Below are 214,321 nucleotides of genomic sequence, written 5' to 3' on the forward strand. Positions count from 1 at the left end.
TCGTGTAAGACTTCCTTTTTTGTTCTTACTCCCCGTCCTGTGCACACAGGACTCTCCCCCCATCCTGTCAGCCAGTGCTGGAGGCACCTGCAACAATGGGAGAAATTATTTTGTTCAATAAGGATAACCAGCCAGATGCCCACCACGTGGGTAGAATGTTTGTGGAAATGACTGGCCGCTCACTGTTTGCATGTGTCTTACAACATCTGACACATTCACACTTGTGTCTCAGCCTCAGTAACACCGATGTGCCTCTTGCACGTGGCATGTGCTGGACTGAGTATGTTTGCACTGACCTTTCTGGTCATGTTTTCCCATTTAACTGGGGCTCTTTCTGGGCAAATGGGTCTTTCATTGCTGGTTGATTTACTTTAAGCCCCAGCAATTGGCAGTCCTGGCCCTGAGGACGAAGGAGGCAACTTTTCCAAATAACCATGCAGAACGTGCTGCGCCATTTGGGATCAGAGTGTTCTGAGCAGGCAAGAAGGCCTACCAGGAAGACAGGCCTTGGCCCACCTGCCGGCTGTTCCTGGTTCCAGGGCACTGCAACACACCTGCTCAGGCAGCCTGCTTGTTTCCCCACCGCAGTTCTGAAGGAAAGGAGCAATTGTGGCATTGGATATCTAGCCTTGGTCCTGAGTGTGCCTTCCAGAGATTTCTCAAGCTAACATCTCTGCCTGTTCTTTGCAGGATACTTTGCAAGTAAAGACATTTATTTTGATCAAAAAACCTCCAAAGGTAGTTCTGAAAGTGGCAGCGGCGGGAAGGCAGCCCCATGTGCACAAAGATCTGAGCACGCTGCTGGGGTCATGGCATGAGGACAGCGGCCCATGGCCTGGAGCAGGGGTGCTCAATAGGTGGATCGCAATCTACCGGTAGATCGCAAGGCAAAATGAGTAGATCGCGGAGCCCTGTCTTTCCAAACTGTTAATATGTCAGTTTCGTCTAGTGACTAGACGAAACTGACATATTTAGCTGACACTAAACTGACACTGAAACTGACACTTTAGCTGCTCTTCAGGCATGCAGCAACAAAACTGACGAAACTGACTAGACTCCAGCAGGGGCTCCATACATTAAAGGGGGTGTCTGTCAGATGCTTCCTTCCCCCCTGATAGATCTCCGGGCCTTGCTGGGTTTCAAAGTAGCTCTCGAGCCAAAAAAGTGTGAGCACCCCTGGCCTGGAGGCTCACTGACTGCTCTTGAAGAGGAAGACTCAGAAATTCCATTAGCAGAGTGAATCTGGACTGCTGAAGTGAATAGCAAGATAAGTTATTTCATCAGGGCAGTTACTACCCAGATTTGGGACAAGATTAGCGAGGAAGTGACGGGACTGAGCTGCAGGCTGTGGGGACATAAGAGACCCTGGGTGACCCCAACCTGGACTGCACTGCAAGAGGGGTTGTCCACACAAGACGCCAGGCAACCTGTGCCAAGGGTGGGCGGAGGAGAAGAAAGGGTGAGGCCCCTCCTCCTTTTCTGTTCTTTTCTTGTTGGGCTGGTATGCCAGTGAGCGTCACCAGCCCCTGGAGGTGGAGATAACAGCAACACAATGCAACTTTATTGGGAGGGGCTAGATCTACAAGAGCAGGACAGGGAGATCAGACGAGAAGCAAGGCAAGACAGGCACCCGCCCTAAACAGCAGCAGAGGAGGAAGACATCAACACACCGAAGGGGCAGGACTTGCGTGGTGGAGACGCAAGGAAGGAGGCGAGGCAGGCAGCTGCGGGAGTGAGAGGAAAGCAATGTCCCGGCTCCAGCTGCGGCACACAAGGCCGTGGCATCGGTCAGAGTTCCCCATAGCCCAGAGCAGGGTGCAGGCCAGGGTGGAGCCCCAGACAAGACAGGAAGCATGTCGCTTACCTGCAGAGGGGAGAAGTTTGTCCCTCCCTCTGGGCAGCTCCTCTTCACTGGCACCTCAGCTGTTCACAGAAGCAGCACCTTTTAGACAGGGATGCCCCCCTCTCGCTGGGCCTTCAAGCTGGCTTTTAGGGTAGCTGCAAGGACTGCCAAGGAAACTCTCCTGTCAAGGAAGCCTGAGCTGGGGCTCGTCTCTGGGCCGCCCCAAATGGTTTTTCCAATGGAATAAGGTGTCCTTCCTCTCACACCACCAAAGGAGGAGGAGAAACGCCAAGCGTGTGGACCGTTGGACTGCACCCAAGACACGGGCGGCAGTGAGTGTCCAGGCCAGAGTGCCAGGGCCCAGGTGCCTCTCTGCAGCTGCTGAGCAGGACGCTTGGGTGACGCAGGGACTGTGGGGCAGCTCAGCCACCCTCCCAGTCCCAAGGGAGGGCGGAAGGCAGGAAAGAGTTGTGCAAGCAGGCCCAGAGGAGGCCTGGCAGCGCCTCAGCCAGCAGGAGAGCGGCCAGGCATGCAGCACAGCACAGAGGATGTTCCTTCATCACACTTAGGGGGAAAGGAGGCTCACAGAGGGGAGGGCAAGGACAGTGCCTGCCTGGCTGGCGCAGCAGTTCAGGGAGTGTTGGGGGGCATTCATCTGAGGGGGCCTCCTGCAAGTGCCACCTTTGTCTCAAGTCAGAGGGACGGCAGGGGGGAGGTGAGCCTTCTTGGTGGTGGCACCACAACTATGGAACTCCCAAAGAACTTTCCCCTCCCTCATGGCTTCTTGGCAAGGGCTCAAAATGTTTCTGTTTGCTCCGGTGTTTGGATGACCTGCTTCCCTGATCAAGTCTGCCCTCTGTTTGGGTTTGGCTTCCAATCTCTGAACCAAACCGTTCCTCCCTGACCCTTCGTTTTAATGCTTTCATTAATGATTTTACACTGATTTTTACTGTTTGTGTACATCAGTGGTTCTCACACATTTAGCGCCAGGACCCACTTTTTAGAATGAGAATCTGTCAGGACCCACCGGAAGTGATATCATGACTGGAAGTGACATCATTAAGCAGGGAAATTTTTAACAATCTTAGTCTGCAATCCTGCCCACACTTACTCAGGAATAAGTACCATTTACTTGCATTGTTAAAAACATATATGTAGTAGCTTGTTAAAAGTATAGTTCTGTCACATTTCCCCAAATGCAGCCACATACCGTGGCAGAATCATGTCTAATATATTAAAATATTGAAATGAATGGGAACCCATCTGAAATGGGCTTGTGACGACCCACAGTTTGAGAAACACTGGTATACATTATACATTTTATTACGGAACTTTGTAAACCGCCTTGGGCATTTGCTTCAGGTGGAAAGGAAAGGTGGGATAACCTTTCAACCATGCAACAAACAAATGCTTGGGTGTGGCTAGGTGGGTAGGCTGCTGCAAGAGGTGCCCCGAGTCACATTCGTTGGTTTGTTTGTTTGGACCCAAGACCCACATGCCAGCCCATCAACTGGCCCAGGGAGCGCTTCTTCTGATAGGACCTTCTGCTGCAGCCTCCCTGCCAGGTGTGCCCATTTGCAATTATGCAAGCTGCTAAATGACCTTTGCTGACCTTTACCTGTTTCCTTCTTTGGCTGGGGGTTACCATGCAGCTTTGCAGAGTCCCAGTGTAGGTTCTAGACCAGGTTCCCTCTCTCTTTTTTTGTCCCTGCCATGGGTGTTTCTGGCCAGGCAAGCAAACTGGGAGCACCGCTGGGGAGGGGCCAGGCCCTTGGGTGGGCTTGAACCTATCTCACCGGGCTCCTGTTCTCTGTCTCGTGCAGTAAGACATCAGCACCCTCTTTTGCTAGAGTACTGTCAAGGTTCCCCTTGTGAATCACCCAAGTCCCCCCCCCAGGAGATGCCCCCACAGGGACCAAACTCTGGTCATGGAGAGACTTCTGTGCTTGTTCTAGCTGGCTGCCCTCGTCCAAGGGAGCACTCGTTCTGCTCTTGCTTCGCTCTGTTCAAAAATGACTCCGTGGGTGTTTGTGCTTACGTGGGCGGGAAAGGGGACTGGGATGCTGGCTGCAGGGATTCCGAGCAGGCCCTCTTGCTGCTGACACCAGTGCTGTGGCATTCTCAAGTCATATTGCTGGGCAGTGTCCTTGGGGCATCTCCCCACAGCTGGAGGGGCTGCCTGTTGCTGTATTGCTCATTCCTTGTAGCTGGGGGGGGGGGTCCCCCAGCACTAGCCATTCAGTGGTCCTGAACCTGGCCCAGCTGACCCTGGAGGTGCTTCTCTGGCCACTGGCATGAAGGCTGGCTGAATGCGGTGAGTGTCTCTGTGGACATCACACCGATGATGCCACAGCACGGCTCCACCGGGGGTTGGCTGTGTCAGGGTGTCCACACTGCGGTTTTACTGGGAAGGCCTGTGCCCGGGTAGTGGGGAGGCTGCACTGGCATCGCCTGGATGGACTCTGGTCATTGCTGACATCGTACCGACATCCATGCGCCAACAGCAGAGCGTCCAAACAGGACTAGGCCATCAGGCCAGACAGAAGTAAGAATTCTGAATTGTCAGAGACACCTCGCACTGCAGCAAACTGCCTCCTGCAGCAGGGGGCTCACCCTCACTGGAGGTTGTCAAAGAGGCTGAATGGCCTCCTGCCAGGGACCCTGGACGGGTTGGTCTAGATCAGGGGTGCAGAAACCCCGGCCCTGGGGGCCACTTGCGGCCCTCAAGGCCTCTCAATGCGGCCCTCAGGGAGCCCCCAATCTCCAATGAGCCTCTGGCCCTCCAGAGATTTGTTGGAGCCTGCACTGGCCTGACACAACTGCTCTCAGTGTGAGGGCGACTGTTTGACCTCTTGCGTGAGCTGTGGGGTGAGGGCTTCCTCCACTGCTTACTGTTTCACGTCTGTGATGCAGTAGCGGCAGCAAAGGAAAGGCCAGCCTTGCTTTGTGCAAGGCCTTTTATAGGCCTTGAGCTATTGCAAGACCTTCATTCATTCATATAAGTTCCACCTCTAGTATATTAATTTATGTACACATATGTAAATTTATTCAAATTTTAAATGTAAATTAATTTTTCCCCTCCCCCACCCCCAACACAGTGTCAGAGAGATGATGTGGCCCTCCTGCCAAAAACTTTGGACACCCCTGGTCTAGATGACCTCCAGGAGCATTCCCAAATCTCACATTACACTCATTTGTGATTCTAGACCTGGGATTCCTCAGACGTACTAAGATGCTGTCATCCACTGTATTAAGACATGGTCTCAGAAAACTCCTCCAAATGGGGCTATTGCAGCAAGCCAGGCCCCTGAGGACACGGCCTGGGCTGGCTCTCTTGGGAGGACCCTCTTGGAGTTACTTAAACATGTGCTTGGAGCCTCACCCTGCAGCGTCTCCCGGCTCCTTCTGGTGCTCCAGAGTCCCTGCGAGTCAAGCTAAAGTTTGGATTATGAAGTGACCTGAGTGGGACTGGGGGGAGGAGGAGGCGGCTTTCGCCAGAGACAAGACCTGTGGACACCCAGACAGGTAAGATTCTGGCAGCCTTTGGGCCAGGAGGGGCTTCGCTCCCCCGGGTGGTTTCCTACCTCTGATGGCGCCATGTCAAGCTCTGCTTTGTGCTTCCAGCAATGCTTGGAAGTTCTTCTGTTGCAGACTTTCCCGTTTTGTGATTTTTTTAAAAAGAGCTGAGCTTCCCAGCGTCAGCCTGATTATACCCGTAATGGGGAAACAGCTCCTCTGAAGTGAAGAGCAGTCTCCAAATGTTCCCTCAGAGCCTAAACATAGTGGAACCCCAAACACCTTCTACATCCTCATTTCACTGACACATGGAAGTCTCCAGTTATCTTGGTGGTCTTCAGCTGGTCATCAGACCCCCGCCCCACCTAAGAACCATGGGGGACCCTCAGGTGCTTGTACCTCCTTTTCTGAGGGTGACAACATTTGATCCCACAACGTACTGCAGGAGAGACTCATTTGCACAACGGGGGGCTCTGGGCAACATGAAATGCTGCTATTCACCAACCACGGATTATGCAGCACTCATGAAGCCTGTTGTAAATCTGAGCTTGTCCACCGCAGGCCTGTTTTACAGAGGAGGAACTGAGGCCGTGAGGTGCTGACCTGCATAAGCCCATTCACCAAGTAAAGTGTGAGCAGGGATTGGAATCCAGATCAAGGGCTCTGCGCTCCAGGAACAGGCGGGGGAAGGAATTCATCAAAGCACAGAATTAAACAGCACCAATTGTTTGTACCAAAATTTCTAAGTCAATTTTTAGCCAAACAAGTGTCTCATAAACATTATCATCATCAACAGTATTTATATGCTGTTTTTCAACGAAAAGTTCACAAAGTGGTTTACAGAGCAAATCCGAAAACTGATGGCTCCCTGTCCCAAAAGAGCCCCTCAAAAAGACACTGCTGGCTGAGGAGGGCCCATTGAAAAGGTGTAATATCAGGAAAAAGAAAAAAGTTCAGACCAAACAACAGCAGGATTACAAATCATTCCTTTTTCTTCCCAAAGCCAGCACAGGAGATCATCCACTGACGGTCCAGATCCTGGGGTTCCCAGCACCCACAGCTCCAGCGGCGCCAAAATGGTGGCAACTGAAGCCTGTGGGCACCAGGATACTGCCAGAGGTCTCCTTGGGGGAAGAGAGCATTTTTCCCCTTCCCCTGGCAGACAGCAGTGGGTTTCCTTGCTCTGCATCCTCACTGCAGCAGGCACAGAGCCGAGAAGACCAGTGTTGGGCTGCCTGAGCTGGGAGGGAGGACAGGGTACGATGGCAGAATCTGCTGCCCTCTCCACCCCCCTCCGATCCTCCACCCTCCAGTGCTGAAATCCCGTAGGGTTGGGCCCTGAGGCTGCTGCCCTTAACAAACTTCCTGGGGAGTGTGCTCCACTGCAGAGATTTACTTCCAAGTAAACACGCATAGGCTTGCACTGTGAACCCCTTTGGGCCACATCCCCCTTTCCTCTCCTCAGGACCCCTGTGAAATTTCAACTCTGTGCAGTCAGAAGGACTTGGCACCCAGAGGTGCCATCCTCTCTCTTTTGGGTGAGCAGCACCCCAGCCCTGCTCCAGAGCAGCAGAGCCTTGACTGCTGGCTGGCACCAGCATCGCTAGAGTAGTGCTGTCCAACCTTTAAGAGCCTGCGAACCGCTGAGGCAAAAATTGGAATCGTCATGGACCACATGCAACCCCCCCACACCCTTGCACACAAAAATATAATTAAATGTGTAATAATTAGAGGAAAAATCATTAGACGTTAATTAATGTTTTATTTATAGAGAAAATTTGTGGGTTGCACAAATTACTTTTGTTGCTGGCTGCAGATGGTCCATTCTCTGCCCTCTCTGGTGGTCTGTGGAGAGGAGGTGTTCATTTGGCAAGACGCTGGAAGTGATCAAACACTATCTTTTTTTTCCTGAGACTTTGTGGACCACTTCTAAGCGACTAAGATGATTGCTGGGCTGGGGCACCTTCCTAATGAGGAAAGGCTACAGAATCTGAACCTCTTCAGCCTAGGAAAGAGCCGCCTGAGTGGGGACATGATTGAGACATACAAAATTATGCATGGGAAGGATAAAGTGGATAGAGAGATGCTCTTTACACTCTCACACAACACCAGAACCAGGGGACATCCACTAAAGTTGAGTGTTGGGAGAGTTGGGACAGAGAGAAAATATTTCTTGACCCAGCATGTAATTAGTCTGTGGAACTCCTTGCCACAGGAAGCAGTGACGGCATCTGGCCTAGATGCCTTTAAAAGGGGATTGGACAAGTTTCTGGAGGAAAAATCCATTACGGGTTACAAGCCATGATGTGTATGTGCAACCTCCTGATTTTAGGAATGGGCTATGTCAGAATGCCGGATGCAAGGGAGGGCACCAGAATGAGGTCTCTTGTTATCTGGTGTGCTCCCTGGGGCATTTGGTGGGTCACTGAGATACAGGAAGCTGGACTAGATGGACTTATGGCCTGATCCTGCGGAACTCTTCTTATGTTCTCTTGTTCTTATAGGGTGGCCATCATGAAGGGGTCAGCCTGGGCAGCAAACTGCACAGCTACCACCCCAAATACCAATGCCCAATAGCTCCTAAGAAAATGGCCCTTCCTGCCTGAGTTCAGCCTCCCACGCTGAAGCATCCTAAGAACATCAGAAGAGCCTGGCTACTGAATCAGACCCAAAAGTCCATTCAAAAAACCCACAAGTAGGGCAAATTGCCTTCCCCCTTTAACCGTTCCTTGGATTCTTTCTGCCTGACCCTGAATCTTTCTTGGCAACCTTAAAGAAAACACATAGGCCAAACTGGCATCAGTTGTTTGCACTGCCCTACACATTATAGGCATATGGATTTTCAGTGCCCTCTTTTTAGCCCTGCATTCCAGCTAGTGGGGTTTGCTCTGCATGCCTGGCTTGTCCTCTCAAGGGTTTGCAATCCCTCCTCATTGTGTGTCCTATGTGTCTGAGAATAATTGCACCTTTGTGTCCATAACATTGGTGAAAACATCCATCAGGGCTGGACCTAAATGTGCAGCCTGCTAAATGCTGCCAGAAACCTCTTTCCATTCTGATGTCTTGCAACCCTTTTGTTACAGATACCCTCTTTCCCCAAACAAGTGTGCAGTTTAAACTGACTCCATCTTGGTTTCAGAGTCGGGCAGGCCTCCCTGAAATGTGAAAAGGGATGAGATTTTGCTGGCTCCCAAGGAAAGGCCCCTCTGTGGTTCATTAAATCTTGAGGTCTGACAAAAGGATAGCTAGGAAGAACCAGTCCTGCATGAATGTTAAATGAAATTACAATTGCCCAATTGGGTAGTTCTTTTTGGACTCTGGACCAAGAAGTCCTTCCACCTGAACCTGAGATATTGTTCAGCAGCAACTTCCCTGGATAGGCCATCAAGCTCTCTTGTGTCTTCCTGGAAAAACTCAATCAAGGCCAGGAAGCTCAAAATGCATAGCTCAAGAACCTCTCCAAACTCCTTTGTCCAGCCAAATTCCTTTAGTTTCCTTTGTGAAAAGTCTGATAACTTCCCTGCTCTGGAAGCAGATTTGGGGAAGAGTTTGTTCACTTCAGAAGCAGATCTGGGGGGTTACTTTGGAAGCAAACAGATTGCGGGTTTTCTGGTTCAGAAGCAAGCAGCTGAGGGCCAGCTCTCTCTCTCTCTCTCTTTCTCTCTCCTAAGAACCTGGGAACTTTGCAGCCCTGCTTTGCTGCTCAGGAAGGACTTCGCACTCAAGCCCTAACCAGACTAGGATAGGTGATCCTCCTCTTTCCCCCCAAAATTCAGTTATTTTTCCAACTAACTCCTGCTGTGCAAACACCAGCTATTTGCAAGTATCTCTCTCCTCAGTGAACGTGCCTTTTACTTGTTACATTTCTTCAATAAATTCTTTATCTTTTTTGAAGAGCTCTGCCTTGTGATTACTGCTAGTCTAATTCTGAGGCACTTTGAGATTGTCTGCACCACTCATCCATGTCAACAATCCCAAACCTTGTCACACTGCTAGACTTGACCTCTTGCTTGCTAATTTCCCTAATTTCAGTTATTTGTGTAGGTGCGCATGGCACGTGTAGGACACACATGTACATGTGAAGGAGCAGTGTTGGCAACACTTTGCATGCAGTTTTTTCCACCCAAAACTGTGTGCACAAAGTCTCTAACCACAAAAGTGTCATCGTCACAATGGCACATTCAGTATCAAAAATTCAGGAGTGCAACTTTCATCAGGGGGTAAAGGACTGAAAACCATGTTCCTCTGTGCCATTGTCTCAATTGAAACCGCTGGCCTGTGTGGCTGCTGCAAAGCCAGACTAACTGCACAGTGATGTCTTTAACATAACAGGTGTAGTTTGGCCCTTTGGTGTTCCAGGTGTCAGGAAAACAGGTGACATTTCTCCCCATGCACCACTGGTAACAGTGGACAGAGCACTGCTGTTCACAGTCACTGAAGTGATTCTTCTCCCTTCCCCTTCCCAGGCCCAGCTGATATTAGCACAGAGCACCACTCCCAACCAGCCACCAGGAGATGGGAGTGGGGAGCCAGAATGGAATCACTAACATCTCCTACACAGAGTTCCTCCTGCTTCCCTTCCCTGGTATGCAGGAGTCCAGGCACTTCCTGGCCATACCCTTCTTCGGCTTGTTTCTTTTCATCATTTCGGCAAACTCTGCCTTGATCTACACTGTGAGGTTGCAGGAGAGCCTCCACTCCCCCATGTACCTGCTCATTGCATTCCTCTTTGCAGTCGACATCTGTGGGACTGTGACTATCGTCCCCAAAATGCTGCTGAGTTTCATGTTCCAGATCAGCCACATCTCTCTCACTGCCTGCCTTGTCCAGATGTTCTTCCTCTACTTTACAACTGTTCTGGACTGCAACATCCTCCTCATGATGGCTTTTGACAGGTATGTGGCCATTTGCCACCCACTGCGCTACCCAGACATCATGACCACCAAACTCATGGTGTTGCTCACCCTTGCTTCCTTGTTCAGAAGCCTCTGTATTGTCGGTCCAGTGGTGATCCTGGCTTCTCGTGTGCAATTCTGCCATTCCAATGTCATCAGCCATTTTGCTTGTGAGCACATGGCCCTCATGAGGTTGTCCTGTGGGGATATCTCCATAAATAAGACAGTTGGAATGGCAGTGAGATGTATTGACATCATTCTTGATCTCAGCTTTCTCCTAACTTCCTATGGTAAAATTGTCCACACTGCCTTGAAGATCTCATCAGGCAACATCCGTCACAAAGCCTTCCACACCTGTGGGACCCACCTGATTGTCATTCTCATTGGTTATTCCTCCCGCCTCTCCTCCTCCGTGGTCTTCCGTCTAGCCAAATCTGCCTCCCAAGATGTCCACAACCTGATCAGCGCACTCTATCTGCTGTTCCCCTGGGCAGTCAACCCCATTATCTATGGTGTGAGAACCAGAGAGATCAGGGACAACCTCCTGAAACTCTTCAGGAGAAAACAGCCTCCCCTCGGGCCTTTTCAGGCAACAGCTGTGAACCAGAAATGTTAAAATTTCTCATCTGTGGCAGGAAAATCCAAGATAGATAGTTATATTCTGCAAAAATGCTCAGGGAGGCCCCATTGATATTTAGAGGGGGGCTTTCAGATGCTTTTGATCTGCTTCTAAGGACAGACTGTGGGAGGAGCTCTCCAGAGCTCACATGGAAAGGAGAATCCCCCTCTTAGAACAGGTGCTCTAGAGACCAGGGTGGCTCAACTTGCATAATGTAAGAACCACATGCCATAAACCTCAAGTGTTTGAGAGCCACAAGACATGAACACATATTACACACAGCCACAATTACATGATTGCAAACCACACCCACAAAAACTAACATTGTCAGTTTCTACCATTACTGTTTATCCAACACTAGTCCTCTGTAATCCTTGTTGGCCCAAAATTTATTTAAACCCTGACTAGCATAAAAATTAGCATTTACATTCTTAAATATATTTACTCACCATGAACATTAAGTCTAGTTGGCAACCTTCAGTCTCGAAAGACTATGGTATCGCGCTCTGAAAGGTGGTTCTGGAACAGCGTCTAGTGTGGCTGAAAAGGCCGATTCGGGAGTGACAATCCCTTCCACACCGGGAGCAAGTGCAGTCTGTCCCTGGTCTGTCTCCCTGGCTATGGGCCTTCCTTCTTTGCCTCTTAGCCTCAGACTGTTGGCCAAGTGTCTCTTCAAACTGGGAAAGGCCATGTTGCACAGCCTGCCTCCAAGCGGGCCGCTCAGAGGCCAGGGTTTCCCACTTGTTGAGGTCCACTCCTAAGGCCTTCAGATCCCTCTTGCAGATGTCCTTGTATCGCAGCTGTGGTCTACCTGTAGGGCGCTTTCCTTGCACGAGTTCTCCAGAGGAGATCCTTTGGGATCCGGCCATCATCCATTCTCACGACATGACCGAGCCAACGCAGGCGTCTCTGTTTCAGAAGTGCATACATGCTAGGGATTCCAGCACATTCCAGGACTGTGTTGTTTGGAACTTTGTCCTGCCAGGTGATGCCGAGAATACGTCGGAGGCAGCGCATGTGGAAAGCATTCAGTTTCCTCTCCTGTTGTGAGTGAAGAGTCCATGACTCGCTGCAGTACAGAAGTGTACTCAGGACACTAGCTCTGTAGACCTGGATCTTGGTATGTTCCATCAGCTTCTTGTTGGACCAGACTCTCTTTGTGAGTCTGGAAAACGTGGTAGCTGCTTTACCGATACGTTTGTTTAGCTCGGTATCGAGAGAAAGAGTGTCGGAGATCGTTGAGCCAAGGTACACAAAGTCATGGACAACCTCCAGTTCATGCGCAGAGATTGTAATGCAGGGAGGTACAGAAGGCATCTATCTCCGGACCAGATCAGATGGAAAGCTCTTCAACCTCTCCAGACTGAGAGCAAAGTCCAAAGTCCAGCTGAAATGTCTGCGTGACTTCCTCTTTGCCGACAATGCAGCTATCACTACCCACTCTGCCAAAGATCTCCAGCAGCTCATGGATCATTTTAGCAAGGCCTGCCAAGATTTTGGACTGACAATCAGCCTGAAGAAAACACAGGTCATGGTTCAGTATGAACATTCAACTTGCGTTTTAATCTAGTGGCTTGTTTATACCTAGTTATTATACCTAATAATAATAAAGCATGAACATTTTTTATATACCTTTTATGTTAATTGTGTTGCAAATAGGAGCTCAGCCAACATATTTCCACATACCACATATTATATTCCAAAGAGCGACAGGTGGCTCACAAGCCGTGGTTTGGCCAATGGCCTGCTGCAAAGGGCCCTTTAGCCAACCCTACTTGAGAGCCGAGAAGCACCTCTGCCTGCTTTTGCTCTTGCAATCTGAATGGCCATAATTCCCTACTTCTCACTCTGCAATGAAAACAGCTCCACACCTTCTGCATGCAGGCTTTGTGGTCCTTCCTGTGCACACACCATAAAATCCCACATGGTTGTTCAGCCATCTGGGCACTTTCTGCTGACAGAGCATATTAACAACACTCATGGTCCAATCCTGGTCAGACCCTGCAACAAGATCACACAGACACTGGTGCAACAACCACTGTATCCTAAGCCCGCCCAGGCAACTGGTACAGTCCTTCCCACTAATGCCGATGGAGTCCATGGAGACCCTAACACAGCTCATCATTACGGAGCACTGTCATCGACGAATGCGTCATCAATGCTGCATCGGTGTAGTAGTAGTTGGCAACCTTCAGTCTCGAAAGACTATGGTATCGCGCTCTGAAAGGTGGTTCTGGAACAGCGTCTAGTGTGGCTGAAAAGGCCGATTCGGGAGTGACAATCCCTTCCACACTGGGAGCAAGTGCAGTCTGTCCCTGGTCTGTCTCCCTGGCTATGGGCCTTCCTTCTTTGCCTCTTAGCCTCAGACTGTTGGCAAAGTGTCTCTTCAAACTGGGAAAGGCCATGTTGCACAGCCTGCCTCCAAGCGGGCCGCTCAGAGGCCAGGGTTTCCCACTTGTTGAGGTCCACTCCTAAGGCCTTCAGATCCCTCTTGCAGATGTCCTTGTATCGCAGCTGTGGTCTACCCGTAGGGCGCTTTCCTTGCACGAGTTCTCCATAGAGGAGATCCTTTGGGATCTGGCCATCATCCATTCTCACGACATGACCGAGCCAACGCAGGCGTCTCTGTTTCAGTAGTGCATACATGCTAGGGATTCCAGCACGTTCCAGGACTGTGTTGTTTGGAACTTTGTCCTGCCAGGTGATGCCGAGAATATGTCGGAGGCAGCGCATGTGGAAAGCATTCAGTTTCCTCTCCTGTTGTGAGTGAAGAGTCCATGACTCGCTGCAGTACAGAAGTGTACTCAGGACGCAAGCTCTGTAGACCTGGATCTTGGTATGTTCCGTCAGCTTCTTGTTGAACCAGACTCTCTTTGTGAGTCTGGAAAACATGGTAGCTGCTTTACCGATGCGTTTGTTTAGCTCGGTATCGAGAGAAAGAGTGTCGGAGATCGTTGAGCCAAGGTACACAAAGTCATGGACAACCTCCAGTTCATGCTCAGAGATTGTAATGCAGGGAGGTGAGTCCACATCCTGAACCATGACCTGTGTTTTCTTCAGGCTGATTGTCAGTCCAAAATCTTGGCAGGCCTTGCTAAAACGATCCATGAGCTGCTGGAGATCTTTGGCAGAGTGGGTAGTGATAGCTGCATCATGTAATGTCCAAGGATTCTGTATCCACCCAGTCCCAGTCCCAGCAGCCAGAGAAGCAAACAAACAGGAGCCTCTCCACGGCAGGAGTTCAAGCCCCTCTGGGAGCATTCAGCAGCTGGAAGGAACCTTTTTGCCAAGGGAGGGACAGGAGTGAGCCCACAGCACTCAGGCAAAACAGGGTCCTGATAACTCAGTGCACAAAAATGCAAGCTGGGAGCCAAGCAAGATGGGTTTGAGCCCAGCCAAGGGGCTTGTCTTCTGCATGACTGGCCAGAAACACCCTTGGCTGCGACAAAAGAAAAGGCGGAAGTGAGTCTCAGACCCACACTGGACTCTCCAGAAAGCTGCTCGCTGAATCTCTAGCCACAGCAGGAGACAGGCAAGGAGAACCTTATCCAGCATTTAGCAACTTGTGTCATCACAAACAAGCACACAAGCACCTGGACCCATCAGAGGAAGCACTGGCTGTGACACAGGGCACCTCTTGCAGCAAATGGGCTTTTCTGAGCAGACCCTGAGAGGGGCGAGCCCTCTTCCCCTTATTGAACAGAAGTGGCCCTGCTGCTGTGCACAAGAAGCAGCCAGATCACACCTGCCTTGCAGGAGAGAAAGACGTTCAGGCTCACACCACCAGCAAGCTGCAGTTTTACTGAGACAGAACACCCTGAACAGCTACGGCCCAATTAGGCCTCCACACCACTGGAACTGGTCCTGGAGATGCAGTGTGCCTGATGGTGGTTGCAAAGCACGCCCCTCCATTCTACGCAGCCGGGTCTCAGCCAGCGGCCTCTAGAAAAGCCCAGAGCTAGCAAGATAGTGGGGGGGGGGGGGAATAGCAGTAGGCAGGGGATGGGAGGGATGCGTAGAGAGGGCGGTGTCAAGGGAAAGAAGAGGGCAGTACTGGCAGCAGCTGTTCTGCCAATATTCTATCCTGCTTTCTTAGGCTCAGTCCACTTGGACTTGCACCAGCAAAGTAGAGGGTACAGATCCAAGAAGACCAGGCAAGGCAGCAGAGCCTTCCCCCAAGATAAGGAGGCCTCCAGGAACCAAAACTCCCCCCGCAGGGTGAAGTGTGTGCCCCTTTGGCATGACTGCCTCAGAGGAGAGGGAAACTTGGGTTGGGGCAGGCTGTGGGCAGATAAGAAGTCTTGGCCATGGGACTCTTTGATGGCCCCAGAGAGAAGTCCGCACGCACAGGCAAGCAACACAGAGGACCTTACTAAGGTCAGCCATTGCCACAGAAGGGACAAGGCACAGTTTCAACCTCAAGACAGGACTCACAGCAGAGGGAGGGAGGGAGACCCTCACCCTCAGTGTGGAAGCCTTTTCCTTCCATCCGCCCTTCCCAAGAGCATTAATGCCTTTTCCGTGCTGCAATTCTGATTCCCGTTGCACAGACCCCACGTGCTGTCTTAATTAGGAGAAAAGGCGTGATTGGGGTTGGAACTGTGGTGGGGACAACATTTGGGCCTCCGTCATTCTCCACACACACGTTATTTACTGAGCAAAGACAAAACCTGGAATGTTTTCTTATGTGTTTAGGGTCACACCTAATCTGTCTCTTAAACAAGGTCATGGAGATCTGAGTGTGACCAGTCAAGTGATGGCACCCAGCCTGGAGCTGCCGGTGATCTCTCTTTGTGGCTTCATAAAGATGTTAGTTGACTTTGGAGACAACACTGTGGACCCCAAAAACCAACTCCCAGAGGACCAAACATCTTTCTCTGCAGATCACCCTTTGCATGTGTTCAGACTGAAAGGAACGAAACCGCGACTAGAGGGATAACTCAAACCCCATGCAAATATTCCGGTGCCACTGAGAGATTCAGCAAGGTTCACAGGGAAGCCTTCCCCCTGACCTGTGGAAAAACCAGGGCTCTCAAGGGAAGCTTGGACACCCAGGCACTCTGAAGGGCCAGGCTGCTCCAGCAGAAGCCACGCCATGTTTGCACACAGCAGGCAGCACTGCACGCCTTCTTATGCCCCCAAAGCATGCTGGAGACTGCAGGAGGTGCTCTGGAAACAAAACCATCTGTCTTTTGGGAAAGCCAGCGCAGGTGCTTATAAGCAACACCCAAGAGGAAATCCTAAGCTGGGCCACAACACCGTATTTAACTGCCTGTGAACTGGAAGAAAATTGCCATTTCAAGGTCCTTCCAACTGACGGTGAGTAAATGGTCACTGCAGCCCCAGGTCGCAAGAAAGAACTTGAGAAGAGGAAGGAATCTGAAGCAAACCTGCCTGCCATCATCTCAGGCATCCTTTAGCCTTTCATAATCCGTTGCTTTCCTGCAAAAAAGTGCAGGGCCTTCTTGCTGTTTCTCAGGTATAATAATGTTTCGAGTAATGATTTCACTGGGTTTGAAATGAGCTGTTGCTTTGATGTTTCAATTTTTGAAGGTATGTTGAGCATGGTGGGGGGAGAGAAAGCGAGAGAGATTAGTGGAGTGAGTTGTTTCTTCAGCCACATGGTGAGCCCAAAAATGTTATGTTCATGCAGCTGCTTGGAAATGTAAGGAAGCCAGTGGGCAGCAACAAGCATCTCACCTGGAGCCACCAACAAGAAGCTCTCCACACATCTGGAAGCACCAGATCACCCTGGTCACTGCAGGACCCTGGTCACCCTGGACCCTGGGATCACCCTGGTCACTGCAGGGCAATTCTTTTCAATGTCCACAGCTAGGGGAGGTCTTTAGGCCTCCAAGATCTGGATCTAGCTTACTACCTAATCAGCCACTGAAGCTTTCCTCAGATAATGGCACCCTTGTCTGGTTGTGAGGGTTCCAGCAGGTTGCAAGTTATCTGCATCCTGCTGCCATTCCCTTGCATCTGGTATTCTGAGGTAGCCCCATTCTCTCTCTTTTCCCTTTCAGATCCAAAGTCAATGTCTAAAGACAATTCTCAGGCAGTCCAGAATGAAAATGCCAACATCTCCTACACAGACTTCTTCCTGCTTGCTTTTCCTGGTCTCCAGAAATCCAGGTCCCTCCTTGCCATCCCCTTCTTTTGCATCTACCTGCTGATACTTCTTGCAAACTCCATGCTGATCTACATTGTGAAGGTGGAGAACAGCCTCCATTCCCCCATGTACCTCCTGATTGCACTACTGCTGGTGGTCAATATGTTTGGGACCACAACAGTCCTTCCCAAAATGTTGCTGAGTTTCGTATTTGGTACCAGCAGCATCTCCCTGGCCGGCTGCCTGGTTCAGATGTTCTTCCTCTACCTGGCCCTCATGTTAGATACTGGCATCCTCCTCATGATGGCTTTGGACCGATACGTGGCCATATGCCACCCACTCCGTTATGCCGATATCCTGACAAACAGGAACTTGACATTCTTGATGCTTGCAACCCTGGTGCGCAGCGTGTGCATTGTCAGTCCAGTGGTGATCCTGGCTTCCAGGGTTCAGTTCTGCCGTTCCAACATCATCGAGCACTTTGCTTGCGAGCACATGGCCCTGATGAAGCTGTCTTGTGGCGACACCTCCAAAAACAGAATTGTGGGCATGGCCGTGAGGTCCCTCACCATCACCTTTGACCTGGTCTTCCTCACCATCTCCTACAGCAAAATCATCCTGGCAGCTCTGAAGATGGCCTCAGGCAGCGCCCGGCACAAAGCCTTCCACACCTGCAGCACTCACCTCATTGTCCTCTTCATTGGCTACTCCTCTTGCCTCTCTTCTTCCGTCGTCTTCCGTGTGGCCAGATCAGCCACACAAGATGTGCACAATCTGCTCAGTGCAGTGTACTTATTGGTTCCCTGGGCCATCAATCCTGTAATTTATGGCATGAGAACCAAAGAGATCAAGGATAGCCTCTTGAAACTCTTTCAGAGAAAATCGACTCCCTTTCTCCTCCAGAAATCAGGCACTTGAGAACAAAAATAATCCATTATATTTCCACAAAGTCTCCTGTTTGTGACTGTCCTTATTCTTAGGCTCAAGACCACAGCGCCAAGGTTGGAGGAGACAAAATGGCCATCCAAGCTGCTTGCAAATGTTAATGTCTGAAAAGCAGCCTTCCTTATTGCTGTTGTGGGACCAACCATGATATTTATTATTATCTTCATTACCACTACTGATTGTATCTCTATTAATGTATGTGGTGCTTTATAGATGAATGCTGTTTTCTTGAGAGTAATACAGCTGTCAAGGGGTCTTGCTTTTGGGTGGGAAGAAACATGTGACCTCCTAATTGAAACGGTTTCCTGCAGCGTAACACAAATCAACAGAGGAGTGACATTAACAAGACCAGGTTGCAAGCGGCATCAGGTCTAGTTAATTTGAAAGAGGGAAGGAAAATGTCCTTGACTAGCTGGGCTACTGAGATCAATATACTGCCTCTCTGCAGGGTCAGTCCAAGGCCTCTTGCTGCCCAAGGCAAAGGACAAGATGGTGTCTTCAGGGTGTGTTGCCAAACCAGCAGAGGCACACAGGCACTCTCAGACCATGCTGTTAAGGCACACAGGGGTGCTGGTCACTCCTAAAAAGATGTTGGATTTCAGGCTTTCATTCAAGTCCTCCTCCTCATTTTATCCTCACAGCAACCAGCTAAGAAAGGTTATTCTGAGAACTGGTGATGGGAATCATTCAGTGAGCTTGTGGCTGAGGGTAGACTTGAATCCAGGTCCCCGTCCGAAACTCTGATGCTCCGATTGCCCAAAGCCAGCGGGGCTGGCTCTCTCTAGTCAGTGAACAAAGGAGTGAAGGAGATGTTCACAGAAGAAGACTTGCACAGACTTGACTTGTACATTTAACTAAACATAAAACCAGCAGCACAACTACTCAGGGACAGTATTACCAGTAAGTACGTGCCTTCCCTAGTATAGTAAAACCTTTGCTAATATAATTCTATATATAGCTTAAATGACTTTAAAAACATATTAGACAAATTCCTGAAGGAGGAGAGGCCAATCACAGGCTGTGAACCACAACGGTTTTGTGGCATCTCTGCAGACCTCTTTGTATTGTACGCAAGAAAACATTCAAGCCAGACGTAAATCATACCTTTTCCATTAGGATCGTGAGGCAATCTTAGTCTAACCTACCTCGCAGGGATGTTGTGAAGATAAAAACGAGACACTCTTATTTGCAACATCCTGAGCATTTTAGCACAAAGGTAACAGCACACTATATGTGGAAATCTAAGCAGAACCATATCTAAAGCTGACAAGTTTAAATCCTGCTTTCCTTTTGTAATGCCCAGTTTCAAACAACAACAAAAAATGTATTTGAGTGTTCACTTGATGGCAGCTGTGCCATGGAGGAAAATCAGGCTGTGCTCAGCCGCAGATGTTAGCAAATGCCGCATGTCTGAACCAATGGCAAGGCTTAGAACGAACACACACACACACACACACAAAATCTGCTTATGCAGAAACCGCACTTGACCAGCCCAATGGGCAAGCTATTTTAAGGCCTTCAAAGAGGTGACAGTATCTTTGCTCTGCTGGTACAACCGAGCCACGCAGGGAAGGGCCTGCTGCGCCTTGGTCCAGGGACCATAATGAAGGCCTATTGTTGGCTAAGAACTGTGACCAACCAACTTGCCAGGCACTTTGCTGACAAAACCACTTGTGTCCACCCCCAATTTGGACCAGTGCTTTGAATGTAACTGTATCGGCTTGCCCCCTCTTAGTGAATTCATTCCAGTCCCAGGATGAAGCCAGGTTGGCTGGAGCTCTGTGACCAACTACATGCATGCCTGACCTGTGCCCATCCTGGCTTATTAAGGAAGCCAGGAAGGGAAATAAGTGAGCACCTCTGAGGAACAGGGAGGTTGCAACTGCAGGCAGCTGCGGAGAAATCGATCTCTGAACCCCTTCACCGTAGAAAACTACTGGACAACTAAACGCCCCAGTTGACCATGGCAAGGTGAACAAGCAGGCGGGGGCCTCGACTCCAGGCTTGCCTGGACGATACCCGCTCTTGGTATCCTTTTCCATCCAGTTTTTGGCTGATTCAGGACAGAAACAGCCTTGGTCTGACAATCTATGCCTGCAAAAGGTGGGGGGAGTTGCATCCCTGTTGCTTTGGCTGGAACTCTCTGAGGCTTTGGACGACACTGGCCCCAGGGTCCTCCTGGTTCACTTGACAAGGTGGGATGGGGAGGAACAGGCATACTGGCCCATCCATGCACCTGAAGCAGGCTGCATCAGTGGCAAGCTGCGAGAGGTCCAAGGAGAAAGTGGATTCAGGGTGTCTTTCATCCCAAGTCTGCTGCCATCACCTCTCCAACCTGCAGCTAATGCAGGTCGCAATGATCTGATGTAAACATAAAGCGGTGGTGGTGGTGGTGGTGTGTGTGTATGCGCATGTTTTTAAAGCACAGAGGCAGCAGACCTGAGATGGCATCAGATGGCATTCTGAGTTGTGCCACCCCTGGGTCCAGTGATATGGTCCTCTCCTGGATTGAGACTTGGTTGAAGACCAGGAAACAGAGAGTGGCTGTCAATGGGCAATTTTCACAATGGAGAGAAGTGAAAAGCGGTGTGCCCCAAGGATCTGTCCTGGGACCGGTGCTCTTCAACCTCTTCATAAATAACCTGGAGACAGGGTTGAGCAGTGAAGTGGTAAAGTGTGAAGACCAGAAGTGATTGTGAGGAGCTACAGAAGGATCTCTCCAGACTGGCAGAATGGGCAGCAAAATGGCAGATGCGTTTCAATGTAAGTCAGTGCAAAGTCATGCACATTGGGGCAAAAAATCAAAACTTCACATATAGGCTAAAGGGTTCTGAGCTGTCTGTGACAGATCAGGAGAGAGATTTTTGGGGGGGGGGGTGGACAGGTCGATGAAAGTGTCAACCAAATGTGTGGCGACAGTGAAGAAGGCCAATTCTATGCTTGGGATCATTAGAAAAGGTATTGAGAACAAAACGGCTAGTATTAGAATGCCGTTGTACAAATCTATGGTAAGGCCACACCTGGAGTATTGTGTCCAGTTCTGGTAGCCGCATCTCAAAAAAGACAGTGGAAATGGAAAAGGTGCAAAAGAGAGCAACTAGGATGATTACTGGGCTGGGGCACCTTCCTTATGAGGAAAGACTATGGCGTTTGGGCCTCTTCAGCCTAGAAAAGAGGCACCTGAGGGGGGACATGATTGAGACATACTAAATTATGCATGGGGAAGATAAAGTGGATAGAGAGATGCTCTTTACACTCTCACGTAACACCAGAACCAGGGGCCATCCGCTAAAATTGAGTGTTGGGAGGGTTAGGACAAAGAAAATATTTCTTTACTCAGCATGTGGTCAGTCTGTGGAACTCCTTGCCACAGGATGTTGTGATGGCATCTGGCCTGGATTCCTTTAAAAGGGGATTGGAAAAGTTTCCGGAGAAAAATCCACTATGGGTTACAAGCCATGATGTGCACGAGCAACCACCTGATTTGAGAAATGGGGCATGTCAGATGCAAGGGAGGGCACCAGGATGAGGTTCTCTTGTTATCTGGTGTGCTCCCTGGGGCATTTGGTGGGCTGCTGTGATACAGGAAGCTGGACTAGATGGGCCTGATCCAGTGGGGCTGTTCTTATGTTCTCACTGATCAGGTATAGTACAGAAGGTAGTTGAGGGACTGCTGCTCAGCCCCATGGAGTTCCACAAGGTTCCATCCTGCCTCCCCCCATACTGTTGAATCTGTGTGCCATTCACTTCATTTGACCTTTCTATGAAGCCCAACTGGGGGGGAGGAGGAATGAGGGGCAGAGCCTTTTCAGTGGCATCACCTGCCTTGTGAAACCCTCCAGGGAATATGGACAGTTCCCTCCCTAGCAGCTTTTAACACAGGATGAAGGCTTTTCTTCCAACTTGCCTGCTGCTTACGAGTGTGCCTTTCCCATAAACTGACGTTAATATAAATCTTAATATTGTTTCATTATTTCGTGTGATGAGGGTTGTATTGTCTGATTAAAAGTATTTGTTGTAAGCCACCTGGTGCTTCCTGTGGAGGTAGAAGGGTGGGACCCAATCCCACAGCAGCTGTTAAGAGAAGGGATTATAAAGAGCTCCCAAAGGATCTCACTAAACAGCCGCAGTTTAGCATAGATGGGCAGCAAAATGTGCTTCCGTGTTAAGTGTATTGAGCCCTATGGACAGCAAAACAGCTGCACATGCATGTTTACTTGCAAGTAGGCAACCATGCCTCCATCCACTAAGGACAGGCTGAGAGGAATACAAAGTCAGCAGCATAGCCCCAATCTGACAAAAGCAGGCCCCCAAAAAACACTCAAGAAGGAAGTCCCCAGGAAGATGCATCGAGTGCTGTGGAAAGCAAAACTGAGCACACATGTAAGCTTTCTCACATGTAGGTGAACATGCTTCAGTTCCTGTTGTCCTCTTGAGGACCACACAAAGGGGACTGCAAGAACACCAGATTTGTATTGGCAACCTTCAGTCTCGAAAGACTATGGTATCGCGCTCTGAATGGTGGTTCTGGAACAGCGTCTAGTGTGGCTGAAAAGGCCAATCCGGGAGTGACAATCCCTTCCACACCGGGAGCAAGTGCAGTCTGTCCCTGGTCTGTCTCCCTGACTATGGGCCTTCCTTCTTTGCCTCTTAGCCTCAGACTGTTGGCAAAGTGTCTCTTCAAACTGGGAAAGGCCATGCTGCACAGCCTGCCTCCAAGCGGGCCGCTCAGAGGCCAGGGTTTCCCACTTGTTGAGGTCCATCCCTAAGGCCTTCAGATCCCTCTTGCAGATGTCCTTGTATCGCAGCTGTGGTCTGCCTGTAGGGCGCTTTCCTTGCACGAGTTCTCCATAGAGGAGATCCTTTGGGATCCGGCACCAGAAGGCCATGGGAAACAGCAAAGATTTGTGTTTTGCTGCCCCACAGAGCAGAACTACAGTAGATCTAACAGGTTTTAAGATCTAAATCTTTTCACTTGGATATTAGGAAGAAAATGGCAAGAACGACCCGATGATGGAGCAGATTACTGAGGGAAGTGGTGGGTTCTCCCTGGCTGGGGGTCATTAGGTTGAGGCTTGACAGACACCTTTTGGAGATACTCTACAGACGATTTTCCTGTTTCTAGCAGGGGGTTGGACTAGATGGCCTTAAAGGCACCTTCCAACTTTAGGATTCTAGACCAGGTGTATCCAAACATTTTGGCAGGAGGGCCACATCATTTCTGACACTGTGTCTGGGGCCGGGGAAAAAAAAGAATTTACATTTAAAATTTGAATAAATTACATAAATGAATTTATTAGAGATGGAACTTATATGAATGAATGAAGGTCTTGCAGTAGCTCAAGGTCTATAAAAGGCCTTGCACAAGGCAAGGCCAGCCTTTCCTTCACTGCCACTGCTACATCACAGATGTGAATCAGTAAGTAGTAGAGGGAGCCCATGTCCCACAGCTCAGGTGAGAGGTTGAACAGTCGTCCTCATGCTGAGAGCAGTTGCGTCAGGCCAGCATGGACTCCACTAAGTCTCTGAAGGGCCAGAGGCTCTTTGGAGACTGGGGGCTCCCCAAGGGCTGGATAGAGAGCCCCCAAGGGCCCCAAGTGGCCCCCGGGCCGGAGTTTGGGCACCCGTTCTAGACTAACAGGAAACAGACAGCAAAAAGCCTAGACTTCGTTTCCTGTTAGCATCCTCTCATTGTCACACCCTCTAGTGTTTTTCTAGCAGCTACGAATCTGGATTCTTGTTATTTGCTTCCTTTTCCAAAGCAAAGAAAAAGCTTCCTTTTGGAAAGTGTTTGCAAATGAAGAGAAGCGAGTTGCCAGTTGCTTCCACACTGGCACTCACTACGACAGAGGCTCTACTGGACAATTCCTCACTGATTTCCTCCAGTGGTTTTCTGCAGTCCTGCCCTCCAATGATTTTTCAAGCCCAGTTTGTAACCTGTTTTGGTTTTGCATGAAAAACATACTTCTTTGCAGGTTTGGCACATTTTATTGCTTCCCTATTCAGCTTGGTTAGGGGATTGCTTCTGAAGACTCTGACTTGTTCCTTGGAGACCCTCTCCAAATCACCCCAGTGTCCACTTTTTGGGGGGAGGGGGGAAGACAGGATTTTTTTTAAAAGCACTGAAATAGCATTATTTAGAGAAAATTTAAAAATACAGTACAAATTCCCAGGCTCCTCCTTTGCCTCAATGAATATGGGACACATAACTTTATTCCGCAGGTTTACTGACATGTTTGATTAAGTTTAGAAGATTCACGCCTATGTGCAGAGTACCTGAATTCAATAAATAGTTCAGAACTAGGCCACTGAATTCCTATTAAAATGACTAAGAAGTGAAGCAGAAAGGCCTAAAGTTATGTTCTGTAAAAAGTAACCCAGCACAGCAAAGTTGGCTTGTGAAAGAAGAAAGTGGAGTTGCCTGAGCAGCTTTTTTGCAAAGAATAACACTGCTAAACCAAACATTGTCTGGATGCTTAAGCAACTCTCTAACAGTGGTTTTTTCCAGATGTTCCAACAAGAGAAAGAAAAAGGGCAGCCTTTCATGTAACTAGTCTAAGCCCTCTCTAGAGGTGATGGCACTGGAAGTGCTGCAGCACAGAATGCATTTGGGATTGGATCAACAAGTGGCAGACCAAAAGGCTTGGCCTGCAGGATCCCAAACCCACTGGTCTCGCAGCCCTTCCTCACACATCTGTCACACTGAGAGAGCCACATATCAAGGGATGCACACAGCAACCTATACTCTTGTTGCAACAGCCAAAGGAACCATTTCTCTGGGAAAGACACAGCAGTGAAGTGGCTGACGCAGGAAGTGCTTGTCGAAAGGAGTCCTAATTCCCTAAGCAGGGCAACACACACAAACATTTCTCCAGTGCGTATTCAGGAACGTTGCCATTGCTTTCCCGTAGATAATGCAATATCATAAGAAGGGCACTTGAGGGTTCCAGAAAACAGTTCCATCTTTCACATACATAGATTTGTGCTTGCCCTGCCCCCCAAGACCAAAGCCAGCTCAGAGGAACGCAGGCACAACTGCCACTGACTTATCCACTTTTTCTTTGCCTCCTCTTGAGGCAGAGAGTTGCAACCTCTCCTGTTCCCAGAGTAAACTAGACCTAACTAACCCAGCAGAGGTGCTGTTGCCTAGCCTGGCAGCTCCTTACGACCCACACATGAGACACTCTTCTCTGTTCTCCAGGGAGCACACCATGGCAGCCATGTTTCGCTCCTTCGCTGCCTCCTCCTCCTTGGCACTCTTCTCTCTCAGCTTCTCCTTGTTCAGGGTGAACTGGATAGGATTCGCGGCTGGCTTTGTCCTCAGGTAGTACATACCTGTCTTCAGACCCTGTGGGAAGGAAGATGGTGTAAGGAAATTCACTTTCAGGTGACAACTGCAAGCCAGAGAACAGAGAAAGCAGAGGCCTCCCTTACTGTGGGGTCCACAGGTGAACTCAGTTCCGGGGAAAGGGGCAAATGGTCCAAGGTCCTGACAGGCTGATTGACAACTACAAGAGATCTAAGAGGATCAGGAGAGAAGTCAGGAATTGGCACGGGCGGTTCAGTAAAGAATTAGATTTGACTGAGGGGCTTTAAAGAGGACAGGGATTTGACAAATGAAGATGGCAGTGGGGGAGTAGAGGACAACACTGAGCCACTGCTGGAATTTGGCGGGGGGGGGGGGGAGATGGCAAAGGACCTTGTGAGAACGCACACAAAGGACAGGACTGCATTTGACACAGGATTCCACTTGCTATGCTGGTGTGCACCACCTTAGCCAGACCAGTGGGCAGGACTGCCTGGATTCTTTGTGAGAAGCAGTGCTCCTGAAGAAAACGTCTGGCCAATGTTTCCACATCCACAAAAGCTACCACAGGAGCAGCTCTCTGCCCAACACTCCACTTACCTGCTTCCACCCATAGAAGTGCATGCTAGTCAGCTTCCCATAATTGGGTTCTGCAATGTGGATGTTCAGGGACTGGCTCTGATCAATAAAAGCTCCACGGTCTGCAGCCATCTTGAGGACAGTCTTCTGGGAGATCTCCCACACTGTCTTGTACAGTTCTTTCAAGTCATCTGGAATCTCGGGGATATTCTGAAAGGCAAATGGACTGTGATTTAATAAGTCTTCATACAGCCAACGACTGCCTCCTGGGGGGACAAGGTTGCGTTCAACCCACACAAGAAACTACAAGTCTGGTCACTGCTTTTGCCACTGTGAACAATTCCAGAGCAGGAGTGGAAAATGTGGGGTTGAGTCAGGGAAGAAGGGCTGCATTATGGAGATGCCCACAACAGTGGTTTGGTGAGCAAAGCCAGCCAACAACTGTGAAACGTTGCGTGAACAATGCCACAAGTTACAAAATAATCACATATAATGGGGGTAGGTGGGTGTTTCTTGAGACATACATGAAAAGAAAACAAGATAGAGTTTTCAATCAAAATAAATTGATTTTTAAAATGCAAGCATCATGCTGAAGGAATTATTTACATTCTGCCAGGGACACCAAACCCTGCCTAAAAGCGGATGCTTTAGTGAGCATTGATCACAGTGCTAAATATAAAACTTCCTCCCTGTAGGACTGGATATGCAGCCACACAATGCCAGCTGCACATTTTCAGTCAAACAAGGGTCCTGCACACTGCAATCTAAACCATCTTATTTAACAGTAGTGATTTTACATAAGAACATAAGAATAGACCCACTGGATCAGGCCATAGGCCCATCTAGTCCAGCTTCCTGTATCTCACAGCGGCCCACCAAATGCCCCAGGGAGCACACCAGATAACAAGAGACCTGCAAGGCTTCCTGGGAATTGTAGTTAAGAACATAAGAACAGCCCCACTGGATCAGGCCATAGGCCCATCTAGTCCAGCTTCCGGTATCTCACAGCGGCCCACCAAACACCCCAGGGAGCACACCTGACAACAAGAGACCTGCAGGGCCTCCTGGGAATTGTAGTTTAAGAACATAAGAACAGCCCCACTGGATCAGGCCATAGGCCCACCTAGTCCAGCTTCCTGTATCTCACAGCAGCCCACCAAATGCCCCAGGGAGCACACCAGATAACAAGAGACCTCATCCTGGCCTGGTGCTTCAAGTGCCTGGCCATTTTGATGCTGCTGCTGCTGTTTCGACAGGCTTTTCTGCGGGATCACTCCAATTAAATTTCAGGCTCCAGTTACTCTGTGTGCACTCGTTACTGTTTCTAATCTTAATTTCTGTAATGTTTTTTAATGTTATATGAATGATTTTAAGTGAAGCGTCATGGAATCTCTGTACGGGCCAGTCTATCCCGCATGCAGTGGAACTGGTGCCCTGGAGCAGAAATGTCCCTGAAACCAGCACTGGGCTGCTTCCCTGATGTACCTGGATAGAGCCATTGAAGGCAATGATCTTGTTCTTCATCTCTCCATTCCACAGGCCCCTCTCAGTCAGGTCTTTCAGCAAATGTGGATTCACTATCTGCAAGACCAGAACAAGTCAGGTTCACACATCTGCTTCCACTAAAAAAAAAAATCCCTTTCTAGTTTACGTAAGAACATAAAAGCAGTTCTGCTGGGTCAGGCCCAGGGCCCACCTAGTCCAGCTTTCTGTGCCTCAGTGGCTCAACAGATGCCTCAGGGAGTACTCAAGACAACGAGCTGCCACTCCCTTGCATCTGGTGTTCAGAGATGGGCTGCCTTCAAAACCAGAGTTGCAGACACCATCATGGCTTGTGATGGGCTTTTCCTCCATCTGTCTGTCCAACCCCCTTTACAGGCAACTAGGTCAGGTACCATCACCACATGCTGTGGCAAGGAGTTCCACAGATGAATTATACACTGAGTAAAGAACTATGTTCTTTTATCTGTTCTAATTCCACTATTTTTTTTTTTGGAGATGCGACAACCAAAACTGGACACAATACTCGAAATGTGGCCTCACCACCATTTGTGCAGTGGTATAAAATTGGGCTGTCCACCAGCACCCCAAGATCCATCACAGATAGCTCAGAACCCATCAGCATACACACGATGCAAAGGTTTGATTTCTCGCCCCAATGTACATCCCTTTACACTGAAGCATTTCTGCTGTTTTGCTGCCTATTTTGCTATACAGAAGTCTACAGATCATGAGTATAATCAACTGGTTTATCTCAACCACACGTGCTGTTTAGTAGTCTTGAAGGTCCCTCCTTTAGAACCAGCAATTTGACTTTTGTAACCAGCCAACTCTTCCTAAAACACAATTTGGACGTTAAGAGACTCTCAGCTACAGACCCGACTCCCAGCAATGGTGTCCTACATTTTATCAGAGGTGTCTGTCCTGATGGCAACCACAATGAAGACACACAGGCACAGCTCCTTATATGCTACTTACCTGGAACTCCCCAGAAAGGACTCGGCGTGTATAGATGTTGCTGGTGTATGGCTCAATAGACTCATTGTTGCCCAAGATCTGAGCAGTAGAAGCTGTTGGCATTGGAGCGATGAGGAGGCTGTTTCTAACACCATACCTAGGACCACGAAGGACAACTGGGTGTTTATGAGATTTAGGAACCTAAGATATTCAGCCTACAGCATCAGCTAAAATAATTCTAATTCTGAGTCACTTTTGGAATGCAGAAGAAATTAGGTGGGACTAGAGAACAAACTCACAGCTATTCATTTGAGGAACGAGAAATAGCCCACGGTCTCAAATTTATTTTTATTTTATTTATTTACTTGTTTTATATCCTGATTTTCTCTCTGAGGGACTCTTAAAGCAGCCTACAGAACTGTAAAAATTATCACATTTAAAAGGAGGGAAAAGTTCATAAACTGAAAGGGGAGAAATTCCATAAAGTTGGTGCCACTACTGAGGTTTCTTGTAGCCTCCTCTTCCATCTCCATAGGCAATGGCACCTGTGAGGGGGCCCTCTCTGATGACCGGAGGGGATGAGTTGGATTATACAGAAGGCGGCAGTCTCTCAAATACCCTGCCCCAAGCTAGATACAGCTTGAAAGGTCAAAACCATCACCCGAAACAAATTGGCAGTCAGTGCAGCTGCCAAAGCAGCAACCCAACAGAACTGAACCATCAACCTCCAGCAATCACATAAGTCACCACATTCTGCACTAACTGAAGTTCCCAAACAGTCTTCCAGGATGCCCCAAGTAGAGTGCATTATAATAGTCCACTCTCAATGTTACCATGACATGGATCACCATGGTCAGGTCCAAACGATACAGGTAGCAGGTGTCGCAGTTGGCGCACCAGCCAAAGCTGCCACCTGAGAATCCAGGCAAACCCCCAAGCTGCAGACCTGCTCCTTCACAGGGAGTGCAACCCCATTCAGTGAAGGCCAATAGCCCAGCACCTGTGCTGTGGATTTCCAAACAAGGAGAACCTCTGTCCTGACCAGCTTTAATACTGGTTGTTTTGCCTGCACTCAGATTGCAACTGCCTCCAGGCAGCACTCCAGGGGCACAACAGCCACCCTGGTATCTGGTGGAAAGGAGATAGATCCGGGTGTCATCAGCATACTGATGGCCAGATAACCTGTCCCGGCAGTTTTATGTACGTTAAAAAGAATGGGGAACACCATTCAACCCTGCCACACCTCAACGGCCAGGGTGTTGAACAGGCATCCTCCAGCACCACCATTTGGGACTTCTCTGCCAAGTAAGAGTGGATCCATGACAAAACAGTGCCCCAAACCCTTAACTTGGCCAACTGGCCTAGAAAGACCCCATGATTGAGTGTTGAAAGATGCTGAAAGGTCCAGTAGGACCAAACAGGGACACATCCCCCATCCAGTCCCCAGCACAGGTCATCTACCAAAGTGACCAAGAGTTTCCATCCTGAAGCAGGACTGAAAGAAATCCAAATAATCTGTGTTACTAAAGGAGACCCTACGCAGCTGAGATGCCACTACCTGTTTGATCAGCTTGTCCAGAAACAGGAGGTTTGAGACTGGCTGGTAATTGTCCAGCACTGTGGAGTCCAGGGAGAGTTTTTTCAAAGGAGGGGAAATCACTGCCCACATCCAAGACCAGAGGCAAAGGCAAATGCCCTTCATCAAAGATGAATAACTACCCTCTCTGTCCACTCGGCCAGCCCCTCCCAGGCAGATTTAATAAGCCATGCTGGGCAAGGATCAAAGGGCTGGCAAATGGCTTCATGCCCCAAAGGAGCTCGTCCACACCCTCAGGCTGTACAAATTCACACCCATTATCTCCATGTAAAGTATTTCATGGAGAAGGGCTCAAAACATCCTAGCTCTGCCTAACTCTGGAGAGCCTCTACCATCAGAGCAAACAATACTGGGAAAGATGGATCAATGACCACATCAGCACTGCTTTCTCCCCCAAGTCATCCTGAAATCAGTGCAAAGGGTGCCTCCAAAGCCCGTGCTTTTCTAAACTGAAACAGGATGCAAAGCAAGACAGCACGTCTATCAGTTACCCATCACACAGTATAAATATCTTTTGAGTCAAAAAGACACAGTAGGGGTTTACATTAATACATCAACTCATTGTCATTAAAGAAAGAATATCGATTCATATATAAAATTACACACAATAGATGTGGCAACTAGAATCCTGGAACCATGGCAGCCGCTTATTTCTGTGTCCTTAAGGATGGGTTTTGACCCAGTGGCAGAGCACAAGTACTGGGTTCAAACTGTATGTAGACCAGGTAGGACAGTGAAAAATTCCTGTCTGAACCCCTAGAAGGCTACTCAGGGACTGTGTCAGTTATGAACAACAGTACTTCAGTAGATAGCCCAAGGGGCTGACTCAGCAGAAAGCAGCTTCCTGTGATCATATAAAATAATGTATAGATAGTTCTGACCCCATAAAGACTAAACAGCATTTGGAGAGCCCATATGTATTTGAAAGTGCAGGCTGAGAGATGTGGGTCTCCTACACATGTGGTAGACCTGCCCCAAGGTTCAGAGATACTGGACTACAGTGGTGGAAACAGTATGCTGTTCTTGAAGTACTTAACCAGTCTGCATTGTTCTGAATTATACTGAGGGAATAAGTGGGGAGACAGACGATCCAGGATAAATAACTTGTTAAGGGCTTCAAGGATTACATGGGTGGGTAACTGGAAGACAGAAAGGAGGCCTGCCACTTGGGCCCCTTAGAAAGTGCCCACTGGAACAAGAGCGTTGCTTTGTCAAGAGGAGGGTGGTCTAACGGGACAATACATTTTCTTTATGAAATAAAATTCTTTTTTAACACATTGGAACACAGTGTATAGAAATCAGAATTTGGACCTCTTTGCCTTTTTGTAAAATCATCTTCTTTAAATAACCAGGGTAAGGGAATACAAAGCAGGCAGAAAATCAAGAGCATAAATAACTGAAAACAATGAAGGCCATGGTTACAACTTGTGTGTAATTCACACATTCTCCTGTGCAAGCCCAACTGAGGTGAATGCTGTGCTATTATACAGTTGCTCTGGTAAACTGTGCTTAGTCACAAACTGCAGTTTTAACATCCTTGGTACATAAGAAAATTGTCCTTTGGTGAAGTCTCTGCCCCACCTGTTCCAAAAGGGTCAGTGTTTTGCACTATGCCATTTCCTGCTCTTCGCCACTCCCTGCCAACCACTAGTGACATCCAACCCACTAGGTTCAGTAGGCTTTTACTCACTTTGCAATCTTCTCCTTCAAAGTCGCCCAGTCCCAAAGATTGGTAGGGGTCACATTCCACATATCATACTGAAGAATCTAAAGAACACAAGGAAATTCACACATCAGACCAGCCATCTAGCCAACTGTACTTGCCAACAAAGGGGCCTCAGCAGACTTCACAGTGAGGGCCACAGAAAAGGTGGGGGATGAATGGCAAGTTCCTTGGCAAAAAGGCTCCTTCCATGTTCTTATGCATTACGCCTTAATTCCTGACTATAGACCACGCTGTAAACGCCAAGTGAAGCTTCTCTCAGAAGAGGAGAAGCCTTGTTTTTATCAGAGTAACAATTTAAGGCCTGCAACACATGCCTAAAGTTTAGCAGATATGGAGGGAGATAGACACTTCACTGAGACAGGAACTTCTGGATACTACACAAGGACTTGGAAAGGATGCCATTACAAAATTATCTTCAGATTGGTGAGGGCTAGAAATTAAAAACAGAAGTGGAAATTATTGGGAATTATGCACAGGAGCCACAGTTTCCACCAGGAACTTGCTTAATGCATGGAAACACAGAAACAGTGATAAGTGTAAATGAAGTTCACAATTAAATTGATGCAACCCTCACTACAGTCAAGTGGGCAGTTATTAGGGTCTCAATATGCCTCTGGTCTTTGGAACATCAGTTTCAGATTTAAAATACTTGGTCAAATTTGTTGGAGCAAGGTAATATTTGAAAGAACCCCACTTACACCTTTGCTGACTGGGCAGCCTTCATAAGTTTCGTATGGCCCCTGTTCTTTGGCAAGCTCACAGCTGGCTTCTAGAGCTCCATAGTAGATAGTCTCAAAGATCTGCTGATTTAGCAGCTGGGCCTCTGGGCTCTCAAATGGGTACCTCATTAGGATAAAAGCATCTGCCAGGCCCTGCACACCAACACCAATTGGACGGTGGCGCTTGTTGGACAGTTCAGCCTTGAAGACAATGTGACAAGAGGAGACAAAGCAAGTTAGTGGTCCAGAACATGGAAATCTGGTTTCAGACAAGCACTCAAAGAATTGTTAACTCCCCAGTAACCAATACAGGCCATAAACAACATCTCAATTAACATCCATTCTGTCTCCTTAAGGCCAACAGAATGCATTGATGTAGCTATGCAAAAATCATCATCACCTTGTATTTCTTTTATTTGTTTATGAGAAAGGGGCTAGAACAAAACCTAGAATTTTAGGAGAAACTGTTCCTCAGAAGCCGTATACTCTGAAACATATCTTTATCATGGGCACTTCAAGGTATGGGCACTTCAAGGCTAGAACTAAAAGACATTCTGATGTCTGTAGGGCCATAAACCCTGCTTGACCAAACATCCTGTTCAAAGGACGAATAAACTTCAGGTTGCTGAAGGCAAGTGAAGTCTGGTGAAGATCCAACCAAACTGAATTCCTCAAAATTTCTTACATTTCTTCTTTAAAAAAAATAATAATTCAGAACAGCAGCTCACCTTCCCACCAAGGCTCAGAGGAGCTAACCAGCATTTACCTCCCAACCATACTCTGCAAGTTCAGTCAGGGTCATTCTACCTGGATGTCTGAGTGAGGCTGAAAGCTCCTACCACTCATACAGGGAATTCACACAAGTGAACTGCACTTTGGACCCAAGCCTCTAAGGTCCACAGCAGTAGCATCCGCTGGGACATCCTGACTCTTTGTGGACCAAAACAAGCCCTGCTGCCAGTCACCCCATGCCCCCAATTCTACTGATGTCAATTCTTCTCTTTACCTCTGGCACAGGATAGTAATTGATGTCAATTATCTTATTCAAGTTTCGGACAATGACTTTGGTGACCTCTGCCAGCTTCTTGAAGTCATACGTGTGTTCTGGAGTGACATACATATTCAAGGCTATGGAGGCCAAGTTACAGACAGCAACCTGGAAGACAAAGAAGCAATATCAGCCAGCAACTTACAACAGTGCAAGCAGTGCAAGACCCTCCATGCAGAGTTCTTGAGGCAAAACTACCTACTGAATCTATGTAGAAGAGGAGGGGAATTGTGCAAGCAAGCTCCCAAAATCACTTGCTATGGACTACAAAATGTTAAAGCGCCACCCATGGTCCAACCACCTGCCTTAAGACAAGGCAACATCCCTAGTTTCACTGCTTTGAAAACTGCTGAAGGAGAAGGTTCTACACTCTTTAGAGATCAGTGTATTTCACTGTGCTTAGTGAAATGCTCTAGGTTTTGTAACTTGGGGCCCAATTTCATCCAACTTTCCAGCACCAATGCAGCCATAATGTGTACTTAAGGTAAAGGAACAAACATTCCCTTCCCTTGAGGTCTCCATGACTGCCCCCCACCACAGGATGTAGGGCACACCCTGTTGGCACTGCTGCATTGATGCTCGAAAGTTGGATAGGATTGGACTCTTAAACTCATTATTACACTTACAGCAGATCCTGTGTCCAATTAGTCTCCAAATACTTAAAAAGAAAAGGGATGTGATCAACAAGCACTTGCCACCAACTGTCAATTTTCTCAGAAGTAGACACACTTCACTCCTTCAGACTACCTTCTAGAGCAGGGATGTCAAACATAATGTCTGCAGGCCAAATGCAGGCCCCGGAAGCAATTTATCTGGCCTCTGTTATAATTACATGTGTATAATCTGCACCTTTTCTCTTCTGTCATTTGCAGCCAATGAGTTTCAGTGCAAAAACAAGGTGATTCTTCCTGGCCATCACCTGTGTAATGACGACACTTCCTGCTTAATGATGTCACTTCCAACCCTCAGCAGGCACCATGAATGCTATTTGGCCCACTACATGAAGTGAGTTTGATACCCCTGTTGTAGACCAAACATGATCCTCAGAATTCTCCATCTCTCCAGGCCCTCACCCTCCCAAATCTGGCACCACTACCCATCCGACCTCTGCATATATCTTTGCACATCGTTCTTAGTTATATTTAATTCCTCTGGGAACGAATTCTAATTCTCCCCGACATGCGGCTCATGAGAAGGAAGCCAAGTGACATCCCGCCCCCCACACAGCCTACCTCATCTTTGCTGGTGTATTCCACAATTTCTGTGCACAGGTTGCTGCACTTGATGGTTCCAAGGTTCTGCTGGTTGCTCTTCCTGTTGCAGGAGTCCTTATAAAGCATATAAGGGGTTCCTGTCTCAGTCTGAGACTCTATGATGGCGTGCCACAGCTGCTGCGCCTTCACCACCCTGCGCACACGCCCCTGCTTCTCATAGCTGTAACACAAAGCGAGCCATGGGGATTACTGAAACCTTGTGCAGTGTTCTCTCTGGACAGAAGGGCTAAGGATCTTCCTGTTTTCACTTGCAAACCAAGAACACAAAAATCTGCTGGAAAATTTCCTAGCAAAATGCTCATCTGCTCCTCCAAGATACAGGAGATACTAGTTCAAATACAGGAAGCTGGACTAGATGGGCCTATGGCCTGATCCAGTGGGGCTGTTCTTATGATAACAAGTTTAACTGTCATGGCTTCCTCCAGAGAATTCTGGGAGCCACAGATTTGGGCAAGTTCCAAGTATAAATTCCTAAATCCCTTACACAAATACAACTCCCAGAGTTCCTCGGGCAGAGTGAGAGCACATAGAGCCAATTTGTGTTTGGTATAAAGATGTGTTCTGAAGAGTCAATATTTTGGTCCAACTTCAGTCACCAAGAACACCCAAACCAGCTCCCATTCCAATTTTCTGTCAGGTTATCCCTGCGGTTTTCAAACTTTCCAGGAGTTTGAAACCCGAAGTAAGTCTTTGCGGGGGCGGGGGGAGGCGGCAGGGGGAAGGCAAAAGCAGAATGCGATTGCCTCACTCTCCCTTTCCCTGACCTGGGGAGCCCTACCGAAGGTTGCGCAGGGCTCCCCGCACACAGGGACGGCTGCTGCAGGGACTGGTGAGTGCATTCCAGTCCCTGCAGCCCCGTCAGAAGGGAAAGCGGAGTGATCGTGCTCCGCTTCCAGTTTTGCGGAGCGGGACGCAATTGCTCCGCTTTCCCTTTTCCTGACCTGGGGAGCCCTGCCGAAGGTTGCACAGGGCTCCCCACACCCCCAGGAGGCTGCAGGAGGCTTGGGCAAGTGCACTTCCTCCTATCTCCTGGCTGCTCCTGCCCCTTAAAGTGGCAGAGGCCAGGACCCACAGGCTGGGGCGTCGCGACGCCCCAGTTTGAATACCACGGGGTTATCCAATAAGAAAATAACTTACAGAGCATCCTATGCCTGTCTCTCAGGCATTTAATGGAACTCACCCCCAGATAAGTGGATATAGGATAGTAGGATGATTATGGCATCTACCACTTGCAACAATGAACTAAAAAACTACAACTAAAGCACAAAACATGAGAAGACAACACAACAGTTTTGAACATTCCTCAAAATTAGTCCAATTAGGTCTCTGTTGGGGTCATTTAGATTTTGTTGAGTGGAAAGACAACAAAGAAGCTGCTATTTCAAGGTCTATATCTGAACTGACAACACTGCCCTCTTTTCAGAATCCAGCCAACTGTGCATACCTCTCATACAATTTTTCAAACTCTTCTCCCCAGACTTCATCTAGGCCTGGGCATTCATTGGGACACATGAGGGACCAGTCCTGCAGAAGAAGGATTCAAGATAAGCAAGAGTCCCCAAGGTTTCCATCTTTTCCACAGAACAAAGAGATCAAAAATGTAGCTTACCAAGTACCTCCTGCTTCCGTAAGGACGATGCTAATTCTCTCTTTAACATGTGTCCAAAAATATCAACTCCAACATTTTAGAAGGCTGGAACTTGGAAGGCTACTCACACTCCGCTGGTTTGCTACACATTCAGTAATTCAACACACAAGTATTGTCACCTAATTAGTACAATCTGGCAAGTTCTTTGACTGAGATAGAGCTAGCCAGTGTACACACTGTCTTACAAGTGATACGCAAGTTGGCGGATAGATTTGTAGATCCAACATTGCTTGCCACTTAGGATTTTGAAACCTACTCTCATCAATAATGCCATTGGGCATAAATTTCATGAGGACCAGTAAAAGATATAGCAATACTCATCAAATCAGTGTCACTCCATAACCAATACCCAGAGGCCAATATGAACAGAAGCTACAATTCAAGACAATGTCACTGTCTGGCAGAGGCACATGCCTGAAGCAGAATGCCAAAGCAGCACTCTCTGTACTGTGCCACTGCTGTGGTGTGAGCAGAGCTCCTCACCTGATTAGTCTCCACACGTTTCATGAAGAGATCTGGAATCCAGAGGGCATAGAAGAGGTCCCGGGCACGCTGCTCCTCCTTCCCAGTGTTTTTCTTCAAGTCAAGGAACTCAAAGATGTCAAAATGCCATGGCTCCAGGTAAATGGCAAATGCCCCAGGTCTCTGGCAGGGCAAAAGGCGACAAGATCAGAACCACCACCAGAGGAAGGTCTTCCTCAGTCCCCAGGTGTGCACCACCTCACTCTTGTGGTGCAAAAAAGTGAAGCAGTTCTATCAAAACAACTTGCTGTGTGATGCTCCCTACCACCTTCTGGATCATGATTTACAACAATCCTCTCTAGTCATGCTGAAACAAGATAAAATACATGGATAAAATACAACAGCCCTTATGGTGCCTTGAAGGCTTTCCTGAATAAAAAAGTCTTCAGGCCCCGCCGGAATGCTAATAATGAGGAAGCAGCTCTCAATTCAAAGGGGAGGGAATTCCATAGTGCAGGTGCCACCACCGAAAAGGCTGTGTTTCTGGCTGCCATTCCCTTCAACACTCTCAATGATGGCACAACCAACAGGGCCGCCTCTGATGACCTTAGAGAACAGACCGGACTATACAGAAGAAGGCGGTCTCTCAAATACACTGGTCCCAAGCCGTTTAGGGCTTTAAAGGTCATAACCAGCACCTTGAATTCAGCCTGGAAACGAATGGGCAGCCAGTGCAGCCGCTGGAGTAGCGGCGTGACGGAGTCAAACCGCCGACCCCCAGCAACTACCCGAGCCGCCGCATTCTGCACTAGCTGTAGCTTCCAGACCATCTTCAGGGGCAGCCCCACGTAGAGCGCATTACAATAATCTAATCTTGATGTCACTATGGCATGGACCACTGTGGCCAGATCCGCCTGAGACAGGTACGGCCACAGCTGGTGCACCAGCCGAAGCTGGGCAAAGGCACCCCTGGCCACAGCTGACACCTGGACATCCAGGAGGAGCTGTGAGTCCAGGAGAAACCCCAAGCTGCGAATCTGCTCTTTCAGGGGGAGTGCAACCCCATTCAGAGCAGGGCGATATTCCAGTACCCGCATCGTGGATTTCTGCACCAGGAGGACCTCTGTTTTATCCGGATTTAATCTCAGCTTGTTCGCCCTCATCCAGATCCCAACTGCCTCCAGGCAACGCTCCAGGACAGAGGCAGCCACCCTGGAGTCAGGTGGAAAGGAGAGATAGACCTGAGTGTCATCAGCATACTGATGGCACCCAACTCCAAATCCCCGGATGACCTCTCCCAATGGTTTCATGTAGATGTTAAACAACATGGGGGACAATATAGAACCCTGTGGCACCCCACAGGTACATCAAGGGGTTTGGGGGAGAACAGACATTCATTTTCTGCAACCTGATCCATTTCCAAACCCAGGTCTGCACACAGCACAGGAGCATCCCCAAAAAATGACAATGACGTATTTATAATGATAAATGACAACAGTATTTCAAGGATAGATCCCTAAAACAGGTCTTTTGTTTTAAGAACACCTTATAAATTTGGATATAAGGCACCATTCTTCATGGGCTCACTGATGTTTAAATGTTTCAGCTAAATCTGAAAATAGAGTCTCTGAAAAGCCCCACCCGTACTCTGTAATTCTGGCCTACTTTCCCCATCTCTTAGGGCCCACCCTACAAGATCTTCTGATGTTAGAGGCACAGATTCAAACTCTTGCAACAAAGAACTTGTCAGCTGTAAGCTGGAGTCGCACACATGAAAAAGAACCCAAGAACTGTGGCAGGCACATCAGACACTCCAGTGTTCTACAGAAGCATAACTGTGGCCACTAGTGAGGATCTTTAGAGCAGGCAAAGAAAAAGAAATACTAGGGGCCTGTTTATGAACTAGAACTCAGAATTTTCTTCTCCTGCACACACTGTCTTTGAAGAAGGCAACATACCTTGTTACCACCTTGATCCACGTAGCGAGCTGTGTTGTTGTACACCCTCAGCATTGGGACAAGCCCATTGGAGTTCCCATTTGTCTAGAAGAAAGTCATTTGAGAATGCTGACTAAGGCACAAAACATTTCTGTTTTTCTCACAGAGAGATGGGTACCCAGACCCACATGGAAAGCACTGCCTCACACTTAACACAGAATCTACTCTGAGTACAAAGCATGAAAGAAGCAGCAGGCTTGAAAAATAGTGTTTGTGATAAATATTAACACAGATGCACCATCCAGTCGTAAACTCACCCCAGCAATGTAGCTGCCAGTGGCCCGAATGCAGTTCACTGCAAGACCAATTCCACCAGCAGACTTGGAGATGAGTGCACAGTGCTTCAGAGTATCATAGATCCCTTCAATGCTGTCATCCTTCATGCATAGCAGAAAGCAGCTAAAAGGAAGGAAATGGAAGGTTAAAAGGTCATAGGACAAACAGTACTCTGATTAGCATACAAAACTATGCAGAGGTTTTGGGAAGAGGGCAGTAAGCAATGTTTGCAAAGGTACCACTTCTTGAAAATGGAGATTTTCCTAGCTTGAGTCATACATTTTAACAATTAAAAAAACTTCATAAGCCTCTGGGTGTGATGAATACTCATTTTTCCCCTATTTTTTTTTCTTTCTCCTTAATTTCAGACACCTGGAATCCTCCCCAAGAGCCTCTCCACCCACTGGTTCAGCGGCCTAAAAGATACTGGGACCTGCCCCTGCAATATTCTTTGTTTGACAGCCACACGGCTGGATGTGGAAAAGGAATTCTTACCTGAGAATCTCCTGTTCTGGGAGCGTTTGTCACGACATGGGTTGCCTCTCCTCTGCTCAAGGCTGGGCTGGACTAGTTTTGGATTCCACCTCAAGAGGGGGCATCCCATCCTCCCCAGTCTGGTTCTGATAAGCTGGATGATGGGAGCTCTCCCTCTAAGTGCCATAGTTGGCGCTCAACTGAACCCAAAGAAAACCTTGGCAACTAACAGATAACTGAGATTGACTGAGAAAAGGTTTGGCAAGCAGGAAAGGGAGGGAACTCCATACCTGACTCTTGACTACGTGCCCACCCCCCAACCCCCCCCACCTTGATAATGGTCCCTGGAATAACGACGTCCAAACCCATGTGGTGGGCCAAATGCCCCCCTTCCTCCTCCCAGAACAGGAAAGTCTCAGGTAAGAATTCCTTTTTCTCTGTAGGAGGGAAAGGGGAGCATTCGTCACAACATGGGATATGAAAGAACGCTCTCTCTAGGGCGGGACAGGATCAGGTGACGTTGACACCTTGACCACCCTTTGCAGAACCCTTCCACTGAAGGCCGCCTCTGCTGATGCCGCCAGGTCAATGCGGTAATGTCTAGTGAAGGTACTAAGGGACGACCAAGTAGCAGCTCTACAAATATCCTCAAGCAAACAAAAACCTTCAAAGGTGGCCAAGGTGGCAGCCCCCTGATGGAATGCGCTGTAATTCCAAGGGGAGGAGACTGCCCCACACTCTGATAAGCCAATTCTATTGTCGCCTTCAACCATTTAGAAATAGATCTAGAGACCCTTTTACCTTTCAGACAGGCTCTGAAATAAGACAAATAGACAATCTGTCCTTCTAATGTCTCTAATGTCTCTGGTACGGTCTGTGTAGAACCCAAGGGCTCTCTGGACGTCCAACATATAATAATAATAATAATAATAAAACTTTATTTTTATCCCGCCCTTCTCCCAAAAAGGGACCCAGGGCGGCTAACAACATATAAAACAAATTAAAACATAATTTCACAGATAAAAACATATTAAAAAACACATTAGCAGAACCCATAAAAACAGTAGTCAGAAGAGTCAGAATAAAAGAGCATAAAACAGCAGTTCTTAGAGGAATCGGGCCTGTAAAAAAGCAACTAAAAGATATATAAAAGATGTTAAAAAGGCCAGAACGTCAGAAGGCTTGGTTAAACAACAAGGTCTTCAGGCCTCGCCGAAAGGACTCAAGAGAGGGAGCCATTCTCAAGTCAAGGGGAAGGGAGTTCCACAATGTTGGTGCCACTACTGAGAAGGCCCTATTTCTTGCCGCCGCCCCACGTACCTCCTTAGGCGGCGGCACTTGTAAAAAGGCCTTCTCTGATGACCTGAGAGGAAGAGCCGGATTGTATGGGAGTAGGCGATCTCTAAGATAACCTGGCCCAGAGCAGTATAGGGCTTTAAAGGTCAAAACCAGCACCTTGAATTGGGCCCGGAAACGAATGGGCAGCCAATGTAGCCCCCGGAGAAGCGGGCTGACAGAGTCAAACCGCCTAGCTCCAGTGACCACACGGGCCGCCGCATTCTGCACTAATTGCAGTTTCCGAACCGTCTTCAGGGGCAGCCCCACATAAAGCGCGTTACAATAATCTAACCTCGATGTCACCGTAGCATGGATCACCGTGGCCAGGTCTGCACGATCCAAGTACGGACGCAGCTGGCGCACCAGCCGAAGCTGAGCAAAGGCCCCCCTAGCCACAGCCGCCACCTGGGAATCCAGGAGCAGCTGCGAGTCCAGGTGGACCCCCAAGCTGCGGACCTGCTCCTTCAGAGGGAGTGCAACCCCATTCAGAGCCAGCTGATAATCCAGCACCTGCATCGAGGATTTCCGAACCAGGAGAGCCTCTGTCTTATCCGGATTTAATTTCAGCTTGTTAGCCCCCATCCAGATCCTCACTGCTTCCAGACAGCGCTCCAGGCCCTCAACCGCCACCCTGGAGTCTGGAGGAAAGGAGAGATAAAGCTGGGTGTCATCAGCATATTGATGACACCCCCCTCCAAACCCCCGGATGACCTCTCCCAGCGGTTTCATGTAGATATTAAATAGCATGGGGGACAGAATTGAGCCCTGCGGCACCCCGCACCTCAATGGCCAGGGTGTCGAACAGGCATCCCCCAGCACCACCATCTGGGACCGACCTTCCAAGTAGGAGCGGAACCACCGCAAAACAGTGCCTCCAACTCCCAACTCGGCCAATCGGCCCAGAAGGATACCATGGTCGATGGTATCGAAAGCCGCCGAGAGGTCCAGCAGGACCAACAGGGACGCACTCCCCCTGTCCAGTCCCCGGCGTAGGTCATCCACCAAGGCGACCAAGGCAGTTTCCGTCCCAAAGCCCGGCCTGAAACCAGATTGAAAAGGATCCAGATAATCCGCTTCATCCAAGACCCTCTGGAGTTGGGCCGCCACCACCCGCTCAATTACCTTGCCCAGAAACGGGATGTTGGAGACTGGCCGATAGTTGTTCAACACATTGGAATCCAGGGAGGGCTTCTTCAGGAGGGGGCGAACCACCGCCCGCTTCAAAGCAAGCCAGAAACATATGCCATTTCTGCTCCTTTGGATGAGTAGGTTTAGGACAGAAGGAGGGAAATATAATTTCCTGGGCCCTATGGAACCAGGAATTAACTTTTGGGGGGAAAGCTGGGTTCCAGTTTTAACATTACACTATCTTTGTGGAATATGCAGAGATTAGGGTTAACAGAAAGGGCCCCCAACTCCAAGACTCTCCTGGTCGAAGTAACTACCACCGGAAGAAGCATCTTAAAAGTTAACTCTCAAAGTGGAATGGTGGCTAAAGGCTCAAAAGGTGAACCTATGACAGAGAAGAGTACCCTGTAGGGATCCCAGGTAGGAAAACCAACTGTGAGGGGATTAATCTGTGCCAACCCCTTGAGGAATCATCTGATATGTGGATGAGAAGCAACATTATGATCTAATCCGACTGACAACATGTTATTTATGGCAGGGGCCTGCCTCTGCAAGGTGCTGGTGCTAAGGCCCATATCCAGCCCAGCCTGCAAAAACTCTAAAATGTGCTTAGACACCCTCTTCTCCAGGCATCATTCCTGGAACCTCGTCCAGGTCGCTCCAAATATTCTCTTAGTGGAGTCTTTTCTTGAGGCCAGGAGTGTCACCAAAACCTTGTCCGAATAGCCACATCAGATTAAGTTTTCCCTTTCAACCACCAGGCAATCAACCGGAACATCCCTGGGTGTAGGTGCAGAAGTGGACCCTGTCTTAGCAGGTCTACCCTTTCTGGCAGGGTCCACTTTCAGTCTGCTGCCAAACGAAGGATCTTTGGGAACCAAGGGCAACAGGACCAGAAGGGAGCTACAAGCATTACCTCCACCCTGTTGGCTTTGATACATTTCAAGACCAGGGGAAGGATCTGAACCAAAGGGAAGGAATATACCAGCCCCTCCAGCCAGTGGCTCTGGAAGATGCCTAGCCCTTCTGCTTCCTGTGTCCTTGCCCTTGTGAAGAATCTCGGGAGATGATGATTGAGCTCTGAGACCAACAGGTCTACAGTTGGCTTTACCATCCATCTGGTGATCTCTAGGAACACTTCTGGATAAAGTTGCCACTCTGCCTTGGACATCTGTTGCCTGCTTAGCCAGTCCGTGGTGGTATTGCTTAACTCTGCCAGGTGTTGAGCTTTTAGTGAGGCTAGATGTTCTTCCGCCCATGTGAAGAGCAGAGTCACCTATGGTCTATGGAAGTCAGGAAGCCCCCCTCCTCCAAGGATGCCACAATGGATCTCCATGTCTCCATCCTGAACTTTCTCCTTTAGGAAAGTGTTCAGTCATCTGACGTCCAAAATGGCCCTCATGTCCCTGTTCTTTTGGGGGACTAGGAAGAACACTGAATACACCCCCCGGCGTTTCTGTTTGGGTGGCAGAGGTTCTATGGCCCTGATGTCTAAAAGATGTTGAGTGGCCACTAGCATTTACTGATGCCTGACTGGGTCCCGCAAGATCGGAACCTTCCAGAACTGATGCGGGGGAATCCAGAGAAACTCCAGGCTGTAACCCCATGCCACTATTTGCAGAACCCAGGCGTCTGAGGTCATGGACTGCCAATGATCCGTGAAGGCAATTAAGCAAGCTTCTAAGGATAAGGAGTCACCTCCAGCTCTGGCATCATGTGCTACACTGATCCTTTCCAGCTCTGTTACCAGCGGAGACAAAAGAGCCAGAAACGCGATTTCTAGGGAACACTCTAGTTCCAGCGATTTTTGCTACGCTGGGTATTATCCTTGGACCGGAAAGAGGTTCCAGAGGAACAAAAGGACTGTACCTTCTTAGAGGTGTCCTTTTTCCCCAGAGGAGAGCACCTTCCTCTTACCCTTACTCTCAATCAAAAGCAGATCTAAGGCCTCCCCCAAAAGTTTTTCTCCCTTAAAGGGGACGCTCACCAGTCTAGTCTCGGAAGCAGCATCCCCATCCCATTGACGGAATCATATATTGCACTGTGCAACAACATTAAACACCACGGCCCTTGCATTTAATTGACTTGACTAAGGTATGCAACTTGTCCCTCAAAACGGCCACGGTGCCAGAAGATTGGAGGATAGCAAATGTCACGCCTATTTTTAAAAAGGAAAAGAGGGGGGACCCGGGAAACTATAGGCCGGTCAGCCTAACATCCATATCGGGTAAGATGGTGGAATGCCTCATCAAAGATAGGATCTCAAAACACATAGACGAACAGGCCTTGCTGAGGGAGAGTCAGCATGGCTTCTGTAAGGGTAAGTCTTGCCTCACAAACCTTATAGAATTCTTTGCAAAGGTCAACAGGCATGTGGATGCGGGAGAACCCGTGGACATTATATATCTGGACTTTCAGAAGGCGATTGACACGGTCCCTCACCAAAGGCTACTGAAAAAACTCCACAGTCAGGGAATTAGAGGACAGGTCCTCTCATGGATTGAGAACTGGTTGGAGGCCAGGAAGCAGAGAGTGGGTGTCAATGGGCAATTTTCACAATGGAGAGAGGTGAAAAGCGGTGTGCCCCAAGGAACTGTCCTGGGACCGGTGCTTTTCAACCTCTTCATAAATGACCTGGAGACAGGGTTGAGCAGTGAAGTGGCTAAGTTTGCAGACGACACCAAACTTTTCCGAGTGGTGAAGACCAGAAGTGATTGTGAGGAGCTCCAGAAGGATCTCTCCAGACTGGCAGAATGGGCAGCAAAATGGCAGATGCGCTTCAATGTCAGTAAGTGTAAAGTCATGCACATTGGGGCAAAAAATCAAAACTTCACATATAGGCTGATGGGCTCTGAGCTGTCTGTGACAGATCAGGAGATCTTGGGGTGGTGGTGGACAGGTCGATGAAAGTATCGACACAATGTGTGGTGGCAGTGAAGAAGGCCAATTCTATGCTTGGGATCATTAGGAAGGATATTGAGAACAAAACGGCTAATATTATAATGCCGTTGTACAAATCGATGGTAAGGCCACACCTGGAGTATTGTGTCCAGTTCTGGTCGCCGCATCTCAAAAAAGACATAGTGGAAATGGAAAAGGTGCAAAAGAGAGCAACTAAGATGATTGCCGGGCTGGGGCACCTTCCTTATGAGGAAAGGCTACGGCGTTTGGGCCTCTTCAGCCTAGAAAAGAGGCACCTGAGGGGGGACATGATTGAGACATACAAAATTCTGCAGGGGATGGACAGAGTGGATAGGGAGATGCTCTTTACACTCTCACATAATACCAGAACCAGGGGACATCCACTAAAATTGAGTGTTGGGTGGGTTAGGACAGATAAAAGAAAATATTTCTTTACTCAGCGTGTGGTCGGTCTGTGGAACTCCTTGCCACAGGATGTGGTGCTGGCGTCTAGCCTACACGCCTTTAAAAGGGGATTGGACAAGTTTCTGGAGGAAAAATCCATTATGGGGTACAAGCCATGATGTGTATGCGCAACCTCCTGATTTTAGAAATGGGTTATGTCAGAATGCCAGATGCAAGGGAGGGCACCAGGATGAGGTCTCTTGTTATCTGGGGTGCTCCCTGGGGCATTTGGTGGGCCACTGTGAGATACAGGAAGCTGGACTGGATGAGCCTATGGCCTGATCCAGTGGGGCTGTTCTTATGTTCTTATGTAGGAGTCAGCCGCGAAGGCTGCTGACAGGGAGATCTTTTTAAGACAATTCTTGGCTCTGGATAGCTAATTCCTCCGCCCAGAAAAAGTTTGCCCTTGCCATAATAGAATTAGCTACAGAAGCCCTCAAGGCTCCAGACCAGCAGGGACCTTGGTTGCAGCTGCGGTGGCGTGCCCAGGGTGGGAAGTGCTCATCCGCGCCTACCCGCCTGAAACCTCTTCTCCTGGTCGTGCCCACTATCCCTCTCTCCACACTTCCTGTGAGCGTCTCAGGGCCTGGTGAGTGGGGCCTAACGGGGCTGGTGGGCCTCCCACTCTTGCTGCCCAGGCTGGTGAGGTCCATTGCCTGGCCCCCTGGCTGACTTCCTGGATGCTAAGGAGGAAAGGGGGAGAAGACAAGAGGCTGGGGTGGAGTGGGAAGGGGATAGGAGGAGAAAAGGAGGTAGAAAAAATGCTGAACCCAGGAGCTTAGCCCAGTCATGACCTAGCTCTGTCAAGGCAGAGCTGGACTGGGAAGGATGGGATGTTCCCTCTGCAGGTGGAACCTGAAACTAGTCTGGCTCAGCCTTGAGCAGAGAAGGGGCAACCCATGTCATGATGAATGCCCCCCTTCCCTCCTACGGAGAATGGTCCTTCTCGATGTGTGGGATAGCCAAAGCGCCTACTGAGATTGGCCTGTGCTAACCAATCAGGCAGGCAAACCTGTCTTGTTAGGCAAAGCAGTGGGACAGAACAATCAGGTGGCTTCCACTCATCCTATCAGGGACCCCCTGATATGTACAGAGAATCAGTCTAACCCAAGGCAAGCAACAGGCAGCAGCAGTTCCTTAAGAGGGATTTCAACCATGCTCCAGCCCCCTCAATGGATTGCCTCTTCCCAGTGCAGAGTATTTCACCTGGTCCACATTACCTGGAGAGCTGGGGGCGATTGGTGCCAGCATTGAAGAGAGTGGGAGACGCATGAGTGAACCACTTCTCAGAAAGGAGGTTGTAGGTTTCAATTGCAGCATCAATGTCGTTCTTGTGGATTCCCACCGACACTCGCATCAGCATGTGTTGAGGGCGCTCAGCCACTAGATGCCAGAGAGGAGATAACAAAAGCCTATCAGCTAGTAGAAAGGACAGCAAGACATTTCTGAGATGCAGGCTCTCATTATGATAGCTGAACCCAATTTGTTTTGTCAACTTCAAACACAAACATTCACTATATCTATGTGGTCCTGTTCCAATATCTGTAGGAATTTAGGGTTAGTAGCAATGGTGGTCGCGCTCTGAGCGCGATACCATAGTCTTTCGAGACTGAAGGTTGCCAACTAACTAGCAATGGTGGAAACTGATGGATAAAGGTCTTTATCACAAAAAGTCCAAATTAGACACTCCAATGTTCAGCAGATTAAAATTGCTTAGAAGATTTGTTGACCTGCTCACAAGGAAATGACCATCATGCTAGGTAACTCAGGCTCCTTCTCCAGCTGCTAAGCAAATGAAGAGCATTTTCTTCCTCCAGCTGCAAAGATGATGTTTAAAGACCAGATCGGCTACCTCACTCAGCAGGACAACATACTGACCCCTCTCAAGTCAGGTCTCTAAGTGTGGAGACTTGAGCCCTTTCCTCTAAAAGTCACAAGATTAAGAAAATCCTCACTTACCTTTAGAATTGATTTTCAGCAGATATGAGCGCTCAAGAGTCTTAAATGGAGACAAACACAAAAAGCATCATCTTGATTAGTCAGCGTACACTAAAATGATGAGGTGGCAGGAGACCAAACACTAAATTATTCATTTTAGTTCTGCAGCTAATCTCTTGACTTGGAGTGTCATTACCTGCCAGGAACAGAAGACTCTGTAAAGCCACACAGGGGAGGCTTCTGTGGGCCACATCTTGGCCATTAGCCAGCACCTGCATCCATCATCTTTTGCCCACCCTACTGGACTGTGACATCAACTGCCAGGGACAGAAAAGATGCCAGACACATGCCTATGTATCCTGAATATGTTGGCTCTGGCACCCAAAGCAGCAGGGAGTGCTTAACAATCTTAACAGGAGTGCTGACTGGCACCAGGCAATTTGCTCTGGTCACCATTATGTGGGCTCTATTCAATTCAAGGTGCTGGTTGCTACGTTTAAACCCTAAACGGCTTAGGACCAGGGTACCACCTCCCTCATTATCAAGTGGCCCATCCCTGAGATTAACAGAGACTTTCATGAGGCTATCCCACATAAGCCCAGCCGGTGGCAATAGGAGAGGGGGCCTTCTCTCTAGCAGCATTCACTCTGTGGACTGCCCTGCTAGCAGAAGTCATACTTGCTTCACCTCAGCCTGTATTCCAGAGGCAGGCAAAGGTCTGTTTGTTCACTTACACATCTGGGGCCTTGCTCTAGTTTGTTGGCTTTACGCTGCCCAATTTACTCACTTTTGTTGCAATGCTATGTGCTGCTGTCAATCTTATGTATTGTTGTGCATGTAGTTGTGTACCATCTTGTGTCCTTTATATTGGTTACCCTGTTTTGAAATTGGTTATAAGCTACCTTGACTATCTCTTATTAGAGAAGTAAACAAATATCTTAAATAACATTTTAGATAGCTAATTATAAATAAAATAAACTCATGTGAAGATCTTCTAAGGCTGTAGTTTTCAAACTATGCTATGGAGAACTCCCAGAATCATCATCAGGAATTCTTTAATGGGAAAATCAGTCATGATAAACTGACTTCTCTGAAAGAGCTTACAAATCCACAGCTGCAAAGAGGAAATGTACCCTGTTCACATGAGATGACCATAAGCTAACCCTAAAGTTCGCTGTGCAAACCAAGTATGTACCTAGAAGCAGTGCCCAGAATCCTCTGCAGCATATGGGAAATATGGGATTTCATGGAGCATGTCTAGCAGTTTCTCTTCTCTGTTGAGAGTTTCCTGAAGACTACTGTTTTAGGGACAAACATCTAAATTCCACTAGTGGGATAATGTGCTTCAAAAGCATGCACGCTGTCACGTCATACTCAAAACCAACAGAAGCCTCTGGTACCAGTTTGCTTTCCTTCGCTCATTTGCATCACCGGCAAAACGCGTTTTCTTGAATATTTACCATCCTGGGCTCCTAGGGAAAGACACTTTCCATGCTAAGAATGAACAACTGTCACCTTCAGAAAAGAATTAGCAGCTTACCTTGAAGCCGAAGTAGTTGTAGGAGAAATCCCGATCATAAATTATTGCAGAGTTCAGCCGCTGGGGAAAAGGAAACAGGCAATTAGATTCAGTATTTTGACAGAGTAGAGCCTGACCCAACACTTGCACATTGTGACATCTGTTGCAAAAAGTAAGCCACTCGCCTCTTGATTTTCAAAACTTGGGGACTCAACTTGCCACAGAAAACAAGGCAAAGAATCCTAAGTTGCAAAGCACAAGGTGAGACCTGGCTTTGCCAATTCACAGCACTACATTTAAATTATTGCATGTGTAAGTAAAAGGCAACACTGTCATACTATCTGAGACATATAAAAGTGACATACGTTAAAGTGCTTCAGCAGGTCTGTGTGTAAAGTGCAAGAACAGCCACATTTTTCAAGCAGGTGGTACTTTTGTACAGTAAAAATTTATCTTCATGACGACAGCCAACATAAATGTGCTGAACACACAAGATCCAACACAGCCTCTCTCTGCATTCATCATCCATTCACTCTTTCAAGTTTCTGTCATGCAATACAGTATTTGCATTTAACTCATCTAATACTATTCATATATATGGCACTTTACACTGACTGAAAAGGCAGTATAGCCAGTCTCCAAAACACCAAGTTAATATTGGAGAACATCCTCTTTCTTGTTTCTCCCCAACACAGAACATCTTGTTCCACAATTTCTTCACATGGCTGACTAGATCTCTCTCACATTAGCTCTGCCAAAATATTACATACATCTTTGTTAGCCAACACGATATCTAGAATTTCTTTGGAAACCATTGGAGAGTGTTTGCCGTTGTGTGGATTCACAAAGTTGTACAGATCTTCCATCACATCTAAAAAGAAGGCCACAAGAGATTCACTTTAAATTGTCAAGTTAACTATGCTAGTAGCAAAACACGTGTCCAAAAACTGCCCTCCAGACATTATTTTCTCTCAAATGTTACCAATATCCAAATTACTCCACTTCTGCAAAGGCAGCACAAAATATCTCCTTTTTCAAAAAACGTGTCCTTGCCTACTTGGACACCAGGCTCATGTAGAACAGCAGGACTGTGGTGAAGTTTCCATTTATTTCACTGATGCTTGCACAGAAGAACTTACTGGTGAGTTGTGCCCTTAAGCAGAAAATGAAACTGCAGGAACAGTTCCCAAGCCTTTGTGTCCTAAAACCTTTAAAAAATCCTTTCCTTTTACATTATGAGCAGGAAGAAAAGAGGGTCCCAAGTTTAATGAAGTATTCTTTACCATATAAGTAGCAAGCAGCATGTGTTCAAAATGCCTCACATGCATAACCAACTATATATTACAGAAAGCTCCCCCCCCCCTGCCCAAGCCCAAACCTAAGACACCACCTAATCAGTTCCTGCCTGAAGGAAGATGCAAACTGGTGCTTTGGTTCATACTTACTCATGCTGCAAGACCACAGCAACTATTTGCCAAACAATTTATCATAAGAAGTCATTTGCAGCCATTTGCTTCATGCAAAACCTGTTGCTACCTGTCTTATTTGCCTTGTTTTTTTAATATGTATGTGTGTGTGTAGGAGGGGATTAACTAACTAAAGCTCTCCCGCCTGAAAATACTATGCCAATAATAGCCTCTCAACAATCCCAAATCCCAATGATACTGCAGAAATTGCTATCCTGCATTTTGGCTGGTGCTTCCCATACTCACCACTGAAAACTTTCTTTGTTTCCTTGTGCAGGTTGGAGACAGCAATTCTTGCCGCCAGAATGGCATAGTCAGGGTACTTGGTTGTCAGGGTTGCTGCTGTCTCTGCAGCCAGAGTATCCAGTTCCACAGTGGTAACCCCACTGTAAAGACCTTGGATCACTTTCATGGTGATCTGAGCCTGGCCAAACAAAACATCACCAAGTCAAGTTGTCATCTACATGAAAAGATCTACACAAATGGATCTCCTAGGTTGCAAACCCACATTTACCTGAGAGTAAGCCCCACTGAACACAATAGGATATTGACACATAAATATACAGGGATTGTGCTGTAAGAGGAATAATGATGCTTATCCATCCTACAGCAATTTCAGCAAGTGTCAAGTGTGCCTTAAAATCCTCCTGTCAGGAATTATCATAACAAGTGAGAAGGAATCCAGTACAGGTCATGCCTCATTATCCCCAGGGGTTCTGTTGAAGAACACCCAGTGGATAAAAAAATCAGTGGAAAACAAGTCAGTGGAAAAACAGTGGACTTCCAGGTTTCTTGCTCCTGTTGTCACCCCAGAATGTATTGGTACAGACACTATACCACATTCAGACACTAGATGGTGTGAATAACGGAATCTAGTGGAATGAAATTATATTTAACAGCACAAAGGTAGGAAATGGAATTTTGGTGCTTTTTTCCCCTTTTCACAAGGCATTTAAAGGTGGACCCCGGCATCAATGGTGAATAAAATCAGTGGATACCAAGGTCCCAGTTGTATTACTATTTCTACTATAATGTAGAGGCGGGGATTGGAATTTGATTGACTCCACCAACCCTTCTCATTAAATCCATGGCTAAGCCAGGCTTCAAAACCCAATTCCCTAGAGTAGTGGGCACCAAAAACACAGACTGCTGGCTGGATCTGGCGCCTGTCACAATCCTCCTGCTGGATGAACGGAGCTTACTGTTCTGTTGGGTAGCTGCATTTCTTCCTTCCCAATCCCCCTCAAATGTTGCACTGACCAGTCACTTCTGCATTCTCTTGCCCCAGCTGGCTTTGTACCCAGATTTCTTGGCAGACAGTTGCCCAGCACAACATTTGGGGGAGATTGGGAAGGAAGATAACGTGGCTCCCAGGCAGAGCAGTAAGTTCCGTTCACTCCAAAGAAAGGATTTTCAGCAAAGAGTGGCCCTGAAGCCATTTCAGAAAAGGCATGAACTTCCTATCACCTCATTTGTCAGAGAGCTTCACAATATTTCCTTTTGCACTGGAAGTGCTACAAAGCTTCCCAATTGGTTTCTTTTACCCAATAAGGGGACTGGAGGAAAAAATGAAAACTTCTGTCTCTCATTCCAGGCTCTTACTGCAGTTTCCAACATCTATAGGGAGGGCTCTAGGATTATGTTCCATCTATGGGGAGGGCTCTAGGATTATGTTCCTTGATGTCATAATTGGGTGTTATAACAAGTCTATTTTAATTCTATATTATTAGTACATTATTATAGTATTATCCACTCTTGCTTTTTGCCAAAGTGGTTGCACAGAAATATTTTGTGTGTATATTGTGGTATTTTGTGGAATTGTGGTATAAATGTAATTGTTTATACAGCACTGAAGTCACAGTACGTGGATGATTTATTCCTTAGCGCGGGTTTCACACTTTTATTTTTCTGAGTAATTTAAGACTAATAGAAATCTTGGAGACATTAATGCCTTATCTTTACAAGGCAAAGTGTAATAAAGATGCCTTGAAAAGAAATGGTGAATAGACATTTAGACAAGTCAGAGAATAGAGCAGAACTTGGGAAACTGATTAATGTAGCACAAATTAAGGCCTGTGCTGAAAGAGCAGGATTTCAACCTGAATATGTGCCATGCTAAGTGTTAATCTTCAGAAGCACTTGACTGTCAACATTTTATGTAAACGAGTTTATTGTGTGCATGTAACATTTCTGCTTGCATATCAGACTGATCAATGAGGTGGTGGCTACCCATTAAAAATTCAGTTTGTTTCTGACTAAAGCTTCAGAGGTGCCAACAGACCAGGGTTTTGAAAGGCTTCCTGGTACCCATGTGGCCCTGTCAATGGAATTCACCCTCACAGCTGCTGAACAGACTAGGCTGTGTCTGTGTGACCTCAGGTTGCACTGCTATTCACACATTCCTGGGAGCAAGCCCCGCTGCATTCAATGGGACTTGCTTCTGAGCAGAGGCGCAGAGGGTTGTGCTGCTGCCCCTCCCTCCCTGCCCATGGGGGTCTTACCGGGTCCACAAAGTCCAGGTTCAGGCCGTAGCAGAGTTTCTGGATACGGGACGTGATCTTGTCAAACATGACGCGCTCGTGGCGCCCATCTGGGGGCAGAGACAGGGAGAGGCTTAGGGTGCTACTTACCAACAGCCACTGCCTGCCCTCCTCCGTCCAGCACTGCGGGTGGGGGGCAGAAAAGCAGGGACGTGCAGTGCGCGGGAGGCAGGTGAGGCTGAGCCTCCCCGCTGAAGCCCTTTGCAAAGCACCTCCCCTCACAGGTGGCGCCAGTTTTCGAAGGGCTCCGCCTCACTGCGCCCCACATCCTTGCGCTGAAGGGCCCGATCCTGTCCAACTTCTTCACATGGTGCTGCTGCTTTTTGAAGGACGCAGGTGGGGAGCAGGTGAGGCAGAGCCTCCCCCAGCAGCACCACTGCCCCCCCCGCGCCCAGGGCCCGATCCTGTCCGACCTTCTCTGCCTCGCCTCACAGTGGCGAAGCCTCACCCCACTCCACCCCACACACGTGCCTGCAGGAAAGACCCCCGCTCAGGCTCGGCCCTGGCCGCGGAGGGGGGGCTGCGGGAGAGGCGCGGCGCGGCGCGGCGCGGCGCCCCCCCCCGCCCTTCCCCCGGGCCCGCAGGAGGCGCCCCCAGACAGACGCCGCCCGAGGAGCCCCACCTCGCTTGACGACGTGCATGGCGATCGCAGATCCTGCGCGGAGGAGCCTCAGTCGCTGCCTGTCCAGAGACGCGCGCGAAGACTCCCGGCAGGCTTTTCCCGCCAACGGCCGCCGTCCCTCCTGCGCCGCCGTAGCCCCGCCCACCCCGGGCGCCGTGTTGGGTGAGGGCAGGCCTGGACTGAGTCTGCCCGGGAGCAAGATGGCGGCGCCCGCCTCCCTCCCCGCCTGCCGCTGCGCGCAGGCGCAACCGCACCCTGGGCTGGGCTGCCGCGCAGGAGCTTCTGCGCATGCTCAGAGACGCTGCTCTGCTGGCCGGCACGTGCAGCAGCACTTCCCCGGGACTCCAGAGGGAGGCTGTGCCTCACCTGCGCCGCGCCCCGCCCCGCGGGAGGGAGGTGGGAACACGGACAGCAGCAGCGCAGAGGCACTCGCTGCCCCGTCAGAGCTCTGGCGGCAGGGCGGGCCAGGGCCTCTGAGCCTTTCCCAAGGGGGGCGGAGCAGGGCAGCGGCAGCAGCCAGAACGGTCTGGGCAGCCCAGGCACCCCTGCTGGTGGCGTAGCCGGGGGGGGCGCAGCACTGGGTTTGGCAGGGAGCCTCAGAGGGGCGGGCAAGCGGCCCCTCCCTTCGGAGCCATTCCCGGCCATCTTACGGCTCCCTCCCCCCACGGCTCCGTTTTGCTCCCCCCGCCGGGAAAGGCTCCGAAGGGAGGGGCCGCTTGCCCGCCCCTCTGAGGCTCCCTGCCAAACCCAGTGCTGCGCCCCCCGGCTATGCCCCCCGTCCCCGCAAGTGTCGCAGCTGGAGCGCAGAACCCCGAAAGCGCCCCTGAGTCTCTCTGAAGCCTTTTGAATACAGAAGAGCAGAGCAGAAAACGGGCCCCGTCGTGCTGAGGCTCCCTGTGCGGACCAAGACCGGCTCCTGCAGCGGCCGTAGTCCGCAGCCGGGTCCCCGAGCCCCACCCGCTCCGCGGCAAGCGGGTCCGCCAGCCCAAGAGCGCCCTCGGCGGGCGGCTTCTCCCGCTCTGAGCGTGCTCAGGAGCGTCGTGCCCGCGCTTCTCGGCAGTGCGTTCGGGGAGGTGCCGGGACAGCCGCGGGCCCCTCCGCTCCGCCTGCAGAGCGCGGTCTTCGTCCCAGGCTGCCTCCCTCCCCGCGCAGGGCTGCGCCTCCCTCCGGGTGCCCAGCAGGCTGGGGCTGCCCCCAGGGCGGGGGGGAAGAGGGCGCAGCACTGCCGCTCAAAAGGCCCGGGGGCCGATCCTACGCACGCCTGCTCAGAAGTCAGCTCCGCTCCAGCCAGCGGGGCTCACTCCCGGGGGAGCGCGGAGAGGACCGCGGCCCCAGAGGGCGCCTGGCAGCTGCGACCGCACAGCGTGGCCGGCCGGGCAGGCGGCACAGAACCCAAGCCTATGTATGTCTACTCAGAAGGAAGCTCCATTCTAGTCAGTGGGGCTTACTCCCAGGTAAACGTGGACAGGATTGAGCTGTCAGGCTGCAACCTCCCCACGCCTACCTGGGAGTAAGCCCCACTGGCTAGAATGACCTGCCTAGGATGGGGCTCTCCGGCAGCAGGCGGGACTGCCGAGGCTTCTCCCCCGCCCGGACTGGAGGCGGAGGGGCGAGGGGGCTCCGCGGACCCTCCCTCGCAGCAGCGTCGAGCGGGGCGGGCGCGCAGCCATGCGGCCCAGGTGAGCGGCTGCGCGGCAGGTGAGCCCCGCCCCGCGCCCGCTTCCTTCTTCGGGCGCCGGCAGGAGCCGTGCCGGGCTTGGGTGCTCGCGTGTGCACGCAGCCGCCAGCCCCCGCCCGGGCCATGGAGCCCGCGTCTCCGGTGAGTGGGCCGCGTGGGGGCAGGGCGGGGCTCTCTCCCTCCGGAGAAGCCGAGAGTGCCCGCGAGCATGTGCAGAGTGTCTTCTGTCCCGAGAAGCGCCACGGCTACTGCCGTGTGAGGGGCTGAGAGCTTTTCGAAGGACTCTGGCGGGAGACTCTGCCTCCCCCACCGCACGTCCCTGCTGCGACCCTTGGGCGCGCCCGCGGGCACCAGCCCTTCCCGGAGAGCGCCCCCGCCCCGCGCAGTCGCCGCCCGCTCCTCTGCGCCGGCCTCGCCTCGCCCTCACAACGGAAACCGCAGAGGCACCTGCGGTCTCCGCCGCCGCCGCTCTGAGCTGACTTTCCGATTGGCAGCTCCTCGGGGCAGAGCCGCTCTTGCAGCACAGCTGCGTTGGCGAGGACCTGGAGGCTCTGCCTGAGCGCCCCCTCGCTCCTCCACCGCGCCCGGGGCGCTAGCTGGGGAGCTGCTGCTGGCGGCGCTGCGCGCGCTCCCCGGGCAGGAACGGCCCGTGCGCGCTGCCCGCCCGCAGGCGCCCAGGGGAGCAGGGCCTCCCGCGGCCAGGCTAGGCTGCAGTGGCGGGAGCGCGGGCGGAGGGGCCTGTGTGCCGGGGGTCTGGCAGCGCCCTCCTCTCCTTCCACCGCCCCGTCTGCTTCTTGCATTCCCTTCATTGCCAGGACCAGCACTGCAGCTCCCGCACTGTGAGCACCAGCAGCGGGTACTTTTTGCACAGACTCCTCCACTGACCCCTGGCCCGCTCCTTTGCTGGTTCACGTGTGCAGCAGAACAGTGCGCTGCCCCCTGTTGTCAGGGTCCTGTGGGCGGCCCTTTTCTGGCTCTGCCCCCTTGAGCCGGGATGTGTGTGCACTGCCTGCACTGGGAAGGTGTAGGTGGTCTTGCTCCTGAGGGCAGGCTGGCCCTCCATGGCCGTGAGCAGAAGGGCTCTCTGGCACCAAATGCTCCCACCCGCCTGGGCTCGATGTTGCCAGAGTGTCTGGGCCTCTCTGCCCCCTTGCATAGAGCAGAAGGAGTGATGCCCCCTGGATTGTTGGGAACCATAGGCAAGGAGGTGGTCCAAGACTGGGAGGGACTCAGGAACTGCCCTTCTCATTCGCCACCCTGGCAGGAGTGGATGTCCCAGCCTGGGGGTACTCGGGAGTCTCCCCATTGCCTCTGACTCTTGCAGGCAGACCTGGACTGCTCCCCTCAGCTCCCTTCTTACTCCTTCAGCCCTTCCTAGTCAGTTCCCATCTGAACGCAGAGGAAGAGTCTGCCAAGCCAGTCGCTGCAGGCCAGTCCAGTGCCTCTCCTGGCAGCTGGGGTTGTGTTGTGGCTGCGAGATGGACTTTCCCTTTGGGACCTCACCTCTGCTGTGAGTGCTACTGAGGTGGCCACCAGCAAGCCGCTCCAGCTGCAATGGGGGGGGGGTGATGCTGACCTCTCATGGCCTTTGTAAGGATGACATCATGATTACACTTGTGCAGCACTTTACACACAGGGAAGATTCATGCAAATGTTTCGCGTATCATTTGACGGGAGGGAGTGTAGCTACGGTGGTGCAATAGACTGAACAAGGCACTCTGCATATGCTCAGAGGTGCTCTTCTCATCACTTCCCATGTTCTTGGAGTGAAGGTTGAGCTCTGGTAGTTCCTTCCTCGCATGGCACTGGGCAAGGATTCCAGCTCTGCCAGGCCCATCCCCTCTGCCATGTTGGAATTGCTTCTCTCAACTCCCGATTTTGTTCATGTGAAGCACAACTCAGGACTTTGCTGGCTTCTGCCCAGCATTACAGGCAATGGACTGCAAATATGAAGCCTCCAGCAGCAGGTTTGTCCTCTCGGCTTCCAGCATTCGGTGCAGGTTGCCCTCAGGACCAAGCCAGGGCCTGCTGGTCCATGCTTTGCAGTTCAAGTCCTTCCACCTGCTGGCCAGAGGTGGTGCATGATGAGCAATCGTGAGCCATCCAGGGCCACCAGCAAGCTGCCAGGGCCTTGGGTTCCAGGCTTTTTGTGTCCAAACTCCACGCTTGGTGCTTATTTTGCACCAGTCTGGGTTCTGCAAAGGGTCATAGCTGCAGGTCCATGAAGAGTTCATGGGAACTTGGTTTGCATTTTAACCCGTTTCTGCCCAGCTCACAGGTGTACACCTTTGATCCCTGTTGCATATACGCAAAGCTGAGCAGAAATGGCTTGAACTGTTCAGACTTGGAAGTGTTGTTTTATTCTTAGGCAGGTCTGAGTGTTAAGCGTAGCCTGTGTGGTGTTTTTGTTAGCAGTGTCCTGCCTCCAGCCACTGTCCTGTTGAATACCCCAGGATCTCATGCTTGGTGGATGCTCCTGAATAGTGCACCCCCACCCCGGGCCTGCTGGGAGTGGCTTATGCGCCTGGCCCAGCTGCAGGCTCCTTCCGAAACAGGAGCAAGAACAGGGGCTGTTTCTGTGGCAACTCAGAAGCTGAACCTGCTTATTGCGGCCAGAGGCCACCCTGTATGGGCTCGGGGTCTGCTGAAACCTTGGCCTCTGGTGATCCCCGAGGTTATGCAGCTCCTGAGGTCTTTTGGGGGTTCCCCTTGGAAGGCAGAGAGTGGACTGTGCTTGTGGCCTTGTGCCGGTTGTGCTGCACAGGACGCTGTGTGCTCAAGTCAAGCTCAAGCTCTCTGGGAAGGGTGGAGGGCAGGAAGTTGGGGAAACAGGCCGGAGAAGTCTGTTGTGCTGCCTCATCAGCGGTTTCGTCTTTGCAGGAAGAAGCGCAGAGGCGGAGTGCACAGCCCCCTCACCCCCCCCCCTGCCTTGAGAGAAACAAGTAGGGCAGGAGGGTTCCACCCGGCTGCGGTGGCCTTCCAGCTGGCGCCCTGTTGAGCCGGAATGGCCAGAGCAGCCCAGGGCAAGGCAGAAAAGCGCAGCAGAAGTAGCGACTGTTGGTAGTGCTGCTGCCCAAGGAGGAACCTCCACTCACCCCCTCCCATAGCAGAGTCAGCCACTGTCTGCAAGACACAAGGGGAAGGGAGTTGCACACCGGGGGCCTTTCCCACTGGTGTGGCTTTGCCCACGTGCTCCTGTTCTGCTGTGTGGTGTCTGTATCCTTGTGTTACTAGAAAAGAGCTGTATTGTATTGTGGGTGAGAGAAAGAGGGTTCCGTAGCATGAGAATTGGCCTTGTGAATTCGGTGGGCAGGCGCAGGATGGCAGGTTCCTGTCTTGGCTGTGATAACCGGCACATTTGCACACCGTTGGCTGCCTTGGCACCCAGCCGTGTCTGTGTGTCCCCCAGCCCTTTGTGGCAGCCTCTTTGACTGGCCTCAGTTCTGATGGATTGACAGCCGTCAAGAAACCCTCCCCAGAGGGGTGGAGTCCCTTCCTTAGCTCTGCTCAGGCACACCTGCTGGATAAAAGGCAGCCTATAGCAAGCAGTGCTAGTTGGCAGGGGAGGGGTGTGGCCTGGCCTTGACCTCCTTAGAACAGCGTTTAGCAGTGGGTGGTCAGGGCCGGGATCCTGTGGCTGCTGGGAGCTGGTGGTGTTCTTTTTGGTGGGGGGGGGCTATGTGTGAGGTAGACCAGTGAGGCCCAGTGGGAGACCCTCAGCCCCTGGCATCTGACCTCAGCACCTGCTACTCAAGGGTCGAGTGACACGCCTGGGTAAGTGCACTGGCAGCCACCAGCTGTTCCATCACCCCTGCGCTTGCCTAGTCCTCCTGAGCACGCAGTGGTGCAACATAAGCAGAAATTGTGCAACTTGGGTCAACGGCCGGCTTTCGAAAGGCAATGAGACTTGTGGTGAAGGGGTCCTGCTCTGACTAGCTAGGTGGAGCCTCCCTGTTCAGCTGCAATATGCTGCTAAATGCTAGGGGCCATAGAAGAGCTGGGTGGGTGACCATTTTGGAGCCACATGCGGGACAAGGCCTGGCTCTTGTCCGGAGTAGAGGCAACGTTGTGTGAACGGGCATCCTCTTTGCCTGTCAGCTCCCCCTCCCCCGAGCAAAGAAGCCCCACCTGCCCACGTATTCAATAGATATGCTCTCTGCGAGCTTGCCTGGCCCTTCATCTCCAGCAGACCTCCTTGTGCTGCCTGGTTCTGGCACCAACCGTGTTCCTTTCTTCTCCTGCCCCAGGGAAGCGTCGTCCAGCTGAACGGAGTGCTTTGGGAGGGGAGCTGCACAGCTGTGGCCTGTCCGGCCCTGCGCCAGCCTCCCTTCCAGATCCAGCCTATGACACCGACCTCCGAGCCCAGCCAGCCCAGGGCGACCTGGGGCGGAAAGTACGAGTTCCTGCTCTCCTGCCTGGGCTACTGTGTGGGGCTGGGGAACGTGTGGCGCTTCCCGTACCTCTGCTATCGCAACGGGGGAGGTGAGTGGCTGTGTGTGTGTCTGCCACCCCAAGCAACAACAGCCGCAGCAGGTAGGGTGGCTCTGGACTGCCCCAGCTCTCCTTTGGCACCTGACCTTGCAGGAAAGGGCCTGCAACACAAACTCACAGCGGCTCACTTCCCTCCACTGTTCACCCAGAGAACCGGTTCCATGAGCTGCAGGCCTCTCCTACATCTCCCACAAGGTGCTACCAGAGTGGCTCGAACAAGCTCTGGGATCCAAACCTGCTCCCAGCCCAGACCTGTTCTTCTTGCCCCCATGCCGCAGGCCTTGGCAGCCAAACAAGAACGCATCTCAAGAAGGTCCCTTGAGAGTGGCAGATGGGATCACAGAGGGTAACCAGAGGGGTCAGAGCAGCCCCCTTGCCAGGAGATGCCACAGCCCTTGAGGCTCCTTCGCTTGAAAGAAAGGGTGGTTGGGAGGGACTTGTGCAGGATGCGGAGAGAGGAGGTTGCTAGAAGCTTTTCTCCCTCTCGCAGCCCTAGAAGCAGGCTGGGCTCATCCAATGGATCCAAGTGGCAGGAGATTCACAGCAGATGAAAGGAGGAATTCCTTCACACAGCACAGAATCAGAGCGCTCCATCGAGCAGAACTGCACCCGTTTCAGTCCTGCCTGCAGCACCTGACATTAAACACACTGACTCCTTAGGGCTGGCCCTGCTTCAGCAGCCAGTGAACACAGCAGCTGCACTGCCCAAGAGACCTGTGGGTGAAAGACACAGCAGTGTCCCAAGCACGATGACCTTTCTTGGCAAGGGGGTGCTCTGCCCGTCTGGTTGCCCTCTGCAATCCCATCTGCTGCTCTCACATGTCTTTCTTGAGACGTGGCGGCCAGAGCTGGACACGTCTTCCGAAGGGGGCTGCAGCCCCTGAGGTCCTTGTTGCAGCCACAGCCCCTGTCCTAGTGGGAGGATCCACAATGGAAGATCTTTTTCCTGGTTAGTCGCTGACCCCTCAGACTCCACCAGTGTGTAGGCGGGCCCCTGCATTTGTGGGGGCACCTGTGTCCCCCCACATGCAGATACAGTGGATATGGGGGGAATGCCTGTAGGGATGGTGCCCCCGCGCCTATTGCTTTACTGAAGTAGCTCTCGCAGCGCAGGTGCTTCCTGCTTAACATTCTTCCTTCACTAAAGAGCCAAACGTGCAGGTAAGCAGCCTGCAGGCTACAGGGTGACTGTGGGGAAGCAGGACAGTTTTGAGTTTGTCCGATTGCCACACCACTCGGGCTGCCCACAGCTGTCCAGGGAGGCCCCTTGCCCCCTCCCTGGATGGCTGTGCACACCCCTCGATCAGTGCCGCCTGGCTCTGTGGTCGGGTGATCCTGGAAGAGCCATCTGGCAGCTGCGGGAGCATGTGCCTCACAGTGAGCCGCTGAGGAAGTGCTCCAGCAGACCTTGTGCTCCTGCAGCTGCTGGCCGGCTCTTTTGTGGCGCACTGACTGAGACCCCATTCACCTCTGGGTTGCCTGAGATCACACGAGCTCATGCACAAGAACCAGGAGGCCCAAGAAGTGACGGCACAGATGCAGCCCAGAAAGGGTGGGCCAGCCCATGCAGTCACACCATTCCATGGGGGGGTGGCTGCACCAGGTGTCAGGCTCCCTCAAGGCGCTTTTATCAGAAGCACTTGTTAACATTACTGAAGGCTGGGTCTTTCTTTCTTTCTGTGAGAATTCATGGACCGCTTTTCAGGGTCTTGCAAACATGGATTGAGAGCCTTTGGTTTCTGGCCAGAGGCAGTGATCCTTGTTGAGGATGGAAATGCCGACAGCCTGAGTGAGCGAGTGTGTCCCGTGTCCCTCACAGGGGTGTTCCTGATCCCGTACTTCATCATGCTCCTCTTCACGGGGCTCCCGCTCTTCCTGATGGAGCTGAGCCTTGGCCAGTATGGCGCCGCTGGGCCCATTACAGTTTGGAAGTGCTGCCCTCTGCTGAAAGGTATGTGCTCAGTGCCTGTGGCAGGTCTCCCCACGGGCAACTTTCTGGGAGGTGTAAGGCCAGAAGGAAGGCATGAGCCACCAAGGGCCCATCCAGCCCACTCCCAGAGGGCCAGGTCAGTCAATCCAGCATGTAGGAGTGTGCCTGAGCATTTGTCACAGCCTTCGGGAAAGTGTCATCCTGACCCTGGAGTGACGATCAGCTAGGCCTCTAGTCTTAGCTCTGACCCATTCCAAGTTCGTGGAGGTGGCAGCAACTCCTCCACATGCCACAAAGGCCTCTGGGATGCTCACCAGCACTGCCCCAGAGCCCCTTTTGGCCTTCACGCTAAGCAGGGGCCTCGCAGCCACATTCTGCTCAAGCCATTCCTTGTGTGACCAGTACAATCAGCGTACCAGAGCCTGGTCCAAGGGTCAGGCTTTATGCTGCTGATTTGTCCCAAGGAAGGAGGTGTTGATGTGCCTGCCTCTGACGTTCTGCGGCTGCCACAAATTGGTCTTCCTGCACCACACAAACCACCCCACCCGTGCTGCAGGCAGCGCACTTGTGGTTGTGGCTGCTGGGACTCTGAAAGGCCTTCAAGCAGTAGGAGAGCCAGGACCTCCAGAACGTCTTGGTTGCCTCTGGGGGAGTGGAGAACACCTGCCTGAGAAGTGTTGTTTCAGACCAGTTTCCCTCTCCGTGTCTGCCTGCCCCACCCCACCCCAGATCAGTGGGCTTGCTCTAAAACTCCCAACCACCTGGAGCAATGACCTTTCCAGAAGCCCCTTCCCAGTGACTGACCCACCCCTCTGCCTCTTCTGCAGGGATCGGGATCGGGATGCTGCTGGTCTCCTCGCTGGTCTCGCTCTACTACAACGTCATAATCGCCTGGACCTTCTACTACCTGGGCATGTCCCTGCAGAGCCCGCTGCCGTGGTCCTGCGATGCCCCTCAGAATGCCCGCCTCTGCCAGAGCCAGGTGCATGCTGACTCTCAGAGGGGAGGCCGGGGCCAGCGGAAGTGTGCCCTCCCAGCAGTCCTGCCTGCAGCTCACCTGTGGGGCTGCCCCACGGAGCTGCGGCACCTGGGGCTGCTGTGAGGAATCCAAGTGCCAGAACTCGCTTGGCTAACTCTGTTTGCTGCATTTCAGAATGGATCGCGGGGAAACTCCTCCTGGGTCAGCGCCAGCGAAGCCTTCTGGAAGTGAGTCTCTGCGGTTTGGTTTCCACAGGCAGCTCCTGCTAGAGAGGGGCCCAGGGGAGCCTGGCTCATGGGCGCGAGAGGCGCCAAGGCTGAGAACCTTTCAAATATTGTCCGTGGACGGCCAAGGAGCAGCATCTGGCTGTGCTCTCAGCCCTTGTTCAGCTGGCCAAACTCCGTGGATGGATGTGTGAAGGGGGGTGGGGTTTTGTCCACTGGCCCTTCTCTCAGTGCTGGTGTGTTGGCCATGAACACAAGTTCTGCTCAGAAGGCTTGGTCAATGTGCAGAGTTCGGGGGGGGGGCAACAAGCACAACTCTGTGCGCCCTCCCATGCATCTGTTGGAAGTATCTTGGTTGTCTTTGTAAGATATTGTGATGAAACACTCTGCACATACGCAGTTTCTTTTCTTCACCTAGATCATGACAATTGGGCCCTTGTTCTGGTTGGGCTGAGGCTCTCGCCCCTTCCCCATGGCACTGGCTCTGGTACAGAAAAGCATGAAATGATCCCTGCTGGACTGGGCCCAAGGCCCAGCTAGTCCAGCCTCCTGCTTTATCACCTGCTGCCTCTGGGAAGCCAGCAGGAGGAGGCAAAGGCAGCTGCCCTCTGTCAGCAAGCCCCCCCCCAGTGAGTATCCAGACCTTGAACCCTGGAGGTGGCGCGTAGCCAGCCTGCCTCATCACCGTCCAGCCCAAAAGGACCTGTGTGACAGTCCTCTCCCTAGTTGCTCCTGCTTTGGTTTTGGCTCTGTCTGGGAAGCGAGCTTAGCCAGTGGCGGGGTGGGTGGGGCCTCAGAGGAGCTGCCTTCCCAGTGGGGCCGCCTGTCCCCAGAGCCTGCTGGCATCCACTGCCTGGCTGCAGTTCTCCAAAGCTGTGCAGAGAAGCCTTTCCCAGGAGCCAAGCCTGGGGCCTTTGGACCCACCACCAGCGCTCTCTCTCTGCGTGCTGTCCTGTCCCCAGGCAGGTGTCCATTCCAGCTGGGCAAGGACACCCCCCTGTGGGAACCTGCCCTGAAAGAACTTGCTTGTTGCCTGCCCATCTGTCTGCAGACACAGTCGTGTGACTGAGCTCCTCTCCACTTCTGGGACTTCTGGCACTGGATTGGGGGGGAGGGGCATGGACCTGCTCTGGAAGCTGGAGGTCGCATGAGGTGGCACCTGGGCCAGCCTGTCCAAGGCCTGCTTTTGTCTTCAGACATTTCAAACCGGACAGTTTTGTGCAAATAGAGCCAGGCTGAGTCAGCAGGGCCAAGAGAAAATCAGGACCAGGCTCCACAAGAGCAGAGTCTGGCCCTGCTGGTTCTTCTGTGCCCCAGAAGCGAGCAGGGAGCTGTCTTGCCTCCAGTGTTTTGTGGCTGGGCCTCTTTCTCCTGGGGGGGGGGGGAAGCCTGCTAGGCACCTGCAGCGCTCTCTGTGCAGTGACCCAGGAAACTCCTGGAGCATCAGGGAGGTGGGGGGGGGCTGCTCTGTGAGTTCCCAGGATGGCTGGCAGCAGTACTGGGGGGACACATGGCTTGGGTTCTGTGGTGCATCTGCTCAGGGCAGCCGAAGAATGGGTTCCTCCCTGCTCTCCGTCCTCACAGCCCTTGGCAAGACTGGTGTGCCCATTCCCTGTGGCTTCCCATGGGGGGGGGGTGCTGGTTTGGCCATGACCATAAAGGTCTCCGACATGTTGCCTGTGCTTCTAGTGAGCAGGTGCTGGGGGCTGTGCACAGCTCCGGCCTCGGGGATCCTGGCCCAGTGCGGTGGCCCCTCGCTCTGTGCCTGCTGCTTGCCTGGGTGGTCGTGTTTCTCTGCATGCTGAAGGGCATCCACAGCTCAGGCAAGGTGAGTGCCCTGCCCCACCTCCCCCAGCAAGGCACCTCCTGCCCTCCCACCTGTGCAGTCAGCCTGCTTGGCTCTCACTGCCCACCTGAGTCCTCGCCACCTAGGAGAGTTGCCAGCTCCTTGCCTGACATCCCAGGGGATCTGGCTCTGGCGTTGATGGGAGCGAGGCAAAGGCGACTCCCCCAGGCTATGGGAGCACCTCCAGTGCCCCCTTCTCTGTGCCTCCTGCCTTGTTCCCCTGTCCTGAGAGCTGGGGGTGTCTCTCTCTTTGCAGGTGGTGTACTTTACAGCCACATTCCCGTATCTGGTCCTCCTGGTGCTGATCATTCGAGGAGCAACACTGGAGGGCTCCATTGATGGGGTGCGCTTCTACCTCTCTGCGGACTGGAGCCGGCTGCGGAGTGCTCAGGTGGGCTGCCCCCCCCATGCCTGGATTGCTTGAGGAAGAGGGTCGGTCCCTGTCTGTGCTCCCAGCTCTTCAGCCTGCAGAGGCAGGACTGGGGTGGTGGGAGGAGAGGTGACTCCTCAGAAACCAGAGATAATGGGGGGGGGGGTGGCGGTGCCATTCAGCCCTCCCCATGCAGACTCTGCAGACACGCAGAATCTCACGGGTTGTAGGATTCCGCTTCTTCTGTGTGAGTTTGTGTTTCATCCCCTTGGCATGGAGCACAGTGACCCCCTTGCAACTTCCCCTTTCAGACATTGTGAACATGGCGGGTGGGGGCCAGATCTCCCAGAGTCTCATTCTGTGACCTCCAGACCCCCCTCCCCTGCCCTGCTCTACTCCTCACTTCCTCTTTGGCTCCGCCTGCTTTCCAGACTGCTTTTCCAGGCCAGGGAGCAGGAGGATAGAGGCTGGCAGATCACCAGGGGGTGGGCAGCCCTGTGTCTGGGAATCTGCAGTTAAACACTTTCATAGTGAGTTCAGTAGACCTCACACTGGAGATCTGGGTCTGCACTTTAGCTGTGACTGGCTACCTTAGTGTGCCTTTCCAGTCTAGCTGAGGGAGACACAGAGCAATTCCAAAGGTGGGCGTGGATTGTCCTATCAGTGAGGCCCATTGCGCTTGGCCAACCTTGCCTTCATCTTACCACCTGGCAAGATGATGGGAAGCTTTTCACTCAAGTGTGTGCAGCACCTGCAGGTAGAGGGGGTGCCCTCTGGGGCAGTGGCAGTCCCATGTCAGTGTTCCTGGGGTCAGGAGCTGCCACCTTCTCAGCTGGAGACTCCCTCTGCCTTCACAGGTCTGGAATGATGCTGCCTCCCAGATCTTCTACTCACTGGGCATCGGCTTCGGGGGCCTCCTCTCCATGGCCTCCTACAACAAGTTTGACAACAACGTCATCAGGTCAGGAGTGGGCCTGCGGGGATGGGGGGCTGATCCAGGGATAGTCTCCATGACTCCCAGCTGTGTTTAGCCAAGGGGTGGCCCAGGCTCCCACCCCCGCTTCTGGCTGGGTCAACTGACAGCATGCTGCTGGACCCCCTTTTGCCCCCAGGGACACACTGGTCATCGGCCTCGGGAACTGCTGCACCAGCTTCTTGGCCGGCTTTGCCATTTTCTCCATCCTTGGCCACATGGCTTGGCGGAAGGAGGTGCCCGTGGGCCAAGTGGCTGAGACAGGTACAATGGGGGGGGGGGGGTGGAGAATTTGTCTTTGCACCAGGGCCTTGAGGGAGGGCAAAGAGGTTACCAGCGGGTGCCTGCTTTTCCAGTGGGTGCTTGGGGGTTGGACAGGGCCCTTCCTCCAACTTGTGCTGCAGACCAGAGGTTGCTGCCCTGCTGTCTTCTTGGCAGAGCAGGGCCCCTCCCATGTCCTGCCACCAGGGACTTCCCCTGCCTGCTTCAGTCACTGTTCCTCCTGTGCTGCAGAGGGAGGGGAGCTGAGGCATGCCTGGAGTGAGGAGATCCAGGCCCTCCAGAGCAGACCAGGGCACTGCCCTGTCCTACAGCTTTGCCCTTGAACTTCTCCAGTGTGACCCACGGCCTCCACCTTTGATGGTCTTCCGCTTACTGGGTCCTTTTATACCTGTTGATGGGAGGAGAAATCCTGATGCCCTGTGCCTACTTTTCATGTCAGATTTTCAATGCTGGCTCATGGCTTTGGCCTCAGATGGGATTTGAACCCAGGGCTCCCTTGGGCCCCAGTGATTATTTCACCTGGGGGGGAGGGGTAAGTCCAGTAAACCGCAGGCTGTTCCTTTCCTCTGTCTTGTGTCTCCCAAACGATTCAGGGGCTGTGATGGAAGGGGCTCTTCCCCCCCCCCACCGGGCCCGAATCCACAGGAATTGGGCTCAAAGGTGCCTTCCTGCTCCTCCTCAGGTCCTGGGCTGGCTTTTGTGGCATACCCAGAAGCCCTCGCTCTGCTGCCTGGGTCAGCCTTCTGGGCCGTCCTCTTCTTCCTGATGCTCTTCACGCTGGGGGTGGACACCCTGGTGAGTGGCTCCTGCTTCTCTGGAAATCTGCCTCTGTTGCACATGCAGTGAGGCAGCCCCCAGCCCACCCTCCCTCCCTCCCTCCGTACAGGCAGCATGGCCCTCCCAGGGTCTGGTGGGGAGACAACATTTCAGGGGTGCTGCTCAAAGGTCTCTCGCAGTGTTGGAGGGGATCTGGAGGGTGGAAAGCTGCAAGGCGTTCCTGGGTGAGTGGCTGGGGTGGAGGTGCTTTTGCCTGGCCCTCTGTGCACAAATGGGGCGCTTATGTCCCTTCCAAGAAGTCTCCCTCTCTGCAGTCCTGGCACAAGCACTGAGTGGTTCAAGCAGAGAGGATGGCTGGGTTCAGGCCCATCCTGCCCACCACACACTGTCTACCCCCTCAGGACAATGCTTCACGCATCTGACTCTATTTTAAAACATTTCTAGCTGCCTTTCTCCTTAAGGAACATGAGGTGGCTCACCACCAAATCCCCAAATGGGGCCTGAAGCCAGATGAAAGAGGTCTCTTCCAGGAGGCCCTAGAGCTGGGTCTCCCCACCTGCTCAATCCCCGGGCCTGGGAGGTGACAGATTGGCCACCAGTTGTCCAGCCTGGTGGGGTCTGGGGAGGGCCCCGTCAGGAGCGGGCAAGTCACCTTGGGAGAGGCTAGAAAGTGGCTGCCCCGCATGAACGTGGCTTGAATTTTTAGCAGAATTCTCAGTACCAACCCAGCCCCTGAGCAAGGCTGTGGCTGGATGGTGCTTCCAGCTGGAGGCCGCTCTCCTTGCACCCTGTGCCTCCGAGCCAGGCTGGTCGGGAGCAGAGGGGGGAGGGAGGCCCCTTTGTGGCCACCCCGGCACACTTGGGGAGGAACAGAAGGCTATAGGCTGGGCTGGGGGCAAGGCGTGCAAGGGGAGGAGGCCTGCGGACCCAGTTGCTGAAGGCTGCCTCACAGGTGTTTCTGGGCAGGGGCCGGAGGTGTCTGAGAATTGCTTCTCCTTCTCCCCCACCCCCCGCCTGCTTGTCAGTTTGGGAACATGGAAGGCATCACAACAGCAGTGCTGGACGAGTTCCCGTCCCTGCGCGACTGGCGGCGGAAGGCCCTCTTCCTAGCAGGACTCTGCGCTACCTTCTACCTGTTGGGCCTGCTGCTGATTACAGAGGTGAGCAGGCCTGTGCTGGTCCACAGGAGGGCCTTGGGGGGGGCCCACATCCCCCCTTGTGGTGCAAAGGAAAGCCAAGGCAGGGCTTTAGATCCATGGATCTGCTGCAACCGCTCAGGTCTGACTCCCAAGCACCTGCCGGACCTCTGAGGTTGAGCCCTTGAGGCTGCTGCAGATTTGAAGTGTCTTGATCTCTGTTTGTGATGCTTTGCTGACAGAGGGCAAAGGGACTGCTCAATTCAAGCTGCCCCGTAGCAGCTTGGCTGGTGGGCCAGATCCATGGTGTGGCCAGTGGTGCGTCTTGCACAAAATTGCCCTCATGCGGTCAGGCAGACCCTTCCAGAAAGGGGGAATGGCCTGCACAGGGCTCTGTTGTGATGTAGAAAGCTGAGCTCTGGGAGTAAGGAAGGGGGGAGCTTGGAGGGTACTCGGAGGAAAGGTGCAACTGTCCTGATAAGAGTCAGGCTAGAGGCTGGGTTGCAGTTGGGTGGGAGCCCAGCCCTGAATGGGGAGGACAGGGTCCTCCTGTTGCCCTCTTGTCAAGCCAGCTTCCAGCTGTGTTTGTGGCCGCCTTGGAGAGTCACTCCCTCCCACCCTCTCGTGTTCCTTGCTACGACCACGTACCCAAGTGGTGCTTCTTCCCCCAGGGCGGCATTTATTGGTTCACCCTCATCGATGCCTATAGTACCAGCTTTGGGCTCATCATCATCACCCTCTTCATGTGCCTCGGGGTGGCCTTTTTCTACGGTGAGTCCCTCCTGCCAGCTCTGCCAGGATTCCAGTCCCCTCTCTCTTCTCTGCTGGCCAGAGTGGATTTTTTGCAGAGGCCATGACTTCTTCTGTTCCCATTATACTTCTACTCTGCTCCTTCAGTGTAGCTGGCTCTGGGAAGACTGGCAGGAGCACACTGACAGGAGTCAGAGGTAGCTCTCCTTTTGGCTCCAAGTAATGACAACGCCAAAACTGGTCATTCTGTAATAAAGGATGATGTCTCTTTAAGGTCTTCCTAAGAAAGGAGAGTGTGCGGGGAGGGGGGACACATAGGAGAGCATGCAGGCCCATAGGAAAATCTGAACACCTTTAAGAGCCTGGAGGTGTAAGAAGACAGTGTGCAGGTGGGGAGTGTTACAGGGAGACTTAACAGCAGCCCCCTCCCCCCCCCCCGGATTTCAAAAGCATGTACAAAATCCACATTTGAATTTGATTTTTCTTTTCCATGTTGTCCCAATTAAATGCCACCTCTCCAAAAAGGCGGTGCACTTTCCTTCATCTTAAGGGATGCTGTTAATTTTGCTCAAACTGCTTTCTTGCTTTTTCTTGCACATGTGGAGCTTTTCTAACATCCAGTATTTGGCATAGAAAGTCCTTCAACTTTGAAGAAATCATTTGAGTTGAGCAAGAGAAGTCTTCACTTGGCACTTTCCAAAGAGTACACACCACCACCTGCTTGCTCTTTGCCTGGCACAGTGGGGATGGAGTAGGGCTCTGGCACCATGGTCCTGGGGGAAGCCACCTCCTGCTGCCATACATGGTAGCCAGGTGGTGTCCAAGCCACACAAAGGCTGCAGCTTCTTCCAGCAGGTATCCACAAACATGTAAAAATGACTGCCAGGAACTGGCACACCAGGTAGCTGTGCAGCATCTGCTGCAAGAAGCTACTCGTGGCTCACCTCCCTGTGATCATTCCTTGGCACTGGCCCTTATGACGCTGGCTGTGCTGCAGTTTGACGCCTGACTTTCACCTGTTGTGGGATGTTGCCCTTGGAGCTGGTGATCACAATTTTTGTGCAGTATATTCTTTGGGTGCTGGCCTGAAGCACTGAAAACTAGCTTTTGCCTGGGCAGCTCTTGCTACTTCACCATATTAAAGGGTTGCAGCGATAAATGGCCTTGAATGTGGAGATTTGGGCTTGTTGATCTGAGTGGGCTGCCCCTTCCACAGTTTGGGGAGGGATGGTTTCATTTCTGGAGGGAGGGAAACTGGTACAGGATCATGGTGTATATTGTTTCCAGAATTACGGAAAGCAGGATAAACCACACTGCCCTGCTCCCAGCCTGTGCACTAACCCCTCTCTTCCCATCCCCCCACCCCAGGTGTCAACCAGTTCTGCCAAGATATTGTGGACATGATCTGCCGCTGTCCCCCCTGGTGCAGCCAGTTGCTGCTTTACTTTAAGGCCTGTTGGATGATCTGCACACCGGGGCTACTCCTGGTATGTCATTCTTCCCTCCCCCTCTGCAGCTTTGGGAGGGGACGGGAGGAGAAGGGGTGGTGTTTATATTTCCCTCTGTTTTCTGTGCACAGGGTGCAAAAGGAAAATAGTCTTGTCTGTTGGCCTTGCTTAAACCATTTCTGCCCAACGTTTCCCGTACACAACAGGGACCAAATGTGTACACTTGTGGGCTGGGAAAAAATGGGTTAAACAGCTGGATTTCCAAGGTTGCTGGCTTTGGGTAGACCGAGATGTCCAAACTTTTTGGAAGGAGGGCCACATCATCTCTCTGTGTCGGGGGGGGGGGGGCAGGGGGAAAAAGAATTAATCTACATTTAAAATTGGAATAAATTTACATAAATGAATATATTAGAGGTGGAACTTATATGAATGAATGAAGGTCTCATGATAGCTCAAGGCCTATAAAAGACTTGGGCAAAGCAAGGCCGGCCTTTCCTTTGCTGCTGCTTCACAGACTGAAACAGCAAGCTGTGGAGAGAGCCCTTGACCTGCAGCGCATGTGAGAGGTCAGTCAGTCAGCACCTTGTGCTGAGAGTAGTTGCACTGGGCCAGCCTGGGCTCCAGCAGGTCTCTGGAGGGCCAGAGGCTCATTGGACACTGGAGCTGCCTGGGGGCCTGATTAGGGCTCCTGGGCCAGGGTTGGGCACCCCTGGGGTAGACTGAAGGGTGAGCTAGGCTCTCCGACTGCTGTCCTGAACATCGAATAGGACCTCCGAACCCAAAGCAGGAGCTACCGCCATCGTTTGTGGCCTCTGCTGTCTTGCTTCTGCTGAGTAAATGAGGACAATGGGCCTGCCCCTTCCTTCCGGCAGCGGCCAGGCTGCTCAGCAGGGGTGAGGAATGTGGCTGGTCTTGACTGCAGTGGCTGCTGTCTATGCTCCCTCCACAGTTCATCCTCTTCTATGTCTTCCTGGACCTGTCCAGCACGACACTGCACTACGGCACATATGCATATCCGCAGTGGGGGGAAGCCCTGGGGGTCTGCATGGGGGTTGTGACCTGCATCCAGATCCCCCTTTGGGCAGCCATCGCTCTGTGCAAGGAGTCCGGGACCATGGCAGATGTGAGTATGGACATGGCAGACCAAGATGGCTCAGGGCCCAGGCTAGAGCTGCTCATTTCAGCAGGATGTCCTCCTTGTTTGCACTAACCTGTCTTCAGTAAGAAACTGTAGACAAGAGAATATTGTCTCCCAGCCTCGGTTCTCCCCCCCCCCATCCCATCTGTAATGTGGGTGAGTGTTGGCCTGTCTTACAGGGCTGTAGTGAGAATTCATGAGAACATACGTGAAACACTCTGAATATGCTCTGATACAGTTACATTGTACCTGTAAAATCCAAAGGCTGCTTAGGCTGTAATAAGAGGTGCCCTTAGAGTGACTTCTGAGCAAACACAGAAGTGACCTCCGCTGCACTGAGCAGAACTCGCTCCCAGGATCACAGCCTTAGCTTGGTAGGAAGGAGGTATGTAGATGTTGGATGCCGGACCCGTTAGAGACATCAGATGCAGCCAAGCACTGCATGGGTGTTTACTGCCAACATGCAAGGCCTTGAGGAGCTCAAAGCACAGGGAACCTCTTATGTGGGAGGTTTTCCTGCAGCATTTCCTCTTGTGCCTCCCAAGTGGCTGGCTGTCCCCATTGCTGCTCTCTTCCTGTGGGGGAAGGAGGGACCTCCCAGAGGCAGGCAGAAGTTTCACTCTTGCGCCTCCTTTCCTTCCCCACTAGTGGGTTTTACCTTTTGTTGCTGGGGAGGAAGGAAAGCGTCCCGCAGACAAGCGCCTGCAATGGAAACCACGTCAATGTTTCCTTCGTGGTCAGCGCTCCTCATGGCAACCCCAGCTCTCCTCTAATCCCCTACAGTGCATAAAAGCCAGCATGCTGCACTGCAGAATGATGGCTGCTCCCCACAGGAGGTGGGGTGCCACGTGCTACTCTAGGCGAGTGAAGGACTGCCCTGCCCCCACCCACTTCCCCTCCCAGCCCCTTGGCCTTGGAGGTCTGCCCTGCCAGGGCCTGGCCGCTTCTGGAGGGAACCTCTTTGTACCTGACTGAGGCTGTCGGGCAGCTGAGAAATCGAAGCTCCGCAGGGATTTGTTAGCCAACATGCTCCCTCCATTACTGTTCCAGCGGTTCAGGAAAGCTGTTCATCCACTGAACTCCTGGCGCACTGCAAACAGCCGTGATGCAGCCCACGAGGTGATTGATGTCCCATACACAGTGAACCTGACCGACAGTGACTTCAGTGGGGGGTGGCAGCCGGCAGCCAGCAGCGAGGCCTGAAGGCAAGGCTGGTGCAGCACGGAGGATTGCCTGTTGCCCACATGCAGGCTGGGCAGCGCCAAGGTGGGCTGCACCCCCCTTTGCCTGCAGCCAAGTGCCTCCTTCCTTGGTTAGGGTTGAGAGGGTTAGGGTCCTTGGCTGTGTGAGAGGCCAGACTGCACGGGGTGTGCTCCAGATGGGTGGGCCAAGCAGGATGCATATTAAAACGGCCACGATCTGGCAGAGCTCAGATTGCCTTCTGTAAGTTGGTACCTATCAGTCAAGCAGACTTGGAGCTGGGCTGCCCCAGGCTCACAAAGGCCCGGCCTTTCCTTCTTGCTCGCTCTCTCCCCTCTGTTTGATTGATGTGGGGCAGACCTACAGCCTCTGGGGTACTTCTGGTCCCTGCAAGGTGTGCGGTCATCCCACTTTCTCATCTGCCCCCCCCCCGGCCAGAGGCTGTCCTCCAGCATTCCATTTCCTCCACCTATGGATCCCACCACATCATTCACCTGTATGCTTCCATGCTGAGAAGTTGAGTCCAGCTAACCCGTCTCTTTCCTCCTCCACTACTTGGCATTTGTTGATAATGTGTGTCTGCACGGGTGAGGCATTGCTTGCTGGAGGCGGAGGGCAGGATGGTGGCCACATGCAGACAACCGGGCTGCCCCAGCATTCCTATAGCAAAAGGCAACAAGCAGCTTTTTTGCAATAGCAGCCTGCAAAGTCAAAGCCTCTGCCTTTTGCGGGATAGTGCTCGCAGGGCAGAGTTTTCCAGCCTGTGAGCAATGGATGGATTCCAGGAAATGCCCACCTGCCTTGGCATGTCTGCCCGCAGGCCACTGCAGCAGGCCCTTCTTGTGTCATCAGCTCTGGCTAGCCTTGCACAGTCCCAGCAGCTGCTGCAGTACTGAGCTCCCTGCCCAGCTTGCCTCCACAAGCACTTTTGGGGTGAGGGAAGAAGAGGTCAGTGCTTAGAGTGAATGGGGTTGTTACATGTGGCTTGGAGGGCTGGGGAAAGGAGCACTTTCTCCTTGCAATAAACTTTTGGGGGCTTGCAGCAAGTCCCCCCATGCAGACTGTTTGTGCCTTGTTGATTATACCGCAAGATGGTTCTGGACACTGGACCCCAGGGGCTGAAGGATAAGCAGCTCCTGGAGCTGAAGCAGGGGGCTGCAGTCCCGTGTCCCCCCATGTACCACAGCTTGGCTTGACTGCAGGCATCTCTGACGTGATGTCTGTAAGAACTGGTGGAAGGCGGCTTCTGGGGCCCACTGAGGCTGAGGAGCAGAGCCCACCTTTGCCAGTATGGGCTGTTTAGTGTCCGAGTCGCCCCTTGGCTTGGGCCTGCAGGCGGGTCCCCTCCACCAGCGTCTTTCCCTTACAGGGACAGGGTTCACTGGAGGCAACATTTGACTAACAGCTATTTCCTGCTAAGCAGCCCCCAAAAGACAGCACAAGACCCAGCATGTTAAAATAGTCTACGTGCTTTATTGGACTGGAAACAGTTTTACAAAAGGGCCGTAGAATGAAATTGGACTTGGCAGATGCAGAGCGGGGTTGCCTCTTCCAGAAACGCTCAGGGGCCTGTCCCTGCAGAGGAATGGGGCTGGCCTGGCCTCACCCCACCCCAGGCAGGTATTGCAGCAGAGCAGGGCACAGCAGACTCTCTGTGGCAGAGCCCAAGGGACAGCTCCAGCCCTGGAGGCCTCCAGGCAGGACCAGCTATCACACACTGCCTTGCTGCCAGTCTCACAGCAGATGGGAACAGGGTGGGAGCCACTGAGCAGGCAAGCCCGCCTTTGTGCATGACTACCCCCCCCCCGCCCCGTCCAAGGCAGATGCTCCAGCCAACAGCAACCACCACAGGCCCAAGAGGGAAATGCAGGCACTTGGTTAGAGCCTGGGGCAGCCCTGGCCTTACACCAGGGCTCAACTATATGACAAAGAGGTCCCTGAGCCTCCAGTCCATCCTTCAACAGGCATCTTGTGCTCCAGGCAGGACGTAACCGTCTGGCCAGAGCTGCACAAGGTGAGGACCCAGTTCAGCAACTGAATCTCTTGACAAGGGGGGGCTGCCGGTGGCCCAAGCCTAGCACTTGTGCCATCGCTCCAAAGCGCAGTGCAAAGCTGCAGGGGGCCCCAAAGGTGGTGGAAACACCAGGAAAAGCAGTAGGGTAGGGGGCATCTCTCATCTGCCTTCCCCCCTACCACCTTGCGGACCTGAAAGGCAAGACTTCTCTATGGGCGGGAGGAGTGGAGGCTGCCTGGTAAAGCATCTCCCTTGGGCCAACTTCTAGTCAAAGCAAATGGGTGCAGGTGGAGGGTGGAAGCCTCAAGGGCGAGGAGGTGGCGGCAGCGGCAGCAGCTGCTCAAACCAGCCACAGCTTTCCCCAGGAAGAAAAGGAGGCTCAAGACAGGGCACTCCCAGAAGCCCCCACCCCAGCAGCTTGCACTCAGGAAGATCTTTGCCCCCCCTCCCACTTCACACAGAGAGGGACCCCTGCTCCTGACCAGCAGGGGAGCAGCCCGGGACCCTCAGGGCTACCCAAGCAGGTGGAAAGGGGCCACATACTCCCAGCCAGAAGCCACACAGGAAAGGGGTCACTGCTGGGGAAAGTGGAACTGCAGCCCCCCCAGAAGTCAGGATCAGATGACTCAAGCCCCCCCACCCCCCACTATCATGAGAGTCTGGTTTGGCCCTGGGCCTTTGCTAACTCTCTCTGTCATGACCCCAGCACAGCAGAGAGGCAGCACCCTCCCACCACAAGACTCCTCCCTTTTTCGTTTTCTTCAGACAACTGTGCCAGCTTTACTGAGAGGAAGAGGAGGGACATGCGAGGGGGGGAAGATCCTCTGCCAGGAGAGGCAGCAGAAAGAGGATGGGGGGGCAGAGGCACACCTTTGGAAGCCATGCGCAGCAGCAGAAGCGAGGAGCTCTCCCACAGCAGGAGGGAGGCGGCCAGGCTGAGGTCACCAAATAAATAGGCTGGAGTGGCTCCTCCCAGGCCTTGCAGCAATGGTGGGGGCAGGGGGCAGGCTGCTGGCCCCTACGCATGAGGAGGGGTGGCTGGGCACCCTCCTGCCCCCAGCAGCCAGGGTTTTATCTGCACACCTGGACTACTTCTTGGGCTTCTTGAAGATCTTGAGGGGGAACTTCTTCCGGCCCTGGCTGGAGTCTGTCTCCTCACCCGTGGAGCCGCTGTCCTCCTCCGCTGCGTTCTTCTTGGAGGCCAGGTGGGGGATGCGCGTGTTGCTCTTGCCAGTGCTGTTTGGCCGCGACTCAGAGACCGGCGAGGGGGTGTCGGGTTCCGTGGAGCTAGGGCTGTGGGAGCGGGAGGAGTCAGAGTGGCCGTGGTGGCCCCCGCTCCCTGCTGTGGCCACGGCCGAGTGGCTGATCTCCCCGAGGCTGGATGACTTCTCCAGGCCGTGGTTGAGCACTGGCGCCTTCTTCATCATGATTGGGCTCTCAGCCAGCTGCTCCCCCAAGGTGGGGGACTCCATGTGCTGGCGGTTGCCAAGGCTGCCAGTCTCTTCCGTGGACCTGTTCAGGAGAGCTGGCCGGGTGGACAGCAGCTTGGAGGCCGAGCTGGAAATGCGCTGCGTGTCGCTCATGTGTGGAATGGAAGAGTCTGAGTCGGACCGTGACAAGTCTCTGGGGGAGCAGAAAGAAGAATCAGGCCAAGATCCTGGCAGAGGTACAGTCTGGAGAACACATGCAGCACACCCACCGGACACACACAAGCATACTGGCTCAGCAGGACCAGGGGACAAGGCCATCTGCACACAGAGGGCCCCTCAAGACCTCCCCCACAACCATTCAGGGAGAGGTGGAGCATCACGCACTGGAGACAACTGGGACGGGCTCCAGGACCCTGAACCCAGCACTGGGCTCAGGCAAGCACAGGGGGTCTGCACACCATCTGGCTGCAAGGGGCGGTGCACTGCCAGCCCTCAAAATGCAAAAACATGTTTTGCAAAACCAGAAGTGACTTTTTTTGCCTAAACAGCCATTCTGAACCCCACAGAGGCTGTGGCCAGACACGCAGCTGCTGCAGCGCCCCAAAGAGCCTTCCAAGGCAAGGGCAGCACAGCTCCCTTCGCCTCCAGAGGGTGGGCGGTGTCCCCCATATCTGAGGATTCCGATATCTGCAGATAGGGGTCCACTCTGCTGCAGCCCCAGTCGGTAAGTGGGGAGCAGTGCTTAGCCTATTCTCTCCCCCCCCCCCAGCAACCATCTCTCCTATTCACTGGAATGCAAAGGCAGCCCTTTTCTCCTTCAGAAGGAATTATTTCCTTGTCAATAACTGTGCAGCGGGCCCTCCTTAAGCACAAGTTCAGCACCCCTGCTTTGTTTCAGCCTGGGTGCCCACTTGTGCTGGAGGGCCTCACTTGACCTATTGGACGTGACCGGCCACACCCTTGGGTGGGAGGTGTTGTGATGATTTAAATTAGCTGCAGGTTTTGGTGTCCATGGCAAGTCTGGGAACGGATCCCCCATGGATACCAAGGGCCAACAGTATAGTTTTGCTTTCATTTTTAGCTGCTCTCCCGTCCTTACTGGGTCTATGGTGTTCCTGTGTTTTCAATGTTGGGAGCTGCTCCAAGGGATTTGGGGTGCAGTGCAGCTTCTGGCCTGGATGGCTTTAAAGGGAATTCGACACTGGCTTAGATCAGGGAACCCACCTAGCTAAGGTGCTTGGACAGGACACCTCCAAAGTCACAATGCAGGGAAGAAGGGCTCTTGCCTCCAGGTCTTGCTGGTGGCAGCCCGCACCTGGCTGGCTGGCCTGGATGGACCTCCTTTGGCCTCATCCCTCTTATGTTCTTGAGAAACATGGCAGCGAAAATGAAGTCTACAGACCCAGCTGAGTTACATAATACGCAAAAAATAGTCAAGGCAGCCCAGGACATTCAGCACCTGCCCGGGTCGAGACTGCACTCCAGACAACTGATCCATGGCCTGCTGTCCCACTGCCCCCCTCAACTTTCCTTACTTCCAGAATCTTTTTATCCCAGCAGAACAAGCTAGGGAAAACAAGCAAGTCACATGTGGGAACAGGAGTGAGATGGAGGAGAGCCAGAGGGTGTAGGAGGGACTCCGAGGGGGAACCTGCAATTACAACCAGGTACACCTGTGGTTGGTTTAGCCAGTGGAATGTCACTGAGCTCTTTGGCCCAGCACCAGCTGAGGCCACGTGGCAAGTGATGGGAATGCGTAACCAACCGTGAAGAGGGCCAGAGAAGGGCCACAGCCTCCATCCTGCCCTGGCTTCACCAGCAGCAGTCCAAGAGGCCTTGTTCCAGGCTTTCAGAGGAAGCCTCCATGGCATCTGTACAGGAGCGCCACTTCTGTACTGGAGTGCAGGTCCAAAACCTGCACAGCTCCAGTCGTGTCTGGACAGGTCACCACCTGTTTGCTGGCACCAGCTTTCCCTCCCACCACCATTCCCAGCATGGGGAGGCAGTCCCCACTGAACACTTGGCTCTTCCTCAAAGAGGTGGCTGGAGCAGTGCAGGGACCAGGCACCAGTCACTGAACGGCTTTTCCCTGAGGAAAGGTCAAGGGCAGAGCAGCAGAGCCCTGCTCTCTGCTCCAGATTGTCACCAGGACAGGGAAGCCAGAGGACCAAGAGGTGCCACAGGCCACCAGGCTGCAGGACAGACTATGGAGCAACCCAGGCCTGCAAGAGGCTTCGAAAAGGGCATCCCTGCCTCCCCAAATCCCTCTGTCTGGACAACACAAACCCACTTTGGAGGGGGTGCTGGGAGCAGAGCCACTAACTGATTCTACCTGGGAGGACCCGGCCATGCCCACACAGGCAGATGGCTGCAAGCCAGACAGGACAGCCATGTTAGTTTTGCCTTTCCTGGCTGAGCCACCAAGACAGGAACGGTTCACATTGAGCAACTAGGGGAAGCCACGGCAAACTCAGCCACCCTGTGGTTGGTTAGCATGCCTCACAGCGGCAGCCCGCAACAGTGCCATGCTTCTGCCAGGGGTGCCTCAGAGGGGAAGTCAGGAGGCAGGCAGGTGTAAAACCAAGCTCCGTGCCAAGGTACTATACCCAAAGCTCTCGGTGCGGCAGCGAGTCCCAGAGGTGACATCAGGAGGGGGCAGGTTGGGAAGGGCATCCATCTGGAGGATGTAAGAGGAGGTGGTGTGATGGTAGAGGATGGGGAGGGCGTGGCAAGTGGGCACGGGCGGGGCTGCAGGGGCAGCGGTGGTGGAGCAAGAGGATGAAGAAGAGGCGGTGAACGGCAGGTTGGTGCCAAGGGTTTCCGAGCTGCTGAAAGACTGGCCACAGGTGAGACTTGGCATTCGGCGCAGAGCAACCCTGCCAGGCAGGTAGTGGGCCAGCGGCCCCGATTCACCCTGGCCAGGAGGAGCATGGTGGCTCTCTACCAACCTCTGAGATCCCAGGGAGTGCTGAGGGTCCACAAGGCGCTGGCGGATGCTGCTCGGGAAGGATGGTGCTGAAACGAGAGGAAGACACTTCTAAGACTCAGCCAGTCGGGCTGGTCAGTAGGCAACACTGGCCCCTTACGCTGCTGGCTGCGCATCAGTTCCAGGGCATGGCCTGAGCGTGCATGTGCAAGGAGGCCTCAGTCTAGCCAGCACCTGGGCTGGAGACCACCAGGGAGCTTCATATTCACTGCCCTGCTGAATTCCACGCAAGAGGATTGGTGGGACATGTAGCCAAGGCTCACCCCGTTATTCACAGACAGCCGGGAAAAAGATGCCCCTCACCTTCTTTCTGGGTCCTTTCAAGTATTTGAGCTCTGCTGGCTCTCCCCACCCCGTGTTTGTGTTTCCCTCCCCTTCCTGCTTTGCCTGGGATACTCCCAGCAGTTTACTCAGTGGAGGAACCACATGGCGAGCAAGCCCCTCTCAGAGATCTCTGCTTGCGAGGCAGGTGCTCAAGCTGCCAGAAGCCATTGTGGGTGCAGGAAAGGAGGAACCAACGGGGAACTTGACTCCTCTGGAATGTAATCCAGTCAGATGTCTGCCTAGGAGCTCTGAGTGGGGAGTAGGAGACCTTCCTTCCAGCTACCATCAAAGAGGTCACGCTGAGCTCTGTCCCTGAGTCCTGGTTCTGTGCTGTCACACAGAGGGTGCCCTTCCAGGTTGTGTTATTGGGGGGGGGGTTGTGTGTGTGTCTGCAGCTGCAGGATGCTGCCTGAGCTGTGAAGGGTCATGCATATGGGGTTGCTATGTAGGAAGGGTTACTGTGAATGGACAAAAAAAGGAAGGAAGTGATGGCCAGGGGAGCGCTGCTGGGGACTGAAGAACCCAACCCTGACACAAGCACCACCAGCCCCCTCACAGGCCGCACATATGTCTGCCGCCAGACAGGTCAGCCACGAGTATCTTTGCTCCAATTTGTATTTAAGAAAACGCAGCCTCTAAGGCTATGAATGCCACTGGAGGTGGGGGGGGCTATCTAAACCTCTTCCTGCCCACCCACTTCTGCTCAGAACTGCCCCTCCCCAGCCGCTTTCCTCCCTTCTGAGAGAAAGATACAGGGATCTGCATCTCTTTCTTCAAGGAAAAGCAGCTTGGGATGGGGGTGACTATCACATGATATGCAAGGGGAAGGGACAGGTTTGGCAGTCCCCCTCCTTCCCCTGCTGAGCTGTGGACTGTTTTCTGTTAGCAAGAAGGCCACGTGTAGCAATGCATTCCTGTGGTGACTGGTCCTCCAACAAAGATGATTCAGGGGATGTGGCTTCTCTCTAGTTTCTCACGGGATGCCTAATCCAACATCTGCCCCTGCTATGTCCCAGACAAGGAACTGTTTCTGCCGGGACCCTCCCAGAAATGGGCCATGAAGGCCAAACCCAAGCACCCTTCAGGAAGTGGGTCACAGACTGCAAACAGTCCTCTGTGAGGTCCACTCAGGCTGCAGCAGGGGGATCAAAGGTGACAGAGGAGAAGATGGTGAAGGAGAGCAGGTTCCTTCCATCATCAGCTCCGCCCCGTCCTGACGGCCTTTGCATCCAAGGCAGGGGCCCAAGGCAGAGAACCACCCTGTGGACAGCACTTGACAGGAGCGAGGCTTCCTGCTCCCCTCCGTTTTCCACCCGAAAACCCCTTTTTCCCCCTCACTTTCAGCAGGTGCAGAGGTTCAATTTTAGAATTGATTTTAGAGATGGGCTATGTCAGAATGCTAGATGCAAGGGAGGGCACCAGAATGAGGTCTCTTGTTATCTGGTGTGCTCCCTGGGACATTTGGTGGGCCGCTGTGAGATACAGGAAGCTGGACTAGATGGGCCTATGGCCTGCTCCAATGGGGCTGTTCTTATGTTCTTAACTACAATTCCCAGGAAGCCTTGCAGGTCTCTTGTTATCTGGTGTGCTCCCTGGGGCATCTGGTGGGCCGCTGTGAGATGCAGGAAGCTGGACTAGATGGGCCTATGGCCTGATCCAGTGGGGCTGTTCTTATGTTCAACCAACAACACCCCGTTTGCAGTGCTTGGCTGGAATAAAAGCGGAGTCCACTGCTCACAGCAGGTTCTTCAGCTCAGCAGGCGCTCCCCCCACCGAGAGCCCAGTAAAGACATCAAAGACGAGCAACAGGAAAGGAATGTGGATGGGGTGAGAATTAGTTTCTGCGCCGCAAAGGCCAGGCAAGGACACTCCGCTATAGCTGCCCGTTGGTGTTTAGTTTAGTAAGTGGAAGAGAATCCAACAGAATAATAATCCTCAAACCAGCATATTTCCAGAAGGACTGGTCCTCCGCGCAGAGAGAAGGGCGATCACTGAACCTGCGCCCCAAGAGCAGGGCAGCATCTGCATTAGCCAGTCAAGATGAGGCAGGCAAGGAGAAAGAGAGGCTTCACTGACAGGGAGAAACACCCCCCTTCCCAGTTCTTCCCAGTGCGGCGCATCAGCAGCAGCCACGCAGACCCTTCCCCTCACCTCAGTGCACTTCTTCAGCTGAGCCCCTCCAAATCCCTCCAGCTCCACCCCTCAGCACCACCCCTGCCTAGCCACGGGGAAGCCCCCAGAGACAGGGATGAGCCCTCCAGACACCCTCTCCAGTCTCCAAGTGCTGTCGCCAACGTGAGCCAGCTGCCCTTCTCCTTCTCAGTACTGCTCTGCCAACTCATTTCACAACTTAATCTTCCACGGTTGTGGTGCAGAGAGATCAAAACAAAGCACTCCTATCCCTCTCTAGAAACCCTCTCATGTGGACGGCTTCATTGCAACACCCCCCACTGGGGAGGGGGACCACCACCTGCAGCTCACATCTGAATCTCAGATTACAGGTGCCCAGCTGGACACTTTCAGGAGCCAGGAAAAGCACTCTTGCATATGTTTAGGGGCACCGTGCTGTGCCCTAGGGAGCCCTGGCTCCTTTTCAGCACCTCTGGGCTGCCATCAGCGCATGGACGCCTGGATTGGTGACAGTGTGGAAGCCACACATCAGCTCCACCTGCTGCCAGCAATGCAAAGCCAAATCATATGGCTTGACACAGGAGCAATCTCTGCATTTCCACATTTAGGGAAGGGGTACTCCCGCCCCATGCTGAGATTGTCCAAGTGCATCCTTGTTTAATGTGGACCCCTGGACTGACTTATGGAGTCCTTGTGTGAAGCTGGCATGTCTGGTTGGCAGCACACACACTCAGTAGCCTCGCAGAGGGCTGGCAGCCTCTCACGCCACAGTGCGTGTCGGGAGAGGCCCTCGGAGGACAGAGAAAGCTGGCCCTTCCTTTGCCTGCCTTCCAGACAGGCAAGAACCAGGCACACCAGAGGCCTTGAACCGCCCATCCCAGTCTGCCTCCCACTCTGCCTCTCACATGCACAGACCCCCCTCTGCCACCACCACCCCCAGCGCCCAGGAGTGCCTACATTGCATGGGCACAGGTGAGACAATCTCTTCATCCAGGTCATCCATGTCGTCTGTCATGATGAAATGGGAGGTGTTGGCCCGCGGGGCGGTGCCCACCCAGTTCGGATCAATGTTGAGGGCTGCCACCAGTGCATGGATGCCTGGATTGTTGACGATCTGGAAGCCACACAGCAGCTCCACCTGCTGCCAGCGATGCAGCCGCTCACGCAAGGCAGCCGTCACCTCGCTCAGGGCTTGCCTGGGGAAGAGGAAGACAAGGAGGGGGAATAAGAGGGAACAGGGTGGAGGGGTTCGAGGCTGGGGTTCAGCAGGCCTTCTCGGGGGAACAGAGCAAGCTAGTCAGATTCCTCTTCCTTGGAGGCTGATGGTTCCTCTCGGTGTGGAAAGGGTGGAAAAAGAGGACACCAGCAGAGCCAGCTTGAGTGGAAAAGTCTAGACCCCCTGGAGGGCACCAGGTCTCTCATACCACGCAGCCCTCTCAACGGGGCATGTTCTAGACAGCTTCCCTGTGAGTCTGGCCCTGTTGGTTAGATGTGCCTGTTCTGCAGCTCTCAGGGGTGCTCCAAATCCACCGCCTTGCCCCACTTCACAGGACAGCTGTCTCTGAAAGGTCAACAGGCATGTGGATGCGGGAGAACCCGTGGACATTATATATCTGGACTTTCAGAAGGCGTTTGACACGGTCCCTCATCAAAGGCTGCTGAAAAAACTCCACAGTCAGGGAATTAGAGGACAGGTCCTCTCGTGGATTGAGAACTGGTTGGAGGCCAGGAAGCAGAGAGTGGGTGTCAATGGGCAATTTTCACAATGGAGAGAGGTGAAAAGCGGTGTGCTCCAAGGATCTGTCCTGGGACCGGTGCTTTTCAACCTCTTCATAAATGACCTGGAGACAGGGTTGAGCAGTGAAGTGGCTAAGTTTGCAGACGACACCAAACTTTTCCGAGTGGTAAAGACCAGAAGTGATTGTGAGGAGCTCCAGAAGGATCTCTCCAGACTGGCAGAATGGGCAGCAAAATGGCAGATGCGCTTCAATGTCAGTAAGTGTAAAGTCATGCACATTGGGGCAAAAAATCAAAACTTTAGATATAGGCTGATGGGTTCTGAGCTGTCTGTGACAGATCAGGAGAGAGATCTTGGGGTGGTGGTGGACAGGTCGATGAAAGTGTCGACCCAATGTGCGGCGGCAGTGAAGAAGGCCAATTCTATGCTTGGGATCATTAGGAAGGGTATTGAGAACAAAACGGTTAGTATTATAATGCCGTTGTACAAATCGATGGTAAGGCCACACCTGGAGTATTGTGTCCAGTTCTGGTCGCCGCATCTCAAAAAAGACATAGTGGAAATGGAAAAGGTGCAAAAGAGAGCGACTAAGATGATTACGGGGCTGGGGCACCTTCCTTATGAGGAAAGGCTACGGCGTTTGGGCCTCTTCAGCCTAGAAAAGAGACGCTTGAGGGGGGACATGATTGAGACATACAAAATTATGCAGGGGATGGACAGAGTGGATAGGGAGATGCTCTTTACACTCTCACATAATACCAGAACCAGGGGACATCCACTAAAATTGAGTGTTGGGCGGGTTAGGACAGACAAAAGAAAATATTTCTTTACTCAGCGCGTGGTCAGTCTGTGGAACTCCTTGCCACAGGATGTGGTGATGGCGTCTAGCCTAGACGCCTTTAAAAGGGGATTGGACGAGTTTCTGGAGGAAAAATCCATTATGGGGTACAAGCCATGATGTGTATGCGCAACCTCCTGATTTTAGGAATGGGTTAAGTCAGAATGCCAGATGTAGGGGAGGGCACCAGGATGAGGTCTCTTGTTATCTGGTGTGCTCCCTGGGGCATTTGGTGGGCCGCTGTGAGATATAGGAAGCTGGACTAGATGGGCCTATGGCCTGATCCAGTGGGGCTGTTCTTATGTTCTTATGTGAAGTGTGGGGCATTTGCCTCCATCAGAGGACACCTTTCACCAGTGGGGTGACTTCACAGGGATCTCCTGGCAAGCCTGATCATCGCTCAGAGAAGGGCCAGGCAGCTCAAGCCTCCGCCACCAGCCCCACTGTTCTTCCAGAGAATCCCAAGTCCCACATGACTGGAAGGTTCCATCTGAAAGACTTCCAGGCAATTCTAGTTGCTGTTGCATGCAGTGCACAGAAATTTCCCAGGGAGAGGACAGAAGGAAAGGGACCAGAGCGCACACTCACTTGGCTGTCAGGATTTTATGATCCACGTCGTCCAGGGACGAGCTGTGCGCAACATGGAATGTGCCAAACAAGGTGTTCCGCTTCTTCTTAATTTTTTCCGCCTGAAAAAGATTATCAGGAGAGAAGTGTCACTCCAGGGCTTCCCAACAGGATCTTGCTCACTCTCATGTAGTGACTCGTGAGTAGCAGCTGCCAGTAACTCCACCTGAAGAGCCTCAAAGGCGGCATCTGGAAATGCTGCCACTCTCACTTTATTTGAGGTGCGAATGACTCATGTCCCCTTTGCCCCCTGCAGACTCCCCAGAAGCTGCACAGCTGCGTTCAGAGAGGCACCTGGTGACAGCCACCCACAGCCCAGTCGCTGCTGCCAGTTCCCAGCCCGTCACTCAGCCAGCCTCTTCTGCACTCAAGCTACAAAAGGCAGCCTTCCAGTCAGCCTGACTCATATTTGGGGCTACTGCAGTCTCTGCAACAAAGGACGCTTGACTGAAAAGCTGCTGGACTCTGTATTTTGACATGATGCCCTAAAGACGGAGGCTGAGGGAAGACCCCTTGCTGCCAAAAGGAAAGAAAAAAGATTGATTAACTTGCTAACAAGGTCACCCTGCTTGGCAATGGCACTTCAGGAGGCCAGGCAGGGGCCCAGCTTTGGCCTGCCTGCAGATGCTATGAACATAAGAAGAGCCCCACTGGATCAGGCCATAGGCCCATCTAGTCCAGCTTCCTGTATCTCACAGCGGCCCACCAAATGCCCCAAGGAGCACACCAGATATGTTCTTATGTTCTTAAGAGACCTGCCTCCTGGTGCCCTCCCTTACATCTGGCATTCTGACATGCCCATTTCTAAAATCAGGAGGTTGCACGCACACATCATGGCTTGTAACCCATAATGGATTTTTCCTCCAGAAACTTGTCCAATCCCTTGAGCCCAGAATCTTCTGCAGGTAAAGCAAGGATGACTCCACCACTCCTTGTTGAACATGCTGACGTGCCGCCACCATTGCAGCACATCTCCTGGCCAGGAGAGTCTTGCTCCAGTCTGGATATCAGCTTGTTAGCCCTCACCCAGCCCTTGGTCCAATCTGTGATTTGGGAAAGGGTGCTTGACAGAGACCGTGCTGACAAGTTTTGGAGTTAGTTCCTAGTTCCAGGTCAACAGAGCCTCAGCAAAATTACCAGCCACAGTGGAGGGGGACCCCTCCCTCCAGAGGCATCCATAACTCAGAGACTGGATCAGTCACCGAGTCTTGCATTTAGTATAATCCAGTGCTGGCTCGAGTGTGCTGGGGCAAAGCCTGCACTGGGCTTCCCCTGGCACCAGTGAGTCACACTGATAGGACACTGGGCACCACTAGTTAGGTCTGAACCAACTGATCAGGCCCTCTGTTGTGCCTGACCTGACTGCTCCCAGAGACCACTCTGATCTAAACCACTGACGCAGCAGGGATACTAGTGAGTCTCAGGACACAGGAATCACTGGAGCAAAGCAAAAGTGTTACTGCCACTCTGAACACAGTCACCCATGGTGACCATATGAAAACAGACACGTCAACCACATTCTCCCCAGAAGCAAACCATCCATATAACTTGCCTTGAACATTTCAGGGTCAGAACTGATTCAGGGTGTGGTTTTGTTTCAATTGTTTTTAAAATTTATGTTTTTAATATTGCACTAATTCGTTATGTTTTTACGTTGTTAGCTGCTTTGAGTCAGTGTGGGAAACTCCGGCAACCGACCCCTCCAGTCGCTGGCCTGGGCACTCACCCCCTCCTTGGCCAGCAGCAGCTGCTTCTCGGCATTCTGCTTCTTGACGTTGTAGTACTGAACCTCCACCTCGTGGGTCAGCTGCAGCCACTTCTGCAGGGCTTCTGGGGCCGACCAGCTGCTGTGCGACTCCAGCTCCTTCTCTGCATTCTTGAGCGCCATGCGGACCTGCAGGAGGGGACAGGTACAGCACCCATTGCAGTGCTTCCAAGGTCAGTCAGAGTGCGGCTGGCACTCTCCTAGGTGGGGTGGGGGGAACTGTGGGGAAGGCCATGGCCAACAGACTGCCAGCCGCCCTCATCCTTCATTGGAGACTGTGGACACAAGTTTCCACACTCTTGAGTTCGAGAGCGTCCACTGGCAAAAGGGTAGAACACTGTGCTGTGTCCCAAACCACTCCTGAATAGTCGTCATCCCCCCCCCCCCGAAACATTTCCCCTTCCTCTCAAAGTAGTGTGGTGGCACTGGAATGATGAAGGGTGGGAGCTTTCTGTGTATGTGTGTTGGCATCCTTCAGTCTCAGAAGACTATGGTATCGCGCTCTGAATAGTGGTTCTGGAACAGAGTGTCCTCTCCAGTGCGCGAAGCCTGGGTAAAGTAGGTATGGAGAATAGGCTGTTACCCATGCAGCAAATCCCCCTATGAAATGCTTCTGTGTATGAAACTTCTGCTAAAGCCAAGGCCTCTCCACTCCAAGGAACTGGCACATGAGGAGACTCTCAGGGGCAAGAGGAGCAACAATCTCCTAAGCCCCCACATTTGCTTCCCACAGCACTAAATCCAGTGTGGACTGAGATGCCTTCGTTCCATTTCTAGGCCCACCCAATGCACAAAAATGGGGCTAGAACAGACCTCTATCAAGAAGGCCAAAATGTCTCTTGGGACACAATTCTCCTGAGAAAGCCCAAAAAACTTCAGCCAGATTCTGTGTTCAATCTTTTTTTTTTTTTTTTTTTTGGGAATGTACATTTTTACAATTTTAAATATGCAATTTGCCCTTAAAGGTGGGGATTTCACAATCCACCAGTGGGCATAACTCAAGATGGCAACATGTCAGACAGAAATATCAGCTGCCTGGGAGCTGAAGCCTCCTGCAGAAGCCACCCATCTCCCTAACACATGGGCTGCTCCTGGCCAGGTTGTACCTGCTCCAGTTCCTGCTCTGCATACTTCTGCCTGCTGAGCTCGTTCTCAGTCCCTTCCCGCAGTTCCCGTAGCCGGTGGGCCTCCTGCTTGGCAATGCTGATCTCGTCCTGCAGCCTCTTCTCCAGGGAGACCTTCTCCCCCTCCACAGTGCGGTGCTCTTCCTGGGCCTTCTGTAACCTGAAGCACAGGGAGGGAGAGCAAACAAGCAGGCATGGGCTCACAAGAACAGGAGGCAGGGCCAATGCATGTGAATACTGAGCAAGCAGCAACAAGGTGCCAACAGAGCCAGGGAGTCAGGCGGCTGCTTCCCAGAGGGCTTCTGACAGACAACAACAGGACAAGAGAGAGAAGGAGATGGCAAGCAGCAGCACAGGGAAGAGAAGCAGCAGGTCTGAGAGGTGGGAGAAAGGGCTTGGGGAACAGGGGTCACAGCAGCTGCTCAAGGCACGCGGAGAGCAGCAGAGCACAAAGGCGGGTGTGGGAGACCCAGAGAGGCGCAGAACAAAGGGGGGGTGAAAGGAGGGACCCACGGAAAGGATCTGGGAGCCGCTCAGTCACTCTCCAATGCTGAGGCAGGGACAACTCTCCTGCACAGTATTGTCTCATTTCAGCACCTGGCCCACGGACTCCAAGCAGATTAAAAGGAACATTTAAAAAAATTAAAAATAATTTAAAAGACACTTGAAAGCAGCAAACATCACTGGCAAACAACCCCCGACACCCACCTCCCAAAGCAGGGGCCAAGAATGGCACATTTCCCACAGGGAGAAGCTCTCAGCTGTGGGGCAACACCAAGTGCGTCTCCCTGTGGATCCCTCCCAGGGCATAAGAGGCTACGCAGAGGGGGCTTGGCTGATCACAGGGCACACAGGAAGCTGGGTGGCCTCATGCCACAGCAGGCACTGCAGGCAGGCAAAGCCTTTCAAGGCAGCTCTCCAAGGCTGCAGGGAACCAGGCACAGCTGAGTGCTGCCTCTTCCAATGATTCCACAAAGCTGACTGCTACTGACGTTGGGAGAGGCACAGAACAACTCCAGCTTGCCTGTTCCAGGGCTGCAGGCACTGAGCCACACTGGTGCATGTGTCGAACATCTGCCTCCCAGTCTAGCACCTCTTGAGGACTGGGCAGTCAGGATCTCTGTCCTGCTGACTTTCTCAGGTGGCAAACCACTCCCTCCCAGCTCCTTGGGCACCCAGGGCTCAGGCTGTTTCAACCACCAGGTCTGTTCCCACAAAAGCAGGGACGGTGTCCTCTCCTATCCTGATAATACAAGTACTTGGGATCAAGCAATGAATTTGATTCTGGCGACAGGTCAGGACAGGACAAATGGACCGATGGAACTGGCTGCTATGAGACGTGGCGATGGCCTCTGGCTTGCGTGCCTTTCAAAGGAAATCAGACATGTTCAGGAGTTGGAGAGCTCTATCAGTGACCATTAGTTGAATGCAGCCTCCATGTTCCAGGACCGCTGGCCTCTGCACACCTGCAGCGGGCTGCTGGTGTCTGAATGCAGTACCAGGCACCTGTTAAAGCAGCCAAAACACGTGCATATGCTGGCCACGTGTGACTCTGCATCCCGGAGGAAGATCGGCACAGTGCATGAGAGTGTTGTTGTCGCCATGCCTGCCCTGGTACTTCCCAGCAGCAGCTCACTGGCTGCATTGGAGAAGAGGGTGCTGGAGTAAATGGGTACTGATCGGTGAGAATACAGCCCAGTAGCTGAGTCAGACCATTTACTCCAGCACCCTCTTCTCTCACACGTGGCCAGCATATGCATTCTCTGGTGTTGGGACCCCAGAAAACAGTGCGGTCTGTGAGCCAGACCCCCCCCCCCCCCCCCCGCGAGAGCCTTCTGGTCCACTGCTGCCACCAGTGCAGCTCCGGGACATTCTGGGACACTGGCTGCTTTTTCTGTCTCTTATGCATTCTGTCACTTTGCCAGTTTGTTTCCTTTTCAGGCGATGTTTTAATTTTAGGGTCAGCGCAGCCTGGTTTCAATTATTGGTTGTTCTGAGAAGCGCAAAATTATGTGGAGGCCAGGAGGGGATGGAAGCAACACACAGAAACGTTACTTTATTAAGGGATTCAAGGCCTGCTGCTTCCTAACAGGCCCATGAAGCAAACAGCAAGGAAACGGCTGCCCAGTTCAGACCAAGAATCCCATTTCTGAACCATCCACCTCGGAAAGTCCCACCCTCCGACCTTAGTCCCAAAGAGCTGGCAAATACAACTTAATGGGGGACCAAGAACCCATATTCACTCAGTGTGCCCACCAGGAGGCAGGGCGCCCATGAAGCCCTTTTCTGGCTTGGGACAGGAGGCCCGTGGGGTGGAGGCTGAGCCACACCTTTCAGGTCTCTGAGCAGCCAGCCCTGAAGCAGCAGCAGGGCTCACCTCTTCCCTCATTTCTCACCCAAAATGGGAGTCTGAACACCAGTCCTGCTGCACAGACTCTCAGCCTTGCTCAGAGGAGCTGCCTGGAGTGGAGGTGCCTGGGACCCTCTCTGCATGCCAGGCAGGAGCTCTGCCACCAGCCCATTTCTGAACGGCTCAGTTCACCCTGCCTTTCGTAAAATCCCCCACACTCTGACGCACACTACAGCTTGGGTCCAGAATACAAGCTGTTCAAAATGCCCCTATTTCACAAACACTGCTCCAGGCAGGCCTCGGCAGCTCCAGATCACAAACCCTCCTTTGGGTTTGGGAATTGTTCTCAATTCCTTTTCTAATAATCCCAAGCATGAAATTAGCCTTCTTCACCGCTACCGCACATTGGGCTGACATCTTCATTGAGCTGTCCACCAGCACCCCAAGATCTCTCTCCTGATTGTCACAGACAGCTCAGAACCCATTCGCCTATATGTGAAGTTTTAATTCTTTGCCCCAATGTGCATGACTTTACACTTACTTACACTGAAGCACATCTTCCATTTTGCTATCCATTCTCCCAGTTTGGATAGATCCTTCTGGACTCCTCACAATCTCTTCTGGTCTCCACCACTCGAAAACTTTGGTGTCGACCAGAAGAGACTGTGAAGAGCTCTTCTGGAAGAATGGGCAGGAAAAGCTCTTCTGGGAGAATGGGCAGCAAAATGGCAGATGCGTTTCAATGTAAGCAAATGTAAAGTCAGGAGGGGCAGACAGAAGTATAGGAAGGAGCAGCCTTGCTGTCGTCTCCTACCCAGCAGAGACACCCTACTGCATCAGTTAGTCCCTTCCTTAAAGGCTGGGGGAATGCTCTGGAATGCTCTCCCCCAAGACCTCACCTGAAGGTATGAAAGATTTGGGGCATTAAACTACAGCAGAAAGAGAGATTCTACTCAGCTCCTGGCTAAATAGAACCTCCTCCACCCTAACACTGGCGAGAAGTCTGCCAGCATGATGTGTGAAATTACACAACAGCCAGTGCAAAATTATTCCTTCTTCAAAACTGGCTGCCTTTCAGACCTCAAGAAAGGTCTGGTGTTCTGCCCTTTTTTCTCTTCTGCTCACACTGGAAACACAGCAGCCTGCGTGTCCCCAGGAGACGGTGCACCCCTGCATTTTTTAAAGCAACATTCTTCTTTCAATGGTTACTGTTCTGTTGCCTATTTGTTATTCACCAATAAAGGAGATGGGGGATATTTAGCCGAGGGAGAGCAGCCCAGCATTGCATCTTTTCCAGGGCTGTTGGCTGGTCTCCCTTCCATGTCCTTCAGACTGCAAGCCCTTTCAGGACAAGAAGCCAGTGATTTGTTTAGCTCTGTAAACCACTCCATGAACTTGGTTGTTGAAAAGTGGTATATAAATTATTAAGAATGTTTATACATTACTTTTCAACAAAAGTAGTCTGCAAAGCAGTTTCCATAGCTAAGCAAAGCAAAAAATGGTTCCCTGACTCTAAAGGGCTCAGAAGCTGAAACAGATGCAGAAGAGACACCAGTAACAGCCACAGGAAAAGATGCCCTGCTTTTCCTGAAGAGGGGCAGTTGCTCTTCCCCAGCTAAACGTAAAACGACTGTGCTTTAAAAGTTAGCAGGGGACAGTCTCTTAATAAACACAACAAGCAGCTCTGGCCCAAACGGTTTGGGAGGTGTGGAGCGTTCCCCCTCCTGGCAGTGCCAATTCTCATCTCTGCACCTGGCTAAGTTCAGGAGTTGCATCATGCCTGCAAGCCACGGAGGGGGTCACACCCAAAGCGTTCTGTGCTCTCCACCCAGAGCTGTTTACTAAATCCTGAAGATGCCTGAAGCACCCCCCTGGGCAAGCAAAGAGAAGCACACCCAGTCCTGCTTAAAGCAAGCACCAGTACTTCCCCCTCCCACTTCCCCCTTGCCGAAGAGGTCACTGCTGCTCAGTACTGAGCACCAACCATTTGCCAAGCATCATACAGGATACAGGCCTCCGTAGGCCCCAAAGCTGCCTCTCCACATCCACCAGAAAAAGTGTTTTCCTCTTCCAGGGCCAGAATCAGGAGGGTCTTTTGAACCCTGGAGAGGAGCAGAGAGGTGCTGAAAACCAATTCAGCAGAAAAAATGAATGGCTTTAGTTTGCCTAACTGTGCTTCGTTCTCATGCTGTTAGGAATCCAATATTTGCCATTTGGCTGAATGTGGAAAGTTGTTGTCTGGGGCAAGCAGAGAACAATTAGCAAGGAGGGGTGTTAAGAACCAGGAAGACAAAAGGTAGGTGGGGGGGGGGTGAACACTGCAGCCTCATTCAAGCATGTCTGCACATGCTCAGACATGAGGAGAGGAAAACCTAGAGGCTACCAGGGATCCACAGGCAAGGAATTGCAGGCACAGTTCTGCTGACCAGGCCGCCCTCTCCTACAACTATGGCTCAGGATGTGGCCTTCCAAGCGACTGTGTTCTGGCGTCTACCACCCCTTTGCCAGAAGACTGGGCAGGAGGGGAGTAGGGAGCTCCATGCCATGTGTTGTTTGCAATGGAAAAGGCTCAGCTCCTCCTGGCCTGAGGCCAGCGTGACACCTGTATGCAGATCTGGGTTCAAATCCCTGCTAAGACAGGAGGCCCACATGGGGCAAGTCATCCTCTCTCTGCCTTGCCTGCTGCACAGAACTGACTGCCCGATAAAACCTACATATCGCTTTAGACCTCAGGAGGTTCTGCAGACGTGAGCCATTATAGTGCCATGCAAATTCGTTAAATTTTTTTAATTTGCACAGGTTGGTCTGCTGAACTGTTCCCTCCATCCGCCAAAGGCAGGTCAAGAAGCAGCCAGTTTAAATTACAAGGTGGTGAGGTTCAAATAAAATACCAACAGGAATTATTTAACTACAGAGGAGACATTTGCCTACAGAACTGGTGACATCTCTGCTTGTCGGCCTTCCACTTCTGGTCTGGCCTATCTCCAAAGATAGCTCTGGTTTGGCAGGCACCTGTTTGGGACATGCAACTGCCTGAGTGTAGGGGCTGCGTTAGATGAACACTTGGAGTCCAGAGCAAACCTTGTGGCCTCACAGGGTGCTCCTGGTGCCCATCCTTGGTTCCTGCTGGTCCTGGTATCAAAAATGTGGGGAATCCAGATGCTACCACGGAGGCACCATCTATTATTATTATTATTATTATTTTATTATTATTATTTTATTAATTTATACCCCTCCTTTTTGCCCAAAGGGCACACAAAGCGGCTTACGAACAATTTAAAATACAACATTAAAAACAATCATTAAAACAATTTACAATAATTAAAAATCTAAAAAACAAACAAACCCCGTGGATTCTCATATAAAAAAGCAAGAACGCCAGCCAGCCTGTCAACCATTAAAAACTTTTTGAAATAAAAAGGTCTTCAGTCCACACCGAAATGTTAGCAACGAGGGAGCAGTTCTCAATTCTAAGGGGAGGGTATAACCACACGAGCAGCCGCGTTCTCAGCCTCTTAGGTTTGGGGTGCCGCAGGGTTCCATCTTATCCCCCATGCTTTTTAACATCTACATGAAGCTGCTGGGAGAGGTCATCCGGGGGTTTGGAGTGGGTTGCCATCAGTATGCTGATGACACCCAGCTTTATCTCTCCTTTCCCCCTGATGCTGAGGAGGTGGTTGGGGTCCTGAGCTGTCCACAAGCTCAGGCTCTACAAGCTGAATCTACCTGGCAAATACGGACACGGCGAGAGTTGGCCTCCTCTGCCCCCCTCACACTGGCTCTTTTCAGCACTTCATCCAAGGCTCAAACCCCTCACCCTTTTGTGAGTTCTGAAACAGACTTGGAAGGATGCGAGGAGGAAAGCTGCCAGCAAGCCAGGTGCCAACAGAGAGGGGAGTGGGGACATGGCTGACATCCCCCATGGCATGGTGCAACCTCGGCCTGAACACGAGAGACTCACCTTTCCTGGAGGTCGTGCAGACTCTGCTCTGCTCGATGGAGGCCTTCCAAGTCCTTCATCATCTTCTTCATATGCTCCTTGGAGTAGCGGTTCTGGATGTAAGCAAACCAGCAGCCGCCCACCCCAATCACAATGGACACCACCAGCATGAAGTCTTTCAAGTGGTTGTGACGGGTTACTGAGGAAACAAAAGTCACAACAAGAGAACAATTAACAGGAGGATACAAGCCTGCCCCTTTCCTTCCTCTCCTCGCTTCTTTCTGATTTTACAGAGACTGGCAGCGGTGCCGATTCCAGAAGCTAGGCTCTGCAGCAAGCAAAAATAATGCCAATTCCCTGTGCTAAAGAAGTAGGCAGACTTTTAAATGACTCAGAACTGTTTGTCAATAAAAATCCTGTGAGCCGACCTAGATCTTTGCCAGCAGATGTCTCACAGAAAGTTTCAAGTCCAATCCCTGGCTGTCTCCAGGTAGGGCTGGAAGAGGCCTTTGCCTGGAGCATCAGTGCTTGTCATTGCACAAGGCAGCTTCCAGCCACAAGCCCTGAGGTATTAGGTCCTAACTGTCATCGTATGCTGCTGCATCTCAGAGACAATTCTCTGAGTGCCTGGGGAAGACCAAGGCTGACCACAAATGCCCATTCCCCAGCACTTTTGCACCTCTGCAGCTTTGCCGACACCAAAGAGGAGCTTAAACAAAGCCTCAGCAAACAACAGGTGGGAATGTTTAAGGGATACAGTCCTTCCTGCAAAAGTCTTTCTAGGCACAATTATTACTCTGTAGCTACAAGGGAGCTACACATCCTCCTTCCAGGAACACAGGACTCACGTTACAGGGCACACAACCACATGCTCCTGGTGTCCCTTCCCACTGGCCTGCCTATTCCTTCTCTGCCTGTCCAATTCCACCACCACCCCAATTCCCACCCCGAGTGAACCCCTCTTAGATCATAAAAACCTAAGAACACCCCCGCTGGATCAGGACACAGGCTCATCTAGTCCAGCTTCCTGAATCTCATAGCCCACCACATGCCCCAGGCAGCACACCAGATAACAAGAGATAACAACAACAGATAACAAGAAAATATTTCTTTACTCAGCGTGTGGTTGGTCTGTGGAACTCCTTGCCACAGGATGTGGTGATGGCATCTGGCCTAGACACCTTTAAAAGGGGATTGGACAAGTTTCTGGAGGAAAAACCGATTACGGGTTACAAGCAATGATGTGTACGTGCAACCTCCTGATTTGAGAAATGGGCTGTCAGAATGCCAGATGCAAGGGAGGGCACCAGGAGGCAGGTCTCTTGTTATCTGGTGTGCTCCCTGGGGCATTTGGTGGGTCACTGTGAGATACAGGAAGCTGGACTAGATGGGACTATGGCCTGATCCAGTGGGGCTGTTCTTGTGTTCTTAAGAGACCTGCATCCTGTGCCCTCCCTTGCATCTGACATAGCCCATTTCTCAAATCAGGAGGTTGCACATACACATCATGGCTTGTAACCCGGAATGGATTTTTCCTCCAGAAACTTTTCCAATCCCCTTTTAAAGGCATCCAGGCCAGATGCCATCACCACATCCTGTGGCAAGGAGTTCCACAGACCAACCACACCCTGAGCAAAGACATACTTTCTTTTGTCTTTCCTAACTCGCCCAACACTCAATTTTAGTGGATGTCTCCTGGTTCTGGTGTTGAGTGAGAAGGAAAAGAGCATCTCTCTATCCACTCTATCCTTCCTGGGCATAATTTTGTATGTCTCAATCATGTCCCCCCTCAGGCGCCTCTTTTCTAGGCTGAAGAGGCCAAAATGCTGTAGCCTTTCCTCATAAGGAAGGTGCCCCAGCCCACTAATCATTTTGGTTTCTTTCTTCTGCACCTTTTCCATTTTCACTATGTCCTTTTTGAGATGTGGCGACCAGAACCGGAAACAATACTCCAGGTGCGGCCTTACCATCGATTTGTACAACGGCATTATAATATAAGCAGTTTTGTTCTCAATACCTTTTCTAATGATCTCAAGCATAGGATTGGCCTTCTTCACCGCCGCCGCACATTGGGTCGACACTTTCATCGACCTGTCCACCACCACCCCAAGATCTCTCTCCTGATCTGTCACAGACAGCTCAGAACCCATCAGCCTATATGTGAAGTTTTGATTCTTTGCCCCAATGTGCATGACCTTACACTTACTGATATTGAAGTGCATCTGCCATTTTGCTGCCTTTTCTGCCAGTTTGGAGAGATCCTTCTGGAGCTCCTCACAATCGCTTCTGGTCTTCACCACTTGGAAAAGTTTGGTTTCGTCTGCAAACTTAGCCACCTCGCTGTTCAACCCTGTCTCCAGGTCATTTATGGACAGGTTGAAAAGCACTGGTCCCAGGACAGATCCTTGGGGCACACCACTTTTCACCTCTCCATTGTGAAAATTGCCCATTGACACCCACTCTCTGTTTCCTGGTCTTCAACCAGTTCCTAATCCATGAGAGGACCTGTCCTCTAAATCCCTGACTGTGGAGTTTTCTCAGTAGCCTTTGGTGAGGGACCGTGTCAAAACACCTTCTGCAAGTCCAGATATAATATCCACGGGTTCTCCCACATCCACATGCCTGTTGACCTTTTCAAAGAATTCTAAAAGGCTCCTGAGGCAAGACTTACCCTTACAGAAGCCAGGCTGATTCTCCTTCAGCAAGGTTTGTTCATCTATGTGTTTTGAGATTCTATCTTTGATGAGGCATTTCACCATTTTACCCCAAACAGACGTTAGGCTGACCGTCCTATAGTTTCCCAGGTCCCCCCTCCTTCCCTTTTTAAAGATCAGTGTGACATTTGCTATCCTCCAATCCTCTGGCACCATGGCCATTTTAAGGGACAAGTTGCATATTTTAGTCAAGAGATCTTCATTCTTCAGTTCTTATGGGCAGGAGGTCTGGTCTATTATTATTATTATTAACAGTATTTATATACCGCTTTTCAACTAAAAGTTCACAGACTAAAAGTCTAGAGGGTAGAGCCTCCATTTGCCTGAAGATTAACATCCACAAGGTCGCCAGTTCGAGGCCACCGGCACCGTGCGACCTTGAAGCAGCTGGCAAGCTGCAGCTGAGCTGTTCCATCTGCTCGGAGCGTGGGAGGATGGAGGCCAGAATGTTAAACCAGATCGGAGTGTAACAGCCTGAATGTGGTGGTTCTTGAAAGAGAGAACCTTCTTTCAATTTGTAAAAATCCCTGCGTGGATTTAATAAGCCTGCCTGTGTAAACCGCCTTGAATAAAGTCTTGAATAAAGACCAAGAACGGCGGTATATAAATACTGTATATTATTATTATATTATTATTATGTAAAGGAATCTTGGATGGATGCCGTCTGCACCAGGTGACTTATTGATCTTTAATTTGTCCATTAGGTCTCTAATATATTCTTTTAACCTCTGACTTAATTCATTAATCAAGAGGGGCCGTACAAGCAGCGGTATCTGCCTGAGATCTTCTGTCATAAAGACAGATGCAAAGAACTCAATTTCTCTACCATCTTTGTCTCCCCTTTCCCTCCCTCACCATCTAGCGGGCCAACTGCTTCTCTGGCAGGTTTCCTGCTAACATATTTGAAGAAGCTTTTATTATTCCCCTTAATATTGCTGGCCATGTGTTCCTCATAGTCTTTCTTGGCCTCTCGTATCAACTTCTTACATTTATTTTGCCACAGTTTATGTTCCTTTACATTCTCCTTATTTCAGCAAGACTTCCATTTACAGAAGGAAGCTTCCTTGCCTTGAACAGCCTCTCTAACTTGGCTCATTAGCCATGCTGGCATCCTCCTAGACTTAACTGAACCCTTCCTCCTTTGCGGTACACACTTCCACTGGGCCTCTCTTACTGTTGTTTTAAGCAGCTTCCACGCACTCCGGAGAGATTGGACCCTCTTTACCATCCCTTTCAAACTCTTCCTATCTAGCCTCCCCATTTGGGGGAAGTCCACCCTTCGGAAGTCAAGGGTTTTTGTGTCAGATTTGTTTGGCACTCTTTCCCCGACATGCATGGTGAAACTAATCGCAGCATGGTCACTGTTCCCCAATGGCTCAGTAACATTTCCATCTCTAACCAGGTCCTGAGTACCGCACAATATTAAATCCAGAGTCACCTGGTGGGCTCCATTACTAGCTGCTCTAAGGCACAGTCATTCAGCACACCAAGAAATCCAGTCTCTCTTTCATGACCAGAATGCAAATTGACCCAGTCAATATGGGGATAATTGAAGTCCCCCATGATTACAACCCTATCTCTCCTTGACACCTCCCTGATCTTTCCTCATTTCAAGGTCCCCTTCCGGTTTCTGGTCTGGAGGGCGATAGTATGCCCCCAGTATTACATCGCTCCTCAGGCCTGGTAATTTAACCCACAAGGATTCTATGGTGGAGTCGGACCCGCCTTCAATCTCTACTTTGCTGGATTGCACCCCATCTTTAACATAAATGGTCCACTTCCACCTCCACTCCACCTCCAACACACCCTTCCCTGTCCTTCCTGTAGAGTTTATAGCCTGGGATTGTGGCATCCCACTGATTCTCCGCATTCCATCAGGTTTCCGTTATGCCCACTATATCAAAGTTTCCTCTAGTCACCAAACATTCCAGTTCTCCCATCTTCATCCTGGTTAGCAACTGACTCTGCCTCAGGGCCAGGCTTTCTGCAGATCTGCACAGGCCCTCTGTTTGGCTCTGCATGTGTTCAGCTGCACCTAGCCCATGCTGACAGAGTCTTAAGCTGGAGCACAACCTGATATTGCTGTCAGATTCCACACTGACAGAGCATTCCTGTGAAAGGGGTCTGCATGCACAGCCCTGCCTCGCTGTCTGCTCTGCCACAGACCCTCTTCCTGTGTAGATGGAGCCTTGATTGAACACAAAATTTTTCTCTTGCGCACCCAATAGTTGCAACTGGCAGGCGCACTAGATATGGCAGATAACATGGCTCCGCTTGCATGAGCCAGAGCTTCCAGATCAGCCCTCTGGTCTCCATTGCCCTCTTGGCAGCCAGTGGAGCAAGCAGGGGGTCTAGCAGACATCCAGAACCTGAAGGCGCTTTTTGTTTTACCAAAAATGGTAAGATTCCTAGGAAGCAATTCTCCCTCTGCTCTGCAGGGGATGCGGGGGGGGGGGGGGGGAGGTGTTTTCTTCATCCTGAAACCAAAACCTTTTCAAAGAACTTGGAATGGCTGGACCATAAGTGGATGTGGAAATTAGAGTGGCAGGAATCCAATGGGGCTGAAAACAAGGAGAGCGTCACCTTTGGATTAATTATTCTTGCCTTTGAAAGGTGGGCTCCGTGTTACCTTCTTAAGGGTCAGAGGAGAAAGCCTTCCTCTCCTCCTCTGGAGGCAGCGGTGCCATCCACACAGCTCTTATCCTGAAATCCCTGGGTTGCAACAACACAAATGCCCACATTGTGGGAATACTCTGGCACAGCGCCTTCTTTTGAAGGAGGAGAGACTGTGAGCCAGCAGACAGGCCTCTCTGCTTGACATGGACAATTCAGCCAATGACAGCAAGGTCCATCCGAGTTACCACATCCTGCCTGGCACGTTTCACCAAGGCAAGTTGCCCACGTTGTCCCTGCCTTTGCAGCTTCCACCTGCAACTCTGCTCCGTTCAGGAAGCCAGGAGGCCTCAGCACAAAACACACTCCATCCCACCTTGACAAGTCTTCTGAGAACAAGATCATGAGGAGAATGGTTTGATTTACCAACAAAGCCATCCCTGCACCTCTCTTCACTTGGACAACAGCGCTTGCCCTCACACTTCAACTGTCCTTTGGCACTAATCTGGTCTATAAAAGGCCTTAAATTCCTCCCTCATTCCTCCTCTCTCTCTCCCTCTCTCTCTCCCTACGAGAAGCACATGTTCACCCTCCAAGTGCTCAACACACAGGAGGGGAGTGTGTTGGCTTTTGGGTCCTGGCAGTAAGTTGGAGGTGGCTCCATGTCCTGCACCAATGCAGCTGCCCAACCCAAACAAACCACAGACCGGGAAAAGCAAAGTGCAGGAAACCGAGGAGCCTGATGGCAGAGTCTCCAAGTAGGCCTATATGCCAGCCAGGTTCAAATCCCAGCTGAGAAAGCCACATAGGGCTGCCTTATTTCAGTAGTCAGACTGCTATTGGTTCATCTAACTCTGCCTGCCTACTTGGTGACACTTCTCAGTTGTCTCACATTTTTCCCAACCCCACTACTGGAGAACCTTTGGACGGAACTGCTGTGGGCTGACACCTGGGACCTCCTAGACATCGAGCAGGGGTTCCACAACTGAACTGCGGCTGCTCCTCCACTTGAGTCCTGGGAGGCACAGGGCTGCCCGCAGTCGGGCTCAGCACAAAGCGGCATTCGCCCCTCCAGTGATTTAATTCTTGCTACCTCTAGGGGGCTGTCAGATTCCTTCCATGTTCTGGCTATCCTGAACACCTAGTTATTTTCCACTTGAGCTGCTTTGCCAGCCATCAGATTAGTCTTGCCTTCACTTACACAGGCCAACCTACAAACTAATTTGGTTACACCTGGGTCAGGGTGCTTCACTTTGCAATTGGGCATTACTGACACTACATCCCCACAGAAGGAGAAAAGGTGGGGCAGCAGCAAGAGTCTTCAAGGGCAAGCAAAACAACACAGAACGGGGGCAGAACCCCCCCCCCACAGCATCCGATGCTCTCAATGTAGTAGGAGTTGGGCAAATGCACCAAGTGGATGCATAACCCTACCTTCTCTAACCTGTGGACATTCAAACCTGCCCTCTCTAACCTGTGGGGCCATTTGGATTTCCCACTCTTGGGAAGCAGGGAGCCTCCACAGTCCAGAAAACTGGCTCGGTTGCAGCTCCTTTGTCTACCCATCAGTTGGGCAAGAAAAAGATGCTCAAAGCAAAGAGTCACAAAAGAGCAAGGGCTACTGCGTCTGGGTGGGGGGGAGGGGAGCCTAGCAACCCCTCAGGATGCTAAGGCATCTCAGAAACTTTGAAGTAGTAGAAACTCAGATAGATAAAAAAGCCAAAACTAAGAGAAAACCCAGAGATTCTTGTCCCATGGGCCCCACCCCACCCTGAGCAATCTGCACAGCACTCACCAGGGCTGTGCTTGCTGGGACCAAGCAAAGCTCCAGTGCTATGGTGACAGGGTCACTCCAACACTAGCAGTAAACAAACACTGACAAGCCCCTAGAGACCAAACGCACAGAAGGAATTTCTGCAGCAAGCTCAGCTCCAAGCAAACATCCGTCCGTGAGTGACCCGTTTGGTCCCAGGCCCTTCCAAGCAGGACTGTCTGTGTTTGGGGGCAGGTCCCAACTCGGCTATGACTATCCCAGCGCTTCTCACTGGACCTGGCAACTCTCCACAGATTTACAGTCAAGGGATGAGTTTACTTGTAGCGTGCTCTCACAAACACGGGCACGCCACCCTGCAGAGGAGTAATCAGCAGACAGACAGGCAGGCAGAGAGAGAGAGAGAGAGACCACTTATCCTAGTCCACTTTCACTGGAAAGCCAAGCAAACACTTTCACCTTCTGGCTCCCGAGAGGCGCAGAATACAAGTAAGCAAGCCCAGGAGACCTTTGCAGCCCTCATTGCCAGTTGACTTCACACCTTGAGTCAGATCCTGTTCACAAGCCGTGTGGCACATTTGGCTACACATCAACGGAGGCCAGCATCTGTCCCAGAAAACAAGCAACCTCCTCCCCATCACCATTTGTCAGAACCAAAAGGGATGGCAACCGTGACTTGGGTCCATGAAGGACATTGCAAAGAAGAGGCTCGATGACCCAGCGCTGTGTATCTACAACTCTCACACAGTTCCTTCTATTTGGATGGAGGTGCAAAGCTTCCACAGCACTGACACCCACTTCATGTCCTGGCTCACTTCAGAGCACTGGTGCTGACTTCTAAAGCTCTTCAGGTTCCAAGACCAGGCCACCTGAAGTAAAACTGAGTTCCGAGGTCAGCCACAGAGGCCCAGTTTTCTGGTCTGCCTTCGATGGGCACCACAAACGGGTCTCTCTCAATGGCGGCACTGCAACTGACATGCTTCTTCCCCAGGGAAGTTAGACTGCTTGCCTTTCTGGGCACACTTAAACTTAGTATAGAGACATACTTGTCCCTGAGATTTTTTAATCTGCTCTGTACTGAATGCTGTTGTTCTTATACAGATTTGTAGTGTAATGTATTGCTATTTTAATGTTTTTGTAAGCTGCTTTGTGAATTGTGTTCTTAGCAGCAGGAAAATATATTTACTAAACTGAAAAGGCATCTGGTTTCCTTAGCCCAGACTCCCCACATGGAGAAGGAAGCATGGAGCACCTGCTGAAAAGCAGAGCCAGCTGGTGGCCCAAGAAATGTCAGCTTAAACACCAGGAAAGAAGGGGAGTCCGATACCCATAGATTTGACTGGTGACCCTAAGAAACAATATGTCAAAAGGTCAACATGCATGTGATCCTGTAACTCAAGAGAAGCTCACAAAGTCATGCGAAGGATGAACAATTGATACTGGAATGGGGCCAAATCCAGACCATGTTTGGCATTTGTTGATGACTTTGGGCTGTTTGGTGAAAAACAAGTTGTTTTGAACAAAGACTGCCATCTGACCAATCAGACGTTTGCAGACAGGAGCCAAGGGCAGAAAGCTAGGAAGGACTCACAGAGAAAGAAGAAGAGTCAACTATCACACCTCAATTCTGGGCACATGCAATATTCAGTCATGACAAAAATCCAAGGACATCTGAGGAGAGTCTTGCCCAATAAATGACAGGCAGGTAGGGACAGAAATAACTAGGAACATACACACACACCCCTAGTATTTGTATTGGCAACCTTCAGTCTCGAAAGACTCTGGTATCGCGCTCTGAAAGGTGGTTCTGGCACAGCGTCTAGTGTGGCTGAAAAGGCCAATCCGGGAGTGAACACCCCTAGAAAGAGTAGATATTCTGGTATTCTTTAGAACCTAGCATATCCAAGGGACTGGGGGCATTTCTAGAATACATTGTGGAAGCTTGGATTCATTGATATCTTGGAAAACATTTGTTTTTTTGTACTCTCTGTTTTATTTTGCTTGTTTAAGAGAGAAATAAACCAATATTGTTTATAGTCCAAGGACTGTTAGAGCTTCTTTCTCCAGGTTAGTCTTGGGAAGATCCTGTTGGAAAGAAAGTTCAGCTACCCTGAGTCAGAGGCTGGACTGGGGGTAAATTAACTTCCAAGAGTCACCAGATATGGCCTCTTTCACATCAGTGATGCCCTTGAGCTGCATTTTCCCATTCTTGGCTCTTGCCTTTCCTTGTCCAGAAGGGGCACACCTGCTCCCTTGGACTGTATCCCAATTTCTAGTTGTCTAGACCACAAAACATTCCTCGTCCTTGAACAGATTCAACACGAGCTCATGGACATCACCAACCTGGATGCCAAACCCTCTGGACCCCATTCTCACCCAGCATGCCATGTCCTGCAACTCTTTTCCTCTCTCCAAGTTATTGGCTGGGTTGGCTGCCCAGAAATGCAGGCAGAGTCGCATCGCATTCCAGTATAGCAGCCAACAGGCACTGGCAAAATGGTGCAAGGGACAATGGCCAGGTCTCTGGATGTAGCTGAGAGTGATTATGGCTATAGTGACTCTGCTGACATTGTCACTCTCAGCTCAGAATCAAGCACAGACAAGTGAAGTAGAACTCACTAGGCTGTAAATATTTAAAGTGGCCAGCATACAATCAGCCCAGCTTCCAAAAACTGTGGTTGGAGCTTGCTAAGAACTGCAGCTTAGTGGTATTCTGGACGCTGCTGCCAGGCAGTTTAGACAACACTGACTGAGGGAAGATGCCTTCGTATGTTTATATGGAGAGATCCTACTTGTGCTACACAGGCAAGGATGGGAGAGGCCCACTGTGTGGCTCAATTCACAAAGGGATCAAGCAAAACAAATCATTAAGTGGGTTACCTGGACGTCTACTGCAAAGACCATATAGCCCTAGATACCTTCCTGCTGTCGTCTCCTGTTACTAAAGTGCCCCCCTTCTTCCAACCTCCCCGTCACTGATGCCAGGTAAGGACATGTGGAGGGGCCTCCATGATGGCCCAGGTGCTTCCATGCAGGCTGCAGTGCTACCTTGCACAAAGGGTGGACCCTGGCTACTGACTCTAGGGGATACATGTGGGGCAGCTGTAACGGTTCAGTGTTTGCGGAGCTGGGCCGAGCTCCAAAGATGCTGGGGTCTAACTCAATGAGAGTGAGGAAGGAGGCTGAAATACAATTTTGTTTTAATTTCAACCCCCATCCCCTCTCTCAAAAACCACCACACTCACCGATTATAAATTTGACAGGAAGAATCCAACTAACCCTGTGAGGTCCTTGAAAAACTTCTGCCCCCAAGAATGTCTATCATGGGCGCCCTACAGTGAAAGGGAATATATCTAAGACCAAACCAAGATGGGGAGGTGATTAGGATCTTGGAAGAAGCAATGAAAAAATCACACACACAAAGGAAGACCCTGTGCCAAGATACATGAAAGATCAAAAGCACACCACACTCCCAGCACGGTTGCTCATTCAGGACCCAGATGTCTGCCCTTGTTCATCAGTGCCTGCACGCTAAGTGGAAGGGAAACTGGCTCTATGCTCCTGGGTTACATCCACTGCAGCCGCTTAGGATTACACAAGGGAAGATGCTACTTTAGAGTGATAAATAAATCATCCCCCTTTCTGCTTAAGTCTCCTCTTACAGCAAAGTACTTGCAAGCCTGTGAAGACAACGGAAGAACTTCCATAATCTGTTTTGCTATAGCTGAAAATAGGATCAATCCAAACCTGATTCTCAGATGATGAAACTACCAGACTCAGAGCCCCAAGCATCACTTCAGAACACACGCTCCCATTTCTCCCATAACCACTTAATTGCTGCACAGGTGGGACAGAGACTGAATGCCATCCGTCAGTTCCTTAAGTAAATACACCTTCAGACAGATGCTAAGCAAAGAAAGGGTCATATGACTAGATTCATGCCAATACTGACCTAAGAGGCATTTGACAGAAGACAATAGAGCATTCCTTGTTGGGCTGGATGATGGCAGCTATGTCAGAATGCCAGATGCCAGGGAGGGCACCAGGATGCAGGTCTCTTGTTGTCTTGTGTGCTCCCTGGGGCATTTGGTGGGCCACTGAGAGATACAGGGAGCAGGACTAAGTGGGCCTATGGCCTGATCCAGTGGAGCTGTTCTTATGTTCTTATGAGTCTGCAGCACAGGCTGTGCCTGTTTAGACCTAAGTGGTTTTACTGGTGTGCTCAGTCATGCTGGCAACAACTGAGACAACTAGAATATGCCCAGAGTTGAACTTGGGTAAGTCCATTGGACAATGAAGCCCTCCTGATGTCCAGGAACTGGAGAACTAGAAATCAAGGTGACTCCCCTCCCCAATGATTAATCTGTCAGGTGAAAAGCAGAAATGCCCACTGCCTATACACATTCACCATTTTATCTGGAAGGATTTATGGAGAAACTCCACAGTCAGGGAATTAGAGGGCAGGTACTCTCTAGGATTAGGAACTGGTTGAGGACCAGGAAGCAGAGTGTCAATGGGCAATTATCACAACGGAGAGAGGTGAAAAGTGGTGTGCCCCAAGGATCTATCCTGGGACCGGTGCTCTTCAACTTCTTCATAAATGACCTGGAGACAGGGCTAAGCAGTGAGGTGTCCAAGTTTGCAGATGACACCAAACTTTTCCAAGTGGTGAGGACCAGAAGGGATTGTGAGGAGCTCCAGGAGAATCAGCCAAAACAGAGACTGGGCAGAAAAATGGCAGATGCGTTTCAATATAAGTAAATGTAAAGTCATGCACATTGGGGCAAAGAATCAAAACTTCACATATAGGCCGATGGGTTCTGAGCTGTCTGTGACAGATCAGGAGAGAGATCTTGGGGTGGTGGTGGACAGGTCGATGAAAGTGTCGACCCAATTTGCGGCGGCAGTGAAGAAGGCCAAGTCTATGCTTGGGATCTTTAGAAAAGGCATTGAGAACAAAATGGCTAATATTATAATGCCATTGTACAAATCGATGGTAAGGCCACACCTGGAATATTGTGTCCAGTTCTGGTCGCCGCATCTCAAAAAAGACATAGTGGAAATGGAAAAGGTGCAAAAGAGAGTGACTAAGATGATTGCTGGGCTGGGGCACCTTCCTTATGAGCCTCTTCAGCCTTATGGGCCTCTTCAGCCTAGAAAAGAGACTCCTGGGGGGGGATATGATTGTGAAATACAAAATTATGCAGAGGATGGACAGAGTGGATAGAGAGATGCTCTTTTCCCTAACACCAGAACCAGTGGACATCCACTAAAGTTGAGTGTTGGGAGAGTTAGGACAGAGAAAAGAAAATATTTCTTTACCCAGCATATAATTAATGTGTGGAACTCCTTGCCACATGAAATAGTGATGGCGTCTTGCCTAGATGCCTTTAAGAGGGAACTGGACAAATTTCTGGAGGAAAAGTTCATCACAGGTTACAAGCCATGGTAGGTCTGTGCAATCTCCTGGTTTTAGAGGCAGGTTGCCTCTGACTGCCAGATGCAGGGGAGGGCGCCAGGATGCAGGTTGTGACTGTTGTCTTGTGTGCTCCCTGGGGCATTTGGTGGGCCACTGTGAGATACAGGAAGCTGGACTAGATGGGGCTTTGGCCTGATTCAGCGGGGCTCTTCTTATGTTCTTATGAGACTCTCTCAGATGCTTTGTTGAAATCTAGGTATGCCATATCTAGGTACGCCATATCTAGGGCTTACCCCTTCTTTGATAAAGAAGGAGATGAAATTTGTCTGATATGATTTGTTCTTGACAAGCCCGTGCTGGCTCTTAGAGATCACCCTTTACTTTCTAAGAGCCCACAGACATTTCTCTTAATCTTTTCCAGGAAAGGGGGTGTTTGCTCCTCTCCAGGCACCTCACCCATTCTCCCCAAGTTCTCTGAGATTACAAGCAGCAGCTCCGCAATCACATCCCAGCTCCTCCAGGGCCCCGCTGTACTGTTCAGTTAGTCCTGGGGACTTCAATGAATTCCCTGGGTCTTCCCTGACCACCTCTTTCCCTCTCCTACACCCCCAGTAACATCCCCAGTTCTTCATTAGTGCAATTGTTATGTTAGGCCACCTTCCCCTTGCAGGAGAAGACAGATGCAAAAGGAGAGTTCAAAGGCTCTGCTTTCTTTCCATTGTCCATTCTCACTTCCCCATCTTCTCCATGCAGCAGGCCTACCACTTCCTTGACCTTCCTCTTCCTTCAGACATAAACCCCCCAAAAAACCCTTTCTGCTGTCTGAGGCAGACCTCATCAGTCTTGGCTCCCTCTGTGCTTTAACCTTCCTGACATCATCCCTGCAGGTGGGGGGCTCTATTTACATACTCACCCTTAGCTAAGTGCCCCTTCCCCCATTTCCTATGCATGTTCCTCTTGCTTCTCAGATTTTCAGAAAGCTCTTTGTGCAACCACACTGGTTTCCTTACACATTTCCCAACTTTTCCTCTCAGGGGAACTGTTTGCAATTTTGCTGTCAGTATCTCACTTTTCAAAAACTTCCTCTAGGACCACTGGCTAGAATTGTTAAAGGATACATGGATTATAACTTATTGGTTGAGCCCATTAAAATCAGCATTCCTGGAATGCAGAGGATGTATAGGACTGTCCTCAGCTTCCCTTTCTTTCAATATCAAGACTGCCAAGGTGACAGTCGCTTCATCCAGAGTCCTGCCACTTCCTTGACCAATTCTTCCCTGTTGAAAAGGATGTCCAGGACAGCAGACTCTCTTGTTCCTGCCTCCCCCTTCTGAGAGATGAAGATGTCTAAAAGGCCAAGTAAGAATGTCTTGGACCTCCTTCTCCAAGCCAAGTGAGATGTTCAGCCAATGTTGAAGGCCTGCCACCCATGGTCTCCAGGGCTGGCCTCTTGAAAAGCCTGGTGATCTCTCTGAGGAAAGCCTTGTCTGTGACTCATGTGGGGCCAGATGGTCTGCAATGATACCCACCCAGGCCTATATTCCACACATGGGTCTTGTCCCACCAGGGTTCAGCAATACCTCTGGGATCATATTTGCCTTCTGGTGTTCAGATTTCAAGTTCATTCTGTTTATTTCCTGAACTCCGTGCAGGGAATACAGCCATTGGGATCACAGGGAACACCTCCCTCTGGTTCTTTTGGTGCAGTTCCTTGCCCAGATCTTGCCCCTCTGCGTGCCTGTTCCCATCTCTGGCCACCTCGTTTTCAGCACCCGTTTTTACATTTGGTTCCCTTCAGAGTTGGTTTAAAGCCCTCAAACGAAACTGGCAAGGTTCCAGCCAATACATTCCTCCCAGCCTTAAGGAGATGCAGAACACCTCTTGCCAGGAATCCTTCACAGTGTGGTCATGGGCCAAGAAACCACAGCGATCTCGTAGACACCACCCGTACAGTTAGCTGCTTGCTGCCAGGATCCTGCTTCCCTTTCAACATGAAGAGCAGATGAAAACACCACCTGTGCCCCTAACGTCCTCATTTCCCTTTCTAGAGCCTCAAGAGTTTGAGATCCTTACAAGGCTGCTTCAGGAAGTATCATTTGGTTCTATGTGGAAGAGCAGGAAAGGGTAGCAATCACGGGACATGACGAGTTTCAACAGTGTTTCTGTCACTCATGTTTTGCTGCTATCTGGATTCAGGTGGGACCCCCTCAGATGTCAGGGCTGTTTTTTCATCCAGCGGAGACGTCTTTCTGTCTGGGCTCCCAGCTTTGAGTGGAGACAGTGAAGACAACATTCCAGCAAACCCAATAAGGAGAGTGGTCAATAGCACCACTCATCCCCATTCTGCCCTCCTCTTTCCGTTAGTTAGAATCATAGAGTTGGAAGGGGTCTAATAGGTCATCTAGTCCAACCTCTTAGAGCAGCCATTTTCAACCTTTTTCAGCTCACGGAACAGTGACAAGGCACTAAAATTGTCAAGGCACACAACCAGTTTTTTACTTACATTAAATTACTACATTACAGTTAATCTTGAATTAATAAAATTAATACAATTAAATCATTACATGACAAAAAAAATTGACAAGAAGCATGAAGAGGGAAGTATATGTGGTTTCTGAAAATGAGGAAAAATCCTATGTTCAAATTCTTATCAAAAGTGCCAGAAAGTGTTGGCAACGACAGGGCAAGTTGATCACATAGTGGGTGAGGGGCAGTGAGGAGACATGATTGAAACAAGTGCAGGATTAAACTGGGGGTGGGGGAGAGACAGAGAATGTGAGGTAGTGATGCTGTATCTTTGGAAGGTGTGGACAAGTGAGGGGAGGGACAGTAAGAGAGTTGCTAACTGTGATTGTGAGATTTTGGGGGGGGATATGCCTGGGGAAGGGGGTGCAGTGGGGGAGAAGAGGAGAGAAATGCCAATTGCCTGCTTGTGTATTCGAGAAAAAAGAGTGCAACCAAAAGCCCAATCCTATGCATGCCTGCTCAGAAGTAAGCCCCATTATAGTCAATTGGCTTACTTCCAGGTAAGTGTGGATGGGATAGCACCCCCAGAACCCAATCCTATGCATGGCTGCTCAGAAGAAAGCCCCATTATAGTCAATGGGCTTACTTCCAGGTGAGTGTGGAAGGGATAGCACCCCCAGAGCCCATTCCTATGCATGCCTGCTCAGAAGTAAACCGCATTATAGCCAATGGGGTTACTCCCAGGAAAATGTGGATGGGATAGCACCCCCAGAGCCCAATCCTATGCATGCCTGCTCAGAAATAAGCCCCATTATAGTCAGTGGGGCTTACTGCCTGGAAAATGTGGATGGGATAGCACCCCCAGAGCCCAATCCTATGCATGCCTGCTCAGAAGAAAGTCCCATTATAGTCAATGGGGCTTACTCCCAGGTAAGTGTGGCCCAGCACCCTTCCTCTAAAAGTCTCAAAGTGCAGGGAGGGTCGCTTTGGGGAGTTGTAGGCAAACTGGCAAGGAAAAAGGATTTTCAGGGACCCTTTTCAGCCAGCCAGTCCTTAGGTTGGGGGCCTCAGCAGACCCGCTTGCTGTGTACCTGTGTGCCCTCTTCTCACTCACTCCGCAGCTCCCACCTCCTGGCTCCTCCGGGCTTCTCTGGTTGGGCAATCAGCACGCATGCAGGCAACAACCACCTTCGTGCCCAACCCTATGCATATCTACTCAGAAGTAAGCCCCATAGTAGCCAATGGGGCTTACTCCCAGGTTGCAGCCTGAGTTGTGCTCAGTAGCAGGAGCAAGCTCCAAGCAGACTCTTCAGCTGCTGCGTGGGTTGCAAAGCAGCTGCGACCAGCCCCTTCCCTGGCTGCTCCCTTGCTTGTTCTCCCTGTCAGGGAGGCTCAAAGCAGCTGCTTCTCCCGCACGCGGGCGCGCAGCTACTGCCTGCCTTCTCTGATCCCATGGCACACCTGAGGCAGCCTCGCAGCACACCAGTGTGCTGCGTCACAGAGGGTTAAAAACTGCTGTCTTAGAGCATCACCAACAGGTGCTTGTCAAGCCTCTGCTTGAATATCTCCAATGAGGGAGAGTCCACCACCTCTCTTGGCAATCTGTTCCACGGCCGAACCACCCTGATTGTCAGGAATTGTTTCCTGATGTTACCTTTTCTCTAAACTCAAAAGCCTCCAGTGCCTTACAAATCTCTCTCTCTCTCTCTCTCTCTCTCTCTCTCTCTCTCTCTCGGGACTGTCTTTCCACCTTGGCAGGGCCAGTGCTTGAGGGGTACACCTCCCCTACCCTATCTTTGTGTGTCCTCACGTGTAAGCCCAACACCACCACCTGGGCAGTCTATCCCTTGAGGAAGTGGGCTGCTGCCCCAAAAGTTCCAGCACAACAGACCAGTTGGTTCTCAGGCTGCTGGTTTCCAAGATCCGCTACCGTGAACAGCAGGGCTGATCCCATTTTAAAGACAGTTCAGAACTGAACTGAAGTCCTCAACACACACAGCTTTCAGATGTGGAGATGCTACTTACAGAGAGGAGGCCCAAAGAGCACTGTGTCAAGGGCCTTCAACTGAAGCTTTTGCCGGTGACTCCGATCGGTCATCTTCAGGACTGTACCTGTCATGGTGGCGTTGTTTATTGCCAGCCTACAAGAAAGAGGGAGACGGAACAGGGGTCACATCTCAACTTCAAAACAGGAAGGGCGTTTTGGAAAAGATCTGACTTGGCCAGGTGAACTCCCAAGGCAGGCTCCGCAAGGATGTGCTTTCTGCATGCATGAAGTCTCCTTGCTGTTAATAAGGACTCCTGCATCAGAACAAAGTTAGTCAAAGAATAGTTTCAACTCATGAAACAGAATACTTGGGGAGTTTTCTCTGCTAGGATGTTCTTTACACACGGCAAAGAATTTCCCCCAAATCCAGAAGTCGGCCTCTGAAACCCCCATGTTTGCAAGAGCAAGAAGATGGCAAAAGGAATGGGAAGGGGTCCACAGAGCAGCGGCAGAAGGCACTGGCAGCTCTTCCCCAGGAGGCTGAGAAAGTCCTCTCTGTCAGGCAATGAGGACAGAACTGAGCTGAACGGACCAAGGTCCTGACTCAGCAGGAAGGGGATCACGTAAATTTAAACTGGACCAGGTCAAGGTGCCAGACTGTAACGAGAGAGGGGCAGGGTGAGACAAGCCTGCCTAAGACACAAGGTCCTTCTCCACCCTCCGTTACTCCGTTTGCCCTCCGTTAAGGGCAAAGGGGTGGCCCAACTTCCTCACTGCATCACAATGTGTGGAGTTTTTGCTTTAAATACCTCCAGAAATTTTATGCACTGAAAAGATTTATATACCTCTTTTCCTGAAGCTCAAAGCAGCTTTCAACGCAACAGTAAACATAGAAATAACAACTATTGCCTAACAGGCATCAGTTTGCAAGTTGCAGAGCTGGGCATTTTAAATGTGAAAATTCCACAGACACCCAAAACAGGCGAGCAACTGGAATGTGGAGGAAACAAGAGAGGTATGGAGCAGAGTGCTAGGTTGCCCTGTGGCTGCACGGAAAAGCTCCCCACAATATCCAAAAGACCTCAAGAAATTCTTAGCCAACCACTCTGAGGCCAGAATGCATATCTGGCAGTAGGTGGCAGACTACAGCAGTACATCTGCACCAAACACTGAAACAGGTTTGAAAGGGGCTTCACTAAGGAACCTTTTCCTCCACCAAGAGTCTGAAAGGATTTTTAATTTCGAATCCTTGGCACCTTTCCAAACTACAGCTCCCAGACTCCTTGTAGGGAAGCCATGACAAATTTTTCAATTTCTATGGGTGTGCACAAGAGGCCCTTATTCAGGCCTGTATCCTTCCCTTAGGAACATCATCTCCCCAGTCAGCACCAACCTTGGCATGGCGTGTCCAGTGAGCTGCAACTTCCGGAAGTTTCCTTCATATTGTGGCAGTTCCACATAGGTGATCAGCCACTGCACCACCTCGTCAACTGTCCAGTTGTACACTGCAAAGGAAGGGGAAGGTCAACTGACAGACAACAGCATTCCCTCAAGCTTCACTATCACCAGCATTCAAGCTTGGCGACACTCTCCTAGAAATTTTTCTGTTTCAGATAGTAAACAAAGACACAAGCATAGGGACACCTCATACCCACTCCACCAGCATCAGTGAGGAACTGAGTCATCAGCAAGGACCAACGTTCCCCCAAAGGCGCATGGCCGCACAGCTCAGGTGACCTATAATTCACCAAGGATGCCATCACCAACTGCGGGACAGACACTGCCATGCTGCTATGCAGCATGGGAAAGCTCCACACAGTGGTTCTAATTCTTAGAGGGAACTCTGGTCAAACCCCACAGTTAGAAGCCCAGTGCGGAGAAAGGTGAACAGAAGGGGGGTTGAAGCTTCCTGGGCCATTTCTGGCATGTCACCTGACGCCTGCCACACTTGCATAGAATGCTGGACTAAAGCACCTCTTCCATTCCTAAACATGCTTGAGAAGCAACAAGAGGGGAGAAGAGGGACTAAGGAAGGGTATGGACAAGGATAGCAAGGCTGGGGGCTTGTGTGCCACAGTCACTCTCTCTCCAGGCTGCCAACTCATCACCTGCCTCCCATCATCCCCACCCCCCTGCCTGCATAGCTACTTGGCAAAGCTTTAGATTTGAACTGCAAAATCACATAAAAAGCAACTTGTTATTACATTTTTAGCCTGGCAACAGCCAAAGGAAACAAAGTTTTCTATTACCCAGCAATTATAGCCAGGAGACAGGGAGGGGAGAAAAAAAAGAGGAGGGATGTGCAATTAAAACAAGTGAGAAATCAGTTTTCCAAGTCAGGATTTTCTTTCTGAATTGCTTTCTCTCAGGCACCTCTCCTCCAGTCTAATCTCAGCCATGCAAAAACAGAAATTTTCAAGAGCACATGGGACACACATGATTGAAAAATGCCCCAACTCCTTCCTCCCTCAGTTGCATCCCACTTAGGTGATGCTCACCAGGTACACCTTGCAAGAGCCCTTGGATGGTCTGCCTAGAAGCAAGCACCCTAACACTGGGGATGACAAGCAGCCTCTCAAGCTGCAAAAAGCCAGGCTCACCCAGTGGAAGCAAGCAAGCACAGACTCACAAGGGCCTGCTCAACAGGCCCATGACAACAGCCACTGCAATTGCCATTGTCTTAAACTGTTGTTTAAAAGGATGAGACGAGCACAGGTCTACTGACACCCATGAACCACAGTGGCCTCAAGCACACGTTCAGAGATGGGGGACACCTGAGCCTAACAAGATGGGAAGGATTAAAAGTGGAGAATGGATTCACCATCATACCTGACCTGTGCACTTCCCTCGGCCACCCTACCTGGTCAAACCCAGGGATGATCCAGAGGAGCCCCTGCTCTGACCCAGCATGAAAATGCTCGTGCCTGTAAGACCAGCACTGAAAAAAGGACCTCTGACCTGCTAGCAGTAGGTTGTCAGCTGGAGAAGAGCCGTTCACTCAAGTACAACCATTGCATAGGTTGGCAATCCCTTTCCTTAGCAAGTCACTTCCTTTCTGTTCTGCCCAATGTGGAGCTCTGCCTAACATGAAAGGATGCAGAAGAAGCTGAACCAAGGAGAAGCGTCTCGCTGCCACCACATGGCCCAGACCTCAGGCTACAACAATAAGATGAGGGAGAAGAAAGGGCTTTTTTTACCCTCAAACTGACCAGGTGGCAAAAGGTGGCGGCATCTAGGCAGGATGCGCCCTACAGCACTGAACTGGGCAATACTCCTCGACATGTCTGCTGGCACTGCTCCATTCCTTCTGCCTGTGACAGACTCCTGAAGTCAAGACACTCAGCAGGAGAAAAAGCAGTTTTTGATATGACAAGCAGTTCTTAAGAAGCATCCACTAAATGGGAGTGGACTGAACAGAAAAAGGGATTTAACACAGCTAAGATGACAGAGGGTATATACAATGCCATGGTTTGTACCCTTGTTTGTGCCCAGGAACATGGAACTCTGACCCGGACCTGTGGCTCCAGTTTCTATCCACACATCAGTATGCTTTTCTGTCTGGGATTTTTGCAAGAAATACAAAATACATACTTGGTAAAATAAAACAGCAAAACCCACCTGGGTCATGTAGTAAAGATGGAGATTTCAAGGTCAGGACAAGAAGCATCAAGTTTCTTGCACCCAGGGAGTTGTGAGCGCAACCTGCCTTGCTACAGCCTCCAGGGGCTTTGGGTTTACCAAAGAACAGTTAGCAAAGCTGTGTTTCAGCATGTCTACGGCTGTGCTTTCCTGCAGCACGCCTAGGACCAAAACGCCTTCAGTCGCTGCTGAAGCAGGTTGGAAAAAGAGCAACAGAACTGCACGGAAGCTCCCAGGCTGCTGCTGCCCACTCAGGCACTTGCCAGGCTGACTCACAAGCAGCCTTATTCCTTTACGAAAGGAACTGGTTACCTTTCTACTACTGGTCACATTTCAGAATGCAGCAGCTTTGCCTGTCTTCCTACTTTTTTCAAGATCAGCACAGAGGACCACTGTGGGTGCCACTGGCTTCTACTTCCAATCCTCGGAGGATCCTGCTCTCCTATGTAGGCAGGATCAAATTAGCTTCCCACTCAGGACAAGATCCGGCAGGCAGCAAAAAGCAGGCTGCGTACAGACTGCGAGTTTGGGAGGCTCCTACTGAACATTACTACTGGACTGATGGATGGACAGACACTCTTTCACAGGCTTGACAACTACATGACAATCAGAATTACAAATCTAGATAGCTTAATGAAGCAACAGCAGGAATGGGAGCCAGAAGCATGAGGGGCACACCTAATGAGTGCAGCCAGCAAAACGGCATTACGTCATTTAGGTGCCCGTTTGCATCTACAGCCACTTGCCAAGAGAAACTGCAAAGGGCATGCGTTGTCTCCACAACAGAGTCGGCCAAACCATGAGGCAGTCTAACGTGTCAGGATGTGTGATGGGAGGAGCAGCGGAGGTGGGTTCAAGGTGCCCTTCTCCTCGAGCCCTCTGCCAACTCCCTCCAGCCCACCACAGAAACGAACAGGCATGGATCCCTTCCCCACTAGCTAGAAGCAAGCAAGAAAGAAATCACCCATTTTGCTTCTCAACTCATTCCTTCCTGGACCCCAAGAGGAAGGAGCAAAAAGAATGAACCTGCTTGCCACCAAAAAAGCACACAGGCAGCAGCAACCCGCTTTGCCATCCCTTTAACCTTAAAGGAATAGCACAAAGGAAGTGAGGGGAAGCAGCCACCTACCCACCTCCCTCTTCACCAGCCTTTACGTAGAACAGAAAGGGCAGCGCATCGTGGGAGTTCTCAGCATGACCTGCACTTCCAGTTTCATCAAGGTGATCATGTGAGGGGGCAGAGGCAGACTGACCATCTGTCTGGAAATTGCCGGACAAGTCCTCTTTTTCAGCCTCTTGTCGGAGTGTCCTCCAAAAAGGCTTGAACGTCCTCCGTTTTCGCTTCTGTTCCCTGAGAGCTCAGTCCCTCCCTGCAAACAGCCTCCTTCAATCAGCTCAGGCTGCTCTTGTTTAGTAATCCAGTTTAGGGGCCAATCACAGCGATCCCGATAGTCATGTGACACAGGCAACCAGGCACCTAGGCAGAAGGAGATGAAGGGAGCGAGAACAACATGTGCTTGCTCCTCCATCTCTTCCCTGGCAGCTGAGCAGCAGGCAGACTTTCTTGAAAAGCAAGTAAGTTTCCTGGCATCGGGGAGACCAAGTGAGTGTGGGTGCATGTCTAAAAACCTGCTTCTGCATGGGGGAGGCACTCGTTTCCTGGCTGGCTCCTTTAATTTTGTGACTGGTTCGTGCTGCCAGTGCTTGCCAGGGCTGGGAGCATTTGGGAGGCCATGCCAGTGTGTGTGCATATGTGGAAACTCCTGGTATGTTGATAGCATAATCTGATTTGGTTACGGAACATTTGTTTTTAGCTTTTATTTTGTCACGTCCTACATTGTTCTTGAATGTCCTGCATTTTGGGGTGTCTTGTCCTCTTTTCTGGTTAAGACATCTGGTCACCTTGGGCAGAGGCAAGTCACTCCCTTTCTTCCCTCATGAGGGGGGCATTGGTTTGGCCGTCACTGCCTCACAACCACCCTCTCAGGGACGCTATGGCAGTGTAGAGCAGAGGTGCTTCTCAAACAGCCCCAGCCCAACTGCAAGGCAGTGCAACAGAGCTGCCCACAGATTCAGACTCTGGGCATTGCCTGGAATGAGATACACATCCTCTGGTAAATGATTTGGCAGCGGGGGAGTGGGGGGAGAGAATCATATGGCCCAGTTGGGAATGAGTATATTTCTTGCCCTCCTGAAGCCACAGAGGGTCTATTTACAAAACAATCCAACTTACCCACAAGGGAGAGGCAACTACACAAACAGAACTCCCTTCCAGGACAAACAGCAGCTTTGGGAAGCAACTGTCTTGAGGAAGTTTTAAGAAACATCCCTCCTGTGCCACTGATCTGGCTCAGGGATACTCCCCCCCCCCCATGCTTTTAGGAAAAAAAACCTCAAGAGGTAAAAGGTGATAACATGCTGCTTGCATCAAGTGCAGCTCCAGACTTCTGGGTCAAGAGTCTGGTAACAGAGCATTAACATGGTTGAAAACCATCTCTCACTAGAGAAGAACGGGAAGTATCACACAGCCATTGTCCCCTCCAACAAATGCATCTCCTTCCAAGTCTCAGGTTTCCTGTTCCCCCCCACAATTCTGGCCATTCCATGAGTGCTGCAGCCCTCCACAAAGCACAAGGTCATGGGTAGTGGGACAGAACCAGCCCCCATTTCCTCCAGGAAATGCACCAAGAGCACCAACAACCTGCAGGCTCACCTTCAGAGGCCTTCCAGGCCTTCCAGAGATCTTCAACACTAATGAACATGTCCTCCCCGTGGAAGTTGCTGTGCTGGACTCTTGGGTCGGGATAATTCAGGTCTTCCCTCAGGAACTGGATAAAAGAAACACAGCACAAAGTCAGTTCACCACACAAAGCACTGCACAATGGGAGCTTTTCTTACAATTACCTTCAGCAGGCAAAAGGTAGAAGGAGCACCAGGTCTGGATAAGGGAGACACAGCTTCACAATAGAACCTTAGAAGGGACCTTCAAGATAATAGAAAGCCCACACTTTTAAAATCCCCAACAGGATGTGGTGATGGTGTCTGGCCTAGATGCCTTTAAAGGGGGATCGGACAGATTTATGCAGAAAAAGTTCATCACAGGTAACAAGTCATGATGGGAATACCCACCTCCTGGTTTTAGAAGTAGGCTATCTCTGAATGCCACATGCAAAGGGATACAGAATATAGGAAACTTGTTGTCTTGTGTGCTCTCTGAGGCACCTGGTGGCCATTGTGGGATACAGGGACCTGGACCAAATGGGCCTTTGGGCCTGATCCAGCCCAAAATTCTTAGATGGCAATCCAGCATCTGATTCAAGACCTCCAACAACAGAGAGTCCACCACTTTCCTAGGCAGACTGTGTCACTGCCATTGTTTGTACCATCAGGAAATTCTTCCTAACATTTAACTGGACCTTTCCTTTGCAATTTGAACCCATCTGTCCGACTCCCACCTGCCAGAGCAACCGAGAACAAACCTGCTCCCTCTTCCACAGGACAGAACCTCAGATATTTATAGATAGTGACCATGGCACCCCTAAACTACCCTCTTCTCCAAACTAATCATGCTCAATTAGTTCTGTTCTCAAGGGACATAGTCTCCATCTATCTCACCGTCCAAGTCACCCTCCTCTGGACCTGCTCCGGTTCATCAATATCTTCTTGAACTGTGGCGCCAGTTCTGGACACAATAATCCAGGTAGAGCTTTACTCAAGCAGAATACAGTGGCACCATTCCTTCTCAAGATCTCAATATTCTGCTTTTAGCCTAGAATCACATTCACCTTCTTTGCCACTGCATTACAATGCTGGCTTATGCTTAGTTTGTCATCTACTAAAACACTACTACTGTTTAGGTAAATATCCCCAATCTAATCTTTCCTACCCAAATTCCTACCTAGTTAGGACTATCTGTTTAACCTACCTCCAAGCCTAAAGAAATAGTTTAAAAAATTAACACAACACAAGGTTTCATATTTTGTTATTAAACTTCCAGTCCCCAAAAAGGTGGAGAGAGTGCCCACTGTTTGCTTACTTCCTTGAGAAAAAAATATCAGTGCGTTTTGCCCTCCTGCTTCTTGTCATCTGCATTTATTCAAGACAGCTGACTCTCCTTGTAAGCCTTTGGCAAAGTCAAGCAGACAATTCAAAACGATGCATCTTCCTGATGCCCACCAAGTGGAGAGGGGCTTTGCAATTCTGTTGCCTTGCAAGGTGCTGCTCTCGCTGTAACCAGCAAACGTCTGCTTTAAGCACAACTGTTGGCATGGGAGGGGGAGCCCCACTGGCAGACCCTCAGTCTACTCACAGAGTCTTCACCAGGACAACAGGGCCTTGCCAGATAGGTAGCTTTGCTCACCAACTTGCACTCTGCCCACCCAGGTCTGCTTTACAGCTTCACTAAGAAAGAAGATACGTTTATGGAATTCAAATCTTAAAGTCAGAGAACTGCTGATCCAAACTGTCCACATGACGGCACACCCAGCACAGCTCTATGGGCAAGAAAAGCCAGAAGCCCAAAGCCAGGCATCCTGCAAAAAAGAACAGCAGAGATAAAAAGGCCAAGAGGAGGAAGTCCCACTCATCATGTGCAGGCTGCCAGTTCATCTCTGTTGTCAGAGATGGGCTAATAATAAAACGGCATCATCACCTTCCAAAGCTGCCACCAGAACAGACTTCAAGCACCTCCTCTCTTTTCCTGCAGAGCTTTTAACACCCGCCAATTAAGAGTCCCTTCTGACACTCACAGTTGTGAGGACACTAACGAGAGCAAGATGGGTCAGTTTCCAAAATGAAGCCCAAGATCAAGGCACTCAAGTGTCTCTTAGTAGACCCCCCCCCCCAGCGACAAAAACCTAGCCCTGCGCCTTCCTCAAGGGTAACCAAGACGAAACAAGAATTTGCAGCACACAAAAGGGTCACATTCCTTGATGAAAGGATGGTCAAAAAGGATGGTTGGTGCCTTCCTTCCTAGCCTCCTTGGCTCCTGAACCACCAATGCAGAGAAATTTGGTGTTAAGATTATGTTAAGAGGAGGAGGAAATGGCCTTCCAGGTGCTCCCTGCCTCTCGGGGGGGGGGGGGTTGATGATGGTTTTTAATGCACTGCTGGTTTTTATTTGTTTTTTATTGTATGTGGACTTCCTTACTATTCTTATTTGTACTTATACACATATGTGTTGTATTTTACATTTACTGCAAGTTGCCTTGTGTGCCTCTATTAAGGAGAAAGGTGGGTATAAATCAAATCAGTCCACCAAGAATGGAATGAACGCAGTGACAGAGAGGTGCTTTCTCCTTCTCTTACAGCCCAATCCTGAGCTGCCTGGAGCAAGGGGCTGCTGCGGTACTAAAATAGCTACCGTGGTATCCAACATGCAACTGGATAGCCCGCAGCGGCTCCTTGGGAGAAGGGGACTTTTGTCCCCAGATAAAGTAAGTCCCCCAGATAAGCCCTGCAATGGGGCTACTCAATTCTGTAGCAGTTCTGGAGCCTGTGCAGCATCAGAGTCCCATGTCACAAAGGCTGACATGTGGCTCAGGATCCGGTGAAGCTGAGCTCCACTGGTTCTGCCCTCCTCCTGCCCTGCTCCCTCCCGCCCTCTCCCCACACACCCCCCGCCTCAGAACACCTCCTCCCCACCTCCTCCCACACCCCAACTCATCTCTCCGCCACCCAGCAGTCCAGGTGACCACCAGGCAGAACGCGGACCCAGTACCAGAGATGGCCCAGCATGGGCTGACACTGGGCTAGCACCATCACTGGGCCTGCAGTGAGGACTCACTAACATGCCGTATGGCATGTTTACAACAGTGCACACCAGCAGTAAGCCAGCATGTACTATTCAGGATTGGGCCCTTAATTCCAGAACTTGGAGACATCCACAAAACAGACTGGCAGAAGATTCAGGACTGACAGAAGAAGATACTTCCTTATACAAGGTGCAATTTACAGAGGAGGCTGCGGTGGCCACAGGCTCAGATAGCTTTTAATGGGAACCGACAAGTTCATGGCTGTATAGCACCTTCAGACTCAGAGGTCATGCGGCACAGAACGGCCCTGCTTAGGAGCACCCCAGAGATATCCAGCAGGCCAATCCTGGAAGTAGGTGCTCAAGGCCCCTCTGGTCCCAACACACAAAGTGTCCCACAGTGAGGTGGACCACTAGGGCACTGTGGTTCAGTTTGGCCCTCAACCTGCCCAGCACTTCAGGCAAGGATCTTTCCAAGTTCCACCTGGGAACGACCCTGGAACCCCCAGCAGGTGAAGGAAGTGATCCACCACTAAGCTGCGGTCAGATCCTGACAACCTTATGCGAACTGTGGATACTGTATTTGCAGAACAAGATCCTACCACTGATTTGTGGAGCCTAAATGAGTGACATTTTAAAGTTACACTCCAGTTCCAAGAACAGTCTTCTTCATCTCCTGCTTTCATCTGGAACCAAAACTAACTCCACACACAAGAAACGCACTTTGAACCTGCTGATCCAAACAGGATCAAAGAAGCACTGTTAATAACGGTCTGTAACAGATGCCTTGCTTGAAAACACTAGAAGCACAAAGGTGTAGTTACACCTGTTCACACTTTCAGCCTAGAAAAAAGGCGCCTGAGGGGGGACATGATCGAGACATACAAAATTATGCAGGGGATGGATAGAGTGGATGGAGAGATGCTCTTTTCCCTCTCATACAACACTAGAACCAGGGAATGTCTGCCAAAATTGAGTGTTGGGAGAGTTAGGGCAGACAAAAGAAAATATTTCTTTACCCAGCGTGTACTTAGTCTGTGGAACTCCTTGCCACAGGATGTGGTGATGGCATTTCGCCTAGATGACTTTTAAGAAGGGATTGGTCAGATTTCTGGAGGAAAAGTCCATCACGGGCTACAAGCCATGATGGGTATGTGCAGCCTCCTGATTTTAGAAGTAGGTTACTTCAGAATGTCAGATACAAGGACCCTCCATGACCAGCAGAAGCGCTTCGCTGCAGCCCAGAATGGCCCAGTGGATTTTTGATCTGGAATGCCTCTCCTACGGGCTTGCAAAGAGGCCCCTACCAGAGTTGAGTTTTGAAGCTGCAGCGCTTGAAAGAGGGATTAAGGAAATCTGTGCAGTCCTGTGACATTCTCAGCGAGCCAAGTGCATGGCTGGCGGGGAGGGGGAGGAAAGGAAAAAGCTTCAAGGGATGCTCCAAGATCACTGAGCATTAAAGCCCCACAGCGCAGCTAATCCAGAGGCAAAGTGAGCCTGCAGAGCCATCCTCCTCCCGCTGCCCCCCTCAACACGACCAGTGACCTCCACAAGGAGCATGACAATGTCATCTAGAATGGCCCATAGGCGGCTCGAAGCAGCCGTGATCTCCCCCAGGGAAGTAGGTGGGGGAACCAGCTGCTGCTCAGTATATTTAGCTCAGGAAAGAAAAGTGATCTCTTACTAGGCCCTCCTTCAGCAGAGTTCTGTCCAAACCGCTCTCGGGGGCTCTCAGAAGAGGACGCTGTTGAGGGGAATCAAAATGCTTCAAAGGGACAGTGATCAACTTTTGAACTCAGCGGCAAGAGGAAGAGGTTCCACTGCCGTCCTGGTGGGGGTGGGGCAAGAACACAAGCCAACCTAAGCGCATTCTCTCCTGATCCTTTTGGGAAAAGTAACCAGAGTCCGGTTCGCTGGGCATGGCTCTGTCTGAGAACAGAGTGGAACGCCAGACCTGCCTTCATCGTGGCAGAGCTGAAAAAAATATTTCCAGCAACCAAGGAGATCAGGGGTCTTGGACCCTTCTAGGCCCATCTGTGGGCATATTCATGTATTTATTATTTGTGTATTCAATTTTTATCCCACTTTTGACCCAGATGGGCCCCCCATAAGGGCATGTCTGCACATTCTTGACAAGTATGCACATATGTATACATACAGGCACACACGCACACTGCTCCCCCACGGGGGCAGCCAAGGAACCAGGAGTCTGAGCAACAACTCAAGACATTCCTGGCTCGGTTCTCACCCAAGTCACAAACTTACTTTACCAAACTACAGTTTTCCAGCTAAGTCCCAAGACTCCCTGTGAACTGAAGCACTTGGCTGTCTTCAGCAATTGGGGTGGAGCCCCCTTCCCTCCCCCCCAAAAAAACTCTGCAACAGGGTGCAAATCCTAACAAGACAGGTTAGCACCATAGCCTGGGCAGGTAATCTTTTCCATTCCAATTCAAGTCACAGGGCTGTGAGTTTCTCAGGGCAGAAATCTTGGAGAACCAAATTTATTCAATCAGGACACCTTGTAAGCCATTCCTGCTAATGGGAGGGTCCCCTTTAGAAGTAAGGGTGAGGGACAAGAAAGTTTGGACTTCTAAAGGGGAATTTTCCTCCAAAAGAAACAATGGAATCAGGCACGGACAGGGAGTGGCATGCAGTCCTGAGCATGCATAAATCAGGACAACCTAATGCATGTCTTGTCCCCAACCCCCCCCCCCCCCCCCCGCAGGGGCGGTCCATCCATGGCATGCATTGGGAACTGTTTTTCCGGCAGCAAACTGGAGGAGGCAAGGGGAATTGTACTCCACTGACTCCATGGGCTCCAGATTGGCTCCATCTGCTCTCACTCTGTCATGTGTGGAAATAGAATGGAGAGAGTTGACCTAAGAACAGCCCCACTGGATCAGGCCATAGGTCCATCTAGTCCAGCTTCCTGTATCTCACAGCGGCCCACCAAATGCCCCAGGGAGCACACCAGATAACAAGAGACCTCATCCTGGTGCCCTCCCTTGCATCTGGCCTTCTGACATAGCCCATTTCTAATCAGGAGGTTGCACATACACATCATGACTTGTAACCCGTAATGGATTTTTCCTCCAGAAACTTGTCCAATTCCCTTTTAAAGGCGTCCAGGCCAGATGCCATCACCACATCATGTGGCAAGGAGTTTCACAGACCAGTCACATGCTGAGTAAAGAAATATTTTCTTTTGTCTGTTCTAACTCTCCCAACACTCAATTTCAGTGGATGTCCCCTGGTTCTGGTGTTATGTGAGTGTAAAGAGCATTTCTCTATCCACTCTGTCCATCCCCTGCAGAATTTTGTTTCTCTCAATCATGTCCCCTGTCAGGCGCCCCTTTTCGAGGTTAAAGAGGCCCAAACGCCGTAGCCTTTCCTCATAAGGAAGGTGCCCCAGCCCAGTAATCATCTTAGCTCTCTTTTGCACCTTTTCCATTTCTACTATGTCCTTTTTGAGATGCGGCAACCAGAACTGGACACTATACTCCAGGTGTGGCCTTACCATCAATTGGTACAATGGTATTATAATATTAGTTTTGTTCTCAATACCCTTCCTAATGATCCCAAGCATAGAATTGGCCTTCTTCACTGCTGCCGCACATTGGGTCGACACTTTCATCAACCTGTCCACCACCACCCCAAGATCTGATCTGTCACAGACAGCTCAGAACCCATCAGCCTATATGTGACGTTTTGATTTTTTGCCCCAATGTGCATGACTTTACATTGAAGCGCATCTGCCATTTTGCTGCCCATTCTGCCAGTCTGGAGAGATCCTTCTGGAGCTCCTCACAATCACTTCTGGTCTTCATCACTCGGAAAAGTTTGGTGTCATCTGCAAACTTTGCCACCTCACTGCTCACCCCTGTCTCCAGGTCATTTATGGTTGAAAAGCACCTCTCTCCTTCAGCATCCTGCACCACCGCCATAATCTCCTCCACAGGCCTGCAGATGGAGTGCTGGGAGCCAGCATAAGTGGCAGCAGCAGGGCTGGATGCCAAGGCTGAGAGGAAAATTTTGTGCTTACCTCAAGGACAGGGTCAGGGGGGACAAATCTCTTTCCCTCAGGATCCAGCACTGCTTCCCTCGATGGCCTTGGAAGGACTGCTGGGCTCCCACCAGTCACCTATGAAGCAGAACTGGATGCCAAGAGGACAAGGAGTTGGGCTTACCTCTCCCGTGGCACCCAGCACCACTGCTGTGATGGAAGCCCAGCATTCCTTCTACAGCCATGAGAAGAAGTGGCAGCAGCAAGCTCACCACCGAAGGAGAGCAGTACTCACCAAACTCCTCCAGCTCCCTGCTTCACTGGCCACCCTCCCTCCCTCCCCAGCACAGATGGCCACTGGAGGACCAGAAGAAGGTGGTGGCAGTGATGAGTGCTGGGGGGGGGAACTCCTCCTCAGCCCCTTCTTGGCACCCACCACAGCTGCTGAAGCTACCTCCTCTCCCTCCTCCTGCACTGGTCGAGCACTTCTTGAATGTGCAAGCATTCCCACGTACTCTCTCGGTGCACAGTTCTTACAATCACCCTTTAAGGCAACCCTGGGAAAATGCCCTTCAGGAAACGACAGATGAGATGGGAAAATCTTAAATAAACTTTAGTGTGGAAAGCATGATGGAAAAAAGCATCTCAACAGACGCTGTGGACATGAGAGGATGCTGTGCTCAGGCAGGCCAGAAGGCACAATGGGAGGGGTGGGAGCAGGATGCTGCTGCAGAACCAGGACCCAGGAAACGCCTCACTCTCCAAGGCGCCACTGAGCAGAGTGTCACCCCCACAGCTGGGGAGGGAGGGGCGCTACTTGCACTGTGTTCTCACCAGCGCATGTCTTGGCTCTTTACACTCCTAACCTTCTGCCAAGAAGCAAGACAGCCTCCCGTCACTCTAGATTCAAATTCATACTTTCTGATAAACGCAGAAAAGCCACATTTGGAAAGTGTGATAATTCATAGCTGGTGGGAAAACTACAGAATATCAACACGCTGGTGGGAGGATGGTTAACCTGAGTTACGGAAGGCTCCCTTCCACACATCTCTTATGGTGGAGGGCACTGTTAACAATGCTCCTGATGAAAAATTCCCTTGAAGAAAGAAAAATATTCTTCTAGGGCTGCACTCCTATACCCATTTACCTGGGAGTAAATTCCATTTAATTCAATGAGGCTTACTTCTGAGCAGACATGCATAACATTGCACAATCACATTGCTGCTTAATGGCAGGTCCCCACAAAATCCCTCCAAGGCCTATGGATAGTTTCTGGTAAGACAGGATTACAGCCTAGGTTTTACTGAACACAGTGGGCTTACTTCTGAGTAAAATAAATAACACTGTTTTCAAACATCTCTACCTACAGACCTGCCAGAAAGGCATGAAGTACCCAGCATCCTGGTGATAAACTCGCTTACTCTGAGTTCCGACTGTTTGTCTTAGCCAAGAGCTGTGCTTAGAGCTGACAGGCAAGGTCGACATGTGGAAACAGACAGCTGCTGGCAAAACACGGACACTCTAGGCCTCCCTGTCACCATGCTAACAGAGAGCACCCTCTCTTTTTCCATGCAAGGCTTCCTACTGTTCCCAGCAATAATGCACTCTGTTTAAGCGGAGAGGTGTTTTCCAGCACCATCAGTGGCTCTGGGCCCTGTGTGATCCAGAGCCTCAGAAACTGACCCTGCCCTTCCTGCAATTCCCATGACAGGCGTTTGAATTTGCAACACTCAACACCTTCCTGCCGGACCACTCCTCCTCTATCAAATCTGCAGGAGTTCACCTGTGTGCAGCTCTGCAATAAGAAGTCTTTTGGAGCTTGCATTTTCCATTTTGTCCAATTTCACTCACACCCTCCAATTCACAATCCCTTTCAGAGATGACCCCAGCATTTTCCTCCTTGTTCCAGATTTTGCACGTGCCCACACAATGGAGAGGTGCATTTGGCACAACTAAGAAATCCCACCGCCTCCTAGATGGGATTGGTCAGTTACTATTATAAAAGAGAGACGCCCATCCTTACTGCCAAAGGATGCTGCTCAGAGGGGGCAATGTTCACGAACAAGGCGTCCAGACCTGCAACGGAGGGGACAAGTCACCCTTGTTGGGCTCCGCTCACCCCAGATTCACACCTGGCTCCTCGTGCAGAGAAGCACCTGCAGCCAGAGGACAGGCATCTGGGGAGTGAGCTCAAGAGGACAGAGAACACCAAACTGCCCCTGCCTCAGGAGGCAGGAGTGTGCAGCTGGTCCTCAGGTTGAGCTCCCCAGGCTTCTGTGGCCTTCTTATGCTCTCCACTCTCAGCTGGGCACTTTAAAGCAACAGGGGCTGGTTCCTGCCCCGAAGCCAAAGAAAGCAGACAGCAGAGGAGAAAGCTCCCCAGCTTAAGCTCAGCATTTCCCAGCTTTGCTGGTGCTTTTTATTTATCTGACGCTATCGTGACTTTTTTAAAATATTTTGGGTTTTTTTTTGCTCTTTAAGCATGATTTCTGTTTAATTGTGATTTCGTATTTTTAACCATTGTAAGCCACCTTGGGCATCTCCAAGGTGAAAGGCGGCCTAGAAATAAAGTAAGTAAATAATGCCATCAGACAAACTGAGGCATGAACCCAGGCCCAGATGAGAGTGAGTCATCCTATGGAAAGCCTCCCTCCACCTATAGGCAGAGGGTCAGAAAGCTTTGACACACCATTAATAAGCTAAGGAACAGGGTGCCTCTTGCTAGTCTTAAGGTGGGCCAAGCCACCTTCACTTTTTGTCTGCTATGGACTATGAAAGGTAATTTGGAGGGGAGGGAATAAAGAAGGAACATCGCAACAAGAGGGGACCTGGGGGGGTCAGTGGGCAACCGTGCTATAGGGTGGTGCTACTGATTAGGTGGTGTGATTCTTAACTGGCAGAAGCCTTGTCTGGCTCTCCTTACAGTGCTCAGGCTACAGGCACAGATGGCCAACCACTTCATTCCAGGGACTCCTGCTCATTTATAGCACAGATGAGTTCCTCCCACACGTCTGCACACATACACCCTGAGAAAGAGCAGACCTACAACCACACTAGAGTGTTGGTCACCAGAAACATACTGAACAGAGCAAGTAGGTCAGAAAGGGACTGGAGGGGGGTGATGCCCTCACCTCATCGCTTTCTTCAAGGTCCACATCACCATCAGCATCATCGTCCATCTGCTTGTGGATGCTGCGAACAGCTTCGAAGCTGAGCTGCTCATCCTCGTTGTGGCACAAGGGCTGGTCGATGCGGCAGAACTCTGTATTGGGGAGGGGTGAAAAACAAGAAGAAGAGCAACATGGTATTAAGGCACGCTGCCACAACCTGCTCCACCTTGACACAGGAGGGAGTAAAAGGTGCTTCTCAGATTTCAGACCCTATTTTTTCTGGACTCTCCCCCACATTGTCCCCCCAACCGCTGAAATGCCACTGAAATTCAACAGCCACAGAACCAGTGTCATTGCAGCAGGTGCCATGCCCCAGAATGCCAGTGGAAAGAAACAACAGCAGCTGCCTGTGCTGGGGAGCAGGCTTGCAGGAACCAGACCAGATGAATCAGAGGCTGCAACTTTCTCCTCACACACAGCTGGCTGAGTCACTGTGCTGCCTGCAGTACTGTCAAGAAATGCAGGTGTCAGCATAGGAGCAGCAGAGAAGAAGCATGAGGGCGGAGGAGCCACGATCTCCTCAGCAGCTAGACCTCCTGCCCTCACTGCAGCCCAAGTCCAGTCCCTGTCATGCCCACATTGCAGCCACTCCCCAGAGCTCCCCAGGCCACGGCACCATGCGTGCAGCCAGCTTCCAGCAAAGAGGAGGGGGATGCATCTCCCCACAGCTTGGCAAGGTGGGCCAGAGACACTTGGTTGTGTGCATTATTTATACACTGCTTTTCAGCGACAAGTAGTTCATACACAAAATGAATAGGCAGACATATAAGCCAAGAGTGATGGGGTTTGACTGAGAGTTTGTTTACTAAATGACAAATAAAGCTAGATACTCCAATTTTCTGCTCCATGGGCAGTGCAGGGTGACCAACATTCAAATCTCTAATCAGGCATGGACACTGCAGCGGAGCATTCCAGGGAACTCTGTGTTCAAGATATGACAGTGATTGGCTACTTAACTAGCTCTCTTTCTAGCTCTCCAGGCTCAAAAAAAGGGGTGGTTTGTTTCACAGGGCTGTTACATGAAAACCTTACGCTGATCTCGCAATCCCCAAACTGTGCGCTGTAGCACCCCACTGAACTCATAGGGGTGCCACAGGACATTTTAAATTCTCAATTAAAGCACAGCGACGGACCTGTTAGGTCTCAGGGTGCAATGGAAAAATTACATGGACAATAAATAAAGGCACCACGAACTGAGACAGTTTGGGAACCTCTGTGCTAATTACTGGGAGGCCTCAAAGCAGCATCATTGTGCATTTTTGCAGCACATACCCATGCGTGCAAACAAAACAGGTCTGTCAAGCACAAAAGGAGCCCACAGATCCAGAATGAGGGGCATGGCTCTTTTAAAAATTTGGAAGCAGTCGCCTAGGAAGTGCTGGATCATCATTTCTGAGAGAGTTTAATAAAATAGGGCAGGCATGGTGTTTGCTTATGGACTTGCTGACATGAATATACAAGGCTTGCAAAAGCCAGCCCAAAGGTGAGGAGGGACAGTAAGCATATCTTCCCCGTGGCCCACCAGTATCTGAAGCTGCTCTGGGCTGTAAGGGAGGGCCGCCTTGGTAGCTGCATCCCTTGGTAGCTTGCTGCGCCCCTCTCCCCACCATGGTGCTTGTCTTAGCAAGCTTCTGACCTAGAGTAATTGGGTTTTGATTCTTTATACTAATTTCACTCTACTGTTTCACTCCATGGGCATTATTTTGTAGGAAAGGCAGGATATAAATAGATGGACAACTGTAGCTTTTCCCAGAACAAAAAAAAATCGAGGTAAGCAAAGCAGTCATTTCTTACACAGTCATGATTGTTTTATAGCCACACCCATCCAAATGGAACAGAGTAAATCAATCACTTCTCTTTACAATGCAAACCAGGAAGCCCAGATCCCAGTTCAGCATGCCAGTGTGAGATACAAAAGCAGCCAGAGAGAGAGAGAGAGAGAGAGAGAGAGAGCTCCAGCCAAAGTTTTCACTAGCTGAGCCAAACCAAAAGTCGCAGGAAACTAGCCACACGTGACATGGCGCAGGCCATACACCTCTGTTAGCCTGCACCTAAACCCAGGTGCTTTCCCAGATCCAGGGAGAGATCCCTGTTCGGCCTTGCAGAAGGGAGCTGTGTGTCCTCATCCCTCATCTGACCCCTCCCAGGCCAAGATACCAACCCTGTCCCAAGTTTCAGTCAGGATCTCTTGGTCCTGAACTGTCCATATAGTGGTGGAGAGAACAGTGAGCCTCAGCTTCTAACCAGAGGGTATTACCTTCAGTCTCCCCCAGATGTGCAGTTTAGGAGCTGCAATTGTAGCTTAAATACTGGAAAAGCAGAACACAGAGGCATCGGAAGCTGCACATTTAACAAGAGTTCTGGTTCGGAGCTCAAATCACCAACTCAGATCCAAATGACTCCATTTCACCAGTCCCTTTGAGCAATCCTCTGCCAAATTGTGTGGTTGGTCTGTGGAACCCCTTGCCACAAGATGTGGTGGTGGCACCTGGCCTGGATACCTTTAAAAGGGGATTGGAAAAGTTTCTGGAGGAAAAATTCATTATGGGTTACAAGCCATGATGTGTATGTGCAACCTCCTCATTTTAGAAATGGGCTATGTCAGATGCAAGGGAGGGTACCAGGATGCAGGTCTCTTGTTATCAGGTGTGCTCCCTGGGGCATTTGGTGGGGCCGCTGTGAGATACAGGAAGCTGGACTAGATGGGCCTATGGCCTGATCCAGTGGGGCTGTTCTTATGTTCTTAAATTATGACTTCCAAAGCCAAGGTGCAGGCTCTGAGAGCAAAAGGGCCATTTTGGGCAGCCCCCTTGCAACTGAGGCTTCGAACAGCCCACATGCCATTCATACAGAAAAGGAATAAATCGCAGCAGCACGGGGGAGGGAGGCTTCATTTGAGCCAGTCTTATTGTTTCAAGCCAGAACTGTAGTTACAAGAAAGAGGGCAAATAATCAAACAGAATACAGCATACAGTAAGAGGATAGAAACAATCCTGCATTTAACCCTCAGGATTTAATCCTCCACAGGAGAACCTGTGGATATTATATATCTGGATCTTCAGAAGACATCTGACACAATCCCTCACCAAAGGCTGCTCAGAAAACTCCACAGTCAGGGAATTAGAAGGCAGGTCCTCTCATGGATTAGGAACTGGTTGAGGACCAGGAAACAGAGAGTGGGTGTCAATGGCAATTTTCACAATGGAGAGAGGTGAAAAGCTGTGCGCCCCAAGGATCTGTCTTGGGACCGGTGCTTTTCAACCTGTTCAGAAACGAACTGGAGTCAGGGTTGAGCAGCGAGGTGGCTAAGTTTGCAGAGGACACCCAACTTTTCCAAGTGGTGAAGACCAGAAGCGATTGTGAGGAGCTCCAGAAGGATCTCTCCAAACTGGGAGAAAAGGCAGCAAAATGGAAGATGTGTTTCAGTGTAAGTAAGTGTAAAGCAGGAATGCCCAAACCCTGGCCCAGGGGCCATTTGCAGTTCTCCGGGACTCCCAATCCAGCCTGCAGGGAGCCCCCAGTCTCCAATGAACTTCTGGCCCTCTGCAGACTTACTGGAACCCCTGCTGGCCTGATGCAACTGCTCTCAGCGTGAAGGCGACTGTTTGACCTCTAGTGTGAGCTGTGGGATGAGGGCTCCCTCCACTGCTTGCTGATTCATGTCTGTGATGCAGCAGCAGCAGCAAAGGAAAGATCAGCCTTGCTTTGTGCAAGGCCTTTTATGGGCCTTGAGCTATTGCACGACCTTCATTCATTCATATAAGTTCCATCTCTAATATATTCATTTATGTAAATTTATTCAAACCTGAAATGTAAATTAATTCTTTTTTTTCCTGGCTCCTGACACAGAGATGATGTAGCCCTCCTGCCAAAATGTTTGGAAATCCCTGGTGTAAAGTGCAGCACACATGACAAATGTGCACATGACACATGACACATGTGCAGCACATGTGCAGCATGACAAAGTGCAGCACACATGACAAATGTGCACATGACACATGACAAATCCCCAGGGGGCTTCTGAGGATGCAACTGCAGGTTGTTGCAGGGATGAGGTTAGCACAGATGGAGGCAAAGTTCTGTAGGTTCTCAAAAGGACAGTCAGAGGAGGCACTTATCTCAAAGTAGAAATTTTCACATAGTTCACACAGAATATTCACAGAAAACAGCAGGGGAGAGGGAGAGAAACACAGAAGGGTACACATACCCAGATTCTCTTGCAGTCACTGAAGGTTGTGTCAGCAACATTTTACAACCCAGCAGAGTGGAACATAAGGCACAACCCCCCCCCCCACACACACACACACAAAATTCTTCTGAATAAGAATTCTGAAATAAGCAGGTGCGATGCAGGTGCTATGCACAAGCCCAACAACATGTGTAGAGGAAGACTCCGTGGCCCATTACATTCACCTTAGACTCCTCTTGTAGGGTGTTGGTTTGTGTTCCTGCATTCATTCAGAACATATTCCCAACCTCCATGAGCCAAAAGCCACAACCAAAACCTCCCTCCCACATCGGTTTTCAAACTGTAATCTTATTCTGGTCAGCTTGTATAAGAACATAAGAAAAGTTCCACTGGATCAGGCCAAAGGCCCAGCTAGACCACATTCCTATATCTCACAGTGGCCCACCAGATGCCTCAAGGAGCACACGAGACAAGAGACCTGCATTCTGGTGCCAGTCCCTTGCACCTGGCATTCGGAGGTAGTCTACCTCTAAAACCAGGAGGTTGCACATACTCAGCATGGTTTGTAAACTGTGATGAACTTTTCTTCCATCAATCTGTCCAATCCACTTTTAAAGGTATCCAGGTCAGGCGCTATCACCACAAGGAGTCTCACAGACTAATTACATGCTCGGTAAAGAAATACTTTCTTTTGTCTGTGCTAACTCTCCCAACACTCAATTTGAGTGGATGTCTGCCGATTCTGGTGTTCTCTGAGAGGGAAAAGAACACCTCTCTATCCATTCTATGCATTCCCTGCATATTTTGGTATGTCTCAATCATGTCCCCCATCAGGCGACTTCTTTTTAAGACTGAAAAGCCCCAAAAGCTGTAGCCTTTCCTCATAAGCGAGGTGCCCCAGCCCAGTTATCATTTTGGTCACTCTCTTCTGCACCTTTTCCAACTCTACTACATTCTTTTTGAGATGTGGCGACTAGAACTGGATACAATACTCCAGATGCAGCCTTACCACTGATTTGTACAATAGCATTACAATGGTACCCAAACTGTGCGCTGGGACCCACTGGTGGGTCGCAAGCTGAATTTTGGAGCGTCTCCAAAGGGTGATGGAAAGATCAGACAACTAATTGCTTCAAGCCCTGATGCTATTCAAAAATCAGCTAATTGTCCTATAAAGAGCTCAGCTCCTGCAGTTTGCAAGCATGTGTAAATATAGAGAGATAAATGTCTGAGCATCTTTTTTCTGATAATGATTGTTTTAAACATACAAACAAAATTTCTTCCTAGATCTCCTTTTTTAAAAGTCTGGTAAACCTAGGAGGGTCCTGAGAAAGCAGGGATGTCAAACTTGTTTCATAGTGGGGGCTGTTTCATTCATGATGCCTGCTGAGGGCCAGAAGTGACATCACATAATGGCCAGAAATAAGCATTTTGTTCTCACATAGAAACTCATTAGCTGCAAATGACAGAAGAGAAAATGTGCAAATCTTCTTCATCTTTTCAAGATACGAGAGAGCCCAATTGTAACAGGGGCCAGATAAATTACTTCTGGGGTCCACATTCAGTCCATGGGACTTACGTTTGACAACCCTGTGACAAACTGTCATTTTAAGAAGTAGGTCCTAATGCTAAAAAGCTTGGGAACCGCTGCATCATAATATTGGCTGCTTTATTCTCAATCACTTTTTAATGATCTCAAGCTTAGATTAGCCTTCTTCACTGCTGTCGCACATTGGTCAACACTTTCATCAAGATGTCCACCAAGCTCTCTCTCCTGATCTGTCGTAGACAGCACAGAACTCATTAGCCCAGTGGTTCTCAACCCACCAGCCTGAGAACTCCTGCCAATGCCCCTTCTAGGGGCGACACAATCCCCAGGATTATGCAACTGAGGGGGACATAGGGGCTTTTTTTAAACATACCTCAGTCCCTGCCAGCGTCCAGGCGGTGTGGGGAGCAACACAGAGCCCTCTGTAGGCCTCCCTGCACCTCTAAACATGATAGCAATCCACTTACAACTATGAAAGTTGGAGAAACACTGCATTAACTTATATATGAAGCTTTGATTTTTCTGCCCAAATATACATGATCTACACTCTGCACTTACTTGTAGAACTCCTTCTGGAGCTCTTCACAATCCCTTCTGCTCTTCACCACTTGGACATTCTGACACAGCCATTTCAGACAATACAGCCTGCATGATCTGCCCAGAAAACTTCACATCTAAGCTATTAGATCAGGTTTAGCAAAGTTTGTCTTAAATTTGCAAAAAAGATGAAATACTGTACAGAGGTTCTCTTTGATCTTAGCAGCTCAGGTCTTATAAGTCTTGCCTTCATTAACTTGCAAAAGCTGTTTCAAAAGCATTTGCTCTGAACAGTCATCATACCAAAAAATTCTTCCTTCTACACTAGAAGACAAGGAGATCTATTCAGTACCGAAACTGGCAATCTTAGAAGACTATCGCATATTATTGCAGTAAATGTCTATATTCCAAGTGGAGATATAAATGTCCCATAAGAAACAGGATAAAATTTAAAGAAAATACTAGCATCTACTGTCATTTTTTTCTTGTCAAGGCAAAGCTGTATTAGTTATTTTACAAACAAGGAATGCATATTATTCAATTTCCATTCAGAAGTTCCAGCTTATTTAGCAGCATGACATTCATGTGTAAGTACAGATAGGAATCTATGACTGGTTGCTCTCTAGCACACGGATTCTTACTGAGGAGTATCCATACCCGTTGGGGGTACAGGAACCAAATGATGGGGGTATGCGACTTGGTCTCTGAACAATTCTTTGGGCAGAGTCAAGAGATGGTTTAGCTCCACCCACATGGTACTATGATGTACAGGTATAGGAACAGCTTTCAGCTGAAAATCAAGCACAGGTATTCCTGTTTTCAAAAGCCAGTATGATGTACTAATTAGAATGTTGGACTGGGGCAAGGTTGGAAATCCCCACTCTGCTACAAAATTCAGTGGGTGACCTGAGAACAGTTACTCTCTCAATCTAACCTACCCCACAGGGTTGTTGCAAGGATAATATGGGAGGGAGGGGACAGAACTACATACACTGCCCTGAGCTTCTTGGAGGAAAGGCAGGAGCAACAAGGCCATTTGATGGGACACTGCCACAAGAGCCGCCACTGACAGAGTTTAGGTGACAGGGACGAGAAGCAGGGCCTTTGTGGCAGTGGCATCACAGCAGTGGAACTCCCTCCCTTATGATTTGAGAATTGCCCCCTCCTTGGAGATATTCCTGTAGGGAGTGAAGACTTCTTTATTCAAACTCGTGTTTTAGTCTGAGTTGGGTGTGGGTGGGTTGGTCGCTTTTTGTTTTATGCCTGCTTCTTACTTTTTTGCAATGCACCAATACTGGTGCTATCCAGTTGCTTTTCTTCATGCTTTTAATTCATCATTGCTATGCTGTTGCTTTATTCACATTTATAATAAAGATGAATGTTTTGCTGCCTTGCATTTATGGGTGGGCTGGACTTTTAGGGAGTTTTTGGGATCAGTTCACTGGAGTAAGAACTGAATTACTATGTATTTTATTTTGAAGGAGTGTTATTGATTTATTTATATTACTGTACATATTATCTTTTAATTGTTGGCTCCCATCAGCATTTATCAGAAAGACAGGATAAAAATCTTTTAAAGAAGTTGATGATGAAATACTAACCACAAAGGTCCAGAAGTAACCTGGGTCATTCACAGCCCTTGTTATATAGGGAAGCCAGACTTCAGCTTTATGAAAGTTGAAGCCTGGCTTCCCTATATAACAGGGCTGTGTAACAGGACTATATATTCCCTATATAACAGGGCTTGGCCACCATCCCACCCACCCCTCACATAAAAGTCAACAGAACACAAGACCACCTCTGACGTTTAACAGGAAACAGAGATGCACGACAGGCATACTGAAGGAGATGCACAATGCGAAATATGTACCAATTCCACCTTGTCTACGTGCTGCAGGTGAGCCAGGAGCCAACGCCCTAAACTGTCACTGCCTGATTAAGGACGTTCCAGCAGTTGTGCTCGGGCACACAGAGAAGCCTCTCCTCACCATACTTACTTGAAAGCAAGCCCCACTGATTTCAAGGAACAATGTGCTTGGTCAAAGCCACACACCTGCCTAACTGTTTGGATTTCATGCAAGTTGTAGTATTGCTACTGGGTTAGCCCCCCCCCCCAAATGAATACGACAGTCTAGCTTCAATACAGCCAAAGCGCAAATACAGCTGCAGGTGATTGTGTGGTGTAAACAAACAGGACCCTGTTACCTGTTCTACTCTGTCAGAATCTATGGGTCCACAATGGCAAGAGAAACAGAATATCTACCACTTCAGAGGCTGCTGCTTGGGCTGCTGTTGGGGGATGTGGTATATCTTCAGGAATATGAGGGTCAGTGCAATCCTATGAATGTTCACTTAGACCAGCTATTTTCAACCACTGTGCCATGGCACGCTGGTGTGCTGCGGGTGGTCTGCAGGTGTGCCGCGGTAGTTCAGGAAAGGATAATTTGTTAGTAGGGCCATTGGGGAATGCGAGCCCCTGCTGACGGTTCAGCGTGCCTTGTCAATGGTCAAAAAACTGATGGTGTGCCTTGACCACTTTAGTGCCTTGTCAGTGTGCCATGAGATAAGAAAGGTTGAAAATCACTGACTTAGACGTAGATACCACTGTGTTCAATGAGGCTTCATCCCAGGTAAACATGCATATGACTGTACTGTGAGAGAATGCAAAGAAGATCCACCATGCATTTCTCCATTACAGAGCCCCACTCAGGCCAGGCTTGTCTCTGTGAAGAAAACTGAGGCCTTCACCATCTCTAGTGCCAAGACGCTAAACCACTCAACCACTTCCTCCCAATGGACAGGAAATCATGACTCAAAACACCAGCACGCAGCACACAGCATGCCTACAGCACTGCAGCTCTCCTGGAACATGCTGCACACTCTGAACCTCCCCTGTGCTCAGCTGTAACCCCACACCTCCCTTCTTTTGTACACCTCCTGGTTCTCTCAGTGACCCCTGTCAAGGCTGCTTACTTTCACCCTCTCATCTCCTCACCTGCTCTCCCCATCAGAGCTTGTCCTTCAGCGTTTGCATTTTCCTCCTCATCCACCCTCCATTCACAAGTTTCAGAATCCTCTCACCTTTTGACAAGAGTGTCCCACAGTAAGCCTACAGCTTTAGCCGGTGTTATCTGAGCATCAAGTCCAGCAGGCAAACAGACTCCTACTGCCTGGGGCCAGCCAGGGGATTGAGCAGGGGAACAGGTGGTGGCGGCAGCAGCAAAACATGGGGAAGAGTGGCTGAATTGCAGGCCTGATGCCAGGCCAAAGCAGAAGCTGATCCTGCCCAGAAGCTGAAGGGAGCCCAGTAGGTACCAAAAGGCAGTTTAACAACCAGTTGCTGACACCCAGCATGTGGCAGGCTCTCGCTCTCTCTCTCCCCCCCCCCCCCAAGGACTTCTGGCAGAAGGGCTGAAAAGGACCCACAACCTTGGATTTGAGAGTTGCTGCGTTTCAGGACAGGCAACAATGGACTCATGGGAAGTATTGCCTAAGGCAGCTTCTTGTGTCTGGGGATCTGGGGCTGCAGAAGTTTGATGCCACCTTCGTTGTCTGTGTCCTTTAGCCCCTCCACATACTTTGTGACTGTGTGAACCAGAGGCCTCCATTCCTCAGTCAGTGAGGAGCCCAAAGCAGAGGTGGAGTTTGGGAACTCCAAAGATGAAGCTCAACACAAGCGTTGCTCTTGCACCTGCTCTGCTGCTGGCAGTTTCTCTGAGGGCTGTATGCGCTTCCTAGCTCTGACTTGCTTCATTTTGGGGTGGCTTCCTGAGGCTCTTTTGTAGCAGAAATATCCAGAAGGACCCTTTCCCATTATATATGCTCAATCACTAGGTGGCATCACCCAACAGGAACTCCTTCTCTTGTGCAAGCCCCAAGGAAGTGACTGGCACTTGCTTCACCTACCCAGTTTCACAGCTAGCATTTTACCCAATAATACTGTAGCAACTAAAGCATGTATGTGTCTTTTCAAAAACTAATATACATGGGGAAAATGCATGCCAGAGAGTCAGTACCAATTGCCACTCCTGTACAATGGCAATTTCTGCAATGTTAAAATGAACACTTTTCCACGAATGCTGAAACTGGCTGTTTTAAGGAAAATTCTGGAAGCATCTGCTTCATATTTTATCTCAAAAGAGTTCTGAAGTTACGGTGGAACAAGCATGGGGCAGAGTAGGGAGTTGCTGTACAACCAAATTCCACACTCCATTCTTAATAGCCCTGGTCTTGCTATATGGGGAAAGAACAGCATTTTCCCAGCAACTACACTCTTGTTTTTGAGCCGACTGCAATCTATTTTTTTTTATTTTTTTGAGATTTTATTTTTTTTATTTTTTTTGAGATTTTTTGAGATTTTTTTGCAATTGTTTTTGAGCAGACTGCATCTTGTTGAGCAGACTGCAGATGGACATCGTCGCCCTTCAAGAGACTAGGCTGCCAGATTCCGGATCTGTCAAGAAGAGAAATTTCTCATTTTTCTGGCAGGGAAAACCACCAAACGAAACCAGGGAACATGGCGTTGGCTTTGCGGTCAGAAATACCCTGCTGAAATCCATCATCCCACCTACTGTGGGAAGTGAAAGAATTTTGTCCCTGCAGCTCCAGTCATCAGCAGGACCTGTCACTCTCATCAGTGCTTATGCACCAACTCTGTCGTCTCCAGCAGAAGCCAAAGACAAATTCTATGATGACCTGGCCACCGCTATCAAGAAGATCCCCGTAAAAGAGCCATTGTTCATCCTCGGCGATTTCAATGCTAGAGTTGGTGCTGATAACAGTTCGTGGCCCACTTGCTTAGGTCAGTTCGGCATTGGGAAGATGAACGAGAATGGTCAACGCCTGCTAGAGTTTTGCTGTCTTCATGGTCTCTGTGTCAGCAACACGTTCTTCAACACGAAGCCCCAACATAGAGTCTCCTGGAGACACCCAAGATCAAAGCACTGGCACCAGCTCGACCTGATTCTCACCAGACGCTCCAGCCTTCCCAGCATCAAGATCACGCGCAGCTATCAGGGTGCTGCTTGCGACACTGACCATTCCCTGGTGTGCAGCAGAGTGAAACTGCAAACAAAGCGACTGTATCACACGAAAAAGGAAGGAAGACCTCGCATTGATACCAGCAAGACCCGGGATCAGAGAAAAGTGGAGGAATTTGCACGAGCGCTTGAGGAATCTCTTCCAGGCCCGGTCGATGCAAACGCATCCAACAGATGGGAACATTTCAAGAATGCCGTTTACAACAACGCCTTGTCCATATTTGGCAAGAAGACCAACAAGACGGCAGACTGGTTTGAAGCCCACTCTGAGGAGTTGACACCAGTCATTGAGGAAAAGAGGAGAGCTCAAGCAGCATACAAGGCCTGTCCCAGTGAGCGCAACCTGCAGGTCCTCCGAGCTGCTCGCAGCAAAGTCCAGCAGACTGCCAGGAGATGTGCTAACGACTACTGGCTCCAGCTCTGTTCCGAGATACAGGTAGCAGCTGACACAGGCAACATCAAGGGGATGTATGATGGTATCAAGCAGGCCCTAGGTCCAACACAGAAGAAAATTGCCCCTCTGAAGTCTGCCACAGGCGAGGTCATCCAGGATCGGAAGCAGCAGATGGAACGCTGGGTGCAGCACTACTCTGAGCTATATTCCAGAGAAAATGTAGTCACCGAAGAAGCGCTGAACAACATTGAGTGCCTGCCTGTGCTGGAGGAGCTTGACAGTGAACCAACCCTAGAAGAACTTCACATGGCCCTGGACTCCCTTGCCTTTGGCAAGGCACCTGGAAAAGACAGCATCCCTGCTGAAGTCCTAAAGTGCTGCAAAGAGATAATCGTCACTGAGCTGCATGAAATCCTCTGTCTCTGCTGGAGAGAAGGTGGAGTACCTCAAGACATGAGGGATGCAAACATCATCACGCTGTACAAGAACAAAGGCGACAGGGGTGACTGCAATAACTACCGTGGCATTTCTCTCCTTAGCGTTGTAGGAAAGTTGTTTGCCCGAGTTGCACTAAAGAGGCTCCAGGTACTTGCAGAGAGTGTTTATCCAGAATCGCAGTGTGGATTCCGAGCCAACAGGTCCACCACTGATATGGTATTCTCCCTTAGACAACACAGTCCTGGAACGTGCTGGAATCCCTAGCATGTATTCACTGCTGAAACAGAGACGCTTGCGTTGGCTCGGTCATGTTGTGAGAATGGATGATGGCCGGATCCCAAAGGATCTCCTCTATGGAGAACTCGTGCAAGGAAAGCGCCCTACAGGTAGACCACAGCTGCGATACAAGGACATCTGCAAGAGGGATCTGAAGGCCTTAGGGATGGACCTCAACAAGTGGGAAACCCTGGCCTCTGAGCGGCCCGCTTGGAGGCAGGCTGTGCAGCATGGCCTTTCCCAGTTTGAAGAGACACTTGGCCAACAGTCTGAGGCTAAGAGGCAAAGAAGGAAGGCCCATAGCCAGGGAGACAGACCAGGGACAGACTGCACTTGCTCCCTGTGTGGAAGGGACGCTCGAGGGGGGACATGATTGAGACATACAAAATTATGCAGGGGATGGACAGAGTGGATAGGGAGATGCTCTTTACACTCTCACATAATACCAGAACCAGGGGACATCCACTAAAATTGAGTGTTGGGCGGGTTAGGACAGACAAAAGAAAATATTTCTTTACTCAGCGCGTGGTCGGTCTGTGGAACTCCTTGCCACAGGATGTGGTGCTGGCGTCTAGCCTAGACGCCTTTAAAAGGGGATTGGACGGGTTTCTGGAAGAAAAATCCATTATGGGGTACAAGCCATGATGTGTATGCGCAACCTCCTGATTTTAGGAATGGGTTAAGTCAGAATGCCAGATGTAGGGGAGAGCACCAGGATGAGGTCTCTTGTTATCTGGTGTGCTCCCTGGGGCATTTGGTGGGCCGCTGTGAGATACAGGAAGCTGGACTAGATGGGCCTATGGCCTGATCCAGTGGGGCTGTTCTTATGTTTTTATGTTCTTATGTAAGGGATTGTCACTCCCGGATTGGCCTTTTCAGCCACACTAGACGCTGTGCCAGAACCACCTTTCAGAGCGCGATACCATAGTCTTTCGAGACTGAAGGTTGCCAATACAATAGACAACTGCAGGAGAAATGCAGGGAACAGTGACAGCCACTCTTTATAGCCTTCATAGATCTCACGAAGGCCTTCGACCTGGTCAGCAGGGATGGCCTCTTCAAGATTCTCCCCAAGATTGGATGTCCACCCAGGCTCCTCAGCATCATCAGATCCTTCCACAAGGACATGAAGGGCTCTGTTGTCTTCGATGGCTCCACATCAGACCCCTTTGACATCCGAAGCGGCGTGAAGCAGAGCTGTGTTCTTGCACCAACCTTGTTTGGGATTTTCTTCGCTGTCCTGCTGAAGCATGCCTTTGGAACCGCAACAGAAGGCATCTATCTCCGGACCAGATCAGACGGAAAACTCTTCAACCTCTCCAGACTGAGAGCAAAGTCCAAAGTCCAGCTGAAATGTCTGCGTGACTTCCTCTTTGCCAACGATGCAGCTATCACTACCCACTCTGCCAAAGATCTCCAGCAGCTCATGGATCGTTTTAGCAAGGCCTGCCAAGATTTTGGACTGACAATCAGCCTGAAGAAAACACAGGTCATGGTTCAGGATGTGGATTCACCTCCCTGCATTACAATCTCTGCGCACAAACTGGAGGTTGTCCATGACTTTGTGTACCTTGGCTCAACGATCTCTGACACTCTTTCTCTCGATACCGAACTAAACAAACGCATCGGTAAAGCAGCTACCACGTTTTCCAGACTCACAAAGAGAGTCTGGTCCAACAAGAAGCTGACGGAACATACCAAGATCCAGGTCTACAGAGCTTGCGTCCTGAGTACACTTCTGTACTGCAGCGAGTCATGGACTCTTCGCTCACAACAGGAGAGGAAACTGAACGCTTTCCACATGCGCTGCCTCCGACGCATTCTCGGCATCACCTGGTAGGACAAAGTTCCAAACAACGCAGTCCTGGAACAAGCTGGAATCCCGAGCATGTATGTACTGCTGAAACAGAGACGCCTGCGTTGGCTCGGTCATGTCGTGAGAATGGATGATGGCTGGATCCCAAAGGATCTCCTCTATGGAGAACTCGTGCAAGGAAAGCGCCCTACAGGTAGACCACAGCTGCGATACAAGGACATCTGCAAGAGGGATCTGAAGGCCTTAGGAGTGGACCTCAACAAGTGGGAAACCTTGGCCTCTGAGCGGCCCGCATGGAGGCAGGCTGTGCAGCATGGCCTTTCCCAGTTTGAAGAGACACTTGGCCAACAGTCTGAGGCTAAGAGGCAAAGAAGGATGGCCCATAGCCAGGGAGACAGACCAGGGACAGACTGCACTTGCTCCTGTTGTGGAAGGGATTGTCACTCCCGAATTGGCCTTTTCAGTCACACTAGACGATGTTCCAAAACCACCTTTCAGAGCGCGATACCATAGTCTCTTGAGACTGAAGGTTGCCAACAAAATAAAAAAAAAACACTCTTGTTTGAGTAGCAGGTTAATGCTGTATCCTTGGAGAGCAACAGGTTAGATTTCATGCACCAAATGCACAGCAACAATGTCTGTGGCACTATACACTGATTACCTGGCAAAGATGCTAATGAAAATTGATTCTAAAATGTGCTCACTATTTGTGAGCATGTGAAGTTCAGAGTCAGGTTTGTGGAAGTGCTGGGCAAAAAGGGCTAGAAATCCACGTGACATTTTCAGACCCAACACAAATATCCAGAGACTGACAGTGCAATCCAAAAGTAAGTCTGGCTGAGTTTAATGGGACTTACTCCCATGCAAGAGTGCATCAGACTGAAGCCTCCCTAACACTGGTGCTCCCTAACACCAACCTGTGCTGCAAGGCATGGCCACGTACCCACACCATGGCACATCACCAAGGCGACACCGGAGGTACTGTACCACAGGGTGCCAGCAGAACAACAATGACTCAAGCTATGTGCGAGTGTCTGACCCATATGTCAGGCAATGCCCCCTTCTTTTGCCTGCACTTCCACAGAAAGAGAGGCAAACAGAAATGATTGCTACTGCCCTAGCAAGCCAACTCCCTGCTCCTGCTCCACCAGCAGCCAGGACAGTTCACTTTCTCCAAGCCACCTTGATCTCAGTGCTCCTGGGTTCAAGCCACCACCTTCAGAGCTGTGACCAGGGGATTCAGAGAGAAAGTCATCAGGCAGAGGGCCAACAAGGGGAGTCCATTATCAAGCGCCCTGGCAATGATGACGCGCATTGACCAACAATGTGGATCCTTTGGCAGATTCACGGAACATAGCAAGAGCTACCCAAGCAACGGGGACTGACAGAATCTGGTTGACTTTCCACCCCCAGGTTCCTAGCATTAGCAAAGAGAGCGTGCTTCTTCCCCCACAAACAGCACTGGTGATTTCATTACCCAACAACTGTATTCTGAATACATTGGGAGGGGACTCTGGGCTTAATCCTCCACAGTCCCACTAAGCCCCACACATGAAAGTTTGTCAATCAGGGAGCAAAACAGGCACAAATTGCCTTGGGTTCCTGGTCTCTTGCAGAGGAAACAGAAAATGCCAGCTCACTCAGAGCAGCACACTGTGCTGATAAAGGAACAAGGGGAGTCCAGCCAACAGTGTTATCGGCAAGTGGCACTTTGTTCCAACTCAAATACAACCATTTCCACTGAAAACGCCTTAGCTCTCTGCCTGGTTGAACAATTCCGCACTGCAGGGACGAGGTGGGAGAGCACCAGGACGAGGTGGGAGAGCACCAGGACGAGGTCTCTTGTTATCTGGTGTGCTCCCTGGGGCATTTGGTGGGCCGCTGTGAGATACAGGAAGCTGGACTAGATGGGCCTATGGCCTGATCCAGTGGGACTGTTCTTATGTTCTTATGTTCTAAATTCTCCAGGGAAAGGCCGAAGTCTGAGAGAGAGCAGGGCAAGTCTCTGCTTCACTTACAGAACGGAATACAGCTTATACAACTACAGTCATTTCCTCCCCAACAGAACAAAGTGTACAGCCAAGATGGCAAACACCTGGATCTCCCACCTGTAGCATACACCATGGCTTCTGTGTACCAGTGGCAGGTTTGGTGTGCTCAGGTGAAGGTTTAGAGCAAATCCAAGTGGGTGTTATGCATATACACAGCACAACAACCAATCACTTCTTTTCCAGCTGCTGAAAGTTCAGCTCTTTAAGTTGTCTAGATGGCCCAGGAGTCAGACAAATTAATAGATATTTCTAACCAGAGCATGAGAACTATCAGAAAACAAAAATATTGTTTGATCTCAAATTATCCCTTTAGAACAATAATTTTTGAGTCAGAGAAGAGTCACCGCGTACGATGTTAGAAGGCACCAGGTGTAAAAGGCTCCTGGGCTGCATCCCTGCAAAGGCCACTCTCTAGTAGGACACACCCAGATCAATTTGTTGTGGGGAGAAGATCCTGCCCTCTGGCAAGAGTAAGCCGGGTGATCTTCTACAATTGTGTCATGGAGTGATGGAGCCCTAGAATGGCAAATGCTGTCCCCTGTCCAGACAAGAACCATCACTCCCAAAACTTCCCTGACACATCAAGCTGCAACACAGAACACAATTTATACATCCACAACTTTTGCAGGCCCTGCCTGGACTCCTGGAACCTTCCCATTTCAATCGCTCAGCAGACGTGGCAGGCACTTTCATGGGCCTGCCATTTCATGAGGGCTTTGCCACTGAATTGGGAATGTGCTCCAAAGCCTCCTTGATTGAGCGGCTTCTCCTGCCCCAAACAGCTCCATTTCCATTTCTAACCTATTTTCAGCCTAAGCAGCTGTGACAAACACAGTTATAGGCTAAGAAGCGCACAGAAGGGAGGGGATCTGTCTCAAAACCTGGCCAAATACCAGGCAAAGGCACAGTCAACCCCAAGAACCTCGACCTCCTCCACTTCCAGGTCGTTGTACGTCCAGGCTGAACCCAGCAGTCCAGTGAAGCTGCTACATGGTGCCACTTCCCTCTGTCCCCCACTGCGCCCACAATTTGCCTGCCAAGCAATGAAGGATAACATGTTCCGCTGCCCGACTGCCGCTCTGCATTTCCACAGATGGAGAAACTCCTCTATATTCTGCCCTCTGGTCTGCAAGTCTTTAAAACTAGTTTTCAGGATCGCTGGCCTTTAGAATCATGCAACACATTTCTGTCCACGTACATCTTTGTCACATTCTGGGACATGCTCTATCTATAGGGAACCCTCAATTCAGGGTTCTGGAGTACCAACCACTCCTTGGACAGCTCATCACTGTCTGACATGAACAGAAAGTGCATTTCAGAAGAGACCCAACACTCCCCTGGAGCTGCACACTGCAAGGGGAGATTATTAGGCATGAGCATGCTGACTAACAGGGAAATGTGTCCACCTCTCTGCCTTACTGAGAAGATTTGGGAGGAACAATATAATTGACTTAAAAACCATTATGCTCTCCTCTCTGTATAAGTACTCTTGCTATACAGATTTTCACTTATCCACACTGCACATATTAGGACCACCCCTCTTTATCCCTTCCAAGATTTTCAATATAAGGTGCAGGACTGGGGGAGCAGGGAAGACCCAGACTTTCACAGAGGAAAAGTCTACCTCCCATTTTACCCAAAGGGTCCACCCTGGAGACCTCACAAATGTGCCCAAAGAGGCTTTCCAGGAGGTTAGATCAAATTTGGGATTTCTCTATCTGATAGGACAGAGGTCCAGAAGGGCCCCCTTTGTGCTCCTGCAGGTTTTAGAGGAAGCGCTCTTCAGGACCCTCGGGAGACCTGGCACAGTTGGGAAGAGATGCCCTCGATGTAGAATGCACTGCCTAATGGGTAGCACCCCCCTTTCAAGGCATGTGCACTGCATGCACCCTTTCACAGTGCATCTGTTTTAGTGCTGTATTTCTACAAATTACTGTAAATACGGGTCCTTAAGAACAGAAAAAGGAGAACAAAATCATGGGAAAAATAGAACATGAAATGTAAGACAGTTGGTTCATAGTCTACAACAGCCACAAACACATGAGCAACTCCAGGTTGAAGACGGACAGCCCAAGGGTGGTGGAACCTGGGAGCAGGGCAGAGTCTTTAACAGTCTGGAGTGAGTCAACAGTTACTGTCAGCTGCAACTCACATAACAAGCTGAAACTATGAAAAGCTCATCATCACTTGGAAAGCTGAGAGAAACTGCAGGAAGCCAAGAAGCCACACAACTTCTGGTGAATCATTCAAAAGAAACCAGTAAAAAGCAGACCTGCTAAGTGAACAGTTTTGCAAATCGATCTCTTTGCTAAAACACAGCTTGCAGCCGGTTGGGGCTATGAGGACTTCTAGACCTGGAATCAAGGCAAAGGAGACTGAGCATGTGCCATTCAGCCCAGCAGATCAAATCAAAGGACCCTGGGCTTGGGCAAGGCCTCTGCCCGAGACACTGGAAACTGCTGGACCTCTGGCAAAAGGCAATCCCTTACAGCTGTGCCAAATAGCCAGAGGATCTGGAAGGAGGAGAGGTTCACCTTGAAAAACCTGGCTTTGGCACTGAAATGCAAGGCCTGCACTGCACTTCCAATTCCCTGGAGCAGTGCAACTCAGCTCGTATTCCTTGCCTTTCTGGAGGGGGTGGCATTTGCCATACTCCGCTCCTGGGATTTCAGGCAGAAAGGATTTGGTTACAGCAGGTCAACTCCAGGCTTTGCTTCTTAAAAACTTAACAAAGCCAGAAAAACCTGGGGGAAGTAACAGAATCAGAGGAAGTTTTACAATGCTGTAATAATACACTGCTGTATTATTACTTTGCATTTGAATAGTGTTTCTGAAGTTTGCAAAGTGTTTCTTATTTCAATAGTTTATCATATCTTGGTAAGACCACAACTGCATCAAAAGATTAAAATTCATGCTGTTAAAAATCCAACCTTTCAATCTGTGACTCTTCCAGAACTTAAGTCAGAGAAACAGCCATGAGAGGACACCTTTGTTTCTTATTTATTTTCTTGATATACTGCTGATACTTGCCTACAGGGCAAGAAATTTTTGCAAATAAATAAAGCTTAGATCATTACCTCTCATCTCCAAGGTCCCTCAGGGGGCAGAGCTTTACAATTCCTGCAAATTTTCAAGCAGCATTACTTCTCAAGCAGCATCAGAGAAACAATACAGAGAAAATTAGAGAAAATTAATCTCCAAGGCAATTACTGGAAAGCTCCAGCCAAAGTTAACCTTTTCACTGCTCCTGAGACTTCCACTGAATTGAAACAAGCCTAGCAGAGCCTGCTGCAGCCTCATTCCATATGGCAAATGCTTGCATTTTACAGAGGTCTGTTTTTTTAAACACCAGGATGTAATCCTCCTTTCCATTTGAAACAAAATCCCAGGCTATAATTCAGTGCACCATTACTTAAGAATAACACCCATACAAAGCAATGGGTCTGCTTTTGAGTAAATAGGATTACAACTATGTGCATAAGAACAGCCCCACTGGATCAGGCCATAGGCCCATCTGGTCCATAGGTGCATCTGGTCCATAGGTGCATCTGGTCCATAGGGATCAGGCTATAGGCCCATCTAGTCCAGCTTCCTGTATCTCACAGTGGCCCACTAAACGTCTCAGAGAGCATACCAAATAACAAGAGACCTGCATCCTGGTGCCCTCCCTTGCATCTGGCATTCTGATGTAGCCCATTTCTAAAATCAGGAGGTTGCACATACACATCATGGCTTGTAACCCAGAATGGATTTTTCTTCCAGAAACTTGTCCAATCCCCTTTTAAAGGCATCCAGGCCAGATGCAGTCACCACATCCTTTGGCAAGGACTTCCACAGACCAACTACATGCTGAGTGAAGGAATATTTTATTTTGTCTGTCCTAACTCTCCCAACACTCAATTTTAGTGGATGTCCCCTGGTTCTGGTGTTGTGTGAGAGGGTAAAGAGCATCTCTCTATCCACTCTGTCCATCCCCTGCAGAATTTTGTATGTCTCAATCATGTCCCCCCTCAGGTGCCTCTTTTCTAGGCTGAAGAGGCCCAAACGCCGTAGCCTTTCCTCTTAAGGAAGGAGCCCCAGCCCCGTAATCATCTTAGTCGCTCTCTTTTGCACCTTTTCCATTTCCACTATGTCTTTTTTGAGATGCGGCAACCAGAACTGGACACAATATTCCAGGTGTGGCCTTACCATCAATTTGTACAACGGCATTATAATATTAGCCGTTTTGTTCTCAATACCTTTTCTAATGATCCCAATCATAGAATTGGCCCTCTTCACCGCCGCCGCACATTGAGTCGACACTTTCATTGACCTGTCCACCACCACCCCAAGATCCCTCTCCTGTTCTGTCACAGACAGCTCAGAACCCATCAGCCTATATGTGAAGTTTTGATTCTTTGCCCCAATGTGCATGACTTTACACTTACTGACATTGAAGCGCATCTGCCATTTTGCTGCCCATTCTGCCAGTCTGGAGAGATCCTTCTGGAGCTCCTCACAATCACTTCTGGTCTTCACCACTCAGAAAAGTTTGGTGTCGTCTGCAAACTTAGCCACCTCACTGCTCAACCCTGTCTCCAGGTCATTTATGAAGAGGTTGAAAAGCACCGGTCCCAGGACAGATCCTTGGGGCACACCGCTTTTCACTTCTCTCCATTGTGAAAACTGCCCATTGACACCCACTCTCTGTTTCCTGGTCTTCAGGAGCCTTTGGTGAGGGACAGTGTCGAATGCCTTCTGAAAGTCCAGATATATAATGTCTACAGGTTCTCCGGCATCCACATGCCTGTTGACCTTTTCAAAGAATTCTATAAGGTTCGTGAGGCAAGACTTACCCTTACAGAAGCCAGGCTGATTCTCCCTCCACAGGGCCTGTTTGTCTATGTGTTTTGAGATCCTATCTTTGATGAGGCATTCCACCATCTTACTCGGTATAGATGTTAGGCTGACCGTCCTATAGTTTCCCGGGTCCCCCCTCTTTCCCTTTTTAAAGATTGGCGTGACGTTTGCTATCCTCCAATCCTCTGGCACCGTGGCCGTTTTGAGGGACAAGTTGCATATTTTAGTCAAGAGATCAGCAACTTCATTCCTCAATTCCTTAATAACTCTTGGGTGGATGCCATCAGGGCCCGGTGACTTATTGATCTTTAATTTATCAATTAGGTCTGAAACATCTTCTCTTTTAACCTCTATCTGACTTAATTCCTTGGTCAGGAGGGGCCATTCCGGCAGCGGTATCTGCCTGACGTCTTCTGCCGTGAAGACAGATGCAAATAACTCATTTAATTTCTCTGCCATCTCCAAGAATCCTTTTATCTCCCCTTTCCCTCCCTCACCATCCAGAGGGCCAACCGCTTCTCTGGCAGGTTTCCTGCTTCTAACATATTTGAAGAAGCTTTTATTATTCCCCTTAATGTTGCTGGCCATGCGTTCCTCATAGTCTTGCTTGGCCCCCTGTATCACCTTCTTACATTTCTTTTACCACCGTTTATGTTCTTTTTTGTTCTCCTCATTAGGGCACCGGGTAGATGGGACTCGTCAGCCTGGGAAGGCAGCTCATCTGAGAGAAGGAAAACTCTGATCCCAAACCCCCACTGCCTTGTGGCTACATCCAGTTATGGAAAAGGCTTCAGGAGTCAACCTCGAGGCAAAATCCGGAGCCGGAGTCCCTGAGGCAGTTCATGGCTGAACACAGTCATGTTCTGGCAACTCCTGCGACGCCGCTGGAACCAACCGTATTGGACTCTGCCTTTCCATTGGACCATTTCAGCGACGTGGAGAGGGGGGATTTGCTGCATGGGTAACAGCCTATCCTCCATACCTACTTTACCCAGGCTTCACGCACTGGAGAGGACACTCTGTTCCAGAACCACCATTCAGAGCGTGACACCATAGTCTTCCAAGACTGAAGGATGCCAACATTAGGGCAAGACTTCCATTTACGGAAGGAAGCTTCCTTGCCATTTACAGCCTCTCTAACTTGGCTCGTTAGCCATGCGGGCACCCTCCTGGATTTAGTGGAACCCTTCTTTCTTTGTGGTATACACCTCTGCTGGGCCTCTATTACTATTGTTTTAAGCAGCTTCCATGCACTCTGGAGAGATTGGACTCTTTTTACCTTCCCTTTCAACCTCCTTCTAACCAGCCTCCTCATTTGAGGGAAGTCCGCTCGTCGGAAGTCAAGGGTTTTTGTGAGAGATCTGCCCGGTATTCTTCCCCCAACATGCATGTCGAAACGGATTGCAGCATGATCACTGTTCCCCAATGGCTCAGTAACATTTACATCTCTAACCAGGTCCTGTGTATCACACAATATTAAATCCAGAGTCACCTGGCCTCTGGTGGGCTCCATGACTAGCTGCTCTAAGGCACAGTCATTTAGCATGTCAAGGAATCCTGTCTCCTTTTCGTGACCAGCACACAAATTGACCCAGTCAATATGAGGATAATTGAAGTCCCCCATGATTGCAACCCTGTCCCTCCTTGTCACCTCCCTGAACCGTTTCCTCATTTCAAGGTCCCCTTCTGATTTCTGGTCTGGAGGATGATAGTATGCCCCCAGTATTACATCGCTCCGCAGGCCTGGTAATTTAACCCACAGAGATTCTACGGTGGAGTCGGACCCACCTTCAATCTCTACTTTGCTGGATTCTATCCCTTCCTTAACGTAAATGGCCACCCCAACTCCAACACGCCCCTGCCTGTCCCTTCTGTAGAGTTTATAGCCCGGGATTGCAGTATCCCACTGATTCTCCGCATTCCACCAGGTTTCCGTAATGCCCACTATGTCAATGTTTTCCCTAGTCACCAGACATTCCAGTTCTCCCATCTTTGCTCGGAGACTTCGGGCATTCACATAAAAGCATTTGTACGCAGAATGCCCCAGGATGGGCTGCTTATTCGCTCCTTTGTCCCCGCATCCTCTCACTGTGCCAAACTGTCTATCACATCCCAACATGCTACCTTTCCCAATTTCTTCTCCTACTCTGCCTTTGTCTTGTTGTTCTCTAACCTCCCCATCCTCATCCCATAGGGATGAGGAGTCCCAAACCGGATGCCCCCCGGCTCTTGTCGGCCTTCCCCCAGGGATCGGTTTAAAAGCTGCTCTGCCACCTTTTTAATGTTATGCGCCAGCAGTCTGGTTCCATTCTGGTTCAAGTAAAGCCCGTCCCTCTTGTACAGGCCCCGCTTGTCCCAAAATGTTCCCCAGTGCCTAACGAATCTAAACCCCTCCTCCCTACACCACCGTCTCATCCACGCATTGAGACCCCTGATCTCGGCCTGCCTAGCTGGCCCTGTCCCCCCTCAGGCGCCTCTTTTCTAGGCTGAAGAGGCCCAAACGCCGTAGCCTTTCCTCATAAGGAAGGTGCCCCAGCCCAGTCATCATTTTCGTTGCTCTCTTTTGCACCTTTTCCATTTCCACTATGTCCTTTTTGAGATGTAGTGACCAGAACTGGACACAATACACCAGGTGTGGCCTGACCATCAATCTGTAGCTGCACAAATTTGATCAAAGTGCTGCTGCACTTACAGTTATTCCTTGTTGCCCCACTTCTCTTTCCAAGGGCCAACCGCTTCTCTGGCAGGTTTCCTGCTTCTAACATATTTGAAAAAGCTTTTATATTAATATTGCTGGCCACGTGTTCCTCAAAGTCTTTCTTGGCCTTTTGTATCACCTTCTTACATTTATTTTGCCACAGTTTATGTTCCTTTTTATTCTCCTCATTAGGGCAAGGCTTCCACTTACCGAAGGAAGCTTCCTTGCTCTGAATAGCCTCTCTAACTTGGCTCGTTAGCCATGCGGGCGCCCTCCTGGACTTAGTCGAGTCCTTCTTCCTTTGCGGTATACACTTCTCCTGGGCTTCTATTACTGTTGTTTTAAACAGCTTCCACACACTCTGGAGAGATTGGACCCTCTTTACCTTCCCTTTCAACTTCTTCCTAACCAGTCTCCTCATTTGAGGGAAGTCTGCCCTTCGGAAGTCAAGAGTTTTTGTGTCCGATTTGTTTGGCACTCTTCCCCCGACATGCATGGTGAAACTAATCGCAGCATGGTCACTTCTCCCCAATGGCTCAGTAAAATTTCATCTCTAACCAGGTCCTGAGTACCAGACCCGCTTTCAATCTCTGCTTTGCTGTATTCCACCCCACCGCTGACACACCCCTCTCTGTCCCTCCTATAGAGTTTATAGCCTGGGATTGCGGTATCCTGCTGGTTCTCCACATTCCACCATGCTTTTGTTATGCCCACCATATCACTGTTTTCTCCAGCCACCAAACATTCCAGATCTCCCATCTTTTTTCGGAGACTTCGGGTATTAGCATAAAAGCACTTGTATATGAAGTCTTCCATGATGGGCTGCTTATTCACTCCTTTATCCTTGCAGTCTCTCATTTCGCTGGGTTGCTATCACATCTCATCATGCTTCCACTCCCAATTCCTGCTCCTACTCTGTCTCTGCCTTGTTGTTCCTGTGGATAGGCTGGCCCTGGGCAGCTAAGGGTCCAATTCTATCCAACTTTCCAGTGCTGGTGCAGCTGCAATGCAGCCCCAAGGCAAGGGGACAAATATTCCCATACCTTATGGAGGCCTCCGTAACTACCCTCCCACAACAGAGTGCAATGCAAATCCCACTGGCATAGCTACACCAGGACTGGAAAGTTGGATAGGATTTGACCCTAAGTCTCTTAGTCACTCCTATACACCAGCTTTAGTTTTTACTGGGCTTGCTTATTACAATTCCTCCCCCCCCCAAAAAAAAAACCCCAGAGATGACCCAATAATCACATAGCCCCCTTTTCCATCCTAGCCCGCCTAAGAGAGCTCAGAAAAAAAAGAGACAGAAGATTACTAGAACAAACAGTTTCAGACAGGAAGAAATCAGGTAAAACCAAGGAGCAGAGGCAGGGAAAGACCATGATGAGGGGAGACGGGAGAGTGGCAAAGGGGGGGGGGAATGCCGTGGCAGGGAGTACAGATCAGGCATCGAGGCAAAGAGCATGAGCAAGCGAGAGGAAATCAGGACATACACATGTGAAAGTGCCAGGAGTACCCTGCTAAGTGTCAGTCATCTCTTTCCCTGCTAACTGGGCAAACAGGCACTTCTCAAGTGGTGCTCCCCTTACATTTCGCAGGGAGAGAACAACTGTCCCTCTTCACCCCAGCACAGCCTCTTTTCTAGTGGCAGTTTGCTGGTGTTTCTTCTGAATTTTTTTTTTTTTTAAGATTGTGAGCCTTTTGTGGACAGGGAGCCCTTTAATGAATTGATTTTCTCCATAAATCACTCCATGAACTTTTCTGTTGAAAAGAGGTTCTGTATATGAATACTCTTAACCCATTTCTGCCTGGCCCACTATCCCCATAAGATTGACATTCTAAAAAGTGGGTCCCAGTGCTCAAAAGTTTGAGAAGCACTGGTCTAGAGAGATTCTCAAGCACCATTTCAAATCTATCTACATCTTAAGCCTTCTAACCCAGACTTCCACAGAAGAGGCAGCCAGTAAAGGAGTTCAGACTATTCAAGCAATCGAATCCAGCCAGGATGCAAGAGAAGGATTGTCAGCACATGTGGTGTGTAGGAAAACCACGTTCATAGCTAAAATACGGTCTCAGACATGAAGCCAATTAAGCCAGTGCTGGCTTAAGTGCTGCAGTAAACGTAGCGCTGCAATCAGTCAAAGTGACTGAGGATTCCCCAAGCTGAGCCTGTGCCAGCAGGCTACTGTGCATTATCAGAACAACAAAAAATTAAGAATTGTTCAAGCACTTCTCCCCTCACACACTTCAAGTTTGCTAAAGGTCAAAAAAGGAGTTGCTGAGAAGGGAGAGCATCCAAAGGCCGCCTGAGCTTTTCACAGGCAATGGATGAACACACACATGGGGGGGGGGGGAGATGACAAACCCTGGGGTGCCTGCTTTGTATCTGGCAAGCACAGCAGCGGGAGGGGCAACTTTAGAGCAACACAGCCCTGCCCAAATATTCATCCACACCATTCCTGGGATGGTTCAACATGCCTTCACCTTTCTTTCAGGGCATTCAGACCACTGTATTCCAGCTGGAACAGAATAACCACTAGCTAGGAAAACTGCTAGTTGCCAAACACAAGTAGATTCCACCTGCACTGTCACTTTCTGTTCTGTCCCCCACCCCACCCCATGGAATTCCCACCCCTGGCTTCTTCTGCTGATCAGGCTGATGTTACCATAGTCTTTCGAGACTGAAGGTTGCCAACTAAGAGACTAGCAGTTAAGAGATTCCAGACGGAAGAGGATTTGGGTTCTACAGCATGCTCAGTACTTCTCGGTTTGCCAAACAGCAAACTCCCTCAGAACCAGAAATACAGAGCAAGGGAAGCCACTTCTCTGATCAGGCCAACCTTCCAGGCTATATTACATTCTTCTTCGGGCAGAAGCATATGCTACAAAAAAAGCAGGTTAATTTCAGTAAAATCCTGCTGACTGACTTTGCCAGAACGTCCGGATTCCTTCATTTCACACAGCCATAAACCCTTCCCTTCCCGCAGGCAGCTGAGGGGGCATCCATGTGGTTCCCAGGCAGTCTCCCAGGCAGGCAGGGATTAGCCTCAGCACACTGGCGACATCAGCGGCTGCATCAGGGTGTTTCCCATGGCCAGTAACAATTCCCCAGTAACAAGGAAGCAGAGATCTCACTGGGCTCACACCATCAGTTCATAATTTTATCCTGGGCTTGCCCACCAATACATGAGTTAGTATTCTGTGCAACCTGAACTGCTATGCACATTAGTATCTGCTGATTTGCCCTGCACTTTGGAAGAAAACAGACGGCATCTCCATTTTGCTAGTACTTGATGGGAGCAAGTGGTGGTGGAGGTGGGGCTACTGAAGGCACAAGGGGGGCCTGCTCAGTGCTAGAACCCTCTCCCTACATGGCCCCCCATCACCAAGAGGCACACAGAGCACTGGGGAGGAGGCGCTATGCTGTGGGCTTTTCCCCCTCAGTTTTATTCTGCTGTTGACTGCAATAATAACTGTGGCTTTAACACTGAAGCATTTTAACACTGACACTGTTAACCGCTTTGTGTGTTCTACAAGGGAAAGGGATACCAACTCCCCTACTTTATTACATGTCCAAAACTTTGGAAAGAACTGTTAATAAATAAAATGTTTAACCCTAAGTAAAGTTGCAATCTTATACAGGTCCAACCTTGTTATACACGTATTTTTTATACACAGATTTGACTCAACACGAATGGCCCCTGCAAATGAGAAGGAATGTGCTGATCCCTGGAGAAGGGGGAAAAAGCACACCTTTAAAATCAGTTTAAAATACTGAACAGTCCTTTAACAATAGCCTCCTTAATGAGAAAGAGGGGGGGCAGCTGGCTGACAATCCATCAATCCTTCTCTCTCCAGCTGACCCCTCCCTTCCCCCTGAGCACCTGAAAGAAAGGTGATCACTTTGCATTGGTGAAGGGAGGGGCTGAGTGAAGCGCCTTTCTAAGCGCTTGGTGGACGACTGATTGATGGATTGTCTTCTTAATGACTCTTATCTTACATCACAAAGGTCAGCAAGGCTGTTTTTAAATCACCAGAGCAAAGAAACTTGTTTTTTAAATTGATTTGCTATAGTGCAAATAGTTTTTTGCCATCCACATGAGTGCTTGGAACGGAACCCACACAAGTAATGAGGCTCAACCTGTACACACTTACTTGGGAGTAATCTCGGCCAAACACAGCAGAACTTCCTTCTGATAACTGCTGTGAGACCCCGTGCTACAAAATCTTCTCATCCTTTGTTTCCAATGCCCCACACACAGCGACACGCCACTAAATGAAATCTTGACATTGGATCATTCTGTTTAGTGTGGAGCTGTTCCAAAGCGGCCTCTTCCCCATCACTGCCACTGCACTTCACGATACAAAAACATGAAGGTGCAGCTGGGCACACGCAGCCATGGAGGCAGATCTGCAACATTATCACTGCACTGTCTAAGGTAGGGCTTTTCAAACTGGGGCGTTGCGACGCCCCAGCCTATGGGCCCTGGCTTCTGCCCCCTTAAGGGGTGGGGGCAGCCTAGAGACAGGGAGGAGGCAGCGACGCGATCCCCAAGATTGCGCTGCTCAGGGGGCTGCAGGGGCTTGGGAGCACTTACCCAAGCCTCCTGCAGCCTCCCCAGGGTGCAGGGAGTCTGGTGCGAACCTTTGTTAGGGCTCCCCACAGCAGTGAAAGTGAAAGTGGAGCGACTGCGCTCCACTTCTGCTTTAGTGGAGGCGGGGCACGATCACTCCGCTTTTACATTCACTGCTGCAGGGAGCTCTAACAAAGGTTCGCACCGGGCTCCCTGCACCCTGGGGAGGCTGCAGGAGGCTTGAGTAAGTGCTCCCAAGCCCCTGCAGCCCCCTGAGTGGCGCGATCCTGGGGATCACGCCGCTGCCTCCCCCCCACCCCGCTGCCTCCCCCCCACCACCGCAAGAACTTACAGTGGCTCAAACGCTCCTGCAGAGTTTGAATACCACTGCTCTAAGGGAAAACTGTCACGAGGTGACCCAAACTGGTTCAACTTGACTAGCTGCGGGGCTCCATGAGGGCAGCCTGCTCACAAACACCCCTGCTGATGAACCCGCAGTACAGTGCAGCACTGGACTATGGTGGCCAACTTGTTCATGCATCCTCCCCTGGTCTGTTGAAATGGATCTAGTTATTCTATGAGGACTCTCCATGCTTGCCTCTGCTCTCAGCCCAACTTACTGGGGAAGTCCATGCCCATCAGCCAGCCAGTCAACTGTCGGTATTCTGCCCACCTGGTGCTGATCACTGCGCATTCATAAGAACATAAGAAAAGCCCCACTGGATCAGGCCATAGGCCCATCTAGTCCAGCTTCCTGCATCTCACAGCAGCCCCACCAAATGCCCCAGGGAGCACACCAGATAACAAGAGACCTGCATCCTGGTTCCCTCCCTTGCATCTGGCATTCTGACATAGCCCATTTCTAAAATCAGGAGGTTGCACATACACATCATGGCTTGTAACCCAGAATGGGTTTTTCCTCCAGAAACTTGTCTAATCCCCTTTTAAAGGCATCCAGGCCAGATGCCGTCACCACATCCTGTGGCAAGGAGTTCCACAGACCAACCACATGCTGAGTAAAGAAATATTTTCTTTTGTCCTAACTCTCCCAACACTCAGTTTTAGCGGATGTCCCCTGGTTCTGGTGCTATGTGAGAGCGTAAAGAGAATCTCTCTATCCACTTTATCCTTCCCCTGCATAATTTTGTATGTCTCAATCATGTCCCCCCTCAAGCGTCTCTTTTCTAGGCTGAAGAGGCCCAAACGCCGTAGCCTTTCCTCATAAGGAAGGTGCCCCAGCCCCGTAATCATCTTAGTCGCTTTCTTTTGCACCTTTTCCATTTCCACTATGTCCTTTTTGAGATGTGGCGACCAGGATGCAATACTCCAGGTGTGGCCTTACCAGGGCCAGACAGGGAGAAGGTTTTACTGAGGACATGAAGTAGCTGAAGACCCACCAGCCTCAGCAGGCAGAGAGTGGCAGACACTCCCTTCACACATACACACACTCATAAGAACATAAGAACATAAGAACATAAGAACAGCCCCACTGGATCAGGCCATAGGCCCATCTAGTCCAGCTTCCTGTATCTCACAGCGGCCCACCAAATGCCCCAGGGAGCACACCAGATAACAAGAGACCTCATCCTGGTGCTCTCCCCTACATCTGGCATACTTAACCCATTCCTAAAATCAGGAGGTTGCGCATACACATCATGGCTTGTACCCCATAATGGATTTTTCCTCCAGAAACTCGTCCAATCCCCTTTTAAAGGCATCTAGGCTAGACGCCAGCACCACATCCTGTGGCAAGGAGTTCCACAGACCGACCACGCGCTGAGTAAAGAAATATTTTCTTTTGTCTGTCCTAACCCGCCCAACACTCAATTTTAGTGGATGTCCCCTGGTTCTGGTATTATGTGAGAGTGTAAAGAGCATCTCCCTATCCACTCTGTCCATCCCCTGCATAATTTTGTATGTCTCAATCATGTCCCCCCTCAAGCGTCTCTTTTCTAGGCTGAAAAGGCCCAAACGCCGTAGCCTTTCCTCATAAGGAAGGTGCCCCAGCCCCGTAATCATCTTAGTTGCTCTCTTTTGCACCTTTTCCATTTCCACTATGTCTTTTTTGAGATGCGGCGACCAGAACTGGACACAATACTCCAGGTGTGGCCTTACCATAGATTTGTACAACGGCATTATAATACTAACCGTTTTGTTCTCAATACCCTTCCTAATGATCCCAAGCATAGAATTGGCCTTCTTCACTGCCGCCGCACATTGGGTCGACACTTTCATCGACCTGTCCACCACCACCCCAAGATCTCTCTCCTGATCTGTCACAGACAGCTCAGAACCCATCAGCCTATATCTAAAGTTTTGATTTTTTGCCCCAATGTGCATGACTTTACACTTACTGACATTGAAGCGCATCTGCCATTTTGCTGCCCATTCTGCCAGTCTGGAGAGATCCTTCTGGAGCTCCTCACAATCACTTCTGGTCTTTACCACTCGGAAAAGTTTGGTGTCGTCTGCAAACTTTGCCACTTCACTGCTCAACCCTGTCTCCAGGTCATTTATGAAGAGGTTGAAAAGCACCGGTCCCAGGACAGATCCTTGGGGCACACCGCTTTTCACCTCTCTCCATTGTGAAAATTGCCCATTGACACCCACTCTCTGCTTCCTGGCCTCCAACCAGTTCTCAATCCACGAGAGGACCTGTCCTCTAATTCCCTGACTGTGGAGTTTTTTCAGTAGCCTTTGGTGAGGGACCGTGTCAAACGCCTTCTGAAAGTCCAGATATATAATGTCCACGGGTTCTCCCGCATCCACATGCCTGTTGACCTTTTCAAAGAATTCTATAAGGTTTGTGAGGCAAGACTTACCCTTACAGAAGCCATGCTGACTCTCCCTCAGCAAGGCCTGTTCGTCTATGTGTTTTGAGATCCTATCTTTGATGAGGCATTCCACCATCTTACCCGGTATGGATGTTAGGCTGACCGGCCTATAGTTTCCCGGGTCCCCCCTCTTTCCCTTTTTAAAAATAGGTGTGACATTTGCTATCCTCCAATCTTCTGGTACCGTGGCCGTTTTGAGGGACAAGTTGCATACCTTAGTCAAGAGATCAGCAACTTCATTCTTCAATTCCTTAATAACCCTTGGGTGTATGCCATCAGGGCCCGGTGACTTATTGATCTTTAATTTATCAATGAGGTCTGAGACATCTTGTCTTTTAACCTCTATCTGACTTAACTCCTCGGTTAGGAGGGGCCGTTCGGGCAGCGGTATCTGCCCGAGGTCTTCTGCCGTGAAGACAGATGCAAAGAACTCATTTAATTTCTCTGCCATCTCTAAGTCTCCTTTTATCTCCCCTTTCCCTCCCTCACCATCCAGAGGGCCAACCGCTTCTCTGGCGGGTTTCCTGCTTCTAACATATTTGAAGAAGCTTTTATTATTCCCCTTAATGTTGCTGGCCATGCGTTCCTCATAGTCTCGCTTGGCCTCCCCTATCACCTTCTTACATTTCTTTTGCCACAGTTTATGTTCCTTTTTATTCTCTTCATTAGGGCAAGACTTCCATTTACGGAAGGAAGCTTCCTTGCCCTTCACAGCCTCTCTAACTTGGCTGGTTAGCCATGCGGGCACTCTCCTGGATTTAGTGGAACCCTTCTTTCTTTGCGGTATACACCTCTGCTGGGCCTCTATTACTGTTGTTTTAAGCAGCCTCCATGCACTTTGGAGAGATTGGACTCTTTTTACCCTCCCTTTCAACCTCCTCCTAACCAGCCTCCTCATTTGAGGGAAGTCCGCCCGTCGGAAGTCAAGGGTTTTTGTTAGAGATTTGCCTGGTATTCTTCCCCCAACGTGCACGTCAAAACGGATCGCAGCATGATCACTGTTCCCCAATGGCTCAGTAACGTTTACATCTCTAACCAGGTCCTGCGTACCGCACAAAATTAAATCCAGAGTCACCTGTCCTCTGGTGGGCTCCGTGACTAGCTGATCTAAGCCACAGTCATTTAGCACGTCAAGAAATCCGGTTTCCTTATCGTGACCAGAACACAAATTGACCCAGTCAATATGAGGATAATTGAAGTCCCCCATGATTACAACCCTGTCCTTCCTTGTCACCTCCCTGATCTGTTTCCTCATTTCAAGGTCCCCATCAGATTTCTGGTCTGGAGGACGATAGCACACCCCCAGTATTACATCGCTGCTCAAGCCTGGTAATTTAACCCACAGAGATTCTACGGTGGAGTCGGACCCACCTTCAATCTCTACTTTGCTGGATTCTATCCCTTCCTTAACATAAAGGGCCACCCCACCTCCAACACGCCCCTGCCTGTCCCTCCTGTAGAGTTTATAGCCCGGGATTGCGGTATCCCACTGATTCTCCGCATTCCACCAGGTTTCCGTTATGCCTACTATGTCAATGTTTTCCCTTGTTACCAGACATTCCAGTTCTCCCACCTTTGCTCGTAGACTTAGGGCATTCGCATAAAAGCATTTATACACGGAATGCCCCAGGATGGGCTGCTTATTCGCTCCTTTGTCCCCGCATCCTCTCATTGTGCCAAACTGTCTATCACATCCCATCTCCCTACCTTTCCCAATTTCTTCTCCTACCCTGCCTTTGTCTTGGCCGTTCCGATTTCAACGCCCGCAGGCTACACATCCTGCTCCTTAGAACATGTCTGAGAACTGTGCTGCCTCTTGACAGAAATGGAACAATGTGATCTTCCCTGTGAGTTCCCCTTCTTGGTGGTTCCAGAGTGTTTGTGCTCTGTGTTTGTGCTCTCAGTAGCAGGCAGGGTCATATAAGAACTCCCATGAGGAGGGGCTCCCCCATTTCCTCAAGCACCTGGAGCCCTCCACACAGCAAGTGGAACAGGTAATCTAAAGCCTATGCACAGCCTCTCCAACCAAGGGAGGCCTCAACGGACTCTCCCACCCCCATGAATCCCCTGGTGTACACACTTTGAGTCAACCAAGGTGGGGAGACTGAGCCACCCTGCCGAGAAGGAGAGTTCACAGTGAAACCCAATTTCCCCCTCTCCAGTGGCTCTGTCTTTGCATCTGGACTATATCCACGCAGTGCATCCCAAGAGCAGGCAATTACACTGCAGACCCCTGAAGCACTGGCCTATCAGCCCAGGCGGCAGCATTCATTCTGCAGCGCACCATAAAGGTGTGCGCTTAACTCCAGGCTGCTGCCTTATAAACCATCTCAAGCGCAGGGCAGCTGCAATAAGCTGCCGGTGCTGCTGCTTCCACAGGTGAGTGCCCCATAATACTGTTAATAATAATCCCTGACGGAGCAACCCAGAGACAGCAGCAGGAATGACCATGGATCCAGACTAGCAAAACAAATATTCCCTCAGATTTCCCAACTCTTAAGTCTGGGGCAAATGAAAACTAAGGGCCCTACAAGTCTCCAGGGTGTGCCAATCCTTTCCCTGGGACAAAGTGAGCTGGAACCTGCAAAGTAAGACCAAAAAAAGCCAACCAGATATTATTTGTTAGTCCCTTGCCAGACAGGCTGCTGCTCCATGACAAGGGTCCACAGACAAACATACCCAGTTGGTGCAACAAGCCAGCCTCTGAACTCGGGAAGAGCTGAACCATGAAGAGCAGCAGAAGCAGGCAGACAGCGGGCTTCCTGCACTTTAAGGCATTTGGGTGTACTGAAAACGTGTCAATACAATACAATACAATAATACCTTTATTGGCATATAAAATTACAACAGTCACTAAATAATAATCGACCACTGAAAAGATATACATGATGGAAGGGGAATAGAAATTAATTTAGGAAATAGAAGATATTTTAATAATTAGGGATAAAAACCTGGCAACTGCTAAAGTAATATCTGCCTGATTATCACTTAGCAAAGCGAAACAGGGATCGATAAATGGAACAGTAGGATGCCGTAAAGGGATCCAAAAACAACTTTCGAAGTGGACAATGCGCTGGGCAATAAATCAGGATGTGCTCCAATGTGTCCGGCTCGAGGTGACAGAAGGAGCACAATCTGCTGTACCGAGGAGTGTGAGAAAATCTGCCAAGATGGTATGAGGAAGGAAAAATGTTAAAACGTGCAAGCATAAACTGAAAACGTGTCTGCACACAGCAGGCAAGCACCATCTTAAAACTGCATGTGTGGAGCAATTCAAATGAACTCCTCCCCGATGAGAAGTGGCATGCAGGGAGAGCGCACAGGATGTGTGCGCTTATGTAAAAGGGAGGGTAAAAAGAGTCCAGTCTCTCCAGAATGCATGGAGGCTGCTTAAAACAACAGTAATAGAGGCCCAGCAGAGGTGTATACCGCAAAGAAAGAAGGGTTCCACTAAATTCAGGAGAGTGCCCGCATGGCTAACCAGCCAAGTTAGAGAGGCTGTGAAGGGCAAGGAAGCTTCCTTCCGTAAATGGAAGTCTTGCCCTAATGAAGAGAATAAAAAGAAACATAAACTGTGGCAAAAGAAATGTAAGAAGGTGATAGGGGAGGCCAAGCGAGACTATGAGGAACGCATGGCCAGCAACATTAAGGGGAATAATAAAAGCTTCTTCAAATATGTTAGAAGCAGGAAACCCGCCAGAGAAGCGGTTGGCCCTCTGGATGGTGAGGGAGGGAAAGGGGAGATAAAAGGAGACTTAGAGATGGCAGAGAAATTAAATGAGTTCTTTGCATCTGTCTTCACGGCAGAAGACCTCGGGCAGATACCGCTACCCGAACGGCCCCTCCTAACCGAGGAGTTAAGTCAGATAGAGGTTAAAAGAGAAGATGTTTCAGACCTCATTGATAAATTAAAGATCAATAAGTCACCGGGCCCTGATGGCATACACCCAAGGGTTATTAAGGAATTGAAGAATGAAGTTGCAGATCTCTTGACTAAGGTATGCAACTTGTCCCTCAAAACGGCCACAGTGCCAGAAGATTGGAGGATAGCAAATGTCACGCCTATTTTTAAAAAGGGAAAGAGGGGGGACCCGGGAAACTATAGGCCGGTCAGCCTAACATCCATACCGGGTAAGATGGTGGAATGCCTCATCAAAGATAGGATCTCAAAACACATAGACGAACAGGCCTTGCTGAGGGAGAGTCAGCATGGCTTCTGTAAGGGTAAGTCTTGCCTCACAAACCTTATAGAATTCTTTGAAAAGGTCAATAGGCGTGTGGATGCGGGAGAACCCGTGGACATTATATATCTGGACTTTCAGAAGGCGTTTGACACGGTCCCTCACCAAAGGCTACTGAAAAAACTCCACAGTCAGGGAATTAGAGGACAGGTCCTCTCGTGGATTGAGAACTGGTTGGAGGCCAGGAAGCAGAGAGTGGGTGTCAATGGGCAATTTTCACAATGGAGAGAGGTGAAAAGCGGTGTGCCCCAAGGATCTGTCCTGGGACCGGTGCTTTTCAACCTCTTCATAAATGACCTGGAGACAGGGTTGAGCAGTGAAGTGGCTAAGTTTGCAGACGACACCAAACTTTTCCGAGTGGTAAAGACCAGAGGTGATTGTGAGGAGCTCCAGAAGGATCTCTCCAGACTGGCAGAATGGGCAGCAAAATGGCAGATGCGCTTCAATGTCAGTAAGTGTAAAGTCATGCACATTGGGGCAAAAAATCAAAACTTTAGATATAGGCTGATGGGTTCTGAGCTATCTGTGACAGATCAGGAGAGTGATCTTGGGGTGGTGGTGGACAGGTCGATGAAAGTGTCGACCCAATGTGCGGTGGCAGTGAAGAAGGCCAATTCTATGCTTGGGATCATTAGGAAGGGTATTGAGAACAAAACGGCTAGTATTATAATGCCGTTGTACAAATCGATGGTAAGGCCACACCTGGAGTATTGTGTCCAGTTCTGGTCGCCACATCTCAAAAAAGACATAGTGGAAATGGAAAAGGTGCAAAAGAGAGCGACTAAGATGATTATGGGGCTGGGGCACCTTCCTTATGAGGAAAGGCTACGGCGTTTGGGCCTCTTCAGCCTAGAAAAGAGACGCTTGAGGGGGGACATGATTGAGACATACAAAATTATGCAGGGGATGGACAGAGTGGATAGGGAGATGCTCTTTACACTCTCACATAATACCAGAACCAGGGGACATCCACTAAAATTGAGCGTTGGGCGGGTTAGGACAGACAAAAGAAAATATTTCTTTACTCAGCGCGTGGTCAGTCTGTGGAACTCCTTGCCACAGGATGTGGTGCTGGCGTCTAGCCTAGACGCCTTTAAAAGGGGATTGGACGAGTTTCTGGAGGAAAAATCCATTATGGGGTACAAGCCATGATGTGTATGCGCAACCTCCTGATTTTAGGAATGGGTTAAGTCAGAATGCCAGATGTAGGGGAGGGCACCAGGATGAGGTCTCTTGTTATCTGGTGTGCTCCCTGGGGCATTTGGTGGGCCGCTGTGAGATACAGGAAGCTGGACTAGATGGGCCTATGGCCTGATCCAGTGGGGCTGTTCTTATGTTCTTATGTTCTTATGTCTCTAAGTAGGGATGGGAAGGAAGGGCCAGTCCAGATACATTGTTCAAATAAGACTACTATGGCTTTAATGTAAAGCATCTTGGGAATGGACATACCCGGAGGGCAGTCCATAAATATAATGAATAGAAGATACACACTGTTCCCCAGCTCTCACCTGTAACTTAACAAAAACAAGAAAACAAAGGCAAAATCCAGCACCTCAGCACGAACAACAGGCAGTGCAAGCACCAGAGCACAAGCTCTCAGAGTTTATGACAGAGGCGTTGAGCTCAGGCCAAGAGGCAGGTTGCAACTGCCACAGGTGAAGGAGAAACAAAAGGAAGCAATCATGACCTGCTATGTGGCTAGTGTACTTACTGCCCTCTATACCCCTCCCCCCCCGCACCAGAAGCTCCCCTCCCCAAGTACAGGACTCCTCAAGGGCGACAGCCTGGCTGTAGCAACACTTGAGCAGCAAAAGGCAAAATCTGTGCAAGAGGGCAGGCAAGGCCCCAGACACCTGGATTCCTGGTTGAGGGGCACAGGAGGCGAGGGGGTCAGCTCTATCCTGCCACAGGACAGCACACCTATGCACTCCATAACAAAACAAGGGGGTGGGTCCCATGTATGTCCTGCTCCCAGGGTCTAACTGGGGATGCCAGAAACAGCATAGACCAGATCCCACATTTCACTAGGGATTCCATTCCTCTCTTTGGATTCCTCTGCTCCCCCAATTGTCCCCTTCTCCTGAGATGCTCACAAATGATTTGGCCTAAAAGATCAACAACATCCAAATGTCAAGATTCGATACCAAGTTATTTCTGTGTGTAACAGTCTATATTCCACTCCAAATTGATTATACCAAATGGAAACAACATTAACATAAGCAGAAGTCTCTGCACATGTACTCAATAAGATCCTTTATACAAAGAATTAAAAGAACAAAACACATGGTTGCCACACAGAAGAGAACCTGAAGCTCCCACCTCCCCAGATTAAGAGAAACCCATGTGTTATGTGGCAGAGGGAGCTGCAGCCTTGCTAGTGTTCTTGGGGGGAGGGGGGGTTGGAAGGAACAGAAGTTAAATTATAGCTTTCCAAATAAGATATTCTCTCCCTTACACACAGGCTAAGTGCCCACAACTGCATGGTAATACAATTATAAAACATTTGGGGAATCTTTGAAAATTAAATGCACTTACATATATAAAAAGAAAAATATTTGCCATCATAGCAAGCCAGGAGACCGTTAAGTTCAGGTGTACACAGATAATAAAATATTTGAAAAGAAAAACTAACTCTGGAATGCAGAAAGCAGAAAGCCTGCTTGAGTCAGACACTTGGCATGTCTCCCCACCCTGTCATCTGATCTCTGAACAGTTTACAAGAACACTGATCAGTGCGAAGGTTTTCTGTATCCTGCAACTCAGAAGAACTTTTCTCTCTCTTTTCTCTCAGAAGCCTGAAAAAATTATTGTTGCTGTTTGCAGACAATGCACTCCAGCTGCACACAATGAAAGTCTCTGCTTTTGACTTTGACATTAGTTGGTCGGCTAGCATTTGCCTGTAATCTCGCAGAGTCAGGAGGAAGGGAACCCTGGGTGATTTGCATGGTCATAAGCCAAAGCAATACAGGCCGGGACATGGAGTGAGTTATACCATAGCCTGACCTTGCAAAAAGGTCAACAGACCTGTGGGTGCAGGAGAACCTGTAGACATTATATATCTGGACTTTCAGAAGGTCCCTCAACAAAGGCTACTGAAAAACTCCACAGTCAGGGAATTAGAGGACAGGTTCTCTCACAGATTGAGAACAGGTTGAAGGCCAGGAAACAGAGAGTGGGTGTCAATGGGCAATTTTCACAATGGAGAGAAGTGAAAAGCGGTGTGTCCCAAGGATATGACCTGGGACCAATGCTTTTCAACCTCTTCATAAATGACCTGGAGACAGGATTGAGCAGTGAGGTGGCTAAGTTTGCAGACGACACCAAACTTTTCTGAGTGGTGAAGACCAGAAGTGATTGTGAGGAGCTCCAGAAGGATCTCTCCAGACTGGCAGAATGGGCAGCAAAATGGCAGATGCGCTTCAATGTCAGTAAGTGTAAAGTCATGCACATTGGGGCAAAGAATCAAAACTTCACATATAGGCTGATAGGTTCTGAGCTGTCTGTGACACAACAAGAGAGAGATCTTGGGGTGGTGGTGGATGAATCCAGGTTGATGAAAGTGTCGACTCAATGTGCGGCGGCAGTAAAGAAGGCCAATTCTAAGCTTGGGCTCATTAGAAAAGGTATTGAGAACAAAACGGCTAATATTATAATGCTGTTGTACAAATCGATGGTAAGGCCACACCTGGAATATTGTGTTCAGTTCTGGTCGCCGCATCTCAAAACAGACATAGTGGAAATGGAAAAGGTGCAAAAGAGAGCGACTAAGATGATTACGGGGCTGGGGCTCCTTCCTTATGAGGAAAGGCTACAGCATTTGGGCCTCTTCAGCCTAGAAAAGAGGCACCTGAGGGGGGACATGATTGAGACATACAAAATTCTGCAGGGGATGGACAGAGTGGATAGAGAGATGCTCTTTACACTCTCACATAACACCAGAACCAGGGGACATCCACTAAAATTGAGTGCTGGGAGAGTTAGAACAGACAAAAGAAAATATTTCTTTACTCAGCGTGTGGTTGGTCTGTGGAACTCCTTGCCGCAGGATGTGGTGATGGCGTCTGGCCTGGACGTCTTTAAAAGGGAATTGGACAAGTTTCTGGAGGAAAAATCCATTACGGGTTACAAGCCATGATGTGTATGTGTAACCTCCTGATTTTAGAAATGGGCCATGTCAGAATGTCAGATGCAATGGAGGGCACCAGGATGAGGTCTCTTGTTATCTGGTGTGCTCCCTGGGGCATTTGGTGGGCCGCTGTAAGATACAGGAAGCTGGACTAGATGGGCCTATGGCCTGATCCAGTGGGGCTGTTCTTATGTTCTTATGCACAGAGGCACAGGACGAGGAGCCGGGCAGGGTTCTGACAACCACAAAGTCACACTGTCTGCCAAGATTAGACAAAGAATGGCGCACCCCTGCAAATGAGCACCTCTGGAATGGGTAAGCAGTGTAAGGCTGCTAGATGGACCAGCCAGGTTCCTAGCACACACTGCCAGCCCGGACGTCTGCCTTGGTCTGGCAAGGTTATTATTATTATTATTATTATTATTATTACAACGCTACAAGCGTTGTAGGAAAGCTGTTTGCCCGAGTTGTACTAAAGAGGCTCCAGGTACTTGCAGAGAGCGTCTATCCAGAATCGCAGTGTGGATTCCGAGCCAACAGGTCCACCACTGATATGGTATTCTCCCTTAGACAACTGCAGGAGAAATGCAGGGAACAACGACAGCCACTCTTTATAGCCTTCATAGATCTCACAAAGGCTTTCGACCTGGTCAGCAGAGACGGCCTCTTCAAGATTCTCCCCAAGATTGGATGTCCACCCAGGCTCCTCAGCATCATCAGATCTTTCCACAAGGACATGAAGGGCACTGTTGTCTTCGATGGCTCCACATCAGACCCTTTTGACATCCGAAGCGGAGTGAAGCAGGGCTGTGTTCTTGCACCAACCTTGTTTGGGATTTTCTTCGCTGTCCTGCTGAAGCAGGCCTTTGGAACCGCAACAGAAGGCATCTATCTCCGGACCAGATCAGACGGAAAGCTCTTCAACCTCTCCAGACTGAGAGCAAAATCCAAAGTCCAGCTGAAATGTCTGCGTGACTTCCTCTTTGCCAACGATGCAGCTGTCACTACCCACTCTGCCAAAGATCTCCAGCAGCTCATGGATCGTTTTAGCAAGGCCTGCCAAGATTTTGGACTGACAATCAGCCTGAAGAAAACACAGGTCATGGTTCAGGATGTGGACTCACCTCCCTGCATTACAATCTCTGAGCATGAACTGGAGGTTGTCCATGACTTTGTGTACCTTGGCTCAACGATCTCCGACACTCATTCTCTCGATACCGAGCTAAACAAGCGCATCGGTAAAGCAGCTACCACGTTTTCCAGACTCACAAAGAGAGTCTGGTCCAACAAGAAGCTGACGGAACACACCAAGATCCAGGTCTACAGAGCTTGCGTCCTGAGTACACTTCTGTACTTCTTTACACCTTTCACCTTACACTTCTGTACTTCTGTACACCTTTCAGAGCGCGATACCATAGCCTTTCGAGACTGAAGGTTGCCAATACAATATTATTATTATTATTATTATTATTATTATTATTATTATTATTAACAGTATTTATATACCGCTTTTCAACTAAAAGTTCACAAAGCGGTTTACAGAGAAAATCAAATAACTGGCAGTCCCCAGCCAGTAAGGTGTTGCCTCGCCACGGTCCGTTAACCTCATGGGGTGCGTGGGGTTTAGGGTGAAAACCGACAAGCGGATCGACAACTCTGCACCATGCAACAGAAAACAGAAAACTACTGCCCTAAAGCTGGGCACCTGGAACGTTAGGACAATGACACCTGGCTTCTCTGATGACCTGCAAGAAATAGACGACGCACGCAAAACAGCTGTCATCGACATGGAGCTGAGCAGACTGCAGATGGACATCGTCGCCCTTCAAGAGACTAGGCTGCCAGATTCCGGATCTGTCAAGGAGAGAAATTTCTCATTTTTCTGGCAGGGAAAACCACCAAACGAAACCAGGGAACATGGCGTTGGCTTTGCGGTCAGAAATACCCTGCTGAAATCCATCATCCCACCTACTGTGGGAAGTGAAAGAATTTTGTCCCTGCAGCTCCAGTCATCAGCAGGACCTATCACTCTCATCAGTGCTTATGCACCGACTCTGTCGTCTCCAGCAGAAGCCAAAGACAAATTCTATGATGACCTGGCCACCACTGTCAAGAAAATCCCTGTAAAAGAGCCATTGTTCATCCTCGGCGATTTCAATGCTAGAGTTGGTGCTGATAACAGTTCATGGCCCACTTGCTTAGGTCAGTTTGGCACTGGGAGGATGAACGAAAATGGCCAACGCCTGCTAGAGTTTTGCTGTCATCACGGTCTCTGTGTCAGCAACACATTCTTCAACACAAAGCCCCAACATAGAGTCTCTTGGAGACATCCAAGATCAAAGCACTGGCACCAGCTCGACCTGATCCTCACCAGACGCTCCAGCCTTCCCAGCATCAAGATCACACGCAGTTATCATGGTGCTGCCTGCGACACTGACCATTCCCTGGTGTGCAGCAGAGTGAAACTGCAAACAAAGCGACTGTATCACACGAAAAAGGAAGGAAGACCTCGCATTGATACCAGCAAGACCCGGGATCAGAGAAAAGTGGAGGAATTTGCACAAGCGCTTGAGGAATCTCTTCCAGGCCCGGCCGACGCAAACGCATCCAACAGATGGGAACATTTCAAGAATACCGTTTACAACACCGCCTTGTCCATATTCGGCAAGAAGACCAACAAGGCGGCAGACTGGTTTGAAGCCCACTCTGAGGAGTTGACACCAGTCATTGAGGAAAAGAGGAGAGCTCAAGCAGCATACAAGGCCTGTCCCAGTGAGCGCAACCTGCAGGTCCTCCGAACTGCTCGCAGCAAAGTCCAACAGACTGCCAGGAGATGTGCTAACGACTACTGGCTCCAGCTCTGTTCCGAGATACAGATAGCAGCTGACACGGGCAACATCAAGGGGATGTATGATGGTATCAAGCAGGCCCTAGGTCCAACACAGAAGAAAATTGCCCCTCTGAAGTCTGCCACAGGCGAGGTCATCCAGGATCGGGCGCAGCAGATGGAACGCTGGGTGCAGCACTACTCTGAGCTATATTCCAGAGAAAATGTAGTCACCGAAGAAGCACTGAACAACATTGAGTGCCTGCCTGTGCTGGAAGAGCTTGACAGTGAACCAACCCTAGAAGAACTTCACGTGGCCCTGGACTCCCTTGCCTTTGGCAAGGCACCTGGAAAAGACAGCATCCCTGCTGAAGTCCTAAAATGCTGCAAAGAGATCATCGTCACTGAGCTGCATGAAATCCTCTGTCTCTGCTGGAGAGAAGGTGGAGTACCTCAAGACATGAGGGATGCAAACATCATCACGCTGTACAAGAACAAAGGTGACAGGGGTGACTGCAACAACTACCGCGGCATCTCTCTCCTTAGCGTTGTAGGAAAGCTGTTTGCCCGAGTTGTACTAAAGAGGCTCCAGGTACTTGCAGAGAGCGTCTATCCAGAATCGCAGTGTGGATTCCGAGCCAACAGGTCCACCACTGATATGGTATTCTCCCTTAGACAACTGCAGGAGAAATGCAGGGAACAACGACAGCCACTCTTTATAGCCTTCATAGATCTCACAAAGGCTTTCGACCTGGTCAGCAGAGACGGCCTCTTCAAGATTCTCCCCAAGATTGGATGTCCACCCAGGCTCCTCAGCATCATCAGATCTTTCCACAAGGACATGAAGGGCACTGTTGTCTTCGATGGCTCCACATCAGACCCTTTTGACATCCGAAGCGGAGTGAAGCAGGGCTGTGTTCTTGCACCAACCTTGTTTGGGATTTTCTTCGCTGTCCTGCTGAAGCAGGCCTTTGGAACTGCAACAGAAGGCATCTATCTCCGGACCAGATCAGACGGAAAGCTCTTCAACCTCTCCAGACTGAGAGCAAAATCCAAAGTCCAGCTGAAATGTCTGCGTGACTTCCTCTTTGCCGACGATGCAGCTGTCACTACCCACTCTGCCAAAGATCTCCAGCAGCTCATGGATCGTTTTAGCAAGGCCTGCCAAGATTTTGGTCTGACAATCAGCCTGAAGAAAACACAGGTCATGGTTCAGGATGTGGACTCACCTCCCTGCATTACAATCTCTGAGCATGAACTGGAGGTTGTCCATGACTTTGTGTACCTTGGCTCAACGATCTCCGACACACATTCTCTCGATACCGAGCTAAACAAGCGCATCGGTAAAGCAGCTACCACGTTTTCCAGACTCACAAAGAGAGTCTGGTCCAACAAGAAGCTGACGGAACATACCAAGATCCAGGTCTACAGAGCTTGCGTCCTGAGTACACTTCTGTACTGCAGCGAGTCATGGACTCTTCGCTCACAACAGGAGAGGAAACTGAGCGCTTTCCACATGCGCTGCCTCCGACGCATCCTCGGCATCACCTGGCAGGACAAAGTTCCAAACAACACAGTCCTGGAACGTGCTGGAATCCCTAGCATGTATTCACTGCTGAAACAGAGACGCCTGCGTTGGCTTGGTCATGTCGTGAGAATGGATGATGGCCGGATCCCAAAGGATCTCCTCTATGGAGAACTCGTGCAAGGAAAGCGCCCTACAGGTAGACCACAGCTGCGATACAAGGACATCTGCAAGAGGGATCTGAAGGCCTTAGGGATGGACCTCAACAAGTGGGAAACCCTGGCCTCTGAGCGGCCCGCTTGGAGGCAGGCTGTGCAGCATGGCCTTTCCCAGTTTGAAGAGACACTTTGCCAACAGTCTGAGGCTAAGAGGCAAAGAAGGAAGGCCCATAGCCAGGGAGACAGACCAGGGACAGACTGCACTTGCTCCCGGTGTGGAAGGGATTGTCACTCCCGGATTGGCCTTTTCAGCCACACTAGACGCTGTGCCAGAACCACCTTTCAGAGCGCGATACCATAGTCTTTCGAGACTGAAGGTTGCCAATACAAAAGGCTCCCTGTCCCAAAAGGGCTCACAATCTAAAAAGATGCAAAGGAATACCAGCAGACAGCCACTAGAACAGACAGTGCTGGGGTGAGGTGGGCCAGTTACATGCCTGCATTACTTCTCATTTGGTTCGGGCGTTGGCACCTGACCGCTACGATCCGGAATTTGAGAACATGCCAGTTCTGGATCAGAGTACAGCTGCCTCAGGCTGCCAACTCATCTTGCTGGCAGCAGGAGTAGACAGGAACCCAATCTCAGGACACAGCATGTGCACTGCTCCCAACACAATCTCCTCTCTAAAGAACCTGTTTGGCAAATACTACTGACAATAACAATGCAGCAAAGCTGTGAGTATTCTGCAGCATAAGAATCTAAGCATTATACCAAATAACCTCCCAGTCTGCACTGAATTCTGCTCATTAAGTTAAGTGGAAATCCTTACTCACATTTACACAATGCATTCCCCAATGGAGATAGGAAGAATGGAGAGATATCAATGCTAAAGAACACATATCTTTTAATTATATTTTATCCATTATCTTTTAATTAAAAACTAATTACAACAGTTTGAAGAAAAGATGCTAAAACTGTCACATCTGCCCCAATGTGACAAAAACACCCATGAGACACAGCACAGACAAGGCAGCTTTGTAACACTCCTAACAATGTGGAAGAACCAGCTTTGCTAGATTTTCAACAAGAAGCAGTCTCTGGTTGAAGCAAAAGCCGGAGGAGAAAGATGTGGCCAGCTCCAACCTTCAGCCTTTCTCCTGTGGCAGCAACAGATGCCCGGCACAGTCCCACTGTCATGGCACACAAGCCTTCCTCCTCCCCAACAGGAAAAGAGTTCGCACACCAAAACATGCTGGAGCCCAACACACTGGCCTGTTCCCACAAGAGAGGGCTGGGGCTGCTGGATCTGCGCAAGCACATACAGGATGAAGGAGCAAAGGGAGGGGGAATGCAAGGATGGCTATGTTACAGAAGATATGCCTCATGCAAGCTTCTGAAGCTGCACAGAACACTGCCTGAATGTATTCAACCCCAGCACCACAGCCACAGATATGCTATTACTGCGCACTGTATGCCCACATGCAGCATGTGGCACTAAAAGGGTTAAACGGCCACTTATGGGAGGGGAGCACTTTCAGTAGACAAATAGCATGGAGATTTTTTTTTTTTGTATTGGCAACCTTCAGTTTCGAAAGACTATGGTATCGCGCTCTGAAAGGTGGTCCTGGCACAGCGTCTAGTGTGGCTGAAAAGGCCAATACGGGAGTGACAATCCCTTCCACACCCGGAGCAAGTGCAGTCTGTCCCTGGTCTGTCTCCCTGGCTATGGGCCTTCCTTCTTTGCCTCTTAGCCTCAGACTGTTGGCAAAGTGTCTCTTCAAACTGGGAAAGGCCATGCTGCACAGCCTGCCTCCAAGCGGGCCGCTCAGAGGCCAGGGTTTCCCACTTGTTGAGGTCCATCCCTAAGGCCTTCAGATCCCTCTTGCAGATGTCCTTGTATCGCAGCTGTGGTCTACCTGTAGGGCGCTTTCCTTGCACGAGTTCTCCATAGAGGAGATCCTTTGGGATCCGGCCATCATCCATTCCCACGACATGACCAAGCCAACGCAGGCGTCTCTGTTTCAGCAGTGCATACATGCTAGGGATTCCAGCACGTTCCAGGACTGTGTTGTTTGGAACTTTGTCCTGCCAGGTGATGCCGAGGATGCGTCGGAGGCAGCGCATGTGGAAAGTGCTCAGTTTCCTCTCCTGTTGTGAGCGAAGAGTCCATGACTCGCTGCAGGATTAAAATACCCTTTACCTCAACACCAATCCAAACCACAGCCCAATGCAGCGGCTGCACACAAGTCAAAGAAAGTCATAAACCACAACATCATACAGCTAATTTAACATGTTCTTTACTAAATATCTGATCATGTACTCATAGCAGAAATGGAACCTGCTTGTCCCTAGCCTTACCCCCCCCCCCCACTGAAGCAACACTCGCAGGCGCTTCACCTCCACCTACCTTAAGAGGAAGCCAGTTCTTGCTGTCAGTCAGCCCCAAAGTGGCATTCGGGGACTGCATTCAGCTGCTCACTTTGCCTGCTGGTCTTACCTTCTGCAATGGCCCACCTCAGAGCTTGGTCCTACTGAGAGAGGTCCCTTGTTCATGATAGTCCCTAGTTGAGCAGCACTATTTCTAACTGACTTCTTTTAAGACAAGAGCCTCCCCGTATGTTGTTTCCTCTGTGCACAATACCAAATTCTAGCACAAAGAGAACCAGGCAGCAAACACAGGCTAGACTCCAGCAAGGAGAGTCACCAAGAGCAGGAAAGGCAGCAGGGTTGGCTTTCCACAGGCTCTTGCCTTCCTTCCAGAAAAATTAAGGGGCTTTTAAGACCTTGGCAGCTTGCATGGCTCTGAAGAACAGAGCTCCTTCTGCCAGGCACAGAGAAACAGCCTGGTAGAAAGCAGCAGCGGCTCCCAGAGAGAGCTTCTGGCTTGGTCACATGTGACAAAGCAGACCCTAGGAAGCTGACTCCAGGACCAGGGAAGAGGCCTCATCTTGCACACTCCTCAGAAAGCTGAAACTCCTATCAAAGTGGGCACCCAATGCTAGGGACCCAGGGCATAGCGCATACTGATGGATATCCCACAGACATTCCTTGGGCTCAAATAAGGGGCTACAGTCTTAAGGATTCTGATAGAATCCATCATGTCTGGAGCAAAATTAAATTAAAAGTAACAAAACAAGGGTCAGTTCTGAGAAATAATCACACTGTCTATCCCAAAAAGAGCAAAAGAAGCTAGACAAGGTTCAGATCTCGCCCGCTTGCCGGCTACCAGCATTTACATATTTTCTCCAGATAAGACTCCTATGTTTTTCAGTGTCTCTTGATAAGCAAACATTGAACAGATGGAGACGCAGCAATGATGAGGACTTCTGTTTGTTGTATTATCCCAAAAGGTACAGAAGAGCAACTGACAGGCTGCTCTTGTTCTTATGCTTTGAAAGCATCAGGTCCTTTATCCAATAAGATGAAAAATAAGGATTACATATAGTATTAAAAATTGAGGAAGTAGGGCTGTTATGCAGTTTAAAGTTGGGGGACAGACAGATCAATTGATGGGCATGGTCCTCCTCTACTACAGAGGTATCCCAGTGAGGAAGGCCGTCCCCAAGGGTTCCTGATCATTACACAATCCTTGAGGGCATAGAAGGTTAAGAACATAAGAAGAGCCCTGCTGGATCAGGCCAAAAGGCCCATCTAGTCCAGCTTCCTGTATCTCACAGTGGCCCACCAATTGCCCCAGGGAGTACACAAGACAACAGATACAACCTGCATCCCTGTGCCCAAACCTGCATCTGGCAATCAGAGGCAGCCTGACTGTAAAACCAGGAGCTTGCATATACCTACTTTGACGTGTAACCCATGACGAGCTTTTCCTCCAGAAATTTGTCCAATCCCCTCTTAAAGGCATCCAGGCAAGATGCCATCACTACTTCCTGTGGCAAAGAGTTCCACAAACTAATTACACGCTGGGTAAAGAAATGTTTACTTCTGTCTGTCCTAACTCTCCCAACACCCAACTTTCGTGGGTGTCCCCTGGTTCTGGAGTTATGTGAGAGGGAAAAGAGCATATCTCTATCTACTCTGTCCATCCCCTGCATTATTTTGTATGTCTCAATCATGTCCCCCCCCTCAGGCGTCACTTTTCTAGATTGAAGAGGCTCAAAAGCAAGGTTCCACAAGTTTCTCCTGTCAAGTTATGGATGGATAAACGCTTGCTGGGCCCCTGCGCTCCCATGGGAGGCCTTCTGTTCTGCCAAGGACCACCACCATCAATGCTTGCATCAACTCTGCAAGCATTCTCAGGCACCTTTACCTCTTCCACAGACCTGCAAATTGGCCTCTCTTCTTTTTCTGGCCAAGTAATAACTCCTTCTCTCCCCACCTCTGTCCCGTTTCACTACTCCTTCTCACTGCTCCAAATATAAACCCCCACCTCTGCACTTCTTGGGCAAGCATGCAAAACCACCAGCGCAGGGAGTAAAAGTGTGGCTACAAACCTCGACTGTCTAAGAGCAGCAGGACTTGGACAGAGCAGAGCCAGTGGAGAGTGTGCTGCGTTCATGATGCCTATTCCACATCACTCTCACTTGGAAACAAAAGTGCGTGAAAATTTCAGATCAGACTGCCAACTTCTGACTTCTCTGCCATCTTCTCCCTTCTCACACTTGGCCCAATTTCCCTTTTTCTTTGATAACAATAATAGTTCTGTGAGGAGAATTAGTCTCATCTGCTATCAGGGGTGGGGAGGGGAGGAAACAACATTCTTGTATAGTGCAGCTCTGTCCAAACAGGGAATGAATATTATACATAAGCACATGTGGCAGAAGAAACATTTGTGTGCTAGAGTCCACTTCCATCAGTGTTTCCCACTGGCAAATGTGTGTCACACACACCCCCTCACATCATAAGTGGTGGGACTAAAAGCCATGATACACAACAAGTGCATTTCTCCATCACTCTCTCCACCCCACCTATATCAGAGCTGCTGAAGGAAGGTGGAAGGAGAAGACCTAGAGAGTTGGCACAGCAGGAGACACAGTTTCAGGCCTCTGTCAACTAAGCAGCAGCAGGATTTTCTGCTGCAGAAGCCCCTGAGCACAGAAAATCAGCAGCTAACTCCACTTCTGCATTTTATTTTCTGGAAAAACATCCGAGGTCCCCAAAGCTGACTAAAGAGAAAGTTATTTGGATACAGTTATGATTAAGACTGGAAACAATATTTCGAATTCTTAGCAGCATGCAGGGGGGAGGGGACACAAGGCCTTAGATGCCAGCCAGGCACAAGATGTGCTTGTTCCGGTTCAGGCTGCCCACAAGCAGTCCAAGTTCCAACAAGATCAGTATCTGCCAAGGGGCATACCAACTTGGCAGCAGAGGTGAGTTTTGAAGTGTGGCAAGTTAGGTGTCACTTGTACTTGCCTCTCTGTGAATAAAGGTCTGCCCTAAGACTGAGCCTTTTATCAAGAAAGGTCATCTCTGCCTATTCCTTAAAGACAGCAAAGTTTTTAAAAAAGTCCATTAAGGTTTGCCCAGGAAGCAGATGCCAGTTGAAAGTAATTGTTCTGCATGTGCGAACACACACACAGAGCACTTTCTGCAGCCTGAACAGCAAAGGAGAATCTTTGCTTTCCCCAAAAAGGATGCAAACAGAGGCAAGGTGGCGATTTCCAGAATATGCAGCACAGCACCCCTTCAGTAAGAGTTTTGCACAGACAGAAGCAGCTGTTTCTTGACTGGCCCAGTCCAGGCATGCACAATTCAAAACCCTCAGCAGAACCAGGCACTCGATGCTGTTAGGGACACTAATCACCATTTCTACCACAGACTGTCCATTTGCACTCCTTCAGAGGGAGGCTTAGACTCAACAAGCAGAAGCGCTATCTATCAAGAGACATTTGAGCTGAGTTTTGCTCCAGTGCAAACACCGCACACAACCAAACAAAATGAAGCCATGTGCTTCTCGGAGCCCCCACTGCCTCCACAGATCTCTACAGAGAGAGGAGGAGGAGAGACTAGAGTAAAGCACTTTGCAGATGTCACTCAAATTGTCTCTGCTGCTGCTCCCAGAAAGCAACTAAAGAAGCGATCCATACATTCTGGAGAAGCAGCAAGAAGCCACCAGAGTTTGTTTGAACACAAGCTCCAACCCTCACACTGGAGAAACAGAAGGGCCACCCCACTGGTTCAGGACTTCAGACCTTGGATCAAGCCACCCTCAGATACCACTTAAATCTCCCCATTTCTTTTTTGGCCTATGTCTGAACTTTTGCTAACGGCTTACCCTGTGGATTGCTCTGACCTCACAAAGATAGCAGTCTACATCAGCACAAGCCTGGAGCATTCAGACCTGGGACAGACTCTGGCAATGGGGCTCACCCACCAGGTGGGAGGAAAAGCAGTCGCACCACACTGACAAGTTTTCAGTGGCCTCAGTTGTGAGGACTATTACAGCAGCATCTCTGTGGCACAGCTTGAGAAATATCATCATCAGTTCAGCAAATGACCTTTGAACAGCCGATAACTGCTGTGGAAACCAGAGGAACCAAAGAGGCCTCCAGCTGATCTTAAGAGAGAAAGTCCCTGCTGGATTGTAGCCCGTACCTATAATTACATCCCAAGGCATGTTACAAAGATTGCTTTCTGGTCCTATCTAAAAGCCTCAAGATGGGTTCTAATGTGCCCTATTACTTACAACCATGGGGGGTAAATCAACTTGAGAGAATGGCTTGACCAAAGCTACCCAGAGCCAGCTCTCCTGGCTGAGAAAGCACTTGGCCCCCAGATTGCAAAACATCTCTGCTCAATGCAAGCCAGAGATTTCTCTCCAGAAAACAGCACAGGACCAAACCACCAGTTTGCCTGTGCACTATCCCAAACCTGCAAGTTTTACAGAGACACCAGGATGTTTCTTTCAACTGGAAGCTTTCCTCCATCTCAAAAGGTTCACAAATACATTCACCAAAACAAAGAGGCTAACAAGCACCAACAGCCTCCGTAGACAGAATTTGTTGTGCTGGTCCCAACATGCACAAAACACGCAGCAGGTAGCCATGGATTCATGCAGAAGTAGGCAAGCTTTGTGAGTTCACGGAACTCTCCCCTCAGGCAGGAAATCCATTCCGACATCAAGCTGTGAGTCAGGCTCAGTTCCTACAGTTTTCACCCATGGAGTACATACAGCCCTGGTTGAACATACCCAAACCTGCTGAAATGACACAGGGGTGCTTTAGGGTCCAATCCTATCCAACTTCCCAGCACTGGGGTAGCCACAATGCAGCCCTGAGGTAAGGGAACAAATGTTCCCATACCTCCAAGAGGCCTCCAAAACTGCCTCCTCAACACAAGAAGCAGTGCCTATCCAATAAGCACAGCAGTACCGGTACTGGAAAACTGATAGGACTGGGCCCTTAATCACTGTTCAGTCACTGTTAAAATGTCCTTAGGAGTCAGTTTAGAATAGCCCTGATGGTGCCAGCTGAGCCCTAGAAGTCACCACCTGCCTGCTACCCTCCAGAACTTAGTCAGTCATGGCTGCAGTAGCCCTGGACAACAGCCACCCACCCGAGACCTGGTCTGAGGGTGGCTATGCTCTCAATCTAGCTCCGCCAGGTAGTCAAAGCTTTTCCTTGGGTAAGAAATCCCAATTCTTGGATAAGGAATACCACAATCCCAGGCTATAAACTTTATAAGAGACAGTGAAGGGTGTGTTGGAAGTGGGGCGGCCATCTATGTTAAAGAAGGGGTAGAATCCAGCAAAGTAGAGATTGAAAGCGGGTCTGATTCCACCATAGAATTGCTGTGGGATAAATTACTAGGCTTGAGGAGCGATGTAACGCTGGGGTCATGCTATCGTCCTTTGGACCAAAAACCTGAAGGGGACCTTGAAATGAGAAAACAGATCAGGGAGGAGAGACAGGGTTGTAATCATGAAGGACTTTAATTATCCTCATATTGACTAGGTCAGTTCATGCTTTTGTCATGAAAGAGAGACCAATTTCTTGACATGCTAAATGACTATGCCTTAGAGCTGATGCCATAGAAATGAATGAAGCCTGCTTGCAGGGATGTTCACTGATGCTCTTTGAAATACTATCTGGGTGGAAACAACATATGTCCCCTCTCCCAAAAACAGGGGACACTCATTCCATGGGAAAGGGGTCATGTTTTTCCCACCTGGACATTAGCAGTGCATTGTTTCCTACTCAAGTGAGAAATACAGCACTCATTCACTTCCATAGACTTACGCGCTCTCACATGTGAGTGCCTGCCATTTACCCCCATGGCACAAGTCAACAGCTGCTCTCAGGGGCCCCAGCAAACAAAGGCAGGGGAAGACTCAACAGGCAAGAGCGACTTGGCTTAGCATTTCAGAGGCGGGGAGGGTACCATCCACAGGCAGTCACTTTCCATCATTGCAACAATGCTCATAATCGGCCAAGAGTCAGCTGACCAGTAACCTCATTCTAGCAATCTGGGCTAAAAGAAGGTCCCAAGAGCATGCATTTTTTGGTCGAAGTCCAGGAGCAGCCATCAGGGCCCCAGCCTACATACGCACCCAGACTGAGGAGCAACCAAGTAGCAGACCTCAAAATGCTGCAGCCCAACTGCAAATGAATTCAGCCCTGCAATGGCAGTCGCTCCAAATGCACACTACTGCAGCCTCCATTGGCGGGGGGGGGGGGGGGGCTGGCTGAAATTGACTGAGGTATGACAAGCAGTGGGTCAGACTAGACATAACGGTCAACATATAAGCTCTGCCTCTGTGTGTTGTTTCTTTTAAGCAAAATGAGCCCTTGCAGGGGGAGAAACTATGGCAGGAGATGGTAGGTTTTAGTATTCCACCCCCACTACAGTTCCAATCCTTACCCCCTGTCCTGCTTTTAATGGGGGGATTAAAGTTTCCATTAAAAGCCAAGAGGAAAAAAAGCATAAAAAGCCAGATCTCCAGTATTGCTGCAGATAGAAATGATAACCGACTCTGTACAAATTCCTTTTCTCTCTCACCACTCCTATCAACCAGAAAAAAACATTTCCCTTACAAGGGCATTGCAGAGGAGTTGCATCCAAGGACCTTGGCTGCCACCAACCCAGGCTGCAGAGACCAGCACTGGGGCAGCCAAGGACAAGGTCCAGCACCTTACAAACCAACCCAGGGGGATCCATACTACGCCTGCCAACCAGCAGAGGTGCTACAAGACCCTGAGGCGACTCTGGCTTGCACCTCCACCATCTGGGGAAAAGGTGTACTTGGGAGTCACTACAGTTTTACAGATTCTGTTCTCACCGCAGGTGGACAGGAACACCTTCGTTCACAAGAACGCAGTCACCATAATGGCCTTGAAGACTTTGGCACTCACTGTCTGATGCTTTCTGCTCCCCAAGAAGACACAGCTGCCCTCAGAGAGAAAACACCAACATAATGTAATTGTGGACCACCACAGCTGGATGCGAATCACCACCAGGCCCCTTAAATCCTCTCTGAGAGCACAAGGTAGAGCCAAAGGCCAAGCCGCACCCCAGAACGGCTGCCTGGACAGGCAGATACCACAGACACAAAGTAATCAGGATCCTTCCAACTCAGCTCTAAGGGGCTTCTGCAAACCAGAGAGGGAACTATTTCTTCTTCTCTAGAAGAGAACTCTGTCTTATCCTTATACAATTGTCACAAGGTGTGAAAATGGAAGCACAACAAGTGTACCAGTGGGGGAAAAAACACTTTCCCCATAATTCACTTCTGCGCTGCTGCAGAATGCAGTGTCCCCTTCCAACCCCACTGGCACTGTGAGTGGCAAACAAGGTGGCATCTTCTTAAGAACATAAGAACAGCCCCACTGGATCAGGCCAAAGGCCCATCTAGTCCAGCTTCCTGTATCTCAAAGAGGCCCACCAAATGCCCCAGGGAGCACACAAGACAACAGACACAACCTGAGTCCCGGTGCCCTACCCTTTCTTGGGGAGTGTGAATGCTAGATGCAGGGGACTAGCAGCAATATGCGTCTTGTGTGCTCTCTGAGGCATCTGCTGGGCTGCTATGAGATATAGGAAGCTGGACTAGATGTGCCCTGGGACTGATCCAGCAGGGCTCTCCTTATGTTCTTATTACTGAAATACTCCTGAAGGGGCTTATGCAGGGGAAGCGGATTCACTCTGTGCCATTCAGTAACACTCAAAGCTCCAGGGAAGGAACTCCTCTTTCAAGAGGACTACAGTGAGGAGAGGACAGGCACCAACCTGCTGCCCACTATCTCACAAGATCAGATTGTCTCTTTCTGTAATTAAATGTTGTTTACAAATGTTGCATAAGCAAGCAAGTAAGCAACAAACTTCACACTGGTTCACGTTCTGGCTCACGTTCACTTCCAGCAGAGTGCTGCTGCAACACAAGAACTGGGGGGGGGGGAATCCCTGTACCATAAGCACCTGCATTTCTGGAAAGCACAAAAGAACTGCAACCCCTTAAAAAACCAACACACTGATGAGTCAACTGCAGTGGAGCAGAAGCACTGAGCTATACAACAATCCTCCCACTGTTCACATTTCAATGAAAATGAGGCGGGCAGAGGGACCCCCCCCCCCAATCTTGCCAGGGGTGCCTCACTCTCTATGCTCATTCCAACCTACAAGCTGCCCCTTGCAAGAGTTCACACCTCCTCTTGGGCTGCCCCTGTGATATATCCAGTTATTTTAAGGGCAAGAGGCTGTAGGCAGGGTCTGCTTTTTTGCCATTTTTACTAATGTAGCCAACTGTAAATGTATTAATTGTGCACAGTAAAAATCAGATCAGGTACACTTTATACTGCGATCAGGTTTCCCACAGCTACACGGGTTATGTGTCCCCATTATGTGTTTCCCAGTCAACTTTGAGAACAAGGACATTAAAATTCCTCCTTTCTGCTTTCTTCTGTTCTCAGCTCTTAAAGGGACAGCCCTGGATAGTTACATTTTGCCCTTGTGTTGCCATGCACTTGTCGTCGTCATCGTCGTCCCCCCAGCTTTAACATTAAAGAATGTTAAAAGGGCAACATTCTTTTCAGTATTACAGCACCGTAGTGTCAGTTTTGGCACAGCATGGAGTAATAGGGAAATTGTCTTTCAATGCAATCTTAGGCATATTTGCTCAAAAGTAAGCCCCACTGAGTTTAACAGAACGTATTATCAGGTAACTATAGGATTGTGGCCTCTGTATATCCCCATTCCCACCCCAGACATTTGGATTTGCTGCACAGACATCCTCTTAGTTCTTAAGCCCTGGTATCCCCTTCTTACAACTCCTTATTTCTGACAGGGAAAATTTCCCTTTATAGGTCCTTGTACTACAAAACCAAGTATTCAAGACCCTAATCCTGACTTATAAAGGGGACCTGCTATACACCAATGTATTCTGCAGCAACGCAGCTCAAAAGCAGAAGCCAATTCAAGGGTTTGATGGTGAGCAAACCCAACGCCATACCCTGTTCACAGTGAAGGGAAGATGAAAGACTCTGCACCAATGGCTTGACTTGACACCCAATCCTAGGCATGTCCACTCAGAAGTAAATTCCATTAGTCAACAGGGCTTACTTCCAGGTAAATGAGGATCTGGTTGCAGACTTCCTCTTGCTTAGCAGCAGGCTGCCATGTGAGTGTCAAAGCAGCTGCTGCTGCTGTCTGCCTGCTCTGGGCACGAGGCACACCTGAGGCTTCCTCGCGGCACACTAACCGCTGCTCTAGAGAGTTCAGACTTGATCACCTTTATATGTGTACCTCTGGCATCCATGCTAGATTAGTGTGCTGTGCTGCCTTGAAAGATGCTTTGGCAGCTTCTGCTGGCTCACCAGTCTCTGCTGGGTTAGGAGTATCTCTTGCTCTAATTGTGTCAGTGATCATTTTGCTTCTGGGACAAATTCAAAGGATTGGCATTGGTTTTCAAAGACCCTGATAGCCTGGAACCATCGCACTCCATCAACTTCCCTATTCTCTGGGCCGTGACTAGTCTACAGGGTCAACAGTCTGAAAAGGTCAACAGGCATGTGGATGCGGGAGAACCAGTGGACATTATATATCTGGACTTTCAGAAGGTGTTTGACACGGTCCCTTGCCAAAGGCTACTGAGAAAACTCCACAGTCAGGGAATTAGAGGACAGGTCCTCTTATGGATTGAGAACTGGTTGGAGGCCAGGAAGCAGAGAGTGGGTGTCAATGGGCAATTTTCACAATGGAGAGAGGTGAAAAGCGGTGTGCTGTCCTGGGACTGGTGCTCTTCAACCTCTTCATAAATGACCTGGAGACAGGGGTGAGCAGTGAGGTGGCTAAGTTTGCAGACGACACCAAATTTTTCCGAGTGGTAAAGACCAGAAGTGATTGTGAGTAGCTCCAGAAGGATCTCTCCAAACTGGCAGAATGGGCAGCAAAATGGCAGATACATTTCAATGTAAGTAAGTGTAAAGTCACGCACATTAGGACAAAAAAAAATCACATATCGGCTAATGCAGTGTTTCTCAAACTGTGGGTCAGGACCCACCAGGTGGGTCGTGAGCCAATTTCTGGTGGGTCCCCATTCCTTTCAATATTTTAATTTTAATATAGTAGACTTGATGCTACCATGGTTTGTGACTGCATCTGGGGAAATGTTACAGTCCTGTTCTTTTAATAGGCTATTGTATATATGATAGTGAGACTTACTTCTGAGTAGGATTGGTTAGGATTGTAGCCTAGGATTGTTAAAAATTTCCTGTTTGACGATGTCACTTCTGGTCATGACATCACTTTCGGTTGGTTCTGACAGATTCTCATTCTAAAAAGTGGGTCCCGGTGCTAAAAGTGTGAGAACCACTGGGTTAATGAGTTCTGAGCTGTCTGTGATAGATCAGGAGAGAGATCCTGGGGTGGTGGACAGTTCAATGAAAGTGTCAACCAAATGTGCGGCAGCAGTAAAAAAGGCCAATTCTATGCTTGGGATCATTAGAAAAGGTACTGAGAACAAAACAGCTAATATTATAATGCCGTTGTACAAATCAATGGTAAGGCCACACCTGGAGTATTGTGTCCAGTTCTGGTCGCCACATCTCAAAAAGGACACAGTAGAAATGGAAAAGGTGCAAAAGAGAGTGACTAAGATGCTTACTGGGCTGGGGCACCTTCCCTATGAGGAAAGGCTACAGCATTTGGGCCTCTTCAGTCCAGAAAAGAAGCGTATGAGGGGGGACATGATTGAGACATACAAAATTACACAGGGGATGGACAGAGGGGATAGAGAGATGCTCTTTACCCTCTCACACAACACCAGAACCAGGGGACAACCACTAAAATTGAGTGTCGGGAGAGTTAGAACAGACAAAAGAAAATATTCCTTCATTCAGCATGTAGTTGGTCTGTGGAACTCTTTGCCACAGGATGTGGTGATGGCATCTAGCCTAGAAGACTTTAAAAGCAGATTGGAGAAGTTTCTGGAGGAAAAATCCATTATGGATTACAAGCCATGATGTGTATGTGCAACCTCCTGATTTTAGAAATGGGCTATGTCAGAATGCCAGTGCAATGGCGGGCACCAGGATGCAGGTCTTTTGTTATCTGGTGTGCTCCCTGGGGCATTTGGTGGGCCGCTGTGAGATACAGGAAGCTGGACTAGATGGGCCTATGGCCTGATTCAGCGGGATTGTTCTTATGTTCTTAACTCCCTTCCTAGAGAGACCTGGGCGGGGCTCCTCACTCATGTGGTTTATGCCTCTGCCACTTAATACATGTTTTTATTGTTGATTACATTGTCTGATCTATTGTTTGGGACTACTGATTTTGTAAACTGCTTTTAAATTTTATGAAAAGCAGGGTAAAAATCTATTAAATAAAACTCCATGGTTTTATCAAGCACACCATCCCTCCACACAACACACAGTCCAGAATATTAGGCAGGTTGGAGAGCTCTCCAATCCCAAGGCCTCTTCCTAGGTCCACAGAGCTTTGGCAACTCTCTGCACTATGGCCTTCTCTGTGGCTGAAGTACAATCCATCACCCAAAGACTTCTCTTGCAATCAGCATGGAGGATTCGCAGGATTCTCACTCAAAAGGCTGACTGTTGGCTAACAAGTTGCAGCTCTGGCATTTGATATTTTTTTTAAGTATAACAGGTTTGGTTTTAACCCAGAACTGGCAAGCAAAGTGCAATGCAAGACCCATTCAAAGAAGGATTTCAGAGGCAACCCAGAGGGCTGCCCCATGCCCCCCCCCCCAACCAAACCAGAGTTTCAGGGAGAAGCATTGCTTATTATGTATGTTGGACCAAAGCTGTTTTGGCAGAGATCAAATTTGCAGCACAGTTTGCTATTCTATTACAAATATTTCTTATTCATGGACAACCAGGTAAGTGGCAGATTTCCAGAAGCGACACCTTTGCTCCAAGACACACAGCTAGAACCACCCGGGAGTCCAATCACAGCAAGTGAGGCTTAAGTCAAGGGTTAGCCTAGCAAAACAGCACAACCAAGAAAAATGTTCCAGTTCTTGTATAAATCTATGGTAAGGTCACAATGGAGTATTGTTTTCACTACTAGAGTGTATGGACGGCAAAATGGCAGACACGTTTCAACGTAAGTAAGTGTAAAGTCATGCACATTGGGGCAGAAAATCAAAACTTCAGATATAGGCTGATGGGTTCTGAGCTGTCTGTGCAGATCAGGAGAGAGATCTTGGGGTGGTGGTGGACAGGTCGATGAAAGTGTCGACCCAATGTGCGGCGGCAGAGAAGAAGGCCAATTCTGTGCTTGGGATCATTAGAAAAGGTATTAAGAACAAAACGGCTAATATTATAATGCCGTTGTACAAATCTATGGTAAGGCCACACCTGGAGTATTGTGTTCAGTTCTGGTCGCCGCATCTCAAAAAAGACATAGTGGAAATGGAAAAGGTGCAAAAGAGAGCGACTAAGATGATTACGGGGCTGGGGCACCTTCCTTAAGAGGAAAGGCTACTTTCAAGAAAGTCCTCAGCAGACAACAGCGAATCACCTGATTGAGCTACCCCCACCCAAAAATTCCAGGAGTCTTTGGAGTAAAAATCTGTAGAGTTTCATTTCCTTTGCTTTCCTGTCGCTGTTGGCTTTCCGCCCTCACTGCTGTTTTGTGGAGTAATAACCTGCTGGCATGGTATCAAGTCAGCTCCATTTAGGCCTCCATCCAAGAACCACCATGGCAGTTATCACCCAAGACAGTAGCTCCCACACCCCCTTTCCTTTCCAGCCTTCTTCGTCTTTCTCCCAAGTGTCACTGAAGCCTTAGCCAGCGTGAGCTGCTCAGTTAAGCCTTCCAGCCATCTCTCTGCAACTGCCCTTCCCTTCCTCTGATGAAGGGAGGTCAGCATCCTTGTCCTGCTGCCTTCTGGGCTTCCACCTTACTACATGCTCAGGCTTGACAGAACCTTCTTTCCTGTCTCTGAGAATCCTCTTGGCCCAGGAAGGTTTACTTGGCTTGCCCTCAATTCCTTCAACTCTCAATTCTTCTCCTAGCACATTCACTAGTGCTCTCCTAGTGAATGTCTGTCACCAATCTGGGAGTACTGTGTGTGTCTGTGAATGCGTGAAGTCATTTTCTATCTTTGTACTGCTTAACTGGAGGCTCAAAATCAGCCTCAGGCCTCCAAGCTCCCTTGACTGATCCAGTGAGTCCCCAGCACATGGAGAATTCCCTTTGCCTATAGCGATCTCCCTTCAGAGGCCTGGAGCAACAGTCTGAGCTTGTTTGGTGGGAGAGACCAACTTCCCCACTGCAAATGGGCGAAGAGCACTGCACAGCCTGTTTCCAGGCTCATCCCTGCCTGCAGCCCTTGCCACAGAGAGCCATTCCTAGCCACAGTCATCCGCTGCAGCCTCAACCACTTTGACCTTGCTCCTCTCTTTCCCACATGCTTGCCTCATTCTCCTTCCCCTTTTATTTTCCACGGCACCCCAAAACCTTCCCTTCCTTTCCCTGGGTTCCTCTGCAAAACCTTGCTCATCTTCCTAAATCCCTTCTCCCCCTACGCTTTTCCATAAGAACATAAGAACAGCCCCACTGGATCAGGCCATAGGCCCATCTAGTCCAGCTTCCTGTATCTCACAGTGGCCCACCAAATGCCCCAGGGAGCACACCTGATAACAAGAGACCTCATCCTGGTGCCCTCCCTTGCATCTGGCCTTCTGACATAGCCCATTTCTAAAATCAGGAGGTTGCGCATACGCATCATGGCTTGTAACCCGTAATGGATTTTTCCTCCAGAAACTTGTCCAATTCCCTTTTAAAGGCGTCCAGGCCAGACACCATCACCACATCCTGCGGCAAGGAGTTCCACAGACCAACCACACGCTGAGTAAAGAAATATTTTCTTTTGTCTGTTCTAACACTCAATTTTAGTGGATGTCCCCTGGTTCTGGTGTTATGTGAGAGTGTAAAGAGCATCTCTCTATCCACTCTGTCCATCCCCTGCAGAATTGTGTATGTCTCAATCATGTCCCCCCTCAGACGTCTCTTTTCTAGGCTGAAGAGGCCCAAACACCATAGCCTTTCCTCATAAGGAAGGTGCCCCAGCCCAGTAATCATCTTAATCGCTCTCTTTTGCACCTTTTCCATTTCCACTGTCTTTTTTGAGATGCAGTGACCAGAACTGGACACAATACTCCAGGTGTGGCCTCAGCATCGATTTGTACAACGGCATTATAATATTAGCCGTTTTGTTCTCAATACCTTTTCTAATGATCCCAAGCACAGAATTGGCCTTCTTCTCTGCCGCCGCACATTGGGTCGACACTTTCATCGACCTGTCTACCACCACCCCAAGATCTCTCTCCTGATCTGTCGCAGACAGCTCAGAACTCATCAGCCTACATGTGAAGTTTTGATTTTTGCCCCAATGTGCATGACTTTGCACTTACTGACATTGAAACGCATCTGCCATTTTGCTGCCCATTCTGCCAGTTTGGAGAGATCCTTCTGGAGCTCCTCACAATCCCTTCTGGTCTTCACCACTCGGAAAAGTTTGGTGTCGTCTGCTAACTTAGCCACCTCACTGCTCAACCCTGTTCTCAACCCAGGTCATTTATGAAGAGGTTGAAGAGCACCGGTCCCAGGACAGATCCTTGGGGCACACCGCTTTTCACTTCTCTCCATTGTGAAAATTGCCCATTGACACCCACTCTCCGTTTCCTGGCCTTCAACCAGTTCTCAATCCATGAGAGGACCTGTCCTGACTGTGGAGTTTTTTCAGTAGCCTTTGGTGAGGGAGCGTGTCGAACGCCTTCTGAAAGTCCAGATATATAATGTCTATGGGTTCTCCCCACTGAACCCAATTGTAACTTCTGAAATTCCCTATTTTGATTAAGTTTGTGTGGTTAATTCAATTAGGTTCAGCCTGATGATTGAGACACATAACAAACTACATTCAAGCACTTTAAAAATCTACTGTACTAGATGCACTAGAGATCTCCACCGATGTTAAGAGTGCCACTACCTCCACCCACCCAAAACTATAATTTCTTAGCAGTTCCTTTCAATAAACAGACACCTAATCATTTTTTAAAAGAACTTCTGTTAAATACAGCAGGTACTGTGTAAAACCGAGGAGGGTTTTGGAGGTTGGCTAGGCCAGGCACTGGTAAAAGGTCTACACCCATCCAAGGCCCCTGCTGATAGCTCTCACCAGGGTACTCACCAGGACTCAGTGGGCCAAGCCAGCTCCGGGGCACACCATGCCCCGAGGCAACTGCTCCTCTGGGCCCCAACGGCTCACTACTGCCAGCATCCGCCCTGCAGCCACTTATTTTCCTCACATACCAGTTTACCAGAGGGGTGAGTAGAGGTGGCAACAGATGAAGGGGGAACTCTCCACACTACCCAAGCTTGCAAATCCCACTGACCCCCTGGGAAGGGGGATGTGCTCACCTCTTCCCCTAACTGCTGGTTGAGATGTTCCCATCAGCCTCCACAGCCAGCAGTGATGCAGGGGTTGCCACAGGGGACTGATGCAGAGCTTTACCCCAGAGCCCCCAGTGCCCTGCTGCCATCAGAGTTAAACCTCACACCATGGGAAAGTGTCAGAGAAGAGTATCAAGTGCTGCAGCTTTATCTGTGGCGTTGCATCTGTTTTGGAAGAGGTGCAGTGTTATTTTTACCATTTTATTATTGCTTTACTTATGACTAGAGGTTGCCTTGTTATTTCTTTTGAATCGAAAGGTCAGGTATAAATACCCCAAGTAAATAAACAGCTGCACTTCCGCAAGCAGCATTGACATCAGATGTACGGGTTTGCAGCAGCGTCCCAGAGAAATCCCAGGCATCCCAGACATGTCACCTTGTTAGGCAGCAGAGCCAAAAACAGCCCCAATTAAAAAAAAACAAAAAACTACCCAAGCAGGGCAACTTCACCCCAACACAAAATGCAGAACCAAACCTTAGACCAGGGATTTTCAAACTTTTTCAGTTCATGGCACACTGACCAGTCACTAAAACTGTTGAGGCACACCACCAAGTTTGTAATTACATTGAATTGCAGCATGGCCTTTCCCAGTTTGAAGAGACACTTGGCCAACAGACTGAGGCAAAGAGGCAAAGAAGGAAGGCCCACAGCCAGGGAGACAGACCAGGGACAGACTGCACTTGCTCCCAGCGTGGAAGGGATTGTCATTCCTGAATTGGCCTTTTCAGCCACACTAGACGCTGTTCCAGAACCACCATTCAGAGTGCGATACCAGAGTCTTTCGAGACTGAAGGTTGCCAACATTACAAGACAATAAATACAAGTAAATTATTTAATTTCAATTTTAGTATATATGTGCACTTTATGTGCACTATATATGTCAAAGCAAGTACAAATTATTTAATTAATAAATAATAAATTTAATGTATGCAATTAAGTCATTACATTACAGTAAAAGAAATTCACAACAAGCTGAGATCAAACTTTTCTGAACTTGAATGGATCTTTCTCATAAAGTTACCTTGACAAACTCTTTAATTAGAGAGGGAAATGTATGTGGTTCTAAACATTAAAAAATGTTCAGAAGTGGGGTGGTCAAATTTTTATCAAAAGTGCCAGATAAACAAAGTGTGGGATTCAACTGGGGGGGGGGGGGAGAGAGAGAGAATGTGAGACACTTCCAGACCTTTGGAAAGCATGGTTGAGTGAGGAATGAGAAGGAAGGGTTTAACTATGATTATAAGATGTTTGGATGGGGAGAAGGAAAGAGTTGTTTGTATGACAGGAAGTGGGGTGGGGGAGGACAAAGATGTGCTGATTGATTGCCTGCTCACTTATGCAAGAAGGAGCACAAATAACGCCCTTACTATAAGGGCCAAAAAGTGCCCTTCCAATAGGGCACTTTTTGTCAGTGGCGGCAACACATGGAAAGTTACTTTGGGGTGCTGCAGGGAGAAAGGAAAAGGGATTCTCAAGGACCCTTTTCAACCAGCCAGCCCTTCATTCACTGGCCCCACGCCTGATTCCTATTTGTTTGTCTCCTTCTGAGCTCCTAGCTGTCTTGTGGCTAGAGCAGGACAGCATGAGCTTTAAAGGAGCAGCCTCCTACCACAGTAGTGTAGGGTGCAAAGTAGCTGCTTCTGGCCCCTTCTTTTGCTCGTTCTGACCTGTGAGACTGAGGACAGCTGCTTCTCCCTCATGCAGCTGCTGCCTGTCCCCTCTGGCCCCGCAGCACAGATGAGGCTGATTTGCGGTGCACTACTATGTCGTAGAACAGCAGTTGATGAACAAAATGGCTAATATTATAATGCCGTTGTACAAATCTATAGTAAAGCCACACCTGGAATATTGTGTCCAGTTCTGGTCGCCGCATCTCAAAAAAGACATAGTGGAAATGGAAAAGGTGCAAAAGAGAGCGACTAAGATAATTACTGGGCTGGGGCTCCTTCCTTATGAGGAAAGGCTACGGCGTTTGGGCCTCTTCAGGCTAGAAAAGAGGCACCTGAGGGGGGACATGATTGAGACATACACAATTCTGCAGGGGATGGACAGAGTGGATAGGGAGATGCTCTTTACACTCTCACATAACACCAGAACCAGGGGACATCCACTAAAATTGAGTGTTGGGAGAGTTAGAACAGACAAAAGAAAATATTTCTTTACTCAGCATGTGGTTGGTCTGTGGAACTCCTTGCCACAGGATGTGGTGATGGCGTCTAGCCTGGACGCCTTTAAATGGGGATTGGACAAGTTTCTGGAGGAAAAATCCATTACAGGGTACAAGCCATGATGTGTATGCGCAACCTCCTGATTTTAGAAATGGGTTATGTCAGAATGCCAGATGCAAGGGAGGGCACCAGGATGAGGTCTCTTGTTATCTGGTGTGCTCCCTGGGGCATTTGGTGGGCCGCTGTGAGATACAGGAAGCTGGACTAGATGGGCCTATGGCCTGATCCAGTGGGGCTCTTCTTATGTTCTTATGAAGCTGACGGAACATACCAAGATCCAGGTCTACAGAGCTTGCGTCCTGAGTACACTTCTGTACTGCAGCGAGTTATGGACTCTCCCGCTCACAACAGGAGAGGAAACTGAACGGATTCCACATGTGCTGCCTCCGACGCATCCTCAGCATCACCTGGCAGGACAAAGTTCCAAACAACACAGTCCTGGAACAAGCTGGAATCCCTAGCATGTATGCACTGCTGAAACAGAGGTGCCTGCGTTGGCTCGGTCATGTCGTGAGAATGGATGATGGCCGGATCCCAAAGGATCTCCTCTATGGAGAACTCGTGCAAGGAAAGCGCCCTACAGGTAGACCACAGCTGCGATACAAGGACATCTGCAAGAGGGATCTGAAGGCCTTAGGAGTGGACCTCAACAGGTGGGAAACCCTGGCCTCTGAGCGGCCCGCTTGGAGGCAGGCTGTGCAGCATGGCCTTTCCCAGTTTGAAGAGACACTTGGCCAACAGTCTGAGGCTAAGAGGCAAAGAAGGAAGGCCCATAGCCAGGGAGACAGACCAGGGACAGACTGCACTTGCTCCCAGTGTGGAAGGGATTGTCATTCCCAAATTGGCCTTTTCAGCCACACTAGACGCTGTTCGAGAACCACCATTCAGAGCGCGATACCAGAGTCTTTCGAGACTGAAGGTTGCCAACAACTGTGCATGTTCAGTACCCACCTAATTTTCTTACCTATCCTGCTGCCAGCTTTGTCAGCATTGCAGCTTCTCTGAATGTGGTGGGCCCTTCCACCTCAGGTCTATGTGCACAGTCTTAGAGCGGGTGCTCGCAGTGGTACCAGAGCCACAGCAGAAACCCTTCTGTGCCAGAACCACCATCCAGAGCGCGATACCTTAGTCTTCCAAGACTGAAGGTTGCCAACTCAGTCTCCTCAGCCAACCCTGCTCAATCTTTTCCCCAAAGCACATGTTCAGTTTATGGAGAGTTCCCCCACAGCCTGGCAGAGAGTCACAATTTCAAAGAAAAACACTTTTCAGACAAGGCTCAAAGAGAGCAAAAGAGCTGCCTGCATAACAAGCAGCTGGTATCATATATAGAGCTCAGAACTTGCTGAGTGTTCAGGTACCATCAAGAACACATCAACCACATTCCAAGCTATGCATCTTTCCCAGCCAAGCCAGGCGAGCTGCTTTGGGAGGGAAAACACGAACAGATAAGAATTCAGCCCCACACACAGGGAGCTCCTTCACCTCAGTAGCCTCATTCAGCATGGAACAGCCAGTGCTCTGAGCTCACTCCCGTAAAAGCGTATAAATTAATTTATCCACATCTAGCTCTATTTCTGTACAAAAGCTGATTAATGAAATAATTGAGGTTTTCAGCGCAAACAAACACAGCCTGCCGATTCACAATTTTAAGAGCCTAGTAACCACTTCTGTGAGACGGTTCCTGCAGTAGGTAAGCGCCCACCTTCACAAGGCCCAAGGTACGGGCAGCAGCAACTGGCTTTGAACATGGGAAGCAAACAGGAGGAGTGACAAAGCTCATTTCAAGTCCAAAGGGCAAACCCTCTGCCAATGGCTCCTGTTCAAACATCCTTGTTCTGCAGTTGGCTAGAACAGAATGACGCCACAAGTATTGTCTTTTCCCCCACGCAAGGCTACGCACATTAATGAGATATTCAAGCAAGATAGTATAGTCTACACCATTATCTCATTGCCCTACCTCTCTGCCTGAGCCTGCTCCATCTGCACAGAAACAGAACTAAATTCACCTTTCTTTGAAAATCCAAGGCAGTTTATGGCAGGAATTTAAAGATACAACAGAAATTACAAAAGCATGCAATTGAAATACCTACATCTTTCAGAGGAAGACATAAATAAAAAATAATCAAAGGACTGCCAAAGAGCCAGCCTCCTCTGAGAACAAACAAAAATAAAAGGGCATTGAATTGCTGGAGGGAATTCAATAGGGAAGGGGCCACCACTGAAAAGGCCCTCCTGCCTGTCTCCACAAGCCACAGTTTGGACAGCAGGGAGACATGCAAGAGTGTATCGCAAGGAACAGACTGGTTCACATGAAGGCATGCTTTCTTTCTGCGAGCCAGACCCAAGCCACGGAGGGCTTTGGGGCAGTTCCGTCAGTTGTGCCTGGAAGCAAACCAGCAACCAGAGCACCCAAAACAAAGAGGCAGAACTTGATCATAGGTTCTTGCTCCCTTTCATATTCTTGCAGCTGCCTTCTGTAAAAATCAAAGCTTCTGGAGAGCTTTCAACACCAGGCCCACATAAAGCGTGTCATTGTCATCAAGATAAGAGGTAACTAAGAGGCAAATCTTATTCAACTTTCCAGCGCCAAAGCAGCCTCCTCCATGACTACATCCCTACAGCAAGATGCAGCATGCACCCCACTGGCACTCCTGCATCAGTGCCGGAAAACTGGAAAGGAATGGGTCTAAAGGCATGGATAGCCAGGCACAGACCACAGTCAGACAACTGCACTCCACACCACAGCTGACACCAGGACAGCCAGTAGCTAAGCTAGGACCCCCAAATTGCCAACCCAAACCTTCAAGTGCATTGCATCCCACTCGAGAATAAGCAGACATCTGGCTGTTGCCAACCCAGCAGATCTCCTCACCAGAAGAGTTTCTGTCTTGTCAGGATGCAGTACAAGTTTCCAACGCCCTTAGTCAGATATCTGCTTCACACTGTTTTCAAGACCCCACAACAAGACACCCACCACGGAACTGCACAGCCAAGCAGGTTCTGCATTGCCAATATGTGCACTGTGGGACAGCCTGGAGGAGGAACAGCCTCTGAGCTTGGCTCCAGAGGATCAAGCTGCAGCATAGGAAGGACTGCCAGGGGCTTGGAAATCCCTCACTGGATCATCCCTCGGTGCTGTCCTCCTAAACACTTTCAAGAGCCAACAGGCTCCACTCAACACCTCATTCACTGAAGCACTCCACATTTTAGATAAGGACAATTGAAACTCGGTCTCCGATGCTGTACAGTCACCATAGACAACATAGATTTCATCTGAGTTATCCATTTTAAAAATGCATGCTCTGCCATTCTCATCAGATTCAGGGTGGCTTATAACAATTAAAAACAAGAACCTTAATTAAAATTCAAAAGAATTTCTGGCAAACATAAAATAGAGAAGGAACTCAAAACAAGAGGAGAAATTAAGACTCATATCCCAGGTAGCACTTTTGAGAAACCCACAAAGATCTGCCAAAACAGACAGCAAGTCTTTAGCTAGTGTCAAAAACGTGACGGCAAAGGTGCTCACCATACTTCACAGAGCATGGATTTCCTAAGGGGGGGGGGTATCACAGTCAAGGCCTTTTCAGGCTCATCACCAACCACAGCTCAGAAGGAAGCTGAACCAGCCAGTGGGGCTGCAGCTTTGACAAGAAAAAACTTCTAAATGCCACAGAGCAAACCCTGAAATGATACTATTACAGTATTTCATCCTTCTCCACCCACTGCAAGACCCTTGTAGCCTAATCGTGAATTTGCAGAGCACTTCACGAATAAACTTCCTCACATCTGAGCCTCAGTGGACATCACAATTGCGCAGTTTCTGCAGAGGTGTCCAATGCCTCTGCCTGACTTCCTTTTACAAGGTCCATTCCAATTGCTGTTGCCCAAAGACCTGGACAGTGTTTTAGGGCCTGTGTCCTTCCTGGCAGATGAGGACCAGATGGGAAACAATGAAATCCCTTTTGCCGACCGCCTTCAACCAGGGCCAGCAGCACACAAAAAACTACTAAGGGAGGCTGTGGTTCAGCCTACTTTGAAAAATCCTCAATGAATGCTGCCAAACACCTGCAGACCTGTGGCAAGTTTACCACATTTCAGCAAGTCAATCTTGCAAAGCACAGGTGCAGCTGCACAAGAGGTTCTATATTCTAGACTCAAATCTGCCAAGGTTTGTAAAGGAAGCTGCGTTGGCAGCCCTCACAGATTTGTCTCTGGAATGTAAGCAGCAAAAATTGAACCATGTCAGTACTTCTGGGCCTCTCAGTGACTTTCAACGCACTCACACACTTTCTGGAGCATGCACACCCCCAGGTGCTCCTGGTCACCAAGGTCATCCGAGGAAGCCTTGCTCAGCACTTCTTCCACTGCAGTAAGAACAAAGACCTTCTCTTTTATGTCTCAATTCAAGCTCCAAGAGGACCTTTCCCAGAGGTTTCACATGGATAGTAAATCACATGGACCCAGAATAGAGCTCTGTGGAACCTCATAGGCTGCAGGGAGCAGCACCATCCCCCATCTTCTGGAATGACCCTCTAGGCAGGACTGGAGCTGCTTAAACACAGCACTGTTGCGCCTTTAGCCCTGAAAGACAACCCAGAGGAACACCAAGAGATCCCAAAGTATTAACAGGATCAGGCCCCCCGTCTAATTCTCAGCAAACTATTGATGCTTTAAGTTAGGGGAGAGCAAACCGCAGCCCAAGAGCTGAATCTGGTGTCCGCACAGATCTGTCCACATGGTGAGCGGACCTTTTGGTTCCGAGCCGCCGCTATGTGATACCCTCCCCATTCGAAGGACAGGGACGCTATGGGCAGTCACGTCTGCCTGGACATCCTGTTGCACAGCATTCTGGGAAGCTGGGCAATGATACAACTGCCCAGAGAGTTCCTGTCCTCCGAACAGGGAGGACACTGCATGGCGGCCGCATGGAATGCTCAAATGCGGTCCAGACAGGGACTGCGTTCCAAGCGCGCTGCTCTCAGCAGTTTGAGCAGCGTCACCTTACGGCCTCAATTGCTGAGCAGAAAGACAACCTATAAATGAATTTAACTTAATAAAATACGAGTGGAGTAAATACACTCTAATGAGTGGAAATAGGGCACCAAAAGGCAAACCAGGAAGAGTAGGGCATGCATTATTAGAGTTTAGTTAATAATCAAGCCCCGTGAGAAAATAATATTTTTCTAGGTTCTAGAGATGAGAAAAGGTTCACAAGAACCTGATCCAGAATTTTAGGACGACAAACATGGAGTTTCATATGAAGAGTCCAAAAACCTGGAGTTCTCCCACAAGCCGAGACACAATTCAGAAAACAAAACCTGTGTTCCACACCATCGGCCATTTAGCTGCCGCAAACCCTGTCTCTAAGGTGCAGGAATAAGGAATTCTCTCTTTCCCATGGGGCAGCCTAGGTTTTATTCTCATCTAGAATACAGATTGGTCTGCTAATACTTTCTGGAGCCTGAGAGGGGAAAAGGGAGAGAAGAAAGCTCAACGGTCACTCTCTGAGAGTTATTCATACTGATGCAACTTGCTTCAAAAATGGGCAAGAAACCAGACTCTCTCTCACTCTCCCCCTCCCACCCCCTTCCAGAAATGACAGGTCCAGTTTTTTCCAAAGGAGAATCACAGCAGGAATGATAGCAAGAGCACTAAAAAAAAGATAGGATCCCTGCGCTCTGCTGAACAAACCTGAGATTGTCCAAGCCCACCCCATTCACCCTTGCCGTGACCCAGCAAGAGTTCAGACTAGGGAAGAGGGGATTTCAAGCAGCAATGCGTTTGATAACAGCTCTACGCAAAACTTGCCGGGGGAGGTCAAAATTCTTATACACAAGCATCACACTGCTCAGCATCTTAGGTTCCTGAGCCCTGAGTACATTCTAGCCACTCCCTCGCATGCAGCTCACAAGCCCATGAAGCGGAGAAAGCCAGTGGAGTCTTCTATGGCACCACACATGAATGAGAATTCCCCGGCTACAGCTGGGCCTTTTCATAGAGCTGCCAAGTTTGTCCAGGCCTTGAAATGGGGAGCGGGGGGTGGGGGGGCAGAAGATACATCATGGACCACTGGTGTGCCACCTGGTGCCCACTGGCTGTGGGATCCTTGCAAAAAAGTAAGGAAGTTCCTGACTGGATGGACCACGGGCTAAGAGCTGACTCAGATGGCCACTACTGAGACTCTTCTACAAGGGTACAGAATCAAGACCACCCAGCACAAATTAGTGGTGTCTTGTTAAGATGCCCTGAGCAGGCTTGGTGTCGACATCCAGCACCCTCAGATAAAAAGTCAGAGATCCAGCAGAGTCCCCCAGTGCCAAGGGCTGCCAGGCACCCATTTCCCTGCCTAGAACTCCTCTCAGCAGCCACATCACTTCCCTCGGTGCCAACACAGCTGAAACTGCCACCCCCCACAACGCCCCTGATGTAGCATTGCTCCATGATGGGGGTGCTAAAATGGTGGTTCCAGCCATGCCTGCACAGAGAAGAAACCCGCTGCTGCTGCTGTCCCCTGTTGCCACTACTAGTGGCACCTTATTTAAATACAAAAAAAGTTTAACAATGGGAGCCTTAGAAAACACTCAGCTAATGTGCTATACAAACCAGGAAGAAAGTTCTTATTGGGTTCCCCTGCCCCCCCCCACACACACTTTTTAAAAGAAAAAGGATTGCATTGTCACAATGAGCCACCTCAAGTCTTAAGGACCAGGCACAACAGAAAACAAAATACATACATATATAAACATAGGCATGTTCTAAGTCTCAAAAATGTGGCCAAAGCACACAAAAAAACCTCTTTGCTGACTGTTGCCTTGGGGCTGGTTTTACTGGTATTTGATGGATGCTTTTAAAGCAGTTTGTAAGTCTGTGGGATGTTGCAATGTCATTCTTTAGACCTACCTTGCAAGTCTCAAGCAGGGTGAAACATGGTGTAAAAGTTCAGTGAACAAAGCCATCTGAAAAGTACAGCAAGGCCAACTGCATGACAGTCTTATTCCCCAGCTGGGCGCCCCTATTGCTTTCCAAGAGCTGAGAAAGACTACCAAAACACGGGAAAAAATTTGAAAGGCACCCAGATTTAAACAGGCTGACTAGAGGTTACAAGCCACAAACTACACATGCAGGTCTCCACGGTCATGGCCTGCTTTATACAGCTATGCCACTTTTCAGTGCCCAGACTTCCTTTGGGAAGTGCCCCCTTGGATACACATCTTTAAAGGAACATTGCCAAAACGGAGTCACAAACCTGGGCCTTCTGTGACTGTGTTTGGGGTTACTAGTTACTGCAACTGATGTTATATGGATGTAATGCCAAGTTTGCTTCCTAACAGTGAAGAAGGGGGGGTTAAATTTCAAGGGGAATTCCTCCTTCCTGAATAGCTTCCACCTCTCCCCTTCAGTTTATTTCTAAAGATGGAAGCAAGCCTTGCTGGGGAAGGGGCGACTTAACAACCCCTACACACACACACACACACACACCCCCATCAATTCTTTCATTCAAATGCTGTCATTGTCTAAAACCACCAAACATGTAGTTCTATCCTGAAACCCAAGAGCATTTGTCGGTTTAAAAAAAAAAAGAGGACTTCCTGTGAGGATAATTCCGAGTTAGCTCTTCACATAACTTTGCTTCAGAGACTTCTTCTTGGTAGAAGAAAAAATAAGAACCACAGTCCCTTGCACAGAGCACGTGGTAGAAGAGGAGAGGTGCCAGCAATGTTGTCCTATACAATGCACAGAAGTTCCACGTACAGTTCTCTTTACATACTGGCTATCCCAGTCCAAGATAAAGGGAATTGCTGGCCCACACCACAATCTTACACGTTCATGCAGAAGTAGGTTCCACTATGGTCAATGGAGCTTGCTTCCAGATAACTGTGTATAGGATTACAGTTTTGGTCTATTTTGCCCTGGATTTTTATTTTGGGCTCTAAAGATTTTACTAGTATAACAGAAAAATGTGCACAAGGAATTAAAAGCTTAGGACATTATAGTGCAGGGGTGTCCAAAGTTTCTGGCAGGAGGACCACATCATCTCTCTGACACTGTGTTGGGGGCCAGGGAAAAAAAGAATTAATTTACATTTAAAATTTGAATAAATTTACATAAGTTTACACAAGTGAATATATTAAAGATGAACTCATATGAATGAATGAAGGTCTTGCAAAACTCAAGGCCTATAAAAGGCCTTGCACAAAGCAAGGCTGGCCTTTCCTTTGCTGCCACTACTGCATCACAGACATGAACCAGCAAGCAGTGGAGGAAGCCCGCATCCCACAGCTCACGCGAGAGGTCAAACAGTTGCCCTCACGCTGAGAGCAGTTGCACTGGGCCAATGCGGGCTCCAACAAATCCCTGGAGGGCCAGAGGCTCATTGGAGACTGGGGGCTCCCTGAGGGCTGCATTGGGAGGCCTCGAGGGCCGCATGTGGCCCCAGGGCCGGGGTTTGGGCACCCCTGTTATAGAGGAACACCAGAGATATGCAGGCCTCTGTAGCATAAAGAGAGGAAATGGGGCAGGCACAGTAACTGTTTTACAGAAATAAAAAGCTACCAATTAAAATAAATACAAGCCAGGTGCCCTCACAGCAGTGGCAGCACAGGAGGAGATAATGGGGGGTGGAGGTATGGACAGTGCAATCGTAAGCATGCTGATGCAGAACAAAATTCCTTCAAATTTAAAGGGGCTAATTCTCTAGTAAACATGTTTAGTATTGCAGCCTAGCATTTTTAACCATAAGACAACCCAAGTTACACAAGTTGCCAAGCAAGACCGCATACAGATCTCTGTAATTATTTAAAAGCTGTGCTAGATAAATATTTGATCCGGTGTGGGGCAAAGAAGGAGTCTGCAGTAACTGGCTATTTGTGTTAAGTACCAGATGCAAAAGAAACAAGTTTATAGCCAGCTGTAAAGGTGATTATCCCACTATCAACATGGAACTGAAATGTATCACTAATCCAGCAGGTTCTTCACAATCACAGAACTAACTGTAACACCACAACTTAGTATTTGGAGACCACTTCCAAGTGTTCAATTAGGAGCTGGCATTACTAGGAGGAGGGCTGACATGCAACCAACCTGCACATGGTTAGTAAGGAAGTAGTACAAACATGTGAAACATACAGAAACTCACTGGTTGATCAACAGTAATTGCTTCCTTAAAACAGGCACCCTTATTCGGCCACATGGCCTTGTCATTCAACATCAAATCTACTTCTTACCACAAAGTCCTGTTGCAGAGTAAGTTTTTAATGGATTGAAACTGCCATCTCTAACTCAAATGAGTAGAGTTTCTACTTGCAAATAAGGCTCATAAAATGCTGAAACAACATCTGCCCAAGTGCTTCTACACAGAAAAGCTGTGTTGATCTGATCACATCCAGATCATGCCACTGTGGGCCACTGTGAGATACAGGAAGCTGGACTAGATGGGCCTATGTGGCTGTTCTTATGTTCTTAACTACAGTTAAGACCCAGTGGGGCTGTTCTTATGTTCTTAACTACAATTCCCAGGAAGCCTTGCAGGTCTCTTGTTATCTGGTGTGCTCCCTGGGGCATTTTGGTGGGCCGCTGTGAGATACAGGAAGCTGGACTAGATGGACCTATGACCTGATCCAGTGGGGCTGTTCTTATGCCATGAAATGTTTGTGATGCTTCCAGAGTGTGACTGCAACTGGTGAGTGGCTTAGCAATGCCGAAAAGACTACTACTCTAGAGTTGCTAATAGGTAGTGCAAGTCATATTATGGAATAACATCTTGAGCACAAGGTGCTTCTGCCCTCACCTTGCCAACAGCACAGGATTCAAGCAAGTGCAAAAGTTCAGTTCTGATATGGCCAGACACCAGGCGGCCAGTGCTGCACAAGAATCCAAGAACTACAACTGGTCCAGAGAGCAGGAGTAAATCTTGAAGCCCAGGAGTTCCTCATAACATCCCCCCTTCCAGCCACGCCCTACTAAGTACATAACCCAAAACAAACAAAACAAAAAGCCTTTAAATTACTTCCTTACTGTATCCTCTTCTCCTGTCGCTTATTCCTACTTTGAAAACTATACTTCATTTTTTTAAAAATCTAGCTCACTTCATTCCAAACTCTTGGTGAGGAATACAAGAGTTTAAATGAAATACATAAGCACTGAAAAATGGAATTTAAAAGTTTCAGATAAATATACAATGTATTAGAACACTAGACTGTGCATGTTTACTCAGAAGTAAATCCCACAGCACTTTCAGTTCCCAGGCTAATTTGCATAGCACTGTAGCTTTAATGCAGGGGTGTCCAAAGTTTTTGGCAGGAGGGCCACATTGTCTCTATGACACTGTTTGGGGGGGGGGGGGGAAAGAACTAATTTACATTTATAATTTAAATAAATTTACATAAGTTTACATAAATATTAAAGAAGGAACTTATATGAATGAATGAAGGTCTTGAATTGCTCAAGGCCTATATAAGGCCTTGCACAAAGCAAAGCTGGCTTTTCCTTTGCTGCTGCTACTGCATCACAGATATGAAACAACAAGCAGTGAAGGGAGCCCTCATCCACACCTCACACATCAAACATCAAACAGTTGCCCTAACGCCGAGAGTAGTTGTGTCGGGCCAGTGTGGGCTCCAACAAATCTCCAGAGGGCCAGAGGGTCATTGGAGACAGGGGGCTTCCTGAGGGTCGCATTGAGAGGCCTCAGGGGCTGCAAGTGACCCCACGGTCGGGATTTGGGCACCCCTGCTTTAATGTAAGATGAGCTACTTACATAAGGTGAGTTATTCTCTGCAGATTTCCACAGAATAGCAAGGGGGTGTAACAGCTGGATCCCAGCCCCACCTCCCACTTTCCCTGGACTGCCGTCTGCCCGCCCCAGAACACCTCCCTCCCACCTCCTCCCCACCCATCCCCCCCCCAGACCCCTGCATCAGCTGAGCTTGGCCAACACCTGGGGGAAGCTGCCATGGAAGCTGGATGTAGCTTCCATGCTCAAGCGCACCTCCTTGCAACTTCCTCCTCAGGAGGCGCAAATGTGCAGTTTGGATTGTGCTGCACGATGTATATCGTCATCCTGCTTATATAACTTATATGCAGACTACATCATGCGAAAGGTTGGGTTGGATGAATCACAAGCCGGAGTTAAGATCACCAGGAGAAATATCAATAACCTCAGATATGCAGGCGATACCACTCTAATGGCAGAAAGTGAGGAGGATCCTCATCAAGAACCTCTTGATGAGGGTGAAAGAGGAAAGTGTAAAATGCGGCTTGAAACTTAATCACAAAAAACTAAGATCATGGCATCTGGTCCCATCAGCTCATGGCAAGTAGAAGCGGAAGAAATGGAAGCCATGACAGAGTTCATCTTCTTGGGCTCCAAGATCACTGCAGATGGAGATCGCAGCCATGAAATTAAAAGACACTTACTTCTTGGGAGGAAAGCTATGGTAAGCTTAGACAACAATGAAAAGCTGAGACATCACCTTGTCAACAAAGGTCTGTATAGTCAAAGCTATGGTTTTCCCAGTAGTAATGTATGGCTGTGAGAGCTGGACCACAAGGAGGGCTGAGCGCCGAAGAAGAGATGCTTTCAAATTATGGTGTTGGAGAAGACTTTTGAGAGTCCCCTGTACTACAAGATGAAATTAATCAATCCTACAGGAAATCAATCTTGACTGTTCATTAGAAGGACAGATACTAAAGGACATGCTAAGGACAGACCAGGCAGGATGTCTGGCTCAGGTAGTGGAGCTGCTGCCTTGTATGCCTGAAGATCTGAGGCTGCCAGTTCGAAACAACTGGAAGTACCCAAGAACTGACAACACGCTGATATACTGATGAGCTGACCCTCGGTGGCAGAGAGGAGGTGCCTTCAAGTGGACCGTGGGAGGCGAAGTGCCAGAGAGAGGCCAGACCGGGAAGGAATCCAGCTGGAGCGAGGAGTTCTGTGAAAGACTAGAACTATTCAACTGTAAAAATCCCTATGGGGGTTTAGAACAGCCTGCCTGTGTAAAACCGCCTTGGATTAAAGTCTGAGGAGAAATCTGATGACCAAAGAAAGGCAGTATATAAATACCTGTATAAATAAATAAATAAAGTTGAAGCTTAAATACTTTGGTCATCTCAGGAGAAGGCAGGACTCTTTAGAAAAGACCCTGATGATGGGAAAAATTGAAGGCAAAAGCAGAAGGGATGGCAGAGGATGAGATGCTTAGATAGTGTCACAGAGATAATGCACATGAATTTGGACAAACACTGGAAGTTAGTGGTAGACAGGGGCACCTGGCATGCTGTGGTCCATGAGATCACGAAGAGTTGGACAACTTAATGACTGAACAACAATGAGCTACATATGGTTTCTCAAACAGCCTTGCGGAAAGATAATGTCTAGACAGATGCACCTAGGCATATTTCTCACTTTGCCTCCTGCTAAGTCTGAGACATCTTTTCAGCTAACATCCTCTGGAAAAAAATTTCAAGAGCACCTCTTGCCAATGACAGCACCAGTCCTGCTGTGGGAGAAGCCCTAGAGCTCTGCTCTCCACCACCTACAGCCCTGATTGGATCACTCAAAGGTCCATGAAGCCTGGCTTTTTTCTTTGCAATAGTGGACAGCCAAGTATCTCAGGATGTCCAAATGCAGGTCCTTCTCTGTTCTTTGTCCCCACACCCAAAAGTCACGTACGTAGGCAGAGTGTCTTATGAAGGTTCATTTCAGTATCTTGGTTGTCACAGCATACTTTACCTCTAATATATATATATATTTTTGTTAAGTGACTGAAGCTGCAGGCCACAACAGCAAATTCAATGATCAGCTCTTAAAAATGCAATTCCACAGAGAACTCCTCTGCCAGGAGGCTGCCTCTTTTTCAACTATTTGTACTTATTTCTGCAACTGCCAGAGAGAAGAAAATTCATTCTCCACCATTTCTTTAGAATGTTTGCATTCTGCCTTTCAACAATGAATTCAAAACAATTTACTTCGCAAAGGAATGAGGAAATTGGTCCCCGTCCCAAAAGAGCACACAAACTTTTAAAAAGCAGTCACCAGCAAGCACTGGCTGGAACACTCTCCTGCCAGCAGCACTCAGCAGGCACCAGGTTCAGAAGCCAGAAGTGCAGCTGCAAAGGACACGCTCACATCCTTTCCCTGTCTCTGCCAAGACACCTGACAAAGTTATGTCAGTTAAGGTGATGCTGACATGCAGCTATTTTAAAGACCAGTGATGCAGTTTATGGGGGCTTACGCCAGGAGAAAGCGGTCACTGCAGGCCCTGCCATGTCTTCCTAGATTCAGCTTGTGCAGGGCTTTCCCAGTCACCACAAGGGACAGGAGACAGCAGAGTGACAGTAACCATCCTCAGACAGAGACTTCAGAAATAAATGAGCTGCAGGCATGACCCAGTAACAGCCAATCTTCCAAAGAGACTTTTTCACCTCTTCCCCATGCCTGGCACAGCTGCCTTATTTGCACCTTGTCGTTTCTCCGTACCCCACGTGAATAAGTAACACTTAACCCATCCAGAGTTGACAGTTAAACATCTGCGGGACAAAACAGCAAACCTCAAACGGACACTATTCTTGCTTCAAGTTCTCCCAAATCAGCAGGTTTCAGATGACAAGGGTCTCCTTTTGCAAATAATTCCAAGGGCCTTTTTCTCTCCCAAGCTGCATACATGGTTAATGCACATGCGAACGTATGCATGTAATGTAAGGCTGTTTAATAATATATACAGTTCCTTTCCAAACTCCACATTAACTACAAAGAAACAGAGCAAGAATCCATGGCAGAAAATGCTCAGGATGGGAAATGCAGAGTGAAGTATCTAAGAATGCGGAAACCATGAAGAGCAGACTTGAGAGCACATAAGGAAGGTGGGAGCGGTGAGGCCAGCGACCTGTGGTGGGAGTCCTTCGAAAAGCCGTGTGAGGCGCTCAAGCACACTCAACCTACGCGCAAAGCTTGAGCGCCTCACACAGTGGCGCTTTTCAAAGGACTCCAGTGGGGAAGTCCTGCCTCACCTGCCTCCCCACCCACCACAGCGGTGCCTTTCGAAGGTCTCCGGTAGGGAGGCTCTGCCTCACCTACCCTGGTGGCAGCGCTTCTTGAAGGGCTCCTGTGGGGAGGCTCTGCCTCACCTGCCTCCCCACCCACCACACGTCCCTGACAGGCGGACCCCGCGGCTTCCCAGGGCCTGGCGCCTCACCTGCGATGGTGGCCTCGTCCAGGTGGGTGCCGGGGGGCCTCTCGCCGCGGCCCTGCTGCAGGAGGAGGACGCAGAGGATCCAGACGGCGACGCGGGGCCAGGCGTCCATGCTGGGGCTCTTGTCAGCTGCGCTCCTGCCGCATGGGCTCCGGGTCCGCGGAGGGGGCGGGGCGGGGAGGGGCTGCGCGAGGCGAGGCGGCGACTCCGGGCTGCGGGAGAAAGAGCGGGCTTCAGACCGGCTTCGCACGTGCGGCGCCCTGAGCTCGGCCGGCCCGCCCAGCCTGCAGCCTCGAGGCGCGGCGACTGCAGGGCTCGCTTGAGGCCGCTCCGGGGTCCGCCCCGCCCTCAGGCGCCCCGCCACAGGCCGGCAGGACCGGCGGCGGGACGTCCCGAGGCAGCCAGCCGGGCAGGGCAGCGCTGAGGGGCGCCCGGGCCCGCCCGCGGCACAGCCGCCCAGGGGACTCCTCGGCGGGTTACCTGCGGGCGGGAGCCTCGGCTGCCTGCCGAGCGGGCCGCGCCGTCTCCCGGGCAACCCCGCCTCAAGCCCCGCCGCTTACCTGCCACAGAACACACCGCGCGCCGTTCCGGCTCTCCCCTCCTCGCCGCGCGGAATGGTCTCTCCCGGCCTCCGGAGCTGGGGGCGGGCGCGGGGCGGGGCTTGAGGGCCGCCCGCCCGTCTCCGGACAGCCAATGGCGCGCCAGCGGCTCTGCTTGCCCGACAGCGGCTCCTGGCGGCGGAGGGGGGAAGAGCGGCGCGGGCAGCACTGCCGTCCGCAGGCTCAGGCGACGCCGGTCCACACCGGCCTGCGAGCAGCCCACCCGCTGCAGGGGGACCGGCAGAGGCTCAGCTCCAAAGCGTCCAGCGCCTTCAGGCGCGGGGTCTCCTCCAGAGTAGGAATAACGGCCGGCCTACCTCACAGGGTTGTTGTGAAGGTCTCCAGACCAGCAGGGACTGAGGAGCTGCAGGAGAGTCTCTAGGCTGCAAGTCTGGCAGCGAAGCAGCAGCTGCGTCTCGGTGCAAGCAGAGGTGCGACCCTCAGCAGCCTCCGCCCCCAGGAGGGCAGTGCAAGTGGTCTGGGAGGTAGACTCAGACCTGCACAGCCAGGAAGCTTCCTGGTGACCTTGGGCCAGTCACTCTCTCAGCCTCACCCACCTCACAGGGCTGTTGTGAGGACCAGGAGGGGAGCAGCCTGTGCAGGCCCTGAGCTCTTGCAGGAAGGCGGCATAAAACATGAAGTCCAAGGCAAGGGAAAATCAATGCCTTGCCTTGGGCAGGGAGGCCTCCATGACCGACTCCACCTCGGGGTGCAGCGCACACTCCAGCGAACACCCTCAGTGTAAAGTCAGGCACATTGGGGCAGAGAATGCAAACTTCACCTAGAGGCTGGTGGGTTCTGAGCTGTCTAGCAGAGCAGGAGAGAGATCTTGGGGTGGTGGTGGACAAGTCGATGAGAGTATGTCATGCGGTGGCAGTGAAGAAGGCCAACTCTATGCTTGGGATCATTAGGAAAGGCATTGAGAATAAGACAGATAGTATTGTAATGCCATTGTACAAATCGATGGTCGCCACATCTCCAAAAGGTTCTGGTCACCGCATCTCCAAAAGGACATAATGGAAATGGAAAAGGTGCATAAGAGAGCGACTAAGGATGCAATCCAGTGGCATACCTAGGCCATCTGTCACCCAGGGCAAACTAAAATTTTGCCCCCCCCCCATTTATTTAATTAATTAATTGAATTTATTATTTGCAAAACTATGATTTTTTTAAATGCTGCCTAACATAGACAGCACCACATTGGACAAGCAGCACAGCAGCATATTAATGTTGCACAGAAGACTCAATTTGCAGCACTGGACTGCTTGAGAGCATAGGGAAGAACCCTGCTGAACACAATGAGAGCAACATAGATATTTATGGCATAAAACCACAAGACCAGATTTGCAGTGTTAGTGAGACACTGACAGCAAAACAGACACGTGCATGTGAGTTCACTGAAAGTAAGAGACTTGTTCACAAGACAGCATGGAAACAGGCCAGGGCAAGGCCAATCTAGTATCTCTGTTTCCCACATAAAGCAGTGTAAGGTAGATGCCACTATTGGAGAAGCAGCACAACACAGCAGCGTTAGCCATCTCACATCTGACAAATGATTTCAAGGCTACACCACTGTAGCAAGCAAACCCAGACTTCTGGGCATGGTGAAAACCACAAGGTCAGCAAAAGAGACGTGTGAATCAACCTAAGGCAAGGCGAATTTAGTCCTGCTTTCTTTATCTCTGTTTCCCACAGATAACTGCCTAAGTGGTAAACTAAATAACAGTGAAGACCAAGACAGCATGATAGCGTATTACTGAACACAGCACTGTAGCAAGCAAATGCATGATTTTTTTATGTAAAACAACAGTAAGGAGCATTGGCGTTAGAGCATTAGAATAAAGCATCAGCAGCAGGGCCTCTAAGAAGAATTTTATCAGGGGGTACAAAGTTTATTTTGGGCCCCTTCCCAAAGCAGGAGGGGGCAATGGGGACAGGCAGAACAGGGGGCCAAATAAGCCGGTTGAGGGTGCTAACAGCAAAAACAGTCTTTGGAGCCCAGGTCTACCAGGCTTCTTGATGCCGAGCCCAGTTCTATCTGACCATGCAGAAGTGGCAGCCAGATAAAGTAATATGGAAACCCAAACACACTACTAAGTCTCTCTAAAATCTCTCTAAAATTAGCATCATCAGGTTTGCACTAGAATGGACAGTGTGCTGTGTGCACCAAAATGAACTTCTGCAGCAGCTGTAGCCCCTGAACCCCTATACCAGCCATTGTCAACCACTGTGCCATGGCACATTGGTGTACCGTGAGTGGTTCACAGGTGTGCCACAGGAATTTGGGGGAAAGTCATTTATTAGTAGGGCCAATGGGGATGTGAGCCCCCCATTGGAAGCATGGTGTGCCTTGGCAATTATCAAAAACCTGATGTGTGCCTTGACAATTTTAGTGCCTTGACAGTATGCCATGAGATGGAAAAGGCTGAAAATCACTGCCCTATACACTCCTTCATGGTTATGGGATCCACAAGCCACAAAGCTACTGTAGCAGGCCAGTTTCCTCCCAGATTGGATTCTGTTAGGGAGGGTCATGGATGCATTCCTGGGCCCGGTGTGCATGACTTGTAGCAGCAGTTGCCACTTCATGCCTGTGGTTGTGCCCCCAGCGTCATGTGCAGGCCGTGAGTCTGGGTGAGATTGGAAAACATCCCAAGAACTATCTGGGCCCCCTCCTTTGGTTCCTGGGCCCCCATTCTGATCCTGGGCCTGGGTGCAAATTACCCCCTCTATCCCCCTCTCCTAGGCCCTGATCAGCAGCAGTACTCATTAAGTTCAGGTCTTGATTTTTTACTGCATATATGTTTATTATCATTAACAGTAGCACAGAATAACAGTGTATAACAGACACCCAATTCCCTGCCTCTCAGCAGATTATGAATGCTTAGTGGTTTCTAATATTAAGAAAATAAGAAGAACCCCAAGATCTGGATCAGGCCAAAGGCCCATCTAGTCCAACTTCCTGTATCTCACAGTGGCCCACCAAATGCTTTAGGGAGCACACAGACACAACCTGCGTCCTGGTGCCTTCTCCTGCATCTGGCAACCAGAGGCAGCCTGCCTCTAAAACCAAGAGCTTGCACATACCTACTATGACTTGTAACCTGCAATGAACTTTTCCTCCAGAATTTGTCCAATCCCCTCTTAAAGGTATCTAGGCAAGTTGCCATCAGTACTTCCTGTGGCAAAGAGTTCCACAGACTAATTACACGCTGGATAGAGAAATACTGGCAGGGAGGGGGTGGCTGTAAGACCTTGCCACTGCTCATTTTCTCAAACAAAATATTTTTTTTAAAAAAGTTAAATAATCCAGTTCTGCATCCCTCCTCCCCAAATTATAAATACTGTTTTAATGGCCAGCAGGTGCAGTACTTATCACTTCTCAAACAAGAAAATTAATATATATATAAATAAGCTTTTCTGGGGAAGAAGCTAAATAATTCAATTCTCTTGAACCCCCCCCCCCCCATTGAGCAAAGTAGTTCTTACAACAGGATGGTTTTCTTTTAAACTACCCTCCAGTTGGTGCCAACAAAGGCTGCAATCCTACCCACACTTTCCTGAGAGTAAGCACCATTGAACAAAATAGGACTTACTTCTGAGTAGACCCAGCTAGGATTGTCCCCACAGTCTCTGCTGACCCTGGAAGTCAAGAGCAGCCAGCAGCAGTATGTGGAATGAGAATGAATGGCTGAGGGGGCGGGACTGCAGAAGGAAGGCAGCTGCTGATAGGCTGGCTATCAGCCAGTGAAGTGGTCTGTACTGTTCCAAGAGAAAAAAGCTGGGTGGTGATTGGCTTCCGCCAGCTAAACTTGGGGAAGGGAGAAAAACACATCTTAGCTGAGCACAGCGGCAAAATTGTAAAGGGAAACCAAACATGGAGCAGGTGGCGCAGGACGCAGCAGGAGGGCAGTGGCGGGGGGGGGGGCAGGCAGTGAGCTCAGAGGGTTGAGGGAAGCAGCCCGCTCTCCCCCCAACAAAAGCTCTGTTTTCTTTTAAAGTGAAACGTGCAGGGGGGGCGCAGCTTCAGCACCCCTCCCCAGGTTGCCTGGCCTCAGTACCTGGGGCTTTTGCCCCTTTTGCCCCATAGCCAGGTCTGCCAGTGGCGCAATCCTAACCCCTTATGTTGGTGCTTTCCAGCACCGACATAAGGGCAATACAGCTCCGAGGTAAGGGAACAAACATTCCCTTACTTGAGGAGGCCTCCATGAGTGCCCCCAACTGCAGGGTGCAGCACACATCCCATTGGCAACGCTATACCAGTGCTGGAAAGCACTGACATAAGGGGTTAGGATTGCACCCTCAGATGATTACTGGGCTGGGACACTTTCCCTATGAGGAAGGGCTACAGCACTTAGGCCTCTTCAGTCTAGAAAGGAGACGCCTGAGGGGGGACATGATTGAGACATACAAAATTATGCAGGGGAAGGATAAAGTGGATAGAGAGATGCTCTTTACACTCTCACATAACACCAGAACCAGGGAATATTCACTATAGTTGAGTGTTGGGAAGGTTAGGACAGACAAAAGAAAATATTTCTTTACTCAGCGTGTGGTTGGTCTGTGGAACTCCTTGTCACAGGATATGGTGATGGCATCTGGCCTTTTTCCCTTTTAAAAAAAGGAATTGGACAAATTTCTGGAGGAAAAATCCATCATGGGCTGCAAGACATGACATGTATGTGCAGTCTCCTGGTTTTAGAAGTCAGCTACCTCAGAATGCGAAATGCAAGGGAATGGCACCAGGATGCAGGCATCTGGTTGTCTTGTCGTGCTCCCTGAAGCATCTGGTGGTCCACTGTGAGATACAGGAGCTGAACTTGATGGGCCCTAGGCCTGATCTAGTAGGACTTTTCTGATGTTCTTAACATATGTGAAGTATTTTGAACATGCTAAATGGTTGATGTTAAACATTGTTTTATTTCATGTACAGTGTTTACTATGGCTTCAAATAGCCTAAGACAGTGGTTCTCAAACTTTTAGCACCAGGACCCACTTTTTAGAATTAGAATCTGTTAGGACACACACTGAAAGTGATGTCATGACCAGAAGTGACATCATCAAACAGGAAAATTTTTAACAATCATAGGTAGCAGTTCTACCCACACTTAACCAGGAGCAAGTCCCATTTACTATCACTGTAAAAAGCATATACATAGTAGCACATTAACATTTCCCCAAATGCAGTCACATATCCAAATGCAGTCACATACCATGGTAGCCTCAATATGCTAAAAATATATTAAAATGAATGGGTTCATGAAATTGGCTCATGACCCACCTAGTGGGTCCCAACCAGCAGTTTGAGAAACACTGATCTAAGAAATTCTTCCCATTGCAAGTGGTTGGATGCAAAGTTACTGAGGTCACTTCTGCTCTAATAATATTTGACTTTCTTTGTTATAGAAGAAACGCACAGCCTGCTAAGCAGGGGATTGGACAAGTTTCTGGAGGAAAAGTCCATTACGGGTTACAGGCCATGATGTGCAACCTCCTGATTTTAGAAATGGGCTATGTCAGAATGCCAGATGCAAGGGAGGGCACCAGGATGAGGTCTCTTGTTATCTGGGGTGCTCCCTGGGGTGTTTGGTGGGCCGCTGTGAGATACAGGAAGCTGGACTAGATGGGCCCATGGCCTGATCCAGTGGGGCTGTCCTTATGTCCTGCTTATTTTTGGCCACAAGCCTAACCAGGTCTACTCAGAAATAAGTCCTATTTTGTTCAATGGGGCTTACTCTCAGGAAAGTGTGGTTAGGATTGCAGTCTTACTGGCCCAGGTTACTTGGGGTGGAGCTGGAAAAGAGGTCTTCTCTGTCTTCTGCCCCATTCTTGTAGTTCAATTATTGAGCCTACTTATGCACAGCTGTTTCAGTGGGGCTGATGCAGATATTCTGTGTGGATTCCCCCCCCCCCCCATCTCCTGGGATTGTAAATTCCTTGTTTGGAGTAGCAACATAGCTTGCTCAGAGTAAAGATGATTGAGACATGATTGAGACATGCAAAATTATGCAGGGGATGGACAGAGTGGATAGGGAGATGCTCTTTACACTCTCACATAACACCAGAACCAGGGGACATCCACTAAAATTGAGTGTTGGAAGAGTTAGAACAGGTAAGAGAAAATATTTCTTTACTCAGCATGTGGTTGGTCTGTGGAACTCCTTGCCACAGGATGTGGTGATGACATCTGGCCTGGACGCCTTTAAAAGGGGATTGGACAAGTTTCTGGAGGAAAAGTCCATTACGGGTTACAAGCCATGATGTGTATGCGCAACCTCCTGATTTTAGAAATGGGCTATGTCAGAAGGCCAGTTGCAGGGGAGGGCACCAGGATGAGGTCTCTTGTTATCTGGTGTGCTCCCTGGGGCATTTGGTGGGCCGCTGTGAGATACAGGAAGCTGGACTAGATGGGCCTATGGCCTGATCCAGCGGGGCTGTTCTCATGTTCTTATGTTATGTTCTTAAAGATGAATGAATCCTATTGACACAGTCCCTGCACCTCCTTATGCGGTGTGCTTCGCTCGTTTGGCTTGATATTAGCCTGCGCATAAAGCATCTTTTCTAAGAAAGCATGGTGCTGAACGGCAGCACCTGTAGAAGAGCTCTGTGTCACTTGGATACTGGCTCCTGGAATTCTTGAAAGGGCTACTGTCTCATTTGCTCTCTGCCTCTTCTTCTCTATCCTCCTCTTACCTCTAGGTGGCAGCAGTCTCCTTTGGGTATCCATGCACCTACTCACAGCCAAGTTTCCTCTCTTCCCAACAAATTAAAGCACTTCTTAGGATGATGACCCCAGGTTTTCACTATCATGCAAGGGATGGTCAGAGGTCATCCAAGTGGGGCACACAGGGAGATTCCACACCATCAGAGGATCCCCTGGCCTTGAGCCCTCAGCACCAGCAACAGTGGCAACCCCCCGATGCGCCCTCAGGAAGAAGGCAGGGAGTGCCACAGGTGGGAGGGCCTGCTGAGCTGTGGCCCCAAGCCCCCTGTAGCTTCCTGCCAGCAGCCAGCAGGAAGCATCAGCCAGCAGCATCAGACTGATAAACTCAGGCTTGCTGCAGTTCTAAGCCAGAAGGTGGACACAAAGCCTTGGTCCCTCAATTCATAAGAACATCAGAAGAGCCCCGCTGGATCAGGCCAAAGGTCCATCTAGTCCAGCTTCCTGTATCTGTGGCCCACCAAATGCTTCAGGGAACACACCAGACAACACACACAACCTGCGTCCTCCTCTGCATCCAGCAATCAAAGGCAGCCTACCTCTACCTGGCACATACCTATCATCTTGGAACCTATGATGAACTTTTCCCTAGGGAAGTCAACTTTTGTAAAAAGTTATCAAAGTCACAGACATGAGAAAATTGACATTTGAAAGCTGCAAACCCATAGGGAGGGGGGGATATCCATCAGAAGGCTCAGCTGCCCTGGCCAGCTCCTGCACCCTCATGACTGGTCTGGCTGGGACTCTGTGAGAGCACCCAATACACCATCGGATGGTGAGTGTGTGTGTGTGGGGGAAGCATGAGTGGTTGAGCCCAGCAAGAAAGGTGCCTGAGCAAGTTCTGCAGAAATGAGGGGAAGTGGGCAAGAGCACACCCCACCCTCATTCATGTCAGTAGGGCTTGTGCAGGAGACAACAACAGTATTTATGTACCACTTTTCCAAAGCGGTTTACAGAGAAAATCAAATATCTAATGGCTCCCTGTCCCCAAAGGGCTCACAATCTAAAAAGATGCCACACCAGCAGGCAGCCACTGGAAAAGACACTGCTGGGCTGAGGTGGGCCTTCCCACATGCAAAGTTCCCAGGGTGAGAGGCAGCCTGTGGTTCTCAAAGGAGCCCTGGTCTGAGGCCCCCACAGCGACCACCAACCTTTGTTT

General features: G+C 49.9%; 4 protein-coding genes and 1 pseudogene across 5 annotated transcripts; 3 read left to right on the forward strand and 2 right to left on the reverse strand.

The window, feature by feature from the left end:
- The first annotated feature begins 9,874 nt into the window (after positions 1 to 9,874).
- On the forward strand, positions 9,875 to 10,870 carry LOC136643950 (olfactory receptor 52K1-like). The gene has a single exon (XM_066619381.1). The coding sequence runs from the start codon at positions 9,875 to 9,877 to the stop codon at positions 10,868 to 10,870; it is 996 nt and encodes a 331-aa protein (XP_066475478.1).
- Positions 10,871 to 16,910: 6,040 nt separating this feature from the next.
- LOC136643952 (olfactory receptor 52K1-like) lies at positions 16,911 to 17,903 on the forward strand. Its single transcript, XM_066619383.1, has one exon. The coding sequence runs from the start codon at positions 16,911 to 16,913 to the stop codon at positions 17,901 to 17,903; it is 993 nt and encodes a 330-aa protein (XP_066475480.1).
- Positions 17,904 to 23,827: 5,924 nt separating this feature from the next.
- RRM1 (ribonucleotide reductase catalytic subunit M1) lies at positions 23,828 to 53,530 on the reverse strand. Its single transcript, XM_066619360.1, has 19 exons — positions 53,411 to 53,530; positions 52,750 to 52,838; positions 50,495 to 50,672; positions 49,553 to 49,653; positions 48,804 to 48,863; positions 47,285 to 47,324; positions 46,546 to 46,708; positions 39,001 to 39,142; positions 38,705 to 38,788; positions 36,768 to 36,929; positions 36,081 to 36,160; positions 34,595 to 34,796; positions 33,321 to 33,470; positions 32,294 to 32,515; positions 31,560 to 31,636; positions 28,294 to 28,429; positions 27,301 to 27,396; positions 25,837 to 26,025; positions 23,828 to 25,278 (listed from the first exon to the last, which is right to left on the reverse strand). Exons 1-19 carry the CDS (start codon positions 53,427 to 53,429, stop codon positions 25,093 to 25,095), a joined length of 2,376 nt encoding a protein of 791 aa, XP_066475457.1. The 5' UTR covers positions 53,430 to 53,530; the 3' UTR covers positions 23,828 to 25,092.
- Positions 53,428 to 72,635, forward strand: LOC136643953 (sodium-dependent proline transporter-like; annotated as a pseudogene).
- Positions 72,636 to 74,085: 1,450 nt separating this feature from the next.
- STIM1 (stromal interaction molecule 1) lies at positions 74,086 to 206,456 on the reverse strand. Of its 2 annotated transcripts, XM_066619137.1 has the most exons (14): positions 206,403 to 206,456; positions 205,846 to 206,054; positions 127,394 to 127,524; positions 117,221 to 117,335; positions 112,262 to 112,373; positions 110,907 to 111,022; positions 93,920 to 94,097; positions 87,591 to 87,768; positions 86,446 to 86,613; positions 84,681 to 84,781; positions 82,474 to 82,712; positions 81,328 to 81,408; positions 79,025 to 79,091; positions 74,086 to 76,269 (listed from the first exon to the last, which is right to left on the reverse strand). In XM_066619137.1, the coding sequence occupies exons 2-14, from the start codon at positions 205,952 to 205,954 to the stop codon at positions 75,735 to 75,737; spliced, it is 2,130 nt and encodes a 709-aa protein (XP_066475234.1). In that variant the 5' UTR covers positions 205,955 to 206,054; positions 206,403 to 206,456; the 3' UTR covers positions 74,086 to 75,734. The 2 variants fall into 2 exon arrangements, with proteins under 2 accessions (XP_066475234.1, XP_066475235.1); XM_066619138.1 differs by lacking the exon at positions 81,328 to 81,408.
- Positions 206,457 to 214,321: the final 7,865 nt, after the last annotated feature.

The sequence above is a fragment of the Tiliqua scincoides genome, chromosome 3, assembly GCF_035046505.1.
Source record: "Tiliqua scincoides isolate rTilSci1 chromosome 3, rTilSci1.hap2, whole genome shotgun sequence".
Classification (NCBI taxonomy): domain Eukaryota; kingdom Metazoa; phylum Chordata; class Lepidosauria; order Squamata; family Scincidae; genus Tiliqua; species Tiliqua scincoides.

Excerpts from the sequence above, each read along its gene's own strand:
- RRM1 (XM_066619360.1), bottom strand. Across the intron at positions 39,143-46,545 it reads AATCGCCCCCAGCTCTCCAG|CTGCTTTCTGCTATGCATGA; the intron begins GTAATGTGGACC and ends CCTTCCTTTTAG. Across the intron at positions 28,430-31,559 it reads TTGAAGGAGAAGATTGCAAA|GTATGGTGTTAGAAACAGCC; the intron begins GTGAGTAAAAGC and ends TCGTGGTCCTAG.
- LOC136643950 (XM_066619381.1), top strand. The coding sequence starts at position 9,875 with ATGGGAGTGGGGAGCCAGAATGGAATCACTAACATCTCCTACACAGAG.
- LOC136643952 (XM_066619383.1), top strand. The coding sequence starts at position 16,911 with ATGTCTAAAGACAATTCTCAGGCAGTCCAGAATGAAAATGCCAACATC.
- STIM1 (XM_066619137.1), bottom strand. The coding sequence starts at position 205,954 with ATGGACGCCTGGCCCCGCGTCGCCGTCTGGATCCTCTGCGTCCTCCTC. Across the intron at positions 94,098-110,906 it reads GCTCTTTGGGCCTCCTCTCT|TAACCCGTCACAACCACTTG; the intron begins GTAAGTAGCATC and ends TTGTTTCCTCAG. Across the intron at positions 82,713-84,680 it reads CATAAAATCCTGACAGCCAA|GCAAGCCCTGAGCGAGGTGA; the intron begins GTGAGTGTGCGC and ends CCTCTTCCCCAG.